This window comes from Lingula anatina, chromosome 7 (assembly GCF_051362555.1).
Source record: "Lingula anatina isolate TDL-2025a chromosome 7, LinAna3.0, whole genome shotgun sequence".
Lineage (NCBI taxonomy): Eukaryota > Metazoa > Brachiopoda > Lingulata > Lingulida > Lingulidae > Lingula > Lingula anatina.
The window spans coordinates 7,888,484-8,176,841 of NC_141773.1; the positions used below are offsets into that span (position 1 = coordinate 7,888,484).

A 288,358-nucleotide genomic window follows, 5' to 3' on the forward strand; every position below is an offset into this window, starting at 1 on the left:
AAATAATATTGAAACACAATAAATAGAAAAAAGCATAGTATTCACAATTTCATGAGGCGGGTTTTCAGGAAGTCAATCCAACCCTGGCTGTGGAGTACACGTTTAATATAGATAATTATTCTTTCTATTACAACGGGGATGAAATGTCATTTTCAGTTTCTTAATTTTCTCTGTTACCTGGGCGCATATCAGCTAAACTCTAACGGTTAATAGGGGCTGTGCAAGAGTTCTACAAAGAGGTGCGACTGATTTTATTTCAGACACCCCTTGTAGGTGTAACTACACACAAGGTTTAATGGTTGTGGGGTACCTCCCTCAGGGTTCATGACGTAACCATTTGGAAGGCAAGCCAGCTAATGTTACTTCTTACCCCAAACAAGGGTAACAGGAAAAGGAAAGAAACGAGATATAAATGCATTCTTGGGCAGTGTGTAGCCTGTGACGATTGACAAAAATCACGGTGTATCATTCCCAATTGTGCCTAGAGTCTTCATTTTGTTCTTAAAATGCGTTTTCTTTGCGTTTGTGTTCTTGTTTGAACAGAGGAAGGTATTGATCTGATATCACTATAGTTTAGAAACTTGATCAATGTCAGACCAGTAAAATGAGGTCATGTCTGTTTATGTTATTTTCTGCAATGACCTCTATCTTAACTCAATCGATTGCTAAGCATTTATACCAATAAGTAATTATGGGACCCCTCCCTGCCAAAATGCAGCTTTTTTTTTATTCATAACTCTTACAGGGTAATTAGAAAACGAGTCATTAAGTTCAATTTTTGTTTCGATGAAGAATGTACCATTCTGTTGATACATCAAGTCGTGGGATTCGAGGGGGACGCATCCCCCAGGTATCTATTGTCTCGGACTAGGACAAGCTGAACTATTTTAGTATGGCTAACATACTTTGAAGCACCGTAAAGAGCATCACTTTTACTTCCTACCTTTAGTTGAATATGGAGCTGCACAGAGCAGCACATAAAGACACCACTCCTTCATGATCCCCCTTTGTGTTACTTTTCGTTGTTCATACATCAATAAGCTGCAGTCACTTTTCTATTGAGAGTTAAAAATTACGTCCCCACTGCTACCCTATACGCAAAATGGCACCGCAGTGCAACTAACACAATTAACTGTCGGTACAGAAAGTGATGATGTATAAATTACAGCATCATGGGATTTCTTAGTTGTGAAGGGTTGATCATTGCTGTGCTATTTTACGAAATATGTTAAGAGAGTGCAAATATTATTAACACATAGCAAAAAAAAAAAAAAATACCCAGAATATTCACAATTTCTTTGCATGGTGCATTCATAAAACTAAGTCCAACACTGTATGCTAAGCGTAATAAACTTTTGTGTATTTACAGTGCGTTTTAGCATAACTGCATTTAAAGTCAGTTCTGTTAAAATGCAACCTTTGTAAAACACTTATTTTTATATTTTCGCAAGGAATTAAAAACTAACTAGACTGCAACTGGCTAAAGCCAGTGGCGAAGGATTCCCCTGCAAAATAGGCGTGGAAATGCTCTTACAAGGTCATGTGAAGGTCACGGGTTAAATTTGATCCCATATTCTGAAAGAGCATGTGCGAATTGGGGGGGGGGGATCAACAAAACATCACTTTTAGCCCACGTCAATAATTCTCCATGAAATAGCCAAATGACCTTGAAAATGAGGGTCAAGGTCAAATTTGACATTTGATTTGGGGGTTTGGGGTATATGTTTGGGGTAGTTTACTATAGCATGCTATGACCAAAAACCAGTGTTTCATGGAGAAATTGCCAAACTCAAGATTTCTGCAATGTCATAAATATTTAAAAATCTATATTAAAAAAGTAATTAAGCAGTCGCTACCAAAGTACGGCTAACCTTAGATATATATATAGGGCATCATTTGCCACTATGATTGGGGCTCTGGGCCTTCCGGTTCTTGAGATCTCGGAAACAAACCTTTTTTGAGCCCGCTTGCTCATTAGCGACCTTGACCTTGACCTACTTGCATAAAAGTAGGTCATTATCTGTGGATTTACCTCAGTATCACTGGCCATAAGGCTCTTAGCCATATGGCTTATACTTTAGGCCTAATGGCAATTTCAAATTTTACAATGTTTGCCTTTAAAAGCCCCTGTGACCTTGAAAAGTAGGTCAAGGTCACTGAAACTGGTTCTGTGGCATATTCTGACCATAGGCTACCTATGATAATTATTTCAGATTTTTTGCGAAAAAAAAACGCGCGGAAAGAATAATAATACTACCAAAAACAATAGTATTCCCCTATGGGGAATCCTAATGATAGAAGTAGCAGAGCCCGTGAATGAAAAGCACTTCCGGTCGCACAGCAGTCGCCAGAGGACGCCCAAACAACGGTCATCTGTCTAGCATAATATCGTAGAAAGATCGTAGAATGGTCGCCACTGATCGCTGATGAAGGTACAGTAATCACACCCTGGTTGCTCAATGGATGCTCAAATATCGCAATGGACGTTGTAGGCTGCACAGTGGACTCACATGGGAGTTGAAAGTCATTCAGGTCGCTGTTAATTGGACATGAAATCCAGCCTTGGTCGTTGAAAACACACATAAGGGTAACAGACACATTTACAAGGACACGGTTTTCTTGCATTGGCGACCATTGAGCGTCCTGCAGGCTACATCTTTGGTCGTAGAGAGTCGCAGAAAGCATGCATTCAGTTATGGGGGCTTTAGTGATACACTGTATTTTGTCGTGCTATTTCTACACTGTAAAGCATATATCGATTTTATCAATGGACATTTTTTATGTCATTTTGAGTCTGGAGTTCATTGTCGCACAAAGTGACTGCCAAATAATTGCATGGACGTGGATTTTATCAAAAGGGTTTTATTTAACAACAAATACGCACATAAAAACTTGTGACGCACAAATTGTAATGAAGAAATTCAAGAAGTTTTCAGTGTTGTTTACTTTTAATTTCATATTATTAACCTTATTATTTACGGATTTTTAATCATATAGAACAATTAAAGGGATTAATAAAATCGGTTTTAATATAATTTATTCCAATGTTAAAATTTTAATTTAATTTAATTTTGATTTAAAAATCACAGAACAACTTTATAATACATGTATGCCTATACGTAAAATAAAATAACCCATGTAACAGCCAGATAAAAACATCTGTTAATATATAAACGAACTGTTTCTTGGCATCCATAAAAACAAACCAATCTAGCTTTTAGGTGAAAAATGCTTATGTATTAATTTATCACATACACCGTTCGACATGTATATTCCTCACTGCAATACTTACTTACAATTGATTAAGCTAGCGACAATTCCTATAAAACCCATAAGTTTAGGCAACAGGTCGAAGACGCTAAAAGCAATAAATGATGATTTATATATCTAGGAATAAATATATTTAAGCAAAGTAATAAGCAACACATTGACACAGTGAAAGCAAATTCTTTGAATCGTCATACGTAATGTGAAAATGCAACGCAGTCTTGGAAAGTAACAAAAGTATTACAGCCAATACCAACAAGTTTTCAACAATTAATTGATTTTATTAATGCCTTAAATCACAGATGTGCTCCCTTAACAGTTTAGTCGTAGCTTGCGACACCAAACTAGCATGTTATCATAATTCAATACTGTACAGTGTGAAAATACTTAAAATCGGAATCAATTACTATAAAATGTTTTGGATGCGTCATATACTTGTATGCAAGAAGCATAACACTTTGATGATTGTATGACATATGCATGTAAATTTAAATGTCTTCAAGTCATTTTGTTATACATTGAACATTGTGGATCTTTTTAATTACGAACCAAGTACATGTTGAGAGGTTCCTGACTGCATGTATAACGAAACATCTTCAACTATTGTACTGCCACAAAATGTGGAGTTCAAAATCGTTAAATCTGCAATTTTCATGATAATTTCCTATTATTTAAGGGTTTAATATTTTTACCCTTAGGTATATTATACAATACAATCACTCATCTGGGCCACCTTTGAATTGACTAGTCTTGAGGTCATCCTTGGAAAATTAAATGTAATTATAGTCACCAATACCATTTGTGGCGGTAGACGGCAATAGGTTCTCTCCAAGTTCCATGTATTGCCCATCTGAACGGTTATCCCGCCGAAGTTCTTCGTAACTATTCGCCAATGCAGTATCGTCATAGTCAACATGAACCTCATCAAAACCAGAGGAATGATCTGTCGCGCGATTCATAGATACTTGGACATTGAATGGACTGTTAACAGTGTTTGTAATAACACTGCCATGTTGCTGTTCAGAAGCTTGTGATTTGAGTCTCCTGGACAATGACCGAGTGCGGAATACAAGGTATGCAATTATGCAAAAAAGGCACATTGCTAACAACGATACCACAATGATTGATACTGTTCCCCCATCAATGCCTGAAATACAAAAGATATAATTTAAATGGGTTGCCAAGTATAATCCTTTCTGATTTTTGTTAACTGAAACATAATATACCCATTGGTACGACCACACTAAAATATTCACCCGGAATGTCTAATGATCTACAACGTTCACATTAATTTATAAGGATGGTACAGAAGCATAGTTAGTCGGATGAGAGTGTCCCAGTACCAAGAAGAGAGGGTGATGGATACAGATTATCGAGTAGAAGTTATCTGACTTTTTTCAACTGAAACATAATATACACATTGGTAGCTCAACTGTAAAATATCAACCCGGAATGTCTTATGATGTGCCACGTTCACGTTTATGATACCGAAGCATGGTTAACCGTATGAGAGTGTCCCAGTACAAAGAGGATTATCAAGTAGAAGTTCACGGTCGGTTACCAAAGCCCCCACCCCGCCCACCCCTTCAACCAACAGGTACTGAGTACTGTACACCTCAGTTTGTGTTCCGCAGTGCTCTTGGTTTAATTACATGTTGTTGTAGTTGGAGACACTGCAAATGTGATATAAGAGAAATACAAAACAGACTATAAATGAATAAATAAATATGTAACCAAGTATATTCCCTGAAAAATAATAAGCGTCACCTAAACTGACTAAGATTGTTTGTATTACAACTGGAAAGGTTGTGGTTGAATGTAAACCTGTATGATCTTCCAATTGGCTATGCCAGATAAAGCGTGAGAATTGACTTAAACCAACGCGTACCTAATGGTTGGGTTAAAAAAAATTTATCATATTTTGAAGCAAACGAAAACAATTTACTCCGAACTGCACCTACCTGCTGTAGATACGGCAACGCTGCTAGTTGAGAGAGCTGAAAAAACATAAAGAGGCACTTATTATTCAATCGACTACTTTGGGCTTGTCGATTCCCTTGCAAAGACAAATAATGCAGAAATTTGGAGCAATAGAATAAAACGAGAACTAGTGAGTGTTGGAGTATATTTTTGGTATCAGAACTGTCATAGATCAATGTGACTATATCATTTTAAATATTGCAAACTTCTAAGAGTTACCAGGCTTTTTGGTCCACTTTTTGAAGGATATTTTACCTTAAAAACGTAATGTTTAAGGCACTCTATTCGGCGTTTACCTGCCAAATTGACTTTTGAAAATGACAATTTTAACTTACAAACAAATCATTGACGGCAATTGGAATCGATTTGTTTCTAAATAACTTCTTGTATATTTCAAAAATAACAACCGACGTCAGGCACTTCTATTTTAGGGAGTTTTTATTATAGTTCTTAACGTCTGTATTAAACATTGGAAATAATTCATAAGTGTACATTTTATCTAAAATATATCTCTACGGCCCAAGTAGATGTGCATATAATAAATGTATGGATGTGCAGTCCATGTAAATAGGTCAAACAGGATAAGGTATAAGAAATGAATGGGGGACTTAACACGTCCATTCTTTTTTATCAGGACAAATAGTTTTAAAATAAGCAATTAAGAAAAATAAATCCAACATAAATTGTACCTACCTGCATTAGTGGATTTCACAGTAGTGGTAGTTGAAGGAGCTAAAAAGGGAATTCAGTCACTTCTAAAGATAAGAAATAATAAATGTACCTCATGCACATCCACAAGCCAAGAAGAATGATTTAGAAAAGCAGTAAAATGAGCACGCACAGGTATAGTGTTGAAATATGTTTTACAGAGTATGTTACAAATAAAGATATAAGCTCTTTGCGGTAAAGTTTAGGTTTTTCCAGCTCTTTATTTTTTGTTCTCAAGTGAAATGAAATGATCAAACTACCAATCCGAGTAAAATACACGAACCAAATATACATACCAGCACTCCCCGGCACTATAACACTTGTTTTGGTTTGACTTGTAAGAGAATCGTGCAGTAGTTGGCAAAAAACTTCAACTGGATCTGCTTGGGTTGCCATCACTTCTACTTCACTTTCCACCAGAAAGGTGTCTCCCTGGGGTGTCACCGTGTTCGAGGTTTCATTCATCTTGACCTGCATCTGGTTAGAACTTTGCATTTTAAACCACTTTATCTCAGGTGCTGGTCTTCCGCCATCAGAGGAACAAGTTACCCGGTAGGTATCTGTGGCGACTTGAGGTCCTCTTGTAATCTGGGGCGGGTTCGGCCGATCTGCAAATCATAAATTATAACATAAAAGAAAATTATCGTAAAGCTCAACAATTTGTGAAACTACCCCATGTGAACGTTTTAAGTTCTATTTTTTGGTTTGAGGAATATTATTTAGTAAAAGACAAAGCAATTACAAAAGTTTTTATTAGCATGAATATTGCACCGACTTTTACTTACACAGTAATTTGAGGGCCTGGACTGGAGTCGTAAAAACGGGATTATTGAATGGGGCGGAAACTTTGCAGTAAAAATTACCCTCATCTGCCAGAGTGACTGTAACAATTGTTAAAGTGAATGATGGATCAGAGACTGTAACCGTCACGTCAGATCTCGTATTATATTCGTTCTGCTTCATGGCATATCCAGTAGAAACTTCTATTCCTGCTATTTGGTTTGCAGTGCCCGTTCCATCTTTGTAGAATACGACGTACTGCGCTGTCTCTCCGGGATCCACTGTGTAACTGCACACAAGGTTTAACGGTTGTGGGTTGCCGCTCTCAGGATTCATGACGTACCCATGGGTCGGCAAATCAGCTAATGTTACCTCTAAACCTATGGTATAAGCACATAGAATTACTATACTCATCAAAAACCCCAGGAAACGTCTAGCAAGAAATCTCTCAATTATCCAATTTGTATCCATGTATCTGAGAGTGTTCATTTCAGTGGTGAGTGTCACACCAGTATTTGAGGTGTATCAATCATTGCAGTCGGATTAAGATGGAAAGTTGCAAGTTAACCTATTGTGTTGGTGCATTGTGTTGACAGGCGTTGGACTGTAGTCAATAATACTGTATACCTGCATAATTGATAATTAGTTAGCAAAATTTACACAAATAGGCGCAGAAAGGTAAAAGGTCATGTTATTCTTCTTGCCTTATCATACCACTATGGCATAAGGGAGGTCAGGTCAACTTTGATAGTAACATAAATATCAGCCAAAATGATATTATCTGATAAAGCAATTTATGAGCTTTCCAAAACATTTTATTTTTTGAAAATCAAGCAAGCCAATCAAAAGTTATCAAATTTTCAAGAATGCTAGTCAGCCACAAAATTTTGAAAAAGTCTTGTATGCAAGCATTTGTAACAGTGGAAGCCAAAAGTGTCACCTAATTGCCCAATCAATTAAACAAAATTGGCATAACTTTTGAATGGAATAAAATATCCATTTGAAATTTTCTGGAAAGTTACACTATGCCAAGAAGAATCTGACAAGATACAATTTTCTGTAATTTATCCATTATTTCCATGGCAACCATTGCTAAATATCAATAGCGGTCGATACTTTTTTTTTTTTTTCATCCTAAGGCTTCAACATCACTGCCCAAAGGCTACTTTTGGATGAAAATGATGCTAAATAACGTGCCGTAATTAAAATAAAAAATAATAGTTTCTAATGTATCTGTTGCTATAGAAATTGTCATTATGATAGCTGTTGCTATGGTAACAGTTTGAATTATTTTTTACACATTATCATGAATTTTTAAACTGAATATGAAGTGGGAAACACTCTTGGTACTCAGTTTATGAATTTAAGTTAAATAGTAAACAAATACTCTGTCACTGTTGCCATGGCAACCAATATTACAATGACAATTGCATATACGATTTTAAGGTTTAACTAGTAAAAATGCCAGAATGCACAATGAAAATAAATAATATCCGATTTTGGTAAGTTATAATTTTGCAAAAAAAAAAAATTAATTGATATTGGACATCATAGCAGGTAGGTAATACAAAAACCAGCGAGATTTTTTGGAGAGAGTTTTAGGAATTTTCTTTCTTTTTTTCTTTTTTTTTTTCTTTTTTTGTGTGTGTTAAGAAAAAATAAATAAATACTTCTTTTGTTCACTTTTGTTCGACTTTCATTAACCATTCTAGAGTTATTGCATATCTCCATGATTTTAAGATTCCCCTTTTTATGTTCACTAACGAGTTAGCCCCATCAATATCGTACGTAATTTCATACTTTGTTTGAAAAATAAAATAAACTCTATATTCTTGAATTGCAGACGTTTTATCAATATCATTGGGTTTCGTGAACAATTCAAAGATTTTCTGATTAGATATTCTGATATGTTGATCCTCTTTGGGTGCTGAAAGTACAGTTGCTTTTTCATCAGCAGAACAGCTTGGTGCGTTCGCCATTTTGTTTGCCGTAAGATCAAAGTCACTGATTTTCTAACGGCTGTTACGGCTCTGTCTTACCAAAAAATGATAAATAGATAACTAAATTGAACCAAGAATTAGTTTAATTATCTAGGTAGGGGTAACAGAATTTTCAGAACTTCGTTACTCTAACTGTAAAACACGATTAAAAACTTTACAAGCTAGTTGTGGTTGCTGTTTTCGGTTAAATCAACTTCTGTAACCCCTCAGTCGAACGGTTGGATCATTCTCTGCATGAATATGTGGCCAAATACGACGAAATAACATCCGGGACGCCGTACGGAGCTTTTATTTTAGAAAAATGGCGCGAAACGCGCAGGTTGAGCAAAATTCTTTAATAGTGGGTACCAAACGAGGAAGTGAAATCACCGGCGATTTCTCGCAGCATTTTCGTGGCTGGAGGCTAACAACAGAGACATGATACATTGTTACACATATTGTTCGAAAGCCCATTCAATGCACTTTTTAAATATACTTTCATATTTATCATAGGACCCAAATCCTGGAAGTAATGATGGAAAACAAACAGCGAGGTTAGATTTCTTCCCGTTTTCGACTGCGTGAGCGGTGTGACCTGACCTCCCTAGTGGCATCAAAAACTTCTATTGGGTGCGTAGTACTCCTACTATGAAGGAAGTATTTTTTACGATTGGCCTCATAATATAACCTAAAGAGCCATAATAATTTTTTTTTATCGTAAATGTTAGAAATTGTCATCATCTTGTTTAAAATGGCGTGTGAAGTTGTTTTTGTTCTTTATCTTTTGAAAACGCGCCACGTGGGGGGTCTATAGAAGCGATCATCCTGTTGTTTATGCGGAGGTTAAGCTGACGAATCTTCAAGACTATTAAATTATTTTAAAGTATAGAATATCATGCTTAGTCCCTACCTTCAGTTGTATATGGAGTTACAAACAGCAGCACATAAACACACCACGTCTTCATTTTTCCTCCGTGATGTTGCCTTTAGCCGCAGGTACAGGTACTTCCTGGGGTTTTTTTATTGGCAGCTAAAAATAACAACCCCGTCGCTCCCCGATAATCAACAAAACACACCTAACACAATTAACCTGCTGTATACAGAACGTTATGCTGGAAAATTTTCAGCATCGGTAAATTACTGTAGGCCTACTTGAGAGTGGATCACTGCTATTCTATTTTCCGAAATATGTCAAGAAAGGGCAAATATTATTGAAATCGCTCTTATAAGGACTTGGCTTCATAGGTACATAAGGAAACTGTCAAGTGATTGCATGATGCACGAAAATGTTTTATAAGCGGTTTTATTTAATAATAAATGCGTGCATGAAAACCTGCAATACAAAGTCTCTAGTAGAAATTCAAGCGACTTCCATTTATAATATTATTGTAAAATCCCTTTCTACAAATCTAATTTGTACTCAAATAATACAATTAAAGGAATAAACAAGCAAACATACGAATAAACAAGCAAGCAAGACTTTAATTTAATATCAGCCTAACTATCCAGCACTTTTTAAATTAAAACACAGAACGGATTTTACGATTTTTCTCATCCAAGAACATTTGTCTTCAAATAGGACGTAAAGATTAAAACACTTGGTTAAAATATAAACTATAAACTACAAAACATAGGCCACACTTTTTTATTTTCATGGATGACATCCTGCGCGCGCACCGATTTTCGTCCGTTCTCCAAAAAAAAAAAAAACACCTCCAAGGAAGTCGGTTGTCGCAAACGTCGTTATTGAATTTGCCGGAAAATGCAATCGGCAATCCTCGGCTAATTCCGCAAGCTCCATACTGTCATTGTCGAGCGCGGAGACATCCGAGTAGCTCCGAGTGCGGAAAATGAGCTTTCTGTGCATGCGTATTATCACCACATGGAAATATGGCCGCTTGCCGTCAAATTCATCTCTAGCATTAATTTCAAAATACACGACAATTAAAGTCATAAAGAGAACGGGGGCCGTCGTTTTGGATTGGTTTGCCATTGATATTGGACATGGAGATATCACCCTTTTACAGTTATACAAAATGCTGATCATCACCCGGAAAATTTCAGTGACATTCTGTCCAAAGCAGCACATACCAGGTTTTTTTTGTAGCGTAAAAAGGGTCGACAAGAGCGTCGTGGTATTTGGTGGACTGAAGGTCGGGCAGGCCACCCGATAGTTGGCTGCTACGTGTGAGTCGAAGTAGACAAAATGGCATCGACCGAAATTACCTTTTTTAGATTTGGTAGTACTGTAGGAAGCATAGGCCTATCTTTGCCTCATTTTTTTAACAATTCTGTGAAGTGTTTACAATGCTTTAATTTTCTGAGAGTACAAATAAAGACACGCTGTTTATTTGATATTTGTTTTATTGATTGCTATACCAACAAAATGCATGAAATAACCTTAAATAGATTTGGTAATATGCAGCATTTATATTCATGACTTTTTACCTTTCTACGAAGTAGGCCCTATTTACAATGCTTTAATATTTTGAGAGCATGGATAAAGACATATTGTTAGTTTGATACGTGTTTCTGTGGTAAATTAGTGTTTCCAGCTGTGTACTGAAAACATAACTTTTCTTAAGCAGTTTTTTTTTTTTTTTTTTTTTTTTTTTTTTGGACTGTTTTTTTTTTTTTTTTTTTTTCGCCCGCTCGCACCCATTTTGGGGTCCCCAGAGGATGTCATCCATAAAAATAAAAAAGTGTGGCCATAAGTAAAACTAGAGAAGCACTCCGAGAGCGCAGACCTCCGCCAAGGCAGCAAAGTCTCCACCCAATGCCGTTTCACCCCTAAATTTTCATTCTATAATGATTTAGTTTTTTTATATTATTGATTGATTAATGATTCTGATCACTACCAAAAACTAACCATCTGTTCCTTGGCCCACTTCTGACAATTCCTGAAAATTCCATCAAAATCGGTCCAAAACTTTTTCTGTAATGTTGCTAACAGACAGATAGACATACATGTATAGACAGACAGACAAACTAACGGAACTTAAATCATAACCTCCTTGGCGGAGGTAAAAAAAACCTATCTAGCTTTAAGTAAACAATGCTAGCGTTTAATCCTTCACACACACGGTTCATCAGGCTCATACATACAAAATTATCAACGCTTGATAAAGGTAGCTATGGTTCGTATACAATCTGAAAGATGAGGCAAGCTGGCAGTTCTATAAAGTTATAATTGGCTAATAAATGATATATTTTAAAATGAATTCTTCATTTAAACAAGGCAATACCATTTGTGAACGACTGTATAAAAATACAATGAATCTAAGGCGGTTCTTTACAGTGATATCTTAACAACACATAGTCAGAGTAATAATAGGTAACATTGATTTCTAGGTCTTTCATCAAAATATGAAAATGCAACACGACACGGTGTGTTCACTCCCACACCCGCCAACACACACACACGCGCGCGCACGTGCACACACGTAGACGCACACAGAAATTTCTAGCATAACACATTTCACCTCTTATTGATGTGTTTGTATGCAAATATTTGGTATTTTAAATTGACGGGCATATAATTAAGCTCAGTAAGGATGGAATCTAAAAGAAATATAACAAAAATACTTAAATAGATAAATAGATATTAAAAACATATATACACACTGGACAATAGAATTGTCACCCCCTGAATCAGAGTAATCAAAGTTAAAATGCTTGGTCTACTTAAAATGTAACTAATGAGTATAAAACCACTGTACAATGGAATTGTATTGTTGGTCTTTTTGTGAAATCTGATGTTAATAAAATGAAACCAGGAGCATATCATTCCACTGTCATTTATCTCCCCCAAAGTATTAGTTCAGTAGGGGTGACACTTCTATTGTCCAGTGTGTGTATCTTAAAAATCGAGAAAAAATATTTTTAAATTTTTTAAATAATTTCCAAATCCTTATGTAACACTACACATTGCGCTAACGGTTTTAAGTGATTCTTACAGAGCATAAAACCTCAATGTAATAAAAGCCAATCATTTATAAAAGATTATTGAGATATATTCCTCAATGCAATACTTACTTACAATTGATTAAGCTAGCGACAATTCCTATAAAACCCAAAAGTTTAGGCAACAGGTCGAAGACGCTAAAAGCAATAAATGATGATTTATATATCTAGGAATAAATATATTTAAGCAAAGTAATAAGCAACACATTGACACAGTGAAAGCAAATTTTTGAATCGTCCTACGTAATGTGAAAATGCAACGCAGTCTTGGAAAGTAACAAAAGTATTACAGCCAATACCAACAAGTTTTCAACAATTAATTGATTTTATTAATGCCTAAAATCACAGATGTGCTCCCTTAACAGTTTAGTCGTAGCTTGCGACACCAAACTAGCATGTTATCATAATTCAATACTGTACAGTGTGAAAATACTTAAAATCGGAATCAATTACTATAAAATGTTTTGGATGCGTCATATACTTGTATGCAAGAAGCATAACACTTTGATGATTGTATGACATATGCATGTAAATTTAAATTTCTTCAAGTCATTTTGTTATACATTGAACATTGTGGATCTTTTTAATTACGAACCAAGTACATGTTGAGAGGTTCCTGACTGCATGTATAACGAAACATCTTCAACTATTGTACTGCCACAAAATGTGGAGTTCAAGATCGTTAAATCTGCAATTTTCATGATAATTTCCTATTATTTAAGGGTTTAATATTTTAACCATTAGGTATATTATACAATACAATCACTCATCTGGGCCACCGTTGAATTGACTAGTCTTGACATCATCCTTGGAAAGTTAAATGTAATTATAGTCACCAATACCATTTGTGGCGGTAGACGGCAACAGGTTCTCTCCAAGTTCCATGTATTGCCCATCTGAACAATTATCCCGCCGAAGTTCTTCGTAACTATTCGCCAATGCAGTATCGTCATAGTCAGCATGAACCCCATCAAAACCAGAGGAATGATCTGTCGCGTGATTCATAGATACTTGGATATTGAATGGACAGCTGTTAACGTTGTTTGAGTGTTCTGTTACATTGTTTGTAATAACAGTGTTATGTTGCTGTTCAGATGCTTGTGATTTGAGTCTTCTGGACAATGACCGAATGCGGAATACAAGGTATGCAATTATGCAAAAAAGGCACATTGCTAACAACGATATCACAATGATTGATACTGTTCTCCCATCAATGCCTGTAATACAACAAATATAATTTAAATGGGTTGCCAAGTATAATCCTTTCTGATTTTTGTTAACTGAAACATAATATACCCTTTGGTACGACCACACTAAAATATTCACCCGGAATGTCTAATGATCTACAACGTTCACATTTAATTTATAAGGATGGTACAGAAGCATAGTTAGTCGGATGAGAGTGTCCCAGTACCAAGAAAAGAGGGTGATGAATACAGATTATCGAGTAGAAGTTATCTGACTTTTGTCAACTGAAACATAATATACACATTGGTAGCACCACTGTAAAATATCAACCCGGAATGTCTTATGATGTGCCACGTTCACGTTTATGATACCGAAGCATGGTTAACCGTATGAGAGTGTCCCAGTACAAAGAAGATTATCAAGTAGAAGTTCACGGTCGGTTACCAAAGCCCCCACCCCGCCCACCCCTTCAACCAACAGGTACTGAGTACTGTACACCTCAGTTTGTGTTCCGCAGTGCTCTTGGTTTAATTACATGTTGTTGTAGATGGAGACACTGCAAATGTGATATAAGAGAAATACAAAACAGACTATAAATGAATAAATTAATATGTAACCAAGTATATTCCCTGAAAAATAATTAGCGTCACCTAAACTGACTAAGATTGTTTGCATTACAGCTGGAAAGGTTGTGGTGGAATGGAAAACTGTATGATCTTCTAATTGGCTATGCCAGATAAAGCGTGAGAATTGACTTAAACTAACGAGTACTTTATGGTTGGCTTGAAAAGTTTTTATCATATTTTGAAGCAAACGAAAACAATTTACACCGAACTGCACCTACCTCCTGTAGATTTTGCAGGTTTGTTAGCTGAGAGAGCTGAAAAAAACATAAAGAGGCACTTATTACACAGCACAAAAAGTCAATTTTCAGCTCTTTTACTCTTCAGGAAATGGGTCTGAATATTCTCTTTACAAGCCTTTTCAACGGTGTAAAGCTCTACCGGAAAGGTCAGGGTCTACGGGTTTACTACCCTTTTATGCCTAAGCTTAAAATTGTAGTTGCACTATTACTACGTCTTTCCGATCAAGTATAGGCGTCTAAAAACAACCTCTTTACAACTCCTTTCCGATCAAATATAGGCGATTTTTGACACGTCTTTATAACCCTTTTCCGATGAAGTAAATGCGATATGAGGTATGTCATTATAACCCTTTTCCGATCAAATAAAGGCAATTTCAGGTAAGTCTTTACAACCCTTATCTAATCAAATATGGACGATTATAGTTATTTCGATTACTTATAGCACTGATAATGTTTCAAATTCATGTAGCATTTCATTTAATGAGAGGAAGGCTTGTGAATTTTCATTTATAGTAATTTATTGCAAAAAACAACAACCATTACAATGCAGTGGGGATTATGTTTATAAAGCGCAACACAGCTACTATATTTCACAAGTGGAAAGTAATCTTACACTAATGTATTATTTTGTACACTCATTATACGCACACCCTAAACAATAGCGAATACCATTTAAAATATACCTAGTAAAATAATTACGCAAATAAATACGAACCACATTTAAATACGACTTTCCAGAACAAAATCTAAGCAAAAGTACAATTATAGGAACGTCACAGATTCATAAATAGAGGCTTTTTCCATTATTTATCTGACATCTGGTAAACATATGAGGAAAACGAAAACGACTACTACTTATCCATCGACTTAATGTATTTGCAGAGAGTGGCCACTCGTTAAATAACATGCCAATTATGTGTGCCCTAATTGCCCGACCCCGTTTTAAGAATTACACTCATTAGGTATTTTTGTTCACATTGAGTAAGGCGATGAAGCCAAGTTTCCAAGCAAAGATGAAATATTGTCACCAAAACCCCTACAAAATGCGTAGCCTAAAGAAATAGAATAACATTAAAAATACGGGAAAATTAAAAAGAAGAGAAACGCAACACATTTTGTACCTGAAATATCCGACTAACTTAAAGTATTTAATCAAAATCAAATAAATGCTGCTCAAATTCTAAGAGAAAAATTTACTTTCAGAATAAATCTGTAGAAAATACAGCTAATTATTTCTTGAAGTGTGTGAAACGTTCATGTTATTTAGCGTGATTCGTGAAGCACCCCATTCACGCGACTTGTGAATGCAATTGTTTATTCTCCACCCTTCGTGAAACGAAGACATTATACCCGGTGATACGTGATTTTCAGGATATTTTTAAAATGCCTACTATCAGTGAGATAATAATGCACTGTAATTTGTGCATTGATGATTTAGCTTCCCGCGTACTGTAGTCATTTGGACTTTCAAGAATGGGCCTGAATTATTACATATCAGTTTACTTGGGATCACAGCAAAATAATATACAAATATATGTTCAAATATAAGAAGTACTGATCTCATTGTAATAACAATATATATAAAAACAGTAAGTAAAAATCAATCACCGTAAAGGAGATATATTAACATTTTTCATGTTGAATACTGTGGTATTATCTAATCTACAACTTTGGATTCTAATCGTCCTTGCGTGTAAATTATTTTCCACACATCAAATCGCCCTTGCGTGTAAATTATTTTCCACACATCAATTTGAGCACTTCTTTAGCCTGGCACACCCCCGCGTCAGATATTTCTGCCGTTGCCCCTTTCAACGTCTTCCCTTTGTTCTGTGCTGCTATCGCCCTTTCCTTTTTTCCAGCGCGGTGTCCTTCTTAACGGTTTCTGTGAAGATATAACGAAATGATATCAAAATATAATGTGTAATAACGTATTAAACATAACTGGGTAAAGGGAACAGCATGTCTGACTAAAAAAAATTCAGAGAAATATCAGGATTGAGAATTACAAGAATGCATGTAGCCTACCATTACAACAGACATGGAGAATGTAATAAAATCAAAGACTTGGTAATTTATCAACACACATTGATAATCAATTATTAAAGATAAAAATACATGAATATTATGAAAATAACAAAAGGAATAAAACCACTTACTGTCTTCATCCTCTCGTTTTTCCTGTACATATACTCTGTACTCTGTCTCTGTGGCTATCTTCACACCACACCACATCCTCCCCTTTGTAGTTGCGATTTAACATTCGTTGTTTAGGGGTGGTCGGCTCATGTCTTAGTTAAACTAACTCTTATCAAAATAACACGATCCAGGTCTGGGCCCCTAGGGACGTGTGTTTTGACAGCGCCCCTGGTTAAAAGCTTTGAGATTGTTTTTAAATTTGGGACGTTAGAGTTTAGATTGAAGTATAAAAGTCCCTTAGATGCGTTATCACGTGTTTGTGAAGAGATGACAACGGTGATAGAACGTGCACGTGTCCGTCTTATAATTCTGATTCGAATTATGTTAGATAACTATTTATTGCCGTATTCAATATTATCGGCTGTTGTTTCACTTCGGTATGATGTGAGAGAGGTGTCTGGCCTCTGTATGTGTTTGACCTGAAGGCCGACTGTACGAGATACACACAGTGCGGCTGGGGAAACGAAAAAAAAGGGGGGTTGGACTGGTTGCAGAAAGCGCTTTTCGGTCAACAAGTGACCTTCATCAGCTGCAGAGTCCTGAAAAAAAGAGGGGGGGGACTGTGCTTAAACAAAGAAGTGAGAAACCAAAACACTTGGTTTAAGCCTTCATCACCGCGTTTGGAGAGAGGTTACATAAAAGATTAAATAGCTTATTGGCCACCATGCTGCTTGTTATATTGACCTCAGCTCATAAGTCATCTCTCGACCATCGTGTTTCAATGGTACTTCGTGTGAAAACTGTGTTAATTACTGGTAGCAATCCCCATACAAATACAACCGAATCCGGCTGTCATCTAAAGCAGGCCTGTCCTTCTCTGTCAAAGTCCAGAACTTATAAACAAAATAGCCGGCGATTTACTTATTTTCATGTGAAAAATGAATTTCTATGAAGAAATCAGTATATTGCGATATGATACATTTTCATTAGCAGAAGCCGTGTAAAAGTGATACACGATGTACGTTTAATGTGCAGTGATTCTTCACTTACGTGGTTTAACCACCTCCTCTTCGTCACCCACTATGAGCAAGATATGATCATCAATAGAAAAGTACTCCTGTTATATACGTATTACGGCACATCATACTGATAATGTTTGCTATATATCAACATATTTATCGCTGCTTAACCTTGCAAAATAACAATGGTCTTATAGTTATTCAGTTTTTCAAGCAAGGTTTTTTATGACAGCTAGTTTAGAACTAATGGTTTACTTATGGTTCTAGACATGGTCTATCGAGCGAAATCTTATCGTGGGATGTACTACGATCAGTTGTGGGGCAACACTTATTCATCAAAAAAATTCTAATGCATCTCCAGTCAACATTGGTATTAAAGTATTTTTGTTTTCGTCTTTTAGCTGGATGAAATATTGAAGGAGACCGTGACGTACATTGTTGTTAGTCGGGCTTTGTTGAAATTTCCCCGCCACCAGCGCATAGTGTGACACATCTTTATCCTTTTTTGTTTGTTCTCCGCTCAGTGTTGATTAAATATTAGAACGTTTAACGGTCACCCGCTGGTTCTTCCAACTCCCTTATTAATTAAAGATTGGTTGCACCACTGCACACGCTGATTCAATGCATAAGCACTACGTCATTAGTGTAATAAACTTAAGATCTATTTAAACTGCCGCAGTCTATATCGCGATCGACTAAGGAATCTTTATTAATACACCTTATTAATTGAAAAAAAAAAAATACACTGACTGTGTATCATGATTTCACTGAAATGATTTTTACTCCGGAGACACCTTAAAACGTATCCTATAAAATCCAGATTGTAAGCGCAAGTGTGATTAACAATTTCTATAGTACAAGCGACAAGTTAAATGCTAGTCAGGTATGTTGCTGCAACCAGAGTTGCATATCCAAGGCCGCGGCCAAACTTTTAATAATCAAACAGAATGGCCTTTGACCAAGTCTTATTCATTATAATTCATTGCAATTTTATGGAAATAATGATCATGCTTTAAATATAGACTTTGATATCGCTTCTAAGCAATCTGTATTAATTTAAGAGAAATGAAATGATGAATAACAAAATATGATAAGCCCTCGGGGGAAGCTTCCTCAGGAGAGATGTTCTAATGATCGGGATGATCACGCCTTTCGACAGTATATACATGTAGCGCACCTAAGATAATAAAATGGAATTTTGAAATGAATTAACAATATAAATCTTTCAGTTCCATTGAAATCTCATGTTCTTAAATGTCAGTCACAATCCAATAACGACCGTCACATAATACCAAGGCGGAAAAACGTTGTTCAGTCGCGAAGAAAGACGAACGAGATTACGCCTGTTGAAAGGCCGTGTAAAAGAGAAAGGGGTACTCCTGCGCGGAAAAACGTCATTCAGTCGCGCGTTGTAAAGGCCAGCTTGCACTGTTCCGACGTCATTCCGCGGAGGCTGAAAAATCGGAAAGATTTGTTTTTGTGCTGTGTTATTCAATCGACAACGTGCCGAGAGAAAACTAATTATAATCCTTGCATCACTGGGGGCTTGTCGATCCCATTGCAAAGAAATAATGCAGAAATGTGGAGCAATAAAATAAAATAAAATATGAACGAGTGAGTGTTGGAGTATATTTTTGGTATCGGAAGTCTCATAGATCAATGTGACTATATTATTTTAAATATTGCCAACTTTCAAGAGTTGAAAGGCTTTTTGGTTCACTTTTTGAAGGATATTTACATTTAAAACTTAATGTTTAAGGCACTCTTTTCGGCGTTTACCTGCCAAATTGACTTTTCCTCTGAAAACGACAATTTTCACTTACTAACAAATCATTGACGGCAATTGGAATCGGGGTTTCATTCGATTTTAGTTTGATTTGTTTCTAAATTACTCACCAGTTATTTAGAAAGCTATGTCATCTTGTATATTTCAAAAATATCAACCGACGTCAGGCACTTATATTTCAGGGGTTTTTATATAGTTCTTAACGTAAGAATTAGACTTTGGATTATTTCAAAAGTGTACATTTTATTTTACTTTTAATTCTACGCCCAAGTAGATAAACATATAATAAATGTACGGATGTGCATTCCATGTAAATAGGTAAAACCGGATAAGGCATGAGAAATGAATGGGGGACTTAATACGTCCATTCTTTTTTATCAGGACAAATAGTTTTAAAATGAAGCAATTAAGAAAAATAAATGCATCATAAATTGTACCTACCTGCATGATTAGTTGATTTCATAGTAGTGGTAGTTGAAGGAGCTAAAAAAGATATTCAGTCACTTCTTAAGATACGTGATAATAATTGTACCTCATGTACATCCACGAGCCAAGAAGAATGATTCAGATAAGCAGTAAAACGAGCACGCACAGGAATAGTGTTGAAAATGTTTTACAGAGTATGTTACAAACAAAGATATAAGCTCTTTGCGGTAAAGTTAAGGCTTTTCCAGTACCTTATTTTGGTCCGCAAGTGAAGTGAAATGAACAAACTACCAATCCGAGTAAAATACACAAACCAAATATATATACCAGCACTCTCAGGCACTATAACACTTGTCTTGGTTTGACTTGTAAGAGAATCGTGCAATAGTTGGCAAAATACTTGAGTTGGATCTGCCTGGGTTGCCATCACTTCTACTGCACTTTCGACCAGAAAGGTGTCTCCCTGGGGTGTCACCGTGTTCGAAGTTTCATTCATCTTGACCTGCATCTGATCAGAACTCTGCATTTTAAACCATTTTATCTCGGGTGCTGGTCTGCCGCCATCAGAGGAACAAGATACCCGGTAGGTGCCTGTAGCGACTTCAGGTCCTCGTGTAATCTGGGGTGGGTTTGGTCGATCTACAAAGTAGTACAATTATAAGTTACATATGAAATCATATCTTTGCCACTAAACCAAACCAAATGAAACCATATGGTTTCAAAAACATAGATATAACAAATGTTTTCGTCGAATACATTCAGAATATGATATTTAAGGAAGTATGTTCTGCTTTCTGTTTGTGCTACAGTATATATAACCCTTTGTTGTTTCCATCAATAATCATTTGAATATTAATGTAATTGTTTGTGCAAAAATAATGCCCTACACATTACTACTTTATTTGGTGGACTTTTACGAACCGGAGTCACGGATAAACAGAGTAAGTTTACGACCAAAATATTTTAGAAGTGCAGTTGTAAAGTTTTTCTTTGGCTGACCAAGTGATTAATTAAGTTTATCCTTTGTCATGTCGACTCTCTTTGAATCATATAAGAAAATAGTCGAAATTGTTAATATGCGTTATAGGGAACATACGCTTGCTTCATACATGTATGTAACTTAAACATAATACAACAGACGGTGCGCATGAAACATTCAAGAAGTATGAGAGTCATGCCGACATTTCGTACGAGTCTTTAAGATGACCCATTCATACAATTACAGCTATATATGATTACTGGTGAAATGAAAGTGATAACACCTAGAAGATGGCGCACAACCTCTAATGGTAAACGCTATATTATTTCCATATTTAAGGTTTTGGTCCATGCCTACTAAATTAGTAATGATTTCCTCCCTTATTTCTTCTAAATCATCCTTAACTTTCAATACATCCTCTCTATGGACAGAAATCGAACATGCTAATACTTCAGTGATTTACTTACAGAGTAAACTAAGGATTTGCTCGTCAGTTGTCACGGTGGCTACATTGAATTCAGTGTTAACACGACATCTATAGCTCCCCTCATCTGCCATGGTGACTCCACCGATTGTTAACGTGAATGAAGGATCAGAGCCTGAAGCCGTCACATCAGCTCTATTGGTATAGCTGTTGAATTTCCTGGGAGTTCCATCAGATACCTGTATAGCTACTATTTGGTTTGCTGTGTCAGTTCCATCTCTGAAAAAAACCACATACGACGCCGTCTCTCCGGGATCCACTGTGTAACTGCACATAAGGTTAAGTGGTTGTGGGTTGCCGCCCTCAGGATTCATGACGTATCCATTGACAGGCAAACCAGCTAATGTTACTTCTAACCCTAAAAAAGGATATACATCTTTCATTTCAATGGCAAATGTAGCAAATGGCAATCCACCTATATTATCAAAAGAGAATAGAGATATTTATGTTATCGTGGGAAGCATTCAAGCCTGTGACGATTGATAAAAATGAACAAAATTCTGTGTATCAATCCTAGCAATTGGTTTGAATCTTAAGATGCTAGTTATTTGCATTTGTTTTCTTGTTTGAACGGAGACAGGTATTGGATTGTTATAGTAAGCTTAGGTACTTTATCAAGGTTGGGCCAGTAAAATGAGGTCATGTCTGTTTATCCTTATTTCTGCAACATCCATCTTAATTCAATCGACTGCTAAGCATTTATACCAGGAAGTAATGGTGGGACCCGTCCCAGCCAAGATGAAGCTTTTTTAGTTACTTTATACCCCTTGCAGGGTAATTATCAAAAGATTTATTATGTTCATTTTTTGTTTTGATGAGGAAAATACCATTCTGTTGATAAATCGAGTAGGGGAGTTTGAGGAGGACGCATACCCCGGTATCTATGACCAAGGATAAGCTGAAATAATTTTTAGATGACTCATATACTTTGAAGCAGCGTACATTGCAACACGTTTACTTCCTACCTTTAGTTGTATATGGAGCTACACAGATCAGCACATAAAGACACCACGTCTTCATCTTCTTCCTCTGTGTTGTCTCTCGTCGAATGTACCTTAATAAGCCGCAGTCACTTTTGTAATGAGAGGTAAAAATAACATCCTCCGCAGCACAACTAACACAATTAACCGTCCGTACAAAGTGTGTTGCTGTATAAATTGCAGCATCATTGTATTTTTTATTTGTAAAGGGTAAATCATTGCTGTGCTATTTTCTTAAATAAGTGAACAAAGTGCAAATATTGAAACATTTATTTATAATACAAAGAAAAAAAACAGAACATTCACAATTTTTAATAAATGTGCTTTCAGAAACTAAGCCCGAAACTGGATGCTAAGTGTATTAAACTTATCTATATTTACAGTGCATTTTAGCACAACTGCATCTTAAGTCACAAAGAAGCCTCAATAATTTTATTCTCCTCTTTTCACTAAAAAACTAATGGTAGAAGTAACAGAACTCGAGACTAAACATTTCAGCACTCCAGGTTGCACAGCAGTCGCTAAAGGACGCCCAAAAAACGGTCATCGGTCTAACAGGAGGCACTAATCGCCGATATAGATACAGAAAATGCAACGTTTGCTCAACGGACACTCGAACATGGTAAAGGACTCCGTAGGTTGCACAGTGGATGCACGGGGGAGGCAGGCAAGTCGTTCAGAAGACGCACAGACCGCCGGCAGTTTTACAGGAAATCTAGATTTGGCCGTTGAAAAGACACATCGCAGCAGAAAAAATAATAACATCACTGGTGGATCAACATTATTAAGTCGGTGGGACATAAATGTACAGTATCCAGGGCCACACCTTTCTATCGAAGCCTATAAAGTAGCATATATACTCCCCCAGGAAAAAGTATCACTCATACCGCAGTTATGAATAGTACTACAAGGTACCCATATATTTAATTTATATATTGCATAACAACTAGTCATCCTATCATCATGTAAAAAAGGGGTGTGAGTGATGGGACATTGGCCTATCTAGCGTAACCACTGAGACCCAACACCGATTGTCATTTTTTAATGTGGCACGTAATTCAGAGGGATACATTTTTACCAATCGGCTGACACAGGAGCTAGTTTTGACCCGCCGAAGTGCCAGAAGGTTGGGGTTTTCCATAAGAACCATTCAGAGACCCAACCTACGATTGGGCAATGATACTGTTCTCAGCTGAAAGCAGGTTCAGCGTTGTCAGAAATGATGTGTTGGGTGTTGGGTGGGGAAGAGCCGATAAACAGTATCTTCCCAATTTTTCTGCCTCTGTCCCACAGTACGCGCCCCTCCCATACTGTAAGCCATGGTATGGGAATTCTGTCGAAAATATCTTTGGGGACGACATGTTAATTCCAGTGTTCACTTTCATAATGACATCATGTGATGTGATGTGATGTAATGTAATGTAATACTTTTGGTTTATATTAAACAAATGGAAGTACACTCATTGAGGTTGTGTTTTGTGCTGTAGACTATCATGTCACTAAATAGTTCATAAATAGACCGCAAAGTTTACACATGTAAGTAAATAATGTCATGTTATTTAATCGCCTTATAATTCAACTTTTATTGGATGCTAACTACTCTTACAATGCAGGGATTTTTTGCGATCAATCTCATTTTACAAGGGTTAGCATCATGGTTATCTTAAAAGAAGGTTATATATTTCTTGTATCATTGATGTATAATTTGTCATCATCTTGATTAATAGGACGTATACGGTGACTTGTTCTTCAACCTTTAAAAATCTGTGCTACTTGGTGGATATATGGATGAAATTATCCTGTTGTTTATTAATTTTATACAACCTGAAAAGAGAGATGAGGCAACAAGCTGGCAATTCTTAAAGCTTGTAATTGGCTAATCACTTTTGAAATCAATTCTTCATTTGAACAAAGCAATATATACCATTTGTGAACGTTTGTAAGAAAATACAGCTAATCTAAGGCGGTTCTTTACAGTGATATCTTAACAACACATAGTCACAGTGATAAAAAGGTAACCTTGACTTCTAGGTCTTTTATTAAAATGTGAAAATGCAACTTAATGGAGTGTGCACCCCCACACCCGCTAACACAAACACGCGCACGTGCGCACACACGTTCACGTACAGACAAATTTCTAGTAGAACACATTTAAATTCTTTTTGATGAATTCGCATGAAAATATTTGGTATTTTAGTTGTTGGGCATATTATAAAGCATAATAAAATGGTATCTAATAAAATTTTTTAAAAATTATATATTGAAAACAGATATCTTAAAAATCAAGAAAAAAGATATGCTAAAGTAATTTCCAATTCCATATGTCATACTACACATTACTCTAACTGTGATTCTTAAAAAAATTCCTAAAGAGCATAAAACGTCAATGTAGTAAAAACCAACTGATTATAAAAGGCAATTGAGAAAGATTCTAAATAAGAATTGACACAATATTCTATTATATTATAGTTGCAGGCAAGTAAGTTAGCATTTAATTATGCAAACTGACAGACATCGAAATGTGAGTTAAACAATACCAATACTTTTAGTTTTTGATTAACGAAAGTACATGCTGTAATTTTAAAATATAAAGTACTAATATTCACATTTTACTGCGTTATATAAAATACCCTTGTAAAGCTTCGTGTTTTAAGTTTCATACTCCAAAGATCAGATAAGGTCGACAGAATGTTGTATATGTATATTATTAAAGTAATCCAACAGTGTAGATTGTGAATCTTTATATTTACATCTATTTACATCTATATTTAGAAGTTATTGTTTGCAATTGATCTGCAAAAACTGTCATATTTTCAAAATGTACGCATTAACGCGTATTCTACGCAATTGGATGTTTGCCTATTATTACGGTGTTACAATTTTGCTAATGGCATATCAATATATGATACACTCATCATGAGCACTGAGTTGGCTAAACTGGACCTGGGTATCATCATTAATTGTAATGTAATTATAGGCAACATAACCATCAGCTGCAGTCACCGGCAAGATATTCCCTGCAAGTTCAGTATATGGTTCAGCTAAACGTTTATCCCGATTATCTCGGCGAAGATTATTGTACCCAGTCGTCGGCACAGCATAATCATAAACCACATAACCGCCACTAAAGTCAGGGGATGGATCTACTGCGGGGGTCTAGGGATTCGGTCGAAAACAGTTCTGCCGTTGTTTCCGTTTGCTGTCGCATTTTTTGTAATATGATGATGTTCAGATGTTTGTGATTTGAGTTTCCTGGACAACGACCGATTGCAGAATACAAGGTATCCATTCATGCATAAAAGACACGTTGCTAGCAAGGTCACAATGATCGAAAATGTCCTCCAAGCAGCACCTGTAATACAACACATATGCAGGTATTCATTCCCGTTTTACGTACTTTCAATTTTGTTAACTAATGTAAAGTGTATACATTGACAGCAACACATTACACATAAATTTTCAACCAGAATGATAAAAACAGTATTTTTATCATCAGACAAATGAGGTGCAATAAAAAAAGAAAGATTGATTAACCGGCACGGTGTGAGCCACATTATAGAAAGGATAGAAGGGAGGAAATAAATTATCTGTATTCTGAATACCCCCTTCTTCAGTCTATTAAACAGTGTACAGGCGTTGTACTTGAACACAATGCTTATGTTTAATAAAGAAAATTAAGCATAAAATATGGACAATGTTATCATACAACTTAACAAGTTTGCGTATTCTGTCTGATCTGACGACAAGTAATTACTGATTCAGTTGCACTTGTACATGTTGTGAAAAATATACCTTTCCTGGCTTGCGGGATATATTCACCACTCAGTGTTTGATAAGAGCAATGCCATCAATCCTTTTTGATATGTTAGTCATCTCAACCTACAGTTATAGAACATTTATCTCACTGCAAAACACCCCGCAAATTTTTTTTTTTTTTTTTTTTTTTTTTTTTTTTTTTTTTTTTTGGCTTTTGACACATTTGTGGTACTTTTATGTTTTTTATGCAAAATTGAATTTAAGGACTACCGACCTGAGTAGATACGAACAGTAATTGAGGAGTTGCAGTTCCTTTGAAATCCATATTCGTGTAATGTAGCATTCTGTGCGACCTCTCCGGGATCCACTGTGTAACTGAACATAAGGCCCATTGTTGATAAAATGCCACATTCAGGATCCATGAAAGACCAGTTGGAAGGAAAACCAACCAAAGTAACTTCCAAACCTGTAGTATATGAAAAAGGAATGTCGTAATATAATAAAAACTTGGTAAGCGATTTGCAACATACTCTTTTCATCGAATAAGGCAATTCACAATTTCCCATTGCACTCAAAAAAAAGACTGTGATATCTGTGGCGTACTGTATTTTGAAGTTCCAGCTACTTGTGTAGTCCACTGATAGGTTTTCTTGTTCTTTCTTGCGAGGGCTAGCAATGAACTATGGATTTCAAACAAACTAGTCGAGGAAGTTTGCACAGGCTGTTACACAAAAGTGCTAGTTTATCTTGCCATAACCACAATATCAAACTAGTATCAATCACCAGTTCAGCTTTTATACGTACCAGGAAGTGATTACGTGATCCCTTCCTATCAAGACGAAAAGTTCCTGAGCAAGTAGCATCATACCTTAAAGTTACTAAAAGAGATATTTTGTTCGCTCATTGTGTTTGATCTAAAATTTGCCATCTTGGTTAAGACAGGGATAACTTTGGCCTGTCATCTTAGCTATACACATTTAGTACAAGTGTAATTTGGGGTGGCGACCTCCCTTTAGTTTAGGCACAGTTTAAGCTGATTTTTATTAAGACAAATTACGTACTTTGAAGTACATTAGAACTCATTCACTCCCTACCTTCAATAATATTTGGAGTTACAAAGAGCAGCACAAAAAAAAAAACACGTCTTCATCTTCTTCCGTGGTGTAGCCGTTTGCAGTCCTTGCTTAAATGAAGCCGCAACGAATTACTATATGTTATTCCACTTTATTCCATTACAAAGAAAGGCTTAAGATAACGTTGTCAGCAGTACCCGGGGTAATCGACAATCAAATTATCAACTGATCACAGCTAACACAACTGTCGGCGCAGTTTGTTGGCAAAAGCGACTGTAGTATTAACATACAACATCTTTGGCAATGCTTGTACACATGGTTTGTCCATTGCTATGATATTTTTCTCAATGTGTTAAGAAATTAAAACATAAATGGTTGAGAATTTTCACAATTTCATTAGAGAGGATTTCATAAAAACAACCCAACACTTTAAAGTTTGCACAATATTGCAATAGATTTTATTAACAGAAGGTATAAATTAGGTAATTTTAATGGGTATATACAACTATGTATGAATTTAGTATTGTTTCATGACAAAACCTTTAAAATGTTTGTCTTATCATCCACCCCACCCCACCCATCGAATAAAACACAATATAAGGAGCAAGCAGACAACTGACAACTTAATTAATATAAGATTGAATCTCTTCAAATCAACTTTAGATCAATTAGCTTTTTCTCACTCTAAATATCTAAAATACAATTGTCAACAAACTGCAACATCCATTTACTCTTAATAAATATATATGGATAATCAAAATACAAAAGAAAAATAAGGTAAAACGCTAACAACCAAAGCTGATGTATGGAGCGCCATTCACGCAAAAAATGCAGACGTCAATTCAACAATCTATCGGCACTTTTTAACAACCAAAACATACTTTAACTATCTAAACTTAATTCTACTAAATTAGATTTGGTCATTTTAATCATTCGTCAAAACCTAACAATCAAAACACGATTCAAAAGTCAGTTACTGCAACTCAACAATCAGTCACCGCAACTCAACAATCAGTCGCCGCAAATCAACAATCAGTTACTGCAAATCAACAATCTGTCGCGGACTTAACACCAGATGGCGCGCGCGCACCTTCAGCGATCTTAAACGCCCTTGACCTTTTCCAGAGCACAGGCTTCAAACAACTGCACATGCGCGAAAAGTGCGGTGTTTGAAATAAACAAGTTGGTGAAAGCCAGCACACGAACAATATGTGGTTCCTCTAAAAGAAACCAGACAATTTTTGTGTTTTTAATCTACAAATACTAAAAAGATCAATTAAGTTAGTAAATAGGCCGGGAACAAGAACTTATTATAAAGTATATTTAATATTAACTATTATTGAAGATCATAGTAATAATTAACCAAGTCGCATTTCGATGTACTCCATGCTATGGTCTTTATTCAAAAATAGCATTTTTTATGAGAATACATATTGCATCGTATTGTTTGGTTCCATTGCTTCGCTTTCAAAAATTAAAACATGCTGTCGGGTCCAACATAAAGATCATACGAAGTCGTACTGTATGACGTAATGTCTTGTAGTCAAGTAACTTTTGAGTAATGCGGCGGTCTCTGTGTATGACGCCAAGGTAAAAAAATTATAAAAATCATAAAAATTGGAAATCATTTTCCATTTGGAGCAATATACAGAGTAAAATAATAAGATAATACAATAAATAAACAAATTAAGAATTTAGTTTTGAGATCAAATTAAAATGCGCCACTGCACTTGGATAAAAGCTGTTTAAAAAGCTTTTACTGCCTTTAAAAGTTAAAAGTCTACTGTTGCTTGATAAAAAAATAAAAAGAGATGATGCAGGATGGAAAGAGTCTTTCCGATAATCCTGCTTGCAGTTTTTACAACGTTTGCTAATTTCTTCCTTTTCTCCCCAGCTGTTCCGCTATACCATATTATAATTCCGTACGCTAGAATGCTTTCAATTACACACCTGTAAAAATTGACTAAAATAGGCACGCTATCAGTAAAAAATTTCAATGATCTTAAAATATACAGTCTTTGCCGTGCCTTCTTTACACTTTACACAGGTAGTTAAAGTTTGCGTCGTGGACCATACAGGTAGATAAGGAAGAATGATATAAAGCCTCGGTCACAACCGGCCGTACGGGCTTTTACGGGCTGTTTGCGTCCAATTTTTGCGCAGAATCTCACGTCCCACGCAAGACAAACTCAAGATTTGAGTACAATTTCCACGGCCATCATTCCTTGCAATTAGCGCCCCTGCTTGAAAGGAAATCTCATGTGGCTCTTGCTACTCGCAAGGCAGACTTTCCTTTACCTCTACGACTGCCACGGCCTTCGCAACAATCAAAAATCGCAGGGGACGTACGGTCCTGAAATTCGTGCGTCCGGTTGTGACCGAGTAAGCCTCCAACTCTTAACTCGTCAGCTTCGTACTCCGTAAGCCATACCTTGAGAGATATAGCCTACGGGAGACATGTAGAAGGAAGCAGCGAGGAAGGAGATTGGAAGCGACGGAGTACGAAGCTGACGAGTTAAGAGTTGGAGACTTCACTTAGAATATGTAGCTTCCAAGCGTCAACGAATAAATCGTTTAACTGGTCAGTTGTTGAATATAGCAGCGTTACATTGATTTATCCTTGTGGTTGACTTGGTTTCTGGCGCACACACTTACGAGTGTAGTTTTAGACATTGGAATCTGGGATCGATCGTGAGAGTGAAAGGTTACTTGTGTAAGTGAGCGTAAGTGAACGATAGTGAGTGAAAGCTTCCTACGATTTAGTATGTGCAGTACAGTAAAATGCGCTCCAAAGATGAAGTTTAAAAAATTATAATGGCCAAATTCGCCCTCGCACAATAATGTCCTCGCAGAATGATCGGCAATTAACCTTCTATTCCTACGATTTTGAATTTATTTTGCAATATCATTTTCAATCTGGCACATGAAGAATTTTATTAATCAAGAGTGGGAAGGGGTGGAAAATCCCCATTGGAGCCAGATATAACACTATAAATAATGGGAATCCACTTAAAATGAAGGTAAAATAAATGTTATTCTAGGGAATTCCGACGGATTTACTTTTTAGAACATAAAATAAATAGAACATTTCTGATATAAATTTGCAAAATGACACCAGAGAGCAAATGAAATAAAATCAACTAGACGGTAAACACGGACAGGCTTTGCTTTCACTGCAACTAGTTTATTTCAAACACCGCACTTTTCGCGCATGTGCAGTTGTTTGAAGCCTGTGCTCTGGAAAAGGTCAAGGGCGTTTAAGATCGCTAACGGTGCGCGCGCGCCATCTGGTGTTAAGTCCGCGAATGACCGTTTGCGACAACTGATTGTTGAGTTACGGTAACTGATTGTTGAGTTGACGTCTGCATTTTTTGCGTGAATGGCGCACCATGCATTGCGCCATTTACGCAAAAAATGCATTGTTGAGTTGCAGTAACTGACTTTTGAATCGTTTATTGATTGTTAGATTTTGACGAATGATTAAAATGACCACAACTAATTTAGTAGAATTAAGTTGAGATAGTTAAAGTAGGTTTTGGCTGTTAAATAGTGCCGGTAGATTGTTGATTCGACATCTGCATTTTTTGCGTGAATGGCGCACCATGATTCACGCCATTCACGCAAAAATACATTGTTGAGTTGCAGTGACTGATTGTTGATTTGCGGTGACTGATTGTTGAGTTGCGGTGACTGATTGTTGAGTTGCAGTAACTGACTTTTGAATCGTTTATTGATTGTTAGATTTTGATGAATGATTAAAATGACCACAACTAATTTAGTAGAATTAAGTTTAGATAGTTAAAGTAGGTTTTGGCTGTTAAAAAGTGCCGATAGATTGTTGAGTTGACGTCTGCATTTTTTGCGTGAATGGCGCTCCATACATCAGCCAATGACTTATATCTTCAGAAATCAATTCTCCGTTTGATCAAATTAAGTAATACTACAGCTTTTTTTCAATGCCATTATATAACAAGAACGAATCTAAGACAGCTTCTAACAGTGATATTGAAGCAACACATAGTCGCAGTATTAACATTCTCTTCTGTTTTAGGTCTTTCATCATAATGTAAAAACGCAATACAAGTCATGGAATGTAAAAATCTATCGTAGCGCCACATACACAGAGACACACAGACAGACACACAAACTCACACTGAAAAAAAATCATCTCCACATTTCTTCTAATTTATTTATCCGAATGATAATCTTCGTTTTTTGTCATGTTTTATATTATTTTAATATTACATTTGTTCTGCGCCAAAGTCGTAACCACGGGATAACTGAATGGGACTGAAACCTGACACATATTGTTCCCCTAATCTGCCAATGTTACTTTGCCTATTGTTACCGTGAATGATGGATCAGAGACTAACCATCAAGTCAGTTCTGGCGGCAAATCTTCCATCAGAAACCTGTGTGACTGCTATTTGGTTTTTATCGTCCGTTTCTCCTTTGAAAAAGTCACGTACTGCGCCAGGATCCACTGTTTAATTGCACTCAAGGTCCACTGTTGGTGTGATGCCGCTATCAGGATTCATGATGTACCCATTGAATGGTATAGCATCTAAGGTAACTTCCAAACCTGCATTAACAGTATAATAGGGTATTGTAATATTTAAGTTCGGGAAGCATTTTAGTAGTATACACCTTGACTAAATCAGACGGTAATTTTTTCCATAACCTTCTTAAGATGGGCGTGATACCTGTGGCGGAGTGTATGATAAAAATCCAGTTAATCAACTGAAAGGCTTTCTTGTTGGAAGGACGCAGGAATTGAATTCTGGAGAACAAACTGATTAATTCAGAAGGTTTAATTCAGAAAAGTTGGTACAGAACGGTAAAATTAGGCCATGCTAGCTAATCTAATAAATCCACTTTTACATTAAATCATTTTCAATAGAGAGGAAGTTTTTGTACCAGGAAGTAAATATATTGTCACTCCCTACCAAAATCAAGCGTTTTGCAAGCCGACAGAACCACTTCTCATGGTTATTAATAATAAGTTTGCCTTATGTGTTTAGTGTAGAACACATCACCCTAATTTAAAAATTAAATCAGGAATAAGGTTGCGTTGGCCTTCGATTTTCAACACAAGTAAGGTATGGGGAGGCTGTATTCATATTGTACAGTCGCCAATGTTTCTCGATTAACAAAAAGATATTTATCACAACTAACACAACTGGCGGTGTAGTTAGTTGGTAAAGGCAATTTCGATATCAAAACACATCTTAGGATTTATATATGCTATTTATTCCTTAAGCCATTCTTTTAAATATGTTAAGAAAGCGCAAATAGTATTGCAACTTATCACCATACGAAAATAAAGGATATGTGCAATTTCATTTTTAAATGGTTTGCTAGTACCGAACATAATATATAATTTTTTTCTAAATTAAACAATAACAATAAACATGCTCCTTTCAAAGGGTTTTAGACAAAACACTACCTTTTTTCCATTTTGCAATTACCGTACAGTAAAATAAAGTATCTAAATGAAGACACATTTTTTTTGTCTTTCCGACAGTCACCTATTACCAATTTCTCAATTTCACAGATTGTCTAAAGTATTGCCTTCCGAAATAAATGTCAAATAATTGCATGGGGGCATAAGTCATTCTTACAAAATTGGCTTTATTCAACAACAAATGTTTATACATACATTTGGTAACACATAAAGTCTTATGTTGAAAAAACAGTAATTTCCTTGTCTTACATTTAATTTTAAATCCTTCATCTTCACATGTTGATTATATATTTCATATGTGCATCAAACTGTCACATCCATGTTTGCTATATCTATTCCTAATCAAAATAATATACCTTCAAATGTTACATCTAAATAAAGCCCTTGGTAAAAATATAAAGTAGCATTCGTGAAAATATACCAATTTAACGTTTGGTAAAAAAAATCATGCTAATATTTTATCCTTTGCATACACGGTTCATTCTTTATTTACACTTAATACAGCTAGCGACAATATCTAAACAAAAAGAACAAGGAAGCAAGCTGACAATTACGAAAGATTTCTCTAAAAACTAGTATCTTTAAAAGGCAATCCGTTCATTAGTCAAAGCAATACAAGGACATTTCTCAACTTTGTTATAAAAAGCAACAAATCTAAGATAGGTTCCTATTCACAGCAACATCGGACAATGCAGTCACTATGAAAAAAAAATGTCCCTTCATCTCAAATGCATCGCACTCCATGGAATATAAAAACTGAGAGAGTGCTTGTTTTAGATTCCAACAAGCCGTAATTGCAAGCAGTGACATCTGGTGTCCTGATATCCTTTAGAGTATTCATCCATTCCTATTTTCAATGGTTATCTATTATGTCAATATGACCTGCAATAGAAAATAGGTTATAAAGGTCGGTATGTGATTAATTAAAAAGATAGATGTTGATTCATTAATTATAATGTGATACTGTAACAGTCATATCTCAAACTCAACAAGTAGTCCGAAAATCTGTGCTAGTTTTCATATAAAATTAAATAAATTGTGATAAAATTATATTTTAAAATATATTCTATATGGTAACAAAACACTTAAATTCTATTCAATTAACCCTTTCTTTAAGTAATTTTTTTTTTGGGGGGGGGGGGACTTGTTTTATTTGCGAATGACTTATGATGGTGATGAAAAAAGGATGTTTCCCGTTTCCCTATTCATATGAATCCTTACCTTAACCGTTTGTTTAAATCCCCTCACAGTAAAATCTTCATCAACGCCAATGCCGCAAGTGCTACAACAAAAATGCAAAGGTAGTTGATGTTTAGGATTAACAGCGGTCTGATAGTAATTTTAGTGATAAGATAAGCCTATTTTCCTAATGTTCTTCATGATCAATGGCTTATTTTAAGTTGGTATTTTAATTGCGTTTTGAAATAAACAAAGTAACTGCCTGGAAATCTGGAAGCTACCGTAAACCCTAAGAAGATCAAGGAATTTCCTGGGCGTCACATTACCAAGGCAAGATTCATAGTTGGTGGATCGAAACTTTATTAGAATCATGTCATTCATTGATAATTCTCTGTGTAAAGAACTTTCATGAGATCATAAGAAACCTCGTTCGTAATACTCTGACGTTTGCTTCATTTAACCAGAAAGAGAGAGACTCAGAAAGACAGAGAGAAACAGAAAGAGGGGAAGATGCTGGGTGAGGAAATCCATCCTACCTATAATACTTGGTCGAACTATTTCACAACTTGAAATATATCCGGTCGTCGTAGTTGGCGCCTGTGTGGAAGTGGTGCTAGTAGAGACTTAAATACAGAGAAGCAATACACTTTGATTAAGTGACATTGAGTCTAGAACATTGTCTGACACACGTTTCCGGAAAGTGCTTTACATACGACACTTTATATTAATATTAATTTTCGGTGTAACTTTTACAAATCCACTTTAGTAAATATATTTCACATAATCGCCAAGACTCGTCAAAGATGATAAGATATATTATTTTCAGTTATAGAGGATTACTTTTATACTTACCAATTGTTGGGGGCAGCTGTTGTTCTCTACTCATAGGGCTACTTAGAGCTGGATGTGTCGCTCTACAGATGACTGTCACTGGCTCCTCGTTTGTTGCATTTCGTTCCAGCGTGCTACTGGCGATAAACGTATCCCCGCTTTCTGTGTTGGTTTGCGGGTTAGCGGCGTTAACTTCGACTTCTGATCCGGCAGCATCTCTTACATACCAAGTAAGCGTCGGTGCGGGTCTTCCCCCGGTTGACTGACACTCCACTTGATATCTGTTTGGTGCCACTTCACTTTGGGACACTTGGGGAGGTTGTGGCTCAGCTTAAAGTAAAAAAGAAACATTTTTAAGCGGTGCAAAATAGTGAGAGAAAGGTAGACGAGGAAGTATTGAAATATGATTAATAACTTTTTGTTACGTTTCATATTTATTTATTTATTGCAAAACCGACAAATCTGAATAAATACTTAATTCAATTTTAAAATTATAAATAAGAATACAACAAGTGAAAGGGCGAAAAGAAATAAGAACAAAAATAAATATAAAATATCTGATAACAACAATACAACAGTGATGATAGTGTACAATGAAAGAAAAATGTAAGGTGTCATAAAAAAGTGAAAGTAAACATGGAGCGTGACATTTTAAAACTGTTTCTCTCAATCAAAAAATAGTCAAAAATTTTACACTCGGACAAGTATTCAAAACTGGTGCATTTGTTCAAATATATTTTATTTCAAATAATTGTGCATTAATGTTAACTATAGCAGAAGTGTAATGCATTCATCAATAGCCACTTACCATACACCATAAGGTTCTGTGGCGATGACGTCACAGTATTCTGTTGGAAGTTTAGGACAACTTTACAGGTATAATTTCCTTCGTCAGAATACTGCAGAGAGGCTATTCTGAGAGTATATTGTGGGTCATTGGCATTAACTTCGACATCGGATCTACCCTGGTAACTGTTCTGTTTCACAGAAGCTCCATCTGCTACTTTAACTACTGCTATTTGATGAGCAGTGTCGGCACCATCTTTGTAAAATGTCACATATTCTGCAGGCTGCGTGTCGGAGCCTAGGTCGTAACTACATACAAGTTCAGCCGTTGGAGCCGCAGCGGCTTGGTTCATAATGTAACCATTGGGATTCACTCCAGACAAAGTCACTGTCAAACCTAAAATTAAAAGATCAGTCCAAACATTACACACTTTTTCATATGATTTGCTTTAGATATGCTGCAGAAAGTACGCAACTGAACGTAACTGAAGCCAAGAGTTTTGCTCATTCAGCGCAAACAATTAAATGTCTGGTCTTTCAATCATGTTAGACAGCTGGAATACATATGTATAAACTGCATCTACAATTCATTTACTGACATGGGTTTCTTGGCTTTTTTGACAAAAAAAGACCATTTAAGGGAATGCCCCAGTCGGGTCCACTTTTAACAAGATGTCCAGCTTCCTGAGATTCACTTTAGCTACAAAACGAAGCATTGCATATTGACATATTGCTCAGGAAGGAAAATGTCAGAAAACTTGACATATCGTTCTTTGGTTTAAATTACATGTTAGAGAAACACTCCATTGAAAAACCGAAATGGTCGACTATTATCCACGCCTGTCACTATGGTACATGATGGTTATGAACATCACAATAGTGGATATTGTTAACTTCAGACCATTAGGAATTGGTTACAGTAGAGCAGTAAGCGCTAGTTGTAATCAAATCAGTGCATACACAGTGGGTTGTCTACTGGGGAAGGGTAATTTCCAATCTTCTATGGTGTTTCACCATCTAAATCACAGTCTGAACCTCCAGCGTTGATCCGGTAGCATCTCTTATATATTTTGCCCTAAATCAGTTTACATATTTCTCCCTAAATTTCTCCCTAAATCAGCTTGATTTGAACGGGTCAATAAACAAGAAGGACATATCAATCGTTTGAGGTCATGTTTCATTACGGAATAAGCTAACTCCAATAAGGAATAAGTCAGCTTCTATCAGAAGCGAGTATCACAATACAGCTTAAGATTAAAAATTGTTGTCCGCTTCAATTTATAAAAAATCGGTCATAATTCATGAAAATAAAGCAGGCATCTGTCTAAAATATTGACATTGCCCCTCGTCTCACCGAAATAGCACAATATTTTACTGAAGTGGGTAGGACTTTAACAGATTCACCACGTCTTGGCATACGCAAACAGAAATATTGTGAAGACCGACTTCTGATTTGAATTTCTTTTGTGAAATTGGACCCTCTTATGAAACACCTGTCGCGTTGACAGCGACCCTTTAGCAGGTGAGGGGGATGCTTTTGAAAACCGAAGTTATGTGGCATTATGAAATTGATTTGGTTGGTACAGTGACATCATTGTTCCTCTTTCAATTTGTGTGTTTCACTTCGAAGAGACACGAAGAAAAAAGACAGAAAAAACCATACACAATAGACGTAAAACCAAATTTTCTTATGCACATTCGGTCACGTCCGATGTGAAGTGACATAATTGGAGATTATAATGATTATCGAAGCCATTCACTCATTATGTGGGGAGAAATTATTCCATGGCCATTGCTAACAATGTTCCGTTTGGCATATTTAACAAAGACAACGATATGCGAAGTTGGATTCATTTCAAATGAACAGCTTTTTCTTGGTATCCATTTCTATGCATATGTTTGTGTTCTACACATGTTTCAAATATCGATTCTTTATGTTTTCGTGTAAAATTATGTTGTTGGCTACTAATTTGTGGGCTGTAAGGACGCAGTGGTGAAAACAGGGGCCGGGGGGGTGAGGAGCAAAGCGCCCGCTCCGTCCCCGTTTTATTTAAACGGAGAGTAGTCCTCCATTCCTCAAAGAAGGGATGAAAAGCAGTTCTACACAAAAACATAATTTTTGTACTTAAAACACCCCGAAACTGTACATCGGTTTCTTTTCACATTCAGTAAAGCGACCGGCACCTAACTCTCCTGAATTGGTAAGGGAGGACAGCTCTTTATGATATAGTGGTCGGCATAATCGGAGGACCAGCTTGCACTGCCCACTAGATGATTAATTTCTTTATAAATGTGCTCCAGTTTGCACCAAGTTTTAAATAAGTAAATATATATTCCGAGGAAGCCCTTCCCCATCCCTTCCCTAGCCTGGCCAATGCCCACAGTACACTGTATGCGGCATAATCTTGGCTGGGTATTTTAGAGAATGGCATCTGTACTAAAATGGGCTTTTATAATTTTGACCAAAATTACATACATTATTTATATTTTCGTCAAGTGAAACATACTTATATAATTCAAAATAGCTTTCTAATTGAAAAAGTCACATTATTTGACGTCATGTGATGGGCCATCATTATAATCACTATAATGACTTCCTCCACTGTCGCTTTAATCTTTCGCATCATACATATCTAAATAAGTATAAAGTGGGTGGGGTGGCGTTTTATATGATCGATAGATCTTGGAGGTCGACTTATTGCTTAGCGCTATATGGATCGTTTATTATATACTATTTGTTGTTCAGCTGATATTTTATCATTCAATACAAGTAGAGAGCCAGCTTGTTTCTTCCAAGAATTAGCAACAGCTGATTAGTTTTAACAATGTAAAAGTTGGTGAAGGTAATAATACTGATTAAATGTTGATATCCGTACACGTGCTGGCGTTACTCGTACGTATACTACATACGTATTACGGACAGCGACCACATTCTTTTAAGATGGAATAATTATTTGTATCGATAAGAAAAATAGTTCTAAATATGATTATCCACCAGAAAAAGTGGCCAAACAAAAAAAATCTGCTTGGCTTTTAAACAGACCCTAGATTTTTACGGAATATAAGAGTACGCCCAATGACTGATCTAAGTTAAAATGGCGCGTATTTAGTCATCCTATGTGTCACCGAATTTGGCATCTGTCCTCAAAAGTGACCTGAACAATTTAGTCTTAGTTATTCAGATCGTTTCATCGTTCTTTTTACTTTTATTTGTCATGCACCAATCATCTTCATATTTCGTGTATACGTTTATTTACACTGTGCAACTGCTCCGCGCATAAGTGGAGTCAAGTGGGTGGGTTGCCTCGTGATTTCTAAGGCGATCTAGCACGTCAACGATAAAGCTGCCATTAAAACTAATAGAAATTTGAACAGCGCCGAGTCAGATCTTGAAGTCTGTACTCCTTGACAGGGGCGGATTTAGGCCGTCTTCAGGGTCTTCCGGAAGACTGTCAGATTTTCAAGTTTACATTGACGGGTATTTAATGTTTTCTGTCGGAAGACGGTCAAAAATGGAGGATGGATCAACATAGATAATTTGGAAGACTGTCAGAAAATATCTCTGGATCCGCCCCTGCTTGATGTGGACAGGTGGGAGACTAACGCATCACAATGGCATGTGTTTGTTCAGCCTTTGTCCAGCGGTCGGTTTGGGGCATGTCTTCCGTGTGTACACCACACCATAAGAACAATTACACCTGCTTATCCAATCTTAATCCATGAAAGGATAATAAGATTATCCCCTGGTCTTCGCAGCGGGAATTATCCGTTCAAACTTTCAGATTTAATACCGCCTGACCCCTGAATGTCAGGTTGAGCTTTGTGACATATATTTGGCGACTGGTTACAGACATATTTTTCGTGCCAGTGTCATTTCAAGAGCGTTACAGTTTAGATGACAAGTTTAAAAGGCGAGGGTCGTTATCAAAACCGCAGCCGTCCGCACTGAATAAAAAGCAACGCCCCTCAGGTAGAAAAATACCAAATCTACACGATGAAATAAATACTTATACATGGCCGAAATCCTGGGTTTTAGAGACTTCAGCACGGAAGTGTCACCGAGCTCTAAAACAGGTGGCACGTGTCTTTTTGTGGCTGTCTAAATACCTCGTCTTCACAAAGTGTGATGCGTACCCAGGGTAACTATAGCTGAGTGAAATAATAAGGCCATAAATATAAGGGGGGAGGTCACAAGGGCGACTTAACTTGGGCAGATGACACCTCCGTGGCACTTTACGTACGTTTAAATATATACCTGTGTTGTATGTGTACGTGGTTGTGGCATACCTGTTGCTCTAGCTTATAATAAAGTAAGGCGAGCAACGTATATATCACATACCCATTAAGTAAATTATATTCCATATGCTCTGACCTATTAGCATTGGGCTGTGGTGCGGCGTCGCTGTATATCTCAATATATATTATTCATAAATATAATCAAATTAAATTAATAAAAGATAAGCCCTCGAACTCAACAAGGAATAACTATCTGCTTAGTTAATCTATATTATCTTTATTATTACTTTGATCTTTACGGTGCGGCGTAACTCATTTTCATATATCAGCTGGAATGTGATTTTACCGACAGATATTTATAAATAAGCTAAAATGTCAGGCGGTGGAATTCATAATAGTGCACTTATTGTTATCAGTGTTGTATCTATACATTGCGCATTTGGAAAGGTCACGCTGTGTCCCTGTGTCTTTCACATACTTAAATATAATATAAGATGATTTATAGTACGTGTGATCTGATGTTGAGGAAGAATGCCACAAAGCATCAAAGTCTGTGCTTGGAATATATATAGGCCTATCCATATTGGTCTTATATAGATTCGGTTTAATTGCATTTCGGATCTAGCTGTTTGTCTTTCTCAGTTTTACCATTATGCTGGGTGCAGAATATTCGAATACAATGCACACACCTGCGTACAGCTGAAAATTACAATAGAATTGACTCGACTAAGCAAGTTACATCATGTGCATAGCCATTAGTTTGTGTCGGCGTATCGATCAAATACTTGATTGATGCAGTAATCAATAGAACTGTTCGATGAAATATGAATTCCAGCACTTTTATGTCAAACGTCAAGTGAAGGCCTGGTGAATGCGGAAGATATTTAGGAGTTTGCATTTTCTTTACAGGGGCTCTGTTTCTTTGATGACAATGCAATTATGTTTTGGTTACGACAAAGACAAATGCCTACTCTGGGAATTTAGATAGCAATTAGAATCTTGTATATCCGTACCCAAAAGTTCACGTTTTACTATTCCTCTTACAAATACAGTGTCACATCCTTTAATTTCTTCTTATTGGAAACAAAACGATGACACAATTCATTAAAATGAAATCGAGTCATACACTTTAAGATGTATTCCAAAAGAGGTGCACGTATTCAAGTTTTGGAAAGAAAAAATTCTGCATCATCTTCGCCAAATAAAAAATACTGCCTTCTTAGCAGAGAGCAATACATTACTAAATTTACTTAAAGACACTTGCAGCCGCCATTTTGATTATGAACATGATACACCTCGATCTATATGTACCTGCATTTTTTTTCTGAAAACATTGCTTTCTTGGGTTAAATTCAAATTGTAGCTTATTTATCCCTATCATTAGAAGAAAATGCTGAATCCATCTTGTTGGAATACGATATACAAATAAATATCTTCAATTGCCCATTACACGCAGTCAACAAATTGGGTTACGAAAAAAAAGACTAGCATCTTTTCTTAAAATTTAGTATGCCTCTAATATTTAGAGGGGGTATCTTATATAAGGGGGGGCATGGTCATTTCGACATATATGCATCTAGTAACATGCCTATTTATTTGTGGCGGGGAATAATGCCCCCCTTGATGTTTAATATATATCTTACCTGAGCAAAAATCGGGTTCCCTGAGCAGTAACAAGACCAGCACGTTCAAAAAACCCACACCCTTCATAACCGACTCCATCCTTTCTACTATCTTTATCACTGTACGCTGGTTTGTGCGGTCAAAAGTATCGCCGACGCCTACGTCCCTCTAACGGTGTGTTGAAAGTATTCCAAGGCCGGAAAGATAACGCTGCAAACAACTGGTGTTGGATGTAATAAACCGCCCTCGCTTGGGTATAGAGTAACGCGATGAGCTAGCTAACCGGCGCGTCCTCGTGCGTTACGCTGGCGGACCGATTGTTTGCTTGATACTATGAGAACTCCCGAGGCGTGTGTATCGACTTTCTTTCACCGTATTGTCCAGCCTGCTAGTTGCAACATAACCCAGGTATGTCGCCTTTTCAGCTCGACCCACGTCTTTTGTCAGCTCAGTGGTTGAATTAAACAAGATATGTTTGAATGGATATTGTGTTTGGTTTGGGGAGCTGGATGTCGATATGATCTTTCAACAAAGTCGGTTGTGGGCTTTTCCAAATATTTTTATTTCTTAGGAAATGAAACCTAAAATGGGCGGGAAGTTGAAAGGATGAAGCCACTCGTGATATAGGAGGAAAATGAGTTGACAAAAATAACAAATGCGTCAGAGTCATCGTTTAATTGTTTCATTTATGTATTTTTTTATGTTAAATGATGGTAAATGACAGGAAATAAACGAAATAAACCTCGCATCACCTAGAACAAGCTATACCACTATTTGTGCCATACAAACATTGATTCAATAATAATCCTTCGCAATCGGCGTTAACGCTTAAATGGCTTCGATATTCGGCCTTAAGCGGATCATAGGTTATTGCCGATAATTTATGCAGAGGAAATAACCCCTTGTTTTGACCCTGTGTGTTTCGCCAGCTCCTCCCATGTGCCGCCCCTGTTCTTGTAACGCCCCTCCCCCCCTCCAATCCCCTGAAGCCCACACACAAATCTACTCCACGGCCTAGCACAGGCTGTAAAAGAGCATGTTATACGTCTAAGTGTTAAAGTTAATATCGGTTTTATTTCTTATTCCTGCATACGAACTCACCAGTGCACATCGTCATTTTAGAGCAAATTGATGTGTGTACTTAATTCCTATTACTGTATCACTATAAGCACTTGTAAATAGTGTGACTAAGAGAGACGGCTATTGGAAGGATGTATTGATATGACAGGAATATATTCACCACCCTTACACTTTTAGACGTATAGGGCTGATGTTCGATTTTTTTTTCAAATCGATAACTATGATATGCTTTTCTGTTTTTACGCACATGTCATTTTAGTTCTAGATTCAATGAATATTGCTTCCTTTAATCGCCAATACAACAAAACAGGAACGGAAATGACTGGATTTCAGTATGAATGACGAAAAGGAATAGCATTCAAAATTTTATTGCCGGATTTAATAACCCAAAAGCAAAAGCCGTGGACTTGTAGCTTATCACCGTGACAAAGGAGTAACTTCTTCTACAAGTAGCTTTACAACCGAACGTATATTGTAATTGGTGAATCTGTTTTCCTATTTGCCTTTGAGTATCAAATGTTTTATTTAATTTATTATTACCAATGAACGTGCAAGAAACAAATTCATGTGCAGGGGTGGGTGGTGAGTTTTTCCCATCCTGAGCTATGATTCACGTTGAAGAAAGTGGGTGGTGCTAGCATGCACACACACGCGAGTGCGCGCGCGCACGACTCCTACGAATGTGATAAGAAACAGTGATATACCCCGGTTAGATGCGCTGATTTCTTTTACATAACTGTGTTATCTACTTGTACAGTATGCTGCTGAAAGATCGATGAGCTGACAAACTGTGATTTCATCTCTGGATGAGAAGTGCTTCTGAAGCATGCTTTTTGACCGCGTTCAGATTCAAACATTGTACCAGCTGGATCGATCCATGACTGCATTCAGGGTAATCAGCTCCCTGTTAGGAAGTTAACCCCCTAGCATCTCGGGGAGTCGTGTCAGACATTTAAGCCGATTACAGTGACAGTACTTTGAGAGAATCTCCAGCAGAGTAGGATCGAACCAGCTAGTACGGTGGGTTTATCTGAACGCTCCTTTGACGTAATCCTTGACATCCTACAGAAGGACTGGCGGCTGCATATTATCACTATCTGTCTCTTGAGGCCACTTCAGTTTAAGCTTGCGAATAGCGAGAAAAATATGTCTAGAAAAAAATTCTCTGTGGTCCTGGCGATTTTTACGAATGTATCATCCGAGTGGCAGCGAGAGGATATAAATATTTATATCTATTTGCCAATAATGTATTAAGTTGTGACAAAAATTATATTCTCATTTGTAGACTCATATACCCGGTATATTATCAATATCTTTGTTCGTACTTTCCCATTAATTACCGGGAAATTTGTGATACATTATTCCCTCCATGCAGTGTCAGTAAAGAGTGGACATGCATTCACAACAGACCCCTGGCAGAAGTATGATCAATAACAACTTTTATGAAATGTCTTGTTGCAGATTTGATACCTGTAAAAGTACAACCGAAGCAACCCTCAGTTATTTTATCTAGAAGTAAGAAAACACAAATAAAACAATTATTTATGTACTCCTGGCATCCGGACATGTATAAACGTGCAGTTTTGCTGAGCGGTAAATGGCTTTCACTGGCCACAATGGACACTATAATTTCGATGCGGACAGAAATTGCCAGTGTTATTTCCCGGCCTTTATATTTAGCTAAGGGATCACATAATCTCCCAAGTTCGACTGAGTCAAATTCGAGTGTATGTGAATCAGAATGTTTCCTTACGTAACACGGCTAACGCACCGGAATAATCGAGCCTCTAGGCGACGCTTGTGACACTGGTATTTACTTGAAATAAGTTGTCTTTCAAAACATGTGGAAAAAGCTGAAACAACGCTGGTTTTCTTATCAACACATCTTAAATGGAGTTAAGGAGAGATGTTATTTATGTGTGAAATTGAATAGAACAAACTGGATAGTTTGCACGGTTTTCCAACATATTTGGGGACCCGATGATTTTTGTTTGAAAGTAGCCTTCCGATTATGCACTAAAAACACTCGACTTCCATTCAATACAAAGTTTTTATGATGTGCTTTTTGATATAAACTTTTCTTTAGCGAAGCCCAAAATTAACAAATGGATTTAATCATAACGATAGATGTACATTTAGACATTTATCGCCAGAAGGAAAACCATTAACTTTTACCGATAAGCTATTTGAACACAATATTTAACATGTACATCACTCTGTCAAGATTAAATTCAAGGATAAAACTTACAGATACACTTTTGGGACCCATGTTGGTCCAGGTTTATTTACTGGACTAAGGCGCTATCCCCCCCCCCCCCCCCACACACACACACACACACACACCCACACACACACACCCACACCGCCCACCACCACCTCCACCAAAATAATTCCCATCAACCTATCTCTTACATGTTCGCTTTCTGCAAAATGCTCGTCTGGGCAGACATAAATCGTAATAAATCAAAATTATAAAGTATGCCTTCAAGACAACAGAACAGGATATTTGATAACAGGGATAAGGAGATGTAAGACAACAAAAAGCTCTCTGGCACTCCCGTTATGAATCTAGCTGTCAGCTGCGCGCTCATTGATCTCCAAGCGTCGGCGTCTATCATTAACAAGTGTGTGTTTGCACTTTGAAATACGGGCGACAGACAGTGAAACAGACACCAGTCATCTATTTACTATATGTATTCAATCCATTATTCAGCAATTTCTCGATCACATGAGGTACTCTACATATGCTAGCTATGCATGCGTCATCCATGGGTGAGACGTGGCGAAAGTGGGTTTCGTATCTCAACTATCGCAATCGCTGTTTGCGTACTTATTAAATTTTCTGGTTGTGCAAGACTATAGGCGGACGCTGGCGAAGGCAGAAGATAGCCTGGGCTATTTGAAGGCCATCGCCTCCTGTTTTACTTCCTCTGATTTATTTTAATAGACAGGCATATCTTTAAGGTTGATAATGGAGAAAAATATAGTGCTGGTTCACTTCTTCCTCTTTCAATAAGGTAATATGTGTATTTTGATGACTTTAATATTGTACACAGGGGTGGTTCCAGGATTATTTGAAGGGCGCAAAGCTGACCCTCCCCCTTTCCCTTGGCGTGGAGTTCGGGGCCCTTTAACGGGTCCCGAAAATTTGGGTATTTTAGAGGGCGAGCGTTGCCATTTGGTACGGTTTAAACCATGATTCAGCTAGTCAAAATACTAATTTCAAGAGGGAACCATTGGTGTGTTTTTTTTTTTTATTTTTCAGAAATCGAAGGGAGGGGGGAGGGGGGGTCAGGACCCCTCTGACACACACCCTTAATCCGCCACTGGTACATACTGTATATATAGAGTATACATAACCGGTAACATATGTTAGCTCTTGGGTATGTGATAAAAAAAAAGACAACTGATCAAAGAAACAAATCTCAGCAAATACAGGAAGATTTTAGGGCCATACCCGAGATATAAATACCTACTGATAATCTGCATGCCAAACTGTACAATTTAGTGGCGGCATGGTCTGGGAAAATTGGCCTGGGCCGGTTTAAATATTGTAACAGCCGTCAGTTGTGGCCATGCTTTGGATTTTCCCTTTATACACACATGTGTAAACACTCACGCATGATCACACAACCACATACATGCGCATATATATATATACCCGAGATCCTTTAAAAGTAGCAAACATTTTTAATAAAGTATTGTACATGCTATTTACAGTTAACCCGTATAACAATCAAAAAGTTTGCTACAGAGAATCATATTTTCAGAATACCAATAACATATTTACAACATCCATCAATAAATGTTGCGGTATTTTAGAAATGCATTCATTCACTGTGGTTCCTTTCCCAGCGATAATTACTTGGTCCGATGGCCTGTATGGCTGGTTTCTGCAGCTGTATATGTGAATGACGGTCACTGGGAAAAGAAGCTCCTCGTCGTAGAGCGCTTATAGCATAGTGTTCTAGATCTAGATCGTGGTTTTGATTTAACAAGGATTATCTTGTAATCCGTCTGCAAGACTGCAAAGTTTTATGCCTTAGTAGTAGTATAACATTACGTCTACCTTATCTTTTCAAGAATGTCAAATACTGCCAGTCCCCTGTTGGATCTATCTTGCGCAGTGTAGAAAAGTTGTAAAATCAATCCCTGACATTTGCTTCGTGTTGAGATACGGTTGTTGTAGTATCCGTTACCTTGTTTCCAAGCTTTGGTTTCTGGAATGTCCATAATCGATAGTGAAATACCAAGAAGAGTATAACGCCGGTTAGACATACTGTCAGCGCGATAAGGACCACCGCTGTAACCATCCATCCATTCCCTGAAACAAAAAATGTGTTAACAATTTCATTTATTGGTTGTATTAATGATTAGAATCATTTAATTCTTCAGGCACAAAACACGTGTCTACCCATGAATGCTTTGCATGGAATGTCTTATTACAAATATCCAGTGAAACATTTTCGTTATTGCTTATAATTTTGTTAGAGAATATCATGCAAACTTCGAAAGCACTATCCCACTGGAAATCTTACAGTTTATCAAAACAACTCCAATTGATAAAAAGCTATTTAGAGTTATTTACTGTTTATAAGGGTATGGCAATTTTACGAAGGGACTATTATCAGTATATGTACCTTGAATTGTCCTACCGACTGTTTTTGTTGACGCTATTGAGGTAAGTGTCGCTGCTGAAAAGAAATATAGGATATCTCTTTATAGATATGTTTATAGAAAGTTACAATGAAGTATATCTGTCCCATTTTACAATATAAAGATATTGTCACCACAGTGGAATACTACTGGATATTATTATATTGTTCTAGTTTTTGTCCTACTTACCAAAACTGCGCGCAGTTTTGTACATTATATTTTTACTAGAATTCCGTACGTACTGAGTGCTAAGTGGATAGATTTCGTGAAACCAAGACGAGGCAGTGCACGTTGTGGCGGTTGGTGGCAGTTTTATCGTTCCGGCAGCAAGCCCAAGGTTATTTGTATTGTTAAGGATACAACTCATCAACTTATTCCAAGTAATATCCAAAATTTCCCTCGATGATAAAAGTGTGTGTGTGTGTGTGTGTGTGTGTGAGAGAGAGAGAGAGAGAGAGAGAGAGAGAGAGAGAACAAACATCATCTCCTTGTCACTAATCACAGAACAGTCTTTAGAGTACTTTCTACGTTTTAACCTCCATTTACATGACATATGTGACCTTTTACTCATAAAAAATGTAATCCAAACAGATAATCATACATCACGGCACCATTTCTCCAGAATGATAAGACTAGTTCACTTATTCGTACTTAAAAATTCAGCTAACAATATATCACGGTAGATCTCATACATTTAAAAAGAAATAAAGTGGATTATCCTTTTTAAATTGGACAGTGTTTTATTTAGTAGTGATGGTACATTGTCTTCGACTTTCAGGTTTTGTTAAATTTCGATATTTGCCAAAAATAAGGTTCTTATACAACAACCACTTCTACACCTATTTACTACTAACGTTGTATAGCGCAACCAGTATGTATAATTTAATTTTGAGAAATCAGCAATGTGAATCATCTGTATCCTTAATTAAAGATATTACCAATGTACCAACACTACTAAATATACATATTGTGCTATGCTTATATCAGTCCCGCTTGTCAAAACCACATGAAATGCTTAACATATTTCAATTAGATTTTCTTAATGTTTTAAATGCAACTTTATAAATCTAATAATATTATTTTCTTTCTTCTTCATTTGGCAATTGATCGATTCAAGAGTGATTAATATAATTAACGTAGTGACACAAGGAAAAAATATAACTACCTGTAGCTTTTGGAGATCTCGAGGTTGTCGACGTTGAAGGAGCTGAAGTAAAGGATAAGATGATTAATGCATGTGTTTTATCACAGTCAAGTATTAGAAATAAGTACTATATTTGAAACGTTGTCAACGCCATAAACAGTTTACCGTGTTTCTAAAGTTTCCAAAAACTGTGCATACTTTTCTTCAGATTTAATATACATGTATTTATCCAACATTTCATTTTCATGCTCCAGTTTAAAACAGTTGACAAAATTTTGCTAATAATTGAGTTTTTTTAGTAACTAGAGCGATTATAATATTTATCACTAACATAGGTATATGCCGCTATGCAGCAAGAAGTACTTCGACTATAATGCACGCATTTTCTCAATTACACATCCAAATTAATATCCATGTGTATACATACCGGCACTTTCAGGGACTATGATACTTGTCTTGGTCTGACTTGTAAGGGAATCGTGCAGTAGTTGACAAATTACTTCAACTGGGTCTGCCTGGGTTGCCATTACTTCTACTTCACTTTCGACCAGAAAGGTGTCTCCCTGGGGTGTCATCGTGTTCGCCGTTGCATTTATGGCGACCTCCATCTGATCAGAACTTTGCATTTTAAACCATTTTATCTCAGGTGCTGGTCTGCCGCCGTCAGAGGTACAAGATACCCGGTAGGTGTCTGTAGCGACTTGGGGTCCTCGTGTAATCTGGGGTGGATTAGGTCGATCTGTAAAATGGTAAATTACGTAAAAAGAATAATTTTAGTATCGTTTAAGTCCCATTTCATAAAATTCTCCAAAGTTTAGGTATTTTAACCAAAGATATGTTATGAATATATATAGCTTACTACAACTTCACAAGAGCGTTAACTGCGATATCTCCCCTTCACTACAGTGTCTAAGGTTGGGTTTCTGTTGCTTTATGAATTTTTTATAATTAATATTAGCATTGCAATAACTGTCATTTGGTTTGGATAATAAACCTGTTAATGTGAACCTATGATGTTTATAGGTACAAACTGTAAACTCGTTTTCATTATTATTTTTTAGAAACTAAATGTTTCTATCAGGAAAATCAATATGTTGTTGGTGAAAAAATACCATCGTGATTTCTTCATATTAAATGCTCAGGTAAAATCTTTGTATAAATAATATCAATATCATCATATAGGTCATACTGACTTTTCACTTTTTTTTGGGGGGGGGGTTGATGAATTAGGCCTATGTCATCTATATTTGACAAATAAAATACTTCATTGAATAAAAATCACCGTTTTTACCGTTTTGAGATTTGGCTTTAGTACGTTAAAATGGGTGTCAACGTTGTGTAAAATGTTTTAACAATGAACACAACTTTTTCCTCCCCCCCCCCCTCCCGCCCTTCAACCTATGATGAGAATAAAAACTGTTTAAAAAACAGGTAATTAAATAAATACTAGCTTTCTGGTGGAGATAGAGTTGTGGGCTTCTAAATCATAATTAACTTTCAGTATTTTCTCTCAATAATTAAAAATCAAACATGCTAATACTTCAGTGATTTACTTACAGAGTAAACTAAGGATTTGCTCGTCAGTTGTCACGGTGGCTACATTGAATTCAGTGTTAACTCGACATCTATAGCTCCCCTCATCTGCCATGGTGACTCCACCGATAGTTAACGTGAATGATGGATCTGAGCCTGAAGCCGTCACATCAGCTCTATTGAGATAGCTGTTGAATTTCCTGGAAGTTCCATCAGATACCTGTATAGCTACTATTTGGTTTGCTGTGTCAGTTCCATCTTTGAAAAAAACCACATACGTCGCCGTCTCTCCGGGATCCACTGTGTAACTGCACACAAGGTTTAGTGGTTGTGGGTTGCCGCCCTCAGGATTCATGACGTACCCATTGGCAGGCAAACCAGCTAATGTTACTTCTAACCCTAGAAGTTATCATAAATTGATTATGTAGCTTGTAGCTTGTAACTTTGTAATTATAATTAAACAAAACTAGGTAGCTATGTTGCAGTCATTGAATATATCATGGACCTAATTAGGTCCATGAATATATGCACGGAATGGAAGGTGCAAGGCCTTAAGAGTGGAACAAAATTGAAGTTTAAAGATTCAAAAATAAAGTTTAAAGATAAGAATTGTTTATCCATATTGAATACGCTGGGATACTTGAGATAACCTAGTAAAAATTGTCTAAGAATATACGTAGGTGCAATAAATGGCCTTCAAACCGCTATATCTACATCTATTTACCGCAAACGTGATGCACGTAAACCAGCAGAAAGAAACTCAACGCTGAAATTTGGACACATCTTCCAGAATCGGACGACATCTTGTTGGATTTCTTCTTCGCGCAGACCACACGACCGGGGGGTGTCAATGATTGTTTTTAAAGCGATGTAGGTTATCGGTTTTTATATGTGTATGTACTGATATGGTATAGCATAGACTTAATAAGATATGACTAAATACACTGTAAAAACAGTGTTTAGCATTTAAATACATACAACACACGTTAGGCACCTATACGCATTTAGAAATATGTGTAAAAGCTAAGCACGTATAGCTTTTCAAGCGTTTCACAGAAGAAAAATCAAGACACGTTGGCAGTGTTACACGTTTAGCTATGTGTTTAGCTTCATCGCTTTATGTTTCTACAATAAGTCTATCGCAAGCTAAGCACATTCACATTGTCTAAGCACCTCCCCTGCCTAGGATCCAAAATAAAGAGGATAAGACAGTGGCTCAAACTTCAAAGGGAGTCTCCCGCGGCGCGCGTCTCATGATGCCTTCGGGTTGGTACGGCGAGCCTCGTTTTCAAATGACCAGGTAGCTTGTCTACGGCAGAGTGAAACGAAGGTCCCGCTTTAGTCGCGTTTTTTTCATTGTATCCGGAGAATTTCGTCAAAAGACAAGAGGAGCTGATTAAGGAATATGCAGTGAAGCACCGTGAGTATTTATATTGCAGTTTGTAGCTTCAATAGACAGTAATATCAATTTCAATATCCCCGTCCGTTAGATTTGCAAAGATGGCGGGCAAATTTACACTGCCGTGCATGTTTACGCTCTCGTTGTTACTTGGCGGATGCACTTTCCGAATATTTGTCAATGCAGAGTTATTCGGAGTACAGTTTTGATATGGCAACACCTTGTAATGTGGGAAACGAAATAAGTTGGATTGTAAAAAGAGCGTAGAAATAGTGCCCCCAACGCCAATAATGACGGAGCGATAGTTCTGGGAGGTAGTTTACCTATACAAAAAAACTTTACATGGGACTGGCTTGCTAATTTTAAACCCACATCTATATTGTACGTTTTATAACAAAAGACGTTACGATGGATATTAGTGGATTAGAGTTTTTATTCCAGAGATATCAAGGACTTAAATTGCCTAATCACTCTAAATTCAACATGGCCGAACGATGTAACGCCGCGGACCCCTTCTTTTAGATACAAATGCACACAAATATAACTGATATGTCTCATTTTAAACCTGCATCTATATTGTATGTTTTGGGACAAAAGACGTTACGATGGATATTAGTGGATTAGAGTTTTTATTCCAGAGATATCAAGGACTTAAATTGCCTAATCACTCTAATGTCAACCTGGCTGAATGGTAAAAAACATGACCTTTTTCTTCATAAAAACATATATGTTATTTATTTTTTAACAATGTGGTCCAGAGTTAGTATAACACTGACTGGTCGGGTACATAGTAATACATATTTCTTTCCTCAGATGCCAATTAAAAAGAGAAAGAAGACAGGCAAGAAGGTTAAGAATGCCCAGGCCAAGAAATATGGTAAATCAGCAAAGATTTCCAAAGACACAACTATTCAGGGACAAATGACAACAGTGGTAAAGGTTTTTGCATTGTGTATTATACAAATAACCAGGTGAATTTTATAAATGAAACAAAATGTTGCTGTTATATTCTTATTTAATCTGCCAGCTTGCAACCAGAGTCTTTAATTTTGGAATGCTGTGAATGTGGTGTATATTATTATTATCATCTTAGATGCCTGTAACATTTAGTTATTTATGATTATTATTAAAACTGGAGTTCTAAATGTTTCTTTCTTATGCAGAATGTGTCGTGTCACGTCAACAGTTCATTGACTCTGAGGATGACATGCCTTTGAGCAGTCTGAAAGATGTTTCTTCTGACAACTCAGAGACTCAACAGTCAAATGGTGAGAATTTTTTACAATGAATTGCTTCATTTTGATCTACCTTATTCCCTACAACATGAAATTTTAATTCTTAAGGTGCTCCATATCTAAGTGAACTTCCATCTTATTCAATCATTGAAATATTTCATTTTAGATGTTTAATTAATTAAGATTAAGTTATAGATGTTTCCTCACCTCAGGTTGTCGGAATATTACTTGTTAATTTGCAGGTGTGAGTTATAAGAATGGAATTTAGAGCTTTAAATTTGTCTTTCTGTTCTTACATAGAGTGTGCTGTGTCACGTCAACAGTTCAGTGACTCTGAGGATGACATGTCTTTAAGCAGCCTGAAGGATGTTTCTTCTGACAACTCAGAGACTCAACAGTCACATGGTGAGAATCTTATACAATGAATTGCTTCGTTTTCATCTACTTTGTTCCCTACAACATGAAATTCATGAAGTGTTAGTCAGTTACATTAGTTCACTTATGAATAATCTTAAGGTGCCATTTAAATAGTTTTATATTTAAGGATATTCTATAGAATTTTCCAGTGACACCTTTATAAATTTTATTGTTTCCAATAACACATTTTCATTTTTCATTTAGGGTCCAGTATACCAACATTTTTTGACAGCCTGCAAACCTGTGCCACTGGGGATTGGCACTTCATGAAGGGTCCATGTAAAGTGCATCTTTACAAGATGGTGTTCTTTTTTTTTAACTCTATAAGCCATGATTAATAGATAAATGGTGTTGTGGTGACAATTTTGTTGATCATAAATGAAATGTTTTGAAGTTTTTTGGGGTTTCAATTTGTTGATAAACTTAGATAAGTAAATGTGTACAGGTTACATTTAACAGGCTGCATCTTATTGGGAAATTACAGTGATGAATTGCATGAACAAGTGAATTCGTTTAATAAACTTATTTGAACTGTACATCTGGATTTTTTCACTTAGTGTTTAGGGGGAGAGAGAACTTTCAAGGGATATTAACTGTTCATTTTGGCCAAAAAATGGCTTTTCCTGGGGTAAAGGACAATTAACCCGTGCTAACCAATGGTTTGTGAATTCATTCTGACATTCAAAGTTAGTCCCTGATTTTTTTTCTAAAAGTTTTCTTTTTGTAGTATTTTCTTAAGAGATTATTACAGAGTGCAGACATCTATGGAGAACACACAAAGTGATGGCAAGCATAGATTTCAGAATAATTTGATTAACCGCTGTTGTTGTGGTATAATAGCATTTATTTTATTTCTATGATCAATGCATTCATTGTGAAATTTGGATCTCTTAGACAGTTAAATGACAGTACAACGCAACAGAAGAATGCAACAAACCCAATGTCTATTCAATCTATCAAATTACACAAGAAATCTGAGTTGAGTGTAAAAAGATTGCTAAAGAATTTCCTTTACAAGATACAGTAACTATTTCCTAACAAATCATCTACTTAACACGCCCTAAATAATTTCCAATTTTTAAGTCACCAGCATTGTTGAACATCATTGGTGAAATAGCTTATCTGTATGTTGTGATCTATTAAGTACGTTCTGTTAATTATCTTAAGTTTGTTTGTCACAGCGACACTCCGAGCTTGGCCTTCGCCGACAATTTGCTGTTATTGTCCTTCTTGGAATCTTCTAACAAAAACATATTTTACGTACAATAATGTAACATGATACGAAGTGAACACTTCATGTCGCATAGATAATTCAAAAATCGCCGGAACGACTGGCAAAACCAATGCACATTGTCATCTATTTCATGTCTGCGTGTTACAATTACCTGTTATAGCCCTTTTTTCTTCTTGTCTGAAAGCATGCTGTTCTTCATAATATTCCAGTGACAACTTTATTTTTTGTTAAACACAATATCAAAAAAGAACGTTATGGTATACAGACCCATTTTTTAATACTTCCTGCAATATTTAACGTTAAAACATTTCACGAAATCAACCGCGTTTTGAAACTTACAACCAACATGGCGGACGGGAACGTAGCAACCGCGAGAATATACGGTAATGTGCGATCTGAACTGCCTGTGCACGCTTCGTCACGCTAGCCTGACCACACGCTGTCTAAGCTATCAAAACAGCTTAACTAGACAATAGGGGAATGTTTACCCGAAGGTATCATGGTTCAAAGGCGATTTGCCGCTTTCTTATCCTCTTTATTTTGGATCCTAGACTAAAACAACTGAAACCCGTACCATCTTAAAGTTAAGCAAATACACCCTACATTTAATAGGCGTCAAACGCGTCAAAGCGTGTAACATGTTAGGGAGCTTAACGTGCTAAACGTGCCTAGGGGCTAAAAGCGTCGAAAAATGAGACAAAACAGGCGCTTAGAAATGTGTTTTAGTGCTAAACACTGTTTTTACAGTGTAGGCATGTACCCAGCAATTTTAAGGGGGGGAGGTCATTTTCCGAAAAGGGGGACCTTTAACCATGAAATCTTCTTGTACTGAGATCAAATTTTACTCAGAGAGGACCTTTTTCCGACAGAAAGGGCGACGCATCCAGTCTCTTCGCCCCCAATAATAAAGGTGAATTCACCATGCATCCATTGCATGATTTATCAAAAACTTTCTCAAACAAGGTCAGCTCAACCATCCCAATAGTCAGACATAAGATTAGCTCTTTGGAGCTACTCAAGTATTGTATCGATTTTGACGTCTGCCAGCTTAACTATTTAGAGTAGACAGAGATAACAGGATACTTATGGTCAGGTCATCAAAAAGGATAATATATGAATACTTCTGTTTCAAGAAAAATGTCAAGAAACAACTGCACTGTTGTCATAGGACTTCAGCCAATCGCTTTCCACAATAAATACTTCAAAAATGTCTCAAATTGACAAGGTTTACTATAACAAAAAATGTCCATACTTTTTCTTAGATACAGCCAAATGACAGTGTGAGAGAAAGTGATCGGTAAGAGAATTACCATACTGGTTTTATTCCAGAGTTTCGATTTTAAAAAATGAATTACTAAACTCGTATTAGTGAGTCGACTTCAACTTATCCATTAATTTTGCCAAAGACAAACAAACTTAATATATTCAAACATTTTATTCATTTGCTTTCAACCAAACTACGTACAATTGAACCAATGCACTGGACTTGTGTCGATTTTAAAACTCACGGAAATTTACATTTCTACTGAAAACATATACACAAATTGTAAAGTTAAGAAGTTCACTGATAACACTTAAAATAACAAATAATTCTTTCGAAACCCTAGTACTTTTTTCCAGGTTTTAAAGCTAAAATTGCACATTTTTTTTTCGTCTCTTTGTGTGAAATGAATGAAAATCTTAGATTACTTAAAAACTTGAAATTGCACATTACACACTTTTGGTTGATAACCAAAGCTAAACTATCGCAACGTCATCCAACTCATAACAGCACCTAGCACAATGTCATCAAGCACACCTAACGCACTTGCCAGCAGAATCTCCTCTCAACACGCCAGTTCTGTACTGCCTTTTTTGTCATAAGTACTTTACTTACTCTTCATTTGGTAAATTGCACAATATACTTTTACTTTTACAATGCCTGTTCACTCATGGTGAGATCCATATTCATGCCATCTCTAACACTATAGTTCCATAATATGCAAGGCCATATTTAATTGTTAAAATTCTTAACAGTGTTGCTTACTAAAAACATTCCATGATTACAAATCTGTAATTATAGCATCATACAAAAAGCTAACATGCCTTCAAACAAACCCTAACAGAGTACATGGTACAAGTCAAGTCATGGCCATACTTCATTGTGGTGAATGGTTTTCTAGTAAGATTGTCCTTTATAAGATGATCTATTTTTATATCAAATAAAAAAATTGAGAAAATAATGAAATGAAGTTTGAATCTGTCAGATAAATTAAAACACACTTTGATACAAAGCAACAGCTGTCAAATGTACTGTGTACAAAAACTATTTCTATCCTAAAATAGAAGGCATATCTATGAATTGAGACTTCACAAGTCAAATTACAGTCTTTGTCAAAAGGAAAGTATAAAAGCTGTTATAAAAATGGTTACACAATTCATTTCTGTATGGAAACTAGCAGTGGCACTGCTACACATCCAAATCTTTTGAGTTACCAATGGTGAAATTGTAGAGAAAACCTACAACAATCAAGTTTTAGAAATGCTACCTTATAAAATATAATGACTTCAAAACCAAAATAATTGATATTAAACAACCAGCATTGCTGGCAAAATATGTCATGTAACTAGGTTGTAGCCTATTGAAAAAGAAAATGAATAAAAATTAACAGTATTCAAAGGTTTTGCTGTGGTGAGCCTCAGTGTGTATGTAGTGGTCAGTCTTTACTACACATGTACTCCCTGTGGTGAGCCTCAATGTGTATGACCATGCGATCAGTCCTAGTTGACCTATAACTACACAACTTACACTGATAAGACCTGTTCATAAATCCTGTGTTGTTATAGTCCTGGATCTTAAAGAACAGGTGTCTCACATGACGTGCCTTGTCCACTCGTAATCCCTGCTCGTTATAAGCTGCCTGACCTCTAGGAATGTCCACCCCGTCCAGTCCATGCTGTTTTTTGCGGTGCTGGGCAAGATTTGAGTATGTACTGAATTTAACATTGCACCCATCACAAGGATAACTACGAATGTTGAAGTGTTTGAACTCGATGTGGTCAATCATGCGATCTTTGCGAGATGAAACAGCATTGCACAGACGACACTCAAATTTTGGTTTGCGTCGTCCAGATTCGTTGTCTATAATTGTCAGCTCCCTGTAAAATTCCTTATAGCGTTCCTTTCTCTGGTCTCTCTCTTCTTTGTTCAGAAATGTACCTTTGGGCTGATATGAAGTGAAAAATGAACTTACTGGTGCAGATGAGTTCAAGTCCTCTGAATTCCGTACATCCTGGTGAGGAAAAGCACCATGTGGAGGGAAAACTGTAGAGCCATTTTCAAAGCTGTGTCGTCTTTGCACAGGGTCTTGCTGCAGAGCTGCCCCATGCAGATTTCGACCAATGAAATTCTCAAAGAAATGTTCCGAGTTCATGCCTGATAATGCTGCTAGACTGTTCACTGCAGAATCAATGGTGGGTGTAGGATGAGATGAGGTCACTTTAGTAGTGGGACTGATTTCTCTGTGATCATGAACCTGATTTCCGTTTGGGCTCATCATGGATGAATCTACACTGGTGTCACCACCTACGGGTGAGAAATCATGTGTATCGAGATTCTGTCCTTCAGAGTCAGATGAGTTTGTAACATGACAGGATTCAAAGTCCTCCTCATGTGGCTCTTCTTTCACAGTCACAGATGCGGTGTCGCTGTCCCCCTCTGAGCTGGGAGAGTGGAGGCCGTTTCTGTTCATGCTTTCATGTGACTTGTGATCAATATTGCTGTCTTTGGTGCTGACATCAATGTCATTTTTGGTATCTTCCATGCTATGGCAGACACTCGTGGTGTGAGACTCTGTCTTTTCTGTTTCCTCATTGTCATGTCCTTGTACAGTCACTGAAATCTTTAGCTTACTGCTGCTGTCATTTTCCTTTGGTTCACGTCCAGATTCAACCATTTCAGTAATTTCTCCCACTTCAACACTATTGCAACGGACTGGGTTCCTAGTATTACTGCTACTACTACTTACTGTTGGTTGCGACACAGGTACAGCAGCAGAGCTTTGGGAGTCAACTGTATGTCCATTCTGTACAGAGGCAACTGCTGCAGCACGCACTGCATTAGCCAACCAGGGACGAGATAACAGATTTCTGGGACGAGGGTTCACGACCTTCCTGGGTTTACGAAGGATCTGTTTTGAAGCAAGCGGCAGAGTTTCTCTTCCAACTGATCGCTGAATACTGCGAAGAATCTGTTCTGACCTGGTGGCTGGTTGGGATGGGGGTTGTCTTGGCTGAGGTAGCGGTGAGGAGGTCACCACTCCAGCTGGGAGAACTGATGTAGGAAGTGTTGGGAACGCAGACTGTCCATACGATGGAATCACACTCAGTGGTGGATACAGTGGTAACCCTGGATTCTCGCTGGGCCGTGGGAAGTTCTGCTGAAGTGCTGCCCTCTGGTGAGAAGTCACAGGGGTCAGAGGCGAAGACGTTGCCTGTCCATTAGAATCTGCTACCTCACTCCTACAGCTGCTACCATTAAAGACGGTGTTTGTCTTTACTCCAGAGAACTGTCGGCTAAATACTTTATCCTCTTCACTGTCTTGGATAACAAACTTTACGTTGAGAGTCCCTAGTACGATGTTGGTCTGCACACCAATTTCTCTGTGAGAGTTGGAAACCTCCATGGCAGCTGGCATGGTGGGCTTGAAATAGAAAATAAAAAATAAATATCATAAATATCAATAAAAGCATAAGATAAGAAAGCAATAAAATTTTGTAATTACAATCATGATAATATTTCAGCTTGATTGCTTAAATTCCAAGAACTGGTACTATATTTACTTACACATTCCATTGAATCTTCAAAATTAAGAGAGAATTCTTAAGAGAGTAACTGTAAAAACTATAACCATCAACAGTGTGATATAACATAAACAACACTTACACAACACTCTCAAGACTAATAATAACAAAAATTCACCAATTCTTGAGAAAATATGCAATCCTCCTCTGGCAGTTAACATATAACAAATATTAATTCAACAAAAGAGTTCAGTATCCTCAAATTGCCAATGACATCACATACTAAGTAAAACACTGCTGTCTAGTCTAGTTCTTATATATAGTGTTCACCTAGTGCTGGTTTATCCTTGTCTGAGATGTCCCAGCAGTGCACATCTAATATATGTGTGTTCTGATCTAGTGACACACAATTGTTGACACAATGACACTGATTTAATCAATGAAGTGACAGTCAGTGTCAAATGGCATGTCATCCAGAGAAATTGTGTTAATTACTTTGTTTACTTCCACAGTGACATGTAACATGCAGTGGCAGTTTGACAGGAATCATGGCATTCAATTTTCAGAGTGGCTTTTTCATGATTTGTGTCCATTAATATTTGAAGTTGATTGTCATCATTACTCAGGTTATTGAGCTAGCTGTGACTGTGATGAAAAATGCAGATAGAAACAAAGTACCTGAGTTACAGATTACACCAATCGATTTTTATGGAAGGTGTAGTATTATCAAATATACCAATTTATACAAAATAAATAAATAAATAAGTAAATAAATAAATAAATAAGATTATAAATTATAATTATTATTATTATCTTATAATTATAATAAACTTACAAACATTGTCAAACAAGACTTTTGGATATAAGATTTTAGCTGATGACTAGGTCTAATGACTGATTCTTAAAAAAATTATGCTACCCAACTTCTCAGAGGACTTGAACACCCCACATTATTCAGTTCTACAATTACAACCTATCACCCATATGAGTCCTGAGCAAATCTCCCTGCCTGGGCTCCTTTAAATGAAAACTAAAGTGATAACAGGGCTAAAAAATGGAAAAGGCTATCTATACAGCTTGATATAAGGAGCCGTTATAAAAAATACAGATGAGAAACTAACAAAAAGTAGCAAATCTACTACAGTACATTAGTTTCAGAAAGATGTATCCTGCTACATTTTGACTATTTACTAGTACTAGTAACCCATTTTTTTACTTCCTCCAAGAAGAATGGTTACAGTATTTTGCATTTACAATGTTTGAGTGGAAACAACCCAATGTGTGAGATACGGATTCACAGTTAAATTTCTTAAATTGTCCAAATGCCTCACTTTTTCCAATATTTCACTTTTAAAAGATTTAATATTGTCATTAACTCACAATTACATACTGTCTGGCACAAAGCCAGCTATCTTTTCAAAACATTGGAATTAACCTCTTTAATTGTTACTATCAATTAATGGTTACTATTAAGATTTGTATGGGGGTGTAAATAAATTGTCATTCAAAATATTTGTAGTTATTAAAGCCAAAAATAGACATTTATTTAAACAGTTTTGGATGGAATCTCCTGTTCTAAACACTACTTCACCTGTGTAATGTAAGACATTCCTTTACTGATAAATCTTTAAATGCCAATAGAACACCTTGGCATTAAGATGGAAATGAACCTTGACTCCTTGAAATTAAAACATCTATATGCAATGCTAGTTCTAGTAAGAGCAAATATCAATCAAAAATCGGATACTAGTAATAATATAACTTCCACTTATGATTCTATAGAGCCTACTAGTACTTAATTTTAATATCTCCAAAATGGGTTTAAACAAAGAACACATACTACTAGTACATACAAGTACCTAGCCCTAACTGAGTCATAATTATATTCTACACATCATATGGCTAAATATGGGTGGTTATAATTCACATAACTCATTTCCTTATTCCTACCTAATTAAAGGAAAATATGTAATGTGGCACATAATACTCACCTAAGTATAAAGCCAAAGGATAATGCTGTCCTGGAAAATCTGCTGCTCTAGTTCTAAATCTCAGACACTCAGTTAATCACAAAAGATACATGACATTGTTCAAGTACACTGAAAGTCGATGCTTCATCAATTGTGGATCCTATCCCTGTTGTTCAGTAAAACCTTCAAAGTCTCTGGTTTTTTTATAGTTTTGAGTAACTTGATCTACAACCTGGATATGAATCTATCACTGCCTGATAATAAATCCAATGCTTTCCTTGATGTCACAGCTCAAGTCAGATGACTTGATATGGCTTACTAGTACCTTATCCAAGTATTATCCTAGGTAACAAATCCAGTGTCTATAAGTTTTGCCTATTTCACATGAACTTCAGCTCCTGCTATTTTTGAGTGTACAGATCTCTCTGAAGGAGATGTCTACAAATGATAGCTCAGACCCAGGGCCACAGCTTTTATGTACTAGCAAGCCCCCCTGGTGGCATTTAAGAGCAATCAAAAATGTTTGTCACCAGTGCCACAGTGACACTAACCTGTCTCCCCTGTATTAATTGGTCCTGGGTGACATTGTATAGAGTGGAACTCCACAGTGATATCAGATCTACAGATCTGGTTCTGCAGCCTGGCAGCTGAGCCAGTAACGATGGCAGCCAATAATAAATCTGGGGCTTTAGCACAGGTATTGTTATGTGGGCACATTATTTAATGCCATAATGCATTCATGACACTTATCACCTGTCCAGGTGTTCTGTAACATGACTAAATTACTTGGCCCCCCATGGGGATAACTAATACCTTGCCTGGGCAGCCTAATTAGATATCCAGGTAAATGTCCTGGTTAAGAGACCATTATGGCCCAGAAATGGGAATAAAGGAAAGCTATCTGGCTGAGTCACTCCTGACACTAAGTGACATGTGTCAATACAAAAGGTGTCACTAACAATGCCACAGACATGTCAGCTTTAAGACGAATCAGCAGTAAAGACAGTAAACACTTTTTTTCCTCCTTCTAGAATTACCATGCTACAATAAAAGGACTACAGTGATCTTGGGTTCTTGTACTTAAAAGAAATCATTTGTTGCCCATCTATTCCGACCCACAGTGCAATACTACTGGTAAGATAATCAATCCATGTACTTGTAACTCAAATAAACATGAATGTCTGCCATACAAACATGAGTCACAAATAATATTTTTTTATGGGAACAGTTATTTTCTGGTCTAACGATGGTAAAACTATGTATAATATGGGACCTTCTCATATATGACTGACAATGGCTGTCAAACAAAAAAAAAAGAACTAAATTATCCAAGTTAACACATTCAAATAAATAGTACACCACACGTCAAAAACATTGTTGAATAAATGACATCAGTCACAGACAATTTACTGGGTCAGTGCACAGATAAAAGGGAAAGGGAGGTGTTTTGGTTGACACTTGGGAGAGGAGTAAAGAAGAAATCTTAAAGTTTATGGTTTCAAAGGAATGATCTAACTTTTCATCAAAATACAGCCATTTCACAGCTGTCATCATCTGTATTGTATACAATCTGCTACTGTGTACAATTGGTAATTAGTGTCCATACCATGTCTACACTGCCCAGCTTAATGCCTGGGTGCAGGTGTCTCTGGCAGGTATAGAAGTAAGGAACTGGTGGAGTTTTGCCATGTTGAGTATTCATATATACTGTAACTTTTTCTTCAGAGAACATCTTAACTCAAAGTTATTTTTGCTTTAATAAAACAGTACTTAGCAATTTTAAAAAGAAAGAGGCTATAATAACACCTGAGGTTACAATTATACCTAACTGTAATAAAGCTGTCTTGTTAGGCACTGAAATATTGCAGTTGAAATAATTCTGAGTTTTAATTAGCTGTTGTTTGATGAAACTTTCAATGATTATAACATTATCATCAATTATCATGACCCAAATCTCCCACCGCATTAAATGATTACAAAATATCCCACATGTAACTCTACTCATTAATAAGAGTTGATTAAAATATGTGAAATGAGGGTTTTATAATGTGAACAACTAGTCAATGAATTAAGTGAAAATATCATGAACAAGAAACTGAATCTTTAACTGTTGGAATGATCCTTGTTCCTGTATCTACATACCTCCAAGACAAATTCGACACAGTACCAGTTTTTTTTTTAATATTTAATTTACCATTACTTTAATTTTTTTTTATTTTGCTGATAAATACCAGTAAAATTAGCTATATATTTTTCTTCCTTAATTCATCAATCTAATTAGTTTTTAATTAGCATTCTGGTCATTCAGTTATGACTGTTCCATTTCTTTTTACATTTCCCTTGTTTGTACGTACCAGCTTATATATAATTTATATTTTTCTTTTATTTCTTTAAGGAGACTCAAGTATATATTGCTGGAAGCAATTTGCCTCCCTTTCCTTCTCTTGAATAAACTGATAAACTGCTAGTACAGACATTCTTGTTAACTAAGTGAAATATTTTATGGCAAATGTTTTCTTCTCTTGTCTGAAATAAACTATCAACATAATTTTATATTTGTGCCAGAACTTCAGCTGCCAGTACAGAATGTAGGAAGGAAAAAAACATCTTTTTTCAGGATAAGACCCCCTACTAGTACTTTGAATGGCTGTCTTCAAACCTGTGAAGCATGATTATTTGTGATAAGCTACCATTTTACAATAACAAACGTGTCACCATCATTAAGACAGTGCTCCAGTATAACAGGAGGGTGATTATATGACACATGGCCCAGGGTCTCACCTGGCAGTTATAATATGGTTAATGAGCACAATCAAGTCCAACATGGACCTTAGGGTGAACTTGGTACATACATTGTATCTCATTATAGTAAAATGCTAGTTACCACGTGTGTGTGTGTGTGTATGTGTGTGTGTGTGAGTATGTGTGTGTGTGTGTGTGTGTGAGAGAGAGAGAGAGAGAGAGAGAGAGAGAGAGAGAGAATCGTGATAGCAGTTCTTTTTGCTCTAATAAAACAGTGCTTAGCAATTTTAAAAAGAAAGAGGCTATAATAACACCTGAGGTTACAATTATACCTAACTGTAATGAAGCAGATACCACCTATCCAACAATTTATACATTATTTTATCAGAAATGGCTTCTTGACATCAAATTGTGGGATTTGACTCTCCAACAAATGGTACTAATGTTTATGCTCTAAGAATTGCGAAGGAATCACCTTTAAGAAGCTATGTAGTTGGGTAATTTTTGACTTGTAAATACTACTAGTAATAGTAATTTGTAGTACTGTAAATTTTACAATGGGTTCCTGTTCCCCTGTAGAACTCACAATGATCACCAAGTGTTTTGATCATACAGATATAAAGATTTCAACCTACCTATATATATTTATTCATTACTTAAATCATCCCTCAAGCGCTGATGTCTGAGAGATCAGCAAGTTCTCACAAAGACCTAGCTGCTCTTCCGTAAATAACAGCATGCGTACAATAAGATAAACCACAGGTGTAAAGTTGATCAAAGAAAATCTAAAACTTAATACTGAAGTCAAATATTGAATTCACATGTAATATAAATAAGTATAATCTTCTAATATCTTCTTTGATTAATAATAAAGAATCATTTAATTTGGAAATGTCATAAATGGCTCATCTATGTCAAAAAGTTACTTTTGGCGTAACACGCGCGTAAGAGCCTATCTCCAATGCAGCAATGTGGTGCGCTCACGTTGTAAGGTGAGTTCAGTTCATATACAACTTTTTACTCGATTAACTAATTTGTTCGTCGGAATTTCTCACGAAATACATAAGATACTACATTTAGTAACTTCTGATAGAATGACACTAAAATTTGTGAAGGAAAAAGGAACGAAATCGGCTGAGGAAATGAGGTTCTCTTACTGTCTTTGTCTGTGAGTCTATGACGTTGCTAATGCTGTCTCATTAGCATATAAACATTAACAATGGTTCTTAGTGGGGCTTCTTTGTGTGCCGTGCGGGTCGAAAGCACGAGACTTCTTTGTCATGCGGGTACACTCTTAACGTTCTCATCTTTACAATAAGACATAGATTTGCTTTTTAGATAAGATAATTGTTAGGAAAATTTAACCAACACTAAATATAGAAGTATTTTTTAAAGACGAAAAAAAAAAATGTTTTTTAGCACTTCATCCGGTATTAATGATGACTCAGAAAGCATCAACTTCTTATATGCAAGAAAGCCCTTTATCTCTTCATTCCCTGCTTGGATCTTTAGGAATTTCACATGGGATTGAGTGTTAGATTAGTCTGGTTTGGCAGATGCTGTTCTTTGATTGGTCAGTTGGGTGATGTTGTTATTGTAAATAGCAGCATTGACCTTGTTGTGTTAGCAAGTGCTGTAAAGGTCATCACCTGCGTGCATGTGATCAGAACATGCTCGAGCTGCAATAACAGTATTTTATTAGTCAAGTGGTGGCTTGGATTTAAAAGACGCCACTGAATAAACTCACCCTGTGATGATATTGTTACTGTTTATGAATTGATTAACTGAGTGCACATGCCCTGAAGTATGCTATCCATGTTCTTATTCATCTCTGTGTTGTAGAGGCCAGAACATGGATATGCTTGTTCATTCACCAAAGGAGTAGTAGAGATAAAAGAAGAAGGCTGAAAAAACTTGGTGATAAACAGAGTTTGCAGTGACATTGTTACTGTTTGCATTAATTAAGTAAATGCACTGGGCACACTTTCTGCTGGTATGTTCACTGCATTAGTTATTATAATCCAAATGGCATTAATTTGAGCCATGTAGTTCTTACACACATTGTTGTAAAGTTATGCTGAATGAGCACAGTTACAGTTGCAAGATGTACAGTACTTGATATTGTCTTCTAAGTTCTACTGTACATAATAGTTTGTCAATTAATGTGGCTGTTCTTTAAGTTCCCTATATACAGTGTCATATATTTTCCCATTCAGGCATCTTTTTCTGTTCGTAAAACTTATATGTCTTTTCATAGTTTACAGAAAACAGAACAATGAGCTGAATGATAATTTTTTATTGAACTGAAAGTCTTAAAATTGATGATGAATGCTTGGGGTTGCTGGAGGTGCTGCATGAAAATACCCATAAATCCCAGCCAGTGCCTGGCGTTGGCCATATTGACTCAAGTCTTTGTTTGAGAACAGCTACTTGAAAGTGTACTAGTACTGTACTGTAGTAACCCTAATGTATTTTAATCAAAACAAAGGAACCTCAATTTGTCGTTTTCCAGCCAAGTTAGGACAGCTTAACTTACAGCCGTTTTTTTCTAATCAAGCTTGAGCCATGTTTCTTGTTGACTTGAAGCAGCTTTACTTAGTATAAGATTGTGTTTCCAGTTAAGTTATGACAGCTTTACTTAGTATAGTGCCATGTTTCCAGTTAGGTTGGGACAGCCTTACTTAGTATCAGATGGTTTCCAGTAAAGTTGTGGCAGCTTTATTCAGTATAATGTCTCAGTTAAGTTGTGACAATTTTACTTAGTATAATAAAAAGTTTTGACTAAATATTGGACAATTTAACTTTGTTAAAGGTTGTGTTTCAAGAAGAGATAGGATAGCTTTTCTTTACATATGTCATTTACAGTTATGTTGGTACAGTTTAACTTAGTGCACAGTTGTGTTTCCAGTTAAGCTGGGACAATTTTTACTAAGTATAAGTTCTGTTTCCAGTAAAGTTGGGACAGTCTTACTTAGTTAAGATCAAATTTGCAATTGCAGTACATATTATATCTTGACAGACTGATTACAATGTCAAGTAACAGGAAGCCAGATGAATGACATTTGACAAAGATTTATATATATCACCTTAGAAGTTTAAGTATACAGATGGGTGGGCCTTAGTATAAACAAGAGCAGGGGTTGGTCTATTTGACATTTCTTGTGGTTAATAATATGTATTTGGCAACCATCTATAATACCCCATTCACACTGCCATCTGAATAATCCGGATTTTTCAAATTTCAGTTCTCTGAAAAAAATTTGATTCTCTGGCTTGTTCACATATGCGAAGCGAAACCAAATCCGTCATAGAAAAGTTCCAGGTTTAACTTTCTATTTTGAACACTCGTGTATGTCCACACAGGAAAACTCAAAATACTAAATAAAAATATGGTGCCATTTATGTCTCAAATCGTAGAAATTATTATGATTCCAAAGGAATCATATTGGAAGCAATTTCATAGTGTATGGATTTTTAGCACATAATATATTATATAAAAGCCTTGGAGATGTATGCATTCTTATAAAGAAACTATTTTAGCAGGTTGACATTAATTTATTACAAATGAAAAATGACAGTGTTATTTAATGTGCCATAAAAAAGTCATTTTCTGCTTTAACAAAGTCACGACTAAGACCCTTATATATAGTGAATAAAGTTATAAAAATGGAAAATACCACATACTTATAGGATGTCATTATGAATTTATTTACTTCCTTTTACAGAGAAGTTTGCAAGGATAAAATGGAGTGAGAGTGTGAAAAAATGAAATTGAAACTTGTAAAATATCATTGACTTTTTTCTTCCTGCACCCATTTTAAGAAGTCATATATATATATACATTGGCCTACCACTGATTTTACATGTTTGTTCAGAAGAGTTTATCCAGTATTCTACAGTGTGTGTTGGTTATGAGGGGAGTGGTCATGTGGTTAACACTAATGGTGGTGCACCTAATGGTGGCCATTCAATCAGTGCATTAGGCAGATATTAATTATCCTAAAATGGCACATTCCTTGGAGCTAGATATTGAGTGTGAAGAAGAAGTGGTGTGTTACAGTATAGTAATATCACATAACCAGTTGCAAAGTACATTTTTTTAATATAATGATATTAATGAGGTGTGTTTTTCTGCTGCTATAGGCTTTTGCATGAGCATTAATTTTTCAAATGGAATTTGCCATCATTGTAAATACCACCTCCCCTTCAAATATTTCATGTCAGTCTGTGAGACAGTGGTATCAAATTTGTTTACAATAATGAGGAACAAAGGCTTTATGCTCTTTATAGCCAAATGTGACACAGCACAGCACATAATGAAATAAACATGAGAAAAGACTCAGTGCAGATGTCTTTTTCTTCATGTAAATAAGCCTCTGATCTTAAAAACAGTTTTTAGCATACTAGTAATGGGAAATCTTGTTTACTTCTAGATTTACGTCTTGGTTTGTTTCCTTTTCTTTTCCCTCTGTAAGTCTAGATTTTATTAAATTTATTATAGTTTGTCATTTACTTTTTTCATAGTTAGCACCTTTGACTAATGTTTTAATGACTAAAAAATGTGCCAATCAACTGCGTATTTTAAAAAGATAGACTGTTTCTTAAGGACTTTTTTCAAAACTTTGTAGTTAAGATAATCCTCTGTTTGTTTTTCTGACACAGGTGAATATGTAAACACATCAGTTTAGAGTGGAGTGGATCAGTATGGAAGCCAGACACTGGGTTATGTGGACACAGTAGATAAGCCCCATCTGTCTCAGCCATGTGTTTTTTGTTGATTTTAGAATTTGGATTCACCAACACCTGAATTTTATTAGGTTTTAAAATATTTGGATTAAGTATGGTCTCAACCTCATCTCTTGAGAAGTACTAGTAATCTTGTAGCAAGTTTTTTTTTTAGATTAGGTTGTACATGTAGTCTGAAATACACCTGTCTTATATACATTTTTTTTATTCTGAATAGTAATGAACTGCCACAACATTATTGGTTAATTTAATTGTTTAGTTCCTTACCAGCTGATAAGTTAATTGTAACCAGTATCAGGTGAAAGTTTTACATTGTTAACATGAGCCAAGAATGTACCATTCTGAAGGTGTTTTTGCTCACTCTATGTGTGATACCTGTGGTATGGCTCTGCATGTAAAACTGATGATGTCTTTTTCAATTACTAAGCATTGTGGATTTTCACCTAATCATTAGTAGAAAAATGAATCATCCAAACGTCATTTTTATGTTCTTTATTGAGTATTTTTTTATCTAGCTTTAATACGCCTTTTGGCTTAAAGACAGTCCATTGGAAAGGTCATGTTATTCCTTACTCAGCAACTCGAGTACAAGCAGTTTAATTTACTTTTAAGCCATGCAGCTTTTTTTTTTTTATCATTATGGTAAAGTAATACAAATTGATACTTGATGAATGATATAAAAACATAGTTGTAAAATTCACTTTTGTAAAAAATTTTCTTTCTTTTATCTTACAGATCTCAAATGTAAACACTTACAAAGGACCATGTCATTTCGGTCCATGCTAGTTTCCCAGCCTCCTGTATCAGAAGAGTTTGGACATCCAAAGAGCCCAGTGTATGTCTGCAGGGATTGCGACTTCTCAGCAGCTAACCCGTCTGACGTGCTGAGTCACATATCAGGAGTCCAAGCACACCAGGCTAACTCTTCCAATGACTGCATTTATTTTGGCCATGGCATAGCAATAAATAAGGAATGCCCAGTTAAAAGTGAATCTCCAGTCACTGAAGAGCCTGATTACGAATGTAGCAATGCCACCAATGAACTGAAAGAAGCTGAAGGTGCTGTCACCAGTGTGTCATGTCAAGTAACAGCCGTGTCATGTCAGACAGACTTGTCACTTGGCCTGGCTGATTTCAGCTTCCTGACAGAGGCAGAGTCTTCTATGGTGCTTGCTCAGTTACAGTGCTTACAAACCTCCTGGAAGTCCTTACAGAGCACATGGGTGAAACACATGGGCATGGTGAACACAAACAACCAGGAAGAGAAAAATAACAGCAATATGTCCCCCAGCTCAGGTTCAGAAGATCAGCCAGAATTTAGGTCAAGGTCAGAAGGTCACAGTGATGCCAATGTCAAGGTTAAAGTAGAAGATGGAGAAAAAAGAGGGGTGCTGGACAATATAATCATGCAGAAATTATCCAGGGGGACTGACAGCAGCAGTGACTCCCCTGCGTCCCCTGCGTTGAGTGACCAGCCCAAGAGTTCCAGGAGTCGTAAAGGAATTCCTTGTAAGATCCGTAGAGTTGCAGAAGATGAAGATGTAGAGCAAGGTGGAGGTGAAGCTAGAGAGATGGAGGAAGTGCCATCTGGACATGAGGGTGCTGGCGAAGGTGAAGATGGTGAGAAATCTCAGACTTGTATCACAGTGCACTACAGTGATACAGTTCATATCATTGGAGACAGCTTTGATTAAATTGTGCCTTGAATAAAATTGAATATGAGGTGCTTAGATTTTAGCATGATACTTTAAATTTAGAAACAGTGCTGTAGTGTGTAAAATATTTCTTATTTAATGGAAAAGTTTTAAAGAAAAATATTGTATTAGTAGCATGTTGATGTTTGTAGATATATCAATGATTTTGTAGTTTAACAAATAATTTATTTGAATAAATTTGTTGTTTTCCAGATGTCACACAGTCACACCATGGTGCCAATAGCAAGACTGATACTGCCATTGATAATGAAGAAAACAAAACTGAAGTGGTAGGAATAAAAATTTGTTTATCCTAGAAAAACAGTCAGTCTAAGAAAGGAGAATAACATTAAGTCTTTTGCAAGTGAAATTTTGCAATCAATTTATTTTTTGTTTGTGATACCCATGATGGTCAGGTGTTAAAAATTATGACATAATTATAATTACAATAAGCTTCTTATGATAAGTTCTGCAGGTGGTACCTAGTGTTTATGTTCACAAGAACACACACTGGATTTTCTCTGGAGTTAAATTGTCAATGATTATTTTTCAGCCTAACACACAAGATCCTTCCAAGTCTAATTACTTTGCTGCAGCGGCCATGCCACAGTTTCCAGGGCTTCCAGCTCAGGGGTAGGTGTACAGGTCCTACTTGTAGAGGCATTAAATGTACCTCAGACCTTTGTATAGTAAAAATAATTTAACAAGCCATTTCAGTAGTTTCATCTTCATCACCAAGGTATATCATATTCCAAACCAGTGACAAAGAATTAAAACTTAAGCTGAATGTCTAATTTTTCTGTCACAAGTGGTAATCATCAGTCTTTTTCCCTTAAATGAATAGGAATAAGACTAGGAACTTACAACTCGAAACTGGTTTATGGGCCATAATTCTGTGAATGGTATTGGATATGCTGTATATATATTGTTGATAAGGGGAAAATGTATTTCTGCTATATAAAAGTCTAATACCTAGTGTTTACCTATAATGTACAGGGTTCCTGACATTTAATTTACCCGTGAAGTTTTTCTACATCGTCCTGTTGTCAGTCACCAACTCTTGCTATTTGTGCATGCTCTATCAGTATGTGCTTGTTATCAATATAGCCAGTGTGTTTTCCAGGGTTGAAATCTGAAATTTTAAGAATGTAAATAATCAGGTTTTGAAATGACTTGTAATTAGAGGTTAGATGTCTTCGGTTTTGTGGGTCACCCATGTCTAATTTGCAAGTGATGTCATACAAAATTTAATATATATTATTGCTTTCATCATTTTTGTCACAATGCTACATTTGTGTCATTCCCAGTCACTCCAAACTGTCACATCTCTTTAAAATGCCTTATTAACTGTGACACTTGCTTGTCATCACTGTCACAGGGGCTGTAACATGCATGTGTTACAGTACGTGTCCTCGTATGACATTGATGTCACACATGTCACGATAGCTGTCCCGCTTTTGTGTCATTTCTGTGGCATGTGAACACTAAAATTTCCTTCTGGTGTGTTTTTAGTGAAGATAAGTTGTTTCATCCTAGTATGACCAATCCCAGCAGGACTTCAGAATATGCTCAGATCACTACAGGACACTAAAAGCAAAGAAATAACTTTGTATATAAAGACTGAGGTTTAGATTTAGTCTATGCCAAACACTTCTGGTCCTTCAAACTACCTGGGAATTTTTTTTTTCTTATTAAAGAAATATACTTTACGTCTAAAAATTAGTCTGAAATTAATGACAAAATTTCAGACTGCTTAGTCCCAAGATAAAAATGTAATAGTCTGTGGATGAGAGAGGGATTACATGTTCTTTTTCTGGGTCATACTAAGTAAGGTCAAGCTATATCTTCATGGGGAACACACCTTTAAAAATATGTACATCTACAGAAAAAAATAGCTTCTGTGTTGGTGTTACTGATTTTATGCTTAACTGTGGAAACATACTTAATATACTCCAGTCAGACATGTTGCTGTGCCTCTCTCACAAGTAATTATTTTGGCCTTAGTTGTATGATAGTGTGAGAACAAAATTGTTGTGTAAATATGTACAAAATGCTGTATGATATATCATCACTGGTACATAAATAGATATTTGTATCAATCACAAATCTACAGAGTAAAACTGCCATTTGTTTTTATGGAAAAACTGTAACATGACATGGAAAATTAATAGGTGGATGGAGTTGCATGTAGTGTAAGACCTTGTGTGCATATTTGGTGGAAGTTGATATATGATTATAGTTTTATATTTTTCCTTGATTGTTGACAAAAATTAAATTTTGAGATCTGCAAAAGAAAACTGGTCAGAATAAGGACCATGAAGAAAATACAATATTTTTAACGATGATTAAGAAAACTTTGTTTCATTAATTTACCAATGCAGATTTTTTTCATTTATATTTGAAAGTTGCACTTCACTAGTATTTAATGTTTTTTTTTCTGTATTGGTTTGTGTATGTTATTTTTGAAATGCAAAAAGAAAAAATTAACACCAACTATTAGCAAAATATTCAAAACCATGTGATAAAGTTGTGAGCATTGTAGAACTGAGCATTTTCCCCACCAAATTGCCACATGAATCAGGTCTTAAAGCAACTCTCTTCTCCTCTTAATTATAGTCATGGTGGCCGCCTTCCCAATACAGATGTAGAGGTCAGCACTGCATGGCCTGTGGCTCCGTGGCTCTCTGGTTTAACACATGGGCGACAGCAGAGTTTTGGGTGGAACATGCCAAATTTTCCTGCAGGTGTTCCTCAATTTGCCATGGGCTTCCCAACCAGTCCACCACTTGCGTCAAAAAGAGAAGAATCCCCTTCTTTGTGGAATGCACCTCATGTTAGAAGAGACCTGCCCACAGCATCAGATTCTTCTAGTATGCGAGTAAAGATTGGAGACCAACAAGGTTCTTCTGGCAGTGGACAAAGCCCTGGTCAGCCTGGACAAGCCCAGGTGCAAAAGGGGAACCAGGACCCTAAAGCTGTGCCAACAAAAAAGGAGCCTCTAAAATGCAGATTCTGCAATTTCACGTGTAACAACAGGTATTCTCTGAAACGCCACGAGCGCAGACATGGAAACGAAGACGACAAGTTTACCTGTCAGTACTGTAGGAAATCGTTCAACGAGAGAACACGGCTCACTGAGCACATTAACTTTAAGCACGAGAACAAGCAAAAAGTTTGCGAGGTGTGTGGCAAGTCATTCAGTAGCATGTCTGGATACAGGGCTCATCAAAAGATCAAGCATACTGATAAAGGTACCAAAAAGTGTGAACTCTGTCAGCTATCATTTCTCGATAATTGGCATTATGAGGGGCACATGAACAAGCATTATAAACTGAAACCCTACCAGTGCGAAGAGTGCCACAAAACTTTTTCGCACAGAATAAGTTACCAGAGACACAGAAGATCATGTGCAAGTGAGAGGAAGTCCCACACATGTACCATCTGCCATAAGGAGTTTGCACACAAATTTAACCTTGATGAACATTACGCTGGAAAGCATGACCGTAGGCAGATATGTTGTAAAGATTGTGGGAGAATCTTCTCCTGGAAGACGTCGTACCTGAGACATGTTAGGACCATGCATCCCAGTTCAGTGCCATGATGATGTAAAGTCTAAGATCTAATAACTATTGAACTTAGATGGTTCATAATTTTTGAATGATTTTTAATTTTTTTATCTTTTTTTAATTATGAAAAAGACAAGAATACCATCTAAATCATGAAAAAGAAAAAAATACCAACACCTACAGCACTCTAGACTTCAAAATTCTGAAATAACTGCAAGAAGTAAAATGATATGGAAGTACAATCCAGGGTTTTGGTCCAAAACAAAAGATGAAATGCAACATCACTTAAATCACTTACACTTAAACATACTAGTTAGTAACATACTCGTAGAATAGGATGTGGCTGATCAGAGGCCTTTTTAGGAAGGTCATAAAAGTTTCTGTTACTTACAAGGGAAGGGGTATTTTGGCATATACAAGATTACAAGAAGGGTTTATTTCCACTTCACCCAATTGTTAAATGTTCCGCCATATGTGAAGTAATAATTTGAATAAATTGTTTATGGTTGTACAGGTAAATATAATTTGCAAATTGTCTGCTATACATGGGAGAAATTTTGCTTGTTATGTTAACGTTATGCTGAACAGAAAAAAAATGTTGTAGTCAAAACCATTGATGTTTTTTTTTTATTTTTTTTAAATTTATTTATTTATTTTTTTTTTTTGCAAGAAGGAAAAGTTGAGGGTTGTTAGTCAACCTGAAAACTTTAGTAGTGCGGTGGTGTTGTTTTACAAACTTCTAAGTGTTTTTTGCAATAATGGTTTGGCTGTAATTGAATTTCACAATTTTTTTTCTAATTTGGATAGAGAAATAGGTTTTCTTGTGAGTATTTTCTGTTCTCTTTCTCTTCATTTTGTAGTTTGAGTACATTGTAACAACTTACTGGTGCATATTTATATTGTGTATAGTTCTTATGTCATTAACTAGACGAGGTTTTTGTGGATTTAGGAGTTGCCCTTTACTGGTTTATAATTTTGTGAAAGCTTTACTTTTTGTGCATTTATTTGAAATAAACCATTATAAAGTGCAGTTACTCTTATTTGTTATTTGACATATCTAATGTGATCCAACCATGATTGCAGAGAGTTACCATCTGACTATAGTGTGTTCAAAAACCTTATCAGTTTATTGGCCCTTCTCAACCTTTGGTTCAAAACAGAAATATTAGCCAGTAACTGAACAGAGTAACAAGATTTTACAGGCATTTGGTGTGGGGGCAAACTTGGCAGACTTAAATCTTAAAACTGGTATATAGTGAAAGTGTAATTCAGTAAATGAGACTGTAGAGCTTGATGGCTTTTTTTTTTCATCAACCATATGCACACATCTCATAGCTAGAGGCTTCTTGTAAATGTTTCAAAAACATTTCCATTTCTAACCAGTCCTTTCGATATTAGTGTCCTCAGATTTCATTTATGTGGTCAGTAGTTGCTTGTTGATAAGATTTTAAAATGTCTAGAAGTAGTTTTATTCTAATTAAATATTGTTTTATTTTAGGTACATCCATCCATTTTTCAACTTTGGTATGCCTCTTCCACCATTTGGTGCTGTCATCTTCCAACAACAGCAACAATTACAGCAGCAGCAGCAACAACAGCAGCAACAACAACATTACCAACAACTTCAGCAGCAGTTACTGTTACAGCAGAGAAAGGATAGTCCAACTCCTGACCAGCTGCGCTTTAACTGGCCGGATGACATGGAGACTTATGACCGCATAATAATACGGGACCCCTCCAGTGAGAAACTAACATATCGATGCACCCTGTGCCCTGATTATACTTCTTCTATCAAACACCGGGCCTTCGACCACGCAGACGCTAAACACTTTAATCTCAAGCGCCACGCATGTGATTCGTGCGATTTCCGCACCACATGTTTTGAATCTCTTCGCTACCATATGGCCAGGCGATCTAATGGTACGTGTCCAGGGATTGGTCATCCTTCCCACAAAGAATCTTCAGCTGACCAGAAGAGCGATGATTTGTCGGAAGCCAAGAACCACAAACTGAAGTTTGCCCAACCCCCAGATTTGCAGAAGTATGAGGCGGCCATGCAGACTTTCAATGCACTTGATGCTGTTGGTAAGAGAAAGACTATGCATAAGTGTCTCTACTGTGGCTTTACTTCACAAGCTCGTAACAGAATCTTTGACCACATGGATGCCAAGCATTTCAACCAAAAGCGACATGCATGTGATAAGTGTGATTTCAGAAGCTCCAGTTTTGATTCTCTACGTGTGCATATGTTGTCACGTGATGAAAGTGGTAACTGCCCTAAATCAGGGACAGTGTCCTTAGATAATGTCAGTGATAGCAATGTTACAGTAGTCCAATCTCCACCACAGACGGCCTTGAATTTGAGCCTGGATTCCCCCAGTGTGGCACCTAATGGCAAGGGAGGATTCAAATACACTTACACCCCACCTGATAATGTTGAGAAGTATGATGCAGTAATACAGAGGGCCCAATGCTCCAGTTCGGCAGAAAGGCTCAAGGGGCGCCTGCGCTGTAAGCTTTGCGGCTTTCGCACAGGGACCAAACGCAGAATGTACGACCATGTTGATGGCAAGCACTTCGGCATGAAAAGACACCGATGTGACATGTGCAGCTTTAGAAGCTCGTGCCTTGAAAGTCTGCGAAATCATGTTCTGGCACGTGTTGATAAGAAGTGTCCTGGTGCTGAAGCTTTGAAGGATGCCAAATCTGAAAATTCCGCTGATGATAATCCCCCAAAGGAGAATACCAATCTTGTGTCCAAACCTCCTGGTATTAAAGTTTCCTTCACTCCTCCAGAGAATCTGCAAATGTACGAGTGCATGATAAGACGAGTGGGTGACAGCACCAATGATCGCAGTAAAATGCAGTGTGCATTATGCTCCTTCAGTACCTTAGCACGTCATCGCATGTTTGATCATCTTGATGCCAAGCACTTTAGTTTAAAGCGCCATGCCTGTGACCAGTGCGATTTCAGGTCCTCCTCCTTAGAAAGCTTAAGAAATCATGTGCAGGCACGTATGGATGGACATTGCCCTGGCTCTGGACCCATCCATGATATGTCAATGTCTGTCCTCAATTCTAGCCCCCAACCAAGCAGCCAAGATTCTTTTAAACAAGCAAACTGTGCCAAATCTGAGTCAAACAACTCCTCTAGCAATACCCGAATCACACGTTCTGGAAAACCACCCCTTTTGAACTTTAACCCACCAGAGAACCAAGAAGAATACGAGAATGTGATGGAGAAGGTGGAAGCCATAGATCCCTTGAATAAGTACAAAAGTAAGCTCCAGTGTAAGGTGTGTGACTTTGCCACAGGGATCAAACATCGCATGTATGACCACTTAGACAGCAAGCATTTCAATAGAAAGAGACACATCTGTGACAGGTGTGAGTTCCGCACTTCAACCATCGAGAGTTTACGTAACCACATCTTGGGGCGCGTGGATGGTGTTTGTCCAGGTGTAGGAGGATCAGACGCCCCTGCTCAACCCCCTACCCTGATACCTCAGACAACTCCTGCTGTTGAACCCTCAAAGTCTGGCAGAATAAGTTTTGTTCCACCTCCTGATATTGAGAGATACGAAATGATTATCAATCGTGTGGAAAGCACGGATCCAAACACGAAGCGAAAGACCCTGGTATGTAGCCTGTGTAGCTTCTCCACCATTATCAAACATCGCATGCTGGATCACATCGATGGGAAGCACTTCAATCGCAAGCGACACCTGTGCGTGCTATGTGACTTTCGCACTAACCGCCTAGAATCTCTGCGCAATCACATGGCTTCCCACTATCTGGAAGCCGACTTTGGAGACGAAGGAAACACAGAGTCGGCTTCCAAGGCACCAACAACCAGAGCCAAAAAGGGAGCTGAGTTTTCTCCATTTGAAACAAATGTGTCCAATGGTCCAGCTGTCTTTCCTTTGGTGACCACAGAGTCCCAGAGTGCAAGCAACCCCAGTATTTTCCCAGCTCCTGAGCCAATACAAGACTGGGATCTGAGTCACAGTGGGTACAGCAGTTCAGGACAGTCACCAGATGGGGCTTCACTTGATTCCAATCAGGACGATACCAATCCTGAGGCACCCAGCTATGTTCAGTCACCAGGTGGATCTGCTGAATTCATCCAAGATAGCACCAATTCTGATGCTGCTGTTGATCTCAGTGCTGTTGAGCAGGTTCCAGTTTCTGATGAGGCAGAAAATTCTCCCACCAACACAGATTCCACAGCCAAAGATTCCATCAGTGTTGATAGTCACAGAATTATTAATCAAAATATTGGCTCAATGAAACGGAAAATGTTTCAACCTCGCATGAATGCAGGAAATAAGAAACTTGATCTCAAGGATGTCTGACTTTTTTCAGAGTAAAAGACATTCAGTATTGTTAAAAAATAATACTACTTATTTTGTTTCTAATGATCATTGTCAGTATATTAAGAAGGCTTGCAAAACCTTTCCATTATGTTATTTTCATGTTGGGTTATTTGACTTGGGTTCATTGCAGCTTTGGCATGTTAATAACTATGGTAACTGTAACTATTTGACAATTAAAACTTTTTTCCTGATGAATCTGGTAAAAATCCATCTTTTTAAAATTCTTAGTCATGTATTAATCTTATATAAGAGCAGTTCTTGTTATCATTTCAAGGTATATCATTTATAAAAAAAATATTTGTCTCAGTAAAGTTTTTACACAATTTATGACAAACAAACTTGCATTGAATTCTTAAGTATCCAAAGAAGTGCATTTCCATGTTATGGTAGAAATGCATTTTGTCTCTAGCCAACCTAAAAGTAAGACCTTTTTATAACATTTTTATTACGTATTTTCTTTGTTGAATGATGTTATATATAGAGCTTTTTTAAAGCAAAATATACTTATTTTATATAATCAATTGGTAGTATGTAAATGCTACTATAATAGCTTTGTAGCCAAAACAATTTTTGATAGGCACATACATTTTTATAGAGATTTCTCAAAATTGTACATTTATATAGACCTAGCCTATGTAATACTATTTGTATCTCACTTACACAGGATATTTAATCTTATTTACTCATTTTTGATCAAATAATTACCTTGCATATAATCTAAAAGGAATTTTTTTTTCATCTGTGTGTTATCATTATTATTACTGCAAGGTAGAGATTTTTGATTGCTGTAAAAAAGGCATGTAGTACTGCATGGAATGCTTTGCCAATTTATATGCTTCACAAAAAAGAAAATGTTACGTCCAGCAATTTTTTTAAATGAAACAAAAACCCATTATCTATGTGCTTAGACAATTTTTATACATTTCCAAATATAAAATAGTATTAAATATATCATAATTATAGTTAGAAGCATTGTGTCAGAAACTGCTGAGATTCATTTATCTGCAATAAACTTTTGCATTTAAGATTGAATGCCTTTTTTTCTGTGTATGTCATGATATACCAAGTTTGCTGTAGAGAATTATGCTACATTTCAGTCAGAATGGGGTAGTTACCTTTGAGTGAGAAAAAGTAATTGAAGTTCACATTGAGAGCAAAGTCCTGTAATGTCACTTTTCACGGAGATGGTTGGAGAAAACCTGGGCATATGAACAGCTTGTAATAGTTACTTTAACTTTGAATTCTGCCATTTTCCCATTAACTGAAACCATTTTACCTTTTATACAATCCTAGTTTGGTTGCACAAGGTATACCTTTGAATTACTGCATACAGAAAAAAATCAACCAAAATTTTTAATTTTATGAAAGTAAAATAAAAACAAGGCAGCAAAGCTGTCAAATGTACAGACAAAAAACAGGAAATAATTATGCACAAAATAGGCTACTGTCAATTCTGATGCAAAAGTACATTATGTTAAACTGCAAATTCAACATCAAATTTTAATTATGCTCAACAGGTAATACCAATGTAAGTAAAATGTGTAACAAGCATAAGGCTTCAGGCCCATGGGAGTTCAAGTTCACACTTTGAAAATGTATAACTTCCAGAAAAAGAAGCCAATTAGACTACTTTTCCAACTCAGGCTGCATTTTAGTCCTGTATTTCTTTTTTGAAAGTTTGGCAATTATAAGTAACATGGTTTTCCCATAATGGTCATCATGGCAGCAGCACCCAAAATTGTGTTTTCTTCTATTCTGATGCAATATTACATAATGGTTAACAGCCTAATGACCGTCAATTTTTAATAATAAAATATACGTATCATGGATTTTCAGAAAATGTGACTAGCATGGGTCTTCAAGCCCGTGGAACTTCAAACTCACACCTTGAAAATGCCAATATGTGAAAAATTAAATTTTCACAAAAAAACTGTTTAACTGGCAGTAAGAATTACCAAGCAGCCAAAAAGTAAAACTGCCTTCCACTTATCGTGTTTATAATGAAAGTGCACAGCGCCGGCGACAGCGACGACAGGCGTAGGTGATGGCAATATGTACAGACACATCTGTACATATTTACTGTACTGTTTGAGAACAGTAAGTGACATGGTTTTTCTTAAATGGTCATCATGGGAGCAATGCCCAAAATAGGTTTTTTTCAAATTTTGATGCAATATTACATAATGTTTAACAGCATAATGACCATCAATTTTTAATAATAAAATATTAGTATCATGGATATTCAGAAACTGTGACTAGCAAAGGTCTTCAGGCCCATGGAACTTCAAAGTCACAACTTGAAAATGCCAAAATGTAAACAAGACAGCACTGTTCTGAAATGTTTTATTTCCATTTTTAACAATTTTTAACATAAAACAAAATTAACAGTTTACTGCCATTTTTATATGATCAACTAAGAAAATTGATGAGATGGGAAAAATATCAATAGAGCAGTGTTAAATGTCCAATTTCTTCCATTCTGAGATTCTGAACATAGTGAATGATTGAACCTGACAAACTGCAATGATATGAGTTTATTTCCATTTTTGAAACTTTATTACACAATACATGATAACAAGTTTACCATCATTTTTACAAAATCAACTAACAATGTTGTAAAGATGCAGGAAATGTCAAACAAACACTTTTACGTATCTTATTAATTAAATAATGAAACTGTTAACATGTCTAAGAATTGAATCTGAGGAAATGTGAAAAAACAGCATAACTTCTAAAATAATGGCCCCATTATGCTGATTTTCGCACTTGACCTGCGTTTTAGTAAGATTGATTACTAATGTGAGTTTCATGACAACAGGCCTATGGGTTTTCCTTGAAATGTGTTAACAATGTTGCATATATGCTAAAAAGTGAAAAAACAGCATAACTACTAAAATAGTGGCCCGATCATGCCAATTTTCGAACTTGACCTGCGTTTTAGTAAGATTGATTACTCCTGTGAGTTTCATGACAACAGGCCTATCGGTTTTCCTTAAAATGTGTTAACAGGGTTGCATATATGCTGAAAAGTGAAAAAACAGCATAACTTCTACAATAATGGCCCGATCATGCTGATTTTCGAACTTGACCTGTGTTTTATGAATATTCATCAGCTCTGTAAATATAAAGCCAAAAAGTAAAACTGCCCTCCACTTATCGTGTTAACAAGGAAAGTGCACGGCGCCGGCATCGGCGACGGCATCGGCGACGCCATCGGCATCGGCGACGACGGCGACGACAGACGCAGGTGATGGCAATATGTACAGACACATCTGTGTCTGTACATAATGACTGATAATCTTTTAAGCAATATATTAGTCAACATTTACAAATATTTGACAATCTTTAAAATACATAAAATCTAAATTTCAAATCACAGTAGCAACAAACTGGGTTATTTCAATTAACACAAGACTTCTATCTGGTAGAATATATAGTTCACCATACAAAGTTATACTGCCTACTAAAATGTGATAACACTGTTGCCAACAGAAGACCAGGCATGCCTGTGATATCCACTATGCTGGGCTCTTAGTTCTCAACATCTGCCATAGTATACCTGTAATTCTGCTACAACACTCATCAGGTGTATGTAACGTCACATGCCTCAACCATTTGTGGAGTATCCATGTCATGTGCTTGTCTTAGTTCTAGACAGCACATGTACTACATACCACTTAAAATTATTTTCAGTATCTATCTCCATGCCAGAATGAACTGGTCTTTGACATGGCTATGCAACCACAAGCATGCATGCATCTCGACAAGGTTATTTTATGTTCAGATTACCTAAGCAATTATAAATATTTAACAAATTAAAAAAAATTACATATCCATATATTACACCTCCACATTGAGATGGTAACTTTTTTAACAAAAAGTTAATTATGCCTAAAATAAATGCACTTTTTTGAAACTGATATTTCTAATTTTGCTAATAAAAAAGATAAAGAATTTAACTGCCGTGTGGTTACATACAGAGGTTTATAAAATTTGTTGATTCCAATACAAGAAGCTATGAGTATTTGATGGGAGTCCATTTCAAACAGGAAATGTCAATTTTTCTATTGTCTTTTTCTTGCGTTTTTCTTGTTTTCTTCTCAATATACTCTTCAATCAGATCCTAAAAAAAAAAATAATACAAAGTTTAAACTGTATTTGAATAAAATGTACATTTTCAAACTTCAAATCTCATAATGCGGAATTTTATATCACATTATACATATATTTATTACTAGCCACTTTCCCAATGTGAACATTTTTTTAGATGTTTATTGTTTTGCATACTTAACATTACTAGGTATCAAAATAATAATATATCAATTGACATAATAGTAAGGCAGACCAAAATAAAAGGATAAGATGGAAGATTTCTTTTTGTAGAATCATGTCATCAAATGACAGTTTTCTTTCATTTCTTGCTCTGTTTCAGTCACTTAGATACCTTTTTATTTATTTTTGTTATTAGTGTCACTCTGTTATAATTGTGTGTTCTCTTTCTCAAATGGACAATGTTCTGTTCACCTACCTGTTTTTTGAGCACTAAGTGTTTTCCTTTCCAGTACTTCAGCATCCCCAGGGCCTGCAGGGTGCTCACTATGTCATTGGCATTGATGGCAGTTTCTTGACTGAGATCTGAAAAATTAAAAGTTCCAGGAATAAATCCAGTTTCAGAAAGCTGTTAAGTGCAGCGTGCACATAAGATTATATTATATCATATAAAATTTTCCTTTTGATTAATTGATATCAAAAAGTTCCAATATTAAACTAATATTAAACTACTGAAACTAAGTAAGCATACATAACAATGACTTCCAAGGGTAGAAAGTAAAATTACTGCCACAACAGCAATTAACTTTTTTTGTAAATCTCAACGTCTTTGGAGAGAACTCATCTCAACAGAATCTGGATTAATAAATAAATTAATTTTAATTAATTCATCAATTTATCCAGATTAATGTTTACATATTTTGTCAATTAAAATTGACAACATATATAAGTAAAACTACCTTTGATGGATATTTCTGGCTGGATGTAGTCATGCAGATAGCCTAGTAGTACATCTTTCCAGTAGCTTCTGTAGCTGATTAAACCCAGGTCTGAGAGAGGTCTCTCTGGGGAGCCAATCTTCTCCTCCACTCTGCTTAATAGATAACCTACAGGATGAAAAACAGTGTGAATGTGAAAAGCTGAATGTGGCGTAGGTTTGAATACAGACATGGCTTGGGGTGTACGGAAAAAGGTAGGAAAAATTGGCTAGGTGGTTTTATGGCTGAAAGACTGGAGGTGGAAAACTGCCAGACTCTATAAATATGAATCCAAAGGTCACTTCTGGCCACACCAGTGTGCATACTCAGAGATTGTACAATAATGATAAAAAGTGTTGGAAATATTCTCCATCCCACCTGATAATTTCTTTAATTTTTGATCTTTTAAAACAAAACTTAAAAACTTTACATATCCTGTCTCAGGAAATTTGTCCCCAAAAAGGACGAATCTTTACCCTTTTTACTGCAAATGTGAACACTGAATCAGGAGTTAACAATTTTTACTTTAAAAAGGTGAATATTTTTCAGTGTTAGTTTTACCACATTTTGTTCTGTGTAATGAAAGATGCACTGAAAGTGAAGTTATTATAAATCAAAATTCATCATGTCAGATTTGTTTCTTCCACTGGGAATTTTGAGCACAAAAATCAGACAAAGTCAGAAATAAAAGAAATACTATATTCTGATTCTTTCAAGCACCTCAACTCATTTAAATAGTCAAATGGTGCAAAGAAAGAGCGACCTCTGATTGTGTTACAAACTACAAAAGACTCTGCATGACTTGTCACTGTATAACTTGGGATTTTATCTCTGACAACTTTTGTGGAATAACAAAATCCTATCTTTGTTATGAGCTTATAAATCACTGCCTAAGTCAAATCTTGATGTAATTTGTAAAAAGTGGCTGGTTCCAAAGTATTGGCAATATGTGGAGTGCACTGTTATTACTTACTAAAATCTATGAGCATCTTCCCATATCCCTGCCTCATGTACTGTGGCATGGTAAGAATACAGGACACATTGTAGTTTAGGAATGAATTCTTCTCCTGAAATCAGCATTATACTGAATAATTAGCAGATCCAGGAAATAACATTTCATTGAAAAAGCTGTTTAGTAGATAAATAAATAATGGCATTGGTCACAATAATATATGATTTCACACCTTTCTTGCTAGCATACCTATTTTATCAAGAAAAGATTTTTTACTTTAACCTACATATTATTTGTATAACCTCGAGTTTCAGATCCTATGCCTGCCAGTTGCTTCATAAATCAAAAATTTCTTAAAGTACACATACTGGACTTTGATCACCAGCAATTGACGTTTACTGTGCCAATCACAAATGTGCCTATGGCTATCCAGATTTTTGTGGCAAAGGAGAAAAGAACGTGACATAATTAACAAACTAACAACTGATCTTTCAAACTTAAAAACAAGCACCACCAAGATTCAGAAGAAACAAGCAGAGCATGTATGGCAGTTTAAAAAGGAAGAAGCAGTTCCTACAGTGGCTCTGAAACTCCCAGTTACTTTGTATGCATACCTTAGAGAAGTAGCCCACGATATGGCAGCCATACTGGTTAGCTTCTGTCATCACATAGAACAGGAAAGGCTCCACGTCATAGTACAGGGTTTTGTGGTCCAGGAACAACTTGGCAAGCAGGCACAGATTCTGGCAGTAACTCTGAATATATGAAGGTGAAAGAACAATGTTTGTAATGTATCCCATATTTATGTTTACATTTGGATTCTTTTGTACAAAGTGCCATTTTAGCTATGTAAGAGCATCTTTAAAAAATTTGCTCACGGTGATACTTTGCTTTCAGATTATAATATGCACTGTGTATATTAACTGTATTTTTCATAAGTTTATTCACATTTATCCATAAAGTGACATAAATAATACTTTGAGATAAAAAATCATGATCTGATAAAAAAAATTAAAATAGATAGCAATTCATTTTTTCACTCAAACAACCTTTTGAATTTATATCACATACCTGTAATGAATGTGAAATTAATCTAGAACACCAAACTTACATTAAATATTCACAATTACCCTTTGGAGGCAGCTCTCAGCTTTACTTATGCCACAGTTTTAATTTAATAAATTAAATTAGTTATAAATTATATATAAATATAATTGAATTATATAAATTAGACTGTTAGTATTGATCTTGTCCTTAAAGCACAATCTATTACCTTATTCTTCTTCCCATCCACTTCAAAGACTGATGTATTTCCCTTCCTGTAGATCTCATCACCAGGAGGGTGCCTCCACACACACTTAGCCTGGAATACATACACCACAATCAAATCATATCTTACATCTAAGGCCAGATATTGGTTTGTTTTTAAGAATATAAATTATGGGTTTCCAATTAAATCTAATTGGGATTTTTGTGATTGTCTTATAATAATAAAAACAGGGCCTTAATAAAAATGCCTTACACATCACACACATTTCTTACAAAGCAATTTTATAAAACTAAATAAAAAAATCTAACAAGGTTTCAAACAAAAAATATCTTTATACAAACAAAAAAAAAAACATTAATCAATCATGTTCAGGTTCATCGCAGAAATATTTACCATATGTCTTCTAAATATAGTGGAAGTTTTCATAAACTTGAGGCAGAATTCACACAGGTAAATCTTGGGAAGTCTGGCATACTCCTCTGGGTAAGGGGAGGCATACCATGTGTCCAGCTCATACTTCCCCATCTGGATTTTCTTGATTCTGTATTCATGCTGGCTTGTTAACATGCAGTGCTGAGTGATTTCATATTCCTGGAAGTATGTTATTAAGTATAGTTTTTTTTTATAACTAGCTAAATACAAATATACTTAGCACCATTCAAAAATACATGGGTCATATAATAAGTATAATTCATAGGAAGTTCTTTATATTTGTATCTATTCTACACGCCTGACTGACTTACAAGGATAAGATTTGTTCGCATTTATAGCATGTCAGAATATAGTGATTAGACATAAACCATAACTGACAGCCAAAGGTGTGGCTATTTTCTGACCCATGCAATTTTGATGATTATAAAAATGTACAATTCTACAAGTAATGGATGCTTGTAAGTGCTACATGAAAAACATGTCTTTGCTGTTAACTATTTCAAAATTTACACTGTGTGCTTTTTGAAACCTTCCATCTGTTATAATAGTTAAATTTATTGATTCTTTGAAATTCTCCCTTTCAATTTCAATTATAGGGTCCACACACACACACACACACACACACACACACACACACACACACACACACACACACACACACACTTACCAGATCTTCACAGGCTTTGGATTGTGCTTGTTGAAATAATTTTAGGTCAAAGTTTGAAGTGAGTCCCTTTAACAACGGCTCTCTGGACTTCTCAAACTGTTGAAAGTGCTTGGCTTGCTCCTTTTTACTCTCCTCGGAATTCTGTGATGGTTTTTTCTGTCTTGCCTGAATGACCTTGTCCTTGATAACCTTTTGTTCTGGTGTTGGACTCTAGAAAAAAATTATTTCCATTTTAAATCTTTATGAATTCTTTAAAAGAAATCTATGGAACACCTATAAATCATTAATCGAAATAAGTCACATTTAACAAAAGATTTAACAGCAAATTCATCAACTGACAAAAAATTGAAATTCTTCAGAAGCAACAGCACTTTTTTTTAAATATCAATTAGTGTTTTACCATTTCAGCCGTCCTGCAATAAACATGCATAAAAAGTAAACAATTTAAAATTCAATTGTCCTACCTGTCTCCTTAACCCGTGTCTGCTGTCAGCACTGGCCAAGGTCTTCTGTTGCTCACGTTTTTCCTTTAGATATTCTTCATGGCGTTTCTACATTGAAATAGTTGTTATTAGCTTAATGCAACTTGCAGACCTCCACCAAGCAGCAAGGAAACACAAATTTTAATTATTTTAAATACATTACAAAATCCAAAAGTTGAAAGTACAATCAGTGAATAAATCTATCCTGAAAAAATTATTAAAATTTGTGAAGGACTTTAGGAAATATCTTGCCCACTAACAAACAAACAAACAAAAATATACAAATCACTGTGGATGAAAACACAACCCATAAACTATTACATTATCAGAGGTAATAAAAGAAAAAGAGAAGCAATTCCTTACCTTACACTCCTGAGGGGTGGTGTTATGATAGACAGGACAGACAGCTATGGTGTGGTGTTTATCATGATTACCTTACACTCCTGAGGGGTGGTGTTATGATAGACAGGACAGACAGCTATGGTGTGGTGTTTATCATGATTACCTTACACTCCTGAGGGGTGGTGTTATGATAGACAGGACAGACAGCTATGGTGTGGTGTTTATCATGATTACCTTACACTCCTGAGGGGTGGTGTTATGATAGACAGGACAGGCAGCTATGGTGTGGTGTTTATCATGATTACCTTACACTCCTGAGGGGTGGTGTTATGATAGACAGGACAGGCAGCTATGGTGTTTATCATGATTACCTTACACTCCTGAGGGGTGGTGTTATGATAGACAGGACAGACAGCTATGGTGTGGTGTTTATCATGATTACCTTACACTCCTGAGGGGTGGTGTTATGATAGACAGGACAGGCAGCTATGGTGTGGTGTTTATTATGCTTACCTTACACTCCTGAGGGGTGGTGTTATGATAGACAGGACAGACAGCTATGGTGTGGTGTTTATTATGATTACCTTACACTCCTGAGGGGTGGTGTTATGATAGACAGGACAGACAGCTATGGTGTGGTGTTTATCATGATTACCTTACACTCCTGAGGGGTGGTGTTATGATAGACAGGACAGACAGCTATGGTGTGGTGTTTATCATGATTACCTTACACTCCTGAGGGGTGGTGTTATGATAGACAGGACAGGCAGCTATGGTGTGGTGTTTATCATGCTGACCAGTCAGGTGACCTGAGAGAAAGACATTAAATCTAATTTAGACATCAATACTGGTAATTGTAAATATCTTCGAAAACTTATAAAATTTTTGATTTCATTTTAAAAGATTAAAATAAATGAAGTATATGGCATTTGAAACAATATTTCAAAACTATCATAGACAAAGTTTTTTGTGAAGGGTGTTTATGATAGTTTTGAAATATTGGTTCAAATGCCATATACTTCATTTATTTTATGTTGTGACCCTCAGGTTCTAAAATCTACAAGTTAGACTAAAGCCAAAACAGTGGCAAGTTACCGAAATTGTTCACTTAAGTACTAATTTTTAATATCCTAGCTCCTATCTTTTTGTTATTTGTCATGGGTTAACATTATACTACATCACCTGCTCCATTGCATCCTGGTGTTGGACAGTCTGCATCAGCAAAGATATTCACTGTAATGCTCTCCTCTGGTTCTACACTGCTCTCTTTCTTCTCCTTCTTGGAGTTCTTGCTAACACTACTGTGATCTGTGTCTGAACTCTCCGAGCCAGTGGTGGATTTCTGGGTTTTCTTGGCTGGGCGGCCTAACAACACAAAATCTATTTTCACAAAGGGATTCACTTTAGTGTAGTTCTTTTCACTGCACACATTTTAACTCCTTCAAGAAGATGCCAAGGTTCCCACTACTATATGAGTTAAGCTTTTTGTTCAAAAACAGAAATGGTGACAAAACTGGTTATTACTGCAATGGACAGAAAACATTATATGCATATATAAAACATTTAATGTAAATGTATTCTGCCATTTTCTAGACAACCCTGTACCTCCCTATTAGTATTAAAAGTGGTTTCACCTGGAGATTTTTTAGGAGATTGTTCACTTTTTGTGCTAACAGGTGTCTTCTTTGTCTCCAAATTTTCCCGAGCAGTTGATCTCCGAGTACGGCGTGGGGTTGGCTCTTCCGAGCTCTCACTGTCCGAGTTTGATCCTGAACTGCTGCTTGAACTGGAAGAGGAGCCACTTGCCTCCCTCTAAGTGAGTAAAAATATAAACGAGATCATTTATTAAAGAAAACAAAATTCTACATAGGGGGATTTTTTTTTCTTTAGTCAAATGCAGTTTAATTTGTCTTTATCAAAATTCTACCACTCCTCAACAGCATCAATAATAATAACATTTACCATAACCATTACAACCTCATCGCATAAGTAAGGCACACCATAAATGTTAAATACAATTAGAATCGCCGTATTCAGAATTACAGAAAACAGAATGGTCAATAGTGATAAAGACTAATTTTCCCTACTTCCTTTTTTCTCTCAATTTTATTGATCAGGTTTTGTACATCGTATAAACTATTCTTTGCCATCATTCCCTATTTCTATATACATACAATATATCTCAATAGTTGAGTAGGGTCTATTTCAATTACTCACCTTTCTCTTTGGCATTTTGGCCCCTCAGAAAAGGATTTTTACCTTAATTTGTCAGTTTAGCTATTTACCACAGTCTGAAAAAAAGAAATGGCGCGGTTTATCATCAATGGGTACTTAAATGTACGTACCCATTGGTGGTAGACAAAATTATATTACGACATATATGTTTTGGTATTGATCTGCACAATATCTAGACATTAGCAAAAATCGAGGATTATTACAAAATAAGAGCCCTCCTTTAAGTATGTAAACTGGTTACTGTAGTATTTGTGAGCGCACAGAAGTGACACCATTCGAGAAATTTATTAACACATTGACCTTCAAGAAATGGGTCAAGGTTGGACCTTGAAATGCAGGTCAGTTTGGTCGCTTGCAGGAGAATTCATGGACAAATCTTCAGGAAGTCACTTGTAACAAGTGAGAATTTGAGTTATGTCTCGCGTAGGAATATGGCAGGGTGTTCTGAAGCGAAAACGTTAGAAAGAAATGGAAAGAGAACGATAGCTTTCCGTAAGACAGAGGGCGGTTCTCCGGGAGTCGTCTTCTGCTCTGGTTACTGGTCGACTATGATGGGAGAGAAAGCTACAATGTTGGAGGAATTTTGTAGGAAGAAAAAATTGGCATATGTCAGGTACTTTCTGTTCTTTTTTATATTAAATGAATAGATTACAGTGACTGTTTGTTGCGTCGTTACAAATTTTTATTTTATTTAACTTTTCTTTTTATTTGTGGGTTGTTGTGGTGCAAAATGTTTGACATTTATAGATGTAAAACTTACTGGAAATTATCTGAAAATTATAACACTGGCCTTCACAGTTATTACTGGCATAAAATATAGAAAGAGATGTTAGTATAATCTCCATAAATGAATATGAAAACTATATTTCTGTTAGTTTGCTGTACTACTATACTCAGTACATATTGGTACCATGCAGTGCCAGTAACGGGTACATGTGCCATATTGATAAGTGGGTCTTTGGTATTGTGGTGGTGGTAGGGGTATTTCTGTTTCGGGTCTTTGTTTTTTCAACCCAATACATTATATTAATAGCAATAAAGTTGTGTATATATATATATATATATATATTAAGGTTTGACTACCAGTGTTGTGGGGCCTCCCCTGGTGACCCCCGTGAGGCTACCCTGAGCCACTGGAAGGAAGATGTACTGGATGTACTGGATCTGTTAACACAGGGACCACAAGTAGGTGCCCCAGTATCAAATGAGCTTTTTTTATTTCTTCCTCTTTTTTTCAAAATAAATAGCCTTCAGCAGTAATTTAGCATCTCTCGTGACCAGCCAGGAATGGGTTAGATAATGAATCTATAGTCACAATATAGCGGGACCAAATTGTGATTATTCCTCATCATTTCAGATTATTGTAGGTTCCAGTATGGGTGGCTGGCTGGGTCTTATAGCAGCCATGGAGAGGCCTGAGAGAGTACAGGCCTTTATTGGAATTGCAGCCTCACCAGATTTTCCTGACAGAAAATTTCAACAGATGCCAAAACAGGTAAATAAAATTATATTTGTGTTTGTCTCAGATTTAACAAGTATTTTAAGTTTATGAGTATAAAGGTGTGCATAAATTATTAAAAAATGATTGTTTTATTTAATCTTATTTTTCTTTTTATTTATTTTTCAATTCATTAATTTTTTCATATTTTTTTATTATTTTTTAGTTGAAACATAGCTTTAAATGTTGCCACATATTTTGTCTTACATACCTTTTTCCAGTATAAGCACCAAAATTATCTGTACCATAATACAGCAAATGAAAAAATAACATTTTTCCATGCTCTATTTATTTATTTATTTATTTATTTATTTATTTATTTATTTATTTATTTATTTAATCCTCAGGTTCAAGAGAAAATCATGACTACAGGGGAAGTGGACTACCCCTCCTCCTATGGACAGTTCATCATGACAAGAGACTTTCTTCTTGACTCTCGACAACACAATATTCTGCATTTTCCAACTATTCCAGTCCATCGGCCAATCAGATTGTTGCATGGAGTCAAAGATGATGCCGTACCGTACATGCTTTCACTTTCTTTAATGCAAAAATTAGAAAGTAATGACATTGATGTGATACTAAGAAAAGATGGAGATCATAGACTTTCTAGAGAGGAAGATTTGCAACTGTTGTTAAATGCAGTTGATGAAATGGTGAAAAAAGTACAAGGAGGAAGTGTGTTATCATCTTTATGATGAATATAATTTAAATACCAATATAAATATACATTTTGTTTTAGGACTATTTCACATAATTTTTCTAAAATATATCATTTTCCACTTTTGCCTTATCTATTACAGTAAAATTTTTATGCAGGAAGGAAAGGGTGAGTTACAGTTGTCTTAAAATCCTATTTATAAGTTCTGGAAGTTTTCTGGAGGTGAAAATTTTATTTGGAAAAAAACTGTAAAATGTCAATAATCATAAGACATTTAAGCCGTTATCATCAGGTGGAGTGCTCTTCCTCAGTGAACCTTGTTAACGTATTTCACACTTTGCAATAAAAAATACTCATAAATGACTTGGGAGTACATTACATCCGTAATAGTTTCATTATGAGGGTATTATTATTATTTCAAGTCAGTATTTTGTATTTAGCCAGGATATGGATAAATGTTGCGGACATTTTTTCATGTGTGATAAGAAAATTTAAAAATAAATATGTGCCGTAAATAATTCCACATGATTTCATTCCCTGGAGTTTGCTGTCATGTTGTGTGATAAAAAAAGTAATCACCTTGATCGCCTTCATCATCTCTTAATTATGTAAATACGTAAATCATTATTCTTTTTAATAAGTAATTTTTACTATACTGATTAAAAAGTAATTTAATTGTCAAGATATTTCAAGTAGCCAAAAGATAAAATATGGTTGGGTGAGGGAAAGGTACACGCCGAGAAAAATGACGATTAGAATAATGATGATGTTGTGTAAAAGAATTAATAAATAGAATCTCTTTTTTAAACGAGGTCTTGGTTTTGTCGGAAGTGACGATTTAAAATCGCAGTGATTAGTATAGGCAACTAAAAATAGCTGGTTACTTCCAACGAGCGTGGTAGTTTACAAAGGTATATCGTCACCCCCTCTGCCTATGGAATGCAAGCTGATCTTTGACAGGTCGTTACCTCTATTCAGAACAACCAGGACAATGTCGCAGCAGGGGCGGATCCAGACCTATTTACTGACAGCCTTCCAAATTATCTTTGTTGATTCATTCTCCAATTTTGACCGTCTTCCAACATGAAAAATTGGATACCCGTCAATGTAAACTTGGAAATCTGACCGTCTTCCGGAAGACCCAGAAGACGGCCTAAATCCGCCCCTGTCGCAGTAAAAATGGATCGATGAGGGAAAATCCCCTCGTCATATCTAAAATCACCAGATTGGCATTCAGTGCACTGCATTGCACAATGTCTAACACGCGGCAAACGCAGCACGAGTGCTTGTGTCAATATTTCTCTAACAAGTAAGAAAAAATACTCAGTGATAAATTGATTATTCAGTGGTCGATCTTTCTCTGCGCCAAAGCAGAGTAAAGCAAGCAAAACGAGACAAAACCAGGCAAGTTTCTATCTTTGCGACCTACACATTGCAGTAAAATAGGCAAGACAAAAACGACTGCCATTGCCCCTCTCCCCACTTCATTGTGTCTGGATTTGTTAGTATTGCTACCTCACTAGCGGTATGCTAGTAAAGGTAGAATGGATGTCAATCCCAATATATTTTTTGTTTAAAAGCAACTGCCAATGTAAACAACGAGAACAATAACATAATGTACAGCATATAATACAAAATAATAATTTGAAAAAAACTAAGAAAATAGAAATGATGATGATTAAAAAGGAAATAAAATGATGCCAAAAAAAACCTACGGTACATTTAATTTTAATCATTGAATTAAATACTCTCTAAAGCTCTCTCTAAAACCGACTGACGTAGGTAGAAATCACATGACTCAGCACAATGTAAAGGTCAGTGACACAATAACTTGTTCAGGGTCGCAAGCAAACATTAACTTTTCAGAAAAGGCTCTTAGTGAATGAGACTTTGGAAGGTTGACAACTAGGAATTCTAGTGGGAAGTTTTCAGTCTTTATCAGATGTCATTGTCGCAAAAGTGTTCGATAAGCTGTACACCCAACTTCAGTTCATTTTGATAATACACCTCGGCGAATCTACAGGTAATGTTGGAGACCGTCTGTTGTTTTATGTATTGATATAGAATAAATTAATTAAATCGGTAGTTGTAGTTAAATATTGCTTTTGTTTTGATGTGATTTGTTTTGATGTGATTTTTCTAGTAAAATTGTTGAGTAAAGTTTATTTACGATTCAATTTAAATTTATTTTGATATAGAAAAATGTCGGCGGCGCTACTTAAGAGCAGTCCGATTGAAAATTCGTCTTTTGACAGCGGTTATGAAGGCAGTTACGACGGCAGTGACAACGTTAACAGTCTTGGTCATGCTGTCGACATTGCCAAACAAGACGTGCTGCATGAATTTCAGACCATAGGGCAAAAGATAGAAGGTGAAATCCGTCGTCTTCGCCACGAAAATTTAGACAAGAATTCACGCATCCAGCAGATGGGCATAGAGGTCGATCAGCAGCAAGATATGGTTCAGCAGCTAACATCTGAGGTAGAGGGCATGAAGGAAAATCTCGAGAAAGAAAAAAGTCAGAGGAAAAAACTGTTTGAAGAGTTGCAGCAGTTGAATATCAAAAAAGAGGAGTTTAAGAGGAGCGTTGAAAGAGAGAGAAAAGAAAAAGAGGTTCAGTTAGTTAAACTTCAAGACCTAAGTAAAGAAAACGAGAAGCTACAAGCTACACTTTGCGCCGCCGAGTCTGAGAGAGGACAACTTCGGTATACCCTGGGTAAAACAAATGGCGAGCTGCACAACACTCAGACGAAACTCGATCTTGCAAAGAGCAGTGTGAAAAAGTTAAGAGAAGAGAAGATGAAAATTACCTCCGAACTTCAGGACGAACGAGCCGAGAAAGAGGAGACCCAACAAATGCTTCAAAAAACAGTGAAGCAAAAGGATAAATATGCTGAACAAGTACAACAACTTGAGGCCCAGAAAGCTACGCTGCAAACATCCCTCGACGTCGCCAATTTAACCCTTAAGAAAACCCAAGAAAATTTGCAACAAAATGTCGCTGAACTGATGGCAGAGATAAAGAAACTTGAAGATGAGCGCTCCGCCTTGCAACATACTATTCAAGAACAAATCAGTGCTATGGATCGGATACATCATCTGGCAACTGAGCAGTCAAAAAACTTTAACGACAAGAATGCCCAGCTGCAACGTCTTACAGACGAGTTATTGGATAAACAGAAGACACTTGAAGAAGTCACTCGTAAAAAGGACATACAAGTGGAAGAAATCAGAACCCAGGTTCAAGAGGCGTTGGAAAAAGAAGACGAGAGGACAGCGAAGGCGGAAGAAGACAATTTGACTACTCTTAATTGCATTAAATTAGCCAATAAGGGGATTGAGTCGAGCATGTCAAGCAGAGAACTCAAGGCTATACTTTCCGACATAAAGAAAATCCTGGAGCCATGCGCCGCTAAGATAAACGCATCAACCGCGGGTGACAAAAGATCCAATTTGGCCACGTTAAGGGCTTTTATGAAAACCTGGAGAAAGGGAAAACTTTCAACAGGTAGGCCTAAAACAAGATAATGACTCTATATTATATCTATTTATTTATGTTTCATGTGTGTATCATTGGTGGCCTTGCAAGTCATTTTAATATGACCCAAACATTTACCACGTGTTTTGGTCACTACGGTTGCCTATTGCATTTTGTCCCTTTTTTATATTCTTTTTTATTTTTTCTTTTTGGTTTACAAGTGAAAACATTAAAGATGGTATGAATTACTCCATCATCTAAAGTAAACTGTAAATATTACAGATCGCAAACAGAAAGAGTTATATCTGGAGAACATACGACGTCACTACACACGCCTAGTGGACGGATTGGGCTATCACCTGGACACCGCCTCTGGTCAAGATCTCCTGGACAAACTCTACCAGGATGGCATTATAGAAGAGGCTGAACTTGAGGCACTAAGGAATACAGCGCAGAAACCACAGAGATCCAGAAAATTCCTCGAAATACTGAAGTCTAAGAATGTGAAGGTTTTCCAGAGGCTCATCAAGATCCTGCGACAAGACCCCCACCGTGAGCACTTGGCCTGTGCGGTAGAAGGAACCACGCATCCCGGTGAGCGCGCGTGCGCGTGTGGGGCTGGAGGGACGGGGGAATATAAGGCGTAAACGAAATCACGAGCAACTTAATAGAATATATTAATTTTCTCTAGATGCTCGCAGCAGTATGTGGTATAATTCAGTCTAACGTTACGTGAAAGATTTATCTAATTGCTAAAAGAAGTGAATTAAATGCTAGTTAGAATTAGATATTCCAGCTATTCGACAGCTTATATTCATATTATATTTTGAGAATAGGATGACTTAAACTGATATACAGTCTCAAGTTCATTTTGATATCTTAAGTGTTTCGAACTACTTAAAGAACATTAAGCGCCTTGAAATTTAATCACATCATGGGGGTTTTGTTTTTCAATCTTTAGAGCTATCAGATGGTGCTGACACCGACAGCGACAACAATGACAACGACGAAACTCAAGAGAGCCAACAGGATTCCAGTCACGTGCCTGTAGTCACAAGAGCGGAGACCACACTTTAAGTCAAAGACTAATGAATGGCGTTTTTACAGAACCAAACATTTATTTTTAAATATTAAAATATGACAACGTTTATACAAGACGATTAAGATTTCAAAGAAACTCGTATCCTCTTGCAATTAATTAACTATACATATTCTCTCATAACCCTTAAAAGGGCCGACTCCACTCTCAACCCCACCCCCTTTCATGCATTTTGTACATAGTATCGAGTTGGTGGTATAGAATTTAGATTCTGGTAGATTAGGAAACAAGGTGTCACCGCTAGATTCATTTTATTTTATTTTTGCGAAATTTGCACAATGCGTCTTCCTTGAATTGATTTTTGCCTCTTTTATAGAACTTAATGTTATCACCAAAGATACTTTAAAAAGGTGAAACATATAATCAGGTCTAAGCTTGCTGTTAGATCTAAGACTACATGATTCATGGTTCATGGAATTGGAATTTCACGAGTGCCACCTCACGGCGATAAGAGGGTTAACCATCAACATGTACCCGTAAAGCCATCATATTACTTATGGCCACGGGAAATCCCGGTAATAGTTTATAGAGAGATTACATAATTCAATAATCAGGTCGCAGGCAGTGAGCAATCTACTGTATCTCCAAAGTTTTTCAATGTAATTCCTAACTGAAAGACTTTGATAGGATTGCAAATAAAAAATTCCTGAACATAGAAATGAGACGAATAGATATTGAAACATAGACCTATCTTTTTCATCAGTGTTTTTATTTTCAGTTTTGGCATGTCGCCCTAACATATTATTTTTTTTCATTTGCGTACATAGTATGCTATTTTTATCAAGAAATTAGCTTATATTTTGACATGTTTAATTAGGTGTCGACTCTATTTTCTAATAACTTTATATTGCATGGATATTTGCATTATTCCAGTACTTGTTAAAGGGGAATAAACGTTCAAATGCACTACAAAAGTAGTATTTTATCTTATATTACCACTGTAAAAAAAGGGGTGGGGAAGAAAGAAATTTCGATAGAATGCATGTTAAAACAGTATAGATAAAAAAGGTTCCAGAATGCCTCATCACTTATTCCAGTGCATTATTCACACTATCTGACTGCAGTATCGATTTTATTTTTGTGAAAATGCACATATCTGTCATGCATTTTCGAAACAAATATTTTATAAAAATATTTTTCGAACATCAATTCAGCAAAAATCATTTATAGCAATTATTTTATTAAATCAAATTGTCAACAAATTTTGTGGTTTCACTATCAAATGTGCAACAATATAGATCTTACATAGCTCTGTAGCAACAACAATGCTTGATTTCAATCTCAATGGGTAAGGAAAGGAAAGGTAAACATGCCGGGGCATATTTTCAAGCTAGTTTTTGACAGATTGGCAAACATTTATTCAGTCTCCACATTAAAAAGTCAGCACAATGCTTTGCATAGGTAAGTGGGGGGGGGGGGGGGGGGGGGGGGGGGGGGGGAGGGGGGGAGGGTTACCCGCAATGGCCAAATAAAGGACCAGAGCCCAGATACGTTTATTCAAAGGACTATCAAATTTCGGTCGACAATACCTTCCTGCCCCTTCACAAGAGAGTTAACTACATGTAGGAGTGTCATAATGCCATACTACTTACAGTAAAAAATTACTAATACGATACTATTTTTCTATGGCGTGATATTTGCTGGGACACACACAAATATGAAATATGGACAGTCGGGTGGTCCCCATCTTCGTATAAAAAAAAACTGCATGAAATTTCCCCAAAACTGTTGTCACTTTAAAGGCCATGTATTCTGGTAAGTAAAGTGTGCAATTTCGGCATTACCTTCGCCTTGTTTAGGTGGTCAACAAGAACTTTTAGGATGAATGTCAGTGTTGCACTTTTGTTTGTAGGATAAACTAGATTAAAAACGAAATATGTCGCCAATAATAGGCCTGTAATATAAAAGACTTAGAACTCCCAAATGACCACATGTTCAGCCCTTACAGAGAAGATGGCCCCCATGAAGTTCCCAGAATATGTAATAACCGGAGATGCCACTGGCTCTTCCTCAAATACGGTTTTTTCTTTAACCTGAACCAGAAGATGGTAATGCTCTTTCAACTGATAGGATAGACACAAAAGGCCTACGCACCTGACCGCATCTGAAAAATACCAGTAATAAAGAGATAAAAATCTGATAAAATAAGAACAAAACCACATACAAAGATGCTGTGAACCCACAACCACTAAACTGATGCATTACCATTCAGTTACCAGTTTCACTAAATATCAAAATGATCTACATGTTATTGTGATGTTACATATACAAAGTCCTGGGGTTTGACCCTAATATAGGAGTCAAATTAACTCCAAGAGGGTCAAGGGGTGCTGAACTCTGACTGGAGAGTCAAAAGACTCCAATTTTATTCTCAGTGAATGTTAATGTCAAGAGGAACACGCATTAAAAAGCATTCAATACGTCTTGTATCGGTTGTATCGTACTCTCTGGTCGATAACCTTTTGATCCGAGTTCTAACATAAAATATCCGGTTTTAATATTAAATGCAAATATTGTCCCCCCCCCCCCTCTTCAATCAAGGCGCAGTTATTGATGTGTTTAAATGACATTAAGCATCTGTTAATAGTTGATTGGAGAAAGTCTATTGGCTGTATCAGGTAAAAAGATATCGGCCCAGTGGGTATTCTCGTTTAGGCGCAGTCAATGTAATCAACTTCATTATTGCCAGACAATTATATGCAGTTATCAACAGGGAAAAATGGGATAGAAAAATCGGGCATAAGGGATGTTACTTGACGATCAAATTAAAATGGAAACTCGTTATCGCAGGAAGGAAGATCTTTATTTTTTATTTATTTATTTATTTTTATTTTTTGAAAGTAAATAACCTGTAGCAGAAATTTCTATCATGACCAGAAGGGAAAGAGTTAGATTACATATACCAGCAGTCAAAATTAAGCAGGACCGAAAAATGACAGTAGTAATGCACCACCCATAATTGTGATTAACCTCATTATTTCAGATTATTGTAGGTTCCAGTATGGGTGGCTGGCTGGGTCTTATAGCAGCCATGGAGAGGCCTGAGAGAGTACAGGCCTTTATTGAAATTGCTGCCTCACCAGATTTTCCTGACAGAAAGTTTCAACAGATGCCTAAACAGGTAAATAAAATTTTACTTTGAAAACTCTTAAGTGTTTGTCTCAGATTTTGTATTTTTAGTTAATGAGTATGTCCAAAAATTATGATTGTTTTATCTTATCTTATTTATTTTTTATTTTTAAATTCATTTTTTTAGGTATAAAGTATAGCTCTAAATGTTGTCACATTTTTATGTACTTTTTTTTAATATGAGCACCAAATTTATCTGTACCAGCAAATGAGAAAACATTTTTCGTTCCATGGTTCACTTATTATTTATTTAATTATTTATTTATTTATTTATTTATTTATTTATTTATTTATTTATTTATTTATTTCATCCTCAGGTTCAAGAGAAAATCATGACTACAGGGGAAGTGGACTACCCCTCCTCCTATGGACAGTTTATCATGACAAGAGACTTTCTTCTTGACTCTCGACAGCACAATATTCTGCATTTTCCAACTATTCCAGTCCATCGGCCAATCAGATTGTTGCATGGAGTCAAAGATGATGCCGTACCGTACATGCTTTCACTTTCTTTGATGCAAAAATTAGAAAGTAATGACATTGATGTGATACTTAGAAAAGATGGAGATCATAGACTTTCTAGAGAGGAAGATTTGCAACTTTGTTAAATGCAGTTGATGAAAAGGTGAAAAAAGTACAAGGAGGAAATGTGTTATCATCTTTATGATGAATTTAATTTAAATACCAATATAAATATACATTTTGTTTTAGGACTATTTCACATATTTTTTCTAAAATATTTTATTTTACACTTTCAAAACCTTTTGCCTTATCTATTACAGTTTAAAATTTATTCAGGAGTTACAGTTGCCTTAAAATCCTATTTATAAGTTTTTGAAGTTTTCTGCAGGTGAAAATTGTACATGGAAAAAAACTGTAAAATGTCAATAATCATAAGACATTTAATCCGTTATCATCAGGGAAATGGCATAAGTGGAGTGCTTATTGCTAGAATAATAATGATGGATAAAGGAATTAATAAATAGAATCTCTTCTTTAATCGAGGTCTTGGTTTTGTCGGAAGGGACGATTTAAAATCGCAGTGCTTAGTATAGGCAACTAAAAATAGCTGATTACTTTCAACGAGCGTGGTAGTGTATTAAGGTGTATCGTCACCCCCTCTGCCTATGGAATGCAAGCTGATCTTTGACAGGCCGTTACCTCTATTCAGAACAACCAGGACAGTGTGGCAGTTAAAATAGGTCGATAAGGGGAATTCCCCTCGTCATATCTAAAATCACCAGATTGGCATTCGGGGCACTGCATCGTACGATGTGGAACACGCGGAAAGCGCAGCACTTGTGCTTGTCTCAATATTGCTCAGACAAGTACGAAAAAATACCCAGTGGTAAACTGATTATTCAGTGGTCGACTCAGGAGACACGGTGGCCCCGTGCCCCCCCCCCCTCCCCCCTTTACTTCGGAGGTAGCCCCTCCTCTGTACCAAAGCAATGTGCATGTATAACAAGCGAAAAGAGACAAAACCAAGCATATTTTCATCCCTGCGTCCAACCATTTTATATTAGCAGAAATGGGCGAGACGGAAAGTGCTGTCATTGCCCCTCTCCCCCTCTTCATTGAACCTGAATTTGCTAGTGTTGCCACCTCACAATCGGCATGCTTGTAAAGGGTAAATAAATGGCAATCCAAATATTATTTTCGGTTGAAAACGAATTGCAAATATAAACAACGAGAACAATAACAGATTGTACAACAACAGCAGCAACAAATAACAATTATAATAATAATCTGAAAATAAAAAACTACAATCCAGAAATGACGATAAATAAAAAATAAAGAAAATGATGCCAAAAAATTCCCTACGATACACTGATTGAAATCATTGAATTAAATTATATATCTAAAGCCGATTGACGTAGCCACCATATGACTCAGCAATATATACAGGTCATTGATACAATAACCTGTTCAGGGACGCTAGAAATCATTAACTTTTGTTCAAACAGAAAGGGCTCTCAGTGACTGAAAACGTGGCATTTGAGACTTGGACGGTTGCCCACTGGAAATTTTAGTGGGAAGTTTTCAGTCTTTATCAGATGTCAGCCTCGCACACCTTTCTGATAAGCTTTACATCTAACGTCAGCATTTTGCTTATACACTTCGGCGAATCTACAGGTAATGTCCGAGACCGCCTGTATGTACATGTAGTGATATATAATAAACTAATTTAATTGTTAGTGCAGTAAAAATATTGCTTGTATAAGGGTGTGATTTAAGGTTTTTTATAGTTGAGTTATTATATGTTATTGTTGAGTATTGTTGAGTTAAAATTTATTTACCATTCCTTTTAATTTATTTTGATAGAGGAAAATGGCGGGGACGCAACTTATAAGCAGCCCGATTGAAAATTCGTCTGTTGACAGTGGTTATCAAGGTAGTTTCGACGGCAGTGACAACAGTTTTGGTCATGCTGTAGACTTTGCCAAAGAAGACGTGCTGCGTGTGTTTGAGACCTTACGAGACGCATGGCAAAAGAAGGAAGAAGAGAACCGTCGTCTTCGTCACGAAAATTTAGCCAAGAATAAACGCATCCAGCAGATGGGCATTAAGGTCGATCAGCAGCAAGATATGGTTCAACAGTTATCATCTGAGGTAGAGGGCATGAAGGAAAATCTCGAGAAAGAAAAAAGTCAGAGGAAAAAACTGTACGAAGAGTTGCAGCAGTCAAACATCGAAAAGGAGGAGTTGAAGGAGAGCGTTGAAAGAGAGAGAAGAGAGAAAGAGGTCCAGTTAGTTAAACTTCAAGACCTAAGTAAAGAAAACGAGAAGCTACAAGCTACACTATGCGCCGCCGAGTCTGAGAGAGGACAACTTCGGGATACCCTGGGTAAAACAAACGGGGAACTAAACAACGCGCAGAAGGAGCTCGATCTTTCAAGGAGTAGTGTGAAAAAGTTAAGAGAAGAGAAGATGAACATTTCCTCTGAACTTCAGGACGAACGAGCAGAGAAAGAAGAGACCCAACAAACGCTTCAGAAAACAGTGAAGCAAAAAGATAAATATGCTGAACAAGTGCAGGAACTCGAGGCCCAGAAAACTACCCTGCAAACATCCCTCGACGACGCCAGCTTAACCCTTGAGAAAAACCAAGAAAATCTGCAGCTTAAAGAAAACAGAGTCGCTGAACTGATAACAAAGACCAAAAACCTTGAAGATGAACGTTCTGACTTGCAACAGACTTTGCAAAAACGAATCAGCGATTTGAATCAGGCACAGCTTCAGGTAACAGAGCAGTCAAAGGACTTGGAAAACAAGAATACCCAGCTGCAACGACTTAAAAACGAGTTATTGGACAACCACAAGAAACTTGAAGAGATGACTCGTAAAAAGGACAAGCAAGTAGAAGAAAATGTTAAAATCAGGACCCAGGTGCAAGAGGCGTTGGAAAAAGAAGACGAGAGGACAGCGAAGGCGGACGAGACTTTAACAGACGTTAATTTGACTACTCTTAAATGTATAAAATTAGCCAATAAGGGGATAGAGTCGAGCAAAGAACGAAAGGCGATACTTACTGACATAAAGAAAATCCTGGAGCCATGCGCCGCTAAGATAAACGCAACAACTGCAGGTGACAAAAGAAGAAATTGGGCCACGTTAAGGGCTTTAATGGAAAGCTGGAAAGGAAAACTTTCAACAGGTAACACAAGTCAATTATCCTTTAATTGATTTTTTTTTTTGAATGGATCGTTGGTGGCCTTAATTATCGTAAGTCATTTCTGTATAACCCCAAAAAATCACTGTGTGTTTAGGTCACTACGATTGCCTATTACATTCTTATTCCTTTTATTTTTATTTTTTTGTTTACAAGTGAAAACGTCAAAAATGATATAAAATACTCCGTCATTTTTAAGCAAGCTGTAAATATTACAGATCGCCAACTGAAAGAGATATATTTGGAGAACATACGACGTCACTACTTGCGTCTAGTGGACGGACTGGGCTATCACCTGGACACCGCCTCTGGTCAAGATCTCCTGGACAAACTCTATCAGGAGGGCGTTATAGAAGAGGCCGAACTTGAGGCATTACGGAATACAGCACAGAAACCAGAGAGATCCAGAAAATTCCTCGAAATACTGAAGTCTAAGAATGTGAAGGTTTTCCGAAGGCTGATCAAGATCCTGCGACAAGACCCCCACCGTGAGCACTTGGCCTGTGCGGTAGAAGGAACCACGCATCCCGGTGAGCGCGCGCACGTGCGTGTGTGGGGCTGGAGGGGGGGGGGGTATAAGGCCTAAACGAAAGGACAAGCAACGTAGTAGATTTTTCTAGATGCTTGCAGCAACATGTGGTATAATTTATTCTTACGTTACGTAAAAGATTTATCTAATTGCCAAAACAAGTGAATAAAATGTTAGTTAGATTAGATATCCTAACTATACAGCAGCTTACATGTATATTCATATTATATTGCATTTTGAGAATAGGATGGTTTAAACTGATATACAGTCTCAACTTCATATTTATATCTTAACTGTTTCCAACTACTTACAGAATTTTAAGTGTCTGGATATTGAATGAAATCATGGGTGTTTTGTTTTTCAATCTTTAGAACTATCAGATGGTGCTGAAACCGACAGCGACAACAATGACAACGGCGAAACCCGAGGGAGCCAACAGGACTCCAACCACGTTCCTGTTGTCCAAAGGACGGAGACCACACTTTAAGTCAAAGACTAATCAATGACATTTTTACAGGACCAAAGACTTATTTTTGAATATCAAAATATGACAGCGTTTATACAAGACGATTAGCATTCCAAAGAAACCCGAATGACTCTTGCATCGTATTTAGTATACACTTCTGTTACTATTCTCTCTGAGTCTCATAACCCTAAAAAGGGCCGACTCCACTCTTACCCCCCCCCCCTCCCATAGCATATGCGTTTTGTACATAGTATCGAGTCGGTGAAATAGAATATAGGTTCTGCTAGATTAGGAAACAAGGTGTCACCGCTAGATTTTTTTTTTTTCGAAATTTGCATAATGCGTATTGATTTTTTCCTCTTTTATAGAACGAAATTTATCACCAGAAATATTTTGCATAATACCGTTAAAATTGAAAAGGTAAAACATATCGTCAGGCCTAAACATGCCATTAGATTTAAGACTACATGATTCATGGTTAATGGTTAACGTCACGGCGATAAGAGGGTTAACCATCCACATGTACCAGTAGAGCCATCAAATGACTTATAATTATGACCACGGGAAATCCCAGGAATAGTTTATAGAGATATTACAAAATTTAACAATTAGGCTCTATTCCCATAGATTTTAGATCTATCTATCCCCGCGGGGAGTCTCACTAGATTACTTTCAGATAATCCGACTTAAATGTCCGTCCCGCCTACTACAAGCTGTAAAGGGGGTAATTAACTTTCGTGTCCGCCCGGCTGACAGCTATTTAGCGTGAACCCCCAGGGAGTTAGGTCGATCTAAAGTAGGTCGATCTAATCTATGGAAATGGGGTGTTAGATTAGAGTCATGCAGTGAGCAACATACTGTATCACCGAAGTTTTTCATTGTTCTTAACCGAAAGTCTTCGATCAACTATATAATATTGTAAAAGAAAATAAAAATCAGACTAATAGATCTTGACACATAGGCCTATCTTTTTCGGCAGTATTTTTATTTTCAGTATTGGCATGTTGCCCTATCACATTATATTTATAATTTGCGTTCTTAGTAGGCCTATGTTATTTTTGTCAAGACATGAGCTGACTACTTTACATGTTTATTTTATATTACCAATGCAAAAAAGAGGGGATTAAAGAAATTAAGATAGTATTTTTTTAAACAGTATAGATAAAAAGGTCCCAGGGTGCCTCATCACTCATTTTTGTGCATTATTCCGCTATGTGACTGTAGTTTTGATTTTATTAAAATTAGCATGTCTGATTATTTTTTATGAAAGTACACAATTCTGCCCTGCTTTTTCGTAACAAACATTTTATAAAAGGTTTTGCAAACATCATCAATTCAGCAAACAGCATTTATACAAATTACTTTTATGACATCAGATGAAGTGGAGTGGTGCCACGATCTAAGGTGGCCAATATAGATCTTACAATAGCTCTTTCGCAACAATGACACTTGATTGACACTCAGTGGGGCGGGAAACGGAGGTAAACAAGGATTGCCTATTTCTAAGTTTGTTTTTGACAGATTGCCAAAACTTTTAATCAGTTTCCACGTAAGGAAAAAATCAGCACAATGCATTGCATAGGTAAGTGGGGGATTTTAGCCCGCAATGGCCCCCCAAAAAAGGACCCCATCCCAATTACGTTTATTTTAGGGGCTGTCAAATTATCGTTGACACGTCTCATACCTGCAAAGAGATGGTGATGTAGAATTTAGATTAGAAAACAAGGTGTCTCCGCCTGAATTTTAGAAATATGGATATTATTTGCGTCTTCCTTAATTTGTTCTTTTCCTCTTTATTAGAATTACATTATATCACAAAATAAAGGTCTTGCATACTAGTTGAAACTGAAAAGGTAAAGCATTTCATCGGGCCTAAACAAGCTTTTAGAGTCTACTTGATTCACTGTTAAATGGAATTGAAATTCACCAGTGCCATATCACACAGATAAGAGGATAAACCGTCTATACATGTGCATGTACCCGTAGAGCCACCGTATGACTTATGACGATGGAAAATTCCAGAATAAAAACTTAACGAGAAATTTCAGTTTAATAATCCGGTTGCAGTCACTGTGCAAAATATCATTTTCACTCGAGTTTTTCAATATTACATGTGGGACAGGTTACTAAAATGAAAATTGGATCCACGATATAGAATTTCTGAACAAAAAAAATCTGACAAATAGATCTTGAACCTTTGATAAATTTTGCCAATCTTTTTTTATTATTATTATTATTTTTATTATCGGTATGCGTGTTGTCCTATCAATTATCACTATTTACGTACACAGTGAAGATTCCAAGAAATGAGTTTCCCTCTTTACCTGTTTTGTCAAATGTCTACTTTATTGACTATAAATCTCAGATTTAAGGGATGTTTGATTTATTTTAGATTTATCTAAAGAGGAATAAATGTTCAAATGCACTAAAACAGTAATTTTTTTGTTATATTACCACTGCAATAAAAAGAGGAAGAGAAAGAAATTACGATAGACTATGTATGTAAAAACAGTTTAGATATTAAAAGGTCCCAGAGTGCCTCATCACTTAGTCTTGTGCATTATTCACACTAAGTGGCTTTTAAATTAACATGTCTTTTAAAATATTTTCTTTAAGAAAATGCACATATCTGCTCTGCATTTTCGAAACAAATGTTTATTAAAATATTTCACAAATTTTTTATACAAATTACTTTTATGACATCAAATCAAATGATGCAAGTAGAGTGGTGCCACGATCAAAGGTACACTAATATAGACCTTACAATAGCTATTTGGCAACAATGATACTTGTTTTTAACCTCAGTGGCGCGGAAAACGAAAGGTAAACATGCCTCAAATATTTTCAAGTAAGTTATTTACAGGTTGCCAAAGGTTCTTTGCAGCCTGCATAAAAGAAAAAAGTCAGCAAAATGTGTTGCATATAAGTTATTGGGGGATTTTAGCCCGCAATGGCCAAATAAAGGACCCCAGCATAGATACGTTTATTTAAGGGACTGTCAAATTCCCGATGACGTCTCACACCCTCAGTTACATATTGTCGCTGTCTGCCAACCAGGCAAGTCGTATTTTATATAACGACTTAACATACTTACACAGAAGTAGCAAGGACAGAGAGGTTAGTGCGGTATACAACGTTTATGTCAATATGTTATCCTTAACTGAGAGGAACAAGCGTTAAATAGATTCAATAGGTCTTGTATCGGTTGTAACGTACCCCCTGGTCGATAACTCTTTGATTTGAGTTCTAACATAAATATCCGGTTTTGATTAAGTGCAAATATTGTCCTCTCTCCTTAATCAATGTGCAGTTTCTTTATGCGTTTAAATGACCTCAAACACCTGTTAATTGTTGAAAGTCCGTAGGCTGTGTTCAGATAAACACCTATCGGTCCAGCAGGATCTATCTATCTCAGCGGGGATTCTCGCTAGGGCGCAGTCAATGTAATCAGTTTCATTATTGTCAGACAATTGTATGCAGCTATCACCAGGAAAAAATGGGATAGAAAAATCGGGTATTATACATGTCATAGATGTTACTTGACGATAAAATTAAAAGGAAAAATCGCTTCTACGGTATCTCTGGAAAAACTCCTTTATGACGAACGACCTTAGGTTTTCGGTTATTTTTATTGAGAGTACAATTCCATCCAAGCCAATCCCAGTAGTTGGAATAAATATATTTATTAAATCGGTTCTGAATATCGACACAATATCAATTTTCGTACCCTTTCCCTTTGGGAATGGTATTTAAAACCACCACTAGAGGGACGCTTAAGGCGCAGGCCCCCGATTGGTCAGCCAGCTCACGTGGTGAATTCAAAATAATTGGCAGTTAGAGCCTGGCAGCCGTTAAAGCTGGACAGCGTGTTAGGGCGCTCGAGCCCATTTTGCTTCAATTAAAATCGGCTTAAGCATAAGCGTCGAAGATTTTCCCACCCTCCCGTCCCTCATATGGGCAGAAGGGGCTTCTTACATTTGCATTACACATTTTGCGTACATGATCTTCATTTAGTCTCTAAACATTTGCGCTTAGTAAATGGGAATTTTGAACAGCTGCAATTAGTTATATTGCTACCTGTATCTAAGTGTTGCAATTCATTAACATACGGGTTGATGTACTTTGTTGAAGTAGTTAACGTTTATTGTAGTTATGTAATTTATGTAAACTTTTATGTAGTTTTAATAAATTTTTCAAGCCCGATAGTGGTTCTGGTTTTAAGTAATCTTTGTGTGAAGAACCGACTCACCGTTCTGTGCTGAATCATTCCCATGCTGTATCAATGCAGCGATATATATCGTTTTTCAACCTTATCAGTGGGAGGTTATCAAAACAGATAAAACTAAGACTGGGTTTCCATGCCTAGATCGATCCATCTGGATCGATCTATCTCCCTGGGGAGTCTCACTAAGTTGCTGTCAACTAACGGGATTAAATGTCTGTCACGCCTACCGAATAAGCTAGGGGATAAAGATAATTACCCTCTAACAGCTTAATAGGCGCGACAGACATTTAAGCCGGTCAAGTTGACAACAATTTAGCAAGACTCCCCAGGGAGACAGGTCATTTTGGTAGGCCCCTGACTGATGACGTCACTGATGTGAAAAGCTATTGTCGTAGTACAAAAAAATAAGTGTACATATTAGGCCCTATTCATGTAACACTGGGCTGCACGTAATGTTATTGCTTTTCAAACAAAATACAATAGGTGATTTATATTAAGAGTGAAACCAAACAATATTCAACAGTAAGATAACAATACTGAATAATAATAATAATAATAATAATAATAATAATAATAATAATAATAATAATGCCAGGGGAAATGTTGAAAGAAATACAAACTTCCGTGACATTCTTTAAATCCATCCAGGGAGTTGGATATATATATATATATATATATATATATATATATATATATATATATATATATATATATATATATATATATATATATATATATTTTTTTTTTTTTTTTTTTTTAACAGTTATGTCAATTCTATATGACCGCCAGTGTCTGTTTATGTACAATATTGATAATAAATTTGGGGACAGCAGTGTGTGGGATGGGAATAGGCATTATGAAAATTTCACACTTTTCGTCTAATATATATAACATTACAAAACCTGTATTCTCACTACAATACATGAAAGCAGGTTAGTACTTCCGCTACCGCCTGTGGTACTCATCTAGACGCTGACTGATTCTAAATAAAATGAATCCCTATGGGTAAGGGGATGGGAAAAATCGTTAAATTTTAAAAGCTTTGTTTTTAAGTCTTTGCCCCTTCTCCCTCGACCCACGCACCCTACGACTTTGACATATTTTTATGGGATATATAATTGGCCTAAATGAAAACTTGCCTTGTATAGTTTAAAGTGTTAAATATTGCGGCGTAAGGTATTCATTGATATACTTAAATACTAAAATACGATTGGTGTGTCTTAAAATTGTGGAATGTAGACAAAAATTATCTTATCAGCATCAATTGACTTGCAAAAGAAAAAGTAAAACATTTATATTTCTGATTTCAATATTGGAATATTCAGGCACAATACAATTTCAATGAGTGATATGCGTTTTTATACATTTTGGATAACATTTTAATGGTTGTAATTCACAGTAAAGCAACTGATTATTCATACCCGCAGAGGATATATCTAACAAACCATTCTGAACAAGATAAAATAAGTATTTTGTCATTTATTGAACATTTCATCGGTAAGGACTTAGGTCTCTGTTCAGTATTTAATACATGTCGATTGTCACCAGTGGGGCGTTACTTTTTCAAGCAAGACTATGAATAAGAAAACGCAATCCTTTTGTATTGCTGCTATTTCGGGTAAATGGTTTTATGTTCAATTAATTTTGTTTTAGGAAAATGGCAGCTGAAATCGTCCAGCTTAACGACGACACGGAGGATTCCGATGCTGTGATGAAATTCCTTAATAAAAAAGACGGCGTGTCACGCTTTTTAGATGCTATGAAAAGACACTCACAGCGACAAGATGAAAAGATTGAGAGTCTTAAAAGACTCAGTCGTTCAAACGAAGAATATTTAGCAAAAAATGACAGCGAAATTAATGCGCTCAAACAGGAAATCGAACAAGAAACGGATCAAAAAGAAAATTATATGCAACAAGTACAGGAGGAAAAATCAAAATCTGAAGATCTTCGTGAAAAATTAATGGATGCCGAAAGTAAGAAATCAACACTTGAGGCAACCACAGAGTCCCAGAGGAAAACTATTGAGAACTATAAAACAGAACTAACCGATTGTAAAAGGCAAATCAAGGAAAAGGAAACCGAGCTTCAACAACTAAATAATTCCCATCAAATAACAATAAAGACAAAAGAAGAAGAAAATGCGTCCATGTTGCAAGCTCTAGAGTCTTCAAGGAGAGATGTACAAACCACAACAGACGAGCTGGAAAAAGAGAAGAATGAAAACGCCGAACTGCGCTCAGGCCTTCGGCAGCGTGACTCCGACTTCTCTGCACTGAAGCAAAATTGGGAACGGGAGGTTTGTGAGAAAGAGGTACTCGCTGCGTCTCTCAAAGATGTACAACTCACTTTAAAAGATCTTAAAATGAAAAACGAAGACGACATGCAAAGAAATGGATATGAGATGACGGCATTAAACGAAAAACTAGAGCGGACCACGAATGAAAGAGACGAATCTCTTGATAGGCAGAAGGAACTGAAAGAAACCATGAAAAATCTGGATGAAACACTAACGAAAACCTCGACAGAGAAGGTTGGACTAGAAAATGCCCTTAAAACAGAGATAGAAGATAAAGCACGTCTTCGAGTGTGTCTTGAAGAGGAACGGAAAGACTTTGAGATCAAAATACAACGATCTAGAAACGAAGAGAACATTCTTTTGCAAAATTGCGAAAAACAAAAGAATGACATCAGCGCTCTTCAAAAGAAATTGGACGATGCAAAATCTGAAAAAGAGAAACTTTCTAAAGAACTTTGTTTGACGAAAGAAAGTCATTCCATCGCCATGAAAGAAGAGCGGGACGCAACGGCTGCGAAATTACAAGAACTACAAAAAAAGAGCGAAGAGGAAAAAAGAGACGCCGAAGCAAGAATGCAATGCAAAATCGTTGACCTGGAATACCGTAATGCGGAGCTCGATGATTCTCTGAGTCGCGAACAGGCAAGGGTCAAGAAGAGAGATGAGACACTGTCCACAGCGGAAAAAGCCGTTCGAGAATGTATACAGCTGTCCGAGCAAGGCATAAAGGAGAGGAAGGAGAGGAAGGAGGTGCTGATAAAGATCAAGGACAAAATGGAGTTGTATACAAAACGGGCATATGCAGATCAAGCGGGCAGTAGCAGCAAGCGATTTAGTTTACTGGAACAGCCAATCAGAAAAGGTAAGGCATAATTATTTTAAAAACATTCAACCTTGAATGAATGAAGTAAACGCAAATTACGATATATTAATAAATGAAGAATTAATATAAGTCAAAGCTGTTTACATTTATTACAAACGTGTCAGGATTACACTCCACGATCACAACAACAGCAGCAACAACGTTAACAACAATACTACTGATACTTCGCACTATAATAATAATAATAATAATAATAATAATAATAATAATAATGTATTATTATCGTGATTCTTTAACTTTGATTTGATCCCAAGTCTTTTCTGTGCTTATTTTTATTACAGTTAAGACACAGCGAGAAATTTACTGTGACAATTTGCGCGCTGGATGGACCGCCATGATTCGAGACCTGGACCTTCTTCTCGATACAGAGTCCAACGAACTCCTAGATTCTCTCTTTCAAAACAGAGTCATAGAATCAGCCGAGTACAACAAGATCCGCAGCCTCCCCAAACGAACGGGGGAACGAAGTCGTGAGTTTCTGCAGCTCCTTATGGGGAAGAAGCCGGATTCTATTACAAAATTCATAGAGCTGCTGAAAGAAGACGAACATGCTCGTCATTTAGCTGATATCGTGGAAGGTCCTTCTGCTTTTAGTTCCGGTAAGCCCCCGACACACACGCACACAAACACATCGAGCGTGCGCAATATTTGCAAAGATCGAGCTAATATGCAACGATGATAGCAATTACATTGGTTTTCCTGTATTTGGAGACAAAGAAATCCATCTTTATTGTTTTATTTAGACAATATACTAGTACATATATTTAATCCCCATTTACCTGACCTGAACTGCCTGCACTACTAATGTTATGCAGTGTATTATAAATATATATATAAAAACGATAATACTTTTAATTATAGTAACAAAAACACATAATATAATAAAAATAACATTTGGAACTTTGGTTTTCAGGAGCGCCGTCCTCTGAAGATTTAGCATCATCTGGCAGTGACAGTGATGTCAGCACAGAGAGGAAGGCTGTCCAGGTTTCTGAACCAATGTCGTAACAAGCAAAATCCAAACTATTTTCTTAGAGATACAGCTGATTCACATTTTTTTTTGAGAAATAACTTGTGTGTGTGTGGGGGGGGGGGGGGGGGGGGAGATAAAAACAACAGCATTCACATTTACCTGCATGGGGTTTATTGTTGTTACCACAGTGTTTTTCCAATTAAAACAAAGGCAAAGAAACTCTGATAACCTGAAAATAAAGGCTGATCCCGCTTGTTCATCAAAACATCAGTTTTATCGGGCCTTAACTGACCCTTGACAAACACGTATAGGGAAGCTTGGGTGATGGTACTCTCATAACCTAAGTCATAAACATGCCTCCTCTCTCTCTCTCTCTCTCTCTCACACACACACACACACACACACACACACACACAATTCGCTGGGTAAAAGAGTGAAATTTTGCTTAAAATCTTCGAACCCCCAATTGAGAAAGAATAAATAGATTAAATCTCCGGGTATACATGTAGGTATGTGTTTTGTATACTTTTCGGCTAATTAGTGGGAATAGTCCACATGAATAACTTGTAACGCTTCTCCCCAAAGTTCATAGCCCCTGTTGCAGCTAGAATTCTGTTTTCCAGGTTAAGATACATGTACTGTAGGTTGTTCAATGTTTAGAATTCGCATTCAGTCTCACCTAGCACATTCTGCGCAACTGCATTTTAATGAGAAAGATGGCGTTTTTTTAGTATGAACGGGCACACGCTTTATTTTCTCATTCTTAAATAATCAGTATGCTAAAACAGTTAGCAATATCATTAAATACAGTTTTGTTTTGTTGTTTTTTTTTCATATGTATTAATAATTTAATTATTGCAGTGCTAGCAGTCAAAAGTTATCAGTGTAAAGTATTAACAAGTCTACAGTATGTAAGAGGCCGCAAGTTTATGTAAACTGTTACAAGTTCAAGAGGCTTCACAAGTTCTAGTGAGTAGCTAGCCTATGTATATTATTATTTATTTTCTGCGGTTATCATTGTTCTTTAAAGCTTTGGAATGACTTATTAATGTGTTGATAGATTAGCACGCAGCCATTATATGATTAAGTTTGATATGTAAAGAAAGGTAAAGCATAGATGTTCAAGACCTGATTAAGTGGACTTTATTTCTCAATTGCACGTGACAAGATCAGAAGAAGTCCATTTCAAATTTTATTTTGTATATTTATTTTTACATAATTTCCCTTTGCTACTGTTTCAGAACGTGTTTAACCATTGGTGGTTCAATAAAAGTTCAAGAAAACAAGCAACGCATTTGCCAAGATATTAGCCATCATAGTCCCCTACCCCCCCTTTCATACATAAACATATAACAAGCAAAACAAGACAAAACCAAGCAATATTTCCACCCCTGTGCCTTACACTTTATCGGAAAAAATAGTAATATTTGTCGAGCGTTGAGAAATTTAATCGTTTTCACCACCATCCCCTCTCTGGAAAGAAAATCCTGGATCTACCAGTGCACCTGTCTGTCTATGCCTATATTGTGTGGGGTATAGGTCAGTTACAAGTCACGTTGAGTATGATGCAGGAGGTTGTGCCGCATTATGGCGGAGAAGTAAAGCACGATAAGTCTGCCCCCACTGTTCCCGGTAAACTGATGTCAGGAACAACAGTCATTTTCATAGATCATTATCTTTTCTGGTGTCCTGCATTTTTCGTTTTATTTAATTGAAAAATATATATTACTTCTATCCCACTGATCAGCAAATGAGTATTACATGCTATTTGTATTGTCATGAAATCGTTCGTATCGCATGGGGGTCATTAGTATGATAAAGACACCAGGCCGGCGACACGTGTGTGCCTTTTGTATGTTTTAATAACTTGTCTGTTCCCTTGCAAAACATCATGTTCTCATATGTGATTATGGTGTCAGAATGAAATAATTGCTATGGAAAAACGCTTGAACAGTCCGATTTTTTTTTCACATTGAATTGAACTTCGCGGAATTAATGGAAGAATTTTACTTTTATGGCTGTTTGATTATATCTTACAAGTAAAATGCTTCACAAAGTCGCGTCTCTTTTGTTATGTATGTTATGTGGTGCACAGGCTAAAATAACGAAAGCGTTTTGATTCAGACAATGACAATTTCAGCTTGATAATAAAACAAAAATAACAAATTGCTCTGGTTACTTCTGTTGTTCGACTCTTGACCTCTTAAGTGTTCACTAATTGAGACCATATTAGAGCCATTGGATTAGGTTACTTTCCCGTAAAGATTTGCCCCTTCCATGGTGTCGCCTGTATTGAACAGCAATTGATTTATAACCATTTCATTTTTGCTTATAATACCGTTTCTGTCAAAATCCATTTCAGAGAAAACTTCTGCAGAAAATTTAGCGTGGAAAATCTTGAGAAAATTGGCATACTCTTTTTCATCAAGAGTGTCATCCCCGTTTTCATCCACCAGCTCAAAGAACGTAAGATCCCAATTGTCTTCTATGTCCAGACTATGACGCTCAACCATTTTCGCAATGATTTCGGCTTTGTTTTTGATCACATCGTTTGCGCTAAAGCCTACTAAGTTTTCGTCATGCATAACCACTTTCCACCACTTGTCCCATATGGCCTGCAAATAAGCTCTGATTTTCTCTTCCTTCTCGGCAGACTTCGTTATTGCACCTACTCTTGCTGCCGTCATATTTACATATTCGTTTTTATCCATCCTTCCATCTCCGTTTAGGTCCATGATGCCTATGAAATATCTCCATTTGGCAGTCCAAATATCACTTGGTGGCTCTTCTTGTACCTGTAAGAGAAACAGGCATTCACCATCTTATGATTAAGGTTCTATCAATTTTCACCGTTATTAATGTCCCCATACCATGCTTTTCGTCTGTTATAATTAAAGTAATAAAATAATATGCTTTTATTGTGTTTATGTGTCTTGCTTGTCGGTGCTCAGAACATCAGTTTATTTCCTGCGGCTTTCTCACGTATGAGACGGTGTTATAGTGTGCAGTTCTGCAGTTAGCAGGACTGTTTTATGGATCTTAGTATTTGTTATTGAATTAACCTGAACTGCTAACACTGACCTTACAATTCAACATTCGTTTCGCCAAATTGGTTGTTTTTTGAAACGCCAAACAAGAAAAATGATTAATAAGATTTTTTGTCATGCCTTATCCGTGAAATATTACATTACATAAAGAAAAGCTTTGGTAGGTCAGCGCAGGTAATTTTGATACCTTTTTATCCCGTATAACCAGTGTGGAACCAACGCCACTCGTCAACATGACAACGAAAACGGTTATCAATAGACTGCATAACATCTTGGTTGGGTGCAGGTATTCTAACAGCGGTTATATTCCAAGACCTAAAAGACATCATTTTAAACCTTCGTTATGGTCACTTACAAAGCCATCTCACATTCTCCATTCAATTTAATTAATTTTTACTAAGTAGAAAGATATGCAACTTGTCAGGGAGTGAGTATGATGTCTAACGTCTCAGAAAATGCGTAGAATGTTTATTTGTTTACTTTAAATAACTCAATAAATAGCTTGCGGCTACTTTCGTGGTTTTAAGTAATTTAAAAACCTTCCTTACCTCTTTTAGTGCAGGTCATTATTTTTAGTGTTTTTTTTTTTTTTTTTTACAATTTAGCCATTCATAAATTCGTCAAATCTATAACATCCATTATTAGCAAGACGATATGGTGACAGGGCAAGATTAAACGCTTTGCAGAAAAAAACACGGCCAACTGCACTCTCATAGAAAGTAAATTCTCAAAAATGTCGATAGTAGAAGTGGGCAACTTTGGCTTACTCGATTTTTGGATTTCTGAGTACCTTATAGCTTACAATAGATTGTGTAAACAATATTTTTGGATTTCTGAGTACCTTATAGCTTACAATAGAGTGTGTCAACAATAAAGACATCATTTCTTTTGTATTTTTGGGCAACTTCGACTTACAATAGAGTGTGTCAACAATAAAGACAGCATTTCTTTTGTTTTATTGGCAACTACGACTTACAATAGTGTGTGTAAACAGTGACGCTTACTCGCAGTTTGGAATTCTGACCAACTTATAGCTTACAATAGCCTTTGATCGGACAAAGAGCGACCAGCTAACATTCTGCTTACTTAACAATAATGAATGGCGATATTTGTTTATTGACAAGGTAGTTTTATTTACAGAAGGGTTTACAATCACATGTCCATCACCAGAATATATGCTACGCATTTAGACTGTGGGTTATATTTTATAAATAGCAATATTCAGGAAGTGGAAGAAAATAAATCAACTTATACAACAGATTATTTACTATTTTCTCTGAACTGGTATCTTGAGAGGAATAGCATATCGGCGATGGAAAGTTAACGGCGGGTGTTGCTCTCCCTTTTGATAGTAATGTAAAAGCGCCTTGCATATTGGATCATTCTCGATAAGGTTATTATTGTAAATAAAAGGGTCAAGGGATTTGTTCCCATATTTGCAATTTTCCGATTCACTATCGTCCCTCTCTGTAGCCGACTCGTTGGAAGTTGCACCGCTTTCCAACTCGCTGTCCTCTGACTCTGTGTTTGACATTTCGGTTTGCTCCGATTCCCCAGTATTAGCTAATTCTATGCTGTCAGACACATCGGAATCGGTAGAGTATTCACTGTCAGGATTCGCTCTATGGCTGCCAGGCATAGATCGACCTTTATAAGTTAACGGGGACTCTTCATATTCTGAATCCGACACATACCGTTGTAATAGGGGAGTTCCCTTTCCTGTCTGTTTAGTTTTCGGTCTAAAATTATATCTCTTTGATGGAACAGCGTAGGGCTTAAAACGCGTTCGCTTATGCACGGGTTCTCTTGGTGTTTTATCAAACAGCTTTCTTTTAGGTCCCGCCATGGGACTGTCGACTCCACTGGTAATGGTGGGCGGTCTTTGCGGTGAACCTACAGTCCTATATGGCGGAGGGAGTGCTGAGTGTTGTGTAGGAGTGGTCTTCATATACACTGTTTCAGCCACCATAGGGTTATGGAACTGCCCTTCTTGTGTTTTTTGTCGTTTCCAGTATGACTGTTTCTCGAGGGACAGTTCGTCATTCAAATCAACCTTTTCGTCCAAGGTAAGGTCATCTCTTTTCCACAACTTGCGTTGGTCTGCTTCTATTTTATCAGTTATTTTGGTAAACGGTTGCGCCTTATGTTTCTCCTCTTGTAAATACTTTACAGTCTCTGATTGGTACTCATCGTCGTTGTTTTCCTCGGGAAATATACCAACGCGTAGACGACAGTCGTCTGGAGTGTCCTGTTTTAGATCGATGAAGAGGTAGCCATGAGGAGGAGATGTTGCTTGTTTAAAAACTCGAAGGAAATCTTTTACATCACCGGGATACATCTGCTGGGCTAGTGTTCTGACCTGCAATGTGTCCCTTGGGTTTTTAAAGAGGACGAGATAATGGCAGTTCAAGGAGATGGTTCTCGCTTCCTTCTCTCTGGGAAAAAGGTTTTGGGTAATAAGGATGACGCTAACATTGCAATGATGGGAGACTTTGGTAAATAAGTCACGTATTCTGCTATCAACCGCTGCTTCGGCAAATAGGTCGTCAAATACTATGAGATTGTTCACATTAGGATCAAAGAAATCGTCATCTTGGATATTGGAAGGAATGCCTTGGTGAAATGTAATAAAACCCTTTGACTCGACCAGCATGACTTCATATAAATGTTGCCACACATCGTAACACCAAATTATTCTTTGTGGGCGTGGTGAAATCATTGATTGGGCGTGTGCAATCAATCGTTTCACGAAAACCGATTTCCCACTCCCCGTCGGACCAGTCACCATGGCAGTAAATGGGGATATGAGTGGTCCACACTCACTTCAAGCCTGCAGATTAAGCTGAGTTTTCGCCTGGTGTACACTCATTACGTGTCTATCCAAGTTGTCCTTTCTGGAGAAGGTTTTTGCGCACTCTGTACACTTGAGCATCTTTTGAAAGAATGAGAAGGGAGGGTGAGGAGTAAGCTATTTATATACACCCCTCCTCCTCCTCCTCCTCCCTAACTACTCCGAAGGTGTACACCCCTCTACTCCTCCTCCTCATTTTCTTCTTCTCTACACCTCCTGACTTAATCTTCCTCCTCCTCCTCATCTTCTTGGAAGGAAGGAAAGTGTAGGTAGGACGGATGAGGAGGAGGAGGGGGAAATATGTAGGGAGGAGCAAGAACACCCACCTCCTCCTCCTCCTCATTTTCTTCTTCTCTACACCTCCTGACTTAATCTTCCTCCTCCTCCTCATCTTCTTGGAAGGAAGGAAAGTGGAGGTAGGACGGAGGAGGAGGAGGAGGGGGAAATATGTAGGGAGGAGCAAGAACACCCTCCTCCTCATCCTCTTCCCTACACCTCTAAATAAACAACCCAATAATGCACTGGAACAAACTAGAGTGCGAGCGCACTTTTACCTATAAGATGAGACGAGACTGAAAATCAAAACAGACAAGGGACGATAGTGAATCGGAAAATTGCAAATATGGGAACAAATCCCTTGACCCTTTTATTTACAATAATAACCTTATCGAGAATGATCCGATATGCAAGGCGCTTTTACATTACTATCAAAAGGGAGAGCAACACACGCCGTTAACTTTCCATCGCCGATATGCTATTCCTCTCAAGATACCAGTTCAGAGAAAATAGTAAATAATCTGTTGTATAAGTTGATTTATTTTCTTCCACTTCCTGAATATTGCTATTTATAAAATATAACCCACAGTCTAAATGCGTAGCATATATTCTGGTGATGGACATGTGATTGTAAACCCTTCTGTAAATAAAACTACCTTGTCAATAAACAAATATCGCCATTCATTATTGTTAAGTAAGCAGAATGTTAGCTGGTCGCTCTTTGTCCGATCAAAGGCTATTGTAAGCTATAAGTTGGTCAGAATTCCAAACTGCGAGTAAGCGTCACTGTTTACACACACTATTGTAAGTCGTAGTTGCCAATAAAACAAAAGAAATGCTGTCTTTATTGTTGACACACTCTATTGTAAGTCGAAGTTGTCCAAAAATACAAAAGAAATGATGTCTTTATTGTTGACACACTCTATTGTAAGCTATAAGGTACTCAGAAATCCAAAAATATTGTTTACACAATCTATTGTAAGCTATAAGGTACTCAGAAATCCAAAAATCGAGTAAGCCAAAGTTGCCCACTTCTACTGTCGATACCAGGTATTGTGAAACGATGTACTTCAGGTTGAGGACAAAATGTGGAGGTAAAATTAACGTTCATCTCGTTATATCTTTTAGCGCAGTCTGATTTAGAATTAATAACATGCGAATATTATCCAGAAGGGTTGTTATTTTTGACATTTTCGTTACTTAAATAGGCTAAAACCTACGTTACTGGATACAAAAATTACCCATAGTAGCAAGGCAAAAATGTTAATTTTTTCAGTTATTTATGCAAAAAAGCCAGATATATTACCTTCTGTCACCAGGGATTCAGGAAATGTAGAATTCGCAAAAATATGTTTAACTTCATATTTAATTTTCTGTTTTCTTCTTATGGACCTATTTATTGAGAATGAGTGTTGTTCTTTCTCAAATCCCCATTAAAACATTCTTGGCATCATTCTCATGGAAATTGATCGCTTTAGTAATGACGGGGTTTCAAACTTGTTGCGTTCCTGCAATATCGTCCGTCCCAACACTCGAAACTTCATCATCCACAGTGGAGTTATGAGACAGTGTATAGCAAACCCCCTGTGGTTCAACCGAAGGGTAAAGAAGGTCATTTACATTTGGACCCAGAGATCTTCACTCACCAAAGACGGGGCCGGGGAAGGTGCCACCTGTCTCACATTTGGGACAGAGTTATAGTGTGCAGTTCTATAACGAGTAGCACTGTTTCACATTAGTATTTACCGGGTAAGTACATAACTTTTCTCCACAAACATAAAGAAGAAAAAAGCGATTTACCTTGGCTGTTCCAAACAATCTTATGTATATTCTACCGACTCCGTGATCAGCAAAGGAATAAGAGAAAACTGCGCAATACTTGTTATATGTTGTAAAAGCTATCCCATCCCATGGTGGTAATTAACATGATAAAGACGTCAGGTGATGATTAGACTTTCCGTGTTGTTCGATTTTTGTAACAAATCTACATCCACCTTGACATCCTTATACTGTAACATGACTATGTGTGTGATAATACACCCAGTTCGAAATATTTGATAAGGAACATCATTTGAACAGATTTTATGATTTTTGAGTACGAAAGGAAAACTGGTCAGTTAAATCTGGTCACAAATCCGTATACATCTATAGAAAAGAAAGAGTGCTAATACTGCTTTTTTTAAAAGTCTCAGTCCATATTTCTTTGAAATTGTGGTCAGCACTGTGGTTAAATAGCACCAAGTCTACACATGCACAGGGGCGGATCCAGGATTATTTGAAGGGAGGGGGGGGGCCGACCCTTCTGCCCTCCCCTTGACGTGGCGTTCAAGGCCCGGAAACGGAAACTTTTGGTATTTTAGAGGGCGAACGGTGCCATTTTTTACGGTTTAGAACTATGATTCAGTTAGTCAAAATTCAAATGGTATGATTTTTTTCAGAAATCGAAGGCCACTGCATGCATATGTTTCTGCCTGGCTGCGTATGTCTGTTTGTAGAACGTATAAAATATGCCACTAAATTTAAACATTACAAAATGAACATAAACACACACACTCGAGCACACGCACATTCAAACACACACACACACACACACACACACACACACACACCACAATGATTGTGTGCATATATTTTTGTTGATTTTGACTTATACATTTCAAGATATAAGTTTGAGAAGAAAACCTGTATATGAATTTGATCAGCAGAATGTTTAAAACCGGTAGTCTGCCCTCATTGTATGATCCCGCACGAAAATGCAGTAGTATCGAAGTAGCAAAGAAGCATTAACGCAGTAGTGGTGTGGAGCACATTTGCAGTAGAAATGCAGTATACCCTACTGCAATTATACTTCAAAAATTACATAGGGTTGTACAGAGGAGGAGCATTAATGCAGTAGATTAGCAGCATGATAGAAGCATGTTTCAAATATGCTAATTAGCTCCCAATGCGAAGCAGATTTGAGGCATATTTGCAGTATGATTGCAGTAGTCTACTGCGCTGGAGCATCTACTGCGTTTTCGTGCGGGATATAACAAATCAGACATCGTGCAAAAAATTGCGCTGTTTAACCAGCATAACAACACACATAACCGACTGCTTATACTACCTGCATTGTAATCAGTAGACTAAAACACATGTCGCAGACAGAGGTATATCACTAACCATTCTTTATCATGCAATTGTCGCCAACCTGAACAAAACAAATCTAGGTTATAAAAACCCATCCATCGTATAACCTTGGCTTCCTCACCTGTACTCGCTTTGACCTACTAATGAAACTAGAAAAGCACTCCGAGAGCGCAGACCTTTGCCAAGGCAGCAATGCCGTTTCACCCCTAAAATTTCATTCTATAATGATGTAGTTTTTAATTTTTGATTATTGATTATTGATTGATTAATGATCCGAATCACACCAAAAACTAATCATCTGTTCCTTGGCCCACTTCTGACAGTTTCTGAAAATTTCATCAAAATCGGTCCATAACTTTTTCTGTAATGTTACTAACAGACAGACAGACAAACTAACGGAACCAAAAACTTAACCTCCTTGGCGGAGGTAATAATAAGACAGCAGGGCGGTACATTTGTAATGTTAGTAATTGACAGGAACGAATGAATAAGGAACGGGGAGTGATTTGTAGAGTAACTGAGTTGATTGACATGCTCTTTTGACACTCACACAACTGCATACAAACGGAGAGAAGATCGCTGGAGATTGCATGAGGTAGGGGTCGAAATGGAAAGAAATTGAAAGCGGCAAGGGAACCAACTGGAAACTAGTTTTAACTAGTTTTAACTAGTATTCTTTCTAGTTATTTATTAAAATGAATAACAAGAAAGAATATAACAGAGTTGTATTTACTTCATCGCATAACAGCAAAATATAAAGACAACAACTCCGTCACACATTCAGGTCCTGTTACAGCAATGGTTCACTTTTCCTCATCTTGCCATTTTAGCAGTAGTAGTTCTTAAATGCTTGTTATATGTGTATGAACATTAACCATTTCATGAGATCCAATACCTGGTACAGGCAATTCCGTTGGTTTACAAACTCCAAGTACCAGAGATTGCTCATTTTGTCAGATATGTTTTCTTCACATACTTTTTCTGATTGAATGAAAGGATTTTACACAGCTTTTTATTTCTTGGCCTCATTTTTATAATTTGTTCCTGTTAATTTTTCAGCATGATTATGATGTTATAATTTTCATCTTTTTAATCATTCACTGCTTTAATTTATATAGTCATTTAGCTGTCTGTGACTAAAAGCTAAACTCAGTGTGCAACAGTTTTGTGGAGAGACACTCCAGAAGTCATTGCATGACCAGATCTCTGTATTGATAAAATGTGAATGTTTGGTCTTCACATGTTCCACAGCATTTATATGCAAATTACGTTTTATCTCAAATACCATTTTACTGGGCAATTAATTTGACGTGTTGGATAAGTTCAAACTATCAAGACATTCCCTACATTCTTGGCACTCAAACGGAGATACTTGGACTCAAATATTACAATTTATTATTTTTATTTGGCATTTTTGGTGGCGTGTTTGTTGGTGTTAAGAGTTCACTAATACATCGTTTGCATTCACTTCAGTAAAACCGAAAAAATGGATCTACTGATTATAAGATCTCTTTTATCCTCTCGCAACTGACATTAATGTTTTATTATCATATGTTGCAGTATAATTATAGGTATCATTATAAATCTGTTGCTTTTCAATGGTAAAATTTATAAACTTCATTACTAAAAGACGTGTTTTTTTAGATAAATTTGATAAAGAGCTTCTTCTGTCTCTGAGAATTCTCAAAACAAACAGGCGTTTAAACCCAAAATAATGATGTAGTATTTACACTATATTATTGATTTGTGTTTTAAATAACTTTTTCATTTCACTCGTTACTACATATATGTAATCAACAAAATTATTATGTACAGGTACATTATACTTATATATGACCCCAATCGAAAGGAGCTAGAAACTTCAAAAACATATTAATTTACCGATCGGTTCCAAATGGCCACTATGTCTTCTTACGACGCAGTTGATCAGCACAGGAAGAAATGGAATATTATTGTCAATTTGACTTGGCAGAAAAGGGGACCGTCACACGAGAATAATTAACATGTTAACAAATTCAAATTATCGTCAGTTTTGTGCTATCAAATCTAAAAGAGAAAATGTTTTTTTAAACATTAACCAATTATGATTTTTAACATCTGAGAATATTATATATCATTTATTTTATAATCACATCCCACTTATCTGCACCGTTTAAGCGGCATTAAACACGTTAAACCACTTCCAATATTTACCACAACTAAATGTAAAGTTTATTTATTTATTTATTTATCAGTATTGTATATTTTGAAGCCTAAACTGGTTGATTTTCAGCACAAAATACGTAATGCTTGTTGCCTTATATGCAAATAATTCCTAGTACTAACGAGGTTCAGCAAACACGCGTCTCAGGCAATCATCTGTGAACACCCCCAGGGGGTCGAGGGTATTTCTGATTATTTTGAAGATGGTCAGGTCGATGCCGTAGCCTCTTTTGATCCTCTGCTTCAGGTTTGGAAAATGTTGGAACCCTTTTCCCCAGTGCGGCAGTCCATTCAGACCACTTTGATCCCATGCTGTCACCATCTGAAATCACAACGACACATCTTAACAATTATTAAATCACACTAAGTTGTAGTGTTACGGCAAACCATATCTCATTTAGAATACAAGGCACTGAGTAGTTGTCGATGGGTATGTTTATTATTACTTAGATCATTTATAATTTCTTGTGGAGGTTAAATTAATTTAAGTGGACTTATTGAGAAGAAGGTGTTAAAAAATTCTGTGGGAGATAATAACTATCTTCACAATAAATTACTTCATCGTCAAAAACAGAGTCAACGCTTTTGGTTGTGACAAATTAAACGGTTAAAATTAGCATAATTTTGAGCACCGCTGTGTGGAATGCATCAGTTCGATTTTCATCATCCGGAGAGCCTACTCGTCTGTGTAAGTGAAAAGATGCAAAGTAGCTCTGATCCACTGGCTCCTCTTGTTCACTCCATCCTACTGGTACTGAGCCAGGACAGATGAGGCAGTCGGTGCCCTTGAACCATTTAAAGATACCCTCCTCCATCGCCTGCACTCCATTCTTGTAGGAAGCCTCGTTAAGGACTGACGAAAGAACCTGAACATACAAGTGTGTATACATGTATATTTATCAAATATATTTCTCGTAAAGAAGTATTGCGTGTAAAAATGAGTTTGTAAAAAGATAAAAAGGTAAGCCTAACTGACAAATTCAATATTTCATTTAAAAAAAAATGTATGATCACAGAAACTTACATGAACCTGATGACTACAAGTCACAAATCAAGACGGTGTTGGTGACCATTACGAGTTCATACGATTACCCCAACAAATACCACATATACATATATAACAATCACGTACAATCATGTAAAATTAAAAGATGAAATATGTGGATGATTGTGCCAAAATGTACACCTCTTTAAATGTAAAAGAAATTAGAAACCGTGGTTTACCCAAATTTACACCCGCTTTTAATGTATACATGTAATAGCTACGTTGCAATATTTTTGTCGGTCTGTGTATATTGCTTTACATATCATGTTGTTATATATAAATATTCATTTGTATCATATGTATTTTTGTTATGATTTCCAAGTGTTTTAGCCGCCACCGACTAGCGTTTCTCACCCGAAGAGCAGTAGCTCCTGCGGCGAAAGAAGAGTCCTCTACAATATACTCTATCATCATCAATGAGGGGAAGTAAGAAGCTGGGAAGTGCATGGATCGAGTAAGAGGCACCTTGGTGTAAGCAGGTAAAGATAACTCTTTCTTAAAGGCGTCCTGAAATGAGTTTAGAATAACAATGTCGCACAGTATCTTAGAACAACATACCGTATTTCCTCGGTGTTTTGGTGAACTCCTATACCTTAGTATGTAATTATCAAATGCAAAAAAAAAGTCAAGTCAGCACAATCAAGTACCCTAAGCTTCACTCCGATGCAGACCAGCATGTGTTTTTATCAAGAAGCAGGTCGATTCAAGGTTACCGCGCCAATGGTCAACTCACTATTAGTGGTTCCGTAGATGAACACGTGGCATCGTAATTGAATGACCTCGTGTTACATTTGTCATCTGTACCTCAGATTTCAATCGAATACCGCTGCATTATGGACAAAACAAGCTGGCATGATTGGAAATTAAAAAAAAAAAACTCGGAGTAATGATTCCAAAATTAGATCATATTTGCACATGTATATACCTGGCTAACTGAAACCTTTGTGACGTTAGGAGCAGATTGGGGTCTTTCGTCAACTATAGTAAACTTCACGTGGCTAGACGCTGGTCTAATTAGTCTGGAAATGGAATACGACAAATTATGTAAAACAAAATAAAACGTTATAGGTTTAAAAGGTATCTGAGTTTAAGAGGAATATATTCTTTCGAGCTAACTAGTTTACTAGTTCACTGTAATAGGCCTAACTACTTTCGATTTATAAATATCGGTTCAGCTTTTTTATCAATTTGAAGCTCAAACTGCTTTTGTAATTAATTACTTTGTGTGTTCCGCCAAATCTTTACTCAAATTGAACTGTATTTTATTTTTATTAAAATAAATTAAGAAAGAATTGAAAATTCTGCGCGTTGCTAATGAGTCTCGCCACGACCTTCACACTCTTGATGTCCTTTGTTGTTACTTTATGAGCTCCATGTTACTTGAGATGCAACGGCATTGTACATACAGGAAATCGACACACCTTCGCTCTTTTACATCTCCATCCATGATTCAAAGATGTTCAACAGATGGTTAAATGGGGAAAAAGTCCTTCGGATTTGCAAAGAACTTTTACTGAGTTAAAATTTTGAATCAAGTGACGACGCTATCTTACGTCCAGACGTCGACTGGACTATGTCAGCAAGAAAACAGCAAGAAAACAACCAGAGTACTAAAATACATAGGAATTACATCACTGAACATTGGAATTTTTCCTTGCTCAACAAACAATCAGTCGATGACATTCGGTTTAAATAAGCTTTAGGGCTACCTAGGCAAATAACTCACTGTAACATCACCAAGTCGTTAGAACTATTCCAGGTTACGGGAACCTTTCCGGTATCTAAGACTGATTTGGCCTCTTCATCTGTCAGCGAGTTATATGGAGCATACAATCCCATTGCAAAGTAGTTGTCAAGCACTGTGTTGTGGATGAAATCTGGGTTAAACAGGTTCCTCAGTGGAGTGAATACATTCCGAACAATGACGTCCTCTTGTTGAACAACCTACAAAAAGTTGTGAAATTTTTAAAAGTTGCATTATCCATCATGCATATGATATTTTTGTAATTTATCCTTTGCTTGAGTAAGAAGTATTGCATTTCAAAATTATAACTTTTTTATCAAATGTCTGGTTAAATATGCTTCGCAGACCCACATCAAATGACCATTTGCATTATACACTATATTAAATGCCTGTCTCACTTTTATTTATGAGATACTTTACACAATCTAGTGTCAAATATATAGTCATGAATATTATCATGCAATGCACATTATATGATCTATATTTTCTTCCCTAACGCTTCCCAGAGATTTAGATCGACCTTACTAGATCGACGTAACTCCTTGGGGGTTCACGCTAAATTGCAGTCAGTCGACCGCGCACGGAAGTTACCCCCTTACAGCTTGTAGTAGGCGGGACGGACATTTAAGCCGGATTATCTGACAGTTATCTAGTGAGACTCCCCACAGGGATAGACCGATCTAAAATCTATGGGAATGCACTCTAAGATAGCAATTTTGCAGGTTACATTACATATGCTGACACTTACCCTACACTGAGATACTCCCATAGTAGCGCTTCAAATACTACATCGATTGTCGAATGTGACAACATCTACACACTTGCTCACCAACGTTGAATTTTGGTTAAAATTGTGGAATAAAATCGACATTTCTACTCACACAGTATTACTTACTCTAAGCTCAATTTCAAACAGTATCCCAAGAAGTCCAAGGTTACATCTTAACGCTTTCATAACAAGCGTGTCTGCGTCTTGGCTGAACTCTTTGACGTTCCCCAATCCATCAACTAGCCGCGCTCTCGTCATGAGGCCGCCCATGGAAGGTGCAGTATGGATAGAATTCTATGACAAGGAATGAAAACGGATCTGAAGCACAATGAAAATCTCAAGCGTTGCGTACCTATCACTACAGAATTATTTTTTCATAAAATGTGCCGCCAGTTTGCTAAACAGGGGCACCATACGTAAGCCATTGTTGCCCACCAACTAAAAGGGCTAGTTGGGCATGGCCATGGACTTCACATGGGTGCCAACTCAGCAGGCAAGTTTACAATATTCAAGTTTACGTGAAAAACCCGTCTTACATGTGATGCCGTAGCAATAGCGCCCCCTATTGTCACGTCATAGACCATGGGTCCATGGGGGAAGGCGTATCCCTGATCCTCCAGTTCGCTTATCAACTCTGCCTGGTTAATTCCGGCTGCAACTGTCACGGAAGTGAAATTTCTGATTGAGCCATCAAGTGCTTCCGTTCCCTGAGGATTATTGTTTCAAAAATTTAATATACGTGTACGTATTGCTATTTTATTTCTTTGGTACAAGTGAAATCGGAAGACGTTATTATGTGCAATGTGTGGTGGCACTTTTGAATAAAGGAGATTGCAATGCTCAAAGCGTACATAGCAAGAGCATGTTTTATTACACTTTTGCAAATTTTGATACATTCCTAACTCGATTTTTAGCAACAACTTTTTTATACATACATATATGCATGTAACTAAGGTACTTTTATGTAGTGCTCACCTCCGGATGGAAAATTATTCTTTTTCCGCCGTCCAGAGCCAGCTCCGATAAATTCAAATTGATGTGCCCAGGGTCTGCCCAGATTGGTTCCGTTGAATGTGCACTTCCCACGGCACGCACGTGTCTCCGGCAATGCAGGGCAGCACGCACTATTCTTTGTATCTACAGGAAGAATGAATACTCTAAAGCTGCCTTATCTTATTAAGAAAATAATTCTGTATATCATATCACCATTAAAAGCCACGAATACTTGTCAGACTGAATTGGGGAATTGGAGGTAAGTTTGCGTGGTCGTTGTTTACCGAGATCCTAATGTTGCGAGTTAAAGAAACTTATTGCAAATGTCGCCCCCAATTATAATGTTATTTCACAAAATAAAATTAAAGCTCACACGAAAGGTCAGAGCTGAGAAACCACGGTTTATATGACTATTTAAACATTTTGGCAAAATATAAAAATGCACTTAGGCCTACCTCCTCAGCTGACTTCGGTTTCGCCACTAACACGTATTCATAACTGACCAGTGTCTCCCAGTTGGAAAACGACTCTAGTTGGATAATCGGAGACGAACCAATAAATAACTGCAGGCATTTCTGTATTACCAGTAACTGAGGTCGCGTGACTATGTCTAAATGAAATGAAGAATTCAAGTAGGCTTGATGGCAGTAGTTTTATTTAGGCCTACAGTGACATTTTGTCATCAGTACAGCACAGTTTCAATGTATCATAGGGTGGCAGAAGTAGCGCTTAGGGATAGATTTTAAAAACAATTATATTTATGTGCATATTTGTATCAATCATAATCATTATCATATTCGGGATTTGAGGCCTGCTAAATTGTTTGTTTCATGATCACGAAATCGAGCATTCCGCCTTTAGTCCGGTGGCTTAAGGCAAAAAAATGGCCAAATCGTGACACGTCGGATAAAAGCACCAAATTTTGCATGGGGGTACCTTTTGACACACTAAATCAAATTAGAGCCGTAGCCCACGGAAAAAATTTACCGTTTGGCCAAAAAATCCAAAATGGCCGCCAATTTGTGAAATTATGTAGAAATATATACAACCCTATGTTGATTGTTATCAAATAAATTATTTTCTCAATGTTTTCCACATTCTTATTACCCATATTGTGCATATATGTCAGATAACAAACGATTGTCCTTGGACTTTTTGAAAAATCCAAGATGGCCGCCGTATGGCATACTTGCACATGTACAAGCCCTTACGAAAAAGTCCTATAGGATCCTATAAGATACTATAGGATTGTATAGGAAATTGGCCCAATTTCCTATAGGCTCCTATAGGATCTTATAGGATCCTATAAGACTTTTTCGTTAGGGAGGGTTTTCAACTAATGCCAACTAGGAAGACGCATTCCCCACTATCTAATTAATTTTGTTTCTGAGTGCCTTATTACACAAAAAATACATTTGTGGTGAGTAACTATTATTCTCAGGCATTTCAACAAAAATCCAAGATGGCCGCCATATCAAAGGCATACTAGTATACACATAGGGCTTCTTCTGCCAAGGGGATATTATATTAATTGATAAACTAGGTTTGTTTCTGAGTATTTTCCACATCTTTTTAATCCTTTAATCCACATAATATATATGTGATGAGAATGTTGTGTGTATCCTTTTTGGTGGGGTTCAGTTAATACCTGGGAGAGATAGGCTTCCGTATAAAATGAAGCTGAATTGAGTTGTTTTTCTGTTTTTTTTTAATATTATTATTATTATTATTATTATTTATTATTATTATCCCATGATACATATTTGTTAGGTCATAATTGTGCATATTTGATCATTTTGGGGAAAACCAAAATGGCCTCCTTTTCCCCATAGGAAAACTGGTGCATTGGATTTTATAGGCACTTCAAAGGCAAATGAGGGTAATCATGATATTTTGTCAAAATACTTAAGGGTACACACTTGTAACCAACCAGATAGATGTGTCAAAGTCCAAAAAGATGGTGGGAAATACCGCGAAACAAAATTCATTTTATATTGAACCCAATGTCTCCCTGGTAGTAGTTGACTGTACTTTTCCTATTGTGAATTGCAGCAATCTTAAATTTTCTCAAATACGCAAGATGCACACTTGCTAGACACCAGATTTATATAGAGTAAGGTTAATAAGGATGTCAACATGTTTGAACATCAAACGGCTTTATTTCATGTTGGAATCAATGTCTGAACTGTTCCATTAATTGACACCTATGTGCATTTGAATGATATATTCCTATGACAACTGGCAGCTATTTTGGGATTTCTCCGAATAGTACTCAAGGATACATACACTTTCTACACACACACACAGTCTTTGCATAAAGATAAATAGGATATGAAAAAGATTTAAAAATGATTTAAAGTTAACTACATTTAAATTGTACTCAGTGTATCTCTGTCATTATTTGATTATGTGTACGAATATTCAAACGACAAAAGGCAGACATCTTGAATTTTTTTCAGAATACCCTAGATACACACATGCTACAGACCAGGTATACATCATAGTGGTAATAATAAATGGAATGAAAAACTAATTATTTTTAAAACAAACCCATGGTAATGTAATTGTATAATCAACCATATGCCTCTCTAGCCCACCCATTAGTATTTCTATGTCAATTAAATTGAACCTATCTTGGATTTTCTCAGAATATACAAGGATGCACACTATTTACCCACCAGATATATATCACAGGACTAATAAGGATGGGCAAAACTTGACAAGCGAACAAAATTTCACCCTGGTAGTAGATGAAAAGCCATGGATGTGTAGTTGTATTTCCGGTAGTATTCCTATGGCCAATGACGACCATCTTGGATTTTCTCAAAATGATCAAATATGCACATTAAATACCTGCTAGATATGTATCACAGTGTAATAATAATGTGTAAAACACTGAAAAAATAAACTGAATTTGATAGTGAATTATGTTTTTCCTAGCTGGCATTAGTTCCAACCCTTTGTAATACTAGAAGTATTCCTATGACATATGGCGGCCATCATGGATTTTCTCAAAATGCCCAAGATTACATGTTAGTTACTCACCACATACATATTGTGTGGATGGAAAGGATGTGGAAAATACTCAGAAACAAACTTAATTTGATAGTGGAAAATTAATCTTTCCAGTTGTCATTAGTTCAATCCCCCGTACACTAGTATTCCGGTGGCACATGGCAGCCATCTTGGATTTTCCAAAATGCCCAAGTACACTTCCTAGTTACTCACCACAAACATATTATGTGGGTAACAAAAAACTGAGAAACAGACTTAATTTGATTTTGGACAAGGAATCTTTCTAGCTGGTATTAGTTGTGCACTAGTATTCCTATGGCTGTCTCTATGGCGTATGTCAGCCATCTTGGATTTTTCAAAAAGTCCAAGGGAACTTGTTTGCCATCTGACATATATGAATGAAATGGATAATAAGGGTGTGGAAAACTCTGAGAAAATAATTTATTTGATAAAAATCAACATAGGTATGTGCATATTTCTATAGAATTCCATAAATTGGCGGCCATTTTGGATTTTTTTGCCAATCGGTAAATTGTTTGAGAGGGCTACGGCTCTAATTTGATTTAGAATGTCAAAAGGTAACTACATGCCAAATTTGGTGCTTTTATCCGCCGTGTCACGATGTTTTCCTTAAGCCACCGGACTACTTTCCACGTCGAGAAAAACACAAATTTACCGGTACATTCGCGGAGTGGATTGAAAAAGATTGTTTCGAAATATGTGCTCTATATTTACTTGTACCAGACCTAATCCTATTCAGACTATCCACCAAAGCTTGTTTAATAAAAAGGTTCCATGTGATAAGTTTTATGTATTATGCTGCAGCAGCACGTCGTCTTCTAGACTGAGAGGTTATCCAGCCGTTATTTGATTTATATATCAAAATTGTTGTTCGCTTACAGTGGACGGGTCTACAAATATTATTTGAAAACCCAGAGTTATCCCTTTTAATTGGAGACCTTGGAATGCAAATTCCGAAACAATAGTACATTTGTACAAAATTGGTTGCACGAGAATCCGTGGGTTTGGAACTAAAGGAGATAGATCAAATTATAAAGCTAAAGGCCAAGTTTCAAGTCGGCTGTATTTTGGCCGACAGTATTTAAGAGAAATTCAAAGTGGATTTGCATAACAGATATATCTATTCTTTTTATAACAAAGGTATATCTAAAAAAAGTTAAAATATTTTTTAAAATCTAACAAAGGTCGAACAGATATAATTCAGAATTGGCCGGGCTACAGTGTGTAAGACATAATATTTGATTTTTAAAGACTGAATTTCACATTCAGGAACATCAGGAGTTCATTATTTATAAGACTGGACAAATAACAAACACGTGTTGTATTGAAAACTAAAGTAAACAACACAAAGAAAAAATATACATGTATACTAACGTATTTCAAAGATGGAATAAATGATCCAGTAAATTTAAAGCGGTATGTTTACTCATTGTGTCTTCAATCCATATCTTGATTTTGATTAATCAGAAATCGTAAACCAGAAATAACACAGGACATTTAAGTCGGGCTCACGATATTGCCTGATGAGCAAGTAATCCTCGCGGAAATGCCTTGATCAGCAACATTGTGGAAGCAGTAAAAGAAACGACGCGAAACAGGACAATAATAAAAAAAGAAAATAGTGACATACCAAAAAAGTAACTAAAATTGTTAAATTTGAGGTTTGGTCCGTATAAGATATGTTTGCGTACGTTTATCATTTTCAAACTTTTTAACATATGGCAAGGTTATTGAAAAGAATACAATCGATGTACACAGAGATAGTACTAATATTTAATAGGCAAAACAGGTTAGACTACTTGTCCATATACCTTTTACAAAGATTTCTACAAGCAGCAGATACATTTATTCAGCGTCTTAAATCTTATATTTTAAATAGACTTTGCAAAATGAAATTAAGCACTGTAAAAAATGAAAATTTTGATTAAGATGTTAAAACAAACACTGGTATAGCGTCACAATATCCTACCTGGATTAAACAGCATGCAGACATAGATACAGGACAGCATCGGGTCTGGCATATTGAGCCTTTTTTGTTGCAGACAGATGCGGTGATGAATGAAGTGCCTTGGTTTCAGAGGATCTCTTATTATATTGTATGCATAACCGGTGATTTGCCACGATAGTTATTCATTGGTTGGCACTATTGGCAAATGAAATTACCAGCATGTTTTATTTGTGATTCGTCACATATGGCACAACAGTAGGCCCTATCAGTATTAATTGCATTTGACGATTCTGTGTTAATTTTGTATTGCTTGTTACAGGCGATATTGCCGGCGCATAGAGTTTCACTCGTATCGCTAAATAGTAAAACTACCCATACAGCGGTTTCTTGAGCAGTATTAGTCTCGTATGACGTGACGCAGTACAGACCAGTAACGAAACTTTTGATATCTTAGCATGTTTAATGCCGAAAACTATGTTATCATAGCATTCCCGGTATTCTTTCAAAATCGGTGAACTTGTTTGTTTTCTGTATATGGCTAGAGCACTTTGGCACACCAGTGGCTGAGTGGGCCTATCTCTTAAATTATCAATTACTGGTCTGGCAACGACTAAACTATAAAGTAAAAAAGTTTTCACTTTCCAAAACGTTACTTTCTGTAAGTCAGCAATTCGTAACAAATGGAATCTGTGTGTGTTTTATTGACCGATGCGCAGATTTGCTACCACCCATCTATTCCATGATACTCCACACTGTGCATATGAGAAATGTAATATTTCTGAAACTGTTTGTTCGGAAAATTGTCGAAGCCACTACGCTAGCACATACAGTCATTTGATATATTTATTCAAATAGCTTACAGTCATTACGTGATATTCCCCTTTTTCGGCTTTTTATTATAAAACGATTTCGTTTTTAATGGACAATACCCCAATAAAGCATCGTGTATTGAGGGAAAATCTCACCTTAAGAATATGGTCGTAGAGCATATATTTTCAGATTTGATTTTAGATGAAATGTCTCCTAATGCACTCGCTCAAAGAGCCAGATTACCCCGATGACCCGCTACCAGATGTACATGTATCAATGCTACAAATACAATTTTCACTCGATATCTACAAATATTGCCCGACTTATTCTGTGTATTAATTTGAAGTTCTTTCGCAGCTACTCTTTGGCAGAGAGACGCGTCAGATTAAGACAATGTCCAGAGCTACTGGACGTATCCTCGCTCTGAAAATGTGGTTAAGATTCAAAGGCCTTTACGAGCAAATCCGAATTGTTTTTGCTTGTAAGACTATCTGGTGTTCATTGTTTTATAAATCGTCGGTCTCTATTTTTTAGTTCTGTAAGACTAATTTTTTGTGCAATAAACAGCTAGCCCCAGCTACGAAAATGAATTTGGCGACCATTTAAAATATACTTCAAAGCTATCCCAAACAAAATGCCTACAAGCTTGCTGAAATGTTACATGAATCATTAGGTTATTTATAAATCCTCGCCTCTTTTTATGACAACTAAAAAACTGGGCAACTGTGAGTACCAGCATTTTAATAAAACATTTTGTCAAAATTATCGATTCAAAGCATTTGTCGGCTGTACGTTTTCAAATGACAAATACTGCACAGACAGATCGATAAAAACAACCTTACGTTAAAAACTTTGCAAATAATTGAATAGGTTTTGCAACCACTATAAAAAGAACACGTCCGATTTTGTTAAAAACGTCATTATTTGGAAAAACTTGGCTTGTATGAAGGCTAATTTGTAGAATTTGAGGAGACGCGGCTTTTGAGAGCAGGGAGAAAGATACAGCTGAAAATGATTTGACTTTTCATTTATTGTAAGATAAACATGTAAACTCTCGCTGGATGCCAAACCCAATTGTGTTTGTCTCAAGGATGTCTTCTTTTCCAAAATAACCTTTATCGAGTAGCATGCTATTAACTGCAAAAAGAAATTTTATTCCATCCACCAAGATACTTGGTTAACTTTGAGAGTTTTTTTTAATGCATTATGGTAATTTAATGCAGCGTTATCATTATAACACGTTAAGCATGAATTTATCGACCAAGGTAACAGCCAGCAAGGATCACCTATTACAGAATATCTGAAAACCGTAAACTATAAACAAGCTAAACCAAAGGCATACAGCTATTTGATTTACTTCAAAGAAGGACCCAAGCAAGCTTTTTTTAACATTTACTTAATAATAACATCTTTCAACTATCAAAGAAGAGACACCTTTAAAGGTGGTCTTTTAAGGTTAACCTTGAAGCATTTTTGAAGCAGGTATCTTTGTTGAATCATTATCATAAAGAAATTACTTCAAGGCGGTTACTTCACAATAAAATAGCAGCACACAAATATTATTTCCTTACATTCATGTCCTATGAATGTACAAGCTTCACATATAAATAACATAAAATATACACTGCTAAGTCACTTCAATATTATCAAAATAACTTGCTGCAGTGTTTCATATCATTATCTCTTTTCACCACACACAAAAAAGATTACTGATAATTCTTCAATGTTTCAATATAATACAGCTCATAAATGAATCAGCTGCACAGATTTATAAATCTTCAGTTTTTTTTCCTTATAGGCATAAAGACAGTTTACTCTGGTGCCTTGAGTGACAGTGAAGCCAGGTAGAGTGCGACAAGAATGGAGAGTACAGAGACAAAGTAGCCAGTTCTGTACAGAGTGGGGAGGTCAAAACCTTTGCCCAGGTCCCAGGCCTGAAACAGAAAAGATGCATCCATCAGAAAAATTTGGTTGAGTTAATTTCTTGGATTATGATATCACATTCAATTGGGGCCACATTACTAGGATTTATTAGAATCAGAGAAATTGTACGAGTTACACCATGATTCAGTATGTTTCAGCTAACAACAAAGAGCAAAATCTGTTTCATAAAATGCATTTGTTTGAATGTATATCTCTGAATTAGAACTAAACAATATATTACATCCATCCATGTGCCTGAAAACACCTGTCACTGTTATAATACTACAGCCTACTTACCAGATGTCTGACTCCATTGATGCAGTGATAGCAAAATGGCAAAGCAATGATGAATTTGGCTAGAAAGAGAAAGGATGGGCCCACTGCATAACCCTCTATATGGAGGTCCTTAAGGAAGGTGATGTACCACTGATAATCCACTGGGGAAGCCAGCATCACCCAGCTGAAGACATAGGTTGCTAAAAGAAAAATAAGTTGTGTAAGTAATACAGTAAATCTGAATATGTGGAAGTTTTAATTTTTTTCTTTTTGCAAAGTATGCAAAAAAGGTTTATCCCTTTGGCAGAGAAGAGCAAATACTTATATTCATTCAGTTCTTACCTGTCAGGAAATGCTACAAAACTTAACATGGTAAGTGCTTGGGTTTGAAGAAGATAAATATCAGCAAAAAATAACCCTCACTCACCACAAATCATTGCAACTCCAGTGAATCTGTGGAAAAATGAAAGTGTCATTGGCAACTGGCTCCTGAAAGGAAGGGAACAATATACAAATCATATAAAAGTTACTAACAGATTTTTATACCCAAATGACAATAATACATCGAATTTCAGATTTTGTTTATTTCATGACAAAGAAAGATTAAAAAGCAACAACTATAGTAATGTACACACTGTGAGCATGTGAGTGGGTGTGTGTGTGGGTGTGTGTTACAGACAGAGAGAAAGAGAGTGACACTGCATGAAATGTTTGAAGCTATTGAGATACTAGTGACATTTTTCTACTACTGGTTTATGTTCACTCACCGCCAAATTGTAAGATGTGGAGAAATGGGTCTCTTCAGAGTTTCATTTTTCTTCCAGAAATCGAGCATTTCACCTTGGGCCACCTCTTGGATAGTCTTTGGAGGTTTAGTAGTCAGGGCTTTCACAGATGCCATGGGGACTCTGGATATATACATATACATATTTATAAAAGGAAGAAAAGAAAAAAACAAATGTTCTTTAACAGTCTCACTATCAATGATCAGGGTCAAAAACCTTTGTTTTAAAAGCAATGTTTAGTCTGAGAAGGGGAGGCTGAGATTAGCAAGCCTTGATTATCATTACATTACCTACTAACCTACCAAATCCCCAGATCTAAAAAGAACACAATTTAAAACGTGTTAAGCCCTGAAATTACTGAATACAGCAATCTCGTATATACATGTAAATAGGAATTTCAAGGCTCGAGTCTACAGACTGTTATGCCTGGACAATATAATAGTACTCACAGTTTAGACATGATGGGACTGGATACCTGCTTGGATGACAGGAGGCCATAATGCCTACCTGCTACCCTAAAATCAGCAGAAAATCAACGACGTAAATGTGGCGAAAATAAATACATAATGTGCTACAACCGAGCTCACCGCTTGGCTGTTTCGTAATAATTTTCACCTCTCTAAACGAAAATTTGACATTTGACAATATCATTATAAAGTTAAGTTTTAAATAAAAAGATTGAATAACGCATTTTCACAAATCGGCATTCTTTTTAAATGCAAAAAGCAAACATATACCCAATGTTATGAAAAATTAGAAGCAAACGAAGGTCACCTGAAGAGCATCGCCATCTTGAATGATTTGACCTTTTCTGACCTCTCGTGTGTTACCGTATTGAACGAGATCCGCCAGATTAGAAATCAGAGACAGGTGAATTTACCTGGAAGATTCATTCACAGGTATTTTACTGGGACACACTCTTCTATATTTAGACTAATGCATTCAGAGAGAGGAAATTAGAGGTGTCAATGTTTAAATATGTCTGTTTTCAAGATAAGCGGTATTTTTTCTTGCAGCTTTAGAATTGACTAGCTTTATTATCTCGAGAAAAGTGTGGCGCCCAGAAATTGGCTAATTATTTGACGAGGCACTGCAGCAGGCTTGTGATTTTTAATTTACTCTAGGTGTATTTGAAAATATGTATTATGTGATGTCCCTGATTAAAAGAGTAAATCTCGCTTTCCAGACAGGGATACTAAAGATATCGATAACAACATTGGGACAATGCCATCTTCTGAAATCCAATACTCTGAAAAGTACTTTGATGATAAATATGAGTACAGGTAAGGCGTCAGTGATCCCCAGAATAAACTGAAACGACACGCGGGTTTTTGTAACCATTTCATACTTCAGTCGATACTAAAAACAAGTATATTCTCTTAATAAAATGTATAATGTATTATACTGCTCATATCATTCTTGGTCAATTGTCTTTAATTATAATTTATTTATTTATCTATCATTATTATTATTCATTAATTTGCATTTTCTTTGAAAAAAATGTTGACTAGTAAATGAATAAAGCTTATGTTGAATTGCCAGCTTTCCAAGTGATTTTGCCTTTTGTTAAACTTTTAAACTAAATCAATCTTTTCAGACATGTTATCTTGCCAAGTGACATTGCCGAGATGGTTCCTAAGACTCATTTAATGACAGAGACAGAATGGAGAAATATAGGAGTACAGCAGTCTCCAGGATGGGTACATTATATGGCTCATAGCCCTGGTAGGTCCAATGCACTGGTAGATTTATTAGCTGATATCAGTTTTTAGACACACTTGCTTTATTATCTTTAAAAAACAGTGGTGTTGTACATTAAGTATTACTTAGGCAGTCAGTAATAAATCGCTGATGTAAAGAGTAATGTGACTCTGACACCAATCTGATAATTTTACATCTATTCTAATCCTGTGTACTGTTAATTATACTAATAAATTTTAAACTCTTTGTAAATATACATAAGACATAATTTTTAAAGTGAAAATGTACCGAGTCAAATTTATAAATAAAAATAAGAATTCCCTTTTTTTTTTTTCAGAGCCTCACATCTTGCTGTTCAGGAGGCCGCTGCCTGTTTCTCATTCACAAGCTACAAGTCATGGTTGATTCATACATGTAGCACAGTCATGACAGGACTAAAAACATTTGGACCACATCTTATATGTGTGATAAAAACACCAGTGGGATAGAGTTATTTGGAATCATGGAATATGTTATTCCATATTAACTCAAAATGGGGCAAATACCAATATAAGCAACAGTCTGTGATTATATATTTGTAGCCTTTTTGCCCAAGTCAAGTCATAAGGGTCTAAAACTTTACTGGTCCCTCTGGAAAAAAAATTACAATTTTTTTCGGGACAAGCTTTAATTTCACTGGAATGTGCCATGGGGCAGGTGGCTAATGTCACAGACTGCAAGTTGGAGTTGTCTTTGGTATCTGTAAACACGCTTGACACCCATAAAATAAGGGTTGGGTGTTGATGTTTTTCATGGGACCAGTCCCAAGTCTGGGAGTCTGATTATCATCTTGCAGTGGAGTGAAGACATGCTATATTTTTATTTTTGAATCCCAGTTCCTGAGAGTGGAATTGGAACCAGAACAGTTCAACTGAAATGTTCAGTAAGTCTGACACGTCTTCTAAAGATACTTTTTTAACCACAGGTGTGAATTAATTTTTATGTATCTCCAGGGGCAGCGGTTGCCTGTGCTCTGGTGGCTTGTTGATGCAGAATCATCATGATTATTATTCTATATCTATTGTTTTTACTTTTGGATGGGCCTCAATCCCATAAGTAACTGGCTGGACACAGAAAACTGTCAGAGTTCATGAAATAAGAAGTGTCAAAACCCCCAGGTTACTGTGAAACCTTGTCAGTGTCTATCTGCATCGGACATTTTACGATTTGTTAATGATGAGTGATGATTGTCAATCAGTACAGGAGAAAACAAAGTTTTCTTTAAATTGTTTTCCTTTCAAACCTTTGTTACTTTGAGAGTTAATTTTTATCCAGTGGCACTACAATTATGAATTTTACTGCTTCCTTATGGAAATGCCATGTTAAAGTGTTTCCATATTACATTTACCTCGTCTTTTCATTTTTTGATTACAATGCAGTGAAGGATACTTACTTCATTTAAACTCAATTTGATAACAGTGATCTCTATGTTACCTTTTATTTTACAATTTGTGGATTCAAATTGTGAACACCAACTATCAGTTGTTATACAGAGCACAGCTCTTTTATTGATATAATACAGTAACACATAGACAAAAATATTTGTTCTTTGTATCAAACTAAGCACTTTCAAGATGCATTGGAAAGTGTTACATTTAATTTAGCCAAAAAATCTTACAGAATCTAGGTTAATTTTTTCAAAGATTTTGAGTTGAAAAGTAAACTGCTTATTTACACAATTTCATTTGCTTAGTTTAGAAAACTTCAGCACCAATACCTGAGGACAAAAAAATTGTGTATGTTCAAGTTTTGTAATCATGATTCAACTTAATACAATAAATTTATCACATAATTTCCTTACCTCCTTTCACTGAATAACCAACAACAACAAAAACTTATTTCTACACCCTGTTTGTAAAGAAAAATTACAACTATACAACTTCAAATAAGTTACATTGCCCATTTACATAAATATACATTATAACAAAACTGAAAAATTGCAGAGTTCTATGATTTTACACAACCTGTTCAGCACAAAAGTGGTCAAATGAGAAAACAGTTTCACTGGATCTCAGTTTTGATATTTGAAAAAAATCATCAAGACTGAGGTAATTACCTGTTCACCTTCACCTGAACAGGTAATTCTATTGTGACCAAGTCTATCTGAGTGAACAGATGAAACAGTCAACAGGTAAATCAAATATGTGGATCTAACATAAATGAAAACTTTCTGACTATCAAAAGTGGTAAAAGTTTTGCCATTTTAATCCATCAGCTTTCCAGTGGCTGTTCCGATCAACTATATGTAAAGAACAACTCTGTAAAAAGGGCATATATCCAATATACCATACTCAACATGCACTGGTCAGTCCTTTATGTGGGGTTTACTATTGCCAGTCTTAACTTTTATTATTAAGAAAGTAATGCAAATGGTTTCATCTGCCTCCAAAGTAACAAGTATCTCTCAAAATCTCACTAATTTTTTTAGCTATTCAAAAATACTGAAGAGCAAGCTACATTAAAGATAAATATGTAAATAAGTAAATAAAAAAAGCTTTTGAATGTGCATTGGTGACTTGTCTATTACATCACAGTAGATACACAACTTCTTGTCATTTATCATTTTTAATGATAATTTAACTGAATAGTCTATAAAACGTGTCATACAATACATGAAAGATGTGAAAAAATTCTTTTCACTATGGATGGCTTGCTCTCCAATTCTCTTCAGTCTTGAAAGTTTCCGAGAAGAGGATTAATTTTTGAGCACAGATGGTGGTAACCTTGGTGAATGAACAACTGGTTTTATTCCCAGTGAAGATGCATACAGGAGATTTAGAAGGAATCTGGCTTTGTGAACAGGAAGTCGGCTCTTGAATTTATGAAGTATGTGACAATCATGGCTACCACCATCAGCGCCACTCCTGTGGCAAACGTCAGGTTCTGGAAAAAAGCAACATTTTGGAATCAAATTCCAGGACTTTTTTCAAAAATAAATACAATAAAAAATCTAAAAAAATTAGCCAATGTTAACTTCACAAAAGATATTTCATATACAAGAAAGAGGAATTTCTGTCATCTAAAAATGTCTAAAGTCAAAACTGCAACATTTCTTAATTGTTCATATATCATTTACTAATCTTTATTTTTTATATATATACCCTAAATTAATGTCTTTTGTCATCAGCAACATCATTGGGTGAATCTTATATAAACCAATTCATATTAGAACTAGAAATGCACCCTGGTAGAATTAATTTATAAAACCAAGCAAGTTAAGAGACATACCACCAAAACCAAGCCTAAAAGTGGAAGAATGCATTCTATATTTATTTATTTCTATATTTATTGTTATTTATTTTTATTTAATAAAAGAGATATTAAAAGGTTCAATTATTTTTAATAGTGCATAAGTATTAGCAATGTTTGAAGTATAGATGTGACAGACTGGAATAAATGAAGGTGACAAAAGAGCCTTGTGGTTGCAATTTAAACAACCAATTTAGAACGACCCATGCAACATGCATACTCATGCCATGCAACTTTTGTTTAAGGGAGATTACTACATGCAGGTGTTATGTAGATACATTGTAAATATACTGCCTAAATCTAGAAGATGATCACATCAAATTCCCTCCACTGGTTCTGAGAACAACAGGTAAGCTTTTCTGTCCAATTTAAATGCTATTACTATGGAAACAAGGGTCAAGCCAAGTCCAGAACCCAGTGTTATCCACTGAAATCAAAGTGGATGAAACCTGTCATTGATAAATACAGAAATAAATTGAACATCTCCAGACGATAAAATTAGTTTGAGACACTAAAATTAATTGGGGTTAGGCATTCCACAAAGTTTGTTTGAGGCAAGACCTAATTTGATTTACAGTATGATGACTTATGTTGATTCTATGGAACATATATCTAAACAGCAACTATCCACAAAATCCAAGACAGGGCAACTGGTATTGAAAATTCAGAAGTAAATTTGAAAGCTGTTGTCCCAGTAAATGCTATATATACCCTAAAGGACAGTCAATATACAATTCACTAACTTGAAGAGCATGGACCAGGATTAGACACATCTCTGAGGGGCAAAGACAAGGCAGGGATATGGTGATAGTGCCCCCCTTAATTCAAGGGGCAATGGTCAAGACATAAATATAGAATCTGACAGGATTATTACTCCCATCTTTAGTTGCATGAAAAGGATAAGGATAAAATGTATTGGACTAGGGCTAAAGAAGGCCATGACTAATCATGTGTCCCTAATACTTCATACCAAAATGAAAAGGACGGTCTCATGTGTAGTGTCTACATCCAGAGAAGGGGAAAGGTGAGGTTTGTCTTTCATAAACTGAACCTGCTAGCTCCTCTCTTGGCAGTCAGCACTTAAGTTGGGGGTAAACTACCTGGTCTTGCAGCCAAAGATATTGTTCAATGACATATACTTGCCTTCAGCACCCCAAATGGCAGCTTGACTGAATCCTCTCTATTAGGTGGGGAAAATGTACAACCAGTTTGAATCAGGGCCAATAAAATATGCCATATACATATAAGCATCAGGCTTTTACTTATGAGCCATGGCAAGATATGGGTAAGGATAAAGTGTAACTCTTGAACAGCATATGACTAAAGATTAGGGAAGTACCCTTTAATTTGAGCAATGGAAAGGCATAATTTAGGATAGGATGCATCCTTTTACTTGGGGAAAGAGCACGGCGTGGGGAAAGATGCTATAAATTTTTAACTTCTTGCCACCAGGACAATATGGGTAATTATGAGACCAATTCTTTTAGATCAGGGCAATTGCCAAGACTGTGTGTGATAACCCTAGGTGGCAGATCTACAAACTGAATCAGGAGAAGAGTTTTTACCTCCCAATAAGTAAAAAGCCTTGTCTTCATGTTTGTAGGAGAAGCATACTATACAAAGAAAAAATGCACATTTCCAAAATTAGCAAAGCATGCTTATCTCAGCTATATAACACAATATTATAATGTCTATTATCACTAAAAGCTAAGTTTTAAGAGGGAATACCATAAGAAGCAAATCACAGCTGATTAACTATGTGTGCAAAAGCTCAATGTAATGAAGGAGAACTGCAATCATAATACTTACACTCATGTGCTGACTTGGTGTTAGGAATATCCTAACCTGCATGGCGTCCCCTGCCCAGGAACTCTCTGTCCACGTCGAATACTGACCAGATGACCAGTCATAGGTGTCAAAGTCTGAAACAGAGAGACAGAGACCATGTGTATATGACAAGAAATAATATAACATACATATAGGCACAGCAGCCTGTGCATAATATGGGGCAATTAGGGAGTGATGGAATGATACAAGGTAGGCAATGTTCACAGGCATCAACTAGATTATATTCTAAGTCCGGTAATTAATTTAGAAACTTTATTTTAGTTGCACAACGTCTGTTACCAGATAAACAATCATTGGACTTGTAGAATATACTGTATATTCACTGTTTCAACAGTTTCATGATAGCTCATCTTTTAATATGTACATTTTAACTGAACTACATTCAGCTTCATGCTTACCTTTCATTGTTACGGTATAAGCAATTCATTTATGTTTAACTTTTCTGAGTATCATTTACATTCTATATTTATACTTCTCAATCAAAAATTAACAAACATTAAGCGACAAATGCTTGCACCAGATACTTCATCCTGGTGACTGAGATTACATTTGCACCACTGACTCACTTTCATCTAAAAATGCTGGTGATTCTGCCTCTGAGAAATTTGCAGTTGTCCTAATACACATCCCATCTGGAGGATGGCTGATCCAGTAGTAATTATAAAGCTGAAACCAATCAGAAACAAATAACACACAACTGTAATTTGTATACTGCATATCGAGTGTGTCCATTTATGAGAGTTTTGAGAGTCTTGTGGTACTTCGGGGAAAAAAGGCTTATTCTATAGGGATCAAAATGTACACTTTCCCATGAAGTTAATTTTGACCTTGAAAAATTACTATGCCTGTTATTAATTGCTGTTGAAACAAACTGTCATTTCACAGAAGGTTCTTGAAATATTTTGAGAAATTGACCTTTAAGAAGTATAATTTTTTCTCTCTTTCTACCCCTGCTCTTTCAAAAATGCTACTTTAAGTGAATAAGAAATGCCAACCCCCTCACTTTATTCAGTTGGGATCTGTCTACCTCTCACCTTACTGCTAGAAGAACAGTTACTGCTGGTATAACTGCTGTTCAGTCTATCTCCTGTATAGTAGGCCAGCAACTGCCGCACCCAGTGTGTGACTTGGTTCTGTGTGTTGGCTCTCTTTACTCCCACATAGAATGGCTGTGGGGTTTCAGCTGAAACATGAAATAAATAAATATAAATTATGTAAATAAGTTAAGAATGACAATTACTTTCATACTTCAGTAAGAAGACAACTTGAGGGTAAATGCAGTGGTTGCTCAGGATATTACTAAGATGGTTGAGTCTCAAGGGTAGAGGTTCCCATGTCAAATTTATGTCATGTGTATATCATGTGCTCTATATGAAAAGAATAAACAGAAACACTCACCAAGCTGTTCAACATATTTTGGTTCCAGAACCTTTTTAAACAGGGCACACTTGGGGTTCTTTAAGAAGCAGTAGAGCATATGATTTATCTGGAAGAATATGATGAAAATATCATTAAAATAGTTTGCCAAACAAGTTCACTTTTTTCAATGTCTTTGATTGTTTTTATTTCCATGAAATACCAAATTTGAATTTTAACAGTATGGCTTCCTCTGAACTGCAATTACCGAATTTGTGATTAGAACAGTAAACTTCAATCAACTTACCACTGAATGTCAGAGAGACACAAGGGTGTACAGTATGGATGTTTGAAAAAGATGAAACTAATACACATCTGGCCCAAAACTTGCCAATATATACTTCAACAACATGCAATACCTTTACAGCAAGTGCATTTTAAAATATTACATTATCTTTAATCAAGTTAAATATTTTTACTCATACCTCGTCTAATGCTGCATTAATCCTAGAGATATTCTGTGTACTATTAGTAGCCATGATGTAAAGTGACCGAGCCAGGGCAGTGGCCAGAATTTGAATATCTCTGCTCAGCTGAATAGTGGTGTTGAAGTTTTCTGGACGGTCAGATGGCCAGTCCATACCTTGACCCTTTAATGTATCCAGACGGCTGTTGTAAAACCTGAAACATATCACGCAGTCAAGGTTTCTGTACATATGATAAGTCATAATCTTATTGGTAATCATATACTGAATCTATTTGCAGTTTGGTTCTATCTAACTCTTTTCCAGTTAATTTATCCACCCAAGTAAAAAAATCAATAAAGGAGGGTGTCTTTTTCTACTGAATAAGTACTACCAACCTGGTGCATGTTCGACAATGTTTAAATTTTACAGTTGCATGATTTCTTCCTATGAGGCAAGGTGCACAAAAAAGAAAAATTTACAGATCTAGTAGATATCTCAATGAGAAACAATTCACTCTCTAGAACTTGAACTGTCCTGACCTGTTTTTAAACTCCCTCTCATGATCAGCCAAAACAACTCCTGAGATGTTAGCTTTCTTCAAGAAACTCTGGAAAGATGCAGGTGGCAGTGGCTGGGGCACTGCAGTGCCCTCTATAGTCAAGTTGGTTATATTCATGCTGGCCACAGCTTCTTGGAAGTTAGACTTAAGTTTTGTTACCTGTAACACAATTAAGACAGTGGAGGACAAAATTCAGCAGTACATCAGGTAGTATCCTTATTCATAATAAATAAGAAAGTATATTAAATAATTCAGTGTCTCTAAATTTCAGCTGTTGATTTGAAAAAACTGCCAGCATTACTGAGGATAATGATCTATTCTTATTAATTCCCCAAACCTACCTCTTTTGCCACCTGTCCATCTCTCTGACTGACAGGGTCGCTATGGAGATAGTAAGCCCCTCCCTCTGCCAGTCCCACCTGGCCCACCTCTACAAAGTGGGCAATGTGTGAAAAGTTCATGACATGAATGCCATACTTGTCTTTATTCTGTGGGAAAACACTAGTCTCTATGTCATATACCATACGTCCTGAGCCAATGTAGTCTAATGATTCCTAAATATAATTAATTTTATAGTTAGGTAAAGATTTTAAATGAATTTTTGATACTAATGGCAAAATGAATTACATAGACAAATAAGAAAAATATCACAAATATCAAATATTATCACCTAAATTCATGACAAATGATTGGTTTTTGTTTAACAAAATAAATCATTACACGAAAATTTACACAATTCGACCAAAAAAGTTATCTCAGACTGTAGTAGTGCACCCCTGTATCTTACCCCTTGGAAGAAAGTGAACATGATATCCTTTGCATTCTTATCTTCTACTATATCCTGCTTGACCCGTCCAATAGCCTCTGCTGCAGCCAGTAAGGTAATAAAACTGACCACTGGGCTTTCAAGCTCAGCATACTGAGCTTCAAACAAACCAAATGAGTCCAACTGTAAAAAAAAATCACTAGGTAATCAATTTTAGTGCCCTCACCTTTATGAAGAGATATTATTAAGTAAAAGCAAAAACAGCAACAGCCAAATCAATAAGTCTGACTAAAGTAAATTTGCTGCGTCTTGCTGTTCAGATCCCCTGAGTGTGCGTTTAAATTTTGTGGACTTTTTACAGCCAAGTTAATCCCAGTTTTAATTTCTAAACATCACGGAAACGTTTCCACCAAACTGAATATGAAGACTTTTCAAAATAAAAAATCTAACCTTTATAATCAGAAATATCATTAATTTGGCACAATTAAGAAGTACTTGCTTTATTCACTTCTACATGCTATTACAATAAGGCAGCCTATGACTTACCCTGGCAGTTGCCATGATGATAGACTTCTGGGGAAGAGATTCATTGTTTGCCACAGGTTTCAGCAATCCATACACATTCTGGTCTCCCAGAGGGTCACAGTAGGTTTCTGAAAGGTACAGAAATTTATTCAATTATTTCGTAAAACTGTGGATTACCTTTGTTTTGACAAGGCTTACAATTAATAAAAGATCAAGAGTCTTTTTTCTTAAAAAAACATGAAATATATTTACAAGCCTATCACCCTTTTGTGAAGAAAATGCATTGGGATATAATATGGGTTAGAGTTTATCCAGGCAACGTGCTGGATAACTTAAATTAAATGTCCAGATTTACAAATTGAACTAACAAACTTGCTCACCATCTGCTCATTTGTCAGCTTTTTATTACTTCAGAGTATTTGTATCTGCACACTTATTTCATGTCATCCTACTTAGAATCTTATAAACAAATTTTTACAGAAAATGAGGAGATAATTAAATCAAAGGTTGCCTTACACTTAAATACTTCATATTTGTATCAAATTAGCATCCTCCTTAAGATTTATTGGGAACAAAATGAATACTTCCATAAGCTAAAAGTGAGGGCCTACCAGCAAATAACCATGCAGCATTCAAGCTGCCTGTGCTGGTTAATATGCATTTGGAAATAAATTGTTGTATTCAGAATTACCAGGATTTATATTAATTATCCTCTTGGTTCTACTGAGGCAGGTGTGTGAATCCTTGGCACCTGTCATGAAATCTTTCAGCTGTGCAGCACACAGGGGGTGTTCCCTTGGAGTGCCATTGATGGGTTTGTTAAAGGCAGCAAAACACTGGAAATAAAAATATGATATTCATATCAGTTGACACTCTCGTAGAAAAACTTGTTAAATAAAGCAAATATCATATTCAGAAGATGAACTCTGTTAAAATCCCAATACTGGGTCTCCAAATATGCTTAAATAAAAGTACAATATACAAACTGTCATGGGCCAAATATACACTTTCCCCAGTCTTTCAAAAAGTGTTCTTCAAAGCTGATGTAGAGCATAATGAATAAATGGAGAATAAAAGACACTGTCCTCCTTCAAAATTTCACCAACATCAGATATCATTCATATTACAATATTGGTCTCCTCTATGGTAAGCCATGCATGTTTGAACTTAAAACAGCAAAAAAAAATGTAATTACATTAACACTCATGTAGACAGTATAGCTTGGTTATTGAGGAAAGCTGGAAAACTGCTGAAATTTTCACGAAATTTTAAAATGAGCAATATATAAATATATATAGGTCCAAAGTCCTTTGTGTGCCTTTTACTTACCAACTTTCTCTTTTGACAATAAAAATATTTGATATCATATATCATTATTACAAAATACCTTGTGTATTATGTAGTCTATTTCTGTTTCGTTCTGAACAGAAAATATTGGCATGCCAAAGTCCATGAACATCAGGCCATTGCCAGCAGTGTTCCATGTGACATTACTGCAGTCTGCATACTGGCTGTGCTTGTCATACAGACCTGTGATTTAAATATTGTAGTCATTTTAATGATTTTAGTATATTAGCCATTATTGTACGGCGCCTTGAGATAGAATGTAAGGCGCCATATTAGAATCTTATTATTATTATTTTTTTTTTTTCTTGAAACCAAGTACATTATCTTCATAATTGGTAAAAAACATCATGTGTGAGGTGAGAAGGAGGCAAAGGGCAGTCTAGAAAGTACATTGTAATTCCCAATTTATTCCAGGTTTCTAATTCACACTATACCATCAGAGGAAACTTTCTTACCATTCACATTATTGGGACACGACTGATCAGGAGAGAAATGGAAACTAGAAGGCAGTGTGGAGTTCTCGTTGTTGATCACCATAATTCCATTAACCTTCCCAGATTGCTTGATAGCTATTACATTGGTCCTGCAGAGAAATAAAGTTGGTCTAAATCATTAAAGTATGAATAAAAAGCATGCTTTATTATATCTGACACTAAATATTTATGTAATTGACGTAAAATTTTGTTAATGACCCTGCACTATATCTGCTTTAGATCAGCAAGTTCTTAGACCTTAGTTTCCCAAAGTACATAACTGGTGAACTGCTCTGGCTGTTCCCCCCACCCTGTCCTTATTACGCGTATATAGCTGGGTCCCGTAACTCGAAAGCATAGCGCATTGGACAGAGCGCAAGTGTCTCAATTCTGTAACTCGCCCCACATAAAACATAGTAGCCTCTATGTGATATCGCTATTCACAATACATGATGCTTTCGAGTAATGGGGGCCCTGGTGAACTGCTATGTCCTTACCCCCACCCTGGCCCTTGTTACCTGTACCTACCTGTTAAAATGCTCTGGCTCCATCAGTAAAGCATATGGCTGGTGAGGACCTGCTTCCAGCACCCAGTCCAAGTCAGACTTGTTTTCTATATAATGCACCACACCCACATTTCCTGTCAGGTCAGCTGGAGATGAAATTAGGTGGTTAACAGGGAATCAGGTACAGGTTTTTGTAGAAAATTTAACAAAAAAAATACTACTTTGAAATATGTTTTTAATCTTAATCACATATATATATATATATATATATATATATATATATATATATATATATATATATATATATATATATATATATATATTTTTTTTTTTGCTTTTTCATAACATTTAAAGAAAATAATGCCTAAAATTTTTTTATTTAATCCAACGTTGCCACTGCTCTTTCTTTTAAAGTGTACAAGCTATTTGATCAAAACAAAGTACTAGTCCACTGAAATGACCCAAGAAACCAAATATATGATGGTACTCAGTGAAGACAAAAATAAAATAAAACTGGTTAAAACAAAACCCAAGTCTTTATGATACTGATAACATCCCCTTTTAATAACTTTTTGGGCAGTAAGAGATGAATAAGAGGGATACTCACATGTACAGCCAATTTGGTGTGTGCCATTGAACCTACGGAAACAAGCACTTGTCCCAGTCACATCAAAATATATCAGTTTTTGCACACGAGTACCTGAAGCTGAAATGGAAGAGAGCATACCATTTCTTTTTAGTTCAAGATGCTGAAAAAAGAGGTTTCCATTTTGATTGGGTGGGAGACTGAGTACATAGAAGTATGATCAGCTTAAAAAATAAGTATTAAATTGTCAGTTATGTCTTACAATGTGGCCTCTACTGAGCGGAAACAAAGCAATTGATCTCTGACATGTCAACAAGTCTGTTTGATACACTAGCTGTTTCTGTATCAAAAGTGGAAAAGAAAACTGGCCGGCTACAAACTGACAAACCGATTCCGCCTCGTATATCTGACTGAACAAGTTGATTACTTGAGAAAATTTCATTTAAACAGCACACTTTCATTATAAAATAAAACCATCGCCCATCTACGATAAATAAAATTACTGTCAATACTTACTACTTAGTATCATTTGCTGAATCGTGTTGATATGAGTCACAACTCGATCAGACTTTCCAGTCTATTATTCAACCTTGATATATAAATAAAGACTGGTAACACATCTACCTAACTTTAATATGAACCAAATAACGTATTTATTACTTCTGGTAGAACTTCAGATTGTTATTTGCACTTCTTACCTGTATTTATTAAAACAACTAAGGGTAACAAAAGCATACACTTCCTCCAGTCGGCCATCTTTGTTTCCCATAATGCCTTGTCAAAAGGGGAAATCCTGTGCCAAGAGCAGCGCACACTCAGCGCATAGTAAGCCAAGAGCCATTCCTGAATGCGGCCTATTTTGTTGTTTCATTTTGGATGTTTGAAAACTGATTGTTAATTGACATTTACTATATGGTTCAATTTCGTTGAAAAATTTCTTGTAATCCCATGCTTTATTGGCGGAATTTTAAACAAATTTCACAAAGAATGCACGTAGAACACGTAGCCTACATGTAGGCCTACCAGTAGCTGGTGCCTACATATGTAGGCCTATCTTAGTTGATTACAGTAGGTCTAATGGGAATGAAAATCTACACTTTTATTACTTATGGTGGCCTGAGATGATTTCCTTTGATGGAAAAAAAACGAAATCTGTGCCTTATACCTCAAAATTTAGTACTTTAATTTTTTTTTCAAATTATTTTTGTCTTTTCCATAGACATAGGCCTATAGCCTATGCCTACTAGGTAGGTCTATATAGGCCTATAGGCCTATAATTCGTGCTATAAAAATATGAATTAATTTCAACTACGGGTATTTTAGCCTCTTTTAGCCTACTATCGGCTTTGTCCTTTCTCATGGGTCCTCTACTTCCACCTCTTTGATAACATCCATGAACCTTTTCCTCGGCCTCCCGCGCTTTCTCTTCCCTGACGGTTTCATTGCCAGAATCCTTTGCCCCACATTTCTCTTGCCTCCGTCTGACAAGCCCATCCAAGTTTTTTTTTAAAAACAAACTTTGCCTCACCTTCTCATTTCTCAAATTAGTGCTATTCCCAACGAGAAACGTGGTGTGAACATTAGGGCCGTATAGAAAATAAAAATTGTAGGCCTACTCTGAAGATAATTAAGATCGAATGAGTTATATCATTATTATTATTATTATTATTATTATTATTATTATTATTATAAAAAGGCTAATCAATATATTGTTACCAGAATTTTGTAATTGATAACCATTATGAGAACTATGCGGTGTATAACACAAGAAGTTCGTTAGCTGTAGGCCTATAAAAATAAAAAAAAGCCATTTACGAACATTTAGAAACAGCCTAAGGACACCCGTACAGTACTCAGGCCTGTATGCCTGCCATCATGTCAACCAGTTTGACAATATCTTAAATCACAAATCGTATATCCCCTGTATTTTTTTCATCAATAAGATAACATCACGAAATCCATCTCAGATAGAAAAAAGAAATAGAGAATTGGCATAAATTCGCAATGCAACGTACGCGCATCATGCCTGCGAATATGCATGAATTTCTTAATTAAGATGAAGGAAGCTATTGCTAAAAGATTATTTATGTTTTCAGATTCATACAGAGGTGCAATTAAAATATCAGTATCAGATATGTGAAGCCTTCTGTCGTACCTTGTTTACCTTTAAGGAATTCTAACACTTTCATTGTGGATCGATATTGTGTGACTGAAGTGATGGGGATTTGCTATATAACATATGTCACTGCGTCGTGTGATTTCAGTTTCAGGGAGTGGCAGGCATAGTTATCTGATTTATCAGCTACAGACAGAATATAGCATGTTTTGCTGGCTTGCTGGATTTGTTGTCTTATCTATCGTATCTAAGGGTAAGTCTTCAGTACAAACTGATAAAAGATTGTGTGCTTTTTGGTGATTGGTGATTTTTATCTTATAATTCTTGACTCATTATATTACGAGTTTTTTTACTAAACGATTCGAAACACACTGGCAGCGAGCACTCCTAATAGAAACTATATAGAGATTAGACTGAGATCAGTTCTGTTTGTCTAAATTGTTGATAATATAACATAATTTGCCACGAAGTGTAGAAACTGAAATCAACGTCAGAAATATGTACATTATGTCATCTTTTCTTGTTGACCAAAATTGAAAATAATCATTTTAAAAAAGCGAATTATTTTATTTGTGCATCCCACTATAATATAATAAATAGAAAATTGAAATAGCATGATGCCCATCATCACATATACCCCTATAAGAATGCTTTTACTGGTTCAAAATTAAATGTAAAGGGGATCTGTTGAAAGGGTTGCCAATGCAGTTATATAGGCCTACATTGTTTTCAGTGAATTCCGAATATGCTTGAAATCACGTGCTATTGAGTGCAACAATTCACGTACAAGTATGTTTGATTTCTACCCTGAGTTCAGATGTCATTGGAAAAATCAGTGTTTTACCTGACGTACGTTTTTAGTATTGGAACTGCAGAGGCATTGGTAGATAAGTGGCGAGTGACTGGGGACTTATTAAACTCGGAGCGTTGCGCTCATAACTGTACAACGGCTGCCAGACCTGTTTGTTACGAAGTCTCATTATATAGCGCGATACCTACTATGACACGTATATCTCGCTAATGGGTTCTTTTGCGTGATTTGATTTGCTTAATAGAAATATGAAATCTGCCCACCACTGGAATTTTATCCAAGAAATAATTTCACGGAATCTTCCCAAGGGGGCGTGAGAATAAAATTGTTTGAATTCAGCTGCATTCACGCCCCTAACTCTATCCAATTCATCGAATATGAATAAACTTCATAGGAAGAGAACCTATCCGTGATTACATTGGTTGCATAAAGGTTGTAGGCTGTAGATTATAGTCATCCAACGGATACAGATGCATCTGCTCTATAAAAAATTCTGACCATATTTAGAACCAATGAATTGAAGTCGACATATTTCACCGTTGTATCCAAGATATAGGCCTACAGATGTGTATATAGGGGGTGGATACAAAACTTTAATATTATAGTCGTAGAAAATAAAAAGCAGTTTATTGCTGTGCGGCGTTTAAACAACAGCAAGGTGCCTTAAGTTACATTCCATTCACTGCAATTACAAATCTGTTGATAAAAGAAATCCTAAATAACCACAAACAGCATGTTATTTTATGATTGTCAGCATGAAATGATACGGATTCATTTGGACTCAAAGGTAATCCCATAATCTCTCTTTAAATGGGGAGTCATTCAGAGTTTATTTGAAGTCAAGAGAAATAAAGAATGTACATGTAGACTAACGCGGAGTCCTTTGGTGACAGCATGTATGATATTTCTCGCTGATTTCAGGGCGTCAACAGCTTAGTGAAGTGAGAGCGCAGCTGCGAGATGTTTTCATAAACATGTAACAACAATCTAGTGTTTTGATCGTGATTTTAAGGCGGTTTTACACTGGTTCATTTGGTTCATTTGAGGTAAAGGTACATGACTCCTGCGCGCAAAAATATATCTGTTAAGAAGATGAAGATCTGTATTGTTTCTATAATAACAATTAAAATTTTTCTTGGTTCTGGAATCTTTTAAGAAAAGGCGATTACGTAACAATCATACATCACAAATAGTTACAATGTACGCACTCAGAGAGCGCAGACATCCGAAAGGAGAGCTCAATTCTCATTTTCATCAATCAATTATTATTTAAGTAACAAATTAGCTGTATTTTTGAGTAAATAAATAATTTAACTAATGCATTAATACTAAACAGATAAATAAATACCACCGAAATTTAGCCCATTTCTGAGTTATCTTGAAAATTTGCTCAATGTCCCTCCATAACATTTTGCGTAATGTTGCTAACAGATAAACAGACTTTATTAATTTACAAATAAATTAATCATTGGATCGCCCCCCAAATCAAATCGTTTGTTGCTTGTTCCCCAACAGACAGTGTTTTTTTAATTAAATCATCAAAATCATCACCTTTTTTAATGTTGCTACAGACAAACGGACCGAAAAACATACATTACCTTTCTTGGCGGAGGTAATTATGACATAAGCTTATAATGAAAGAAGAAATACCTTGATATACAGTTAATTATACAGCTGAAGCGCACATTAGTCGTGGAACTCTCTGAACGAAAGAATGTCTCCAGTTTTCAGTAACTGTGTTGCTTTTAGACATTCCGTTTCAATCCTGGTTCGATATTTGTTTGCACCAGCTATCAATGTGAAAACTCGCCTTGCCACTCATGCATTGCTTGCCGGCATCGTTGCTTACGTGTCTCTCTCACACTTTAAGATTGACACACTCAAACAATCTGGTATTGATTTTAATGATATTGCAGACACTGTGAGTATTATTAAGTGGAGTGTTTCTTCTTATGAAGATGAAAAGAGAGACCCACAGAGAGAGACCCTATAGTAACTGAAAATGTTGACGTTTTGAAAGCCGGGTAAATCCAGAATCACCAAGTAGACCAGGCGAAATGTTTGGAACCTACTGGTAAAAATCAAGTAAAATGATTACTTATATTGATTAAGGGTTGCAGGGCCCCACAGCGAGTTTGGTTGTCACTTTGGCAACTTACAATATCTCTATAAATTGGTGCCAAATATCCACCAAACATTTTGATATATGTGCCAGTGCCAGCCCAAGCTGCACAGATAGCAAAATAATCACCAGACTTGCATGTTAATGGAGTCGCTTGTATGTGATCGTGACTCGTTTTATTTTCTGCCCTAATTATATACGCAGGTGGACGTGTGCAATTTGAAGTATTGAAGGTTTGTATGACAACTCTTCAGTTTCATTGGAAAAGTACCATAAAACGGATTTTGCTGGGGTAAATAACAATTTCCCATTCTTTCAATGGTAAATGAATCATTTTGACATTCTAAGTTAGCCTTTTTATAGTAGTCACTTAAGAGATTATTACCGAGGTAGCCATATAAGTAAGCCCAAGTGGTCCGATGGCAAGCACAGATTTTAAAAAAATTGCAATAACCGGCGTTTTGGAAATAAAATGGAATTTATTATATTTTTATGTGCTATTTACAATGTATTTATTGTGGTATTCCGAATCTCATATGAAGACTTGTTATCCTTTTAACCTTACTTCCCATCTTGAAGTAGTAATATTGTTCTTCTGAATTAAATGTGAATTATTTAAAAAGAAATGGATTCATTAATTTTATACACGAAGTGATGCAGAAAGCCTTTGTTGAATATGTCGCCTTGCTGCTTCAAGCAGTCTCTTTGAACAATGTGGAATGCATGCATGCTCGTATACAAAGCAAAGCCTTTTTTATTAAAAATTAAATCTGAATTATTCAAAAGGAAATAATTGATTCATTTTGTACATGAAGTAATGGCCTCGAGCCTCATTCTCCACTTGTACCAGTATTAACTAAATAGCTTGGCCACAATGTACACATTATAAGCTACACTAAGCAGGAAAAAACTACTCGCAGCCAAGCCCTTTTTTTTCTATTTTTTGACTTTCAGGTGTGCACTTAATAATGAAAGAGTTACTATTAGTATGATAGAGGGGTTTCCAGAAAAAAATGCTTTCGTCGTAAAGACCGTTTTCTCAGGCTTTTATTCCATCAGTGTCTATCCAAAATTCTCTCAAAAATTCAGATGTTTTCTGGAAATCAGTTCAGAATACATTTGATGTGGGGAAATTATATGCACAAGTACATGTATAGGTCCGAAATGTTCTGCAATACCATAGATTTACAAAACGCACCCTGGTACTGTTAATATAAACATGTGTGTGTGTGTGTGTGTGTGTGTGTGTGTGTGTGTGTTCATCCAATATAGGGTCACTTTTCCTCTCTGGGAACAAAACCAGGTCTGTTATTCACGGTCTGAAACACCACGAATGCATGAGTGCTATAAATATTATTTAATTTACTGATTTGTTCTCTATTTCGTCATCACGTAGGAAATGCCCGGATGTGCCAGCTCTGTGGTTACAACAAGACTGTTGCGTCTGCCCCAAACGGTGCCACAAATTCTGCTCATCATGGCGTGCATCAGGGAATGAACAACACGGATTGTCTCTATGGCAACCACACTGAGAGGATAGACTGTGGCCATGGTTACTGTGACGTCATGGATGTGTCTGTGACGAGAACACTGACGGTAATCATTCTATCTGACGTCGATGAATTCTGTATTTATTGCTTACATTAAAACTAGTTCTGTAAGCAACATGAACAACTTGTGTCACGTCGATTTGTTTGTGGTTTGTTAAGCTGATTATATAACTAAACCAAGAGTATTGCATTGTAATCATTATATTTTGGATATGATTCCTGTGAAATGTTTTGTATAGTTTTGATTTTTTTCACTTGGTTCCTTAATGAGTCAAGAGGATTGTTTGAACCATACCTTTATTAATATAATATGACACATTCCGCAGAAGGCTTACTTAAAGAGACAACTTTTCAGGGTAATACCAAAGTGGAAACTGTCCTGGTGTTTCGAACTTGTCGTCCGAATGTCACAGTTACTGGATGTGAGAACATGAGGGAAGACTCCCTGGTGGAAGGTTTCGCCGCTAACAAGATCGCACTTTTGGAACTTGTAGCTGCGGGAAACACCGATGCCATGGCAACCGGCACTGTTGTCAAGGGGACGAGATGCGCGTGTAACAGCGGAGACAACTGTAATGCAGCGCCTTCTGTGTTTATTCCTCAGGCGTCGCAGAGTGGGCTGATCCACAACAAAGCGGGGAGTCTTCTCCAGAATTCTCTTGTGATGTTCATTGGACTTACTCTTTTCGCCTTCAACAATTAATCATGTTAAGTCCACACAGGTGTAGGCCGAGGTCAACATATTTTACCTAAAAAAAATACAAATTTCAAAATTCATGCATGGAAAATAATTTGTAGTCTATCAAGCCATACATCCCAGCCACGCATATGCAAAGTATGATAAAGTGTAGGGTAATAATAAACAGATAGCCAGTGCACCTTTAATCATGATCTTAATCATACCTTAACATAATATGCATTAAAGTATTCAAAACGATCAAAATGCCTACGGACAGCTGCAATACTTTGATGTGATAAATGTATTACACGTGTTACCATTAACTAGAAGTTAGACAAAAAAAGAAACATCAAGCATGTTCTTGTATAAGGAATGTTATTCCAGTTTAAGTGCTTTGCACTATTCAAATCGGTGGCAAAGGTATTCGATATATATAGGTAGTAGGTATGTATAGTATGTAATTGGTGTCACTGTTATTTTTATTTTACTTGGCCAAATTCATCATCTAAGTATGCATACATTAATTGTGGCATTAATTCGGATTATTTGGGGTTCAGCGAATGAAACTACGAGTTAAAATATCTCAATAATACCTTCGTAATAAAATGTTATGACACCATCGATTGTGTGATTGTGCTAAATTTACCTTTTATATCGTCAAAGTAAACGATGCTAGTCGCATAGTGCGAAATAATAACTGTACAACAACCAGTACTGGATAGTTTTAAATGTACATTAACTCGGTGACATTATAAATTCATATGATCTCCCGATCTTTGCAAGTATCTGAAAAACAAACGCAAACGCAAAAGCCCATGTATAAAATTTCGGACGCAGGTGCGACATGGCATTGCGTCGTGACAAGTAAATCGAGAGAAATAAAGAGGCTTGACTTACTTCCTTCATATATCAATATCATAGAGAAAACGTCAGGTAAATGGCGTGTCTTCGTGCCTGCATGCACGACGGAGCCTGGGAAGTTTATGCCCTCTGATGCTATCGCAGTGTAATTATGGTTGAACGCTAATGTATCGGGGTGAAGTATCGCCGTCACCGCCTGAGTCCCATGTGAGGATGGAGATGAGAACATAAATGAGAATCGGCCTTAACTCACTAGATATCGAATCAGGGATATCAAAAGACATAAGTATTGTGTGGGTGGAAAGGTGCTCCCACAGGGAGACCCAGAATAATTTTCTAAAATTTGGACCTTTTGATGTGCGTATTTGGTGATTGTCCTATGCATACAATTAAGTTCAGTTAGATGTTTATTAAACTGTTTAACTATTCATTAAAATTTGAACAAAGAAAACCATAAATCATTCATAAAAACGTGATGAATGTCAACAGGGACATGTATATGCTATCAAAGTGCGCCTCTCGCTCAAATAATTCAATTTTTCTTATCTTTTGAAAGTTCCATTAAGCTGGATGTAAAAAGCTATATTTAAAAAAGCAACATTCTCAAGCGCATGGAGAAAAGCGTAGCCACAACCGTTTTTAATATCGCGTAACGTTAGCACTCTGAGTAAAATGTATGTATTTATAAAATTAAATTACTATTTTCAGGAAGCAAAAAGAGCATATTAAATACCACACCATCGTTGTTAATTATAATGCTTGAAATCTGACGCGATATCTTAGAGGAGTGGTAATAATTCACATTTCAAAATATTTCGATTAATTTAGAATTTTACTTACTCGGGGCCTGCTCGGTTGACATTCTTGTAAGAACACGAAATAGTTCCATAACGTGTGACCGTGTGTTGCGGGGAATTACGCCCTGCGTGGATTTGCTGCCCCAAAGGTAGGTGCTTTTAGTATTTTTAGCGGATTAAATAAAACATGTATAACATTTAATAGATTAAATGCATAAAAAAAATTCATTTAATAAAAATTGCATTACAAACGCATAATTGGCTTAATTTTGTATAGGGACAACTCCTTTCTTGTAACAGTTACAGCTGTTCATTCTACCCACGTGTAGGATTTGCTGAACATGCTCCGAAGGAAGACTAGTACACGAACAATGCAACGCGCTAAGGGACTTAATTTTCTCGTTCTTTGTGTCACTGTGTGGGTAACGGTAGAATCAGGTAGGTGTTTTCTGAGAAAAACACCATAAGATCTAAGCAACATAATTAAGACTAACAGTCAAACACGAAAGGAAAATATGCTTCCATCTCGAGCGATATAAAATTAGTTTTAAACTAATGATTTTAATAGATTTTATCAGAAGGCATACATTTTGGAAGGAGGTCAAAATTAGAGTTTAGTTCTTTAGATTCTAGTTGTTTTTAAGGATAATCTAAGCAAAATAAAGGTGCAAATGGCCAACAAATTGGCATCGATAACTTCATCTGATTTTCATGGTTACTATACAATCTGATCACACAGCCTGCGGACCCCCAAGCAGCCTCGAACAAGCCACATATTTTCCTCCAAAGTCGGCGTACCAGTCCGGAGAGTCAGTGACGTATGCGTGCGTCCCCCCCTGGATGTTAGTAGGCGGGAATTTCACCCGCACGTGCGTGGGGAACGCTTGGCAGGGAACAATGCCTGAGTGTGGCGGTATGTATGGTTTTTATCCATTGCAGTACACTTTCAGTTCCGTAGGCCGATTGGAGGGGGGGGGGAGATGTTCGAAAGAACTGCTTCTTTGGTCGGAAAAGGTCCACTGTGAATCAAAATGTGATCTAACTTTTTAACCTTTTCTCAAGTTGTGTCAACCAAGGGCAAAAGAGTTCAGTTTTTCGGAATAAGCCCCCAACCCCACCCACACTCATACACATAAACACACTTTGAAATAAGGGGCTACAGACCAGTCTATTATTAGTAATTACATTAGTAATAATATTATTTGTCGAATCAGATAAAAAGCATTTACGCATATCATATAATTATGAATTTTTTTTAAAGAAACACTAATTTTGTAAACTGACTGTCACATTTTTATGTTTACCTTTGTTTATTTTTTTTCTTTTTGCACCTATACATGTTCAGTATTCAAGGACATAAAAGTGATCAAACAATTCGTGCAATTCGTGGGTGGTGTCCGCCAGGCGGAGTATACCACGTTGGAGGCGTGTCTGACAGCTTGTAGGCGTTCCCGGAGCTGTCAAAGTGCTGATTGGCAAAACACACGACGACTCTGTGTCCACCACACCGCCAGTGATTGCTCCACAAATTACAGATACAGCCTGGGTGCAGCTACAACTCACTACGGGTTCTGTTTTGGTAAGTCTTACCAAGATTGCTTTCCATTTCCCCCTTATATGATTATTATATGCAGGGAATCGGATATTTATTTTTTCTTAAATTTGAGTAGACTTCAAATGTGATCATTGTGCTGAGTTTAAACACAATTTGGCGTTTTAATGACATAATTGGCCGCTGAATAAATCTGTGCCATAGTGCTTTTCTTATCCAACTAATATCAATATCCTAATTTAATAAGCATTTTGCCTATTTTGGAAACTGGATAAGGCAGCAACTAAAAAGAATAACCGAATTCAGTTATAACCTCTGGGGTTGCTACTGTTGTGCCTGCTTAACTAATATGTTGTACGAATCAACCAAGAATAAGTATTAATCAAAGTACCCAAATACTCAATTTAAGGTCGATGTTCCAGTTGCGCGACGGACAGGGGCGCATGCGTCAGTCAGTGGGATTGGCGCACAAACAGAAACTTCCGTTGCGGATGCTATCGTGGATATGTTGGGGCAAATTGTGAACTTGGTAATCAGAACATTGGCACAAACATAGTGCCCACTTGATAAAAAAACGTATTAGTTCTCCTGTCGACGTACAGAAAAGTTGAATATAAACTTCAGAGCACTCAGACATACCTCATTCACAGTAAATGAAATGGATCAAATAATTACGAAATCGATTAAATGAAAAACGATAGTGTTGTCGCTTTTCATTTCCAACTCTGACAATACTTTTGGAATATATTATTCTTTCAGAAACTTGCCGTGTTCCTGCCGTGAACTCACTCCACGTGACCGTCCCCTATAAAGCCGTGTACAAGCCGGGCGAGGTGGTACATGTGGCATGCAAGCCAGGTTACCGTCACACTGACGGTTCTCTTTTTAAACGACTCACGTGCAGCACGACACGTGGCCAGTTCAGCCCACCGCTGCCACCCTGCCTCGCTTTCACATGCAACGTCCCACGCGTAGATGCGAATGTGGAGCGCAGAAACAATGGCGATCTGTCCTTTGGGCAATCGGAGTTGCTATCGTGCAAGGACGGGTATGTGTTTCCCAGCGGACTAAAGCACAGTGCAGTAACATGCTTGGCCAGCGGTAGACTAGATCGACCTATACAGAGCTGTGTCCGTGTGACATGCTCTTTACGAGGCGCTGTTGCCAGGAGTAACGTTACAGAGGTGATGCCGAAGGCGGCGTATTACTACAAGGATGTCGCCTTCGTGTCGTGTACGCGCGGTTTACTCTTTCCGAATGGTAAGGCTACAATGTCGTTACAATGCCAGGCGAACGGAACTTTTACACCGGCTCTACCGCACTGCGGCAATTGTAAGTAATATATTTTATGCATTGTTAATGCTGACACACACTACTTTATATAAGACAAATTTTTGCATGGGACGATTCCCTGAATATTTGTACACAAAATCGTTTTTATATCTGAAGTGAACGTACAAGAAAAAAAAAGAATGAAATTCTAAATATATCATACCGTTATAAAGTTTGTTCCACAAATCACATGGTATCAATCACCCATAATCACAATATTCATGTTTTAATTTATAATTTTTGAGATACATTTTTTTAGATCGCACTGCAAAGATAGGCTTGTGGATCATCCTTGTGGTTGCGGTGGCGCTACTAATCCTGATACTCATCATAGTTGTAGCGGTTGTCTGCGTTATGAAGCGGTAATGAACACTGGACGTTGTTTATATTGTTATTGTTATTGTTATTTTATAAAAATTCTTAAAAGAATATTACAAGATGACTGACTGCTGTGTAAGTTTTAGGCAATTATAAGAATAAGAGTAATAATTATCGACAGAATGTATGTGTAGCAGCATCATGCCTGTTTTTTGAAACAAACTTCAGCGTGGTTACATTTAATGTTAGTTAATTGGAAGGGACTGGATATCGCAGAAACCTTTTTGAACTTTCTCTCTCTCTCTCTCTCACTCTCTTATGGTATATGCTTTTGTAATTGCATTCTTGACCTTTGCTTGTAGTAAGAAGAAGCACGGAAGAGGTGTCATTGGAAGCGCCTTATCGGACGAAACTTTGTGCCGCAGTAGCGTGTACGGTGAGGCGTTCACGCTCACCCGCTCACCCGATAGCGGCTTAGGCCAGGGCTACAGGAGCACCAAACCCTCCGGCAGTACTTCCAGTCACTACGATGACGCTTCCTCCGTTGACATCAGCAGCCTTTATTCCTCGCCTGACAAGTCGAAGAAAAAGAAAAATTCAGACAAGGAGAAGTATTTCCATTATGGAAACCACTGCGACGTCAAGCCAGGTGCAGCCGTGACATATGACAGCGTCTACATCTAGTCTTCACAGAGCAATCACATGGTGGACACCCGAGAACAAGTATGTTGGGACGCCATAGTCTCATTCTGGGGAACCGATATCTTCTAACATGCGGCGCCTGTACCGTTTGATTTAAAATCTTGTTGAGCATGATTTTACCATATTATTATTATTGCTAACAGTGCTGACATCTAGCCAAAGTTATTTTAATGCTTTTTTATTCATTTTAGTTATGGTTACATAGCTATCACTGCAATTTTAGAGGGTGACTCATCATGAAAGCCCAAATCCCCCCCCCCCCCATTCCTTACTCTTGCCATCTCACACAAGACTATGATCGATGCTGATAACGCCGTGACTGAATGATTGGATTGAAAAGGTTGCGAGAGGCTTCCAGCATTTTGTTTAAAAAGTTATATAAAAACATATATAGTTATTTGGTATTTAGATAATCAAATAAATTATATACAGGAAATGAGACCGGGCCAACTTGATATATCGAAGGAGTTCAACCTTCGTTTCATTATGATTTTAAAAACAGCACATCTTTAATTGCCCATCAATTTAATTTACGTAATCTATACGGCTTGTTGTGTTAATCATAAGTTGTATGTTAATGATAAGTTGGATTTTATTCCCTTTATTGTTTATACATTTCACTTAAAACCAGTTGTCGTTGGGCCTACTTACTGGTATAAGTTGGTTCGCGTATTGCAGTAGTTGAGACCAAATCACACTTTTTCTATACAACGCGCTGGTTGCTCTCCGTTGTGTTAAGAGTCACTCCTTCAAACTGACTTTGGTCATTCTTGAAAACTTTGATGTCTACTTTACAAAAATATTTTACCTGTTTTGGTTATTGACCAAACTAATCGAGCAAAATGGAAATATTTATGTATTTATTTATTTATTTATTTATTTATTTATTGTCATCGTCATGGGTATTACTAGATGTTAACAAATGATAGTTCAACTGACAGAGAGGAGCCCTGCACCAAATGCAAATTATATCTATACTTTATGTAATCATAAATTAAGCAAAGCGCGTTTATACTGAAAGATCCATACCCTTGTCAACAAGACAAAAATAGCGACGAGGAAGTGTTTTTTTTTTTTTCATTTATTTACATATCTTTGGTTGTTGTCAATTACAAATGTGAAGCAAGTTACATTAGAAATAGAAGCATGCATAATATAGCTAACGGCAGATATAGATGTGATAAACATAGCTTACAGCTTTTAAATTGCAAAAGAATTTCGTCTTGTGTTTTTACACGTTATTTACGTTACGCCTTTCTTTAAAAAGTTCTTAATTAGACTACGTTCACTCATTAAATTACCTATATTTCCAGTGACACATATTGCGCCACCTTTAAGTTTTAATGGTATGTTTTGCTTTGATTTCTGTTAGTGCAGACCTGTATTTTTATAATAACACCTCATACATATGTGAACATACACTATACAACTGCTGACTTGCATAAAACAGTCATGTGCAATGGTTAAGGTTTCACATCTTACGCCCTCATTTATTTCAACATGAGGCACACATATTAGACGTGCTTCTTATTACAGTGAAAATAAGGAGTGATTGAAAAAATGAATCAATAACATGTATCCCCTTGTTACCTTGTTTCTCTATTGAATGTGTAACATACAGCTTCATAAAATGTAACACCTCGCACAATGCACTTGTTGTAGCTTAAACAACAATACCTGGAACTGGTTACAGATCATACTTCAATTCTATGAAGTTCAAGGCTATCTTCCTGTACTTACACCCCCCTCCCCACAATCTCTAGATCCGTGAAATCAAATGCTGTAAATAAATGCGCTTCCAAGATCATTTTTCCTTACATTGGATTAAACCAATTTAATGGTAAAATAAGGGCATTTACTGGTACTCTCGGTACAAATGAATGGTTTGAGTACAGAACGCAATAACCTCTCTTATAAACAACTACCAACTACTAGAAGATTGGCATGTAGGACACCGAAAAAATAAAGGACCGTAATTTTGGTTAATTTGGGCAGCACAAAAAATATAAACTAGTTATCACACCACTTCGTAGAACAAGTATAGGTTTTACACGTGTGATATAACATCCATTTTCAGTGCTAAATTGAAAGACAGGACGTCTTTGCTGCTAACATATAAAAAATTGAGTACATCTAAATGATGAAAAAACGCAAATAGATCCATAGGATTGAAACGTGATTATTATTTGCTGCAAAGAAGGGGCCATCCATCTTGTTAGCGGAGAACCGCACTCGCGAACTGGGGAATAGTATATTTTAAACATTATTGATGGTCCTAGTTCTTTTGCATGGTGTATGAAGTAATATGTCTGAAAATAGTAGTATCCAAACGATCGAACATCAACTTACACTGTAAGTCATATATAAACAGTGTTCATTCTAGCACAGATGAGTGTATGCATGTAAGTATGTGTGTGCATGTGAGAGAGAGAGCGAGAGAGAGAGAGATTGGATGTATGATTAGAGAATTGTAGAATGTAGAACACGCCACGCCTATATTACGTGTCGACTTCCCTTTGACAGTCATCAGTATCTCTTAAAAGGTAAAATTTCTCTTTGTGTGATTATATAATTAAATATGGTATTTGTTTTTTTGTTTATTTCGGCAACTGCTGATAAACTTGCGCGTGACCTTATTACCGATAAAAACTGTACTATGACTTCAAAATGATAACTTTAATATTCAAATAAAAAGGATGAAAAAATATCAAAATGATAATGTGTCGATATTGTTTCCTGCTTGCCACACACAACGAAATAAAAGGGAAGGTAACAGAAATTGACCAAGAGCTGTGTGGGATACAGATCTACCACAAGCGACATAAGCTTTAAGAAGGCATAAAATGGGGACCAACACTAAGAAATACCATTTCAGCAGATCACATAGCAGACCAAAACAACGTTTCAAGACACATGGTCCACTGAACAAGATCTGGTCTTCTTTTGTTTTTCACCAGAAGGGTTTCTTGCCCTTTCGTATCTAAACAGTGCGACTGCAATACTTCTGTTCAGACAGCGAGGGAGCACATGTATAAAAATCTCTCCCCAGCGTTTCTCAAAAATCAATCGTTTTCCACCCATTGTACAATCTTTGAATCGTGGAATCTATCATATTCCATTTGACGTCTCATCTCTTCACTTTGAACGAAAATCTGACTAGGACTACGCACTGGAATACACGAACAATTCCTTAAATCTATTACTCATTAATATCAAAGCCTATCATGTCCTGTGCAGATCACCACTAAGGATTCGTTTGAAAGTCCGCTTAAATTGTGCATTGGCGAATGCATAGCAAAAAGGATTGATTGGGCTGTTCATGTAGCAGAACCAGTACGAAATCTCGTACAGCCGTATATGCACACAATCATAGCAAAAACCTAAAATAATAACTATAACGTGGTATGGAGTCCAGAACAATACAAATGCCCCCAATATTAGGGATATGGTTCTGAGGGCTTTTCTGGCTCGATTTTCAGACTTCGACTTGTTTTTACCTTGAGCTTTTCCTTTTTCTTTTCGTTTTTGGTTTTTACGTCTAAAATATGTTGTTATGTCGTGCCACTGTTGAGTAACCCTCTCCCTTGCTGATTTATGTTCATGGTTTCCGCTTGGTGGTTTTATTGTTTTAATTACCGGTTTGCCTTTCGATTTACTATTCACGGAAACTTGCATGCAAACTTTATCTTTATCGCCGTTGCAACCAACCATATTGGCGGCTCTGTGTTCAGTCTCCTTCGCCTTAAAGGACTGTCTTCGTTTCCAAATTGGAGACGGAGGCTCGTCATTGGACTGAGCAAGCTTATCAATGTGGCGGGTTTCCACAACGAGTTTCACATCCTCTCCAGAGGCAAACGATTGGAAGCTTTCTTGATCGATGAAACGAATGCCGTGACCTCGTTTTGGTGTTTCGCCACTGGAACCGCTTGTATCATGAGATCCAGCAGTTTGCGTCGACGACTCGTTGTCAAGGAGACTAGAAGGTGTTTGTGACACCGGAGTTGGGGTAGTCAGGTATTGCTCCCCCTTAGGTGTTGTCAAATGGTCGTCTGTCTTTTTATTTTTATGCCCATGTGCGTGATCCTTCCCGTGGTGATGATGATGGTGTCGATGGTGATGGTGATGGTGGTGTTGTTTAGGTTTATTCACTGGAGTTCCAGCGCTGTCCCCGTCTAGGCTGTTATAAGCCGGCGGAGGATGAGGGGCCGATTGACTGCTTGAGTCCTCCACGTCTGATGGGTAGGCAGTGCTGGAAGATCCCTCCTCCTCTTCCACTGCTGCTGTGGCTTTCTTATTCTTTAAGGGACTTATTGTTTCCTTAACTTCCTTGACAGACGCCTTCTTTGTTTGAGATATCCCAATCCCTATGTTCGTCATGGTTTGTCCAGCCATAGAAACGAGTGACGTCATCTTTTTCTGTTTTGCGGCTGATTTTCTGTGTAGATCCAAGGCCACTTTGTAGATCCCTGCATACAGGATTATCATCACGACCAGAGTTATCCAATAGTACCCTATAACCAAGATGGTATTAAACATTGGGCTGGACATGAATTGGACCCAACACTCTTGAGCAGGGACAGTTCTTAGTCCAACAAAGTACTGCCATCCTATTATAGACGTGTAGAATATAAGAATGGGTATGACCCAGGTGACGGACACCATCACATTCACCTTGTGTTCTGTTCGCCAGTTGCGGTACTTTGCTGGTATTTTGACAGAACAAAAACGGTCCACAGTGATAAAGAACACGGTGTACTGCGAGGCGAGGCAGCTGGTGTAGTCCAAGGAAAGCCACAAATCACACACAGTAGGCCCCAGCGGCCACTTGGCGTCCAACAATAAATACATCGTATACAAAGGCATGGAGAACAGGCCGATCAGTAGATCCGATACGGCGAGACTGGCAATGAAATAGTTTGATGGTTGACGGATCTGACGGTCAAGATAAAATGACAGCAGCACGAGGGAGTTTCCCAGAACAGTTACAATGCTGACAATACCGCCAAATATTGCCAATAGAACTGTTAACCACATAGGATGACGGAGTGTCCATTCAAATGTAGTTGTCTCGTTCGATGTATAATTGAACGTTAGATTTTCAGCAAGTCCTAGTATTTCCAAGCAAAGAGACAAGTCGAATGTCCCATTGCAGTAATATTCTGTCAAGGCCCTTTCTTCGGTTAGGTTGTCATTAACGTACTCTGGGAGCCGAGGGATCGGGGAGTCATCATTAAACGTGTACGGCGCGAGTTCATTCCTTTCAGCAGGACTCATGGCTGCCACAGATGGTACTAAGGGAACCCCAAAAGTGAACGGTGTTGTTAGCGGCAACGTTGTCGGCGTTGTGACGTTCATCGTAGACCGTGGTGTGATTTTGAATCGAAGACGAACCGAGTGGGTGATGAAAAGGATAGGAGCTCAGAATTAGATTTCAATTATTTTGGAGATCTTCTCTTGCCAGGTCGACCCATCCTTCCGCCGGGCTGTTTACACTAGGAACTACGGCCTTTCGCAGGAGATCCCTCAGGATTATTGAAAATATAGTCTTCTCATTGGCATCGTAATATCCCATACAAATTCCTTATTATCCTCTTCAATTTAACTGTCTCACTCTATGAATAGCGATTATGGCCTTAAGCTCTCCCGTGTCAACTTGAATAGCTTTGAAATGCCAACGCTTGACACTTCAATAATACGGTTCAAATCCGAATGATTTTCTAAAACAGTAATTCGCGGTCTCATATCCGCGCCGAATAACAGGAGAGCTCGTGGGTTTTATATCGGTACAATGCAATTCAAGTCCCTGTTCAATTTATAGCTCACGTGGAACCATCACGGACTTCTGGTAAAAGATTCCGCGACGATGATAGCTGCTTTTATCCCATCAAATATCTCAATCCACTTGCCAATATTTCCATCACTGCTTCCTGAAACAATAAGACAGCAAATTAGGCAAAGAACTCCTAAGTTGGATACCTATCGCTAAGAAAATAGCTTATTCATGGATTAAATTGTTGAACCATTGGAAACCTGACCTGGTGAGTGTGGCGTGAAAGGTCATCCAAATAAAAGCGAGAAGGCATTATTTGAAACTGGAAACAGAATCTCATCATGCAATGTTAAGAAAAGCTGTTGTCTATCAGATCTCTTCATCAGGACTCGTCCCTTAACGGTGACCGCACTGCGGGTCATTTACTCGTTTGAATCTAAACCAGTCTCGACGTGCGACTACTTAATAAAACATCAGTAGCACACACGCACAGTCAATTTCAAAAAGCCTTAAAGGGCACGAGAGGGTCTTTTTGTCAGACGTAAAGCCGCTAAAGTGGACAGTTAACATATTTAGTTTGAACTTGAAATATTATATTTCCCAGTACAAAAGGCACAGAAACCACTTGGCTTCACGTAACACCAAAGGAAAGGCTTTATTATTAAATCAACTGTTAATTTTTTTTGACATATGATACACGAGTCATTAGCTAATGGGTGGCACAATACCAAAGCGCTGGCCTGACATTTAGACTGATGTCCCTAATGTTCGCTTAATGTGCAAGGCATTCCATTTGTGCCGTTATAGGATAATCAACTTTGTATTTCAATAAATGCAATGTATTCATGACGCGGTTTATATATAAATAAATTAATTTATGAAACGTTGTAGATTAGTATTTCAGACAATTAGTTATACAATACATTTAGTTCTATGCAAAATTGGTAAGCAAGAGAAAATATAATGTAGATTTAGAGTTGAAAATATCTATTACAAGTAAAGTAAGTTATTCGATTTTCTGTAAAACTCCTTTGAAATAACCTAGTGGTGGATCCAGGTATCAGGGCACAGGAAATAAAATCAGGATTGCACTGGTAGATTAATGAGGCTCCCATCGTTTGTTTGGTCACGAGGGCAGCCAGTCGATAAATGTGAGGCCATTTTTTACCAAGTTGTGCTGCATCTTCTGCCCTTTCTGCCTGCTTTTCAGTACAAATTAAATCACAGGGGTCCATACTTTCGATCGAAATTCAATTCCTTCTCTTTAACATGCTTTAGCCAAAGTTAAGAGGACATGGAAGTCCTAAATGCTTGCGCGGAGTGTGTGAATATTTGGTTCCCGGCGCGTAAAATGGAATAATTCGGTTTACTGAAGCAGATTAATTCGGAGGTGGCGTTTCGAAAACACTTTCGTATTAAATTTGAAGAATTGGTTCTGCGCCCGGGGACTTCGAAACTAAATGAATATTTCATCGGCGCCTTAAGTGGATCTTTTACTGTGCCAAGAGATGGAAATGGGTTTGAACACCTCTTCATGGGTGCAAAGACTGGGAAAGCGCCTGGCTCCTCCCTAACACCCAAGTCTCTGTAGCAATAGGTGCTCAGGATGTGCCGAAGCACACCTTCGAAATTTCCGTCTGCATGTTCTGGTTCTAGTTGTCGCCAGAGTAACTACAATGCTTATTATTGACAAATGATTTACACACACACACACACACACACACACACATATATATAATCCGGAAAATGGCTTAAACATTAAATCAAACCATATTATGTACATTGGACGATTGGATGAACGCATTGAAAAACACATGTGCATTACGACGTTAATCAATAGGATTTTAAAGCAGCGGTAAAATTGAAAGATCTCTTGGGGAAGTTTTGGTTATGGTCAAATTTATATTGTTTGTATTACTATTACTATAACAGTGTTATGTAGAAAACATGTATATGTTCTACAGTGAACAGTGCATACTGGTACACTACACGTTTCCAACAGACTTCCACAGCTAATAATTCGTCATATTTTGAAAGATTTGTATAACAATATATCGACAGATGTGTGTGTGTGTGTGTGTGTGTGCGTGTGTGTGTATGGAAAGGTTGATGGATGAAGAGTGTGTCTATGGATAGAGTGACTGAAGAATGGATGGATATAAGGGTGGACTTATACATGGAAAAAGCATGGATAGATAGACTAATTTCCGTTCGTTCCGAGGGCACCTTTAACATGAAAAGATAGCAGATGGATCTTTAAATGTCAACACATCATAGGTTTGAATAATTAAAAGCGTAATTTCATTTAGTTGACTTCGTATATAACCACACGGGAGGGATGTATTATTTCTTTGCCATTGTTTTCTTGGAAGCGTGCATGCTGGAGAAATTGAGTGTCCGGTTTTAGATTGGTACTTTTTTTAAATGGTTTGATACTGTTCTCGAAAATTTAGACGTTTTGGAGTAATTGAGTACCCAGCAGTAAAATGATTCATCTGTTGCTTTGGCTTGACTTTGTGTTTGACAATGGAGACGTGTTGGCGATATTGAGTTTCCGGTATAAATATGACACGTCTTTTGGGTAAATACAGGTAGATTGAAAATTACAACGGTAGCTCTCGACGTTTCGTGTCGCTTCCTACGGAAACGTGGTCCTCCATAAAAGCCAATCATTACTTTTGAATATCTTGGGCAACTTTAATGTTTCACCAGTGCTGAACATGTTGCAGTGGACTGTGTGGAAGGCATGCACTGCTCACCCCCCCCCCCCAACCCCACCCGGCGAGTGCTTGGGATGTGATTGTGTTTAGTTTAACCATGGCCAGTACAATAAAAGGTGAACACAAAACCTATCAGTAACACAATATCATTGGTTTCCTATCTGTATTTTTCTTCTCTCCACCTGAAATCCCTTTTTTTCTCTGTTTTTGGGTATCACAGTAGCATCAAATGGGAGGAGGTGTGCTTCACTGAGAGGGCCACATTTTGTGGCCATTTATTTCCATCGAATGCCATCTCTCCGGTATATTTATCCCCCATTTTATCCTCTTTTTACTTATCATCATAATATCAAACTTCACCATTTTGATAAATGACACGTATCATATCAACAACAACAAAAAAAAAAAAACTCGGTGAGCCTTTAAGCATTTAGAACCATAAATTCAAATTGGTTGTGTCATTGCGACGTTTCCATTTCAATCCGTCTGCTCTCACCCTTAAGGTAATCTTTATATATAATGCTTCTAATGCTTCTAAAGACTAAACATTATATATGCGTTTAATAAGCCGGAGGATAGCCGCCAGTTACCACTACGTTAAGTCTAAGAATTCTCACGGGAGAGGCGTATTTTGGGGATCGGCTTAAAAGTGAAGAATAAGTATGCATTTGTAGACAGTGATATTGATTGGCATGCGGTAGACGAAGTATGCAAGACGAGCAAAACTGCAGCGTGTACAAAACAGTACAAAGAGAGACGTATTAGAGCCTTTGACAAAATGCCTTTAATGGTTTCTTCTAAAAGACCACAATTCTCTCAGCACCCTAAATCTAATATTCTGTTCTGCTTGGTTGTTAAACTTCACAGAAAATATAACTTGGTTACGGGATTTACGTCTCTTGAGTTTATCGCACTAGGGGCAGTATGCATGCTTGGTACGGTTTCATCTACCCAAGTGGAAAATATATTGTTCTCTTGCGTCTCTTCTCAGATATTTTGCACATTAAATAAATAAAATGAATATAATAAACTTTCAACTTCCAAACCTCGACATGATGTGTTAGTTATAAACACACATTATAATCCTGATTTTAAGAAACAAAGGCCCTAAACTGTGTTGATATCAACATTCGTTTTTAACTTGCTCGTTCCAAAACCTTCGAAACAACGGACCAGTCAAATATAGGTGCAGTCATGAATGATGTTTGTCCAGTTATCGACTTAAGAAGTAAATTAAAGCACGCAGTGGAATGGGCCAGAATCCTTCTAAACGCAAATCAGGGCTTCGCAGGACAAGTGACAGCTAGACATACTGTTTTTCCATATGTTAGCTTAGTTGATATGATTTATCATGCACAGTATTGACTGCATAACAAGATAATGGTGGACACGGTGCAACGTGACGTTGCATATAAAAAAAAGATATCACCTAAAATATTAGAGAACATTGTATCCAGGAATAATGTTAAGTGCTACTCAGTTTTACATGTTCATTATGTCCATTGGTTGAGAAGTACAGCTGATCCTTAACAAGGAGTTTGATTTAAAACCCCTTTCAATGCGGTATATACATATAAATTATAACAGCGTCGCAAGATGTCTAAGACTGGGTTCCCACAGATTTAGATCGATCCATCTGGATCGACCTAACTCCCTGGGGGTTCACGCTAAATTGCTGTCAGCTTCCGGGAGCCGAGCGCGCACAAAAGTTAATAACCCCCTTACAGCTTTTAGTAGGCGGGACAGACATTTAAGCCAGTTAAGCCGACAGCAATCTAGTGGGACTCCCCAGGGGGATAGATCGATCTAAATATCTGTGGGAATGGTCTCTTACAGACCTGTTTGCATCGACCAATCTAATAATAGCCTAACTAAGAACCCAATCTAAGAACCTAAGCTACATTGGACTTGACTCAAAATGATGATACACCTATTTAATGAAAATGCTTGGTTTATTGGAGCAGTGCAGTGCATTTCAATAGCAGTCTGAATATACAGTGTGCTCCTAACGAGTACAGTTACAGGGCTAGTAAAACTTTCCATGCTAACGGTAAATGTTGCTTATGCTAAATATTTGAGCAAACCTTTCTACAGTTAAAAAAGCGTGTAAGACAGCTTACATAGTATATAAGGGTCACCTTACCAAATTTAATATAATCAGATTGTGTATCATGTTGACTCGCTCGGGAGTCACCGGTTACACTTTATGGAAGATAGATACGATTTGACTGAGGGTCAAGACAACAAACATTTATACCAAAAAAAACTTCGCCTGAACAAGCCTTACCAAGGAACTTTTCACTGAATATGAAAGTCTTATTATATCTACACATTTTGACCAAGAATAAGTAAGCTTCAAGATCCGCTTTCATTTTTCCTTCCACGATGGTGATATAAAACCTATCACGACTTAAATCCAGTGGGATTTGTATTTGTATGAGTTACAAAACTGCATCACCCGGGAATCGCACAAAACAGGTGTTTGTAATGCGTGTGTCAACGTTCTACCAACTGTGGTGTAAATGACACTTTGAAAGTAAAAAGAGAGAAATACATAAACTGAATGCCACTTTCAGCTTCGACATTTTAATGTAAGGTTGACAGGTTTAGTATAACCAAACCAGATGTGTATGGCATGGTTTGCATAGCATTGACATAAGATCTGGTAACGAGTCCCTCGCGATATGCTATCTCGGCAGCAAAGGCACAGAAAGGGATAACGTAGCTGTTTTTGACAGGAAGCCCATTAGACGGAAAGATAATATTGACATGTGAATACGTGACCCATATTGTCCCAGCTTTTCGATTGCGCCCTTCCCTAAATAGACTTTAGTAATTTCATATAACCATATATATATATATATATATATATATATATATATATATATATATATATATATATATATATATATATATATATATATATTTTTTTTTTTTTTGTTTTGTTTTGTTTTGAAAGAATTGACGGAATCAATCCTTTACAATGTTCCTTTAAATTTTAGGCACTGTGTTTTGCCAGACCCATTCTGTATAGTAAAGTTTTTTTTGTTGAAGAATGCACGAAGAAACAAACTAATTCCCCTTGTTCTCCGCCCTCACGCAATCTGTCTATCTTTGCGCTAGGATTGAATTACATGTCAACCGTCATTCCCTGTTATTCTTTAATTGTAAATTTGTGCAACGCCCTTTTAGTGTAACATTTGAGATGCATTTGATTTATTCTAAGTTAATGGCAAATATCGCAAGATCAGAAATTACTGATTCCTTAAAGCAAAATCAATTCACCAATAAAATACACATACATGTATTCGGCAAGATATGGTGATACGCTTTTCGCACGAATAATGATACGCAAACTGCTATATGCTGCCTTAAGCGAAAAAAGCCATTGTTTTTATTTCCGTCTTGGAGCAACTGCAGGCGAAACAAGGAAAGGTTTTGGCACGCGCCATTTGGACATGACCACCAGCATAATGTTCAATTGTGTGATCGTTTACATCAGCAGGGCAATAAACACTGCTTACGTGGGACCCTAGAGGAGACAGAGCAACACAAAAGTGTACGACGTACATCAATTTTGGTGTAATCTCCTCTCAGTAATATTTGCTGATTGGAGCAAGTTTCGATAAAATCCACAGACATTATCGGCTTTGCACAAGACCGAGTTGTTTAAGGACGAAATCGATACAGTAGTTGCAAAGGAAAAGACAGGGCGAAGAGATTTCTGAAACAGCCGGCCGTTGTCTTTCTGACACGCAAGTGCATGTCCTCTTAAAATAAATAATGTAAGCGTATTGTTTATGTTACATGGGCATTTAAGGGTAAACAGTCACCGATATTTTTTTAAGGCACGCGCTTCTAATATATGGTTCGATTTCATTTGTAGAATAAGAACGAGGAAAAGATTGATATTAGAAGACGAGGAAGCAAACATTTGAATAATAAAAAGCTGCCAACGAAACATGATACATGTACAACTAACATATGCATTCCCCTTTTTTATCTGTATGAAAGAATCACCATTTATTGTCAGAGGTTTCGTGGGAGGGAAATCGTTTCCTTGAACAGCAAAGCGTGTAATACGGTTTGCCACAATGTCTTCTCGGACTCCAACAGATTCCAAAAAATATTGTTTACGGCACCTACTGTGGTTTCAAGATAACAAAGCAGCATGCTAGAATTACGACTCTTTTAATAAAGGTTGTCACATATCCTATAAAACAAAGGATATAGATATTAATTCATCAACCAGGGGTTTGGTAAACGCCAAGCTGTTTGCCCTATCACTCTGAAGTACAAAAGGTTGCAAGATCAATCTCCCAGATTTATGGCGTACTGTAACATGCTATATATCATATTTGCAAGTTTGATTTCCGCGAACTGCGCAATAACTTTCCTGTGATATTTCATGTGAATAAACATTGCCACAGGTTGATGAACTAGGTCTTATTTATGCTACCTCGATTGTATTTTAACTAAGGCCATTTCATTCTCTCTTTTGGATGAGACCAAATCTGACCTGCTTGAATTAAAACAAGGCTTTATGAAGCCCTCTTTTTCTTTTATGTCGAGACAATTCTACTAGGACATAAATGACTAGAATAACGGGGCATTCTCTGTCTAGAGCATTTACTTAAAAGAATGAATATAAGGCCGATGTCACAACCTAGAGCTATTAAGATCGACCCCAAAGGACAGTTAATGGACCGACCAGAATTAGAACCATTACCGTATACTTGTGTGCAAAATCCTTCAATTTCCCAGGACACCAAGTTTATTAGTATATATACACCAACAATATCTCCGACCACTCTACTTACTGCTTGTCTATACAGAAAGGGATCATTCCAAGAAGAGAAAAATGTCAACGTTACTCATATCAATAAAATTTCCAAACAGTAGGTTGCCCTTCCCAAATCGTACTATTCAGGCATACGGCATTAAAAAGATGTTGTTCAAAGCGCGTCTTACAATTTAATCAAGTGATCGCATTGCCGAAATAATCTGCCAGTCTGTGTTTCTTTAGTTTATCGGCCGTGTCCAGATGTTCCAATACCATAATAATAATACGAAAAAATATTGTGAAAAAAAGTGTCGAATATGCTTTCGAAGTCAATGTCTTAAGCAATAAATACCAAAATGCACCGGCATGTGGTTAACGTTTTAAAGACATTTTCAAAGAAGATGCCAGAACTGTCTAGGTAGTCATCAAACACATTCCTGTGGTTCTGGACAATAAGATTCAGAGATAAAATTCCAAATACATTAACTCGCAAATCCCAATACAATTTGCTGAAATAAGTGCTTATCTATATACAATCTGATGCAAAACGGAATGAATGAGACGGAAGAGAATGAAATGTCGAATAAAAGAGCTTTGTGTAGGGTCTAGTGTTGAAAGAGATTGTTCGTGTAAAAAAAGAGCAAGCTATGATTTATGATTTTGTTCCGAAACTTTGCGGATATGTCATGAAAAGGACAAACAAAATGCCATACTATGCTATTGGAAATGAATTCAATTGCGTAACTTAAAAGAAGAAAATATCTTTAGATATCTGTAAATTACGTTTTTATCTGACACTAATTGGAAAATAAACTTTTTTAATAAAAAGAAAAGGTTTTAATGTTAATCTGAGCCCGTTGAAGATACAAATTCTCACATCAAAGGCGCAATGGTTTCAGCAAACATAACAAACACCACCTTTCTATAAATCGCTATTACCTATAGGGGCATGATTTTACGCCCAAGAAAAAGAGTTATCGATTCCCCCTCCTACCTGATATTGATAAGGATAACCCGATTTGGAGCTGTGTCCTCAAGGAAGGGGAAAGGTTACACTGATTATCTTAAACAGTCATTGGGTAATGTGCAAGTAGAGGACCCAGTGGGGGCCAATAATCTTGCGTATTGATCCGCGAGGAAACTTTGCCCAACAGTTTTGGAGATTCCATGCATCAAGGATTAGTCGGTTCCCTAAAGGAGACTGGATTGAGAGCTTAGAACCGGTATATAGGATTGCTCATTGTAACTGAGATTTAGAAATGTGTGGGCAGGCACCAAAGATTGAGTTAGTCTGGCTATTAATTAGGTTTAGTTCCAATGCTACATTCCCTTGTATGCACGTAAGGTACTTTGGTTTAGAGAAGATGACACGAAAGAGTTTATAACACAACTACGTCTGTCTACATCTAATCGTCTAATCAATTCCGAGAGAGAGAGAGAGAGAGAGAGAGAGAGGGTTCCATTTCCACAATTTGTATCACACATTTTGTTCACTACTATGTTCTTAATGCCCATGAGCACAGAATGATAATTATGATTATTGTATTTTAACATCACCTTGGCCTCGCTACCATAAAATGAGTTAATCGCTGGTTTGTTCAATTATTTTAAAACTTTCACGACAAGACGAAACATATTTAGAATTCATCAAGTAATGTTGTTCACAATTTAGCTGGGTAAGAGGAGAGGATGTGTTCGGGATATTACTCGTACTCAGACTATTCAACTGGCTGATATTGATAAGACCTGACCAGATAAATGTGTCAGGGGTCAGGAAATTAAAGGAAAAAGAACATTGTAGTTCTACTTAACACAGTTAAACTCAAAACCAGATTGGTTATGCCCGAGCATTAGAAGGTTATTGTGGTACAACTAATGGCAAATTTTTGGTTATGTACGGTTTTAGATTAGTTTTATTGTGGCATGCATGTACATGTTTATTTTAGGAATCGCCCAAAAATATAGAACATCAGACAACCTTACATATATTCCACGAATTTAATTACAGCTGCTCATCGTTTCGATATGGACATTCAGGCAACTCTATGACTTTTAATCGTATATGAAGATCACACAATTTGGTTTACTTTATCACTTCGGTATGAAACCATGCAACACCCGTCTTCGCTCTGTTGGAAGCAGAAGCACTTTTAGGTGCAAATGGCATTTCACGAAATCTCTCTGAAGAGACGTTTAAAACCACAGAGAACTAACTTAGCACAATGCGGTAAAACAAAAGGGTGCCCTAGAGATATTAGTTTGAGTTCTTACTTACATATACCATTAGACCGAGACAAATGTGCGGTTGGTGGTGATGCTTCACACCAAATCTCATTTCTGTTCTACCACAAAGCCACACCACGTCTACGCCATGGTCTTCTAGAGATAAACTACAGATGTGCCGTCGTTCACAAGAATGGAGTCATGAAAGAAAAACCCCGCACGACTTCTTAACCAATCCAGTCCAATTCTGAGCGCCCCTCAGTACAGAACGATTAAAAAAGTCAGACTGATCTGGAGTAATTACGATAAAAGCTATTCACGTGGACTGATGTTTGTAAGTCTCTTCTTCCGGCAGCAGGGGATGCGTTTCCTTAATCAGTGTCCTCGCCAACAATGCTGGGAGTCTTCAAAGTAGCAATTGCTTCGTATCGCTTTCTTGAAGGTTCAAAAGCACAAAACATCAATATCGAGTCGTAGATTATTTGGCTACGGTGAACAGCGTGTATCCTCTCTTTTAACAAACTTTTTGCTACTTGATTACGTGGACTGTGTTATTCGTATAATATAATAATAAATTTAAAGTAAAGTATATTTGAAAACATGTCTACACATGACACGTCACATTTCAACCCAACACGTCAACACTGCATCAGCTCCCAACACCCAGTTTTAAGCGACTACAGGACGATCGCATCAACTGTTAGCACAACAATTCTGTTTTCAAGACCAAAATAATAACAAAAGCAAGAGAAATCATACTTCTTAAACTTGGAATGTAGGTAAACATACACACACACACACACACACACACACATGTATATATAGCATGTCTATAAGCCCCTATTCAACAATCGGACTATACTTTTAAGATTGTTGGGTATATGTAATCATGTTCAATAATTCTTTTAAACGTTTGACAGTCTAAAATGAACACGACTGACGGTCGGACAAACCGTACCTTGAAGGACATAATTGTATGTATATTGACGTGTATATGATAGTAAGGTAAGGAGTGATGGACAGGTACAATAGAAACTAATGTCTTGCATGTAATAGGTACATCATAACGTGCACTGGCTACACTATAAGTAAGTTATCAACAACCAACAGTCTACTTTCGTTAAAAGAACCTTCGGAGTAGGCCTATTTCACATTTCTCACGGGTATACAAGTTATCTCGTCCATTACTTTGTAAACGTATTTTTAAATGTTAAATGATACTTAGCTGGAAGCAAGTATACATACTGTGCATTTACACATCATCAACAACCACATTTTCGACCATTAGTGATAAATTTTGGACCGGTGACTTATTAAGTATTTATACAATTGGCGTTTTAGACCAAATTAGTGATAGTGTTTTTGGTATGGGAATAATTCTTACAGCTACATGAAACCACTTAAATAAAAATCACCAGTGTGGGACATGTTTTTTTTTTACTTATGTTTCTCTTGCATATTACTCATCTAAGATTTAAGCGTGAGGAATATCCCAGTAGAGATCAGGCATGAAGCAGTTACTTTATGGACGACAATCAAGTGTGTTCTCTGACAATGGCGTACAATACCACAGCCGAACTTGAGGTGGATAAAGGGAGTAGTGCGAGTGCATAATAATGATGATGATGATGATGATGATGATGAATTTTTTGTAGGAGTTTACATCCAATGACCATGCGCCGATTCTGTTCAAAATCGTTGGGACCATGAGTCCACCATGCTGCTTCCGGTGTAGTCACGTGGTATCCACGAAGACGTGCTTACTTCGATGTAGTAAAATATCGATCACAGGGCACTAGATTATGAACCTGACTGATTCCTACTGATTTTTTCATCTCTCACCTACTGCCACGTCTATACCCATCCTGAATTGTCATTCATCACAGGACCACCGTCTTTGCATATCCGCACTGAAATCTATTTAAAGCAAAGTCCCCGCATTTACAAAGATGCAGAATGAAATTAGCTACGACTTTGATGCATCACCCCAGCAAATCAAATACGTGTTGATCAAGTGATATCCCTGAAAAAAATCCAACTTAGGTTTTTAAACCTTTTTTGCTTTCTATTGTATTTGTCAGACAATAGAAACTAATGTTGTTTTGTTAATCAATCACTGGATATAAAGGAACAGCAACTATCAATAACTTTATTGTTGACAAGATTTTTATAGTATTCAGGACGATGCCTCTTGTCATGAAATATATTTTTATTTTACAAGTTTGTTTTCTATGGTATCGATGAACTAAACTATAAAATCTAATTGCCTTGCTGTCATATGTTATCTCCATTATGAATTAAACGTGAATAATGGGCTTTTATCCGAGATCCCATGTTGTGTCGTTTTGAAATTTAGATCACTTCATCTGAACATGACATTTCATAATTGATCAAAAGGAGCGTGCGGAGATGAAACAAAAAATTATTTACAGTCACGATCACAGTAAAAAGTCAATTTTGCATATTTGGCAATTTCTTATTGTAGGAAATGAAACTTCCGCCTTCTATTGCCTGTGGTTCTGCCACTAAATTGAAAGTTTACTCAATCGGCTAGACAAGACTTAAAATCAAAGGGTAAAATTCGTTTCATTTTCTTTGAATTTCCTTTACATCACGTTCGAATAACCCAGTCCAGCTTCGTAGTATGATATCATGCGCTTTGATTATAAAGGCTAATAAAACAGACTTTTTGACAGTGCTTTGTGTACGGCCTATGCGCATATATACAACAGTACTCTGAATAAATGTAAGAAAGCTTCACAATTCTTTTAATACAAAACCTATTTTAGTTTTAAGTATTTCAAATAAAAGCCAAATAACGTATATTGTATTAGGTAAGTTATCCTGCTTAAATCAATGCCTTAATTATGAGTGGAATTTTTCACATTGTAACGTGGCGGACCTGGCGAAAAAACATGGCGTTTGGGGCATAGCATAGTGTCAGGCAGATGCATTTGTTTCTTCTGTCGTTGTTTTCCCTAGAGAAGCAGGTTTTTCAGGCTCTTATAATTGTGATATTTTTGACGTCATTAAAGGTGATGATAAAACAACGTACAATAACGATAACATATCTATTAGTGTTTACTCTTTATCCATGTCAGTTGTCCCATAAAACAAAACATATAAAGACCAGCCCAAAGTTTCTGCTATGCTAACTTGCACCAAGACATACTTTTTACATTGTCATAAATTTTCAGGTAGCTCGGCGCATGCGCATACATTTTCAATCTGCTGCAATCACATCATAAGGCCAACAAGGCCAACAAAACTAGTAAAGCCATCACGGTCTAGTCGGCTAAGACACAGACCGCAATCGCGTGATTGATTAATACGAGCAGATGATTGATCAAAGTTATTTGGTATAGTCATCTGTCAAAATGAATATATTTTTGCTGAAAAAAATCAGAACCGTATGCTCTTGAGGCTTGGTGGCTTGGAGCTGCGTTGGTGTACACGCAAGGGCTTGGTAAACTCATGACTTGCATGCCAACGTCAAAGGACAAATAAGTGAACTATAAAACTGTGATTTTAGGGTTTTGCACTTACACTAGATATCTCATTTCTGTAAAGCAATATGTTTTATGACGAAATTCATAAATAGTCGTCCTTCATTCTGCACTTGCCGGTATCGATACATCTATCTAAGCAGAAAAAGGTTTTTTAAATGAAAGGAATTTTAGATTACAAATAACAATAAAGTAAATGCCACATCTAATTCATTCACATCTAATCTCGCCAGATCTCATCCCAACGATAACTGTTTTATTGCGCTGTAAGGGGCAGTTATCAGAGCATGTCGCTTTTTAACCAAGCTTCTTTCAATCAACTGGAGCAAAAAGTTACCGTTAAAAATGGCGTTCAAATAACTTACTCAAACCCTGGATTTCATGGTGCAAAAGGAACTCTCGTCTTAACAATCTATAGAACATAGCTTTCAGTTAACTTTGGGACTAAGGGTTCCTAACCTCAGACCTCTATCAATTATTTCTTGCAAGGTATAGGACATTACATATTGATGTTTTTTTCTAATTAGATAACTCAGCAATGGAGGTCGCAAATGCTGTACATATTCTAACAGACTGGTAGAATTATGACGCACAAGGGTAACCAAGTTCAGATTCATTTTTATCGTTTCTGACAAAACACTACACGATGCATATTTATCTTTGCCTAATCATATAAACTCACTTTAAATGTGCTTCGCAGGGCATAGATCAAAGATAAATGTAAGAAATATGTCATACAAAATTAACCAAACCCATGTCATTTGATAGATTCTGGCAGACTATTAGACCTTTAACAATGATGTTATCGTATTAGAAAGCTCATATGTGCCGGTCATTTATCTCAAGAAAACATCGACCACAAATCACAAACTGAACAAACGACTTCAGCGTTTGACATATACCCAAATAGAAAGAGCTTTGTACTGGCATGTTTCTGGTAAGGTATTTCTTGGCAAGGTGCATGACGGTGGCGTATCTACATGCGTCTTGCGCATGGGGCGAAAAAGTGCGTGACTGCACACAAACAGAAATGTTTATTTTTGCCATACAATCTCATGAGATTGTCGGCATAAAATAATATTTGTTGCTGTGCGTTTTAGCAACTTTGTATAGTTGAATGTTACATTTCCGTAAAAAAGTTTTAAAAATGGTTAGGTTTCCTTAATATATATAGAAATAATATCACAGATCTCTCTCTACGCGTTAAAACACTTGGTTTTTATCTACATGTGTAACAACAGATAGAAGACACCTCACACCTCACAGTACATTTTGTTTGGATTCATCCTTTTTCCATCCCTCCCTGTCCATCCCATACACCATAGCTGTTTTAATTTACCCTCTATCCCGACATATGTTCTTAGGAGGCAAAAACCCGGTTCCCCCAGTGCGGCAGAGTATGACCATTCATTGGATTAATTATGCTAACTGGAACCAAAAACTAATATCTGGCCTAGGCTTAATAAACAGATTGCACTGGGGATTGCTGTAATTGCAAAATGATGGGTACGCTTAACCTACATTCTCCAAGAATACCACAGCCAGCTTTGCTTTTAATGTTCATTTATTGACCGAGAGAGAGCCTCATCATAGACCCTGGATTGAGAGGACTGGGACATAGAGATGACGTTCTCTGTAGCAACACAATGTTCACATGTTTAATGTATGCTTCTTTTCATTGGGGTACTACTATATATATATATTCTTTTCTCTGTTTTATCTTCAGATAATAGTTGATAAAATATAAATTTTGTCTGACTCATTTCATAATGGTGTAAACTTTGGTTTAGAATTTCAAAGTCATCCAATTCAATGAAGTATTGGTTTGAAACATTAGACATGTCTTTCGTAATATATACAGAGCATATTTTTCCTTTAAATGGACTACTACTGGCTTACATATAAAATGAGTCAAAGTAGGCTAGAAATTTGGTCTATAAGACGTAGATAAAATTTCGGGCTGAGGCTATTTTGTGCATCCTGCACCTGCACTTATGTAGTAAAAATGGCAAAAACTAAGACGTAACTACGTCGTTCAACGCAGGAGAAACTTAATATAATCTCTAAAGTACAATGTACGCCTTATGATTTAATGCTGAATCACCGTGTGTTAATAAGACGCTATTCTTTCCCCAACGAGCAATTTCCGATTATCTTTCAAAACCAGCATGTATAATCTAAAAATGCCTACCTGCAATAGTTCTCTTAAGATTTGAGATTAGACTTCTCATCTGCAAGAACACAAAGCTATCGGATGCATGATCAGGCAAGTAAAGAAAATGCGCCTCGTGAAATACTTTCAGTAGACACCTTAGCTTTATTATTGAAATGTACGTACACTCGTTAAGATAAGGTACGGGTTATTTCCTATACACCAACAATTGTTGCTATATGGATTTTGACATTACCGCTTGTATCATGTTCCTAAAGTCTTCGATGCATCAATATTTTACGGAGCGTCGACAGAGAAATGACAGTTTTACGTCATAGTTACATTTGCATAAATTAACTGAAACATTACAAATATACGCCGAGCACACTATATCTGAAATGACAATCCCTTCAAAATTTCCTGTTAGGTTTTCAATCTTTTCTCTTTGGTGTTTACATGCCTCTGCATATGTTTCAGATTAATGGTACCTTATGTTCACAAATAGAGTTGATATTGTCTTGTTTTACATCAGCTTGATGAATTTGGTTTGAGGAATTCACAATAAAAAATGAAAACCGGTGAACACATTCCAGTGACGAGTGTGTTCTCGGGGGTCTTTTGCACTTTCTGCCATCTCACAGGGTTTCAAGTCATTGTCTTAATCTGGCTGTAGAAGATATGAGCACGGATATAAATCACTTTTTCTCGTTAGACGTGAATTTCTTTTTCATTAGAAATTGTTTTGGGCCGTATAACTGACCCAAATGTTCGGAATTCTTATTCAAAGAACCGTCTGACGTCAATTTCTTCCAATAATCGTCTCCATCAGAAGTAACTCGTCTGTTCATATTGCGAACTAATGAATGGCAATGTCTAATTGATCGGCAATTATCAGTCGTCATTAAGCATTTCGTTGAATACGGGGCCTGATCGCTACATGACGTGACATAAGGACTGGTCTTATTAGCTGAAGGCGCCATTCTGCATACCAATTAGGAAAAAAAAAGAAGTCATCTTACTTAGTACCACACATAATATTTCAAAGAAAAGAAGATGTTTCGTAATTAGTGCTACCGATTTCAGCCTATCTCTCTACACAGGATATGTTAAATTTGCAATTTTCTAAAGGCAAATATTTTTTCCAATACTTTCCCCACATCGACCTAACTCTCCCCATTTCTCTTCCTTCCACTGCATCATTTTGTCAGTGACTGTACTATTGATGATACCAAGTTTGATAGCCACGCCCAATTGATCTGAAGTGAGATTACCCTGGTGGATATACAATAGATATATGTAGTAAAGTAAACATTTCCCAGGCCGATCGCATCAAAGCATAGAAAGGTCATGTCGTCTATTCTTTAATAAAATCGTATATCATTTTGATGCGATTTAGGTGATTCGCCACAGGGTAATGTTCTCCGCAGGAGATTTGTGTATGGGTAAGCAAAGAATACTTCTATGCACCAAGGCAAATGGGGTTCCTTTCATCTTTTATAATAGATGTCAGTTTAATATATCACAGTTGAGCTTAGTATGCATGTGGTAGACGAGAGCTTTGGTCGCTTATATTGCCAGATTTACAAGTTAAAATGGTGGATTTGACAAAATGTTACCATATTTACAACCGCTAGACAATCTACAGTGTACTGTTTACCATTTGGAAGCTCTCGCAGTTTAATGAAGGGACACATATGCATGCGACTTCACACAGTCCGATTTTGAAAGTGGTTTGTGGAATTAGCATCGATTTAAACAGGCATTACACAAGGCAACACAAAATAATTACTGTCCTCGAGTAGCTTACGTTGACAGCAAGATGCCACCAGGTGCAGCGTTGTCCTTATTTACTTCATGGTAATTAGCATCAGATTTTCTTTCGGGAATATCTCTTGCAGTCGTATGCACACGAAAGTCGTTTTATCATTGTCTTCATTAATCGCGTTCTCAGACACGGTGTTTCTAAAGCAGAATGTCAAGTCCTACAGCATGTGACCTTGAGCCTTTTCCAAACAAAAACGTCTTTTCGTGAATTGAGTTTAACTTCTTACAAATGTACACGCACACACACACACACACACACTCACAACTCATACACACACGCGCGCGCGCACACACACTCACACACACACACACACACACACACAACGTCCATACAAATTTGCAACGTCCCAATGAAAAATTATGCTTTAATCAGCGTTGGCTTGTAGACAAGTTATCTCAAAATGTATTTCATAAATGCTGAAAAGAGGTAAAGGACTTCCTTGAACTTCAACTGAAACCGGATTATCTTATACTTATAAGGAATTCATTTCATATTAGTGCGTCTTTAAATTTCGTCTTGTGGGCAGCCTGGGCTCTTGGAGTGCATTCCAGCTCATATCGAGTTATAGGTACGACACGCCTACTATGGCACGTAACATAACAACAGTGCACCCCAGCGAGAATTGTAAGGAAAAAAATCCTATTCGCTTTCCAAATGAAGATTAATTCTTTTGAGAACCAACCTCCTGCAGCAACCACTGAGTGTGCCCTATTATCGTCTTAGATGATTTAATAGGGAAAAGGGTGATTTATGGTTTTACTGGTCCCCTTGTCGTTCACTGGAAAATGCGTTAACAATACTTCTTTATAAATAACACTCGTTTTTTATGATAGCCTGTATTTATCAAGTTACCTTAATAGCTCATTTATGTATAAAATATGATCGTTGATCGAGCAAGTTATAATTTTAGTTACTGTTAAGGGCCTTCCAGTTTGACCAGCTGCAATGGTGGGCAGTAAAAAAAGTATCCAACCACAGAACCTCAAACCATGCACTTGCATAATTTCTTTAATTTTACAAAACTAAACAGTTTTGCAACCTGTTTATGTTTTCTAAAGAAAAACCACATGTCAGTGAATAACGTGGCGTTATTACACGGTTCTGATGTAGTCTAAAGTCATCTGATGGTATATCTCCTTGTCTAACTGCACCCTTTCGCCACAACATGCTGGTGTACAAGTTGCTATAAAATATTACCATGAAATATACCGCCACTTTTTCGCATTGATTGACATTCTATCCTTGGGCTTCTGAGGAAAGACGGAAGACATTGTACGTGGCTATGTAAAGCAAAATGCTGCTAAGGACACCTTGACAATATATATACACAACGGCTCGCTCACTTTAGGCTACGTGAATGACCCCAGATGAAAAACATTAATCACTCTACATGGACGTACACGATATGGATTGGTCACGAAAAGAGCGAACTTACGTCTAGGTAAAATAAACTCAAGTAATATACGTTTTGTTCCCCATGGTACAAGAACATATGTGTTCTAGTCCTTTTTACTAACTTGTCTTAATTTTAAGCAGCCGGGTTCGTAATTTGCTATAATAGCCTACTTAATGGCAGATAACGATACATCTTATTCTCATCGGTTCTAAAATATGTACGCATAAACAAATTTCAACTATGCCAATAACCCCAAAAGGCAAACAGCCAAAAATGAGAGGGTAAACATCATGTCTTCTTTTCACCTTCAACAAACACATTTTTGAATAGTAAACAAACGGTGCCATGGTAACGCTGGGCACAATTCACAACCACCAGGTCAAACCTTCGTTACGTGATAATCTTACCTTATGTCTGTTGACGGTGATTTCCAAAGCCCTCAGACAAACCGCTGTGTTTCCCTCCGCCAACTCACATCCCGTCGGACAACTCTAGCGGTTTTCTAATAAACGTTTTCTTCACAACGGCTCTGGCATATAATGACAGCCGCAGTGGGTTATCGAGGCATTTTTCAATGCATCATACGCATGCCCAATCACTGTCGTCTGCTTGAGAAATTGGAATAAGCATGCCACAGAATGGTTTTCATCTATTGTAACGTAGCAATCACATCCAAAATGGCCTTGGTAGGACGCACGGACTACATAATGCGCCGTCTTAATGGACTTAATGTCTTGTAACAAATCGTTACAGACAACGTCGGAAACACATTTTCTTTAAAGACATCAAATGTGAGCTTCCGTCTAACAGGTTGTTTCCAGGTGTGGGTTTCCTGGAATCTTGGAGGATTTAATGTCATGTCCAATGTGCTTTCCGTCCATCTCATCTATTTTCTTAGGCTCCATGGCGTAGGGGTATATTAAACAGAATAAATACAAGCTTCCAGCTACATGTTAATTATGAATCAGATAGTAAAACTGCGTTATCACTACGGGATGCTACGACACGCATGTAAACTGATCGAGCCTTTTTTTTCTTCAAAATGTGATTCAAAATATACATCCACCCGCACAACAAGTCTGCAGATATGTTGACCTGATCCGCATTTATAATGTTTCTTTTTTCAATATTAACATTTAGATACTGATGTAAGAAAGTATAGGCCTACCTTCATTTACTCTTTCATGCAGGTTCTTATCAGTATGTATGTACATATTGAAACATTACTGTGCTTACATAACCATTTGTTACTGGCTTTGAAAGTATTTGCTTTAAAATATCTATATTTCAAATAACTGAGAAGAATTGGAGGCGCACGTCAGTCCAAAGAACGAAACAGCCCTCTGGCGAAACGCATTGATTTTTCCTCGTCTTACAACAAACAATAATATGAGCATATGTCTGAATTTGCTTCACGAAGTTCGTTCAAGCAGCACTGGAGAACAGTGACTGGTTATAAAATAGCTTCAAACAAAAAAGAAGATTTATCAAATGGCTGTGTTATCAGATTCACTGTTAAAGTCAGGCGATCTGGCTTGCTTTGAGCGGTTTCCCGTATGTATTTGTCGCTAAAGGGAATAAGGGTTTGAACAATAGAGAATTGGAGGTGCGAGTAGGTGTTTCGGCTCAAAGAGATAAGCAACAAACTTGATGGCAAGCGTAAAGAAGTCTTTAGGTTGGAAATAAGTCTAACTTAGCTATTAAACTTGGTATGTGTTAGCTGACATAAAAAGATATATGCCGGTAATCGACATGCAAAACGACCATTTTCCCCAATTGTTTTATGATTACAATACATGCTGCGAACTACAAATAGAAGTTTTAGTGCTGTGAAAACGTGCAATGTCCGTGATCAATCATGGTTTATAAAGTCGTAGTTTTATTGTTTTAGCCACATTCTGCTTTCCTTAAGAAGCTTATTTTACACGCTGGTTTGTTCCATGCACTGAGTTTAATAAAGTCCTCGTTTAATCCATTCCCAAGTCGCTTTTGGTTGGAATGCGTGAAAAAATAATCATTCTTATTCACAATCCGTGCTAAAATACAAATTGCTACTTATGGGTGTCCTACGTAAAGATATAATCATTTTTTAAACACTCACCCTCTCAACAAACAAGCAATGAGAGAGAGAGAGAGAGAGAGAGAGAGAGGGAGTCCTTATATGCAATTTGTAGCAATTTGCGTATTCATATATTGCATGATAACAGATTAATTTTGTTTTTCGTCTCTCTCGTTTTGCACAATTATCACAATAATACCAGTAAGATAGAGTTCTGAACGCATAATCATAAAACGTGTTTATCGAATAGGCGCTGAAACCAGTATGAAAGCTCAGCTGCACCTTTGCCCCGATTAAAACTAATTGCTAAAATGGCACGACACCCTTGGTATATATGTCACTCCCTTGGTATCTTATCATTCAACACAGTCTAGCTTACAAGTCATAGACCAGCCCCGCTCGTATTCAGTTTCAAATTTTAAAGATGCCCCGTAAATCGAGTAATCACAAGTGATCATAATATTTAACGATTTTTCTGTAATTTACCCTCCAGGGGGTCGAAGATGATATGGAAAGGTCTCGATCGATTATAAGAGTGCACTGGAACGAATTTTTCTTCTAGTACTCTAGGTAGAAACTTGCAAGCAACTGTTCAATGACTAGGACTAGAGGTATCGGTTAAAGATGCGTGTTTATATGTATTTTTGATTTCACAGAAATGTTGTGTAAATTAAGAAAACAAAATATATTGCTGTCTGTGCACATCTTCCCTGCTGTTGAAAAATGTAAACTAGCCATTTTAATAATTTTAGCAAAACATTTCCACAAATAACCTCTGTCGACATTGTATTCTTCATACGTCTTCAACACAAACTCCTTTTAAAATCAATGTGTCCACTAATTAAGCCTACCCAGGTAGGTACTTCGTGGATGTGGATGCGAACCTCGTTTAAAAAAAGGCCTTACTTAAATCGAACCAGTTTTGTTATGGTGTAAACGAGGCCAGAGTGATACCACCCAGAGAGAGCAGGATGCATTAAACGGTTTATATTTTATAATTGTAATGCAGAACCTTGTAGCGAGCAGGGTTCTATTGGATTTGCAATTTGTATTGATACTTTGGTCTGGGCAAACAATTCTAAAGGTCAAGCGAAGCCGAGGGAAACCGGATAGCGTTTTAAAACATGTGTCAGTGTGAGATAACTGGTACCAATAGCGCCGGCCGTTCTTCATTTACCACATGAGTAATGTGTTCCTCTTGAACTTCCGCTCATTGAGAACGGGGCGTAATCCTCCCGCTTGCTCTCTCAAGACAGGTAGAGCTAATCTGCATTCCTTGAGATCCGATTGATTTGAATATCAGAGTACGGCTGTACCACTCTTATCTACTTTTTTTTTCTAAGAACGATCGAATTTTCCCAAGGACTTTGTACATGTCGCTGGGGAATTGGGCAGTGCGAATGTAAGTTAGAAGTATCGCTTTGTGTTCTGTTATTAAGGCAGTAAATCTCCATCTGAAGCCTGATGGCAGGGAGCCTAAGCTTAAGTAACTTATTCCAATGCTAACACAGATTTCATCAATTCTTATGCCTGATACCTTATGCCTGTACACCTATTCCTGTGTTTGTGCATATGCAGCGCAGTGCCTTTTAAATGTGTACCGAAAAAAGCTTGCAGGTTATTCGAATATGGCTTGCTCACATTCTTTTCAAAAATGTGATACTCTCCCACAGGAAGCAATAACCAATTTCTTTTCCAAACTCAAAATCAAAATTGAAAGCTTTTTATCGTTTTTTAGTCAAGCAAAACTATTGTTTTATGCTGATATCACTTTAAACAAGGAAGACAACATCAAAAATACCAATTGCGCTGGCGAAAGGCAAACAATTTTTTACGAGTCTATGTATCAAACCATTGGGCTTTTCAAGTTTATTCACATTTATCTTGTTCAAAGACTTTGTCTCTTACGCATTATATTTCTATTATGGCTGGAAACACTTCAAATCGCCTCATTTGTTAATGGAACTGTCGCGTTATCTTTTCAATATTCATAAGACATAACCAATAAACAAAATGGACATCCAGTGAGGTTTGCAGTGCCTGTTGCAATTTCAACCTTCCAAAGTGGTAAGTGAGCCGAGGACAATGTCCATTTTACAGGAACAGGTTCCGTTATAAGGTATCTATATGGTTTGATTTGACATTAAGTGGCTCGGGATTTCTTTAGTGGTGTTTGTTCGCAGCAACGTTCCGTACTTGATTGTTCGGTCATGACGCACTCTTTGTCAGTAACGGTATTGTGTGAATAAAGCTCTAGAGCTTAACGGATGAAAATGCAGAAAGGAGGCAAAGGGTGTGATGACATCTTGTCAACGTAACATTTTATACAAACGGGTCAATAACCTCTCGTTCACTCTGAATCTCTCCATTACATTTAATTGTTTTTATACACGTAATAATCAAAACACCTAGGCCTTATGTCATCATCTTGGTGTGAAAACGAATTTGTTGATAACGTTTTTTATGTCCAGTCCATGATAGTCATTTGACTAGTAAATTTATTGCATTGCAAATGAGGTCTCCGGCATCGTTTCGATAATTAATTCATAGTCCTTCATTAATACGCTACGTGTGATACACTGTAACCTTTCTGATCTATTGGTTGCGTTCTTGTCTGTGCCTTATGCAAATGATATGCAGTATTTTTTTCTCGAAATTTTAACATTTATTCTTTTTCATTCGATATTGACTATAAAGATCCAGACGTGTCATGTCGGCATGGGGGGGGGGGGGGGTAGGGGCTTCACAAAAAACTCTCTTTTGTTCCTTTGATCTAGGTTAGATGAAAACAGGTTTCGTGGATGAAATATCCACCTTTTCAAATGGACCCCCCCTTTCAAATTGATAGCTACAGGCGTGTTAAAGGTTTCCCAAGGTCAGTCAATTTGTTTAATTGCTCATTATCAGGTGCAGGCAAAGTACGCACACCAAGTGGAATCCTCTAGAGATTTATACTGCAGGTTAGGACCAGAATCGGCATCGCAGATCTCCAGTTTTTTTAAACACTGGATTGAGGTTCAATCCTCTCTGTTTTGTTTCAGAATTTAATTTGTTTTTTAATTTTCACTTGTTATTTTAGCCTATAAATAACACGGTCGCTAATAATATTTCGACAATGTGGGAAGGGGGGTGTTAACATCTGGGCAACACTTTCCTCTCATCGTCCTAGTTTTATGTTAAAGCTATTGATCAAAATTAAATAGGAATTTTTAGCATTAACAAATAGATTGCATCGCTTTGGGTGGATGCCAACAACGACATGTAATTACGATTCCAAAATTATCTGCCCATACATGTATGTAACTTTTAATAGTATTACAATGTTAGAAAACTTTTAATGAAAAAACATTCTTTACGTAGAGCACATGCCAATCGTACTAAAAGAAAAACCCTGTCAGGTAAAGACAAATAAGTATACGTAGTAATTTATGCGATATGTCGGTCAGGGTGGTCCACCGATTCCGTAATTTTTGAAAGACCATACCTGGAAGAAACAGTAAACATGTAGAGAAACTGAAAGCACCTTTACTAGTTCAATTACACCGACGAGGAATGTTAAACTTTCATATACCACGTTAAGAGAAATACCTGGGTTCAGACAAAAACAAACGTATCGATTCCGTTTCATAAAATAGGATTTCGGGATCAAGAAACGCCGTCCCTCAAGCTTAAAGCACCTACGCACAGTGGATGCATGCATCGACGTTCGTCTTAATCTTTCATCAAGAGAAGCGGATTAAGTCGACTTTGACAAAGGCTTTGGGCGTCTGACAAACATCACCATTACCTAACCCATCTAGAATAGGGATTATTCTTTTCCAGATGGATCGGATGCAAAAGATAAACGTTTCTGACATTCAAAAACCCAATTTAAAAGAAACTTTTGTTTAATGTTAGCCTTGTTTCTAATAAAATGCCAATTTCGGTTAAATAATATACAGTGTTTATTGCGCCTTGATGTTCTTCAATGCAATCATTGAGAAAAACATGCAATTTCCTTTCGTTGTTTTTATTGACTTAATGTTAGCTTTGAAATTATTGTCTCTGGCAAGTAGACCTCTTAGAGGCAAGGTACATCTCTTTGGGAAGATGTCAACATAACCCCCATAACAAAACCCAAGCAATTTGCCGACAAGAAACAGGAAGTGGATTAGTAGAAGTAGAAGCAAGCGCATATCATTTCTAATCCAGGATGTTAAAGAAAACAGCTGATCAGTTTTCACATAGCCAGGCACTTCGGAATAATACAAATTCCACGTACTGGAAAATGAAGATGGGACACATTTCTTCAAATTGACATAATGAAAGAAGTTTCACTGGAAACAAATACACTACTGCAGCGTTGATTAGGTAGAGTTTCCGCTAAGGAATATGTCGTGAACTATCCACCCTTCACACTCACAGGTTTATCCACAATGATAATCTGTTTGTTTTTTTTTTTTTTTTTCTATGTTACTCGCCGTTCTTCTACGAGTGTGTGACGACGCTGCTTTCAGCAGTTTCAATTGTCAAAGACACGTGCGCCCACAAAGTAATTCAAGTTTTAGTCAAAACAAAGATTTTCCGCCGCTGTGAACTCCAATCCACTATTTCCTTTTTATCTTGTGTTCATGGCGGCTTGCCCAGTATGGACCAACTAATTCAACGTAATCCTGTTAAACGCTTCTCCAGCCATAGATCCTGTGTTGAGATGCTTTAAGTTGGTCATGCATGACGGTTGACCGAATGTAACGCAACGAAACTATGGTCGCATTCAGAACAATGAACTAACTAGTCCGCTGGTCAAATATGGCGACCCATTTAAAAACTTGCCGTCTAAGCAGTTAGTAGACACTGAATAGATTCCCCGTGGGGAAGTATTCAAGTGGGTCGGCCATATTTGACCCTCGGACTAGTTAGTCCACTGCTGTGAATGCAACCTAACATATTTCAAAGTTGGTCGTGCATGGCCTTTGATCGCATGTAACGCTACGAAACTAACATATTTCATTTTTATTTGATATTATTGCAAAAACAAGGGCTAGTAGTCATTTTAATCTTATCAAAATTGAATTATAATTGAATTAAAGTGACATTAATTTATGAAATAAATTTTTCTTTATTTAAAAAATTGGCAAAATTGAAAAGAAGAAATTGTCTTTACATCAGAGTTTAGGCTGAGGCAGACATATTCTAGTGATGTTAAGGACATTAGTATGAAAACATTATATATAATTTACGTTAGTTCCAACACGTTTCATTGAACTGTATCAAAGGCAAATTTATCTTCCATAAATCATCTCAGCAATACAAAGTAATTGATATCAGAAAAATGTATGAATAATACAAATATACATTCACTAATGTCGTGTGACTGCATTAGTAATACTTAATAATACAATTCGTTCACTGTGAAGTGATATTCGTCCATAACAGATATATCATAATTAATGCATTGTAGTTTTAGGATTGTCGTCATTGTTAGGACATAATTTTCTTGAGGACAAAGGAGCACCGATCAATCATCACGTTTGGGAACATCAATTATCAATGCTTGCGCTTGTTCTTCAACAACCCCCTGGTTCGGATTGTGTAAGGTTAAGGGTTACTGCATTATTTATATAGATAAATGTAATGTTTTGATTGATGTATCCGTTTTGATATAGACATCCTTTTACTGGTCTATACTAGGCAATCTACTTATTGTGATTACGTCAGAATCGTGCCACTCTGTACATAACCGAGAAGAATAATCCAGAAAAAACGAAGGTTCCCGAATACAAACGGAAATGACCGACGAAAGTTGAAGCTGATAACATGGTGAGTGCTTATGAAAGCATTCGTCTTAATTCAGGAAATTAAGATCGATGCAAACAATTAGCGTCGAGTATTGGCAACAGGTCCTGAGTTAAGCTACATTGGGACGCATCACTGAGAATGGATTGGTGATCGAAACCAACGCGGTGCAAAACACCAAATCAAACACTTACTCCACCAAATAAGTTTGCGACTTTCTCTGGATAAAGAACTTAATTTTGTAATATTCGTCTACTAACAAAAGCATCGTTTTAAAAACAGAAAATTAATACAGTAAATGTAATTTGCCTTTATATCTTACAAAGCACTCCGTATCGTAACATCGTCTAAGTCAAGACACCTGTAATAGCATCTAAACCATATACAACTTCAGTCGAATTGTGTAACAGAGCATTTAAAATGCTTTTCTAACAAGTTTCCTCACGTTACGTTGTTCGGGGGCAATTTATTTTACCTGGTCTTATATCATAAGCGGCAGAGCTGTAACTCACGCCCACTTTTATTATTATGCAACGTTAATGTGCCTAAACAGAGACCAGCTGAAGTTTGGTACACACTCTCAACAACTGATATGGTGCTCAGATGCAATTTCGAATTAATTCAATTTCACATTGTACATTTTAATCTAATTCATAAAATGCCTATCAATGCGATATGTAGTGTTCATGGTATTAACGTATTGTATATAGCGTGTTTAGCCTTTGGGGGAATTGAATACTTTCCATAGACATTTCATCACGTACTTGCCAAAGCAGACCTGACTTATACCTTTCACGTCACTTAAATTCACCAAATATACCAAGGCGAACAGCTGCCAATATATCCTGTCAACTATTTTTTTTCAGTTTTTACAATTTTCAAGACCTGGCACAATACACAATTTTAAATAAATACTTTAAAACTGTGCCTTGTCTTTATTTTAAACTGTAAGTATGAATCCCCACTTTTTGCGACTATTGTCAACACTGAAGGACTATATTCAATCAATTCAGGCATTCAGTATCATCTCCTCGGATGTTGTTATTCAGCGCACACGAAAGAATGACTTGACAATTAGCAAAGAAGCTGCTTTGTCAGATAAGAAGGCTCTTGAAACGACTGCACGATGAAGTTACGACCGCATGACGAAGGACTCATAAATGGGTTTTCAAGAAAGAGGTGATTTGATACATATTTTACTGTTAATGAAAGTTGACATTAATCCTCAAGGAATTCTAGGTAATTCCAGGAAACACCTCAACATTTTCTAACAATTAAGTTCTTACCGGTAATAAACCATAATGTTAACATACATGTACTACACAACACAATGGCATTTGTTAGACAAACGCTCAATATACTCTTCCAAAATGCAGTGCACCTGATGTATGTGGATCATCTGTGTGATTGTCCACGAAGTTCACAACTTAAACTTTCATAGAATTCCAGATGCGTGGGTTTGGCTACGAGAGAGAAAGAGAGAGAGAGAGAGAGAGAGAGAGATCCTTACATTATATCTGAACCTCTTACCTAATAGCATCCAAAACTGTAATTGCTCTAGTAGAGAAGGATATATCCCAGATATTTCGTCGTATGGCTCTATATGTCAGGGAGATCCTATATATCTGATGGACCGCAGTGCAGCCTATATGTACGCTGTTGAGCGCAGTAGTTCTTGTCCCGGACCATTCATCTTGTTGACAGTGAGAGAAAATCATCAATATTAAGGTGAGAAATGGCGGGCTAAAGGTGAGAAAAGCGTGTCATTTCCTCTTGATCTGGGCGCCTGCACGACGCAAGGGGTGTCCAACGAAGATTGAAGAGATATGATAATATTCAGCTTTCAAAACAGACGTTCAGATTTGCTAAGAATGTCCACAAAAATATTCAAACAAACTAGAACTACAGCAAACTCATGGCTCTGTCGAATTTGATTATGACACAATCTACACCCCATGCATTCAGCCAGACCATTGGGAAGCAATGGCAACTGGTACAGCAGTCAAATGGAGCTGAATCACCACCCATAACATATGTATATAGTAGTAAATGTAAACATCAGATACCAACAAATTGTCCTCTTGCCTGGCAATAATCATCCCTAGATACCTATTGATATAGCCTAATGAAAGACGAGGCAACTGTACAATTGAACTCGACAGCCCGCATTAGGCTGCTATTCAGTAGATGTAATGGCCAGTTAAGAACATAAATGACAAACCCTTAAAGAAGACAGTCAGAACCAAGGTACGGACATCTCTCTGGGAACCCCATTGAATGGATGAAATAAAGGTTTTATCAACACCACAACAATGAACACAAAGAGCTAAGCTTTAAAATGTATCTAGAATGGACAACCCCGTAGGTCAACTTTACCATGACCGGGTCTGCATTGTTAGGCCTTCTCTTCTTAGAATGCGATTGGAGACGCCATTGTCTTCAGGATTTGTGTGACCCAGGGGCGACAGATTCCTACGTGTATAGTGGTTACCCAATAATCAAGCCAATGAGGTACCACATCCCCACGACAAAAATATTTGCCCCATGTTTCCTCCATCTGTCGTTTCTCTTTCAACGCTAAATAAGTTATCGTAATAATGCATCTATGAAGACCTGTTTAAAAGATGTAAAGTTTACTAATCTTCATAGAGGTATCATTTTGACAACTTATTTATTTCTTAAAGATCTATACTGTGATTTGATATGAAACGTTTTTTACACTAAAAAAGCAAATCCATAATGTTTTACTCGATTTTCCAATCTTATACTTCTTTTCTCTGCAACGAGATAGTTTCTGGTTGCATGTATTTCATATATATTTAAATACCTTCATAAACACAAGGGTTCTCATTATAAACCGCTATAAACGTATATAAACGATGGGTGCATAGCATATGGCTATTTCTGCTCGTTTACTCATTTTAGAACGATACTTGTTACAAAATCGATGTTTTGACATGCACTGTCGTCATCATCCATATCCACTAACATAAGTTTATAGCATGCACCGCATAATGAGATTACTTCGAAGATTACGTTCAATACATTGATACTTAAATTGCCCCTATCCGTAGCGGAACAATCTATTCCATTTAACTTCGAACATTAATTATTCCATCCCAAGAAACATATCAGGGGTCAAATACAAAGCTCTGTGGAGGCCATAAACAATCAGATGATTATATTTTCTTATATCGTACTTTTTGTAATTTTTGCTACCATAAGAAGCCATCATTTCCCTCGCAAGTTTGGAGTAATTAGGGTATAGTTAGATTAAAAAACATGTATGCGTGCATTACCACCCTCAGATGGCCAAATTGTCTGAAGATTGTATGTTGATTTCGTTGCTATAGGAAATAATGCATCACAGTGTCTATGTTATAAATTGTCAATTGTTGAGGACGGTTGCAAGTCACGTACGTGATACATCTATATTTCTGCGTACTTAGAGCACCACAAAACTGTTCCAGCTAAGATAACATGGTAAAAAAAACTCACTGGGCTGTCACCGTAACCAGTCCCTATAATCCCGCTAACAGGATATATCGATACTTACACTTAAACAGTTTCGCTCATTTGTAAATACACCATGTACTACTACGTGATATTATAACATACTACACGGTGAAAATCAAAATGACAAAAAAGGATGCTTACCGAACATACAAATTGGTAACAGGAATCAAACATACGTTAATGGCCGTCCCATTTAGCTGCTTAATACTAAATTCAGAGTCATCCATCACGTATTCAAAACAAATCATCTATTTCAATTATTGGATCGTTTACATAATGTGGTCGACGTGTGGTGCGTTGTCCTTGTGACCTAAATTAAATATAAGTATGCAGAAGGCGTAATCCAATAAACCACAAAGTGATTTAACGGATTCGTGATTATATCATTATTGGAGCTAATATCCTGTGTAATTAGCACGGTGATGATGTATTCATACCATTATTGTAGGGATTCAATGATTAGTCACGAAAAGAGACAATTGTATCTGGTTGCGCGGCTTTCATTTAGGACACCAATTATACTTGAGTCGCTTCGGTTTTTTAAAGTAAGCATAAAGTGACATATGCTGTCAAAAGTGTTTCCAGATAATAAGCTCCACGAATTTGATTGCTTCAATGTAAATTGAATCTAGAGTTTAATAAAGTACATTACATCTTATCTAAATGTTTCATTTTGCTTCTAAAAATTGATGCTGAAATTAGGTAAAGAAGTGCAATACCAGAATAATAAATTCGGTTGTGACCATTTGACAAAATAAACGAAAACGTTTGTATTAATATATTCACAAAATTAATAAACCAACCAACGAACTAAGACGGCTAGAAGCATTAAGAAGATAAAAGAAGAGCAATTTGTTACGAACACATGGTTTCTTGATACATGGGGCACATTAACATAAGTGTACTGTTTTGTGAGCTGGGATCCCTGATGAGATAACGGACAAGCTAGGGAATCTAAATATCAAAGAACTAGGATGCAAATAAATTTACATGGCTCATTGATGACTTGCAGGCAGCAGGCAACTCTTTCCAAATCGGATTGATCTCGTCTTATCAGTTGGGCGTGTTACAAGAGTCGGTTCCAACAACCGCGGTAAATCTGAATAGCTTCCATTTATGGATTTTTTTACTGCTGAGACCAAGGAAAGTAGAAACAAGACACATCCATTTGCCCCAAGTGAGACAATTTCACGGGTGAACGCCTCTGTGAGGAGAGATGAAGGAAACCCACAAGAAACAGATTCAGACAAAAGATTCAAATGCTAGAGACAGACAGCTTTTATAAGGCCTCTTACGCCAGACTTAAATGTCAGTCATTACTGTAATAGTTTTCGACAATGCAGTCAGCTATTTTTCTTTCTGTTGGTTTCTGTTGGGTTGCCTCTCGGATGCTTTTCATCTTACCCTAATTTGCAGATTCTAACTTTCTCATAATTCACATATTGATGTTCGTGCCCGGGTTTTGATGGTGAAACTGATTCCCAAGAGCTGTCTGCACAATGTTCCTTTGGAAGAAGCTGTAATGAATACTTTGATTTCTGCGACATTCTGCTGTAACTCCTTGACGGTTGCCATGATGGAATTCGCGCGGCGCACTGCACCACGTACGTAATAAGAGCAGAAAACCAGACAAAATGTCCCCAAAGGAATATATGAAACCGTAAGAAAGATCTGCTTTTTCGGTCAATTAATCCTCTTTATAAAGGCTATTAATCTCTTAATATCACATCAGCGACGACCCGACCAGTTAAGTCGATTTAATTCTGTAACGTCTAATGGTTGATCATCTATTGGAAGCAAATGCGCTGTGATATGTTTAAAGGTAAAGAAGGCGGGCAGACGGGTAGGCGGAATGTTGCACTTGATAAGAATATATAAGCTCTCGTTCTCGATTATTCTACCTTTGAGTGAATATCAAATTAACAAACACGTTTATTTTTATCATTTTCTATGTTATGCTTTTGAAGTTTCGCTTATTTTGATGTACGAGTATAATTCTTACCAGCTCCGCCAAAATTGCCCTTCCCAGGAGAACTCGTATGTCGATTTTTTTTTTCAAATAAACCGATTAAGCTATATAAAACATGACATATCTAAATTACAAATCAGAGATCAATGACAGACCTGTTCTATTATGAAACAAACCATTAATCCATTCAACAAGAAAGAGCAAGATTTTACTGACTCAAGTTGCAATTTCGTGGTGCTGCAAAAAACAAGATATGATTGGAGTGAACGATAATCGGTATACTGGAATCACGCTGCATGTGGAAGATCGAGGTCCGCGGAAATATGAGAAATATGATACTCCTTCAAAGATTTATTTTAAAAATTGCGTAAGCAACATATAGATGTACACATTCTATAGCTTCAATGGGACCATTTTTTATGAATGTCGCATACAAAGTTGGCATTATGTTCATGCATAACAGTTGGTCGTACTCGTTAAGAAAATTAATACTGCAGTTTTCAAGACAAGAACATGTTGTTAATACACACAAACACACACTCCATCACTCACTTATTCCGCACATCATTTTGCAAGATGCGCTAAACCGTCACATTTTTTATAATCATTTTTAAAAGGTTTATATATAATGAAGTATTATAAATTCATGCGGATATATATACAAACAATTACAATATGCTTAGTGACTTAAAATTTTCATATGACAAATGTATATTATGTGTGTGTGTGTGCGTGCGTGCGTGCGTGCGTGTGTGTGCGTGCGTGTGTGTGTGCGCGTGCGTGTGTGTGTGTGTGTGTGTGTGTGTGCGTGCGTGCGTGCGTGCGTGCGTGTTTGTGTGTGTTATGAACACAAGGAGACATCAGCGTAGTACAGCTGTAAATGTTTACTGTACCTCAATCTCAGATTGTAGGTGCGGATCTTCTTTCAGGTCAGATAGTTTGGGACATCTGCAAACGAAAAATAAATGTTTAAATATTAGTATATATATATATATATATATATATATCTGCACGACCACGATACTGGGTAACAGCACTGGGTGATCATCTTTGAAAGTCTGTCAAAATATTCCTACGCGTTGGATTACAAGGGGGGGGTGCTTTTCTGTGAAAGGGTTTTGATTTGTCTTATAAAAACAAACAATTTTGTGTTTCCGAACATAGTTGTGTATTTCAAACTTTGTAATTCTTATTCGAAAATGACACTAAAAAGCGCTTAAATCTGGGACTTTGTACCTATCGAAATGGACCGGTCCAATTAAGTATAGCGCTTGTGTAAAAAGGGCCTGCGCACTTTCGTAACAATTGTAATCTCTGTTAATCCAATAAAGTTGAAACTGAATAAGGCGAATCGTATTGTGTCCTATAAGACGTTTTCTCTAGACAAATCCAAGTTAAAGAAATCGAATAATTCATGATTATAGCTCTTTATTAAGATTCCAATCTTGAATAGATTTTCACATTTCTTAAAATATCCGAGATCTAAAACAATATCAATGCATCTATAAATAACATCTCAAAAATATTATGCCTTGCATTAACTTAACAAACACATTTTAATGTCATACAACTTTTTGCTCTCCAACAATATATTTTTAGGATGCAATATACCGTTGATATCCACTAACTTTATACAGTTTTAAACGTCTTCATTTTGATAAATGACAATTTTAACACCAAGCCCCTTTTCATGCAAAAGCAAAGCTTCGGTGAGCCTTTGAACAGAAAGTGGCACATAAATGACATTATCTCTGAAGCGAGAGCCCTGACAGTGCCAGACCAATACATGATTGACAATCTACTCCCTCTGGACAAATAAGTATTTTTAGTTTGCGTATTGTTTTTTACGGCAAAATTGTTTGAAAGGCATTTTTCGTACCTATGGACTTACTAGTTCGAAATCCGACTTTCAAAACGTACGGTTTGAACAGCGGCTGTCGCGCTAGCGGCTCACAGAATCCCAAATCATGAGACCTTTTCAGCAAATTCGCTAAATGAATTTCCCCAAAATATTTCTTCCCAGAAAACAGACGCGCCTTAATAAGGTTAAGCAAGGGGCCAACTTTTGACCTTGGTTTTCTGCTCATATGCCCTGGTGGGATTATATTAATCGAGCGGATTATTTTGGATTAATGGAAACGGACTCTGATGGTTTACAACGTGATAATTAATGGACACTTTTCTCGATTGGCTGTTCACGAGGGAATACACAGTATCTAATTACTGGGAATGTTTAATCCTGCCAAGGAGTGACTAAAGGATACTTGAATGTACGTGTACCAGCAATCGTGAAGTGACAGAACAGTACGACGTGTTTCAATAGGCGTAAAGTGGGTCCTAGAGGAGTCAACAAACGCATTACTGAAATTTGACCACGAGACCCTGGGGCTTTGTCGGCAGCAGTTTGGGATTGGAAATAAGCATTGTGTTAATGATGAGAGTCCGAGTTAGAAAGAGTGAGAGAATAAATAATTTTTCGTGGATTTTATCGAATACCTTACACTTGATTTTTTTTTTTATTTTAGCTTTCTTCCCAACTGGACAAACAGTTTTTGTAGAGGAATATATGCTGCGGTGCGCGTTTGCTTCTGTATTATAATATGTCGTAGATTTTTAGTGACCGGTGTATTTGAGGTAAAGGGGTTGTTGCCAGAAAACCGACATTAAATGTAAAACTTTAAGCCACAGTGCCAACATATATTCCGTTTCACCTCATAATCCATATGACACTATTGTCACCTGGTTACCATGAGGAGATGATTCTTTCAAACATATATCACATTGTTTTGAGTCATTTTCGTAAACCAGTAAACCAAGTATTTCACATGTACCCAAGCATCTAGTAGAAAGTGTTATAGCAACAATGTATCAATACTAAACATATATGCATTTGTTATCTTTATACCATTACACATAATCAATAAGGATTTGATCGGGCTTGGGCGACTCGTTATACACAGGCAAGAACAGATATGTTATCTCCCTTGAATGTTAAGAACCAAACACAATGCGCTCATCAGTACGCGGATGGTCTTTGCTTACTGGAATAATATCTGGCTAAACTGAGTATATAGACAGAGTCGGCGGGAAATCGAAAAGCAAGTGTGTACTTGACAAACAGTCTTTGTAGGGAGGTAGTGATGCCAGTACTCCGTGCAAACACTTGCTTGGTCAATGTTCTATTTAAGTGGGTTTTTGGTGGCAATATTGATAGTCTTCACGGCTTATTTACGGTTTATCCATAACTGTATACGTTCTCGTTCAACTACATTTGTAGCAAGTCAGACTTATAAAATGTAGTTTTTGCTTAATTTTATTTTTATTTTTTTTTATCCAGGTACATGTATTCCTGGGAAGGGAGAGCGATTCAGTAAACTGGGGTTGCGCTAGCGCTCCACAATTTCGTGAAATGCAAAGCCATATTGAAAAAAAAATTAAATGAGCAACATTTTTTGGCATATATGGCCGAGACAGAAGCTCCTCTTAAAGCGCATGAAAAGCATTTTAAAGAGTGACGAAAATCAGATACACACATTTACGGTTATAACCGGTAGAATGGTATACGAACGTAGATCGCAACACAAAGATTAAGCTTACGTGTTAATACATATAGTGAAGGTCAATCCAACATAATCAGAAAGTTGACCATGCTGTACCCTATACAAACCACTGACTTGGGCTGAGGTCGCCCATTGACTAGGTTTAAACCTAAGCTAGGATAATTGCCCTCCACCTTCGGCAACTATCGGTATTAGTTGAATCATACGTTTTAATGCGACTCTAAAAAACTGGCTCATTACCTTGGCCAAGGAGGCTGTTTTCTGCCTTCTCTGTCACCAGCAATGGAGGTATTCTTAACTAGGAAATGTATCAGTCCCCGGCCATTGGAGGAGTTCTGCGTTCTTTGGGTGCTTTTTTAGTTCTTAATTCCTTTTAATGTATAAAGCTTTCTGAACTTTTTATGCATAAAGCCTTTCAGAACTCAAATTATTATTAGCAAACAGATATAAACTGGAAATTGATCTACCATACCAATATCGCAAAAGTTTCCACCCAAATGATCCGATCAGTGCATTAGCTACAGTTAAGTTCCAGTTGGTTTGAAAGCTTCCAATTATAATATTTTCTCTACGATTTAAGGAACAACGCTCAACTTCAAGGGATACGTCTCCCCAGCAAAGGAACATATTGGAGTGCTTATCTTCAAACTGCTTGAGACTAAACAATTTTAGCACTTTCCAAAATCACCAATACTGTAGTGAAAATGCATTGCGCCTGAATATGAATCTGAGTTGTAGTATGAAATTGTTGTTTGGAATTTGACTTAAATTTCTCGTTTGGCTTCGAATTGATTTGGTTGATTTCTGCATTGGGCGAAAACGAAAAAAAGAAAATATTTGGACTCTATCTATGAAAACTGCATTATGTTAAAATGCAGCATCTCTGAAAGTATTGCATTGGAAAACTGGCACGGACTGGTGATATCTTAAAGTAGAAGACATTAATTGTTAACTATGCAAATTCACCTCCAGGTAACATTTACATCCTCAAGACACGATCAACAACACGACAGAGACAGTACGACTAGATCAATGTTACCCAAAACCACAAACCTAGAACCAGCTAATAGAAAAGCAGTTACCACAAATGCGTTGGTTGTATCATTACAGAGACATTTTTCAGAAGTCCCCTTAAACTTGCTATAGTTAAGCTGTTGTATTACTGGCAATCGAAGTGTTAACGTCTTAACGCCCGACGGATTTATGGTGCTTAGCTTAATTGTTTCATATTCCGCTTTAATGTTCTGGCGCCTAAAACATTTGCTCTTTCAAGAACGTGTTTAAAACATTTGCTCTTAAATGTGTTAGATGTTGCCAGGTGTTATAACAGTCCCATCGTGGTGTGATTGACCTTGAATAATGTTTTTGATTATTTTATTAATTAAATAATTAATTAATTTTTTTTTTTTTGGGGGGGGGTAATTTCAGGCTCCTTTTTATTTACTTTTTAATTTACACTCTTCCAATCACACCAAATATAATTAAATTATCAAAATTTAGAGGATTTCTCATTAAACGCACTTATAAATAAAACAAGTAGTTGTATTATTTGTGTGTCGCGGCCATTCACCTTTCCACAGAAAGTAACGCCCATTTTCGCTGCGTCACCGGAAATAGGCATGAAATGGGTTAACCGGGCATGCGCGTCACTATCTGCGGAAAGGCGAATTGTATTTATATGGTTCCTATGGGAATGCAGAGATACCAACTGGAAAAGTTATTTACTGATTTTGATGAAATTTTCAGGAACTGTCAGAAGTGGGCCAAGGAACAGATGATTAGTTTTTGGTGATGATCTGGATCAATAATCAATCAATAATCAATAATAATCAAAAAGTGCTGTCTTGGCGGAGGTCTGCGCTCTCGGAGAGCTTTTCTAGTCAATAGTGTTTTGATTTGGATATTTGAGACAGGACGTTAGCTGACAGTGGCGCAAATTTTCAAAGTCGCTTTTATCCGGAAGATTTGATTACCCGTACGAGGGACCGGGAGATTCGTTCTGTATCCGACAGCTGACATGGGAATAACACGAGGTGACCGTCCCATTATATTATATGTCTCTCTGATTATTACAGGGCCACGGTGAGCCACGCAACACTCCTTTAGTTATGAACGTACATATATCTCCTTCGTTCGCTCTCTCCACCCACATGCCACCTACTCAATAAAAACATGTCAACTAAAACGACAGGAAATCAAGCAATCATCTATCCACGTGTCTTACAAATTAGAACGTAAACTGTCTCTATCAACTGTTCCTATCATTGTAGACCACTTGAAAAATTTAGGAGGTCTCCATCGGTTATTTAATGTTATGAAGAGCAAGAGTAAGTTTCCATTGCTCAGAAGAAACATCATAAGGTACACACTTCCCCTTAAATACTTTATCAATCATTTAGTAATCTGTTATGCTAATTATACATCTAACTGTGATATCCGATATTCCTGCTTTCGAAAGATGATGCACAATGCTGTGAGTAATAACATGAAGAACTGCTGTATGTGATTAGCGTATCTCAATAATTGACCGTAGATTAATACAAGGCAATGAACCTGACAAATTACCGCGTTAGATAGTTAGTTTACCCTAATGTGTCAGTATAATACAAAATCGACTGTAAGAAATTACTTTATGATTAAATACTGACGTTTCCCCGTAAGGTGCGTGTCAAAATGTCGCTTTGGCGATTTCATGTAGAAAAACATAAATGATGAAGAGTCAAATAGTAATTAAGGAATTAGGAAAAGTCAACAATAAACTTATTATCTTTTTTATATTTGACAAAGGAAATTACTTCAGCTATGGGCTTAATTACCATACATTTCTTATGTTATGTGTCATTGCCACGACTTTGGGGACACAAACAACGGACGTGAGAATAATAACTGGGTAATTGCATACTTAAAAGCGTGATCAGTACGTACGAACGTGTGCCAGCCGCTATCGGTTTTGGCAATTATATGACGAAATTATGGATTCAAAATCTGCATCATCTTTCCATGGAACGGCTCATTACCGTAAGTGTCAGACGATAAAACAATTTCCTAATTGTCAAGTTAACGACTGCAGATCAATACCATAAATTAGCAGATATGTGTTCATGTACTTTTCTTTTTCTTTTTTTTTCCTGATTCCCGTATCGTTAGTTTGTGGTATTCTACACTCGACAATTGAGTTTTCTTGGTTTTTATACGATTTAAAAAAGCCCCCGAGCATTTCCAATGTAATAAAAAGTGCAAGAAAGTACTTTACACGGCAAATTCAAACTTGCAATGCTTATGCACCGGGAAAAAAACATTTAGAAAAAAAATATGGATGTTTTATTGCAGGCCCAGCCAAAGTAACATAGTTATGTCAACTTCATATCTTATCCTTGTTGGGAAATGCCCTTAAAAACAGCTAATGGGGTGCGCTTATTGTTTTACAATGACCAAGTGATACAAAAATGACAGAAGATACACCAATATGGCCAAACATGCTGCTACATACCCTGTATAGCAGATTTGGGTGGAATATCATTTGTTTCATTTGTTCCATTGTATTAATCATGCTCTTCCTTTAAAATCCATCATTTTCTTCTCTTTCTTTTTCATTTGGACGTGTATGCAAGGGTGTTTGGTTAGAAAATGTATATTATCTCACCATGACTAGTTTCCGTGCGTCCTAAATGTATGCTCTGTAGCAAATAAACCGGAAATGCTATGGCACAATTGTTCCCTGGTTTAGAAACTGCCAGGACAACATCAACTACGTAACCGTCTCTAATTGCCTACACAATTGAAGTGTTAGTCAGTGTACTGACAACTACAGTGTATTGTTTAAATGGCTCCACGCCCACCATTGCATCACCTTACAAAGCTCTTGACACGTACCCAACAATCCATCGTCAAATGTAAAAAAATGGGTTCGTGTTTACTGGAGAAATGCTAATTACATTTAATTCACCCAATTATCACGCATGTGAGGTAATCTCAATTGACAGTAAATGAAATCAATTAGAGTCACATTTGTAATGCTTTGTCAGCGTCATCTGAATATACATGTACATGTACATGTAACAGCCGTGTATTGGCGACTTTTTATACAAAACCTGTGCGTGCTGTATTACTCTATCCAGAGTACGCCGCCCGAGCACCTAACCTACAAAGTGCTCTCACGAGTCTACCTTAGAGCGAAACAATCAGGTGTGAGTGTCAATTGACCCTTGAGTCTTCGATTTTTATATTTAGTAAAAGTTGTTCATATTGAATAAGCCACTCAGTGGATGGTGTTAGCTTTGCAAATGCTCTTTAGGCTGTCTCTGTTTTGAGACAGACTGTGGTTGGGAGCAACACAAAAGGTAGTGAAATTTATCCCAATTTTTGTTACAGAACACTATAGGATAACTAACCAGCTACATTGTCACGCCTTTTATATCATACTGAAGTATGTGGATGGCGTGAAACGTTCATGGGATCCAGAATAGAATAGCCCTAACTGCATGTGAAACATTAAATCACATATACAGAATACAGATGTGTTGGTGTGCCACCTTAACTGTGATGTATCCATTATACAAGCAAACAGATATTCCTAATAATGAAATGGATTTGTATTAGACAATTTAGCAACAAGATTAAGTCAAAGCCAAGACCAATCGCGAAGCTGCATACTTGTTACGCCTGCATCAGCCGTCTGAAAATGTTATTAGATCACTACCTGACAACAGAGATGCTAAGACAAATAAATGTCAGGGAAACAAAGTATCGACATGTCTTTTTGAAACAACACGTACAAGACCATTAACCTTTAACTTTCACATTATCACTGGACTCTTTCAAACGCACTGTGAACGTATCCGTTTCGTTTAACAATTGCTCCCATTTATTTCATCGTGTTTGTCTACGTACTCGATACTTAATGTTATTCTTATTTACCTTTGTCGAATAGATCCAAACCGTTGCTTTGTATGGAAGAAGCAAGCTCTGCTTGGTGTAGAAAATATATCCCAATATCATCATCCACCTGACAGACACGGCGCCATTTTATTGAACTTCACTTTTGAAAAAACCTTGGTGATTATATTTCAAATGAGCGACACTTGTATTTCCAGTTCAGTTTTGTATTGATGACATTGTCTTGCTGACACCAAAATGACGTCCTGGAATGTCAGTCATCTGTCGTATTTCGCTTTTCCAGAAAGCAGTCGTTCCACATCCATGGGACGTCTATCGCACGCAATTCACAACTTACGAATAATAATGAGCCACCGCGGCGTAAACACATTCTGTTTTTTTACGATTTTATCGTTATTTAAATAACAAAATATCATTTTCAAGTATATTATGCCCAAGCATATTCTCTCAAACTGTGTAGGCGTCAGTCCTCTAATAGTATGAACAATGTTAACGCCGCACGTCGTTGCATACCCTCGCCCTGGCCTGCGGAGTCTACATCTGACCGTTCTGCTCAAAGACCAGCTCCAGCTACTCTAACCAGCCGCGTGTGTAACCTCATTAAAGCCAATCGATTGATCGCAATGAAATGTACATTCAGGACTCATTGAAACCTTTCTACCAGGGGCTCCATACAATATGACAGTGATCTGCGCTTTGTTGTTTCTAATTAAACAAGCGCAACGCTCGACGTGCCGGTAATTATGGAAAACAAACATCAGTTGTACTGACTACCGCAGCGCGAGGTCGGATCGTGGGCACGCCGGCGCGCGTGGCGGGTTCATCGATCCGACGCAAAAGAGCCGACGAAGGCGCGGCTTCCGGACCTAAAAGCCTATTTGCTTGTTACACTATTGCATTTGTACACATTGCTAATCCTCTCACATTGAGGCGCAAAATTGCTTTTGGCACGTTGTATCAATTGTGGCATTTAGGACTAAAGTGCGGTGACAATTGTAGAAAAAAAACACTATCTCGCAGCCACAAAAAGGCATCCGTTAGTAATTGAAATGCTAAACAAGTGGACATCGATGTTGCAAGTGATGGCAATACTGACCATGTTTTATGGTATCTTTTTCCAATATGTCCCATCGACCGTTAACTTCATTCTGCTGCATTTTTCTTGGATACGTAGTAAGAAAGAGGGCAAGAAGGGACGGGGCATTAAATAAAAAGGGCAATAGCTGCAATGTATGACGTGTGCGCGCACGCGCACGCGCGCGCGTGTGTGTGTGTGTGTGCGTTTTTTTTTTTTCTTTTTTTATCATAACTAAATCGTAGGTGTCACTGAACTAATGACTTTCTTCAATTTCCAAAGAAATATGAAATGGGCAAAAAAGTACCAAACTTCAGACTTTGATTAATTTAATTGAAGAAAATCCTCTTTCTACTACATCATCGTATCACTTCTGGCATTGCCCTTAGTCGGGTACATGTTTTTTGGGGCAGATGCCTTTTGAATAATGTAATTGCACAGCAAATTAGACGGAAAGAACGTTATTATAGCATTGACATTTCTCATCCACTGAATCGTAATGGTTTGCTCCTCGTTACTATATTTAATGCTAATACTAAGCAGTATGTGGTGCTGGTCGCTCGACTGATTTAATATATTCAAAATCAAACTTCTTCTATTGATTGCGTTTCACTGTAAACTTTTTAATGCTTTTTAAATTTTGAATTAGCAATTGTCAAAATGCACCCGCACACCCACAACACAAATATGCAAACTCGTCATAATAACCACGTGTTTGAACAAAATAAGATTCCTACATGATGTATTCTTAGTTCTGATTTGTTGCCGAACTGATAAATTGATCAATCAAGCTTTGTATAGATATTTGAATAACACGTGCATTGCAAATACGACAAGGAATGGAAAAGGAGCAAAACGATATAAAGAACCAATGTTTCGTACACTTACCGACTGTATTGGTTTTTATGACGTATACCTTGGATAAGAATTGTTATCAGATTATAGGATATCAACTGTAATATTCAGTGTATACATTTTAGTTGCTTACTCAATTATATAATATGATTTATTTGGTCGAATAATTGTTGTAGCATGCTTTCCAATAGAAACAAGCTTGTTATGAGATCACGAAAGTCATTTAAAGGCTGCAATATGGCAAAAATTCTGAAATATTTCTCTTTTGCCTTTACGTCGTGATGAAATAACGTTACAGCCACCCACACATTTACAGACGTGACGTAACTTCTATTTCATCGCTCCGCAATTCCCTCTGCTGATTCGGTTAATTGAAACACCAGTAGTAAGTTCTAGTGACATTTACGTGCAAAAACAGGCAAATCCAATCCGCTTAAATTTGATCTACGTGAACTTTACGAAGTGTAAACCACTACCTGCACTTTTCCTCTTTCTTTGAATTTAGAAGTCAAACATTATTTTCTTTTAAAATTGAGGAGAATATTGTAGACTTTGTATTTTGAATAAAAAAAAATGGAGGTTTTAAAGTTACTTACAAAGTTATAAACCCTAGGTGAATTCCATCTTTTGACTCCATGCAACAAATAAGAAAAGCCAAACGGATCTATATAATAGCTACGGCCTATACTTATAACCTACGTATACCACCAGTCTTTACTCGTGGCTTCTATCTATCTAGTTTTACTGTTGAAATGAAAACCGTAAACTCAAACATAAATACTTTCGCGCGCAACTTTGAATGATGCTTTTAAATCTATCACCTCTGCATCATCACATCTTGTCTTGGAATCGTTACAGAAGTGAGTGACACTCATATGCAATCACGTGATAATCACCTATTGCAAGATTATACCAAGTTTAGTTACACATCTCTGACAGATAAATCAAATAGAACTATTTGTCATGCATTGATTTTTTATCCGCCGTTACCGCTATCTTTCCTTCCGTCGATTCAAGAAAGCAATTATACATATTTCAGAGGTAATGTTTCTGTCTCCTTAATGCATAGCACACGTACTTTCTTTGTTATTTTTGCATTAAGAGAATCTCTGTATCGAATGTCCTTGTGAAATTAGCGAAAGAGGATTCATCAACGGAGTAAATGTTACCTAAACATAGACATCCTAAAGTGAAGCCGTTAAAAAACTAGTGATATTCATAAGTTTGTCTAGCTGCTCCATTTATGCATATTCCTATCAAACGTCACAGTGTTCGTGTAGCTTATGATGGCTCCAACCCAACAATGTATATCCGTTGCTAATAAACAGTGTCCTCCCTTTCCTTACAAAGCGCTGTATAATTGTCTAATGACATGAGGCCATCAGTGCCATACCAAAATGACATAAGGCCATATTTGCACAACGCGCAGAAACTGAATCCATAACATGTGCTTCTCTTAATGTTTGAAAGCCAGTAGTATACACGATGAGAGGCCAATTACCATTTCATTATGTTTGTGTGTGTGTGTTTTTTTTTTATATAATTTAATCACTAAACACGGTTGCCCTCCGTGCTACCTCGAGCTCATTGTTGATGTTCCCTCACCAACTGCTCTTTGTTGTCGTAAACGCGGTTCTGAAGTGTGGTGCGTGAACGCAGTATTATAAATAGTTAACTAAAGCCCCCCACCCTTTTTACACGCGTAAGTCATTCGAGGATATTAATTGAACTTTTGATTTATGGGGTGCGTTAAATATTTTAATACCGTTGTCATGCTCACTCGAATCTCTGATTAATTGGTTCCCTCCAAAAACGTTATTCTGGTGGAACATGCCAAATGTTTTCTCGCACTATTAGCAATACGCCCCTGTAAACTTGTGTAACATACCTAGCTACGTGCACATGGTTAGGCCCATACCGTCAAAACTGACCAAAACATGATATTGGGTCATAATTGTTCTTTTGCGGGCCACATGCTGTCTAAACTCCTACACGGTGGCGTAATGAATTCAATTTTGGACCGAAAGGAAAAGAACAATCACCAAGATTCGTGTCAAAAACCATGATCGACTGCAACAGTATTCCATTGGGATATCGTATTGTTTAATGCTGTTTTCGCTTTGGTCACTGCGACCCCATACAGACCATAACTACATAACTATATAGCCGAGTACTTTTCCTTCTGGAGAAAATAATCGATCGGCACTCAGTAAGTAATGGACTATGCGTAAGCAAAGATGTTTACTAGACACATTGTCTTGGTGATCCTACGTCCTCAATGCAATATGGTAAGCAAACAAAAAGTAGCTACAAAGGGCAAGTGTTACTTTGAAATGAGGCATATATGTCTCACTAACACAAGCAAATGAACAAATATCAAACAGAGACAAGAATAAACAATAGGCCTATAGAGCAACAGTGATGCGGAAAGGGTCACCAATGTTAACTGTAAACTAAGGATACTTTGGCACCTGGAGCCAAGACCGCTACATGTACCTGTAGTATAATTGTGTTACACTGCAAATATACAATAACAGTGACCAGTGGAAGACTGTATGTTATGTTAAAAAGCATCACACTTAAGGATTGCATTCCTGATGCCTTAGTAAGAAATATAAGAAAAGTTGTTTTCGGGGAATAGTGTAAGAAAAAGGGGGTAAATTGTAACTGTATGTGGAAGACAGTACGCACATCTCTTTCAAATTTGAAAACATGCAACAAGATCTGCAATCGTAATCATAGTAGTAATATGAACTCAGTGTTCCCTTAATGAAGCTTACGTTTTCTGAAACAAACATATAAATACAAAACATCCTTATATTGATGCACTAAAAACATTCAGGCATAAGATTCCAACACAAAGGTCGAAGGTTCAGGGACAGTTTCCGTAATTATGTACAGCAGAATTTTCTGTAATATGAAAAATTAAAAGCTCTATCCGTGGTTACATTCATTCTTCACTTAAATCATTGTATACTTTTGCTTCACATCCGCCTTAAGGGATGGCATCTTAATTCTATTAGCTACGAGCTGGGCAAGCTCAAGCTACCCCGGCCACAATACTAAGCACTGCGTATTTGTACAAACTAAATAAAATACATCGTCAAAGGAATAGGACACTTTAAAAGATTGCTCCTATGGGAGTTCTGAATATATTGATAATAAGTAGTGACAAATGACTGTAGTGAAAGATGACAATGCAAACCCTATCTTTCATTGAGGAATATTGAACAGGGCCCTTGGGAAGCACGGAAGCCTTCACAATTAGCTTAGGCAGCTTACTTAGCTGAGAGTATTAATCCTAATGACACTAAATACGTTAAATGCGTTGCATTAATTGTCAATTGAAAAAAATCTAATTTATATTTTACCCAGTGGATTGCATAACCAGAAGTCATGCAGACTTTTAGAGTGTTGTGAAATAACGAACATGTAACCAATGTTTCAAGATCCACAAGTACCGGTAGGTTTAAACAGAATAGCAATGCACGTTTAAGAACTTTATATCAAAACTTCTACATTGTCTCCAATCCAAAGAAACTTCATGCATGTCAGGGTCGTCTTATTAGGCGCAATCAATACTTTAGATTACAAAATAATGAAACAACGTCTGTCTTCCGAGGAAATGCCACAGGTCCAGTCTGAACAATAAATTATATGAACAAAAAACCCGCCCGGAGGTATACCAAGCACAGCAAAGTATAGGATATTGCGTAACCTTAATTCCACAGACCTCCGTCGGCATCGTCCAAGCCAATTAATACAAGCTGGTGCTGTAGCTTGACCATGTTTGTTAACGCCAGTGGGGTCGTTAGGGGAGTGTTTCTCACGTCATCAACACCACCAGTCACTAACCGAAGAATATCAAAGTTAAAACATAGATTGCATTATCGACAGAGCTGGGCCATATTTCCCCGGTGGGCAATAAAAAAACGGACTAAGTAATGAAACATCCGACATGCTAATCAAAGAGATGTGCCAGTTCTGTCCGTGGCTGGCGTCTGCGGGGCGTTTGGTGACAAATTTTATTGAAGTCATATTATTTCAGTTATACTGGATGTACATGCCTTCAAACGCTGACGCATTTAGGTAATGCAACGAAGGTAGTCATGCAGCGTTGCGATGACCGTAAAAGATGCGGAAGATATTAAAGAGATAACAACTCTTCGTATGAAATCTATATTTCACAATAAAAACATTGCAAACAACCCAAGGAAATATAATATATTCTATTTCACCACCAAAAATAGCATTTAAGGCAATTATTCTAAGATCTGTGCTTGCCATCCGACCATGTGACCTCCATAGATGGTTATAGTCTGTAATAATCTCTTAAGAAATTATGACAAAAAAGCAAACTTTCTAGAAAAAAAAAGAGAATAAATTTAAATGTAGAATGGATTCATAAACTATTGGTAAGAATAGGAAAATTGTTGTTTACCCCAGGAAAATTCATTTTTTGGCCAAAATGAACGTTGTTATCCCTTTAAGCGATATACTTGTTAGTATGTGAGGTTTGCACAAATGAGAGCGAGTGCATTCCTTCTTGAGCATGTGAGTATGCGTGTCTGAGAGAGAGAGAGAGAGAGAGAGAGAGAGAGAGAGAAAGAGAGAGCAGAAAACCCACCATAATCATGTACGGCATTCCTAATGCCCTCACTGAAGTACCCATCCACGACCGCCGTCATTTTCGCTTCATTCAATGATCAAATTGAATGTTCATCAGCAAATAACATTAGCCCTCACCCCAGATAATTGCCTCAGACACACGCTTGCTCTTTTCTGCCTCATCTTACAGTCCGCCAATCCAATTTCTACCTAATCTTTGATTACCATAAATATGTTCCGGCATGAGTCAAACTCCGCATTGATAAAGTTGTAATTTACTTCTTCTACGTCCTAATTGTGCACAAGAACAAATTGACGTGTTCCTGTTCACTCCTATTTGCTGTACGCAATGGCTTGGACATTGCTGTTATGTGGGCGTTTTCAAACCATAGATCTTTTAAATCTCAATTGCTCGATAGATATGAAACATCACGTAATCGAGATATACAGATCAACATGGCAATATAGAAATTAATGTACCAACTTATGGATTTGCAGTCATAATTAAGCTCTAATAGGCCTAGAGTGCCCTCTGAGATTTCAAAATAATTTCCCTTCTGGCTGAGTTTTTTTTTTTCAGACGATCGAAGATTCCTACTATCCGTTCGGGTTATCTTAATAAAAAATGGACCTAGATGTAATTAGTAAATATTAATTCCTTTAAAGTAAAGAGGGCAACCATACGTATTGTGTACATCGATGAAAGATCTTCAAAAGATATATTGATAATGCGCGCCCGTGGTAATGTTACCATATCATGTTAGATAAATTGAAAAAAAAAGATATGTAACGTAAACACAAATTTAACTAATGGTATTTAATTTTTTTCTAAAATCATTCTAGGAATATGCACAAGCAAGCATTCTAAATCGCTAGCACTGGAGACTGAACAGTCAAGCAGGTGACAGAAAATGGTGGAGTCTGCGCGTAAATGACATTGGGACTTCACCGAAGATACTTATATATACATCTATTATCCAAAATGCGCTTTGGCTTTTACTTTTGTTTTGTTACGTTTGATTTTTATTATTGTTCACGATGACGGTTGATAGATCCTGAAAAACCACCGAGGATGTGAGGAACAGAGAAGAGGACCGTGAAAAAAAACTCCATTGAGATCTTTCAATTGTACGACGCTGTACTATGAATTATGAATATATTTGTGCAATGTAAATGAAAGGGGAAAGACCTAGGGTTTGTTACCTAAAAGGGGTAACACAGTAGCGCTGAAGTGCCCGTAAGAATGGTTAAGATAAATGAATGTCAGACAGGGAGCTATCAATAGAGACCCAGCTTATGGACAACTGAATGAAATGTAAGCCATTCGTAAGTCTATATCAACAAATTTCTCCAAAACACAAAGGTCTATCCTATTTATAGCTTCTCCGGAAAGAGATACTATTCATAATTAATTCTATTTCGAGAACAGAGTTTGCTTTTAAAATAGAATTGGTTGGCTTTTCAACAACTGTCAGTGCATACAAAAGAGCTCACTAGATGCCTGGCTGATATGTTTGTATAAACGAGCTATTTAAAAAAGGACCGGTTGTAAAAGTACAATCAAAACCAGGTCCTTGAAACAATCGATAAATAAGATTAGGATCGTGAGAATATATCGCCTCGTATAAAGTACCGTTGACTTCATCTGACACCGGAACTCTGTCATATACGCTGTTCTCTTAAACCCGTCAGTTTACGGTTTCATAAAATAACAGACAATAATGGTTTGTAGCACATATGATAGCAATGTCAATATTTGTTATGTTACACCTTACTACCAGTTCTACATTACTACAAAAGCAACGAGTTATGTTACAACTTACATGTTGGACGGCAGAAGAAATGGTGCAGAGAGAATTCAGTCCTGCTTGAGGAGGAACGCTCCATATGTTTCGAAAGCAACAGCCATCACATTTGCACGAAGGTCAAATCATTTTAATATACAATCTGTCGTCTTAGTGATACAGGTTTTATTACCAAACTTACATGCCTCCCACTATTTAATCGTATCCACTTGCCCTTCGTGGTCAAACACTTAACACCCCATACGCCCTTCAGTTAACTGTAAGGAAGGGCAGCAAGATTTACAGCATTACGCCTGCGTCATAAAACAATAATACGACCACATGCGTGCACAGATCTTCGCACACCATCACATACTGGCAATAATATATAAATATTTCACACGTATGCACCCAGAAAACTTACGAAAGAAACCGATGCCGTCAGAATGATAAGTGTTGTGGCAGGGGATCGGTGCAACGACTATTATATATTTAGTCCCATTTTGGATGTTTTTCATTTTGCATGCAAGAGAGGCTCCCTTCCATTTCCAAAACACAAGTAGCATGCGTTATAGCTGTGTGGGCAGTGATAATAGCAAGTAAGAGAAAAAATAATGAAAATCGAAATGCAGGCGTCTTATGTTTTGCCTTATCTTTATGGCGTAATTTGTAGCAAATATATGACTACTTTCGCGGCCATGCAAAGATGATAAGTGCATTTCTAATGACGCTTTTTCTCGTTTAGGCAACGGGGGTATTACGGATAACTTGAATGGCAAAGGGCAACAGAAACACTATATTCGGCACTTGGGAGCGCTTGTTTTCATTTTTGATGGACTTTTCCCTACAATAAAGTACCTTTAAAGAAAGTTCCGCAGCCAGTTCACATCAAATTCACATTAACGGTAACGTTGACAAACTCACACTGCAAACACGTTGGTGAAGATATTAGGTCGGTGTTATCTTATTCTACTTGAAAATGTCTCGGAAAATGATTCAAATTTACAACAAAATCGAACACGGTTTGCTCCTGTTTAAACTGGATATTTATATCATCTAATAATCGACTGACGAAACATGGTTTATTTGAAAAGGTAATAAGGAGTCAACCATTTTCGAGTGTAGCCCTTTTTTATTGCTCAGCAATCTAATTGCAAATGTTTGAGGATTCAGCAATTCCCATATGTGCAGGTGTAAATCCAGCAATCATTTGTTGTTCCGTAATCTAAATCGTTGGGCATGGGTGCTAAGGTTATCATCAGCTTTCCATAATCCATGGATGACATCCAAGGACATAGACATTATTCCCTGGGTAGCATGTTAAACGTTTGTCATCATTTCTTTAATATCATTTCATGAACAAGTTTAATCTTCAGGAGGTCATACATCTTTTAAGTGCATTTCTATTAAAATAGAACAAATTAAGACAATCTCGTTTGTTACAATTAGGGAACGGAGATCTTATTTTCTTTAACTATCGTTTACTTTTCATTCAGTTTAGATCAATAACTACAGTTTAAGTGCAGTACTAGAAGAAACAAAATCTATCCAAATTTCAGCTTCAGTCTCAAGTTAGTGACAGGACTTAATCAGTCTCTCTCTCTCTCTCTCTCTCTCTCTCTCTCTCTCTCTCTTACTGTGTGACGCGTGTGTGCATAATTCTGTATAATTTTTATTTATCGATTTAATTCGCCAGAATTTGGCATATAAAGCCGGACCACCCTAATATGAACGTCATACACGGACATTATGTCTTTCATATGAGGAAATCTCGTGACTTTGAGAATTGGGTTTGGGTTGGGTTTTGGCTTTCATTCCCCGTTGCTGTGTAACTGGAATATAACAAGTTACAGAACGTCAATACTAGCACCAGCTGCATGTATTGACGTCATTCAAAGTATTCCACGGAGCTTCTATTAGATTGGAGAGAATGCAGACATTTGTGTAACCTATTCCCCTTAACAGTGACTTTCTACTATCAGAAATAATTGCTTGTGTAACCAACGATTGATTAAATGGTAAACACAAATCTCTGCCACGGTTGCTGGTTAACGATCGGGAGCCCAGACGTCCCCAACGTGTGTGTGTGTGTGTGTGTGTGTGTGTGTGTGTGTGTGCTGGACGCGTGCAGCTCTGTGTGACAAGAATATAATAGAAATTATCCAAGATAGCAATAAGACTCGCGAGTTAACATAAAATAAAGCGAGATTTTAAGGTATGTGGTAGATAGTGGCTCAGTGTGGTGCTTTGCTGTTTTAATTAATTAATATTGAATTAATTAATATAAAAGCTGACATAGTTTATCCACGAATATTTTCAGTTTGATTTCTGTTCAGTTCTGTTGATTTACAGTCTTTTGCTCAACAGGTTGAATTCACCCTGTCAATTTTGTATTGCTTTCTAAGACGGCATTCTTGACGCAAAATTTTGCCCTTGTTTCAAAAAGTTAAGTCCCGTCTTAAGCGGATTCCTAAAATTGACGTCACGCGTTACCTCGCTTCATGCTATGTCAGATTATTTGTAGATGTCACAATTAAACTGGAATCTGTAAACCATACAGACAAATCTCGACAAATTCTTAAATAAAAGATAAGCTCGGTGCCAAGAAAAGATAAATAAAACACAATACAACACATTATTCCTGCTTAAACCCCACCAGTTTTCAATTGTTAATATCTGTTCAGCCCATTTACCATAAAAATATATGCGGCTTTACGAGAAATTTTACCTTGCCCTGTGTGATCTGTATTTTTCAACTTAGGCTTTTCGGTGTCTGCCCGTAGCTACATCGCTGTGAGCAACCTTAACATTATTTTATTGTGCTCGGGCATCGCAAAGTTCAGAAGTTAACAAAATTATCGTTCGTTGTTTCCGAATTCCAACTCATGCGGTAAAAATAATAGACGCCACACCTGTCATGTTTACATGTCTAGACTCATGTTACGTGAAATCGCAGCGAGACGTCTTCCTCCACCGCATCCAACTGAATATGATTTGCTACCTTAAAATACGTCAAAATAGGCCCAGCAGACAAAATCATAACATGTTTCAATATTTAAGGTAATTTCATTTAATATTTAATGCAATAGGCTACAACAGCGACCAACTTCTTCGCCCCCACTCTCCCCTTCTTTCTCTTTCTCTCTCTTAGAAAATGTTGATTTATTATTAAGTCTTTCATTTCAGATTTTTAATAGCATCGGAACGACCTCTGCTAACACCTAAGATTCAGGATTTAACATAGCAGTTGTTCAACTGAATTTCCTCTTAGCCAATCATTGCGTTCTTCCGTACATTTGATAAATGCATTGTTTTCGAATTTAGAAAACTGATTAGGCGAACGATCCCCAGCTGCTAAAATACGACCTCTGAAGGATTGTCTAATAAAGCAAGCAAAAACACTGGTGCACAGGTACATGATCCAATAGCCTGCTACTTCAAACTGCAGAGGCCATTGTTATCAGCTGTAAGTTCGATACTTCATCGTTCTGGAACGCAAACACCCCTTTTTGGGGACTTATTGTGTAAGTCAGTTCTTCAAAGACACTAGGTTTGTTATTGCTTCAGGAGCGAATGACGATCGTCCCTTAATTCTAGATTTTAAGCTCATCGTGTTTTCCTAATAGCGTGGTGACCAACAGAATTCAACTGGATTTAAAAAAACAATGAAGCGTTAATATTTTTAATTTATCTATCTGGTTATTTATTTATTTATTTATTTATTTATTTATTTATTTATTTACTATTTATTTCAGAGGGTGTGCTTGGTAGAAGGAAGTTACCTGAATATCTAAATATCAATGTGACCAAAGTTCGCAACACCGCTGTCAGTAATCTCTAAAGACAACATCCAGCGGCCAGGAAAACAGTGGTGCACAGTATTCACATTGTACACGAAAATGAGTATCATAAACAGAATAACAAAATATAGTTAAAATGGGTCGTTTTATAAAGAGAATAAACATGTCTTTTACTTACGAGGTAAAAAGACGCTTAGTTACACAAGGTTTTTTTTCTACACGAGAACGTGGAAAACTTATTTAACGGAGCAGAACCACAGGTATGGTAACGTGTACATAACTAACTGGCATTAAAGAAAGGTACAACTACGTTCATGTGGGGTTCAAGCGTAAACTTGATAAAAGCAACCAATTGCGTTTTGTGAAAACGGAGTCGACTTTTGTTCACCCCGGCCCTGTTATTACCCCAATCCCCTCCGTTTAAAGAAAAAAAATGGGTCTGCTCAAAGGAAAACAAACGCCTTTAGGCAATTGCAAGCTGTGCCGCCTAACGCAAGTTTTACTGTAATATACAAGTTTTTTGGCAGGTACACACACGTTCCTCAGCCGGGGACGCAACCTTTGTTAGTTTTAGCTATCTTATTCCGTCACAAAGAAATAAATAAGTGGACACCGTTTCCAGGAAATCGGGATACCTCACACCCCGAAGAAAGCATTAGTGTAATTGGAAAGCGAGTCGCACGGAAAAAAGGGAAGTCATTTAGTAGACCGTAAAGGAAATTACAAATTATTTGCGAATGGAGGTCCAACAAAAAGCACCTCGGAGCATGAACGTTGCCAACACCACTTACAGAATACGGGGCTGAGATGCCTGAACTAAAAGCGAGACAGAACAAATCAAGTTAAAAGGTGGAATCAAAGAGGGGGGGGTAAGCTATCCTTGTGGATCCATGTTTTAGGGAGGCGCACAACGACAATGTACAGTAAAAAGCATATTGCACATGTACTTTGAATCTAATAAATCCGTCCGTCCCAGATCGTAAGAATCCGCCAAATGACGTACTAATGTATGACGCATACGTGTAACTGCTGCACGCGCAGTAGCATAAATGTTCAAATAAGTGGCGGGAACGACCGAAGGTTATATATTGCAACGAAGAGAGAGAGAGAGAGAGAGAGAGAGAGAGAGAGAGAGAGAGAGAGAGAGAACATAAAATATTCAATTACTGTTTTCGGAAGTGCTAGTATAAGAGAATGCCCTTAAGTATTTCTATAAGTTTGTTTTTTAGTTTGAAATAATATGATGACATTTGCTGCTCGGGTCCAGTTGCAAAGATATGGCTTCATGCGTTTCTTAAATACTACTAACATTTTTATCGCAATGAAGCACAAATGTTTACTGGACTCTGGGAGCACTATGCAGATGAGACGAAAACCGTTGCGACAGGAATGGTAGTCGGCTAGGAATCGTAGGTTCCCCATTACTTTGTACAGGTCCCATATACTAACCCCAATACTAGGACTAAACCTAACCTGTGCTCATCATATGGGACCTCCATATATATATATAATATATACATAATAGGACTTCCATTCCTAGGACTAAGTACTGTTCCTGTCACGCCGGTTACTCACAGCTTCTAAGCGATTACAGGTGAATCTTTCAAAACGGCAGATTTCACACTACAATTTTTTTATTGAACCAAATGTATGTACTACATCAGTTTTGATTGACAATACAGCAAAGTACAGTAGATGATATAACTTATGTATGACAATGGAGCAAATGATCATTTTGTATTTAAGCGTTTTTAGGCACTCAATGTAACTCATTTTGATACAAGCAATGTACGTTGGGAGTCACTCAGAAGTTTGTTCATCAGCAAATGTATTTGAATCTGCATTTGCCTCTAATTTTTCATATCCCATCATCTCCAGTAGGTAATCAGACGAGATGCGTTTAGAGAACCTATATTTTAACAACGTCTTTCTTTAGCAAGGGGTTCTTAGTTACTTGCATTGGCAAAATTAAAAGCACCCTTTCCGATCTCCTCCTTAAGCCTTTTCAAAACCGGTTGGGGCATATTTCTCCAGTACTCTCATCAGAAAGATGATCGCTTTAGGACCCACGATACGCTCAGATTTATCAACATGTCCGAATTATTCATTATCGTCAGGATGGTAAGAACGGAGGAAATCTCAGAGGGTTTTGCCAATTTGTTTTATAAGATGAAACGCTTGGGCTGTTTGAATGACTTTGCTTAATGAAACTTTCATTCATATTCCCAGAGGGCGCTGCTTATTCCGAGCAAGATCAGCGTCTGCAGTCGGTGCAGCCAGGATCAAGTAAGAAAATATCCTTATTAAATGTGTCGTTGCGTTTAGTTTCTGATAGACCACAACAAATAAATAACAATGTACGGTTAAATTAGAAAGTAGTGTTATTGTTTGGGGCACTTATACAGCCATAAGCACTCCAAGAATTACACAGAAATGTCTTAAACATATCTCTCGAATGGCATTAAAATCAACGTGTTGTTAACAAAATCACATACACTATATCTTTCTGGTTATATCTATTGAAAAACAAACCCTGGAACAGTGGGTGTTTCCACAGTCACATCTGTTTCTCCTAAAACAGTACGTCAATAGGTGGTCGTATGGCGTCGACGTCTCAATGGTTCTCAGGACTTCGTAAGTTTAAAAAATCGCTTTGTATCACACAGTGCAACCCATCTTCTCTACCAGGGATTGAACTGATTTAACGTATTTCTCCACTAAGCCTAATAACCTTTTCAATGCCGACGATCGTTTGCACTGGCAAGTACATACGTATATCTAACGGTGTTTTCAGCCAGAACAACGTAACATCCTAAAAAACTTAAATATGCATGAAATTTGTGTATAATTTACTTAGTGAAATATAATCATTCAAAGATAAAGGTAAAACAATAGTCCTTGATTTAACAGTTAACAGAATATAATGCAATTAAGATGTATGTAAGGCTACTAAAGAACGGATAACGTGATGACAGGAATATATTCCGGCTGCGGTATTTGTTCGGCAATATGCACTTGCTGCCAACCCCATCTGGTGGTCATGAACAGCAACTCGGAAGGATTTACCTAGGTGTGGTTTAGCATGTTCGTAACTGACGTAATAAATAAAGAAAATATGAAGACTTTCAAAGACAAGCCCTAAGGTGTGCCCGATTAAAGACTTTTAAAACAGATTGGTTTCACCTCGTACGCGTGTACCGGTACTTGAAACAGCATTGTAAAGCCACAAACGTATATACGTGTATTTAGAGAGAAAGCTGGTCTAAGAAGAAAACAGGGGCTGATGTCATAACCTTAACCTGATTATATATGTCTTAACCTTTAGACCATAAATACGTCAACATGTTCCACTTCAATAAAGTATTTCTCTGTGGCTTTAGTCATATATCTGTTGCTATCGAAAATACAATACTTCATTTCATTGTGTCTCCACTTTTATCATGTTTCAAGGTAAACTAAAATTTGTGTCCACAAGTATAATTTTTGCACTGAAGTTATTTTGTGAAACAGGCCCCAGATCCAGTGTATAAAGCTTAATATTGTTTAAAATAAGACTTACAAACGTGAAGCTGCTGTTCCACTAGACAGTCACCATTACGTCAAAAGTAAATCGAATTGTCTAAATTAGAAAGAGCAAAGTAAAGATCGACAATGAACCCTCGTTTGTCATCGTTGACTTCTTATCCGTTCAATGAAGAAACTAAGTTAGCAAAAGCGACAGCGGGAAGACTATCGAGGGATTGGCCATATTGCGTAATTGAACCACCAGGAACGAGCCATGTCAACATCAGATTGCTTTCGAATAACTTCTCCTCGGATGGGGCGATGAACAGTGAGCCTTAGATATCGATTTTGGACGATCTTCCAACTCGGTATATACTCAAGTCTTGGCTTTGATCTCATCAGGGGAGGAGGGACCAGGTCGCAGTCGTTATGAAGAATAAATGATACTGTGATGGAAAGACACACACACCTCTAGGCTGGGGTCCATGGGGGGGTTTCAGTATATTCTATGAAAAGGAATGTGGGTTTGAAGAACAATGAAACTTAAATGCCAACTTTCAAGTGTAGTATATGTATATAATAGCACTTAATTGTGGCTGAGCAATATGCTAACTGCCTATCCATATAACTATATATACATTGTACGTTAAGGCACATCATTTATAAAATACATGTGATAATATATTTAACATTGTCTGAAATTTAGGTACATCTTTATATCAGTTTCACACACTCAAAACTTGGAAGTCGTGTCAATTAGTAAGATTAGTTTCAAGAATTTACATGGCGGGGGAGGAAATTGCATATTTTTGTAAATGCTAAAAAAACTTAAAAGTGGTTTAAATTTGAAGCGGCGTTGCTTAGATCTGTATATTCCCGTATAGACCACACGTAAATATGATGCTTAAGAAATAAAAAAAGAATCCTACGAGTTAAAATGGGAGTGAAACGCATGCTCTGTGCCTCCAGCCATCTTGCGTTCACAATTTCATTTAAAACAAAGTGCAGTGGGCTTTTACTATCTTCCTAACTACAGGGCCTAGATGACATTTTAATATTACAATGGAAAACTTAAGTTATACATGCATATATGTGCCAATATGTGCAATGCAATGCAGAAAAAAAAGTCAAAAGAGGATGAAGATTCCACAACTATCTGTAGTTGAATCATTAAGTTTTCAACTACGACACTACGTTTTGTTCAGCAACCCTGTTCTCCCGTTTCCAATATAATGACTAACGTTACCTTTGAAAAAAATAAAATGTAGCAATTTATACATATGAAATATGCAGCAGAAATTTATGAACCATTCATATATGAACCATTCATCGTATCTATATATGCGGGATAGCCTATTTTACTCTCACTGCGACCTTAAATTCACAGCGTAATGTGAAAGGTATGCACAGATATCAAGGCTGCGGGTGTCAGCCTGTCACTATAAGCATGCTTAATTAGCAAAAATAATGACACACACTCTTGCATGGTTTTAGCCAGATTTTATTCTAAAAGAAATATTAAGGTGTTTGGGTAAAGGTGTTTTACTACATGTAGCGCACAAGTTATTCTGTGTTTGTTCAAAGATAAGTCGACATGTAACAGTCGCAGATTTAAACCGGGAAACTAAAAGAACCCAGACTTATTACGACAAGTTCTCTATTCAACATGCAACTAAGGCCTCATTCCCAATGACACTATTGTGCTACGTACATCGATCCAACTCCGAGAGAACTGTCGCTTAATACAATCAGATTTACAGATTAAAACCCCTCCTTCTTGCGTTGAGATAATCTGATTGCATTCAGCGAGAACCACCGCGGAGTTGGATCGATCGATGTAGAACGACAGTTTCATTGGGATTGAGCTCTAAGTGAATGTACCTTGTGCCTTGAGAATTGAAGCTTAAGCAAAAACGCCAAGACATCTAGATAAAGGCGGATATTAACCTCTTTTTTTCCATTACAAGGCACCAAAGCCATTTTCAATCGCCTCGGGATTTTCTAAATAAATCTGAGATGAATGAACAATTAGCATGGGCGATAATGTCTAATTATAAACAGAAAGCCTCTATTATCTCTTATCGTTTCAACATTAGCTTTTTACAAGTGCATGCGCATCAATGTATCTAAATAAATCAAATATGATTAAGCACTCATGTCCAATTGCACCAAGAAATCATCATGAAATCGGTTTTCTTTCGGTAGGGCCCTTTGATCAAAAACGTATTATTACTACGATATTCATAAGTTGGTAGATAGCATTTGCGTAAGATTAAATGTGGGAACAACTGTGATTAATTATTGACTTATAAAGTAAGATGGAAATATAAACACAAGTGTTAGGTCTATGGTTGCATCTATATCAACACCCTCAACACTCTTGCTGAACTGCACTAGACCTTGCTTGCTGCGGTTATTGTTGTGGACCACCTTAATCAATCTAATGAATTTGTCGAAAAAAACCATACCAGCGTTCGGATTTTGCTGAAGCAGCGGTGTCATAGATTCTTATTAAGACAGCCACTTAGCCCGTAATCCACAAACTTTTTTAATCGATGGGCATAAAATACTGCGCCTGATACATAACATCTGTATTCCGTTTCATGAAGACTGCTGAATAACACCCTGATATAACTGTGTTCTCAGCAATTTACAAATACATCGCTAGTACGATATGTCTACACGTTTTAGTATTATTCAATGTCGCAGAGAATGACAAGGGCTTACCTTTTCATCCAGCGTTTCTCTTAATAATCTAAGGCTAGTTTCCTGGAGACCTTCGCTCTCTCAGAAATCGACGTGTCAACCCGGCTTCGTGATATCCTTCTGAGATTTCACCTGGAGCAGGGAGCGATAGGGCCGTCTTCAATGTCCCATTGTGTTGTTTACTCACGCCACGGAGCGACCCAGAGACGAGACAGCATGCAACTCGATGGGCCTCTAGAGGAATGCGGGAGTAGCTCTTCTCAGCATTATACTGATGAAAAGATTGATTTTACCTAAAATAAAACTCGGCTTGTCCGCCCTTGGCTACAAAAGCCCTGACTGGTTCCTTTCTATCAGCACCTCGAAATAGAGTTTAGTCTCCTTCGGCGTTTCTACAGTCTCTGTGTATACTGCTTCCTTACCTACTTACTTCATCCTAGGATCTGCGCTTGATAAATAAAACATTTATACCTTATATTAAGCCGATGTCACGATGACGTCACGCGTCTCCGCGCCCATCGGTAGAAGGTGTAGAAGCCAGCAGTGACAAGTAGGCCTTCCTAGAAACACATTCCTGGAAAAAATTAAAACACAAATGTTGTAATAAAATATATTCATTTGGGACAACTGAGAATGCCATGGCCGGATATGTGAAGTGAAAACATGTCAATTAAGATATAGAAAATACGCACGCCTACCTGTAGTAATGAATAACGTTTACTTTAACGCGCAGCGTTTCCAGCCGGACCTATAGCCAAATAAACAGACAGAATACTGACCCCAACCTAACGAAAGGTTTTATCTGTCAGGCATACACAGTTTTGCTTTCAGGGGAATGTTTTCTCAGAACACTTGCGGGACCATTTAGCAGCACTACGGGACTGTTGTAGAATAAGCGAAAACAGAAATGGAGACAGTATTCCAAAAGACAATTAAAATCGCTTTCTAAACCAATGAACCCGTCATCCAATATTTATATTCATCGACGTCGAGATCTAACAATCCCCATCTTAAGTTAACAGTTGTAAATGGACAGTCCATATGCACAATATTGTAACATGCCATCTGCACACCAAATTTCTGAAAAAATAAAATACGAATTTACGCCCGATCCAGCTTAGCCTGGATAGAATCTATAATGATGTCAATGCGGTTCGGGTTGTTCGCTCCACGGTGTCACCTACTTCATTTATTCGATTATTAAGCTATCCATATCTCATACAGATCCCTGAGCTATATGATGACGATAATCGGTGTTTTTTTTTCTGGTGTAAAGCATTCCTGGTGTGAACATGTCTGAATATGAGCAATTTACCTAATCACATGTCACCCAGGGCATGACTTAGCTTTATATTATGAAACTAAAGATTTTGTTATCGTTATTTTTATTGGAGAAAAAAGGTAACTTTAAGTAACTAACATATACGCCAATTACCAGTAACCCTCCCCCTGCTGCGAAAACCTCATAAATAACTTAGTTTATGATGGTCTAAAATTATTGACGGATTCGGTCAAAAGCAAAGCTAGCCTTCCATTCAATTATTCATTCGTAGCCTGGGTAAAACGAAAAACAATGTAATGGAATGGTGAATCGCGTGATATTGGAATACGCAGCCTGCTTGGAGATACGGTTTTCGATTTTTGGAGCTTGATTTTTGCTGCAGCCTTTCGAATTGTATTAGTAGTTATCAGCTGTTCATATATTATGTATAGATTGAGTTAGGATTTGTTTATATCCCATATGGCTGCCCTGTCGTTTACTTATGTGCAATGGACAACACGGTGATACATAAAGTAATTACACAGTTCCAAAGCGCACATACCAGGACACCTAATGGAAAAAGCCACAAGGGTACACTGTATGTATGTTTATCGTATCAAGTGTCTTTACCACTGTTCCTCTCCATTCAGATGCAGCTCCACCATTTCAACTCTCCTCTAAGGTCAAAGAAATTCCATCTGTTGTAATTACCTCCCTCCCTCCCTCGCCCTCCCTCTCTCTCTCTCTCTCTCTGCATGAATGATGTTACTAACGACGTCCTTCATCTCTTTGCTCTCAAAGACAACTGTTATTGGGCTACTGAGTTAAATTCTATAAAAATCAAGATTCACATCATTTATAGAAATCCAATAAACAAAACACAACACAACGCATTCAATGTGCTTCGAATTGCACAAAAAATCCGAAACAATACAGTTCTAATAGATTGATAAGGAAATTAAGGACAGCTGTTCGGATGAATAATTGATCGGTTTCCCGCTAACTTTATGCAATCTAATAGGAGATGTTATATTTAAAACAAAGACGGATACATTACATTTCAATCTTAATGGTTTATGCTACTAAAAAATGATCGTTCCGTTCGCTTCGCTTGGAATTTGTAAGTAATCAGTAAAAAGATGAAAATTATCTTACATATCGTACGGAATGCTTTTGATCTAATAACCTTGGTCAAATAAAGACGAATAACGTTCATCTATTTAGCGCAATCTACGGAAAGAAGTCCGGACTTAAAGGATGCATTTCCAGCAATTAGAAGAAAACATTTCTGTCACACTACTTCCCAACGAATGAAAATATAAATCATGATCACAAATCATCGTCATTACAACTAGTTTTTTAGTTATAGGTGACCCAATATACGTATAAGTATGTGAGTCGCGCAGAGTGGATTTTAGTATATGTTTAACAGGTCTGAAATCAGCATTGTCACACGCATCACTGCAAAGAGCAGATGGCTAATACACAATACCAGACCGTTGTTGTACCTCGGGTTGCACAAAATAGGACTAAATTCACATAACTTCTTGACATCAATATTTGCCTATTTGACCAGAAGTTTGTACATTTCTTACATCTAGGTATCGTTCATGACTTTCCAAGTACAACCGTGTTTAAGTTGATGACCTTAACTTGAATCACAGTATTTAGGCAAGCGTCATCACATTACCAGGAAAGCCGAGAATATAATTGATATAATAGTAAACAGTTTATGTTCGCGTAAGCATACTGTCAGTGGAGTGGTTAAAATCCTGCATATTGCCGATAATCAACCTAACTTTACCCTAACATTTATAATCAGTGCATTGATTCAAGGTGAAGAGGCCACTTTTATTTTTGAAAATAAAGCATGTTTTGCTATATATCATCTTTATTAGGTTTTAATATCCCACTTCGGTCTTGTATACGCACATGTATACGTACATGTACAAGCCGGAACTTATTCATGGAGAATACCCGTAATAAGTGGTTCAGTGGAAAGTCAAGGCTCTTTGAACAAAGAAAAAAGTGTCTTTATAGTAGCAAATGTCAAATTTGTATATACATCTCTTCGTGCAGAGGATACCTTTCTTAGCTGTTAATTTTAGCATAGGCAATTATAAATAAAAGCGATCGTTTGTTTATTCAAATGATAATATAAACAAAACACTGAAGATGAATGAAGGATTTTTTACGTACTTCATGACAGCTGGACGAACCATTTCCAGGAAATCTTAGTCCGTTAAATAATTAAACTAACTCGTGTGTCCTGGGCAACTGAGTCAAAAAGACATAGATATTATGATTTTCAGTTTGCGTTAACGTTCTCACGGACGTCTACAGTCTGGCGCAGGTGCACTATCCATACCACGGAGCACATTGCGAATCCTTTTAAATCATTAAATGCGCAGGTTTTCAATTAAGATTTAATCAAAATACATCCGTGAATTCCTGGCAGCAACAATTACGCAATTCTTTTAAGGGGGAGATAAAAAGGCGCGGGAGATTCCTTTAAAACGTTGTATATATAACTTGAGACGTGTATTTATAAAAATCCCGGGGCAGGGTTTATTTTGGGTATAAGAGCACGCGCTGGAGTACGTGTAGTCCTACCAAGAGGTGTAAACTTGCCTCCAGTCCCGTTAAGTGCACATAAAGGTCTCACAGGCCACCACAGTACAAGTGTAGTCCATTCATCATGTCAAGATGAGATGCAGACTGAGGATTTGAAAATGAATCTGTCGTTTGACATTTTCTTTTCTTTTTCGCCATAGACATCTACATTAAAATATGTGTAAGTGCCTGTAACGTTAAGATTTTAAGCAGGGAATGGAGGGTGGGGCTACTTTGATGATTAACAATAATATCACTCGATCCAAAGTTGAAATATATTTTATTTCATAGGCGCTCCGTTAAAATTGGATTATTGAATGATTTATCTTTAAAGGGACAAAATGTGTTGTTGTTTATTTCTGTCTTTGATTTAACATCCCGGAATAGCTCGGGGGGACACAAAGATAAAGGGTTCCCTCTCTTGTGTCGGCAAATATGGTTAGTTGACGGAGACCAATTCAACTGCGAAATAAAGGCCTAGGGATGATAAAAATTGCTTGGTTTTGTCTCACTTTGCCAGTTTTTCGGAGGAGGTAGGAGAGAGTACCTTCGAAGCATATGAGGGCATGTTAACCACGTTACTTCCGGGGCTTCTACCATTTGTGTGGTTTCCGGGCAACTGTCCATCGAGGAGCGGCGCCACATCTGGTGACAGTACGTGCAGTGGTTGCCAATTATTTGTGTTTTATTCTGCAAACGACATTTCAACGCTGAATTGGGGAGAAAAGGAGAGTCTATTCTATTGCCCCAGAATACAGCATCCAAAATCTCAGGCAAATTTACGGGCATTTGTATCTAGTCTAACGAGATTCTTTATTATAAGCTTGGGGTTAACCTTAATAGTAAAACTCATAAACTTGTCGTAGTAGTGATGAGGACAACGTTTGCATACACTGTGCCTACACACAATAAATCTCGGCTCACTCCCTGGCCTCAGGTTATGTTGGATAGATCTAAAGTCGCAGACACGAGAAAGGAATAAGGAATTTACATGAATGATTTATGTAAAATTTTAGTTCAAAGTTATCTATGTTTAGTGTCTTTTTTTTATTGAGCAGAAAATGTTAATTATCTGAGTTATGGAACGGAATCTGGAAAACAGGGGAGGGTCTACGCCATAAAACTCGAAGAATTATTGGAGTTGCTTTGCGTTCTAATATCAATATCAATTTGATATATAGTGATATATAAAAACGATCACCTTAGCCATTCATAAGCATAAAGGTTTCATTGTGGGCGATAGGGGGAATATGAGAATGGAAGGATGCAAAAATATGTGATATTTAATTTTTTTTTAATTTTCAGAAGTTTTTAAAAATGTGACAACCTTAAAAAGATCACTTCGTTTTACTCGCTGACTTGCAGTCATAACAGAACATGACTCTGTCACGCCTAGGGTAAAGAGGCACGTATGAGAATATTTGTGACTCCTATTAAATTGGACATATAAACAGCCTATCAAATTGTTTTTGAACCTGTTCAAAACATTTCATCTCCCTCCTTCGTACACCGAACTTTACCAGCGTACTCGAAACGAAGACTACGTAAGCCGAATGAGCCGCTTGCGTATGTCTCCGTATGGGCATTATATTTCTCATACATGTACGCAAGAGAAACATGTATACTCTGAGTGTGATATGACCTCAACGAATTGCTGTTATTAATTGTAACAATGCTATACAACAGTTTCACGGTCACAAGTGAATCTAACGACTATCCGTTAGTGATGCAGTTAAGTCCGGCCATCATAATTGTATTTTCTTCAAGGTCGATTGAAATTAGACCTGGGTCATTTGCTTTGGCTGTCCAAGAGTCAGCGATGCATTGAGTCCGTTCAATATAACTGTTTTTTTTTCTTCAAGGCTGATCCAAGTCAGACTTCGATCTTTAGCTTTGGCTGTACAGGGGCAAAGCTGCACTTAGTCCAATAATTCCGATAGTATATTTTCAAGGTCGACAAGGGTCATTTTATCTTGCTGCCCAGTGACTTGATCTATTGGCTGTCAAAAGGAAGTGATACCATGAGTCCTTTGATTATAATAGCTGTTCTTAAAAGGCCGATTTAAGTCAGACTTGGTTCATTTACTCTACTTTGGCTCTCCGAGAGCAACTCTCAGTGGCCTTTTTATGTGTATATCTGTTTTAATGAAAATAAACCATCTATCTACTTCAACCGCTGAAGAAATCACTGGGCCGGGGGCACGGATACATGAAATACCGGCTTGGTGGAACTTAAAAGCATTTAACTACTTCTCTGGTCAGTGTATACTTACCAAAGATGAAAAGATGGAAAAGTAAAGACAGGCTTGTGGTTTACATTATTTATTATGGGAAGCGAAATAAGATGTTTTGACACGAATTACTCCAATAAGTAAATAAAGTGAAATTGCAGATTCAAAGAGGAAATTGGATCAGATAAGCAGTATAACCAAGTCTAACACAATCTGAACTTATGAAAAAATATGTAAGCACGCGCATACAGTGAAATAATAAAAAGGGGGTCTTGTAATTTTCATTTTATAACGCATTTAAGTATTCAGGATATTAACACTATTGCTAATCTGTGAAAATGTACCGGTACAGACTGTATCGCTAAAGTATACCGCTCAACGTTAAATAAACTCGAACAATTAAACCGCGCGTTACAAATTACAGAGTTAGATTGAACGTGATTCGAGTCTGAACCGACCTCTGGTACCGTGATTCTAGCCAGAGTAAAAAAAGCCCACCATCGGCGTCCTTGATAACGCGTCACGTAGTTTTCAAGAATGAGTAGGAGGAGAAAAACAAAAGTGAAGTGGTTTAACTTTTGTTGCGTATGGCCATTGTGGGCCCCTGACTGCTTGGAACAGCGCCACGCTATTGTAGACCACCAAGACTGAGCACTGAGGATGAAGTGTTCATAAATCAAAACGATTGTCATTACTTTCAACACGTGAGATAATTGTCTTTTCCCTAAGATTTCAATAATTATATGGTTTGATTTATAGACTGCCATAGTTTAAGATTCGTTTTTCTTTGACGGCTGAACCAGTGTGTATTTACATAGTAAAAACTCTGTAGAGCTTTTTTTGCTTTAGTCAAAAGAAATGGTGCGAAATGATCGATGGTTTGATTGCGCTGTATTTCATCTACATTGTAAATGAAATTTTTATACGAGATTTTGTATATTCAAAAATTGGCTGCTGTTCCAAGTGCATTCTGAATTCTGACACATATAGACTAATAAAATGCACTGTGTTTTCTAGTAGACAAGGTGGTACATGTACTCAGTCCTCTGACGTACAGTGCACTGGTCCTATAAATAACAAAATACCACGACAAAGCCGAGCAAGTTCTGGAAATGCGGAATATTAACCTGTTCTGGACAAGCTGCTTAAGCTGTAATTAAACTGAATCTAATAACTTTTTATTTTTTAAATTTACTAATATAATGAGAGCTTTTTTGTCAATATGTTAAGAATACTTAAACACAAATACGAGACAGTCCACTTGAAGTTTAAGTTGTTCCACATTAAAACATGGATATTTATTGGCAGATCTTAACCACTTCAGAGAAGTTTTATGTTATTTTACAAGTACAAATTTCCAACGCAGCAATGTGAAGTGTCTTCGTGTACAGTGCCGGTGACGTCAACCCTTTCAGGGAAAACATGCTTTTCAATTTCCTATGGTTTGAAGAGAGCGGATTGCCCTGGGCTCTGTGATTCCGAGGACAAACCAGAATAATCTTTGTGCAGGATATCATAGAAAAGCTAATCACCAAAAAGAGATTCTTTAATTTGGTTTAATTGGTTTACATTTGCTGCGATTCACAGAGCAAGAACGGTCTGCAAGCAATACAGAAACCTTAAGTTTGTTGGGGGAGCCTTTTATGATTACTTATTGATCAACTTAAGTAATCAGATTTTGAAATAAATAACTGGCGACAGAGCCCGAAAAATAAATAAGTAAATAAATATATACATGGCTGAGTCACAAACAATTCGAAAAATAAATGGATAAAGAGTGTGTGGAAGCATCCTCAAGATTTTGAATGCAAATTCGCACTTATCGGTAGTTAGAATCTAAAATTAGAAAGCTGTGCATTTAACTGTAGTGTTAGAGTAAGATGTTGCCCTAGCATCGGGAGCACGCTGAATAAGTTTGACATTTGCAAAAATTGCAGAGGAAAAACGCTAGTAATCTAAATAAGACGCTCTTTATCCATAACTAAACGAGACAGATAACCCCAATTACCAGACTCCCCTTTAGACCATCTATCTCCCCTTAAATAAAGCAGCCCACCTCGTCCTGTCACGGAAATTGTTCATAGAGTTCTCGTAGAGTAAGGGGAATGTGAGAAACTTCACCTAACAAGCCGTTAAGTGCCGACTCCTGCCACGGCTCGAGTTGTTAACTTCTGACAGAATCTCACGATTCTGACAGACGGAGTGATCAGCGTGTCATCATGGGGCGCTCTGGAAATGTCAGTTAATTCAGCGTAGGGCATAATACAGCTTGTTTACACCGCTTTGGAGGAGATGTACGACACAAGAAGAAATCCCACTTTAAACAAATTTGTTGGTTGGGAGTTAAAGGGCAGATTTTGAGGACGTACCTGCAGCTGGCTGTTGGTGTTTCTTTTAAAAATAATGAATTTTACTTTCAAATAATCCTGTTAATGATGATAATAGTATTCCATTAACCCCACACCCAAATAAGAAGACTATTTAAAGATTGTCAAGTTACATGACGAATTCATTTTTCTTCAGTTGATCTTTGTGATGTAACGAGATACTAAAATACTTCCCATAAGAACAGACAAAGCTGATACCAAACCATCTCCATTTGAAACAAAATTGGTGCAAAAATATCTCATTCTTTCAAAATTAGGATTGGTTGCCCTCGTTATTTATTTTTCCGGTCTAAATCAGAATGTTTTAAAAGCCCTGGGGTTTATCCCGACAACAAGGCTTCGATTTTACGTAATAGGTCTATCAAATTCCATGTTATCTGTTCATGAAATGTAATTATTATGAAGCACGGAAAGCACCTTTTATCGTTAAATCGTGACGCATTTGACTCTTTGCCAACTAATTTTGGATTGTTGAGGTAATGTTCGTCTTCTTTCCTTGTACTGAAGGTTTGTCCAATCACCAAGCCTACGTAGCAGATTGAACAGATCATTAGAGACCAAGCATAAATTATAAAAAAGAGAAAAAAACATTCATCAAATTTTATTTATATGATTAAAAAAATTTAGTTTACAATCTAAGTGTTAAGAGTTGCAATAAACATATATCGTCATTAAACCAGCGAGCGGTTAATAATATTCAAAGTTATCATGAACATGAAGAGAAATGTCGACCAAATACAAATTATTTGTAGAAGAACAAATACTAATATCGTCATCTACCACAGAAACAAGGGCGTTTGCTCATGTCAGTCAGGATCCAGATTTCAAAGTTTGAGAACTTAGGATCTCCGGAAGGACTACCCGCTATGTTGATGCACTCTCACGTCCACCTCTGGACAGTGACCATACCCAAGTTAGTAATGAAGTGTACAGGTGAAGTGCTGGGCAGGTAGAATGGGTTCCAGGTGCAGTCTAGAGGCTGTATAGACACCAGAGTCGGTTTCAATGCAGACAGTACAGGGTTTACGTAAGGTGCAAATTAATAAACTAGGCTGAAAATGAATCTATAGAGAGCAACTGAAACTAGGTATAAAACATTTTATGCATAGTTAAAGTTGATATTTTCAGGTGCATTTTTAGCTTAATTTATTAATTTCAAAACCTAGATCAACACGGTGATAATTCTATGTAAGATACATGCACACCTTATTCTCGCAGGGGATTGGCTGTATGCTTTTGACAAATGTCAATGCCGTTGCAGACCTTTGCTCTGCTTTTGGGCTTCATTTCTGTTTGCCAATTAAAGAAATAAACTTACCAGTCCCGCAGTCTTTATATGTAGGCATGGGGTCGTTGTTAAATGTAGGTAATATATCTAGTGTGGGAGGAGCATACATTTAGGGCAAGCCCAATTAAGTTTCGTTTTTCATTTTTTTTTTTCAACTGGAAGGTAAAGAAGTCATAAGAGGACATTTATTAAATTGGCCTGGAAATAGAGGGATGGGTCGCACTTATGTTATTCAAAATACTGACAATCGCCCAAAATAGACAAATAATGTACCATAGAACGACAAACAAGTCAAAGCAAATACCCCCATCTTTTCGTTTTGCTGTCAAATAAGGATGTCGCATAAAGAATTTCAATGAGACCTTCAGTGAGAGCTTGTTCTAAAATAAATCACGTTCTATAGGTTCAAACATACGTGTGTGTGTGTGTGTGTGTGCGTGTGTGTGTGTGTGTGTGTACCCTTGTTCTTCCTTTGCTAATTGACACAGTAAACGCCCTTGCATTTGCGCTCTTCTTTTTGTCTAAACTTTTTTCTTGTAGGCGTACATCAAAGACAATGAACTGGAAGTCCTGTATAAACAGCATTGTCAGGTAAATGAAACATAACTTAAGGACCAAAACATTTTTACCATCTGGATGTCGGTCACGACTGAAACCGTGCAATTCAAAGATTATTTTCATCTCTTCGAGTTTCAGAGCCTAAAATCTGAAGTGCAGTTTTTTTTTTTCACGGTTTACACGACTCGCCTTAAACAAATTGCTACAGATTTATAGCGTTAACCTTGCAGACGACATCCGTAAGTGTAGCTAATTAACCTGCATGTTTCTAGGTTTAGCCACAAACGCCCGAAGCGTCTTCCTCGGCGGTAGACGTCTGGTCTGTGTAAACGGGACAACTAATCTCACGTAGACTTTTGATAAGGCATTGACGTCCCTCCCCCATGGGATAATCAACCACGGAAATTTTCATTATCACCAAATGGCATAACAGATTCCACTTACAGAACCTAATGTCTAGGCATGCAAACAAAGACTTACGTAGCTTCAGACAAATTAATCTCTCGTCCTAGGTTGCAATTTGGTGTCTTTATTTGTCTCACGAAGTGTTACATATGTTTGTGTTTGTGTGTTTGGACGTCAGAAAGTTCTGACAAGACCTTGTGACGACTGCTCTGTCCAGAATTGTTTCAGTTTTACCGGTATGTGGACTACTAGTAATCATGCACAGACCGCCTTGAAATACTAAATGATCTCTGAAAGACGTAACTTGTTCAAAGGAGTGTCAAAAAGATAACCAACCCGCAAATAGAAAAATATCGCAAACTGCTTAATTCGTGTTGTTTATTTATTTATTTATTTATTTTTTTAATTTTTATTCATGTGAACAAAGCAGAGCATCAAAATAATTAAGACGGGGACAATTGAGAAGACGACACTGTTTACACTGTTTGTGTTGTTAATTGCCAAACACCTCTCCCAACCAGTATCACTTTACTCCTGCAATTACAGGTACCAACGCAATCAAGCCGTTATCCAATAGGAGCAGAAACAAACTGTGTATGTTATCCATAAGACCCTATAGTTGATAAATGCTAAACGATCAGAAACAGTTTGTTCTTACCAGCGGTTACTGAATAATGTTGTCTTGTACGGCTACACACTACTAATTTCATATTATTGTTAAATAAGTCTTATCAAGTTACCATTATTAAAATAATCGAAGATAACCACTTTCTTTACGATAAAAGACGCCAAAGTATATCGACCATTCTGGTCATTTCTCCACAGCTGTCAGACTCGTATCCCCCCTTCTTTTGAATTCTCTTTTGTACTAGTTGAATCTAAATGCGCGTTTGAATAAAGCCATTTTTTTACATTTGATTATCCTTTTTCACTTGTCATGTTCAATTTTTGCAGGTAAAATACATTTTACGAACTGTTATCTTTTTACAAATTCTCAGTGAATGAGGTTGGAAAAGTCAAAGAAACATTGCAATGGGAGACATCTTTCGCGGAAAATCTAAGTATCGGTTCTTTTAAAGGCCGGATCCAATCGCGGCAGCATGTATCCGGGGGAAACCTTCCTTGATTGCCCCTAATCACCAACGTTCGATCTGAACAATCCTCAGCGGCGAAAGCAATACAGATAATTTAAATCTGCGGTTAAAAATGCAGATAGATTGACATTGCCCTTTACATCGACTCCCCATTTTATCCGCAGACGGTTGATATATTGATAACGGTGTTTAAAGTGAAAATTGACAGCAACATAGATCAAGTTTAATCTGATCACTAGAGGCTCATTAAAACTGTGTTATCATAAGTGAGTGATTTTCTACGATATTGGCTTTGTCGTCACCATGGGACTGTGATGGAAGAACAATTGTGTTGCGCCTTCTGATTGGATAATCCAGTGAAGGTTTCAGCATCGATGCCCCTCACATTACCGTCCCCCTTCTAAGCTGTCGCACTTTGATCTAATGTTAAAGTGATGAGTGGCATTCTTGGAATCATGAATTTTGCATCCTTTTTAATTGTCTGTATGTATAAAAAAAACATCGCTTTCTCTGGCTGTCTTGAATGGGAAAATGACGATGCTTAACTGCCATAAGGACTATTACTTGCTTCAATTTGGTTAAGACCTACACTAAGACCTACCATACCAAAAGAATATGAGTGATCTTTGGTTACTAGGTTGCAAACAGCCCAACCATAGTAATGTGCCTTCTGATGTAGACAAAGGCAAATATAATTTTCACTTAATTTGACATCTTTATAAGATAAGCGTCGGCGGATAAAATTTACAGACAATGTCATATGTTCATACATTGTTCTTGTCTTGTACATGTACTCACACTAATCTTTATTGTTTTTGTGAATGAAATGTTAAAGTTAAATTTAAAGTCATTTCAGAAAACATCAAGCACTGTACTTTGTCTGGTTTTGAAGCAACAGCTAAAAAAACATAAACATCTTACAAAAATAACAAGTAATTCCCATGCATTGACATCAAAATTTGTTACAAAACTGAGAAACGTTCCTCTTGATGTTTGACACTTTCACACCACTGGTATAACCATGTCAAATGATTTCTAAGTTGTCGTTTCAAACATTATGCCCTTCAGCATTCATGTTTTGGCAGATTTTTATCAACCAATAATTCGATCATTCAAAAAGCTCCAAATTTCAGAAATATACACCAGTGCCACATGGCATCTGTCTCCGTGAGTGGCCTGCTTGTGATTCCCTTGAAATCATTACGAAAATCGACTTACAGAATCCTTCATTTTGGCAAGATTTAATTACAGACACATAATATCTTGCCAATGTGTCGCCAGGTTGACACCAAGCCATATAACATTCTGGTAATCAAAGTGAATGCCTCTGCCAAACGATGTTCACTTCATCGTTTTCTTAAATAATTTTTCTGTAAATATAGCGGCCATTGCACAGTAGTATGAATGTATAGGAGGTTAAGAAGAGACTGGCCTTTTTTACTATTCAGTGTTATTTTGACGTAAAAAAATTCCATTGCTACAGTATCAAAATTGGTTTTTGCCTATACCAAACATGCAAAAAGATACATTAAATCCAATCAACCGTAAAATGAGTGTCAATAGGGAAAAGGACCGGTTAGGAAAATGTTGAAATCTTAATGTTCAATTTGAGAAACTTGCAATGTTTTGCAAAATTTTGAATCCCAATGGGCTCATATGTGACTAATGTGAATCTAGCATTCTTAATTCACAAGCGACTGGAATTCATTCTATCTTATAACAGATTGTGATGGATCTTTGAGATAGGGGGTGGAAGAGTAATGCTGAAGTTTTGATTAAAAAAATTGGACCTAAACCACACTTATTGCAAATGTTTAATTTCCATCACAGCATCAAACATACAAGAACTCCTGGACTTCAAAACATAACGAAACGGCAAGAACTATTTTACTGACTTATGTTAGAGAGAAAGGACATAGCACTTTGAATAGAAATGCCAAACTAACAAAATAGAGTTTTCCCTGGGGCTTTTTATAAGATCCGTTTTGCTTTTCTAAAATATTAATGAATGATCCATCACTAATTTGGCATGGAGGCTATTAAATTACATATTGTCAAAGCCCATTGTCAATCTCATATTTATACATAAGTTCCCACGACGACATATTGTGCCGGTTATCAATGTCTTTTATTCTGTTACGTAGTTTTAAATATTGAAGAAAATTATCATTGCTTTTGACAAGGCGGAATTACAGTTATATCTAATTGACACAGTGTCTTTATCGATAATTTGATCGTCTTTATCGTCAGAGACTTTTTGGGCATAACAGGTAATACTCTCTAATGCTTGATTATTATACCGTGCATAAGGTCGTCCACAATGTGTTTTGTGCACACTGCTTTAGGCTTCATGAAACGGAGAACGGCGAATTGAAACACGCGTCAGCCTCAGTCTCTGCCAGGATTTAACAGACCCTGAAAAGGTCACTCATGCGACTTGTGTTGTTAGGAAAAAAAGCCTCATACTGAGTAACTGCCTAAGCGGCCCAATTAACCTCCTTTTCGCTCAATTCCCCGCGGCGCCGACCTGGAGAATGACATGTGTTTTACGGGCCGGGAGGGGTACATTCCGTGTGTTTTTACATAAAGCCAACTGGCCTGATTATTCCATATCATTAGCATATCTATTGACCCCCCTCCCACCCTTCTTAATCATTCTTGGTTATCCTGATAAAGACAGCTGACTGGAATACATTTTTTAGAATATGAGATTCACATCTATAGAAAATAAGATTGGCAGAAAAAAACCAAGCTAAATGTAGAACTTAAACAACTACCGGTACCCAAACCGACACGTTTTTGTAGATTAAAGGTTAAAAGACAAATGGAATCCATAATCACCTGGTTTTCTGCATTAAAAAGCTACACTTGGCGGGAGTTCCTTCACCGCTAACTTATTAGTGACACCCTCGTTCTCAAACCTTTCCCCTGCGCCATTAAAGATTAAGTGCCGGATACTCATGTACCTTCTATTAAAACCATGCTGATTTAGAATTTGTACAACGTCGACTACTCCATCCATTCTAAGTGGAATTACGCACGGTTTCATGTACGTGAGCTGGTATAGTTATTTCGATTGCGCGATGCTCCCAGTGACGTTCACGCTTTAATGCAAACGTCATATTAAATTTAGTTTTGGAAGTACGTGTTTTTCTGTTGGCAAATAAGCTTGACTTTTATCTGTCTTTTTCCGTCTGTCTGTTTGTATGGGTGCATTTTTGCATGTGTGTACACAAAAACATAAATGTATATAAGTAGGTATGCAGGCCCGTAGCCAGCAATTTTAAAAAGGGGGTTCTTTTTTTGAAAAAGTGGACCTTTTCCCATAAAAACATCATGTACCTAGATCAAATTTTACCCAAAGTGGGCCTTTTCCCAGCAAAAGGGGAGGTTCTGTCGAACCCCCGAACCCCCCCTCTCTGGATACGGGCCTGGTATGTAATATACAGGGTTACCACTTAATATGGAATATTATTTTTTTGGCGAGTAAATTTTCTACAAAATATTTAATTTCTCTCTAACTACTTTAAATCCAAAGCTGAGGTGTCACTCCATGTGTAGCTGGGTGTGTTACCTTATTACCACACAACTCTCGAAACAATTGATGCATGCAGTTACATGTTCTGTGGTCAGAAATGTGAGGGGTGGTCTTTTCGGCAATTTCTGCCCTTGTATAAAAACGCATGGGTTTAGTCAATCTTTGGAGTGTGTTTAGAGAAGCAATAAAGGGATCGCTCTGAAACTTGACAGGTACCTTATTGAAGATATGGTTCGACAGCTTAGCAACGCAGCTTACTATGGGACTCTTGCTCTCAGAAAAAAATGTCCAGAAACGGACAGCCATTGCCAGGTAATTCAACATTTATCAGGAACCTTTTGTAAAGTCCTCCAAAGAATTGATGCAACAGTGACACCTACTCCAATACCTCGACCAGGGTGTCTTCGTATCACACCAAGAAGACAGGATCGCCTTCTCCTTAGAGGACGCCATGCTGGTCGTACAAAGACAACCAGTGTCCTCAGAAAAGAGAGGCAGAATGTCATTCAAACGCCCGTTTCAAGGTCAATCGTGAACAAGAGATTACTGCAAGCCGGTTATTTTGCACGAAGGCCAGTAGGGAAACCACTGTTAACAGCAGGTCATAGACAGCGACGTCTGCAATGGGCTGGGGACCACGTGGGTTTGCAGCCAAAACACTGGAATCACGTCGTTTTCAGTGATGAGGCCAGAAATGGATTTTTTAGGGTTGATGGTCGAATCCGTGTCCACCGACGTGTACGAGGGGCATAAAACGATGATTGTGTACTGCCTAGGGTGCAAGCAGGGGCTTGTAACGTCTCTGTTTGAGGAGCATTTCATGTCGGTGCCCAGAACCAGTTGGTTTTTCTAAGAGGCAACCCTAGCCAGGATTCCTACAGAGGCATTCTACAGCAAACGATGCTTCGATTGGTAAGAGCCATCTTCAGGAACAACTTTGTGTACCAAGACGACTGCGCAACCCCATATCGAGGCCGCGGAATCACTGTTTTTCTTCAAAACCAATGGGTTCAGCAACTGCCCTGGCCTGCAAACTCTCCAGATATGAACCCAATTGAAAATCTTTTGGCAAAAGTAACTCACAGAATAAATAGCTATGGTCATCGGCCGGTAAATAGTGATGAACTGCGACAGGCAAATATCACTGCGTGGAATGATATCCCCATCCAAACTCTAAAAAACGTGTTACAGGGTATGCCATGTAGGATGAGGGCGCTGCAAGCGGCTGCTGGAGGTCATACCCGCAATTACTGACTTTTCATGATTTACTGTAGTGAGTTCTTTGATTGTGTAACATATCACTGTCCGAAGGCTATCATTTACTTTAATATCTTAGCTTAAAGTTAATACCGACATTAAACTGTTGATATGATTTTCTGTAGGTGTTCCTTTCTTTTGAATGGCATCTTATGTCAGATTTGATATCATTGACCAAAATATCTCAGAACAGAAGACTGGATGTTTTTATTACTCAGTGGCATACTTTTTTAATGACTCAAGCCAAATAAAATTTAATCAGTACTCAAAAATAACAATGATAAAAAATATTCCATATTAAGTGGCAACCCTGTATCTCTGACCCAATTTCGACCACCCTTCCCACTGCCTCGTTTCTATTCGTCCACTCATTCATCTCATTTTTTCTTTCTCTCGAAAGAGATGGTTGACTTCATTGTCTTATTTTAGTGCACATTTACAGTTCGGGACAGATGGCATTCAGTGTCCCCCTTTTTCCTCTTAATCGATCTACCTCCTTCAGTCTTATAAAATTTCATAAAATTATGTTATAATTATAAGGTTAGACCTGATGTGAATTCGACATCTCGGGCTCGTGAATGTCAGAGGTATCTAAGCAGTTGAAAACATTATTTTGACACATGGAGTGTTGGACAAATTCATTATCTTACCCCAATGATTTAATGAAATAATAAAACAGGGAGATTTACGTTTTTGCGTTAATGGATCGATTTTCGAGAACAAAACTTTCAGCGGAAGACAATCAAAATAGCACTCGGCGAAGTTTAAAGGCCGTAAAATCAGGAAATTATTCTGGATTCTTCGATCGAGGCGTTATTAAAATCATTATGAATCTTAAATCAAAATCAGCGTACTATAATTGGACACGGTGAAGAGACGTAAGCTGCACCTATTATTATTATTATTATTATTATTATTATTATTATTATTATTATTATTATTATTATTATTATTGTATAGGGCATTCTATTATATGCATTTCAATGCACTCTACAAAAATATGTATTACACTATCTGTTCGTCCTATTTGCCTTAGCATATTTGGATACAAGGAGGGGCAAGGTGGGGTTCAAGTTAATTTCGTGCGTTTTCCAGTGAAACAGTTTTAGGATATCAGACACTAATAGGGGTATTAGTCCAGTAAACGAACGAAATGTCTCCGTTCAGTTTGCAAAAAATGTAAACAAAGGTTTCTCAATAGAATCCGATCCAGTTTGGACCAATATAACCCAGATAATTTCCCACCGGAATCCACCCATGTTAAAAAGGCCAAAATCCAAAATGGCCGCCAATGCGGGTGTTTGAGGGGCGGATGTTTAAATGGGCATATCATGAAAACTGTGTAACTTTACAACTTGTGAGAGGTTTCATTTCCAATGTTCCAAGTGATGGCCATTCATTTGTAAAAAGTTTGGAAGTATCACAGGTCATGGTCATGCCTGAATGTCAAGGTCAATCTCGAAAAGGGACCAAAATAGCTTAAAATACAACATCAACTTTCTTTATTCTTTCTAAATTAACTTTTTTATGATTTTTATAGCTTCTATTGAGAACTGCATACAAGAGACCACCTTTGTGGATGTGCCATTTAACTGACCAAGGATAAAATAATGTATGTCAGGGTCAAAGTTGCATCCAAACACATACAAATTTCAAGTAGTAAATAATGTAAGGTTTCAAACTTAAAGGCCACTTTTGAACTTAAGTTATTTTATTTTTTTTATTTTATTTTATTTTATTTTATTTATTTATTTATTTATTTATTTATTTTTGAAACTGGTCCCAGATTATAGTTGTTTTGATGCATTTCTGAAAAGCATTCGTTTGTCGTTCCATTAACGGCTAAGCAGTAGCATCTTTCTTCAAAAATTAAATTTTATCGAGTCAGTGTGGAATTGTAAAATCCTATAAGTGCTCCTAAGTACAACTTGTGAGGTTTCCTGTAAGATGAAAGTACTTTTTGTCTCTTCTGTGACTTGGTAGTCACACTGATCATGCGGCTGAATCTCAACCATGGCACGCTAGTTTCTCTTTTTTACTGACATTTGATTTAAATGATTGTGGTAGTGTGCTGTGAGAGAGAGAGAGAGAGAGAGAGAGAGAGAGAGAGAGATGAGGGAGCACAAATACATCTTAAAGCTTAACTGTTGACTTCTACAAACATCAGAACACCTCTAAGCTGGATATAAATGAAATTAAAATTGGGGAAAAGGCGCTTGCATGATTTGCTTTTATACTAAAGAAGATACAGCAACATATCTATTCAATCGGACGTAGGACTAGAATTTATCATTCAAATGAAAAACTCTCTGCTCAGTGACATTTATAAGATAAAGTGCAATTTTTTGCAGCTGCGAAGCAAACTGCCTGACATACATTTTTCTTATGTCAGTTGTTGTCTAACCTTAAGGTCATGTGTTTTCCATAAAATAACAGAGAGAGAAAGAGAGACGGAGAGATATATAATATCATTGTATTACAGTATGGAAAAGATATATAATTCAGGAAAAAATTCACAACGCCGCTTGCACTGCTAGCATTTCAAACAGCTGTCTTCAAAAGGTGGCCCTATATATGAGTTATTGCTGTAAAAAATATGTCGTGTTAAACAATCACTGCAAACAACACTAGGGACTCTTTCTTCTCTCAGTCATGCAAATATTAACGGTGCAATGCGTTCTAAGCAATGAAATTCGTGGTAATAATCTTATCGAATTACATCTACATCGCTGGTAATCATCTGCCCTGGATCAAAGAAAAATCTTCCGATGGTTTCCATTACAATTAAATCTCAAGAAAAATATCTTTATGGAAGTAAAAATAAGCAATCAGGCAGAAAAAGCACATCATTCTAGACTGTAAATAACCATTGATGTGGAAGACTTCCCATTCACCCGTCATATAAGAATGAAGTGTATTATTCTATCGAACATCTTAGAAGTTTATGTGTGTTGTAATGTTCGTATGTGTCAGGGAGGTGAAGGGATTACCCTGTGTGATAGCTATAAAGTACATTTGTCCGCTAAAAATGCACGTGTTGATTGGGGTTTTTATTACGTGTAATTGCAAATGAACATGTGCTAGATATACTACATCTAGGGTATATACCAATAACATAAACCCAAGGGGAATTACAATAAGAAATATTCCGAATCAGTGAAATTTTAAGTAGATATATATATATAACGATGTTTATTGTAGTTTATTTTCGTGTTAACGGTATTTTGTTTTATAATGCATCCCGACTTAGCATGATGATGTGGTATTCAATTCTAAGTTAGAAAAGTAAAGGCAAGTCGAGGTGAACGGTATGTAAAATGTATTCAGTTCTACTAAGATTCTGCAAGCATTTGAAAAGATACAAAACGATTGAGAATTACTATTTATCCCCCGTCATCCATGCCACTGTCTTCATCAACTAAAAATTCTGGAAGCACAGTATTTGTTCTCAGACAAAGCAAAGCCGCTTTACCAAAATTGAATGTGGACTATTTTCTGTTTGATCCAAAAACACGTTTGATCTGTGCGCTGGAGATATATCAAAATTGATTACCAAGCCTATAAACTCTACAGAAAGGAGCGTGCTCGTATAATTGTGCAAGCCGCAATATATGTTAACCGATCAAGGAAAATCATTTGTACCTTCTCGTCATCCATTGTTTTCTTCCAGTCACCATTTTAGGAAACACAATATTTGTTCCTAAGGAAGGCAGGTGTTTTTTTTCACGATTTAAATCTTATAAAGTATTCAAAGAGAAAATAAATTGATTTATTTTATTCGTGAAGTAATGCAGAACGCCTTTGTCATTCTTGTCGCCATCATGTCGCCGTTCTTCAAGCAGTCATTTTAAAACACGAATACAATGCCAATGCTTTTTCAAAATTAAATCTGAATAATTTCAAAGGAAAAGATGTGATTCATTCTATACATCAAGCAATGTAGAACACCTACCTCGAGTCTCATATGCCGTTTTTAGAAGTAGTTCATAGCAGCGTAACAACACTGCATGTAATAAGCCATGCTTAGTGCACGCTAACATAAGCTAGATTTGCGAGCGCGAGCTTCGTGAAACAGACGCCTCATTAACAATTGTTGCTTTCAGCTGAGCAATCGTCTATATAACTTTGAAACATGAACACAAAGAAAGTGCAAAAAAAGTCAAGGAGAGACTAACAGACTGTAATAGTGCTTATTGGATCAGACAAAATTGCACGCTGTCTCTTGATCCCACCTTTACCTGTCGTCTGAAATACGGTGCCACCATCTGACTGGTCAACCAACCGAGAGCTAGCATCACCCTCAAACCCGTGAAATTTCTGGCCAAGTTTGATAACGCGCACAAAATTACTCGAAGGTCAGCGTGAAGTAATTGTATGCCTTTGAAAAAGCGTTATTGATATGTGAAGCCTAAGTGGTTCTTTAATTTTGTGATTTTCAGTGCCATCATCATCAATGGTTTTCAAGATAGTGCGATTTCGATTACTAGGTTAGAGAGAGAGATTAAGGACATTTTTACGGTACGTTTAATGGACGAAGATTAAAAAGTACTAGACAAGCGATTAGCTGTTCACGTTTGATTAACGAGAAGTCTATTTAATGTTAAGTAATTTAATTAACAGTTTGAATTTGACTTGTGACACGCAGATTAAAAAGGATATCCATATCACTAAATTTTAAGTCTGTAGTCGGTTGTTACTTTCCAGATAGTACTCTCTCTATCTCTATCTCTCTCTCTCTCTCTCTCACACACACACACACACACACACTATGTACACACACGCTCTCTCTCTCTCTCTCTCTCTCTCTCACACACACACACACACGCACACACACACACACTATGTACACACACGCTCTCTCTCTATCTCTCTCCCTCTCTCTCTCACACACACACACACACGCACACACACACACACACACACAGGTAATGTGCACACATACTGACACGTATTTTCTCTTTTATACACACACATATGCATTCGTATATGTGCATATAGAACACACAAACACAATGCTTTTGATCTTACTACATATCACGAACAAAAATCCTCCTTCTTCATGTATCAATAATAGGTGGAGCACACAGCTGGGAGTGGAGACGAACTAAGCATCTCGCAATACATCAAAATCATCGTATTCTTAAATGCGACAAATGAAAATACATAAGCGCAAACAAAAAAAAAAGCAAGATTCAGACATAATCATAATATAAGCCAATAAGCAGTGTGTCAGAGTTCATTTTACGTACCAAAAGTGGTCCCATATTATCACAAAATCGTGTAAAAATGCAAGGAATTTCATCAACTGAGAAATTCACTGGAATTACAATTATAGTTTCTACAAGCAACAACAGAAGTATTACTACATGTACTCCAAAATATCATTATAATTGTCTAACAAAACACCTTCAGCAGGACGAAACTATCGTTAGAACTTTGGGAGATGTAAAAAGAAGATCCCTGTTAATTACAATACGTCTGTGAGCGGGTTGTATTTCATCATTTTCGCTATGCCCTTTGATAAATAAACGTAAGATAGCGTGTTGCCATTATTAAAAGACATAGTGATATCCACAAAAAAAGAAAGAAAGAAAAAACAGATACAATTCAGTGAGACAAGACAGTGTTCCAATATGCAGTATTGAAACAAGGTTGAAATTGAAATGAGGAGATAATAAGGGAAAAAGACAAAAACACAAGCGGGCTGAATGTAATCACTGAACAGCTGTAGTACATGTATCTATAATTTGTCTTTTGAATAAAATGACTGCATAAAGGCGAAAATTAATGTTATAAAGGATACCTTTGTGTCACATTTTAGGGAGTCTAATATCAGGAGAGACTGAGAGAGAGATAAAGAGAAAGAGAGAGGGGGGAGTACAGTATGAGGAATTATCAATTAAAAACACACTTAGCATTTGATCTTTATATATAAAAAAAAAAAATTAGTTTAACTTAAGCTTAACACCCGTTGATGGCTTCTACAATGTAGCTTGCTCATTTTTGAGTCACTAGTACGTAGAGACTGGAAATCTTCACACTTAATGATAAAAATTAAAAATAATTATAAACTATAAAATTGCCTATTATCAAGTTTAAGACTTCTGTCAGCCTGTGGGTTCAACTGTCTTTGTACAGTAGATTTATATGCTAGTGAAAACTGTACTCTCTCACACATCTCTTAAATTTGTTTAACAGATTCCCAATCATGATGCTTTTTGGCGAAATTAAATTTACTCTAAACGTGTCAGAAACTAACAAGGACGATGGAAAAGTCTAATCTTGTTTGGACACCAGTTCACTGTTTATATAAAGACGATCTTCACTCACTCAAGATTTGAGAAGGCCTTGGGTGTGAAATAATGAAACAACGAGTGAAAAGTCACAGATTAATTTTTAGCCAGATTGACTTAAGTAAAAAGTAAGATATTGAAAACAAATTACACTAACCAGAGCCATTGGCAAAGAAACAGTGAGGACTGAATAGATATTCGGAAAATCTACACAAGTTTCTGAGTTACATTTGAATTCGGCGACTCATGCCTTCGGGCCAGCAAGGTCAGATTCAGCGGGTCAATGAACAAACCCACGGTATAAAGGATCTCGGCACGGGAGGCTGTTGCATTGTTTTAAATTTGGGGGCCCTAAGATATACCCCGTGCTTTGTTAAGTTCGATGTTCCGAAAAATCGAACAAAAACATCATATGTATGAGATTTACTAAACCCCTAAGATATCACACTAGAGACGTATGCTTCCCTCCGCCATTACCTCCCCTCCCCCCCCCCCCCCTTTGAACTCCACCCCATCCTTTCTGCTAGAATTTCTAGATCAATTTATGAGACACTCGTAACAGATCATCCATCGTATAACCCTTGTGTCTTTGCTGTGCCATTGTTTTTAATATATCTCTATCAGATCAAAGTTTACCTGCCGCATATCTGAAGATAATGTATGGTAATCACGCTGTCAAGACGGAATAGACCTTTTTCATCTTTTCCGGAAATACGAAGTGCGCACGACAGGAACCGCGCGCCACAGGGGTCATGATGGTCCTCTGCTGTTTCCAGCATGGCAATGCTAGGTGTAGATGATATACAAGGTGTGCATATAAAAAGGTCGTTTGCAGCTTGCACTGCTTTCTGTCAAACTAAAAAGGTGGCTGAAGCACAGAAATGCGTAAACTGTAGGCAAGAAAACAGCTACTTGGACGGAGAATCAATCAATTAAATGTTTTTTCTCAGTTTAAATACGATGCGCTGTACAACTAGACTTCACCTAAGCGTCCGAGCCTTGGCACTTTCAATAGTGATGACAAACTAAAGCTTCAGAGTTCTTTTAAATGCCTCCGATAATAAAGATATGCGAAAGAGACTCGTTATTTTTTATATATATTAAATCAAAACAGCCAGTAGACTCGTACACAGCTTTCAAGAGTGTGGACAGGTGCGTAGGCCTACGTCTTCACAATATTACATGTAGACCCCGACCCCGCATTATGGAACGACCCCGGATTATGGAACAAAACCGGAAGTTTGCCCTTTTTACCCAGCATGCAGAGCGTAAAAAATCCCCGTTGCCACGAAAGTTTCAAGCGTCTGCTACAATGTATCAAACGCGCTATGCAGACGCATGTTACGACCTGATACAATAGAAGTGTTAGCGTTTGAAAGTTCGTTGCTCTCAAATTTGATAAAATCAATAATGAACTTACGTTTATTCAAGCAAGTTTTAAAGCCGTTTATCGTCCGCTTTCGTCTGCACGTGTTACTGTCAGTTTCCGATCTCGATTTCTAACTTTTTCATACTGGTTACGGGTAGATACATCGATCGCTGTGGACGTAAACACGGCCGTCTTTTACTGCTATAAGTATTGTAGCCTAACTTGTCTCATCCCTTAGCCTATTGTTTGTATTTCTTGTTTTCGGCTTAATGAAACAATTTCAAAACATCCACTTTCAAGAGGTTGAAGTATTCCAAGATCTCATAAAAATGGCTTTGATGTTGGGCATAGCTGTGGGTGCCTTCTGCTCACTGTAAACTGCCGCTAGAGAACGCTACGAGCGCTATTAGACTCAAGCGACTTGTGAAATAAATAAATTTGTTCTCACAAAATAACACTTAATGTTGACTTTTGTATTGACATTATGAGAGAAAAAATCGTTACTGACCTTTTTCATGCTCGATAAATTTCAGCATGTCAAAAAGGAAATTATAGGCCCACTCTTATTCAATATCAGAGGCGGCACGTAGGCCTATAGGGCCTATTTGAGGTGCCAAAGACGATCATTTTAAATCATATTTCAGGTAGGCCTACACAAATGACACATGATTTATCTTTGTTGTGATGAAAAAAAATATTAGACTTATGAATCATTTAGGACCTACTAGGTTTGCGCCTTTTCTGGGAGTTTTATCTTTAAAACTTCTTATTTCAACTATCTCTGTCCAGTATCTTCTTCTTCTCTTTTTCTTAAATATACCACAGGTGCTCTCAAGGGAGGTGGTCATGGGAAGTTGGCCCTCAGTTACTCTGATGGGGCAGCTCTAGTCCACTACTGCCTTATTATGAGTGACTGGGGGTTTCCCCTCACCAAAGACTTGGAGTCTTCAAGTTTGCTCTGGCGGTGGGAAAACAAAGGGATAGGCCTATGGGCTTTTCAGCGTCGAACGGCTGGTGGGATCGGTTCATGAATCGACATCCCGAGTTGTCCCTGAGAAAACCGGGAAGGATAAATAGGTGCAATATAGTGAAATAAAAAAAAAACATGCTAAATAAATGAAAAATAATGAGAAAATGAATTTTGTCTTCAAATTAAGATTTGTTCGGATATCGGATAATAAGAAAGCATTATTTAAAAACTTGAAAGAAAGAAAGAAAAGAAGAGCTGTAGAAAAAATGAGAAAAGCCGAAGATGGCGCTAAGCGAAGAATGGAGAAAGAGGAGAAGAGAAGAGCGGGCGTGGAGAGGGAGAGGAAGAAGGCTGAGAGGTACGAGAGCGAAAGGCACAGAGGGCATTGGAGGTGAATCGTACGTAGAAAAGAGAAGAAGGAAGAAGAGAGAAAAAAGAATTTTTACGTTGCGTTGTTTGTAAAGCCTAGGTCCCAACCTAACGTACGGGCTGCTACGTGTGGTCTACGGCCAAAAAAATGGGAAAAATTTGGGGAGTTCGTGCGTGAGGAGCACATCCATCGTGCGACTTTTGGAGGACGCAAACAGCACGTAGTAACTTTTCGACATGATCAACAGCCGCTACGTGCGATCTAGCTACGTCCTAATCGGACGCAAGGAACTAAAAAACCGTGCGTGCAAAACGTATTTGGGACCTAGGCTTAACGCGCAAGAACATTTCACTTGCGCTTAAACCACTACATTTTTGGACGTTTTCCTGTGTTATATCTGCTGGAATTTATCTCAGTAAAGGAGAAACATTGGTTGAGTTCTTTTGTTTTATATATTTTTTAAAGATTTATAGTTTTTTTTTTCTTTATACCGCAAAAGTACATGGGCCTACAAGTGATATGTTCTTGTGCGTTACAAACAACGCAACGTAAAAATAAACATACATACGTACATAACACAAACGCACATTATTATTCCATATGGTGAACAGAGTTGCGAGACAGTATAATAATAGAATAAATTGCAGTGATTTCGTTTTATGGAGTTAAATGTTTAATGCATTTTATAAAGGTCAGCGATGTTAAAAAACTGAATACATTCATCTCTTTGTTAGGTCACAGCACTAGTCTGTTACATGAGTTCTCCGTCTTTTTTTTATTTATTTATTTTTATTGTATTTGTCACACTTTCGATAAATTCTTTGTTGGTGGTGTGTGAGCTGTTAATGTTAATTGCTAGTTTTGTTATCATGAATTAAAGATTTTATTTTCGAATCATTACTGGTGTTGTTACCTGAAGGCTGGCCAAATGAATGATCAATGAGTTTTAAAATGAGAAATATCAATTTTATTCTTTCATAATAATGAATACAGTATTTTCAAATTGGCATTTTAAATGACCAGACTACAAAATATCGCTTCGATACTCCGACGGAGCGGCAACTTCTCGTTTTGTTCCATAATCCGATCAAGGCAGTGGTAAATGAGTTGACTATTCCATTTTTTAGCAATATTTGTGTTAAAAAGTAAAAGACCAACTAAATATGAATAACAACTGCTGTTATGTTCATTGATATTCGCAGTATAATGCGCATTTGCCGTTTTATTGTCTTTTATAGACCCCCTGCGCCACATATTGCCTTGCATCTTATCTAACAAACTCTGACGCAACGTTATCTGCGCACTTCCGGTTTTGTTCCATAATCTGGGGTTTGAGAACAACACGAAGTTAACCATTATTTTAGCGTTTTTCTCCAATAGTAACCCCAATCATATGGATTAAGCTTTACAAGATAGTAAATAAAGCTCTATCGTAGCTACATGCAAAGTATTAGAGGTTAGTTTACGTTCATTTTTATACACAGACTGTGCAAAGCCGAAAAACGTCAAATATCGTTCCATAATCCGGGGTCGAGGTCTATATATGCAAGCTGTGGCGATATCACCTCATTTACCGGCAGTATCAATTCATTGCGATTTTTATGTCTTGTTTGAAGGGTGTCTTAAGAGATTTTTGAAATGATAAAATGAAAAGATTCCCTGCATTGTTTGACTCGTACCTAAAAGTGACACGCAGATTGTTCGTCGGTGAACTGATTAAATCGTTTGGTACCTGATAAGGCATATCAGGTGTTACTTGTTCAATTGTTCAGTTAGGGGGGGGGGGGGCGGCCACAACTACGACCTTTCCTCTGTAATTAAAACCTTCTAATTTATAAGTGTTAAACAGGTGAGACAGGAATTCTCGAATCTTTCCCAGACGATAATTAAAGTTTACCGTGTCTTACTCTAGTATATGCACAAAATTTACGACAGGTAAAAAATGTCAGACTTTCGGTCTGACAAGTATGAACATTTTCTCAAACTGAAACAAAACCGTCAGGCAAAAACAAAATCATAGCAACAGACCAAATTATTTGATTTTTAAATGTTTTCATGCGTATTTTCATCGTTTTCAATCAAAGACAATAAAATCATTCAAATAAAGTGTTTTCCACACATTTCATACTTTTTAACTATCTAAGACAGAGTTAAATATACGTAGGCCTACTTTAATTCTAAGCATATTTGCATTACTTTAAAAATACTGTACGTTAATTGTTTTATTATTTTTATTATCCATTTTGTCTTTACCATACATGTATTATGCACGTGTAGCTTACAGAAAGGCTTCTCTGCATTAAGAATATATACCCATTGAATTTTCCAATTCTCTTGTCATTGAGTTCAGAAATAAATAACTTTTTATTTTGCCGGTAACGCGTTCAACAAGGGCCGATGTACATTATTCTTCGTATGTCTCTGTTGATCTTGATAATATGAGCCCCATTTGTACAAATCAGTAATACGTACAGGGTGTACGGGACTGGATACATAATAATAAAAATTTTATTAACGTCTCACGTTAAAAAAAAAAAAATAGAACCCACCCTACTAAGGGTTATTAGAGACTAAAACCTGTGTTAGGCCTACATTTAAAATGATCACTTATCAATAAAACACACACAAAAAGGATATTACATACAAAACTTTTCAAACCTTCTCTTTGTTGTTACACAAAAAGTCGTGAAAGTTCTTGAATTTTTTGTAAGTAGAATCCCCGTGTAAAACCTCACAGCTTTTACTTTCTTTTTCCATAATCTCATACTTAAAGTCTTTTCTTTCTTTTTAGGACCCTATTCTTCAATTTTTTCTTCAGAACTTTGTTTTTATCGCATTGTTTACCCCCGAGTTCTAGTTCGTTATATCCGTTGATTAACTAAGCATTTCTGTTTTTATTAAAGCACCGTTGATCTCCTAATATTATAATTTTTCTTCCCGCCTTCTCGCCTTCGAAATGTTCAGCGAAAACGCGGTGCCCTGCTTTTATTCCAAACCTGCTATATTTTCCTTTCTTTCTACCATATTTTTCATTCTAACGGGTTTGTTGGGAACTTATTATACCTCATGTGTCAATCTCGCTTACTGTTATTGTAGCAGCGGGACAAAAAGCACGTAAACTCAGCCATGGTTTTTAGCACCGCTGTAAGTGTTTCGACATAGCAGGGCTCCCGTACCCACAATGCAATTTCCATTTCCGGAAAAGATGAAAAAGGTCTATAAGGAACCTTTAGGAGGACAATCAAGCATCAGAGATACTAATTCCAGATTCTCACCAAAGGACAGCCCTATCAGACACTTGCCGTTGTGACTTGGTGTTACCTAAAAAGTCATATCCGTTGGCTAAGATTAAAGGACATAGACTTCATAAACTTTCAGTGATCAATTTATAACTGATGGTTTCCGAATTGCCAAGTTATGAGGTCTACTAGTTTAATGGTTTTATGGCTACTGCACGTTTGTGTTTTCAAATGTTTTTTTTTTTTTCTTCTTCTTCTTCTTCTTTTTTTGAGAATTTCGTTGTTAATCGTAGGAGCATTTCTCCAACGCATACTTGCTTTGGACGTTTATATTTTGGGTCCGTCGTGGTGAATCCTGCCAGCCACCCCCCTCCCTTCCCCCGTCCTACCCCCCCCCCCCCCCCTTATAGCAACACTGATACAGACAACAGTACTTTAGTCAAATACTTTTTTGCAGATCATTAACATTGTTGCTGTAAACATTAAGAACTTTAAGAGACAAATGTAAAGCAAGTAATTTGTGGTGTGGATTTCCAGTCCCTATCATCATAAGATGAACGCCTTCAATAACGCTGTCCAGAGTAGATTAGAAATGCTTGCATTTATGTTTGAACAAAATAATAATGACCAAAGGTACGTACCAGCAATTTTGTAAACTTAGTATTTTATTTTGTAGTATTAAGACTCTGTCTTCAAACTTGAGAGTTACTCACCATCTTAATTTCACTAAGCCAAATCGATTTCAAAGGATTTAAGTTAAAGGCCTCCTCTAGGGAGCCAATTTTCAAAGAATATTCGCTTTTGTTTGAAATGCTTTTCTCACCACTTTCAGGATAATTGAGTGAGCGTCCGCTTTAACTTTCAAAATAAAGCCTTATAATTCCGCCGTTTGTAACTTGGAACTGTGGATTTATGACTGAGATCGAAGAGGTAATTACTTAAAATGCGATTACATGTTCCGATAGCAGGAACACATGATGTGAGCAGCACATTTAAACTGCAAGCCGCATGTGCCGGAGTTTAAATAGAGCGGATAAGGAAATATCATAACCTATCGACCCCCCCCCCCCCCCCCCCCCTTAAACGGCAATTCCATGGCCCGATTTTAAAAAACATTCGCTACGTGCAGTGATATGCTGCAGATGAGAGGAATAAGTTAAAACTGAAAATCATGAAACGGTGACGTTCTCTCTAATACTGATCTCTTACAGAAAATGTTTTGGCCATTTAAATCCAATGCACTTTCATCTACAGAAACCGTTCACCATATTAAAGGACAAGCCATTAGCATCATCATACATACAGAGCAAAAAATGGGAAACAGCACTATTGTACACTTGATATTTTTGTTGTTTGTTGTATGAAGACTGTAATGAACCATGAAAACCACTTCGTCTTCCCACTTAATTCTGCTTTATCAAATTGATTTCAAACGATTACAGTTGAAAACCTCCTCTTGAGAGTAAATTTTCAAAGATTTGTTGGCTTTACTAGGAAATGTTATTCTCTCCCTTTTCGGATAATTGAGCAAGCTTTCGTTCTAACGTTGGACACGAAGTGCCGCAGATGAGTTGGATAAGATAAATTTTATTAGCATGAAAAAAATTCACAACAGTTTCACCCATTGACATATCACCAAACTATGAAGCAAATGCAAGGACAATTCATATCATACAGAGCCGACATCCAGACGCGCAAACATGCACGCACACGCACAAATAGCCTCGGGCATTTGCACCCACACAAACAAATCCTGCATATGCACGCACTCGTACACAACCGCGCGCACACTTTTCGAAAATGTTTAAGCAATGAGTTAAAGTTATTCCGATCAACGTTCGTTTTGTGATGTATGTCTGTGACTGTGTTAGCAGGGGGATACTGCACAGCAGCAGTGCGTTTGTTGAGAAACAAACTCCAACAGCACTATGGCACTATATGTCGGCGCTTTCCAATATTTAGATTATCATCGTGTAGATAGCTTCACGATTATTAAAGGGGTTTAATAATAAATGGTTCGTTGATCTCACTTCAGTATATATATATATATATATATATATATATATATATATATATATATATTATATAGAGTGCATATAAAAAGCTATGTTGGAATGAAATGTGATATCAATAATATTAAAATAGGCGTTTAAAATAGACATCTTTAAAATATATTAACCATGTGGTTTTAAGATTACAGATACAAAGTCAATACGAAAAGAATTCCTAATTTTAAACCCAAATATTCTCAAACTGCTCCACATTGCGCTTTCAAAGTTACACATCATCATTCAATGACAAAATTGGTAATAAAATTTATGATAGACCTTAGTAAGGGGGTGTCACCTCAGACCCATAAATCTAACAGAGACAGGTCCATAACAAAACTATATTGGTAATTTGGTCCAAAAGTAAATAATCAATGGTGGTGCTTTCTCTTAATTTATTTCATACAGAGCAAACATGGAAAAAGAGACATTTGGATAAAGCATATAATACAATAATCTTACATTCAATGATGATCACCTATGGTCGTTAGTCTGTGTAGTAGTGTTAAGTTGTTACAAAGCCTCAAGGTAGGCTTCAGGACCAATGTGCAGATATCACAGTTCTTTGAGACAGTATTAAAACTGGTACAAAGAGATCAAGGTTTCTCTACACTTGCTCCATAATGCCCTAGCTATGCTCTACCTGAGGCTGGCTAGGTAATGACATCACTTGTGAAATCACGTGCAAAAATTTTCACTGCTCAAAAGTGTGTACAGACTTAGCCTGAGATATATATGAGTGTTTAGTAATCTAAATCTCTATTTTACTCTGTACATCTATTATATCTGCCTTGCTTTCAGGTAAGGTGTTTATCTCTTAATCAAAATAACAATATCGATCAACTACTAACATGTATCAATGCTAATTCTTTGTCATTAAATTTTTGATTGCCGAGGTATAGTGTCTTTAATTTATTAGGCAAACCCGTCTTTTTTTACCATTTAATACTGCTTTTGTGAAATCCTTTCTACTCATTTTGCTGAGATATGAATCACGCATGGGATGTAGTTTTCACTCATCACATCAGTAGCTGACTATTGCTTTCAGGTATGAATGCTTTTATCATATCCTTTTCTTTCTTAACTTTCTTACTTTGGCATGAATTACGAAATGATATATACATCGGTAGAATCGTTACTCATAGAAAACTGGCATACTCTAACTTTGTCTCTTTTTTTTTTTTTTTGTTCATTTATTTTACTGTATACAGTCCCTCTGAATCCACGTCATTATGCATCAGTCACAGTACTGCCTTAACAATATCTTACAACCGTTTCTTTCTCTTTTGAATTCAGAACTGCATCAAGTCCTTCTGGATCACTTAAATATCTGATACGATAGACCTGGCGATAAGCTCCTTCATTATTTCATTGGTGCCGCCGTAGATGGGTTGCACACGGGAGTCGACGAAGGCGCGTGCGATTGGATACTCCCACATGTAGCCCCAGCCTCCGTGCATCTGCACACACCTGTCAGCCACAGAACACTGCAGGTCTGTTAGCCTGAAATATCAGACACGAGGTGACACTGAGGACTGCTGAACTGATTTTTAGTCTGCTGCATAGATGGGTGGATGGGTTTATATTTGTTTTTGATACTTTACACTCTATTCATAATTCCATAAATGATGTATTTGGAGATGTAGAAAACGTAATGAATTACCTTTGATACATAACTATTTTGAAAGAGAGAGAGAAGTGAGGGAAGAGAGAGAGAGAGAGAGAAGAGAGAAAAGAGAAAGTTGAACCTACCAGTATTTGGCCATGGAGGCAGAGAAGCTATCACAGCCTCTGTTCTGGTGGATTTCCAGGCACTGATCCATGAAGGATCTTCCCACACATATCTCTGTCTTCATCTCAGCCAGCTTGTGCTGGATGGTCTGGAAAATATACGCTTCTTCTTTAAAAAAACATTTCTGGCAATGAAGTTTTGCTGACATTTTTGTTCCTAAAAGTATATTCAGAATTCCTTGTTTATGTTGTTGCCTACTTATTTAGTCAGAACTGTACTTCTTTCTCTCCAAAAATGCGGAAATGATATTAAATATATTCAATATTATATAATAATAATAATAATAATAATAATCCTCCCTATATACCTGTAAGCTTGAAATTGTCTTTCCAAATGCCTTCCTCTGCCTGACATAGGCCCTGGTCTCCTCAAACATCCACTCACACAGAGCAATCCCCATGTCTGCTATCAACAGACGCTCCTGGGGCAACTCCTGCATCAGGTAATAAAAACCCTTGTTGGCTTCTCCCAGAAGGTTCTCCTTAGGAATGCGCACATCTTCAAAGAACAGTTCTGCTGTGTCCTAAAATATATTTGACACATTTGCATTACAATGTAAGTTGATATATTGTCGGAAAATGGGGACAGGGCAAGGGTAAGTGTAACACACACACACACACACACACACACACACACACACACACACACACACGACACTGCTGCACAAAGTTCAGTAGAAATGTTTGGCAGCTTAAAATTATGATTACAATGACTTTTGTCTTGACTTGGGGTCTCATTGGCTCTAGAACAAATTAAGCCCAAGTGCCTGAAAGACAAACCTGAGCATACCGAAATATCTAAAATACAGTCACTTATTCGATAACCACATTCTCAAAGAAATATATACACTTTCATATGCCAAACCTTTAAACTTGAGAGAAAAGGACACAAAATAATACAGGAGATCACCAAGCAAATAATGCATTTCAGTATACCTGGGCCTTATATCCCATCTTCTCCAATTTCTTTCCCTTCTTGAACCCTGGCATGCCTGCCTCCACCAGGAACAGACTGATGCCGTGGGCCTTGGATTTGGCCTCTGGGTTGGTGACGGCAACAACAATGACCACATCAGCCAGATAACCATTGGTGATGAACACTTTACTGCCGTTAAGGATCCAATCGTCTCCGTCCCTCTTGGCATTGGTCTTAACACCCTGTAAGTCACTGAGAGAAAGAGGACAGTTTAATGGCCTGTCAAGGTCAATGCTGAAGAGGGTCAATTTAATTGAAATCATAATAACACAGTCTGTACCAAGTCATTTCAGCCAGATGGCACGTCAAGACATAAGGGTCTAAGGTAAATGAACAAATTTACAAAATTTTACTGAGCAGGGTTCAACAATACAGGCAAGTGCAGTACTTCATTGCTTACTGTGGCCAGCACACACACCTCACTGAATCAAGGTTTATCCATCCCATAACCCAATCAGCTGGACTTAAAATCCTGTCCTTTGACTTTATTATGATCCCAACATCTTGCCCTTTGACCTTATCCTGATCTTACCTTCCAGCTCCTGGCTCTGTCATGGCTATGGCCCCAATCCACTTCCCTGCAGTGAGCATGGGAATGAACTTGTCAATCTGGGCCTTGGTGCCATACCTGGTGATGTAAGGCATCACGATGTCCGAGTGCAGGGAGAACCCTGGTCCTGAGCAGTTCACATAAGACCTGAGGTGAAATGACATCAGCTTTATATCATATGATGAGAACAACTGAGAATCAGAGTGGTGATATCAGCTCCTAAGCATGTACCACAAACTGGGTAAGACGCATCAAGGGAATAATAACGAATCACAATGAGTAATGAGATGCTATTTAGTAAACTTCTAAGCAACATTAATAAGCTGTAATGCACTGCAGATATCTAGGTTTTAAAGATTGTTTAAGCTGCTAAACCTGAATGCTGACTATCTAAATTTGGTCTAGTAGCATTTTACAAACTGTTATCCACATTATTAACATTTACTGGAGTCATAACCATTGTGATAACCCTGTATCAAAAACAAGACACATGCCCAGTAAAGCCGCTAGCAAGCTCAGCGAATGTGGAGAGATCATCAGTCATTGAAAACATCAACACCCTCCACAGATTCCATCACTGTCATATCAAATGCAGACATACTTAAATTGGGAATTTCCCATCAATGAGAGTACAAAGTAATTTCCCATGCAGTTTAAACTTCATTGTTGACATATTAAGTGAACAATCACTCTTCACTTCAAAGCCTCAACTTACTGTTCCTCCCATACAATGGCTGCTGACAGGAAGTCTCCTCCTATGCCTCCATGTTCCTCTGCAGTATTCACTCCTAGAAGTCCTGTGGTGCCAGCTGACTCCCAAGCCTTAATAAATAACAAACACAACTTAAATGACTGATTCCCAAGTATTTTTAAATAAATGCACAGAAATAAACACAATTATTAGTTTAAGTTAAAATCCTTCCTGGTATTTTTAGAAAATACATAAGACTAATTTCTGACTTAAATGAACTGCAATTTTTAGATAAAACAATAATAATTTATTCATGATTAGTTATAATTAGTTAACTAAGAAACTTAAATCATTTTGTTTTCTTAACGACTTACTACTACATTTACTGATCATAAAAATTACGCAAAAAATCTCCTACCTCTCTGCTTATTTCTTTGTTCTTCTCCCACCTAAAACAAAAACAGAGGTAAGCTGTTAGAGTAACCTCAGTGATATTTTAAAACATGATGGTTCTAATATTAGCTCTACCAATGCAAAGAAATTTCCAGTTTAAGCTTGAACAGAAAAAGGTACTATGCACAAGGTGTGTTCAGATTCGATAACTCACAATCCTACTTCAGTTCAACAGAACGTCTCCACCTGTTGTGAAGTTCTACTATACAGTTTAAGCAAAGATGATATATATCTGGGAACAAGAACATTTAGATGAAAAACAAGGGCATTCAATTACATTACTTCCAACTAGTCTAATTAGACTGCACCCACTTACTCTGAATGGTAAGGTAATATTTCTTCCTGAAAGAACCTCCTCGCTGTCTGACGGAACATGTCATGCTCTTCTGCAAATATTCTCCTTGTTCCTATCTCCATCATGTTGTTCACCTCCCCTATTTCTTTTCTAACAGGAGCAGCACTAAATATAAATGCGTACTAGTATATAACTGAGTCATATATATTCTGACCAGAGCTTACGCAGTATGCCCCCTTAACTTAAAATTTTTATCGGTGTTATTTCTTAAGTCAACGTCTGTTCTATTAAATTAATTAATTTTAAAATTTCCATTTTGATTTTTCTGTTTTTACAAGACACGTCAAATAAAATGCGAACTGGGGTAATTTAAGGGGTGAACGTCGAAAATTCACAAAAATTAATTGCAAATATAGTTTATGGAAGGAGCAGAAGTACCTTGGTTTTACAAAAAGAGTCAACGCTATAGCTTCACCGGACAAAGTACACTGGTAGACGTTACTAAAGCACTTAAACTTTAACGTAACTCGAAGGTGTGGGGGATTACTAGAGTTGATTTAACAGGTTTTGTCTCGGTAAACAGTAGTATTTTCTAAGCAGTAATACTCCCTACATTACCTTTCATCCTGAAATTGAGCAGCGGTGGATTTTGCTACTCTACCATAGCGTTTAGGTAGAGAATTTAGCAGAGCACTACACGACTTTCGTAACGCAGCCATTGCTCTTCCCTGGGTAAGATGAACCTGGTTTACAATGTCAAGGTTGATTTGTTCATAAACCAGGCATGGATTTGACAGCTTTAAGACACATATTTATCAAAATATTCTAATAACCAAGAAAAGTGCCGTATCTAGATATCTCTATTTGTTATTTTTAAAACGCATTTGCGAAACTATTTCAGATGTGGCCTTTCTTGTGGTCAAAGTCCAAAGTAGACTGCAAAGTGCTGCCATCTGACGAACAGAAATTTAAACCTCACGCTTGATTCCTAGCTATCACTATCAAGAGCAAATAAGTGACCAGCCGGACTATAGAAAGATCTAGAAAGGCAGTGTTATTTTTGGGCGATTAAAAACATGAGGATTAGCAACTTGAAGCATGCTTGCGCCCGAATAACCAAACAGCCATTATTTTGGCTGGGATAGGCCTGCGCTGTTTTTAATTGTTCGTAACTAAGGTCACGCAACGCGTCGCTGAGCCTCAGTTATTTTCTAATGTGCTAGATGTTAATAACGCAGGTTCTCATGCTCGTTACAATATTTAGTATATTGTTTAAACAATAATAAAGAATGATCTATGAAGTATCAATTGGGTTAGAAAAAAATGGCACCGAAAAGAGGGACAACGGTGCCATTTGCTACGGTCTAGAACTATGATTGAGCTAGTCAAAATTCTAATATCAAGAGAGTATTGGTGAGATTTATTTTTCAGAAACCGAAGGGGGGGATAAAAATCTCCATTTGCTACGGTCTATGATTGAACTATGATTGAGCTAGTCAAAATTCTAATATCAAGAGAGTTTTGGTGTGATTTATCCCCGACACCCCCTTAAACCAAGATATGAAGTTGCCTCGTACACAATTTTTTCAGTGCACTTCTTTTGTTTACGTACTAAAAGAGTAGAATGTCAAGATTCGCTTACCGCCCCCGGTTCCTCTGTTTGAACCCCTTTGACTTATCTGCTGACAAACCGACTTTTCTCGACCTGAACTCAAAACAACGGAAGATTTTTTTACCTAATCTGGGTTATAGAAACAAGTTAAAGATGTTTCCCAATGATAGATTAGTTGAAAAAAATTAAAGAGAGAAAAAAAGCTTCATTTTTAGTGTCACTTGCGGTATGGAAAATTGATATATTGCACGTAGAATATTAAATGAAAAAAGTATGCCAGGAAATCTATAACATTATAATGTGCGCCTTCGGATAAAAAAATCGTAGTATATGCTTAATGAGGCAAAACAAATATGTTGTTGTTAATGCTGAATTACTTTTGATTTTACTTAAAAAAAGAATAAAATAAATTAGATAAAAAGTATGTTTTCAAGTAAATATTCGATCAAATATTAATTCTAATACGGCGTAGCAATAACCATTTTATATATAATGAAAATATAATATTTTACCAATCCGATGAAATACAGCATAAAATATTGAACGAACAACTTCAATAAATTAAACCAAGAATTTCAAGATTTTCATTAAACCGGCCCGACTTATTCCATTATTAGTTTATTAATTTTCACACGTTATTGAAATCTGGAGTTTTTATACTTATGAAGTACTAACAATATATCGCAGATTAAAGCTCGAAAGATTGTTAACGCATTGCATAAAATTGTTTTCAATTTTAATTTGGCAGTTTTAAGTATGTAGTTTATTTAAAAAGATCAGTTTTCACGTACGCTCCTGTCAATATACAGCGACGGGTTAGGGTAGGGTGGGGCAAAAAGCCCAGTCGGGGCAAAAAGACAATTTGCGATTTTTCTTTAATAATGCGAGATTTTAATCCACATGGCATTACGCCATATACCGCATAGCAGACGAAGTGTGTTCATGTAACCAAGGCCCAGTCTCACCAATAGCTATGTATTTTACGAACACCTTTGTACTTTTGCCCCCATTTCTCTTAATTTCACCCTCACTTTATATCTGTGGCTCTGCGGGTAAGATGGATTAAATTTAAAATTATCGCTTTTGCCAGTTACCTAGCAATCTTGTCTCGACATGTTAACACTAACAGTTGTTTATCTCCGAACCTTTCCGATTTTTTTTGGAAAATAAAACAAATGTATCAGTTCGGGGCAAAGGGCCTACCACAGAAAGGGGCAAAACGCCATGGGGGGCGTCTTGCCCCGCGTGATGGGCGTTTTGCCCCACTCTACCCACCTACCTTACTTTTAATTTATAAACTGAGGGAATGATAACATAAAAGGTGTTATAAAAAAACAAGTTACATGTCACAGTTCATAACCACTAACTGAAAACCTACTGTGTCAGTGATTGGGGACAAACGACTCTCTATACACCAAGAAAGATGTTTTTAACAGTGGCGGATTTAGAGGGGGGGGGGGTCTGACCCCCCCCCCCCCCCCCCCCCTCTTTTAATTTTGACTAGCTGACTCAAAAACAGACTATCAAATGGTTCGGTCACCTGGCACGAATGCCCCCACATCTACTGGGGAACAAAGTGCATGTAAAGAAACACTCCGGTTTTAAGGCAAGGGGAAGACCGAGAAAGAAGTGGGTACATGTAGATGGAGTACCGAGAGATTTTCTAACAACATCCCACTCAACCAAGCATTCCAGCTAGTCAGGGAAGGAAAACTCAAACTCTTTCTCCCCTTGACACCGTAAAGGGTATATATATATATATATATATATATATATATATATATATATATATATATAAGAAGGATGACAAAAGAAAGAAAGAAAGAATACTCGTAGTTCAAATACCAACAACCTGTATCAGCCCCTGTGTTTTTAAGATAGGCTATACCTCGTTATTAAAAAGTAGTTTAGGTTTGGCAAATGGCACAATGCTAACAATAAAGTTAAAATGATAGGAAGTGTTTTGCGTATTATGTTGAATGATATTAAGTAATATTAAGAAAAATCATAAATCGTTAATTATTTTCTTGAGTCTGCACTACTCTCCATCTCCAGAAGCAGTTCTTGTGTTTTAAAATTGTAATGTGTAACATTTCAAAAGTGGTTTTTCTCAACTTACAGCTTGGTATGGATTTGTAAATTGTTTTTATTGCTCTGAAATATAGGTGTAAGTTGCGTTTGTTGCATTTTCATTAGTGAGTAAATCCAGTTTTCATAGCTTAAGTTGTATGAGAAGTAAATAACAATCCTATCCTCTCGGTGAAAGAGCTTACATACCCATAATAAAAAAACAACAGAAAATGAAATAAAATGTTATAATTCAAAGAAGAAATAACTGAAATTAGGAAAAAACATTCTTGGTTCATTCAAAACAAGGGATATTGTTGGATTTGGGGTAAAACGCCCACCATGGGCGTTTTGCCCTGTGACAAAAGGCTTTTTGCCCCACCCATGGGGCAAAAAGGCCAAAAAATTTTTTTCCTAATTTTAACCATTGTGTCTTTTCTTTTGCAACTATTTAAAAATGCATGTTCCAGACTGAACCCCATATCAGAACGACAATATCGGTGCCAATTTGGATGGAATATCTTTTTGACAATGGAAACTAGAGGGATTCTTCCTTAAGGGGTGCGTTTTGCCCCGCTCTCCCCTACTTATTGTCCCGGTCCTTTATAAGGAACGGACAAAACTGGTACTTTTTAATTTTACCTGGCCACCAACATCATAATCTTTTTTTCTCTGCGTAGCTCATGAGAAAAAGGCAAAGTTATACTTTTTTCGTTTTTTAAAAATGGTCCAAAAATATTCATCGGGTGTAAAAGAACATGAATGTGATTAAAGTAAAATGTTCAGTTCGTACGTATACGAAGTAACGATTTCGTACGAGCACCAAAGAAAGGGTCATGTATAGTCATTTTACATCATATCCAGAAAAAGAATGACAACAGATTTTTAGTACAATTAAAAACACCTGTGTAAGAACCCGGGACTCTTTCACGTTGTTAAATTTCAGTCTCTCGGTTGAAATAAAGAACCCGACGTTTTTTAACGAGCCGCAAAAAAGGAAAATAAAATGCCCCCTACCTCCAGAATGTTATGACATATATTGTTTCAGACAGGTATGAATCAAATTCAAACAGGCTAATTCAGCTTTGATGGAAGCTGTCAAGCGCACACGACTATGAATGACAGTTTTTTTTTTAACAAACGTCAAACACAATTACAACACTCTTCTCTCCGAACATGTAAAACTCCAATATCCTTTGATTGACAAGATGCCAATCAAACTTATTAGTTTTGATAGTCGCTGTCAAGTAATAACAGCTTGATTGGCAGGTTATATAAACAAACGTCAATTACAATCATAACACAGTGGATCACTTTAGTCGTTGAACGTTTAGTTCAAGCTTCCTACATCCTTTGATTGACAAGGTGCCAATCAAATTCAGTTAGTTTTGATACTTGCTGTCAAGTAATAACAGCTTGATTGGCAGGTTATATAAACAAACGTCAATCATCGCGCACTGTGATTTCTCTCGCTGTGAAACAATGATTACGCCGAAAGAGAGTGCTAAAATCTGAAGTCAGTAATTAACTTGCAAAATATTTCAAAAGAATATATAAAATATAATGCAATTTATGTTTCCAAAACTAATTTTCTTTCTGAACCCTTCTAATGCGACACTCTATATTACAAACTATTTTGTAAAAAGAGAATTTAGCCAAAGAAACCAATTTAAAAACTAGTAAAGAAATATGACCCCATTCCCAGAGATTAGATCGATCTACTTTTAGATCGACCTAACTCCTTGGGGGTTCACACTAAATAGCTGTCAGCCGAGCGGGCACGAAAGTTAATTACCCCCTTACAGCTTGTAGTAGACGGGACGGACATTTAAGCCGGATTATCTGACAGTAATCTAGTGAGACTCCCCGCGGGGATAGATCGATCTAAAAGCTCTGGGAATACGCCCTATGACATTTGACGTTATTCTGGAGGTAGCGCATGGGTCATTTCAAAATTAGTACAACTATGTGCCCCAGTATGTGCGTGGAAGAAGGAAGAATAAATGTATTTGAATTATGTGTGGAATATTGACAGGTTCTTTTACTATTAAAGTCTACTTTCTGCAAAATAATAAATAAATAGAATGATACTAATTCATCTTCATTAAAGGTGACATTGGTGTTGTGATTGAGGTAAGTGATAATTAGTGGATGGGAAACAAAATATAACTGTAAACAAAAATATTACAAACCGCTACTTCGCTTTTGTAACTATTTTTTTTAGTTATTTTACTGCAGTAAAGAGTGGATAAAATAGTTCAAAACGAAGCCCTCATAGTGCTGTTGTTTTTGCGACTTCAGCTGCTGGGGTTAGGTGAAGGGGCGAGGGCAGGGGCGGATCCAGGATTATTAGAAGGGGGTCAGGAACTACAGGCCTCGGATGCGAAGCCGACCATCGCCCCCTTGGTGTGGGGTTTGGGGCCTGCTCAACGACCCCGAAAAAAAAGTGGTGCTTTGGAGAGCAAACAGTGCCCTTTGGTACGGGTTAAAACTACATGTATTATTTAGCTAGTCAAAATTCTAATTTCAAAAGGGGAATATTGGTGTGATATATTTTTCAGAAACCGACGGGGGGTCAGGACCCCCCTGACCCCCCCTCCTCTAAATCCGCCACTGCATGTAATCTATAAACCGTAGTACTGAAAGATTAAAAGAAGGGAACGATGTTTAATAGATGATAACTTAATACCGCCATCATGTGTTAGCAAGTTAGAATATTAAGTTCATCCACTTCAATGTATACATTAATTAAAAATTGATGTTTTCTGTTTGTAAAGTAACCAGTGACAGGGCGTGTAGATAGCGTCTGGTACTTAGTGTTACACAGCCTGGACAGCCTGGGGTACCCTCTACCAGGGCCGCAGTTATTATTCAGTGGACATTTGAGGGACAGTACAGAGATTAGCCATCTATTTAACCAGAGACATATCTGTAAATATCTTGTGAAAAATCAATCCGTGGCCCTGCTAGAGGTAAAGCCTTGGGTAAGTTTTTGTAAAGACTTGTTTGCTTCAAGTTCCCCCTTTTCCCCACCCACGCAGGAGTGGGGAGGAGACCCCACTCCCCCCCCCCCCCCCACACACACACACACGCCAGCCCACCCGTCGCATACATGGCTACTCTCCCGGTCTCCCGGATACAAAACGAATCTCCCGGTCTCACGTACAGGTAACCAAATCTCCTGGATAAAAGCGACTTAAAATATATTACACACATATGTATTAAAATCGATTTGTCTTCAGAATAGTTCGGTGATCTCTTGCAAACTACATAATTCTATTCTAATTTTTTTCCTTTTTGGGGGGGGGGATGAGAGTGGTCGGACAACTTCGTTTGCAGCGTCATTCAGATTGTGCTTACACCGGTATCTTTACAGAGATGAACAATCACTTCCGGATAGTTTATTACCCAAGGCAATCTAATTTGCATATAACAGAAAATTCAGTTTTTTTTTTTTTTTGTTTTGTTTTGATTTTGAGTTGAGTGCACATTTCCCGTAATCCTCAAAATTAATGCCCCTAATGCTTTAAAAATTTGAAAGATTTGATCGACATGCGCTGTTTATTAATCACATCACTGTAAAAAAAACCTTCATACCACAGACGTGAATCAAGTTTCCACGCCCAAGTCATAAAATTGTCAAAAAGCGCAGATAACTGCACTTGCTCAATTGCCTGTATAAAAATCCCATATGATTATAGATTTTTGTGTATGGAAGCATTTTGGGGAAACATACAAAAGAAAATTATCAAAATGCCAACGAAATATTTGGGACTCTTGGAACCACTAAGGAGCAGAGTATTTTGAAAACTTTTTTGAAGGGCGAAAAGCTGATGAACTTTTCCAGTTTTACGACTTAAAACTTTGCAGACACCTTGGCAGAATCTTAATTTCACCTGTCTCTCCCCAAAATGTTGCAGACCGCGTTAACTGTTTCGCTGTAGAGAAACGTGGAATATGAACCAGCAAACGATAGTGTTTTAAAAAAGGACAAGGAGCACGATTAGGTGGATGAAGGGGGGGGAGCGTGAATATATACATATGGGAATAAGTCATAAAATTTAATATTCTAACAGTCGAAATTGTTTTTAAACTACCGCCAAAAAAGTATTTGTTTGAATGGTCCCTTGAATATATTTTTATGCTATTTTACTTATATATTATACAGGTATTACTGCTAATCAACTGAAAAAAGCTAAAGAATAACGAGGTAAATATCCATGGAGTCTTGAAGAAGGAATTCTCCACCCCACCCAAGCCCCATCCTCTGCCCCTTTCTATGAGTTTTACTGTCATTGAAATCAAAGAGATAGTGTCTATTTCTTAGTTCAAATAGACCGCGTCAATACTCAAGAGTGCACAGTATCATACAGTGAAAACGAATTCATGCCCGGTATGTGTATTGTGGATGTATATGCAAGGAAGGCAGATAATGTTGTAAATCACTGTCCAGTCATTTAGAAGAAAATTATGAAATCAAAGATCGGCTGAAATATCGCATCCTAATATATTATATACAGGCAGGGACGGGCCGAGCACTGGCTCTTCTAGCTTACCTTTGCATGACACAAATTTAAAGATAAACTGTTATTTTTAAATATTAAAATACCTCCCGTCTTTCTTTTGAGGATAACAATTCTTTGTATTAGATTAATATTTCACAAAAAAATGCATTGTTAACAACTTAGGGGAGACCGGGGCTAGTTGGCCCAGTTAGACACTTTTGGCCTTGTAGAGCAAACTAGGAATGAGTTAGAGTAACAAAACCGATTTCAAAGTAAGTCCCATGAACTAAGCTACGTATGCAACGTCATTATTTTTCAAACATAATGCAAGATAGCTCACAATTTGACCAAAAAAAAAAACGCAGTTGACGTCAGGGGGGGGGGGGCAACTTGCCCGGCCACGGGGGTCGGCTTCGCATCATGATCCGTCCTCCTCCAGATTTTATATCATACCCGGACTCCACGTTTTGATACAGCCATGACGACAATCCGCTGTCTGGACTGCATTCTACTATTCGTAGAACACACACAGATCTCAACACATAGATCGATCGTAATTCATTAGACCTGATTTAGCGAGAAAATCCCGAGGTTTTGGCACAGCGACTTCATGGCTTAGTGGTGCATAGACCGACGCACAGCGAGAGAAATGAAAAGGAAAAACCAGATAACACAGAATTTTATCATTATCATATTCTATTAATCTATAGTTTTGTTTTCACTGAAAAGTTTAATTTGGAAAATCCATTGGACGCACCAGAGGTGTGTTTAACTAAAATACTTTAAAATTGAATGTGGGCCAATCTTAATCTTTTCCAAATGAATAATATATAATAATAAACATTTCAGAGCGAAATAGACCTTAGCACCGTGGAACAGTCGTGTGATAAAAAAATGTACGTGTACTGTTCTATGTTAACTGACTAAAAAGCCACCGAAAACAAAACGCTCTCCTCAGATGGCTAGCTATCTTTTAGTATTAATGTTGATGACGGTTTTGACATTAAATGCAAGATGCGTTTCTTATCTCTATTGGGGTTTCAAAATTAAATACTAGCACACTGAATATTTTGTTTGGGATTAACTATCTGCTTTGAAAATGAGAGTCACAGGATTCTACGTTCAAAATCTACTGTTCGCTGGACCCTGAGTTTTAAATCTTAGCGTCCTGAGGCTCCTAGTTTAAAAGTACTGTCCGTCGAACTGTTAGTTTTAGAAACCTCCGGGCGGACACTGACCTGACTGGACTCTCTGTCACGTCACACCGGTATTCCGTTTCACAACGGTTGTACGTTTTTAGACTATAAATTTAAATTAATCACAACAGGCATCATACAAGCCTTTTTGTGTCCCATTAAAAATCCCAATACTTTCTTCTGACTCTTAATATGTACGGATTCCATGGGACTTGTTTTACCGTTTCTGTTCCACCAGTTTGAGAAGAGGTCATATACGGACAGCCCTGGGTTCATTCCAGAATGTGTTTTTTAATTACTTCGTGGCATGTACGATCGGGGAAATACCGTGTATGAGGGTTTATGAAGAGAGCCGCGTTCTAATCACTCGCTATTGGAAATCTCCAATGCATTATGTCGCGCATAAAAAAGCGCACTGGGTGATCAACAAGAAACAAGACGGAGGCGATCTCCAACTCATGGGCTCTTGTTGATGTGGAATACTCGAAATAAACTATTATCCCAATTAAGGTGATGGTTACAACAGCATGTCCTACCGTGACTCTAACTATTCTTGTTCACCACCTCTCAATCCACGCTACTCGAGTGTATACCTCACAACTTATGCAAGGCCGCCGACGTGTTTCGGTAATTTCTTGCTCAGCGGCAAATATTCGTATCTTCCAAGAACAGCGGGAGATGTATAAATGACCAACAAACGCTGATCTGCGTCACTTGTGTACGACTGCACAGAGATTATGTATTCAAAAAGATGATGATCATCCGTATAAGTTTATGCGCGCTGATATTTGTTCAGCTTGCCCATGAAAATGGTCAGATTGCTGGACTAGCCCAAAAGTCGCCCAATGTAGAGAAGTGGACGCTTTCAGGATAGAGAGATAGAGTGCAAGAGAAAACCACTAAATTATTCGCGACGTAATTCCTCCAAATTACGGTGGATATTTATACTGGCGGGCATTACTGTTACACTGTTGTTTATTGTGCAATTTTATTTTAAAGGATTTGTTTCATACCGTCAGAATGGCTTCAACGGAACATATTCTTCAGACAACATGCCCAACTAACGATATCTTTATCCAAAAACACAAATTAAAAGCTCATTTTGTAAATTTTTGGCTTTAAAAAACGTCCTATTTGCTCGGCCTAGGAGTTAATGAGCTACGTGGTCACGTGGTCCGATGACGACAATCGAGCCACTGGAGAACAGAGCGTGCTTAGCTGTCAAACTGAGCTGCATTGTCTACCTGTAAGATGACTTCTCTGGCTTCTGATAAAAGTTTATACTCATTCAAATCTCTTACCCGAGGGGTCTAAATCCTCGTGAAGCTGTGTAAAACCATTTCCCGTCTAGTCATTTCTTTAACAAGCATTTCATTATGGTTATCCCAAGTTGTATAAAACACTGCATTTGAATGAGTTAAGGGAAATGTCGATTATTGCATATGAGGTCCATGTTATTTGTGAAATTCAATTTATTTTATTAAATCGCTGACACTCCGTCTTGCATACTTTTATTAAACTGAGGTAAACAATGCCCGTTACCTTTACAAGTCCTATCTTAATCATCCATCTAACTGGAACTTCCTTTACCTCTTAATTAGAGGGTTAAATGGCATTCAATTTGTCTTGCTTGTATCGAACGCACTCTCTATCTAAGCTTTACTCCAGTTATCTCAGGTAAAAATCTACCTGTGTGTTAGTTACAAAGCGCAGCTCCCGTAGACCTGGGGGTACTAAATAAAATCTGAACACCAGGTTTATCGAGGAGCTAGAGAAAGAAAGGAAGAATTTTCCCTGCACAACTTCATAGGAATTTTAACACGGACTTGATCCAGCTTAGACCTCCAAACTAACAGGGTGACATGGGCAATTTTCACAAACAAATCATAAAACTATATTTCAGTTAACCGCCTTTAAAATAAATATACCGTTCTGGGTAAATTAAAATAGTTATTAAATCGCGAGAATATTTTTGACTTAAATGATGATTTTATTATTAATGGAAATTAAGCTACTATATGAGGTACATTTGCTGTGATTAGGAGCCCAAAGTGACAACACCAACCCTCACCAGTGCCAGTGCTGAGCAGGAAAATCCATTAGATAAAATGCAAGTCAAGGTAGCAAAGATGACCGCCATAATAGTAGGTACATTTACGTTGCTATTTATTCCTTACGTGCTCCTGTCGTCGTTTCAGAGATACTTTGTAAACAACAGAGTTACCTTTAGTATTTTGTTATACATATCTGTCGAGTTATTGATACTTAGTTCAGTCATAAATCCCTTGATTTATGGGATTTTGAACAAACGTATCAGAAAATTAATGATTGGTGGCCGGTTTAAGAGAATTTTTGATACATTCGCACTGACACACACACACACACGCGCACGCACGCACGCGCAAATAAATACATGACGATTATTTACAGTAATACTTTTTTTTTTTGTTTAAAAGGTAGGGCTTTGGTGTTGATTCTTTTATTGTTTAGTTTTTTTACGGTTTAGTTGTGCATACATGAATATACTGTAGAGAACAATATCCTGCCTCATAATTCGTTTCTCCTGGTATGCTCAGTTGATGTACCGTATTGTGTTATTCATCATTGAAATATCCGTTTTATGATATTTTTGTGTAAGTACTTGAATATAACTTATTATTATTATTATTATTAACTTATTTATGTACCAGAATACATGTATTGATAGAAGTGACGATGTGTATAAATTCTAATTAATCCTTATGTTAAGTGTAATCGAAATATCGAAATATTTTATTGATTCGGCTAAATATTGAATGACATCTTCGGATTTATCCATTTTGACACTGTAGTTCTTAAACCAGTCTGGTTCATTTGTTGATAATAGGGACTTAAGTTTATTCAGTATAGCCTTAATTAGGGACCTTGGCTATATGCATAAATGAGCAAATTAGTACTCTGTATTACAGAAGGGAGTTAAGTGAAAACTGTTCTTTTCAGTGAAAATAAGTATATTTCTCAGCCAGTGTAGAACGGTTTCATTAGCAATGATATTGTAATAGACTTGTGAAGATTATTTTTTCTATAGCTACTTATATTTGTCTGGTCTTACCAGCCAGTATATCGCGCAAAATTTAGCTACATGTACATGTATGTTTCCTAAGATTCAAATTTAAAAACAGGCTCGAAATACTTTTAGGTTGGATAACGCGTTAATACTACTTTCCAGATTCGTGGTTAAAATATTTACGTGTAAATCGCTATGAAGAAATCCAACACTGCATGACGACAATAACCAGTTGCAATCATTTAATGTTCACTGGTCGCTTGCTAAGGTACATTCTAATAATATGTGGAGAATTACACTCTTTAGTATCAAACCAAGACAGTGGCTTCATGAACTTCTTAATCAATGGCTTCTTAACAGAATAGTCAACAAACCTACTCTACCTCTTTAGACTTTACATTTTATAAGAAATTATGGACTACAATAAAAAGGTATAACTTGAAGTTACCTGCGAATTGCGTTTGAATTATTAGATGTCTCTGACATATTCTTCCCTTTCCCAAACAAAGAAAAATGGATTGTTTGTATGAAAATAATATTCCTGTATGGTAGTAAATATCTAAGTAATTATACCATATCGCCTCAGTAGGCCCCTACTGTTATCGAATTGAATACAAGTAATAAAATTTCAGTATGGAATTATTTGTCGGTATTGTCCTTAGATTTGTCTCACAAAGGCCGAAAGTAAGATTTTCTGATTTTACTTTATCCAACTTAATTAATCAAGATTTTAGAATTTATGTGTTAAAAAAAGTAATGAATTAATAAAATATTGTTATAGTCAATACAAAATGTAAATACATATGTAATGGAAATGTCTGTTGTTTTTGACGTAATTTTACTTGATATTATATATATAACACTGAGTAGTGGAAATATAGAAACATGAATAAAATTATCTGAACCCAACTCCTTGCGTTCACTCTTTTATTATTATTATTATTTATTATTATTTATTTATTTATTTATTTTTGAGTGCTCTAATGTCTTACAAATGACTTAATACAGTTTTTTTTCACATAAACACATGTTCTAGTAGAACACAAATGAAAATGGCACAAGAAATCCTGATTTGCTTATTGCTGAATTTTTTTTGAAAGTGACCTAAGGGACCATTTCCATAACCCTATTGTACTAGCAGGATCGATCTATCTCCGAGGGGATTCTTTCGAAATATCATTTAGTTTGAGCGTGCACCAAAGTTACTCCTACCCCAGCAGCTTCAGTGGGCGTGTCAGACATTTAAGCCACTTAAAGTAAATGCAATTAAGAGAATTAGTAGGTTTATGGGAACCCAGTCTAATTCAATACCCAATCGGGCCTCTTCCGAGTCTCTCATTCAAAAAGTCTCCAGCTAGGTGGAGTTCTTTTGGGACTCAAGAGAAGCAAGGGACTCTTGACAACTGAGGCCTTTAAGAGACTCAGAAAAGTGTGCATTCAAGGAAGGGTTTCTGCTCTCTTTTTGGAATCGAGAAAAGGCCGTCGAAAGCCTCAAAAAGTATGTTAACGTTCTTGACATTAAATGGCGGATGCAACTAAGCTTTTATCAATCATATTCTCATCTGCAAAGAATGATTAAAGTTCGGCTTTTTCTATCAAGTTCAAATTATATATTAAAGTTATGAATGCAGAAAGCTTTGTGATTTGAAAAGTAGCTGCAAATATCCCCTTGTGCGATGGTGTATTGAGTACGTCCCTCTAGAATGAGAATAAACACCACAGAAATATTGCTATCCAGGGCCGCCAATGACGCAACTACCTCTGCTTAATCGACATGAGGAAAGTTTTTAGTGAGCATATCAATAGCCCAGGGTGAATCTACTATTGATTGCCAGCAAAATCTTTGTGCACTGAAATTTACGATATTTGCCGATATACAAACACATAAAATGTGTCACTGACCTGACAGTTCAATTTTAAATTGAAATATTAATATTAAAATATTACAGAAAGGCCTGACCAAACTATCCTGTTTATGGTTGCAAATTTTATTTGGTACCCACGAGAGGAGGACCAGGTCCTAGCAGGATGCGTGTTTTCCTACAACACTTTAAGCTACACTACCTTATAATGAAATACTAAATAAGTTGAAAAGCAATATTAGGCAATATATCTTAAAATATCCTTTTTAGAAATTGATATTTCATTTTGGACAAAAGTTAATATTTTCATTTAAAAAATGCTTTAAAAAGAGGCTCCGGCGGACACTGACCTGACTGGACACTGTCACGTCACACCGGTATTCAGTTTGACTATAAATTTAAAATATCACCACAAGCATCATACGAAGGCTATAAGGTCAAGCCTTTTTGTTTCCCATTAAAACCCCAATACATTCTTTTAACTCTTAATTTGTACTGATTCCATGGGACTCTGAGCTGCCATTTCTTGTTCTGCCGTTTCTGTTCCACCGGTTTGTGAGGAGGTCATATACGGACAGCCCTGGGTTCATTCCAGAGTGTTTTTTTATTTACTTCGTGGCACGCACAATCAAAGACATATACCGTGTATGAAGGTTGGTGAAGAGAGCCGCGTTCTAATTATTCGCTATCGGAAATCTCCAATGCATTATGTCGCGCATAAAAAAAGCGCACTGGGTGATCAACAAGACGGCATGGAATACTCGAAATAACAAACTAATTATCCCAATTACCGTGACGGTTACAACGGCATGTCCTGCCGTGACTCTAAGTATTCTTGTTTGCCAGCGCTAAATGCACGCTACTTGAGTGTATACCTCAAGACGTATGCAAGGCCGCCGACGTGTTTCGGTAATTTTTTGCTCAGCGGCAAATATTCGTATCTTCCAAGAAGAGCGGGAGATGTATAAATGGCCATCAAATGTTGATCTGCGTCAGTTGTGTGCAACGACTGCGCAAAGATAACGTATTCAAAAACAAAATGATCAACCGCATAAGTTTGTGCACGCTGATACTTGTACAGCTTGCCCATGAAAATGGTCGGCTTGCTGGATTAGCCCAAACGTCGCCCAATGTGGAGATGTGGACGCTTGCAGGATTCACGATGGACCAAGAACATCGTAGAGGTGGAGTGCAAGAGATAACCACTAAAAAGGCGCCCATTACTGAGGGAAGAATTCACGAGGGAATCACACAGGATTCGCCCATTGCAGAGGGTAGAATTCACGAGGGAATCTCACGGGAGTCGGCGCCCACTACTGAAGGTGGAATGCGTGTGAATGCTACACAAGAGTCGCCCACTGCTGAGGGTGGAATGCGTGTGAATGCTACACAAGAGTCGCCCACTACTGAGGGTGGAATGCGTGTGAATGCTACACAAGAGTCGCCCACTACTGAGGGTGGAATGCGTGTGAATGCTACACAAGAGTCGCCCACTACTGAGGGTGGAATGCGTGTGAATGCTACACAAGAGTCGCCCACTACTGAGGGTGGAATGCGTGTGAATGCTACACAAGAGTCGCCCACTACTGAGGGTGGAATGCACAATGAAGTCACACAAGAGTCCCCTAGTCAAAGGGATATATTTCGAATAATAACGGACAACAGCAGTGAAACCTCTTCTTTCCCAGACGTGACTCTCATGCCGTATAAATGGCTCTGTGCAAGGAAAGGTTTGTGCAGCATCCAGGTCCACTGCAACTGCGATCCTGTGTGTGTCCAGTATGGTGACTGCTGTTATGGGGTGAAAGAGAATGCGACTGTCTGCGCTGCCTCTGTCAGATTAAGAAGGACAAACGACACAATGCAATCTGCAACGATTCCTGGTACTAACGCAACAGATTCTGAAAGTTACAGCACCACCTCGACTGCATTCCGTAATAAAACATCTTCTTTGATACGGGGGGGAAAAGAAGTCGACCCTGTGTCTATTTTCCTGGCACATAAAAGCTCCTGTAGAAAAAGTCCAACATTATATCGAGAAAACCAGCAAACCACATTACCCTATATGGACATGCATGGACTGAGTTTTTGGATGGTGGATCAGTGTCCGTCGTCTTGGCTGGAAGAGGAAAGCCTTATTAAGTGCACTGATATCTCAAATACTAGCCTCACAGAAGACGCGCTATTGTACCAGCCAGTCACCGACCCAGATACAATGATTACCTTCAGAAACAAGTACTGTGCAACCTGTAATGGTGTTAAGGGCGGCGGGGAACCGTGGGAACTCGCCATCTATTCCACTAAGAACGTACCATTTGACTTCTTTGCAAATTGCAGCTCCTCAGATTGCCTGTTAAAAAAACTAAAAAATGGCGGAAGTAATGCTATTTTTGTGCCGAAACCGGAATGGAATTTAAGAACATGCTTCAGGGAAGTTGGGGACAATGTCTTCGGTCCTTGCAAGTTCAGTTTTATCAATGGAAGCGTGCGTCGTTTACCTCGTCCACTCCCCCTGCACTCAGCTTTACGAGATGCCTGTTTGGCATACAACAACCCTGTTGTCATTGGCGGTGCTGATAACAGTTACAAGAACTTCCACTGTATGGTGTGTTATCTGGGTGATTTTCTACTCTGCGAAGGTAAGTGGTAGGTTTTAATATATAAGAAACATCATATGTAAAAAAAAATAGAACCGTGTATTATTGGCGTAAATAATTTTCATTAAGCTTACTTGCCTCCCTCGTAATCTCGGCGAGCAGGATTGTGGAACCTTAGAAATAAAATACGCTTGATGAGGATAACCTTTTTTGTTTTCTTGAGGTTTGGCATGTGTTGTCTAGATAAATGGTATAATTCAATTTTGCCAATAACATCACAAAGAAAATGGCTAAATGTAATTGGTATTGCTAAGATTCATTTTATGTTGTGCGATATCTTTTGTATCAGTTTGTGTGGAAATTATATACATACCTGAATATAGGTGAAATATCAGTTCAAATTAGTATTCATTTGTAATCCAAAAGCAACTATTGAGTTCATGATGACGGAAAACTGGCATGAATTACTGAGAAAATTGCGTTTTTTTTTTTTTTTTTTTTTTTTTTTTTTTTTTTTTTTTTTTTTTTTTTTTTGAGATATGAAGAAAGTCATTAGCACTCCGATATAAGGTATATTAGCTTTTGCAGCTTGGGATTGAATTATCAAACCGACCGGATGGCCTTGTGGTTAGAGTGTCCGCCTCCGGAGCGGGAGGACGTGGGTTCAAAAAACCCGTCCGGGGACATACCAGTCCTTTATAAACGGTACCTGCTGTCTCCCCGCTTGGCACTCAGCACTAAGGGGTTGAAGCAGGGGCCTGGTCAGGCAGTACAGAAATGATATAGCTATGAGCGCCTAATATGGCAGCCGAGCTGTATGCTCCCCAGGGAGGTGAGACCGTCTACGTAGTGCATCAGTGCTAAAATGACCAGGCTTCCTTGACTTGAATATTCATATATAATTGTATAACATAATTTGTATAACTTCAACCTTCGGGTTGCGATTCTCCAATAAAGATTATTATTATTATTATTATTATTATTATTATTATTATTATTATTATTATTATACTTGTTTTATATAAAAACAGTCAGTGTTAAGATCGACGATCTGTAATCGTGCGTGGATTCAAAGTGACGCACATAACAAAACTTTTAATAGTTTCTCATACGACAAAAATAAAGTCAACATGCCAAGGGATAAATCGAATCAATGACTCGAAAAAGTTTTGTATCTGAATTGGTTATACTGTTTGAAACCCTATGGTGGTATTTGGTCGGGTTTGGCAAAAACCTCGACTTTAAGTGCACCTGTAAATGGGAGCATATTTTAGGTCACCACAAATAGCAGATTAAAAAAAATCGGTTTAAATGTCCTACACGTCTTTTCGAGTTGATAGGGAGTAATTAACTAATTAAATAACTACTCAAGGAGGCGTGTCAGGCAAGATGATTATAGTGTTTGCTTAGTCATAACTTTCAACCTTAATCACTTTTTTTGCTTTGTTTCTGTTATATGTACAAAGTACGGTGACTTGTAGGCCCATGAGGCCGGGTGATTTGTATATCTATATCACATGGCACGTTAATAAATAAACATTTAATACACTGAATGTATTTTAGTGAGAATACCCCTCAGCATTGGCTCGATTCAGCTGGTACGATATTTGAATCTAAACGCGGTTCTAAAGCAAATAAATCTAGTTGTGTAAACTACAATTAGACCGGTTGAAGAACAAGTAACTGATCATATTTGCCAAGCTTACATGTCCACTAATTAATTCACTAAATTAAATGTTATATTCAGATCAGAATTCCACACCGCCACCAGCGAGATTCTTCGGTCTTTCTCTCCGCGCCCTATTATACCTGGGAGACCAAGACAGGCAAGAGGTGATGACGTCACGACTAGGGTGGGAAAACGAACAGCAATAATCATAAATAATGAGGATGATAATGAAAATTGCATTTAGTTAAAAAAAAATTGTAAATTATTACTTTATTTATTCTTTCCCGCATTTGCCATGATACTATTCTGATGTTATTTTTGTCAGAAGTTTTTTCCCCGACTTTGTGAATGTTGACTGCCGCCCTGAACCGTAAGTTGTAAAACCATACGTGTATATACAGTGTACATCTGCCTTTTTTTCCAGCCTGTAGATCAGCAGATAATGTGCCCCCCTGGTTTTGTTCCTGATGCCCAGGACTGCCGCCCCCTTATGTACAATTTCACGGTAGTGCGGTCGACCGTTCTCTTACGTTTTGAACCATGTGGCTGGGTTCCAACATCCAGAGATGGCTGTAGAGATATCAGACGTGATGTGCGATTGGGAGCTGTACTGAGAGCTGTGCAGGCACTTATTCATACCTGTAATCTGATGCATGGCGCGGATAACACGTCCATCACCTTTGTCGTACATACAGTGGTCACTGTTCGCGTAAGACTAGCCCACTACGAGGAAGTTCGCAAGATTTTTGACCAAGTAAAAGCATGGATGGAAAATGCTCTGCAAAACGTGCAGTTGGAGATATCAGGAGGACCAGTGGGTATACGCTTAGGGTCGTTCTCTGCCTGCATGAAGACCGCCGCAAACCACAGCTCCGTTACGCCATTTCATGGGGCTTCCACGCTCTCAACCCCGAGGCATAGCCGAGGAAATGTACCTGTTGGTATTGCTAGAGTTTGGTTGTTAATGGCGATGGTGGCAGCGGTGTGGAATTTCTAACTATATGGGTAAGACCATATAGAGAATGATATAGGACTGGGCACTACTTTGGCTTATCAATCCATAGATGGATATCTAATGTTTTCCTTGTTGTTTTGTAATTTATCGTTTTTAATTATAATCAAGTTTTAAAAACATTTACAGTTTTACTATTAAGCAAAATTAATCTCAAATAGTTATGTGGACGCCATGACCCCCGCCAACAAGATTCTGTTTTTGCCCTTTAATTTTTTTTCGTTAGTTAACAACATATCTCAATAAGTTATAGGCCCGTTTTGATTTACTTTTCAGGATTAGAAATGATACAGCTTAGAAGCGATTAGATGTTAGTGGCTGTTGTTATTTGATTAATTAACAATGAGAATTGTTCCGTCTTGGAGGAGTCTTGCACTCTCCGAGTGCGTTTTAGTTTGGTTTATCAAGACGCTGTATTAGTATTCTGTATTCAGTTAGAATAATACATGCAGTTGGTTAGTGCTCTATACAAGAGGCCATATATCAAAGGCCCTACATAACGTCTTGCTGGACAGTGCAGGAAAGTGTGTTGAATTAGCCAGAGGCATATATTTGTGAATTTCTAGTGAAAAAAATCAATCTGTGGTCGTGGTAGAGGGTAGCAGATTAGCTTGGGTTCTCTTTTTGATTCATTTGATTTACTTTTTAAACAGTCACAGGTCTTGTGGTGCATGGCTGGTATTATAATTTAGTAAATTGTTCTTTGTGAGATAATTAGCTGTAAATTTGTTATAAATTTGATAAATAACAGTTAGACGCTTTTAAGGAACAAAGGTTGATGATTTGCAAAAGGCAATTTCATGTACACGTAATTACACTTTCTCTTCTTTTTTTTCAGAGACTGACTATATTGTGTAAATTATGTCATCCAATGTACATAGTGCATGGTTTTATGATTAATCGATTATATGAGGGTTAGTGTAAGATATATCGATTAAGTGTGTAAGATATATCGATTACATTATTTTATATAAATTAACCGTGAATTATAGTGGGAGGATATTTATATAAATCTTGGTATACGGTTTTCCGTGCGATATTTTGACATCATAAATGGCTACGGCGAATATTTTTACATTACGCGCGAGAGCCGTGCCTTTTTTTCTGACATGACCTTGAGGTCAAGTAAAAAGATTTTTCGGTGGAAAAATGAGGATACGATGCCCTTTCAGTCTCAGTGCCTTCTGCGTTGTCGGTGCAGCCCCATGTACGATTTTTAGCACCCATGTGGTCAGAATAAGGAATCCCACCACTTCATTTTCTCCTAGATAATTAACGCTAAGTTATTAACAACTTAATTTTATTTACCTAGATTATATTTGCAATGCAATGACCGCACGTTACACATATACTGCCGTGATCACTTTTCTGGGCGAAGGTAGACGGTGCGAAATCGTACGGCTTCACGGCCACCACAGGCTCTGACATTTTGTCAAGTTAAGTTTCTTGAAATTTTTTTACAATTGCAAGCCCGTATGGCAATGCACAGTTGCGGTTGAGTAGTCGAGATGGTGATAATTGTGATACCTGTTGTTGGGTTTTTTCCCTTTCGCCTTCAGTGGTTTAGGGGGAATGACAACAGTTTCTCTCTATCTTCAGGTATATTGTCTTCGTAGAACGTTGACTGTCATGAATCTCCACTGTACATATGTTTAAGACTGTGTTATTCACTCGCATAAATTTAAATTACTTTTTTTTTCTGACCACGGATGAAAAAACCGTAAGGGCGCAGCTGCATCGTCAACGTATCGATCTTCAAACTAAAAGGTTTATGCCGTACGGAAGGCAGCGAAGTTAGTCCGTGTTATAGAATCCGATGACTGTTTTTAAATGTTGTACATGTAATATCAGGGGCATTAACTGGAGCTGTATATTTGTCATGTTGTAAAGAAAAAGGTTACGGTTATCGTTTTATTAATTGCAAATTAGCAGAATTTAATTGAAATTCGATAAACTAAAATTTCGAAAGTTACTAAGTTCAAGTATATTTCTATTAGGAAACAACTACCTGTACTACGGAAATTCCCTTCTGTATTAGTCAGGAATGGGAATTATTAAAGTCTCAAGGATTGGGTGAATTGTTGGTTTCACAACCAAAAAGAAAAATTTCATGACGTTAATAACGCTGGACGATTGTGGTTTGAATGCATTCCCAGTTTGTTGAAATAAAATTCAAGACAATTCATTTTGGGTTTGGAAAGAAATAAAAGCGGCCTTAACTGGCCTAAAACCAGTTAACCTATATATATTGCGTTTGTGATTTTATGTCGTTAATTGATTTTAAAGAGGGGGCGAGATGATAAAGGTATAATATATTTTAGATACGCAGTTTAGTTTGATAAGGCGTGAAATAATGTCAAAGTGGAAGTTGAATACTTGAATGATATATAGAACCTAAAGGAATTTTTTGAAGCTGGAAAGACAATGTAACCTGAATGTTTCTATTACTGGCATGTATCCTTTTACAAGTGAAAACATCCTTCAAAACTTCATTATACTAGTACTATATGGTTTGTCTATTGTACTGGAACCAGTACATGTACCAGTACATATCTTTACACTGATTCAGGCAACGACTATAATTAATCCAGACCCCCCCCCCCCCTTCGATTTCTGGTCCCCTCTTGAAATTAGAATTTTGACTAGTAGAATCATAGTTCTAAACCGAACCAAATGGCACCGTTGGCTCTCTAATATACCAAAAATTTTCGGGGCCCTCCATCGGGTCCCAAACCCCACGCCAAGTGGGGGGGTCAACTTCGCATCCGCCCCCCCCCCCCCTTCAAATAATCCTGGATACGCCCCTGCACATCACCGTGGTCGTAGAACGGATGTCGGATGTTTTAGTCAGATGTTTGCTCAAGCATCTTTTAGGACAAGCCTCGAACCAGCAACTTATTAAGTGGCAAACACTGGATACGTTTGACATTTTACTACAAGGATTATTTTCTTTTCAATAAATTTGCACATTAGTAAGTCCAAACGTATTGAAATGTGTGTGTGAGAGAGAGAAAGAGATAATTTCGGAGACTGTCAGAAAATATCTCTGGATCCGCCCCTGTTGTAGCCCTACTTCTATGGTTTTTCTCGGGTTTTAAACACAACATCACACAAATTGCTGTAAACCGTGTTGAATGATCATATCGCAATCTTAATTGGAAAACGCACTGAACTTGTAAAGTATTCTATATCAAACATTGTTTGTATTTTTTCTCAAAGCTGCTCAACAATAGCAAAGGATAGTGTCACTCAGTGCAGTTTATTTTTACAGTAAAAGTGTTAGGGTCTATTCCCACAACTTTAGATCGATCTATCACCGCGGGGAGTCTCACTAGATTACTGTCAGATAACCCCCCTTAAGTGTCCGTCCCCGCCTACTACAAGCTGTAAGAGGTAATTAACTTTCGTGTCCGCCCGGCTGACAGCTATTTAGCGTGAACCCCCAGGGAGTTAGGTCGATCTAAAGTAGGTCGATCTAATCTATGGAAATGGGGTGTTAAATTACACGGTGTCAAGGTAGGCCCATTCTCATCCCAATTTAGTCCCATCGCATTGAATAATGTTGATATACCAGTATGCACTTCTGATATCGTCTTATATTAACAGTATATAAGTTCTTCTAAAACAGAAAAAAAGTTGAAAGCAAAATGTGTTGCGGTTGCAAAATGCGGTGCGTCTGCAAAATGCTGTGTTGTTGCAAAATGCGGCTCCACTAAAGCTGGTTGCAAAATGCTTATTTCCCTTTTATTTGGTTACAAAATGCGGTTGTTTGCAAAATGCGGCTCTACATCGTTTCATCTTTGAAAAAATTAATATGACCATTTTACCGGCAACTATGTATTTCTGTTTTCATGAATTAGTAAATCCGATCCAAGAAAAAACAAATCTTTCAGTCTTGAAAAAACTCCAGTAGTAATTATTTTACACAATCGTTTAAAGCCAGTCATGAAAAAAAACACAAATAGTAATTATTTTTATTACAGGTACAATAAGATTAAAATTCACGACATTCACATCACCGCCACATAGATGCAGAGTTTCAGGAAGGATGAACCATGCATTTTAAGATTTATCAAAGTAATCATGCAATTTCGGTCAATTTGAAGTCTGTGTGTGTGAAACATGGATTTGTTGATCTCGAATGCTGGGTCCGCCATTAATTTCACCTATCAAACCCACCCCACCCCCTGTCCTCCTGTGAATAAGTTTAGTCATATCAAAGCTTAAAATATAATATACACTGTATCAAATAATGATTATCTGTTTTCTTTTGAACCGCTGTTTCCATGAACATTTGATGTCGAAGTTGCCTGTTTCAAAGTGACTCCAGCGCTCTACTGCTTCGTTGGATAGTACTCATCTGGGGCGTAGGGAGAGTACTGAAATAATGGAGGAAAAGATATACAGAGCATATGTCCAAGTTCAGAGTAACATAATAGTGATGAAATAACTGCATGTATACCGATGGTCTGATATTATATCTAAGTACCTCTATGCCACACGATCAATGAATGGCTGCTTATTGATTCCATTCGTAAACTGGCACCACCAGTATTCAAAATAAGTAGAAAATTAAACGAAAAGATACATTTTTAGCTATGTTTGATAATTACGTCATGGACGTAGTGGCGATAGGGAGTCACCCAGACGACCCGTTATGAGTACGTCGATCGCGAACCGCGTGTAGGTACGTATAGAGCACAGTTGGAAATGACGTAATTATTAAAGGTGGCTGGAATATAGCGCCGCTAAGGGCTAGAAATGAACGACTCAGATGCCCATCAATGTCTTATGTAAGAACTCAAACAAACAAAAAGGAACTACAAACACGAAACACATGTTGTGAAATCACCTACCAAGACCTTCACAGTGAACTGAGCGTGCGGCCCTTCCCTCGTGTTACTGGCTGCCTTTAGAGCGCCCTCTGGCTTAATGCCGAGATGATGGTCGCTTTCCTCCACCGAGCCAAATGTGTAATAATCGCCATGTTTTCTCACAATTAATTTCGACTCACATCCTAGCTGTGCACCGGGGGGCTGGGGGAAAGAATCAATTGATTAATTAAACCCAGGGTTATTTCTTATAATTTAAATTTGCTTTTCTTTATTTTCACTATAATTATCGTTTTTCTTTCTTTTTCTCTTTTTCTTCT

The 288,358-nt window shown here is 37.0% G+C and overlaps 24 protein-coding genes and 1 long non-coding RNA gene across 43 annotated transcripts in view; 11 read left to right on the forward strand and 14 right to left on the reverse strand.

The window, feature by feature from the left end:
• Nucleotides 1–2,815: 2,815 nt before the first annotated feature.
• Nucleotides 2,816–9,717, reverse strand: LOC147760693 (uncharacterized). Of its 2 annotated transcripts, none has more exons than XM_087018590.1 (6): nucleotides 9,625–9,717; nucleotides 6,819–7,115; nucleotides 6,252–6,563; nucleotides 5,941–5,979; nucleotides 5,229–5,264; nucleotides 2,816–4,414 (listed from the first exon to the last, which is right to left on the reverse strand). In XM_087018590.1, exons 1-6 carry the CDS (start codon nucleotides 9,677–9,679, stop codon nucleotides 4,038–4,040), a joined length of 1,116 nt encoding a protein of 371 aa, XP_086874716.1. In that variant the 5' UTR covers nucleotides 9,680–9,717; the 3' UTR covers nucleotides 2,816–4,037. The 2 variants fall into 2 exon arrangements, with proteins under 2 accessions (XP_086874716.1, XP_086874715.1); XM_087018589.1 differs by having other exon boundaries at nucleotides 6,741–7,115.
• Nucleotides 9,718–12,732: 3,015 nt separating this feature from the next.
• On the reverse strand, nucleotides 12,733–22,659 carry LOC106159243 (uncharacterized). Its single transcript, XM_087018586.1, has 6 exons — nucleotides 22,529–22,659; nucleotides 21,547–21,921; nucleotides 20,428–20,739; nucleotides 20,116–20,157; nucleotides 14,710–14,745; nucleotides 12,733–13,894 (listed from the first exon to the last, which is right to left on the reverse strand). The coding sequence occupies exons 1-6, from the start codon at nucleotides 22,581–22,583 to the stop codon at nucleotides 13,494–13,496; spliced, it is 1,221 nt and encodes a 406-aa protein (XP_086874712.1). The 5' UTR covers nucleotides 22,584–22,659; the 3' UTR covers nucleotides 12,733–13,493.
• A 10,324-nt stretch (nucleotides 22,660–32,983) lies between these two features.
• On the reverse strand, nucleotides 32,984–42,024 carry LOC106155831 (T-lymphocyte activation antigen CD80-like). Of its 2 annotated transcripts, none has more exons than XM_087018591.1 (6): nucleotides 41,512–42,024; nucleotides 35,655–36,029; nucleotides 34,868–35,176; nucleotides 34,552–34,638; nucleotides 34,064–34,118; nucleotides 32,984–33,718 (listed from the first exon to the last, which is right to left on the reverse strand). In XM_087018591.1, exons 1-5 carry the CDS (start codon nucleotides 41,588–41,590, stop codon nucleotides 34,081–34,083), a joined length of 888 nt encoding a protein of 295 aa, XP_086874717.1. In that variant the 5' UTR covers nucleotides 41,591–42,024; the 3' UTR covers nucleotides 32,984–33,718; nucleotides 34,064–34,080. The 2 variants fall into 2 exon arrangements, with proteins under 2 accessions (XP_086874717.1, XP_013386296.2); XM_013530842.2 differs by having other exon boundaries at nucleotides 34,058–34,118; nucleotides 41,512–42,023.
• A 2,946-nt stretch (nucleotides 42,025–44,970) lies between these two features.
• Nucleotides 44,971–50,774, reverse strand: LOC106159245 (uncharacterized). Its single transcript, XM_087018471.1, has 6 exons — nucleotides 50,629–50,774; nucleotides 49,929–50,303; nucleotides 48,799–49,110; nucleotides 48,393–48,434; nucleotides 47,212–47,265; nucleotides 44,971–46,895 (listed from the first exon to the last, which is right to left on the reverse strand). Exons 1-6 carry the CDS (start codon nucleotides 50,705–50,707, stop codon nucleotides 46,717–46,719), a joined length of 1,041 nt encoding a protein of 346 aa, XP_086874597.1. The 5' UTR covers nucleotides 50,708–50,774; the 3' UTR covers nucleotides 44,971–46,716.
• A 313-nt stretch (nucleotides 50,775–51,087) lies between these two features.
• LOC147760694 (uncharacterized) lies at nucleotides 51,088–53,491 on the forward strand. The gene is made up of 5 exons (XM_087016478.1): nucleotides 51,088–51,324; nucleotides 52,117–52,180; nucleotides 52,467–52,571; nucleotides 52,839–52,943; nucleotides 53,160–53,491. The coding sequence occupies exons 2-5, from the start codon at nucleotides 52,117–52,119 to the stop codon at nucleotides 53,291–53,293; spliced, it is 408 nt and encodes a 135-aa protein (XP_086872604.1). The 5' UTR covers nucleotides 51,088–51,324; the 3' UTR covers nucleotides 53,294–53,491.
• A 2,118-nt stretch (nucleotides 53,492–55,609) lies between these two features.
• Nucleotides 55,610–64,447, reverse strand: LOC106155870 (uncharacterized). 5 transcript variants are annotated; one of them, XM_013530893.2, is made up of 2 exons: nucleotides 64,319–64,447; nucleotides 55,610–58,871 (listed from the first exon to the last, which is right to left on the reverse strand). In XM_013530893.2, the coding sequence occupies exon 2, from the start codon at nucleotides 58,863–58,865 to the stop codon at nucleotides 56,886–56,888; it is 1,980 nt and encodes a 659-aa protein (XP_013386347.2). In that variant the 5' UTR covers nucleotides 58,866–58,871; nucleotides 64,319–64,447; the 3' UTR covers nucleotides 55,610–56,885. The 5 variants fall into 5 exon arrangements, with proteins under 5 accessions (XP_013386347.2, XP_086872602.1, XP_013386346.2 ...); XM_087016476.1 differs by lacking the exon at nucleotides 64,319–64,447 and adding an exon at nucleotides 61,267–61,422; XM_013530892.3 differs by lacking the exon at nucleotides 64,319–64,447 and adding an exon at nucleotides 60,963–61,412.
• Nucleotides 64,448–64,602: 155 nt separating this feature from the next.
• Nucleotides 64,603–79,090, forward strand: LOC106159246 (uncharacterized). 3 transcript variants are annotated; one of them, XM_087016475.1, is made up of 5 exons: nucleotides 64,603–64,675; nucleotides 69,165–70,049; nucleotides 70,337–70,413; nucleotides 70,677–70,756; nucleotides 75,188–79,090. In XM_087016475.1, exons 2-5 carry the CDS (start codon nucleotides 69,194–69,196, stop codon nucleotides 78,042–78,044), a joined length of 3,870 nt encoding a protein of 1,289 aa, XP_086872601.1. In that variant the 5' UTR covers nucleotides 64,603–64,675; nucleotides 69,165–69,193; the 3' UTR covers nucleotides 78,045–79,090. The 3 variants fall into 3 exon arrangements, with proteins under 3 accessions (XP_086872601.1, XP_086872600.1, XP_086872599.1); XM_087016474.1 differs by lacking the exon at nucleotides 64,603–64,675 and adding an exon at nucleotides 64,796–64,969 and having other exon boundaries at nucleotides 69,165–70,040; XM_087016473.1 differs by lacking the exon at nucleotides 64,603–64,675 and adding an exon at nucleotides 64,798–64,969.
• A 2,272-nt stretch (nucleotides 79,091–81,362) lies between these two features.
• On the reverse strand, nucleotides 81,363–89,609 carry LOC106160973 (histone acetyltransferase KAT7-like). The gene is made up of 13 exons (XM_087016477.1): nucleotides 89,455–89,609; nucleotides 88,872–89,049; nucleotides 88,420–88,602; nucleotides 87,964–88,046; nucleotides 86,878–86,964; nucleotides 86,414–86,623; nucleotides 85,708–85,905; nucleotides 85,318–85,407; nucleotides 84,659–84,799; nucleotides 84,066–84,159; nucleotides 83,075–83,221; nucleotides 82,594–82,700; nucleotides 81,363–82,188 (listed from the first exon to the last, which is right to left on the reverse strand). The coding sequence occupies exons 1-13, from the start codon at nucleotides 89,467–89,469 to the stop codon at nucleotides 82,081–82,083; spliced, it is 1,641 nt and encodes a 546-aa protein (XP_086872603.1). The 5' UTR covers nucleotides 89,470–89,609; the 3' UTR covers nucleotides 81,363–82,080.
• Nucleotides 89,610–89,761: 152 nt separating this feature from the next.
• Nucleotides 89,762–91,756, forward strand: LOC106155863 (palmitoyl-protein thioesterase ABHD10, mitochondrial-like). Its single transcript, XM_013530886.2, has 4 exons — nucleotides 89,762–90,085; nucleotides 90,546–90,657; nucleotides 90,830–90,967; nucleotides 91,318–91,756. Exons 1-4 carry the CDS (start codon nucleotides 89,805–89,807, stop codon nucleotides 91,666–91,668), a joined length of 882 nt encoding a protein of 293 aa, XP_013386340.2. The 5' UTR covers nucleotides 89,762–89,804; the 3' UTR covers nucleotides 91,669–91,756.
• Nucleotides 91,757–93,448: 1,692 nt separating this feature from the next.
• Nucleotides 93,449–97,122, forward strand: LOC106155866 (uncharacterized). Its single transcript, XM_013530889.2, has 4 exons — nucleotides 93,449–93,654; nucleotides 93,830–95,139; nucleotides 95,392–95,703; nucleotides 96,071–97,122. The coding sequence occupies exons 2-4, from the start codon at nucleotides 93,834–93,836 to the stop codon at nucleotides 96,184–96,186; spliced, it is 1,734 nt and encodes a 577-aa protein (XP_013386343.2). The 5' UTR covers nucleotides 93,449–93,654; nucleotides 93,830–93,833; the 3' UTR covers nucleotides 96,187–97,122.
• A 1,654-nt stretch (nucleotides 97,123–98,776) lies between these two features.
• On the forward strand, nucleotides 98,777–100,337 carry LOC147760695 (palmitoyl-protein thioesterase ABHD10, mitochondrial-like). The gene is made up of 2 exons (XM_087018195.1): nucleotides 98,777–99,329; nucleotides 99,655–100,337. Exons 1-2 carry the CDS (start codon nucleotides 99,210–99,212, stop codon nucleotides 99,943–99,945), a joined length of 411 nt encoding a protein of 136 aa, XP_086874321.1. The 5' UTR covers nucleotides 98,777–99,209; the 3' UTR covers nucleotides 99,946–100,337.
• An 849-nt stretch (nucleotides 100,338–101,186) lies between these two features.
• LOC147760696 (uncharacterized) lies at nucleotides 101,187–105,617 on the forward strand. 2 transcript variants are annotated; one of them, XM_087018194.1, is made up of 5 exons: nucleotides 101,187–101,473; nucleotides 101,663–102,995; nucleotides 103,229–103,540; nucleotides 103,911–104,037; nucleotides 104,384–105,617. In XM_087018194.1, the coding sequence occupies exons 2-4, from the start codon at nucleotides 101,669–101,671 to the stop codon at nucleotides 104,024–104,026; spliced, it is 1,755 nt and encodes a 584-aa protein (XP_086874320.1). In that variant the 5' UTR covers nucleotides 101,187–101,473; nucleotides 101,663–101,668; the 3' UTR covers nucleotides 104,027–104,037; nucleotides 104,384–105,617. The 2 variants fall into 2 exon arrangements, with proteins under 2 accessions (XP_086874320.1, XP_086874319.1); XM_087018193.1 differs by having other exon boundaries at nucleotides 101,189–101,473; nucleotides 103,911–105,617.
• A 1,387-nt stretch (nucleotides 105,618–107,004) lies between these two features.
• Nucleotides 107,005–112,458, forward strand: LOC106155842 (uncharacterized). The gene is made up of 4 exons (XM_087018558.1): nucleotides 107,005–107,122; nucleotides 109,884–111,391; nucleotides 111,694–112,011; nucleotides 112,326–112,458. Exons 2-4 carry the CDS (start codon nucleotides 109,888–109,890, stop codon nucleotides 112,418–112,420), a joined length of 1,917 nt encoding a protein of 638 aa, XP_086874684.1. The 5' UTR covers nucleotides 107,005–107,122; nucleotides 109,884–109,887; the 3' UTR covers nucleotides 112,421–112,458.
• Nucleotides 112,459–114,628: 2,170 nt separating this feature from the next.
• On the reverse strand, nucleotides 114,629–115,667 carry LOC147760697 (uncharacterized). Its single transcript, XM_087017147.1, has 2 exons — nucleotides 115,620–115,667; nucleotides 114,629–115,180 (listed from the first exon to the last, which is right to left on the reverse strand). The coding sequence occupies exons 1-2, from the start codon at nucleotides 115,665–115,667 to the stop codon at nucleotides 114,629–114,631; spliced, it is 600 nt and encodes a 199-aa protein (XP_086873273.1).
• Nucleotides 115,668–123,954: 8,287 nt separating this feature from the next.
• Nucleotides 123,955–127,938, reverse strand: LOC106162108 (uncharacterized). 3 transcript variants are annotated; one of them, XM_087018129.1, is made up of 6 exons: nucleotides 127,575–127,935; nucleotides 126,662–126,879; nucleotides 125,861–125,954; nucleotides 125,290–125,442; nucleotides 124,523–124,756; nucleotides 123,955–124,212 (listed from the first exon to the last, which is right to left on the reverse strand). In XM_087018129.1, the coding sequence occupies exons 1-6, from the start codon at nucleotides 127,716–127,718 to the stop codon at nucleotides 124,009–124,011; spliced, it is 1,047 nt and encodes a 348-aa protein (XP_086874255.1). In that variant the 5' UTR covers nucleotides 127,719–127,935; the 3' UTR covers nucleotides 123,955–124,008. The 3 variants fall into 3 exon arrangements, with proteins under 3 accessions (XP_086874255.1, XP_086874257.1, XP_086874258.1); XM_087018131.1 differs by lacking the exon at nucleotides 127,575–127,935 and adding an exon at nucleotides 127,428–127,554; XM_087018132.1 differs by lacking the exon at nucleotides 125,290–125,442 and having other exon boundaries at nucleotides 127,575–127,938.
• Nucleotides 127,939–135,249: 7,311 nt separating this feature from the next.
• On the reverse strand, nucleotides 135,250–138,072 carry LOC106162110 (succinate dehydrogenase cytochrome b560 subunit, mitochondrial). Its single transcript, XM_013539247.2, has 6 exons — nucleotides 137,994–138,072; nucleotides 137,669–137,734; nucleotides 137,202–137,342; nucleotides 136,862–136,923; nucleotides 136,456–136,634; nucleotides 135,250–136,169 (listed from the first exon to the last, which is right to left on the reverse strand). Exons 1-6 carry the CDS (start codon nucleotides 138,008–138,010, stop codon nucleotides 136,047–136,049), a joined length of 588 nt encoding a protein of 195 aa, XP_013394701.2. The 5' UTR covers nucleotides 138,011–138,072; the 3' UTR covers nucleotides 135,250–136,046.
• On the forward strand, nucleotides 138,049–140,751 carry LOC106155875 (cyclin-dependent kinases regulatory subunit-like). The gene is made up of 4 exons (XM_013530900.2): nucleotides 138,049–138,118; nucleotides 138,406–138,502; nucleotides 138,817–138,944; nucleotides 139,258–140,751. Exons 2-4 carry the CDS (start codon nucleotides 138,444–138,446, stop codon nucleotides 139,323–139,325), a joined length of 255 nt encoding a protein of 84 aa, XP_013386354.2. The 5' UTR covers nucleotides 138,049–138,118; nucleotides 138,406–138,443; the 3' UTR covers nucleotides 139,326–140,751.
• Nucleotides 140,438–151,454, reverse strand: LOC106155872 (nicastrin). Of its 4 annotated transcripts, none has more exons than XM_087017680.1 (17): nucleotides 151,340–151,454; nucleotides 150,663–150,761; nucleotides 150,078–150,201; nucleotides 149,532–149,659; nucleotides 149,117–149,259; nucleotides 148,421–148,565; nucleotides 147,751–147,857; nucleotides 147,226–147,387; nucleotides 146,780–146,992; nucleotides 146,419–146,597; nucleotides 145,898–146,093; nucleotides 145,455–145,542; nucleotides 145,091–145,239; nucleotides 144,623–144,722; nucleotides 144,018–144,130; nucleotides 142,524–142,635; nucleotides 140,438–141,842 (listed from the first exon to the last, which is right to left on the reverse strand). In XM_087017680.1, exons 1-16 carry the CDS (start codon nucleotides 151,395–151,397, stop codon nucleotides 142,525–142,527), a joined length of 2,115 nt encoding a protein of 704 aa, XP_086873806.1. In that variant the 5' UTR covers nucleotides 151,398–151,454; the 3' UTR covers nucleotides 140,438–141,842; nucleotide 142,524. The 4 variants fall into 4 exon arrangements, with proteins under 4 accessions (XP_086873806.1, XP_086873805.1, XP_013386352.2 ...); XM_087017679.1 differs by having other exon boundaries at nucleotides 142,487–142,635; XM_013530898.2 differs by lacking the exon at nucleotides 142,524–142,635.
• Nucleotides 151,455–152,896: 1,442 nt separating this feature from the next.
• On the forward strand, nucleotides 152,897–158,658 carry LOC106158976 (uncharacterized). The gene is made up of 3 exons (XM_013535112.2): nucleotides 152,897–153,010; nucleotides 157,087–157,286; nucleotides 157,596–158,658. Exons 1-3 carry the CDS (start codon nucleotides 152,962–152,964, stop codon nucleotides 157,941–157,943), a joined length of 597 nt encoding a protein of 198 aa, XP_013390566.1. The 5' UTR covers nucleotides 152,897–152,961; the 3' UTR covers nucleotides 157,944–158,658.
• Nucleotides 157,523–159,184, reverse strand: LOC147760698 (uncharacterized). Its single transcript, XR_015335343.1, has 2 exons — nucleotides 158,817–159,184; nucleotides 157,523–157,989 (listed from the first exon to the last, which is right to left on the reverse strand). It is a non-coding gene; the product is annotated as an uncharacterized LOC147760698 (long non-coding RNA).
• A 1,290-nt stretch (nucleotides 159,185–160,474) lies between these two features.
• On the forward strand, nucleotides 160,475–164,485 carry LOC147760699 (uncharacterized). The gene is made up of 6 exons (XM_087017148.1): nucleotides 160,475–160,490; nucleotides 160,923–161,156; nucleotides 161,539–161,658; nucleotides 161,889–162,461; nucleotides 162,721–162,823; nucleotides 163,142–164,485. The coding sequence occupies exons 1-6, from the start codon at nucleotides 160,475–160,477 to the stop codon at nucleotides 163,461–163,463; spliced, it is 1,368 nt and encodes a 455-aa protein (XP_086873274.1). The 3' UTR covers nucleotides 163,464–164,485.
• Nucleotides 164,486–164,547: 62 nt separating this feature from the next.
• On the reverse strand, nucleotides 164,548–228,568 carry LOC106155855 (muscarinic acetylcholine receptor gar-2). Of its 5 annotated transcripts, none has more exons than XM_087017976.1 (3): nucleotides 227,985–228,568; nucleotides 202,069–202,123; nucleotides 164,548–169,408 (listed from the first exon to the last, which is right to left on the reverse strand). In XM_087017976.1, exon 3 carries the CDS (start codon nucleotides 168,834–168,836, stop codon nucleotides 166,704–166,706), a length of 2,133 nt encoding a protein of 710 aa, XP_086874102.1. In that variant the 5' UTR covers nucleotides 168,837–169,408; nucleotides 202,069–202,123; nucleotides 227,985–228,568; the 3' UTR covers nucleotides 164,548–166,703. The 5 variants fall into 5 exon arrangements, with proteins under 5 accessions (XP_086874102.1, XP_086874104.1, XP_086874105.1 ...); XM_087017978.1 differs by lacking the exon at nucleotides 227,985–228,568 and adding an exon at nucleotides 217,993–218,230; XM_087017979.1 differs by lacking the exon at nucleotides 227,985–228,568 and adding an exon at nucleotides 209,653–210,614.
• A 30,694-nt stretch (nucleotides 228,569–259,262) lies between these two features.
• On the reverse strand, nucleotides 259,263–264,383 carry LOC106173170 (long-chain specific acyl-CoA dehydrogenase, mitochondrial). Its single transcript, XM_013554206.2, has 9 exons — nucleotides 264,259–264,383; nucleotides 263,662–263,805; nucleotides 263,311–263,341; nucleotides 262,917–263,023; nucleotides 262,184–262,348; nucleotides 261,612–261,843; nucleotides 260,984–261,199; nucleotides 260,637–260,764; nucleotides 259,263–260,387 (listed from the first exon to the last, which is right to left on the reverse strand). Exons 1-9 carry the CDS (start codon nucleotides 264,357–264,359, stop codon nucleotides 260,207–260,209), a joined length of 1,305 nt encoding a protein of 434 aa, XP_013409660.1. The 5' UTR covers nucleotides 264,360–264,383; the 3' UTR covers nucleotides 259,263–260,206.
• Nucleotides 264,384–278,747: 14,364 nt separating this feature from the next.
• On the forward strand, nucleotides 278,748–285,453 carry LOC147760700 (uncharacterized). The gene is made up of 3 exons (XM_087017593.1): nucleotides 278,748–280,567; nucleotides 282,273–282,358; nucleotides 282,619–285,453. Exons 1-3 carry the CDS (start codon nucleotides 278,908–278,910, stop codon nucleotides 283,189–283,191), a joined length of 2,319 nt encoding a protein of 772 aa, XP_086873719.1. The 5' UTR covers nucleotides 278,748–278,907; the 3' UTR covers nucleotides 283,192–285,453.
• A 1,713-nt stretch (nucleotides 285,454–287,166) lies between these two features.
• The window catches only part of LOC106173136 (uncharacterized), a 2,818-nt gene continuing 1,626 nt past the window's right edge, over nucleotides 287,167–288,358 (reverse strand). The window contains exons 3-4 of the mRNA XM_013554138.2: nucleotides 288,063–288,242; nucleotides 287,167–287,585 (exon numbers count right to left, since the gene is read on the reverse strand). Of these exons, the coding sequence (XP_013409592.2) occupies nucleotides 287,541–287,585; nucleotides 288,063–288,242 (225 nt within the window). The 3' untranslated portion in view covers nucleotides 287,167–287,540. The remainder of the gene's footprint in view (nucleotides 287,586–288,062; nucleotides 288,243–288,358) is intronic.

Bases quoted from the DNA above. Each gene is read 5' to 3' on its own strand.
- LOC106160973 (XM_087016477.1), bottom strand. The intron at 85,906-86,413 runs GTAAGTGTGTGT...ACATACTTCCAG, and splicing joins CCAAAGCCTGTGAAGATCTG to GAATATGAAATCACTCAGCA. The intron at 85,408-85,707 runs GTAAATATTTCT...TATGTATTCCAG, and splicing joins CTATATTTAGAAGACATATG to GCTAAGTGTGTGTGGAGGCA.
- LOC106155855 (XM_087017976.1), bottom strand. From the start codon at position 168,836: ATGAACGTCACAACGCCGACAACGTTGCCGCTAACAACACCGTTCACT.
- LOC106173170 (XM_013554206.2), bottom strand. From the start codon at position 264,359: ATGGCTGCGTTACGAAAGTCGTGTAGTGCTCTGCTAAATTCTCTACCT. The intron at 263,024-263,310 runs GTAGGAGATTTT...TTATTTATTAAG, and splicing joins ACAAAGAAATAAGCAGAGAG to GCTTGGGAGTCAGCTGGCAC. The intron at 260,388-260,636 runs GTAGGTTCAACT...CTGATATTTCAG, and splicing joins GCCTCCATGGCCAAATACTG to GCTAACAGACCTGCAGTGTT.
- LOC147760699 (XM_087017148.1), top strand. The intron at 161,157-161,538 runs GTAAGTCTTACC...ACTCAATTTAAG, and splicing joins TCACTACGGGTTCTGTTTTG to GTCGATGTTCCAGTTGCGCG. The intron at 161,659-161,888 runs GTAATCAGAACA...TTATTCTTTCAG, and splicing joins TGGGGCAAATTGTGAACTTG to AAACTTGCCGTGTTCCTGCC.
- LOC106162108 (XM_087018129.1), bottom strand. From the start codon at position 127,718: ATGGGCGGCCTCATGACGAGAGCGCGGCTAGTTGATGGATTGGGGAAC. The intron at 126,880-127,574 runs GTAAGTAATACT...AACTTTTTGTAG, and splicing joins TGTTTGAAATTGAGCTTAGA to GTTGTTCAACAAGAGGACGT. The intron at 124,213-124,522 runs GTGCTCAAAATT...TTGTGATTTCAG, and splicing joins CTGATGCATTCCACACAGCG to ATGGTGACAGCATGGGATCA.
- LOC147760695 (XM_087018195.1), top strand. From the start codon at position 99,210: ATGGGTGGCTGGCTGGGTCTTATAGCAGCCATGGAGAGGCCTGAGAGA. The intron at 99,330-99,654 runs GTAAATAAAATT...TTTCATCCTCAG, and splicing joins TTCAACAGATGCCTAAACAG to GTTCAAGAGAAAATCATGAC.
- LOC147760696 (XM_087018194.1), top strand. From the start codon at position 101,669: ATGGCGGGGACGCAACTTATAAGCAGCCCGATTGAAAATTCGTCTGTT. The intron at 102,996-103,228 runs GTAACACAAGTC...TAAATATTACAG, and splicing joins GAAAGGAAAACTTTCAACAG to ATCGCCAACTGAAAGAGATA. The intron at 103,541-103,910 runs GTGAGCGCGCGC...TTCAATCTTTAG, and splicing joins AGAAGGAACCACGCATCCCG to AACTATCAGATGGTGCTGAA.
- LOC147760700 (XM_087017593.1), top strand. From the start codon at position 278,908: ATGTTGATCTGCGTCAGTTGTGTGCAACGACTGCGCAAAGATAACGTA. The intron at 280,568-282,272 runs GTAAGTGGTAGG...TGTTATATTCAG, and splicing joins TGATTTTCTACTCTGCGAAG to ATCAGAATTCCACACCGCCA. The intron at 282,359-282,618 runs GTGATGACGTCA...CTTTTTTTCCAG, and splicing joins GAGACCAAGACAGGCAAGAG to CCTGTAGATCAGCAGATAAT.
- LOC106155872 (XM_087017678.1), bottom strand. From the start codon at position 151,397: ATGGCCGACTGGAGGAAGTGTATGCTTTTGTTACCCTTAGTTGTTTTA. The intron at 150,762-151,339 runs GTAAGAAGTGCA...CTTCCATTTCAG, and splicing joins AGTTGTTTTAATAAATACAG to CTTCAGGTACTCGTGTGCAA. The intron at 145,543-145,897 runs GTATGAGTAAAA...ATATTCTTCCAG, and splicing joins TTAATGCAGCATTAGACGAG to ATAAATCATATGCTCTACTG.
- LOC106155870 (XM_013530893.2), bottom strand. From the start codon at position 58,865: ATGCCAGCTGCCATGGAGGTTTCCAACTCTCACAGAGAAATTGGTGTG.
- LOC106155842 (XM_087018558.1), top strand. From the start codon at position 109,888: ATGGCAGCTGAAATCGTCCAGCTTAACGACGACACGGAGGATTCCGAT. The intron at 111,392-111,693 runs GTAAGGCATAAT...TTTTTATTACAG, and splicing joins GGAACAGCCAATCAGAAAAG to TTAAGACACAGCGAGAAATT. The intron at 112,012-112,325 runs GTAAGCCCCCGA...TTTGGTTTTCAG, and splicing joins TCCTTCTGCTTTTAGTTCCG to GAGCGCCGTCCTCTGAAGAT.
- LOC106159243 (XM_087018586.1), bottom strand. From the start codon at position 22,583: ATGAAGACGTGGTGTCTTTATGTGCTGATCTGTGTAGCTCCATATACA. The intron at 20,158-20,427 runs GTATATATATTT...TATCTTTTTTAG, and splicing joins TATAGTGCCTGAGAGTGCTG to CTCCTTCAACTACCACTACT. The intron at 13,895-14,709 runs GTAGGTGCAGTT...GTTGTATTACAG, and splicing joins ACCTGCAAAATCTACAGGAG to GCATTGATGGGAGAACAGTA.
- LOC147760697 (XM_087017147.1), bottom strand. From the start codon at position 115,667: ATGTTGACGAGTGGCGTTGGTTCCACACTGGTTATACGGGATAAAAAG. The intron at 115,181-115,619 runs GTATCAAAATTA...TTTCTCTTACAG, and splicing joins TGGTTATACGGGATAAAAAG to GTACAAGAAGAGCCACCAAG.
- LOC106159245 (XM_087018471.1), bottom strand. From the start codon at position 50,707: ATGTCGTCCGATTCTGGAAGATGTGTCCAAATTTCAGCGTTGAGTTTC. The intron at 50,304-50,628 runs GTAAATAGATGT...GATAACTTCTAG, and splicing joins TTACGTGCATCACGTTTGCG to GGTTAGAAGTAACATTAGCT. The intron at 49,111-49,928 runs GTAAGTAAATCA...ACCATTTTACAG, and splicing joins GCAAATCCTTAGTTTACTCT to ATCGACCTAATCCACCCCAG.
- LOC147760693 (XM_087018589.1), bottom strand. From the start codon at position 9,679: ATGAAGACGTGGTGTGTTTATGTGCTGCTGTTTGTAACTCCATATACA. The intron at 7,116-9,624 runs GTAGGGACTAAG...CTTATACCATAG, and splicing joins AACTCCATATACAACTGAAG to GTTTAGAGGTAACATTAGCT. The intron at 4,415-5,228 runs GTAGGTGCAGTT...TTTGTATTTCAG, and splicing joins CGTTGCCGTATCTACAGCAG to GCATTGATGGGGGAACAGTA.
- LOC106155831 (XM_087018591.1), bottom strand. From the start codon at position 41,590: ATGGAGTCGGTTATGAAGGGTGTGGGTTTTTTGAACGTGCTGGTCTTG. The intron at 34,639-34,867 runs GTAAGTATAAAA...TCTGTATTTAAG, and splicing joins ACAGCTGCCCCCAACAATTG to TCTCTACTAGCACCACTTCC. The intron at 34,119-34,551 runs GTAGGATGGATT...TTTTTGTTGTAG, and splicing joins AGTTCGACCAAGTATTATAG to CACTTGCGGCATTGGCGTTG.
- LOC106155863 (XM_013530886.2), top strand. From the start codon at position 89,805: ATGCAGGTCAGTTTGGTCGCTTGCAGGAGAATTCATGGACAAATCTTC. The intron at 90,086-90,545 runs GTACTTTCTGTT...ATATATATTAAG, and splicing joins AAAAAATTGGCATATGTCAG to GTTTGACTACCAGTGTTGTG. The intron at 90,658-90,829 runs GTAGGTGCCCCA...TCATCATTTCAG, and splicing joins TGTTAACACAGGGACCACAA to ATTATTGTAGGTTCCAGTAT.
- LOC106162110 (XM_013539247.2), bottom strand. The intron at 136,924-137,201 runs GTGAGTGAACAT...CCTTCCTTTCAG, and splicing joins CCACATCTTACAATTTGGCG to GAGCCAGTTGCCAATGACAC. The intron at 136,635-136,861 runs GTGAGTGAGGGT...TTTTTCTTTTAG, and splicing joins TGGAGTTGCAATGATTTGTG to CAACCTATGTCTTCAGCTGG.
- LOC106159246 (XM_087016473.1), top strand. From the start codon at position 64,903: ATGGTTCTTAGTGGGGCTTCTTTGTGTGCCGTGCGGGTCGAAAGCACG. The intron at 64,970-69,164 runs GTACACTCTTAA...TTTATCTTACAG, and splicing joins GAGACTTCTTTGTCATGCGG to ATCTCAAATGTAAACACTTA. The intron at 70,414-70,676 runs GTAGGAATAAAA...ATTATTTTTCAG, and splicing joins AAGAAAACAAAACTGAAGTG to CCTAACACACAAGATCCTTC.
- LOC106155875 (XM_013530900.2), top strand. From the start codon at position 138,444: ATGCCATCTTCTGAAATCCAATACTCTGAAAAGTACTTTGATGATAAA. The intron at 138,503-138,816 runs GTAAGGCGTCAG...CAATCTTTTCAG, and splicing joins GATGATAAATATGAGTACAG to ACATGTTATCTTGCCAAGTG. The intron at 138,945-139,257 runs GTAGGTCCAATG...TTTTTTTTTCAG, and splicing joins TTATATGGCTCATAGCCCTG to AGCCTCACATCTTGCTGTTC.
- LOC106158976 (XM_013535112.2), top strand. From the start codon at position 152,962: ATGTTTTGCTGGCTTGCTGGATTTGTTGTCTTATCTATCGTATCTAAG. The intron at 153,011-157,086 runs GTAAGTCTTCAG...GTCATCACGTAG, and splicing joins CTTATCTATCGTATCTAAGG to GAAATGCCCGGATGTGCCAG. The intron at 157,287-157,595 runs GTAATCATTCTA...ACAACTTTTCAG, and splicing joins CTGTGACGAGAACACTGACG to GGTAATACCAAAGTGGAAAC.
- LOC147760694 (XM_087016478.1), top strand. From the start codon at position 52,117: ATGCCAATTAAAAAGAGAAAGAAGACAGGCAAGAAGGTTAAGAATGCC. The intron at 52,572-52,838 runs GTGAGAATTTTT...GTTCTTACATAG, and splicing joins AGAGACTCAACAGTCAAATG to AGTGTGCTGTGTCACGTCAA. The intron at 52,944-53,159 runs GTGAGAATCTTA...TTTTTCATTTAG, and splicing joins AGAGACTCAACAGTCACATG to GGTCCAGTATACCAACATTT.
- LOC106155866 (XM_013530889.2), top strand. From the start codon at position 93,834: ATGTCGGCGGCGCTACTTAAGAGCAGTCCGATTGAAAATTCGTCTTTT. The intron at 95,140-95,391 runs GTAGGCCTAAAA...TAAATATTACAG, and splicing joins AAAGGGAAAACTTTCAACAG to ATCGCAAACAGAAAGAGTTA. The intron at 95,704-96,070 runs GTGAGCGCGCGT...TTCAATCTTTAG, and splicing joins AGAAGGAACCACGCATCCCG to AGCTATCAGATGGTGCTGAC.